The sequence below is a fragment of the Leptinotarsa decemlineata genome, unplaced genomic scaffold, assembly GCF_025532065.1.
Source record: "Leptinotarsa decemlineata unplaced genomic scaffold, Ldec_3_MD MMD2_tig00026354_RagTag_RagTag, whole genome shotgun sequence".
NCBI lineage: Eukaryota > Metazoa > Arthropoda > Insecta > Coleoptera > Chrysomelidae > Leptinotarsa > Leptinotarsa decemlineata.
In genome coordinates this window covers 6,668,048-6,909,656 of record NW_027412702.1, presented here as the reverse complement: position 1 = coordinate 6,909,656, position 241,609 = coordinate 6,668,048, and the positions used below count along the sequence as shown (strand labels likewise).

General features: G+C 34.6%; 4 protein-coding genes across 4 annotated transcripts; 2 read left to right on the top strand and 2 right to left on the bottom strand.

Moving 5' to 3' along the window:
- Nucleotides 1-6,668: 6,668 nt before the first annotated feature.
- On the bottom strand, nt 6,669-20,301 carry ifc (delta4-sphingolipid-FADS-like protein ifc). Its single transcript, XM_074184518.1, has 6 exons — nt 20,071-20,301; nt 17,228-17,404; nt 16,425-16,564; nt 13,167-13,380; nt 11,380-11,591; nt 6,669-7,393 (listed from the first exon to the last, which is right to left on the bottom strand). Exons 1-6 carry the CDS (start codon nt 20,150-20,152, stop codon nt 7,253-7,255), a joined length of 966 nt encoding a protein of 321 aa, XP_074040619.1. The 5' UTR covers nt 20,153-20,301; the 3' UTR covers nt 6,669-7,252.
- Nucleotides 20,302-21,479: 1,178 nt separating this feature from the next.
- On the top strand, nt 21,480-31,917 carry Mer (ezrin/radixin/moesin family protein merlin). Its single transcript, XM_023159648.2, has 10 exons — nt 21,480-21,668; nt 21,759-21,888; nt 21,941-22,149; nt 23,581-23,808; nt 25,439-25,648; nt 28,203-28,439; nt 30,155-30,301; nt 30,356-30,562; nt 31,400-31,569; nt 31,624-31,917. The coding sequence occupies exons 1-10, from the start codon at nt 21,582-21,584 to the stop codon at nt 31,832-31,834; spliced, it is 1,836 nt and encodes a 611-aa protein (XP_023015416.1). The 5' UTR covers nt 21,480-21,581; the 3' UTR covers nt 31,835-31,917.
- A 6,259-nt stretch (nt 31,918-38,176) lies between these two features.
- Nucleotides 38,177-42,759, bottom strand: LOC141486439 (uncharacterized). The gene is made up of 3 exons (XM_074184407.1): nt 42,451-42,759; nt 41,193-42,075; nt 38,177-39,402 (listed from the first exon to the last, which is right to left on the bottom strand). Exons 1-2 carry the CDS (start codon nt 42,545-42,547, stop codon nt 41,195-41,197), a joined length of 978 nt encoding a protein of 325 aa, XP_074040508.1. The 5' UTR covers nt 42,548-42,759; the 3' UTR covers nt 38,177-39,402; nt 41,193-41,194.
- A 133-nt stretch (nt 42,760-42,892) lies between these two features.
- LOC111504914 (uncharacterized) lies at nt 42,893-190,976 on the top strand. Its single transcript, XM_023159636.2, is given in 7 exon segments — nt 42,893-43,196; nt 111,188-111,885; nt 121,754-122,073; nt 168,175-168,715; nt 182,654-183,265; nt 188,204-188,414; nt 188,416-190,976. Coding segments are annotated over 6 exon segments (2,610 nt in total). The 5' UTR covers nt 42,893-43,196; nt 111,188-111,331; the 3' UTR covers nt 188,788-190,976.
- The last annotated feature ends 50,633 nt before the right edge of the window (nt 190,977-241,609 follow it).

Sequence of the window (241,609 nt, the reverse complement as noted above, 5' to 3'; positions counted from 1 at the left end):
CAAGATAGCTCTCAGGAACCAAGAATTTTTTTGACTTACTAATACTTATCATTATATTATTACCAACATTACACAAAACCTTTGTAAATTGTAGCCTATATGTTATTCTGATATATAAGCTGTTTTTATGTTAAGTTTCATCTGAATCCGTTTAGGCGTGAAAGAGCCACAAACATACATCCATCGTCACAAACTGTCACATTTATAATAGTATATAGATTTTTGGGAAAGAAAGTTTTTGGCTTTCTACTACATCTTGATACAAAAAAAGGATAAGGGAATCTTCCAAAGAAAGGAAGGAAGTAATCAATTTGAAAATAAGTAACTATACATGGATGTGTAGATCATGCAAAGAAGTAACTTTCAGACACAAACTGAGAGAAAGTCCTGCTGAAACAGCTACTTTAATATAAACATTGAATTACACGAAAGAAAAAAAATTCTTTCGAAACAAATAATTCTATATGAACACTGAATTATACAGAAGATACTTTTCTCTACTAAGTTTGTATTTCAAACATTCGTTGTGGAATAAAAATCAGATATCATTCACATGAGTTCTACTTTAAATGAATGGTAACAAATTGCACTTACATGGAACACTGTCATCCTCACTGGTATACATCAATGTTTCGCCTTAAGACACTTGCCCCAAGGCTCTTCAGTACCAAATTGGATAACATTATAGAAAATACACACAATTCATTCATGAATTACGATTTTTAATGTCATGGAATAAGCTTGATCTGCTTATGTCATCGATGACATCGTAATGACATTCATTCCACCTATTTGATTTAATCCCAGCCAAGAGGAAACTTATTTGAATTGGAGGGGTTATATTTTTAGGAGTGATTAATTTTTGGGAAAGAAAGTTTTTGGCTTTCTACTACTCCATCTTGATAAAAAAAAAGGATGAGGGAATCTTCAAAAGATAGGAAGGAAGTAATCAATTTGAAAATAAGTTTAAAAATCTGTTTAAAATCTGTTTTTCCGTTAACCAGCTGTCGCACCCCTACGCGACAACCCTCAGAAGTCGAAACTTGTGCGAGCCAAGGATTAACGAGGTCTTACCTTTTAACGTGTAATTCCTAACACGGGTTGGACGATAGCAAGTGAAGATCGATCGTTCAGACTAGAGCTTGAACCACCGACCAACACGGCAGTCAATTCGAGTGAGTGAACAAATCACCCACCCCGAACCGCTTGGCTACCGACCGACGAGTAACTCTATACATGTCTTAAAGCGAAACATCAATGTTTACCAGTGAAAATGTCAGTGTTCCATGTAAGTGCAATTTGTTACCATTCATTTAAAGTAGAACTCATGTGAATGATATCTGATTTTTATTCCACAACGAATGTTTGAAATACAAACCGAGTAGAGAAAAGTATCTTCTGTATAATTCAGTGTTCATATAGAAGTATTTGTTTCGATTTTTTTTTTCGTGTAATTCAATGTTTATATTCTTCAGCTTGTGTCTGAAAGTTACTTCTTTGCATGATCTACACATCCATATATAGAGTTACTTATTTTCAAATTGATTACTTCCTTCCTTTCTTTGGAAGATTCCCTCATCCTTTTTTTGTATCAAGATGGAGTATTAGAAAGCCAAAAACTTACTTTCCCAAAAATTAATCACTCCTAAAAATATAACCCCTCCAATTCAGTATATAGATATACATTAGATTCAGTTTTAGCTGTATGCTCCTTCCATTTTGTGTTTTATTGTTAAAACTAATTTTTTTTCCTATTATTCACTGATTCTCGTCGAAATAACTGCAGATATAAAAAATTACCAATGACGAAATTTGTTTTAACAAATAAATCTGTCGTTTTTTTCACAAACTATAGTTTGAAAACTATTTGAGAAAAACTGGAGATATTTAGTTTCCGTTCAAATCCCTTGGAAATGTGTGGGATTATCAAAAAGTGTAAGGCATGCAGTAGTGCTGTGTAATATTTACAAACCCAAGAGTAATATTTGCTCATTAACGTGATCATAGCAAAGAGTAGAATTCTAATATTTGGTCGTGGTATTCATAGTAGTATCTAACAATAATTTAAAACAAATTTTCATATCGCACTATTCAATCTATAACTTAGTTCATAGTACTCATAATTGACAATAAATTGAATAGTTTAAAAATATTACCGTAAAAAAAGGTTTTCCCTTTCTATTTCTCCATCTTCATACAAAAAAAAAATGGAAAACTTCCAAAGGAAGAAAGCATAAATTTTAAAATGAAGTCGTTATGATATGAATGGTTTGAATGCTGGTAAAAATTGAAAATTGGTTCATGTTCATTCGTAGTGTATATTTTGAAAAACAGTTGTTTCGAAGAAGTTTGAAGCTTTTCAACTTCTATACAGTCTCCTGTAAGCCAGAGAGGCTTGTTAACAAAATTTTAGATATTTAGACTTGGTGTAATGATATTTACCTGTAGTCATATCCTTTTTATGGTGGATAGGCATCAAATTTCTTTACAGAAAGAAATTAATAAGTTCGTAATAACTTATATAGTAACAATGAAGTTCAATAAAAAAAATTGAAATCATGGGTATTAGAAATATGTTCAGAACTTTTACCAGTTAATTAATTGGAAAATAAAATAGAGCAAATAATTTTTCAAATTTATTTTATTACTATCCATGATCATATAGAATTTTCACAGTAAATTTTATTTAAGATGCGTTTCACTATACGGTAGCTTCATAAGTTGAACACCAGTCTAACTGATGAAGCTACTATATAGCGAAACGCATCTTAAATAAAATTTATTTTTAATTTCAGTAAATCATATTTCCTAATTGTATTAAGATTGTGTTGTATAATTTGATTCCAGCAAAATAAATAGTGTATTTTCCTATATCTAAATTATTAACATTACGAGTTAATCAAAGACTGTAAACTTTCACAGGTGTCAAAGCTACTTACCGGGTTTATCAGCCAAAATAATTATTCCATAAGTCTTCCTTATGAAATTAAGCTAAGCACAAAACTAAATGTATTCAAGAAAATATTACCATTATGTGATCACCAATATTGTTGTTTAATTTAGTTGATATGTTTTAAAAGTTTATATGATAATGCATTTGAGTTAGCTATTAATGTTGCTACAAAATTCAACAATGTTGAATTTTGTAGATTGCTTCATTATTTCATGGTGATGATCGACTGTATTGTCAAACATGCGCCAAACTAACTGACTTTTATAAGTAAACAAGTATAGCTGAGGCACCAGTCAATCTAATAATAACACTGATGATCTTCAAACATGACTCAACCTCTGCCGTAAGCACCAAACTCTTACGAAGGTTCGAAATAGATGAACACTTCAATCTAGCAGACCACTATTATAATATTCATGCAGTCATTGTTCACTGTGGTTCTGGCGTTGAATTTGGTCATTATTACGCCTTGGTCAAAGACGATGTATTGGCGATGTATTGAATTTATTGGAGCCTCTAGAGACACCCTACATTTTGTTTTATGAGTGAGAGGACATCGGCAGATCAAGATTTTAAGATGATGTGGTGTTGCAGGTTTTTCCGGGTTTTCCTGCAGCTGAAAAAGCAAATACGCCACTGGAATCAATGAAGTCGCCCAGGAGCGCCAATTATTTTTTGTTCTTGTTTTATAATTTCATGAATTGTATTTTGGAAGAAAATAAATATTTCACGGTTTATTATAAAAAAATATTTAATAAGTTTCTGAGTTTATGTACATTATTCGTTGGTTCATGATGGTAAATCTTACATATACATTTAATTTTTTTATATTTTATATAATGGCTTTGATATATGAATGAACATTAATCCAGAATGTTTAAAAGTCCATTACTATTCCTATCTCATGGAAATTCTAACTTCAGTAGGACAATCTTTCAATAGTTTACGTTTATAATAATAATCGTCTTTATTGTTTCCCAGCTGTAGTTACATACAATATTTAAATAAATTACAGAGCTAGTTGCTGACATAACAAAAGGCGAAGTTCAACTCAGCACAAGTGCTACCGAGTTGTTCTTCCACTCAACCTCAGCAGTTGGATTGGTCAATGTTAAAATAAATGTGAATCAATAGATTTGTGACATGTTCTAGTACAGTATGGTGTATGCAATTTGTTAAAAAACTATTCCCAGATATGATAAAAATATTAAACTAAATGGTAAAATAGTAAACTGAAAAAAAATCTCATGATTCACATTAATTCAAACAATTTCATTCATTATTCAAGCAACATGCCAAACTGTCAATCACTTGGATGAGCACTAATAGAAAGGCCAATAGAGTTCTGGTTTTATGATCTATAGTGGGTAAAGTCCATCTCCTGATGCCGCCATCGACGTGAAACATGTTGAGAAGAGTATGAAAAGAAAAGAATATAAGTATAGTTTTAAATTATTAAATTACATGTCTATACAACAAAGTTTGGACAAGAAAAACATTTTTGTATGGAAATTATCATCCTTATTTTTGTATATGTGGAATAACCCCAACAAAATCTCGGATAAAGTAATGACTGAAGTATATCTCAAGTTTTTCAAGAGAAACGTTACGCATGAGATTCCCAAGTTAGTGTAGAATCAGAATAGTTTTTTGTAGTTTCGAACAAGCAGTGAAGAAGGCAGGTAGCTTAGTATATACGAAGTCAATTCGAATGGCATAAAAACTGAATAGTTACCGAACATCGGCAGTTTCTTTGTATGGCATGGGCAGCGTGGTATATTTACGAGGTCTAATCGTTATTTTAATGTGGGAGGTTTTATATGATATTAACTAGTAAATTTATCAGACCTGGTACATTAGTCTTTCATTTAACTGTTCGGATTGACTTCGTCTAGACTATACATATATCCAGAACTGTTTCTCTCAGGATTCATTTATTTATTAGGAACACAACAGGCAATTAGATGATGACTGCAAGTGTATGTTATATTTCACAAGATTAGAAATCTGCAGCCCAATGTTATGATTTACTTATGCATTATTCAATTTAATGATGGAAATAGGCAGCAAAATGGTCCAAATAAACTGTTAGTGTAGCAATCCTATGAATGATATCTGATTAAGTTCCATAACAAATTTTTGAAGTACAAACTGAAGGATAAAAGTGTTTCTTGTATATCACAATATTCAGGTAAAAGTAGTTATATCCAGAGTATTTCTTCTTTCGTGTAATTCAATGTTAGTATGAAAGTAGTTGTTTTGAGAAAGTTTTTTCTTCCTGTTCGTGTCTGAAAGTTACTTCTTTGCATGATCTACACATCTCTGAATATAATTAATTTTTGAAATTGATTGTTCGCTTCCTTCTTTTGTAAGTTTCCCACATTTTTTGTGTATTTTCATTTACTATTGACAGTTATTTTGAACAAAATATATTCTTATATAAAATCATTTCATTTGCCACTATCATCTGAAATTTTGTTCTGAATATTTGCTGTTATCAGTAAATATCAACTTTATTGGAGGTACACATTTTTTTGAATTCTTCATTGTACATGTGAAATAACAGTGATCAGCAAATTTTTTAATCTCGTGTTTAGTTAATGACGTTGCTGGTATTTTCCTACTCGGGTAAATGTGTTTTGGATAGATCTGCTGGAAAAATTTATAAAATCAATGCAGATTCATGAAATATATTTTTCTCTATTATGTTTGATTTTGAAAGGCTTTCGAACGATCAAGGGTTTTTAGGCAGTATTTCTTGATCCATGGAGATATTATTATTATTGTGTAGCAACGCCTCAACAAATTTTTCATACCTCGTACAATTATTTCAACAAAAAAACAAGGTAAAACATCAATATTTATCCTTGTATTCAAATTTTTAAGCATTTGTATATACTGGGACACGTTAAGTTAAAAATTCAAACTTTACTTTTGAGTCTGGTACTTTGTTATACTTCCAAAACTGAGAATTGTTTTTTGGATTGTATAGTTTTTTCATAATTTCATATAATACATAATTTTCTGTAAAGAATTGTTTTATTTTTCAGTGTTGGAAATAAAAAATTTCTTGTTTAGTTTAAAACTCCTTCAGCATAAATTAAACTAATCTGACTTACTTATCGAACAATAAATGCTTCTCTAATGCTTCATTCGCCATTATCAGCAAACACTAGAGTAAAAACAATACCTACTTGTAGATTACAGTGTGGTTTATTGAATATTTTTATTTACTGGTCCTTGAAAACAATTGAATCAGTCGTTTGAGAAACCTCTCTTGTCAAATGGAAATTGATTTTTGTTTTTTAAATCATTTTGTATAATGTCCCGTCTCAAGAAAGCCTTGCAAACCTGATAGAATGTTCAAGTTTTAGTTTGCGGACAAGTGGGGTTTCTCGAACAACTGATTCAGTTGAAAATACCATAATCAACTGCCATCCTGAATAAATATAACTCACAAACCATATTTTGTCCTAATTAAAAGGTACTGATGGGAAATGAAATGTTTGTCACCGAAAGAAATCCATTTGCTACATTTGGAAACTGTTAACAACAAATAAGCTATTTATCATAAACTTCATTTTGTTTATTTGCTAGTCTCAAGGAAGTCATATTATTGGCAGTAAACAAAATATTCACCTTTCCTTCATTTCAATATATTTTTTATTTGGGAAATCTGAATAGATATTTACCAGAGTGTAGAAATAAAATCAAATGCATAGACAACTTTATTTAAAATCAACAAACAATATTACATGACAATGAATGACATGTATACAATTTTACAATGCTGATATTGGATTACTTCTTTGTTAGAAAAAATTTGAACACTACTTGATGATTGATAGATGACATCAACAAAAATGTTTGCCACACACCAGAACTGTGATATTTTTTCTACCAATCAGGTTGCCATAGTTCTGATGTGTGGAAAAGTTTTTGTTGAATACTGCAAGGTCTGTTACTTTAAACAGTTAGTAATAAGTTGTGTTATTGTGATATCTGATACTTTTTTGTTCTTTAGTATTATGGTAGTATGTCATAAAACATCATTGCTTATATCTGCAGTACATTTTAATTTGACTTTGAAATTTTTGGGAAATATATTGAATTAAAGCTATAAAGAGGTAGAAAGGCATGATTTCAACCCAGAGTTTTGTTCAAAGAATAATCCAATACTCCTTCCTATATACAGATTCACAATATTGTGAATTCTTCAAATCAATGTCGCAATATATTTACTTGGGAAAAATTTTGGTATACATTTACAAAAATAGTGTCCTATAATTCAAGTATAGTTCATGTGGTTAAACCTCGAGACTTTCGTTTAATCCTAGCATAAGGTCCAACATCTGGGTCCATTACAAAGTCATACAGGACAGCTGTCCAACTATGATGCTGTGGCAGACCATCATAAAATTCTGGTGCTATCTTCTTCACCTAAAATAATATATTTATGCAACCAATTTATCTATTGATCCACAAAGAGTTCCTCTAATAGAGAAAAACTCGATATTCAAACACAAATATTTTATTTTACATCAAGTAACATAACTGCATTAGTAGCAGCTCAATGAAACTAAAGGATGAATGACTGCATGACGATAAATGAACATTGAACAGTTTAAAAGTAAGAATAAGAACAAGAGAGATGAATGAATTAAAAAACACAGTGAAAAATATGAGTAATTGAGTGTAAACATCAAGTACCTAGTACTTAATTTTAAACGAAAATGTTCCTCAAAATTGGCGTGTTGAAATCCATCAAGGAATAAAAACAGTATTTGAGAAGGTACTGCATTATTGAAAAAATATTCAGAAATTTTTCACTTGCTGAAAAAGTTTGTTGTACAGATTCAATGTATATTTTCAGATACCAAAAGTTTGAAGGGGATTTTTGAATTTGCATAATGCCTCCAGTGTTATAGTTGTGCAATAAATAGAGGATTGTAATGTTCTCTAGAAGATGCATTAATAAATATTCGAAGAGCTTTCTTCTGCTGTCCGTATATGCCAGTAGGGTGAGGGGAGTTTCCCCACAGAATAACTTCATAGTTTACTTTAGAATGAAACAAAGAAAAATGTACAATTTTAATTGATATCTGAGGACGCCAATCTTATTTTTCATCCAATATGATTGATTAACTATAATTTAATTTTAGTTTGTTTTTTCTGAAATATCTAGTTAGCTCTACCTTTTAAATAGAGTTTTCGTTGAGTTCATGATACTGCTCCTCGGGAGATGATTATAGTTGGATCATCATCAAATAAAACATATTTACTGGGATGCAAAAATTCAAATATATCATTTATATATATTATGAAAAGTAGTGGTTCGAGAGTAGAGCCATGGGGTACACCATGAATATTTTCAAAGGTACCTATCAGTCGTCAACATAAGAGGCTCTTTGCTAGCATTATTTCAGATGAGACTCAAAAAGTGATATTGCAGTTCTTCTAAAGCCATAGTTAGATAATATCATATAAACTTTATTATGAAGTGTTTAGCTTTTGATTTTCTTATCATATTTGTTTTTATCATAAAGTTTAGTACTGAAAACCATTTTAAAATTTCAAACTTCTACATTTTCAACGAATGAACAATTCCTCAACAACTCGTTAACAATTACCTCATGAACAACTGAAATGGCAACGTCTACAATGATTTCATTGTCACTCGGTATAGTGCATTGTCACTGAAAGCAAGGTAGTTGCTCCAAATGTCAATTTTCAAGAAATAATTCAAGTGTTAATATCAGTTTTCTTGAACTATGTTCCAGGTTTGTTGAATCATATTTCAAAATAGAGATGAAGTTTTTTTTATAGAACATTATAGGGCCAATCCAGTAATTTAGACAAATATAGTTCTTGTCTCTGTCTCAATTTTCTACTTAGTCGATTCATGACTGGTCAACTCATAATCAAGTCATAATTTCAATCCTAAAAATAAAGACTAATGACATAACAAATGATATCTTAGCTTTTGTTTTTGTTGATAATGTTTGCTGTGGTACTACCATATAAAACACTATATTTTCAAAGCAAATCAAATTCAACTCAACTGAATCATCCCATCACCCATATTAGTCGACCATAATATGAAGAAGAGAACAAGTACCTGAAAGTTAGTGTGGTAAGTGAACATGCACACTGTTGACTTCATCATCATACTCCTAAATGTTGAAGTTCGGTAACTTTCAAGGTCACTAGTTAAGGACAAAGACTGGTACAATAACATAAAATATAAACATGAATCTATTACACTATTTCTCACTAAAATTAAGACGGAAACTAAGACTTTTTTAAATTGACCCTACTTTATAAAATTATGAACAAGGAATAACGTGCCAGCACAATTCAGTGCTTTGAAAAATGAATATTTAAAGCAAAATTTCAAAAAGAACTGAACGGGTGGCGCAGTACCACAGGTATGGTTACGATATCATCAATAATCTATCAATATTCAATGTAAATATAGTTTTAAAAACTAAAAACACGCTTTTAAAGAACATCAAACTAAAAAGTTGAAAATATTAAAAAAAAAGCTTTAAACAAAAACGTACGAAAAATACTAGTATTATTGTGAAAATAGCGACGGGCGCTTGATATACAAAAAATATGGCACAAAGCGCCCACGCTTTTTTCACAATAATACTAGTATTTTTCGTTCGTTTTGTTTTAGGCTCATTTAAAAAAGAATTATTTCTAACTTTTTAGTTCTATGTTCTTTAAAAGCGTGTTTTTTAGTTTTTCAAACAATATTTATTTTTCATTTTCTAGTTTCGTATGCTATACAAGCGTGTTTTTTGGTCTTTTTAAACTATATTTATTTTATCTAAACTTTGGAATCAATCAGCCGTATATTGTTTGGAAAAATGACCATTGATATTTTCCGATTCCAGAGAGGGAGCCTGAAAATCAGCTACCAAGCCCAAGGCAGCAGGCGCGCAAAGGAGAGTTACAAATAAGGCAGCAGGCGCGTGTTAAAAAAAAAATATACTTTTTTCAAATGAAGAAATACATGTAATAAAGTGAGTTCGAATTATATCAAGGAGGTTACGTAAAGCGCCATCTGCCCGCGAATAGATTAAGCAATAATGTCAATAATTCTGTCAAATACAGATCCCGAGGTTTAGAGTTACAAACAAACAAACACACACTCTTTTTTTTTTGGAGATGCAACTAATTTTTCTTCATTTTCAGTATTTTACTATTAATGTAAGTTACAAAAAGGATTTGAAGCTCTATAACATCTGTTTAATTATCTGAAAGCGCTTTCGACAGCTGGTCGTGCTGTCATCCTTTAGGCCTTACTCTATCTGAACGTGTCATCCTATTGTGTGTACTTTTATATGGTCCGAACGCCTCAATACAGGTACTTCAGGTACTCTTAAGTAATCTTGCCTGTATTTGGATTACATCAGGTACTATTCTTTGTGTTGGATCTTCTCTAGGTTTATTGTTTCTAGGAGTGTGTCTTGATTTGTTTAATATATTGAATGTTATTCAATATATTCAACATATAACAATATATTCAATATGATTTGTTTAATATATTGAACATTCAATATATTAAACAAATCAAGACACACTCCTAGAAACAATAAACCTAGAGAAGATCCAACACAGGTGGTTCCACTTATGTTTCGCTTGCGTTTACGCAGCTATTTTTATCAAGTACTTTCTTGGTTTTTTCTCATTTTGTCTTCAATCGAGGACCGCCTGCCCGGTACTGACGATGTCCAATAGGCTGAAACATCTGTATACCGGTGGCTCTTAAATTGAAATCAATGTGGGAATGATCAAAGAGTACTTATCTATTTATTTTTTGATTTTCATGGAATTATTTTCCAGCAGCTTGACTGCATTAACCTTTCTAGATTTCATATCATTTCTAGAAACATGTGGATTAGTTTTCCGATGGCATTTCAGGTTAGCTTTCCAAATTTCTGCTACCGCAGTTGTCGGTTGATTGGTCAAACCACCAACACTGACATAAAAACTTGGCAAGTTGACTTGGTTGTCACACCAATAGGTGGTTCCACTTACGTTTCGCTTGCGTTTACGCAGCTATTTTTATCAAGTACTTTCTTGGTTTTTTCTCATTTTGTCTTCAATCGAGGACCGCCTGCCCGGTACTGACGATGCCCAATAGGCTGAAACAGCTGTATATCGGTGGCTCTTAAATTGAAATCAATATGGGAATGATCAAAGAGTACTTATCTATTTATTTTATATATATATATATATATATATATATATATATATATATATATATATATATATATATATATATATATATATATATATATATATACAGGTGAAGGTAATAAAAGTGTATTAATATATGATAAAAATCGTAGAAAGAAATAAGGGAAGACCTGAAAGAAAATGTATATAAACTCAACATAATGACCGTTAGCTACCTCTGGTAATCTAGAACCAGGCACAGCAGGAAAATCATGATGCTCATTGTGGTATCCAACATTGAAAGTTATCCAGTTCAAAGGCCCATAATAACTATATGTTTCATAGCCTTTCTTGAACATGTAATGCTCACTAACAAAGTGTCCTGCAACTGGATGGAGACCCATTGCCATTACTGAACCATATATCAGGTAACCCAACATTCTAGCACCTATAAAAAGAAGAGTGTTAAGTAAAAGTATTAAATTGTATAGTGATGTTATAAAACTATATAAAAATCCAACATTTCCTGACCTTTTATATGTGATTTGTTAATGGAAATTGTATTCAAGTAACACTTCATTGAGAGATTTCCACTGAATACAAATTGTGCTATCAAAAATTTTTTTAATTTTTTACAATAACTCATTTCTCTGTAGCTTGTTATGATGTGCCATTTTCCAGAGCGCATTTATATTACGAAACACACTCTGGATACAGATAATTCACTAGACGCTGCAATTCTATTCAAGATTGACATAAATAAATAATAGTTTTTCTTAGTTTTTATTCAGTTATAATCATATCTTCGAATTTTACATTGCTAAGGAAATATAAATAATGGTAACTCAATTTTTGAGGTTTTCAGACAGTTTTATTTTCTAAATATAGATTTTGAAAGTTCCCAAACATAATTGGCCCAGTCATTGTAGGATAGTAATGGCATTTTTTGACCATTAATAGACACTGATCCATTACTTTATCCATAAACCAGAAGAATTCGAACAAAATTGTCACTACTAGACACTCTTTGTATAAAATCAGGATAATGTCCCACTGATTTGTTCACTTTTCACTTATTTAGTCTAAATTTGATTTCATGATCCCCATTTGGGGCTCTGCCAGTAAAAATAGTTTGAAATCTATAAAAAAGATTGTAAAATAAGGTGATGAAATGCATAAATTATTCCAATTGGAACTGAGTGTAGATTTATATAAACTACGAAATCTTTTTGATAATCGAACCTCGTAAAATTAGAAAATGTATATTTATACACGAAAACCAAAAATTATTGAATATGTTATATATTTATTTTTTATTATTTTGTTGCAATCCCTAGTATAAACAGATTTGCTTCTTCCTAGATTCAGAATAGCTATTTCTTTTTGGTGTCTTTGACATTGACATTTATGATCATAAGCCTAGTTTTATGGGTAGGCTATGTTAATAACAGATATATAATTTATCTGGAGAAAAATATCTGATCGGAGAAGGATTCAAACTTTGGATTTTATGTAAGGTTCACAACCTCAAGAAAAACGTATCCACTATATACCTCTTTTTCAAATAATGAAGAGTTAAAATAACTAAACAAAAACAAAAATTAAATCCAAATCATTAAACCACAATTATCTGAAATAACTTGAAGTAACACTTTTGAATATTGTGAAAAAAAAAACTCATTATTACAGTTTATTGTATTATTTTCACTATAAAGGGTTTTATAAAAAACCGTGACACGTGTTTCGCTATACAAAAGCTTTCTCAAGCGTGAAATATTTTATTCTATGTGTTTCTCTATGCAACAGCTTTTTCAAGCTATTGTATAGCGAAAAATGTGTTGCGGTTTTTGTAAAACCCTTTTTAGTGAAAATCATACAATAAACTGTATTAATTAGTTTTAATATGTATTTTAATCAAGTATTGGCCAGTTGTATTCAATTATTGAATATTGTGAGTTCAAATGTCTACAAAATAATGAATAAGAGTGAACCAATGAGAAAATGTGATGCTTTATCTACTCACCGAAGAAATATACAACTAAAGCATCAAATATCACTTGGATCACAGTATTAACTAATTCTAAGCTTGTAGGTGGCTTTGGGTACGTTATCAAAGGACGGAAGGCATAGAAAAATGGCTGCAATATAACCCATATGAACTTTCCGAACGTTGTGCAGAATAACTTAGCTTCCAAGTATGTGGGGATGTCGGTATCTTTTTGTTCATCTCCTTGATACTGAAAAGATTTAGAAAATCATTCAAACGATAGTTTATAGAAGTTAAAGCAAATTTTATTCATGAATATTATACAAAATGAATCAGTTTTATTGAGATACTCTGTGAAAACCATTGACGGAAACTTGCAATATTGACAATCAAATTTTATATTGCTATTGTCCTTGTCAACAGGTGGTGAAGCGCATTGTGAACTATTTTGTGATTAACTGAAATTTAAGATTAATTGTTACTCAATAAATTTTCGAAAGAAATTGAGTAAATTTTACAAAAAATTATTCTGACATAAATTTCCATTGACAATAGGTCAAAAAGTTTGTAGAAAAAATGAATAGTACAGTACCCTTCGAAAATTCGATGAAGAAAACGGAAAAAACAAGAAAAAACAAAATTTTTTTCGTTTCTACACAAGACTAACAAAATGCTGGTAGTTCTGATATTTTTCTATGTCGTACGGTTGGTAAAGTAAAAGAAAACCAAGTTACATATATAGGTTATTTAGAAATATAGGAAATTTGTCTGCCAATTTAAATTGTTACCATTGTTATATAAGAACTGTATTATAAAAAAAAAATAAGAACTCCACGAAAAATTGTATAAGGTTACTACAATTAGCCAAAAATTCTTGATAACAAAACGAGAAAGTGACTGAAACAGTGGTATAATTTATAAATACAAATAGTATAGAATATAATAAAGCGAAAAACTTTACCAAGTTGGCATCATCAAGAAATGAAATAGCGGTCACTTAAGTCTTCAGAAAAACGTAACAATGGAGTGAAATGGCGGCAAGGTCGAAAGTAAAGAAAAAACAGGCTGTGTGCCGGCGTGGTACGAAATGTAGATGCATTCGAATAAGAAAGCATGAAGCCGTTTCTTTGTTAATAATAGTTGAATCATGATATGTGATGCATTGAAACTAAGGTGGCGGGTTGAAAAAATTAACGTTAAAACACCAGAAGTGCGATACTTCTCTCAACGCCTGATCCAGCTGACATCATCTGGATATGAAATAGAGGTCAGAAAGAAAGCCCTTTAGAAAAAAACATAATAACTATCATTATTTCCACAACAATAGAACTGTAACACTTTTTCGATGCATGAGAACGAAATAGGCATGCTAGAAAAGCCTTCAGGAAATAATATAAAGCCTACTATTTCAAGGAAATAGTAGGCAACGTCAGAACTTTGGCCACTCTTCTTGATGGGCACCTTTTACCTATCAAGTTGGTAACATTCTTACTCGTCTAAAATCGGACACACAAGATTAACCCACCAACACCTTATGAATAAAGAATATGCTGCAGCGTGAAATAAATAATCGCGGAATGTTCAGTTTTTGAATATGAAAGAAAAGAGGCAAGACTTCCAGAGATCTCAGCTCTGCATTGAACTCCTTATTACCTTTTTTGAAATCTATTCATATATTGGATAAAATATCATTATATCTAATTGTTCCTCTGCTAATAACCCCTCGCGGTTGATAATGTTAGTTTGAAATAAAAAAAAAAGTTGGTAACACCAGGAAAGGAACTAGAGGTCAGACAGAAAGCCTTCATACAAACATAACAATGATCATTATTTCCAAATACCAAAACAATAAGACTTTTTCTATGCAAGCGTGAAGTAGAAATGTGGAAAAAGCTTTCAGGAAACTATTTTGAAGAAAACGTTAGAACTGTACCACTCTTCTTGATGCGGGCAGTTCACTTAACAAGTGGGAGTCATCAGGAGATGAACTAGAGAATATTATTTTGTCATAACAGTCTGTAGAATGTCTCCATTATTGAAAAAAAAATTTATACTTTTTTAACTACAATTATGAATGTTTTTTATGTAACCATACTGACTGGAGTGAAAAATGTGTATTGATGATATTTCTAAGAAAGTAGTTATAGAATTCAGTCAAAAAATTATAAAAATTGTTTCGAATGAAAACAATGTATTTCATTTTCAACATTGATAAATACATGAAATAAATATGCATAATTGCAACTTGTTATCTGTATTCTGTTGTCAGTTATGGAAAAACACAGACAACAAATTTAATTATTATGCCGTAAGTAATGATCCGTTGGTACTGAATCTGTTGTTTATTTCAGAAAATTGTAGAATATTCTCGAAATGAAGATTATCAACTGAAAAACGGTTTCCACTTCCAGTCGTTCGATTTCGTTGAAAATGGTAATAATTTATCATTTCCAGAAGCCAAACGGGTCTTCCCTCGTGCATGTGTTCTCCTTGTAATGTAACACTCTATATAGTACCATGTTTCGAATACTACCAAAACTTTCTTTCAATCATGTAAACTGGAGAAATAAACATTCGATTTGATTTTCTTTTAATTTTGAGAATTACTGAAAAATACCTTTTGGCATTTGTTGCTCCAGACGACTATACTTGCTAACAATAAAATAATTGCGTAGTGGGCCAACCACGATTCTTAGTGAAAACATGGAATATACCAATGAAAAAAAAAATTATGACCATAAAAGGAGTATTCTCAGCTTGCCTGAAAAGGGCAAATGTTATTTCCCTTCCCAAGGGTGGATATAATGATACCTTGAAATTTCAGACATGTCTTTGACAAGAATGAGACCCATTCATTAATCATTTCAGAACCATACCGATTTTAACGGGATCAATATAATATGATAATTTGCATTAGAATTACAAAAAATATTTCGAGAGGACATGAACATGCTCAATAGAGGGTGAAATTTAGCAATTGATTTTCAATTCTTATAAATCATCATTTCCAATTATTTTTGTGAGTTAGTCTTTCTTCATGAAGATGGAAAATGTAGGAACTCAATTGTTTATTGTCATAATTTAGTGACTATCTGAATGATTAATAACAAACAATATTCAATTGTTACCAAACCATTAATTTTAATTATTGTATCTCAAAGGAGATTTAGTAACATATTAGCAAAGAGAAAAATCTGAATTACCCAGCACTATTTTATCTAATGAGTAATTTGCCATGATAAAAACTAGTTTATTCCAGATAAAAACCAGTTGTACTTAATTACTGATACTTACTCTATGATGTTCAAGGTGATATTTTTTGAAACTGATTGAAATAGGTATTCCAATAGGTAAATTAGCAAAGAATCCAAAAAGCTTGTTGTGCATAGGCTTGGCATGTCCAAAAGCCAAATTGTGGGATATTTCATGTATGGCTGGAATCAGATTAAAAATAATGAATCACATCTGAGACACATAAAAAAAGATAAAAAAACAGCTGAACTAACATGAACTTCATCAGATTTAGATACTCATATATCAATTTGATACAGTTTATGTTGGAGATACAATGAATATTTGATGAAATTTATAAATTTCCACCACAGAAAACTTCCAATATGTCAATCCAAGAGTATTCAATATTGAATGCTGAGAATATGGACAAATTCATACCAATACCAAGTTATATTTATGTAGAATGTTCAGTAGCAAATAAAATAATGAGATATATTTTATTAACATCTGATGTAACAACCATAGGGATCAACAAAATTAATGAAAAATATCTATTTCACAAATGTTTCCCCTTTATTACAAAAAATGAAAATAGTTTTTACTAGAAATTTAAAATGGAAGGTAGACCTAGAACTTCTGACGGAGAACAAACCCAAGATATTTCATATCTTGAAGGCGCCAACTTGGTTAGTGAATTGCGCGTCAAGTTTTTCCCTTAACCAGCTGTGGCCCCCCAACGAACGACAACCTTCAAAAGTCGAAACTTGTGCGAGCTAAGGACTAACGAGGTCTTACCTTTTGACGTGGTTGGGAATGCTTTAATTATTTCAATTTTAATTTTGTGTAGATCACAAGTAACTCACCTAACATTAAGGAATGGTTGATAACTCCACCAAAACAATAAGCGACTAGAAGTATTACTGGCCATGACTCGTTCCTGAGAAGGTAAATCATAATGAACTGGAGAAAAACCATACCTGTAACTACCCATTTGAAATTTGGGTCAGACCCAAATAGTTTCTTGATTTGTGGGTATTTTTCTGGAAAAATAAATGAAAACTGATAAACATGAGACCTTCGAGTGAGAAAGCTATTATATAGTGAAAAACGTGTTCTGAATACACAAGATGAACTAAACACATGATAATATGATATTCATCATATGGTTAGAAGATCTACCTCTGACTAGAATTGTTGGACTACTTCATTACAGATAACTTTGATCTAAAAATATCATGGCAAGGTCTTATATAAAACATCAATTCACAGATTCAGATTAAACCTACTTTGTTATTGGTTCATAATGCCTGTGGATTGTTTCAAAGTAAACATTTGCAACCTAAGAAATGAACATTTGAAAGTATATTTCATTTTAACTTGCCACTTTTAATATTATGAGTTAAAACTTTTACATTTCTTAGTACGTATTCAAAATCACTTTAATGCGGGATTTCCATCGAACCTTCTATCGAATGAATGACTAATTATTTGACCAGAGTTTAGGCACGAAAATTTCAACATTATAAAAGAATTTTACCAACTACTTGAATGGACATATAATAAAGTAATTGCCAATTTCCACATTTGGAAACAGATTCAATAGTAAATCTTCCGAATTCTCAAATCCATTAATTTCTGAGCCTTTCTCATCCAAATGTAATACATCACAGTCATGGTTGAACTCATGCCTCTTTGCCAAAGGATGATTTACAAATGTGAAATTAATTTTCACACTCAAGAAACTCCTGTTCTTTTATTTTTTGGGAGAAAGTTTTTTCCAGTTTGGACAATATAAAGTTTTTGACAAGAACCACAAGTCAACTTATATACTCCTGATCTATCCGGTTGTCTTTGTTTTTAATAAATTTGCTTGAATTATAATTTGTTCTGTAACCTACATCCAAATCTTTCTTTTTCAAAAAACAAGCGATGTAATTCGTGGGTTTACTAAAATATGTCAATATCCTATAACTCTTATTATTGTTTCCTGTAGTGGGAAAGACTGGGTAAATGACTTGTTTTCATAGTTTTTTGGGAAGAATGGAGTTACACTAATTTCAAACTGTGACTTAGTATAAATAGTACATATTAATTAGTGAATAACATCAAAAACATAACCTTTCCCTATAATGCCAAATTTATATGGTGTCATGTCCAAAACTTACTTTCCAGTATTTAGCCATTTGAAATAATTGATCTGAACTCTGGTTAAATTATCAGTCATTAATTGTTATATTAAAGCACTAATTAGGTACCTTTTTGTTAGTGTGACTACACCTGAGAAAGCTTATGTGCTGCATTATCTGTTTATTGAAAATCTCACAATAAAATGTTACTTGAATAAATATATTATACTTTTCTTGAGTATATATACGCTGCAATATGGACAATGTTTTAGGGAAACTTCATTTTGACAAAGTTTTAGAGCTAGAGTTTCGGTATAGTTGTTTCAGAACGAATATCTGAAAGTGATTAATTAGTTAGAGGCATGGTCAGTTTGAAAGCAATATATTTTAGGAATGTATTCTGAACTTTCTCTATGTTGTGAATGTGAAGTTCATATATTGGGGACCAAGGGCAACTACACTATTCTAAAAATGATATTGTCAATAAAAATTACTTCTTTATGGAATTAGTGTTTGTAAAATCACATTGCATCCATGCAATTGTCAGCATATTAAAGATGTAAGTAATATTATTTTGAAGTTCCTTGCAATCATCTCTAGATTCAGATTATTTGCCAACATGTAAATTTGCAGATGACTGATTTAGTTCATTGATTCATTAACAAAAAGATGACCAAGCTCCCAGAGCTGAGAGCAATTTTTTGAGACATAAATATTTGGATTTTGACCAACCGTATTCTATTACAAACGCATATTGACAGCCAATTCAACAAACTTCCAGAGAATTATCTGTTTTAAATTTTTCAAAAAGAATAATTCTGTTGACTGTATCAAATATCTTAGAATAGTTAATGTATATTAGGTCCACCGCATTTGAGATATATTGGAAATATAGCAGCAAATTGGTGTTCATTGTAAATCAACATGTTCTTGTAATTTTATAATATAGGTATTTGAGGTGGATTCATGCATCCAGTCTTTAGTCAAAAATCCTAAGAAATCGTGAGCAGTTACTTAATCATTAATTTTTACTGAAATATTCAGAAATCATCTTATTTATACTTACTCATAATATTTATGTGCCTGAGTAGAATTCCTAAAACTTAGAAAAACGTGACATACGACTCAAGACTGGTACTTATATTCACCCTTACAATAAGCTTTTTATTGATTCTTCACTAATTTAAATAAAATGGGGATTCTAGTATTTTTTTAAGAATAAAATGGGACACAAAATATGAATGCTATCTAAATTAAAATAAATGTAGATATACTTTCTTTTTATGTATCTGAACAGCCCTAGATGATATAAATTTGAACTTATTATAGTTTCAATAAAAGTTAAAATTAATATCATTCTGAGAAAAATAACCTCTTAAAATACGAGTCATTCTTAAATAATTTCAGAAGCAGTACCTGTAGAGGAAAACACTAGAGCAGGTATCAAGATTCCAAAAATTCTACAATAAATATACTTATAGATCTAAAATTGATATAACTGATAAAATAAAAGGAGTTTCGCCTCATTCCTATGTACTTAATTAATATTAATGAATATAGATAATTCAATATAGTCTAACCTAATATAATTTTTCTTCTACTTGCATGAGGTTCCTCGGTGTAGGACCATTCAAAATCTGTCCTAGATACATGTTGCCCCATTGGTATTCTATTTTAATTTGAACTTTTTGTTGCGAAAATTTTACACATATTTCCTTATCAACAATTCCAACACTCCATTATTCCAATAGGATTTACCTTTGACTCAGCGCGGAACGTAAAACAATCTAAAATTCTGAAACCAGATAACGGTTTATGAGTGATAATTGATATACCATTATAACAAACCTCAGAACCCGTGATTCAATGACGTATGTCACTTATGACGTAATATTAGAGGCGTTTTCTGGCGCTCGTGTGTTAAAAACGTGTTCATCTGTGATCCAAATACATTCATTCTGGCGTTGAAACGCCAGATGATTTGAAACGTATTCATGATGATTCAAAACTAGCGCGAGGTTGGTTTTTAAACGGAATTCGACGGTACATTACTTCAGTTGTCAGTTTCTGCTTTATTTTGATAGTTATAATTTATAAAGTGCTGAAAACTTTTTTATCAAATACGTTGTGTTGTAAGGATGTATGAATTGAAGTTGTATGCACAAATCGGATTCTAATTGAGTTCAGAGAAAATTGAAAAGTTTCTTTCTATTTTTGAATTTGACATCTGATACAAATTGTATCATTCCATTCTGGCGAATCTTATTATCAATGACGTCACTACGAATCGTTTTTGAATGCATGCTCGAATACGATTGAATGCCAGAAAACACCTTAGGGCGATAGACCCAAAGATCACAGATTTTCAGAATAACTTTGCAAATGCAATGACTTTGAAAAAAAACCAAATGCGTTTTCTGGCGCTCATGTATACGTGTCGTGTCACGAAGTGTTCTGGCGATATTTTGAATTCACTGGAGGCTCTGGAGATATCCAACTTTTTGTTTTATGAAAGAAGGGACGTTGGCAGATCAAGATCTTCAGATGATGTGGTGCTGCAGGTTTTTCCTGGTTTTCCTTCAGCTGAAAAAGCAAATGCGCCACTGGAATCAATGAAGTCGCCTCGGAGCGTCAATTAATTTTTGTTGTTTCATAATTTCATGATTTGTATTACTCTCTTCTTTAATGATCTAGTATATGATCTTGAAATAATTTTTTCAAGAAAAATAAATAATAATTTAAGTATAACAAAGTTCAGGAACAAATTTATCTCAAATACATTTTGAATAATCCTTACTTTTTTGGTACTTTTTAGTTTTTCACTGAATATTTATATTGGTTCATCTGAGAACAAGGAATGTACAAATGAAAAATTTCCTCTTTTTTATTGCAAATTCATGTGAAGTCGAATATTTCCATTCCTATCATTTAACTTGTCGCAAAAAATTGCCTAAAATCGCAAATGATCTACTGTCAGTTTTCGGTCATTTGTCTCATCATTTATCAAAATGACATTTGATTTATATAAATTACTAAACAGGCAAATATATTCAATAAATATTAAGTCCATTGAGTGAATAATGGTAATAATATGCCACCATTCCGTCGAAAAAAATCTGGGAAAAGTTTCCCGGTGAAAGTGTGTACCTTGGATGCAGAGCTAGAATTCAATCTAGAGGTATGATTATTCATTTGTTTACCATAACTAATTTGTGAATTTGAGTGATATTGCTGGGTAAAAATGTATTTGTTATTATTTCCATTTCAGTGGCGTGCTACGGGAAGAGATCTTTTTGAATTAGTGTGTCGCACGATAGGTCTTCGAGAAACTTGGTACTTTGGGTTACAGTATGAGGATTCTAAAGGTTTCATTTCATGGCTCAAGTTGGACAAGAAAGGTTTCAAAAATTCGGATACTCCTTGAAAGATGATTCAGTAACTTTTTTTCAGTTCAAGACCAGAGTATACAAAAAAATCACCAGACAGCCTCCTTTATGTTTTTAGCCAAATTCTACCCTGAGGAGGTAGCAGAAGAATTGGTTCAAGAAGTAACACAACATTTGTTTTTCCTGCAGGTGAAACAGGCGATATTATCCATGGATGTATATTGTCCTCCTGAAGCTTCAGTATTATTAGCCAGTTATGCTGTTCAAGCTAAGGTTAGGTTATGAATGTGATATTATTTGTTATATGAATAATTGTATCTCACTTAATTTCTGTCTTCTGGAATCTAATGTTCGATCTACTTTCAGAGCTGATAGCTAGCTTGATTCAATATCTTGTGCATATTTGCCCCATACCCATACAGAACTTTTATTTCACCAAAATAACCTTCTATGTATACATCCTAGTTTTTGAGTTTCTAAAATAAATGATCCCTCCAGAACCTGTTGCCATCAATGATCAATATCACATCAAGTGGAAGTATTCAAAGAACTCTGCTCACAGGTTCTGTCAGCTGGTATAGATAGATAGATAGATAGATTTTATTTAGATAGATAGATTTTATAGATAGATTTTATATATTGATTGGAGTGTTCAGTGTGGGACTAGAAAAGGACAATACGATAAAAAATTTCCATAGAATTGAGTAATCCATTTAAAAATACTTTCTCAGGCAAAATCATCAGAAAACATCATCACAGAAAACAATGTGGTTCCTCTCATTGTTTTTTCAAATACCAATCGAAAGAAGAGTCTTTCTGAAACAACCACTTTATCCTATTGATATTATGAATTTCACAGAAATAATAAATTGATGGATGTAGTTGTTACTACGTGGTAGGAGATCATAATGAAAAGAGAAATGAAAATTTCTATGTTTTTTACCACTTTTATTTGTAACTAACGTTACTGTAGTTTCGTCCTATATGGACATTCTCAGACTTATACTTTATTGTATAAGTTTGAGAATGTCCATATACTTTATTGTATAAGTTTGAGAATGTCCATATAGGACAAAACTGCAGTAACGTTAGTTACAAACTTATACAATAAAGTATAAGTTTGAGAATGTCCATATAGGACGAAACTGCAGTAACGTTAGTTACAAATAAAAGTGGTAAAAAACATAGAAATTTTTATGTCTCTTTTCACAGAAATAACTTGTAAGAATTCGTATATCAAGCTACACAACATATCAAACATAAGAATCAAAGAATACTTTCAAATAGAACGTAGAGTTTAGGGTGAACACACTTATTTTCAACTTCTCATTAACAGTATTTTGGACAGTTTGGAAGTGAATTCAACTCAATTCTTGCATGCTTGTTGGATATTCGATACTGTTATAAAAATCAGTTCTGCTGTCACAATGACTATGGAATCTGACATTTAAATAACAAAAATCAGATTCAGTTCAAAAAAAACCTCTTGTTTTTTTCTCCAGTAAAATATAACAAAATGAAACTTCTGAAGAGAAAACAATGAAAAGTATTTAGGAAAAATGTTTGATCATTCAAGGTGCATAAGAGGTAAGTACTCAGTTAAGCAAGCAAGCAGTCATTGAAAGAGTTTCATTTTTACAAGTTTTAGTTTCCAAACGTAGGTTTAAACGATATGACTTCATGTAACACGTTTTATTTTTCCAGTTTGGCGATTTTGATGAAGACACTTACAAACCTGGCATGTTGGCCAGTGAGGATCTACTCCCACAGCGAGTAATAGATCAGTACCAAATGACTCTGGAAATGTGGGAAGAGAGAATCAGAGTTTGGTATGCAGATCACAGAGGCATGTCTCGTGATGAGGCTGAAATGGAATATTTGAAAATTGCTCAGGATCTCGATATGTATGGTGTCAATTATTTTCCTATACTGGTATGTTGAAAAAGGAATTATTTAGTTAAGTTAGATTCCAGAGCCTCCAGATCTGCAAGCTAATATTTTGAAAATGAAGTAGGTAGTTTAGAATGGGTTGAATGGGGTTGAAATTAGTATTTAGATTAACTTGCTGTCATTCAAATATGAACAGATATCTCTCAAAAGTCGAATTTGGTGCATGCTAAGGACTAACGTGCGATTCTTAGCACAGATCAGATTATATCCAGAGAACATCTTTCTTCCCAGAGCCCTAATCTAACGAATATTCCTAATCGCAGTGGTTTCATGAGTGGAACTTACTAACCGCTTTAGGGCACCTAGTTTATCTTTGATCTCATAGATGATGCCTACTGGTTTAGCCTAGTACAACTGATGAGATGTATGGCAGGATTATGAAATCGTCATTTGTGGATTTTGGTTACAATGAGTTCAGAACAAGAATTGAAATTCATTATTATTCAATTTCATACTATTCTGGGTCTTGTTGTAAAATAATGCTTGTTAAGCAGCTTGTTAAGTTAAGTAAGAAAGTGTTTAGGACATTCGTAGATATTTCTTTTAGATACCAAATGGAAGAAAAACTGCTTTCATATGCATATTAAATTATGTGGAACTCACTTTTCTTTCTCAGTTTGCACATCAAATATTCAGTGAATTGAAAAGAGTATTGACAACAAAATTCAGTTATAAGAATTGCTCTCAATTACTAATCGTATTATGGGTTTTGGTTGAACACACTTCTATTCAACTAGTTATCAGCAATAATTGAAAAGTTTGACTATTCAGTGAATCATAAAAATAATATAGGAAAAATTTAATCTCTATCACAATAATAATACAAACATTTTTCATTTGTATGACGTTAATTATTCATACTACTTCAAAATTTTATCTATATATGTTTGATCTCAACTATATAAATTTGATTTATGAAGAAAGTTTTTGTTTACTTTTCCATTAGTACAATTCACTCGATTACTGCTGATTCAATTTGAGGATGAATCTTTAACTCGGTATGATGAATAAATTAAAGAAAGAAAATTGATTTCTATATAATTCAGTTGACATTAGTGGAAGTAATCATGTGATGGATTTGTCCGTTACTTGATAAAAATCCATATCTTATTCAAGTAACACTGAGATTTTTTCTGAAACAATTTACAAAACCATAACACTTGCTTTACTATAGCTACCTCAGGTGGGTTCATACACGTGTCACGGTTTTGTAAATTGTCTACTGAAAATCTCAGAATAAAATGTTACTTGGGGAAGTAGTTGTTTCAGATATTCTTTGTTCCAGTTTGTATATAAAAGAAACATTCGTGAAACTTTTTCAAAGAGTTCTCATTTATATTCATCAATTTGTTCTTCCTTTTTTAATGTTTTCCATTTTTTTAAGGTCTATTGGAGAAATAGAAAACTAGAGTGATTTTTTCTAAACAATTGCATGTTGATATTCATGTATTCTGTGTAGGGATTTCGAATATTGCCATCATATTTACTCATTATTTGAATAGGCAGTTATAAACAAAAGTTTAGTTGTATGTACACAATAATACTTTTTCATAGGAAATAAATTTCACACCATCAAAATGAAAATAATTATGCATGTGTATGTTTTTTCCAGAATAAAAAAGAGACTGACTTATGGCTGGGTGTCGCAGCTTTGGGCCTGAATATCTATGAAAAAGAAAACAAGCTTCAACCAAAAACTACATTCACCTGGTCTGAAATCAGACATATTAGTTTTGATGATAAAAAGTTTATTATCAAACCTGTTGATAAGAATGCTCCAAATTTTGTGTTCTTTAGTCAGAAGGTTAGAATGAATAAACTGGTAAGTGAAAATTTTCTGTACTTTTGTTTTATTTAGCAAATTTTCAATTAACTTTCATTCTTGCATTCGAAGATATTGGTAATGTAATGTCCTTGCTATATATGCTTCTATTGTCATAGGAGGTATTTTATGTTTGCATAAATGTTATTGATGATATTGCACATTACTTGTGAGTTCACAAATAAGTGATACTTAGTAAAAAAAGTTAAAATCGTTTTATTGAACTTTTTGAATGAATCACAAACCTGAATTTTAACCTCTAGGTTAAGTTGAAAAACAGTTTAAGCTGAACTTCATCTTTCATCATTATTTTTGTTTTTGTATATTATTATATTGATGAATAAAGCCGATTATTATTATTATTAAATTACTTGATATTTTGTCTGCCAAATTCACTATTTGTACACCATTGAATATATTTATGTCATTTATGTCAATGACTTGGTCCATGTTAACATAAGTGGTAAATTCACATGTTTCGCTGACGACACCACTATCCTCTGGCATAGCAATACAGCCTCCAATTTACTTGATCAAATTATCGTCGACATAAGAATGGTTAAAGAGTGAAGAGGGCTCTTCATTGATGAAAATCTGAAATTTGATTTCCATGTCGACTACTTATGTAAAAGACTAGCAGCAGGATGTCATGCAGTGAGAGTTGTTGCAAGACAGTTGGACACTACTATCACAAGATCAGTTTATTTTGCACAAATTGAATACTATTTACGTTATGGAATTTGTTTCTGGGGAAATTGTACATAATTATTACACCTTTCCAAAAATACTGAATAAATAAATTAATGCAACATTTACACTTCTTTGCTGACATACGCTTATGAAGTTTTCATTATGTTTTAATATTATTCCTAAGCCATTTTGTTACAAGACTTATTTGAAATCCGCATATATAATAGAGTTGCACAATACAAGTGTTCAATCACTTAGGTGCCAAACTCAGTAATGTAATCAGAAATTAGTATAGCTAACCAAATCCTCGATTAACTTGCTGAACTATAAAATGTATAGTATATTTCCTAGTAAAAATGTATGGTATATATATATATATGTATATATATATATATATACATATATGTATATGTGTGTGTGTATATATATATCATATCATATTTATCATATTTATTGTATTATCATTTTCAATTGTATATTGATTTTGAGAATCCTATTGTTACAGTGCTTTTGTATAATATGATTATATTAAATTTAAATTTAAATTTCGTTTCAATATGGTATTCTCTCTACAAAAAAGAGCCATCAGATATTTATGCAAGGCTAGCTACAGGGATTCATGCCGCCCATTATTTGTGAAGCGAAAAATTCTGACCTTAGTATGTCTTTTTATTTTGGAAACAGTGTGTCTTATTCACAAAAAATATAAAAATCAATTTAGGAACACCGCAACTTATAGTACACGTCAGTCTTACTCCGTTTCCCTTCCCACACCTTCTCTAGCCCTTACACAAAATTCTATTATTTTCAATAGCAAGAAGTTATTTAACCACCTTCCCATTAATTTAAGGCGAATATATAATGGAAAGAAATTCAGAAAGAAAGTGAAAGAATACCTTCTTGGGAGGCCCTATTATAGTGTGGAAGAATTCTACCAAGGCTCTATCGAATAATTGACATGTAGCTTTGTGTAAACAAGTTATTGAAACCAACACAAAATGGCTATCAATGTTCATTATGTAGAATTATATATTTACGTTTACTTAATATTCATAAATTCATGTACTTATATTTGTAGCTGTTCAGCTGGACTTATTGTTCTGTCCATATACTCTGCTCCGGTGTTTAAGCATTATTTTATAGTTTATATTTGTTAATTGTCCCTTATACATGTTTTACTTTACTAGACTTTGCCAATAAGATGTTTATATCTTGGGTAATAAAGCATATTTTGATTTGATTTGATTTGATTTGAACGCTTTTGTATTTCACTGTCATATTTCACTGGGATAGATTAGATCCAAAATGAGTTTCCACTACAACCCGCAAAGGTTTTTTGTGGCTCACACCTGTTCAAATCCTACCAAATAAATCCGGCTTCTTGACAAAGAGGGTAAGCTTTATGGGGAATGATTTTTCAGGTCATATGGCAACAGTGAAACTCTCCCAAATCCTGATAACTTGATTTGGCCCGCAGCATGTCTTACACAAAGTAAATGCTTTGCTGTTTCATCAGTTTCCAAACAGACATGACGTGAACTGTGTTTCGATAGTCCAAATCTCTTGATTTGGAAGTTACCTGTAAACCTGTGTTTATTGTATTAGAATAATCTTGTAACCGTTTATTATAAAGATTCTACCTAAGAACATTTTCTTTCGAACATATCAGATTTTTCAAGGGGGTGATTTTACTCATTCTAGAGTTTTTATGAAAAAATCTCAGATGTATATCCGAGATAGGCCAGAAAGTTCTAAATCATTGAGTCATGAATTGGAGGTTTGGTTCAATACTAGATAAATTATCCTGTAATCATTACAATTTGTTGATCTACCAATCATGAAACTGAAGTATTTATTTTATCAGATTTTGGACCTGTGCATGGGTAATCATGATTTATTTATGCGAAGACGGAAACCTGATTCGATGGAGTTGCAACAAATGAAAGCAGCTGCGAAGGAAGAGAAACAGCGGAGGCAAGTTCAGAGAAACCGTCTGGCTAGGGAAAAACAATTGAGAGAAGAAGCAGAAAGAGAAAGGGCAAACATGGAGCAGAGGTTGTTGCAATATCAGGAGGAAATTCGTTTAGCTAACGAAGCTCTGGTATGTTTTAAAGAATGAAAAGTTAAGAATTCGGCACGGGTTCCTGGATATTCACTTATATAATAACTGGTTATACAAAAAATGAAAATTCAGGTATTAACAAATGACGTGAATATCTGCAGCGGAAATTCTTGTAGATTCTTGCCATTCGTCCAGCAGCAGGATTTTAATGAAATAAATCAGTGTAGTACCAGACATCACTGTCTTGTTTATATCTGTCTGTGACCATTCAACGAGTTCCTGCTGCTGGACTATTGAGAAGCAATTCAAGAATTTTCTCTATGGGGAAATTTGCACAAATTTCTGTCGGATATAATCAAAAGTCCGGTGTAGTATTTTCCAGAAAAATAGTTGTTTTTCGAAAGGGATTTGCCAGATCCTACTATCTAGGGACGTTGAGAGAGGAAAAAGTTTTGAATATAAGTGTATAATGAATATTTATTTTGTTATTGCTCTCCTTAAGTTTTTGTTAGTGAAGCAATACTCAACAAGTGAATTAATGGGTAAATTTTTCAAAAAAAAAGTTGACAGAACATTTTTAAAAGGTTCCAAAACATGATGTGGCAAAATAAGGTGATGACAGTTTCAAGGACTTGACATTTTTTAACAAGATTCATTGAGATTCACGTTGGTACCATGCGATGTTAGTCCGTTAGTAGTTTCTTTTAACCATAGTTCATTTCATATATATTTTCAGTCAATTATATAACATTTCATCATTTTATCCTTTTTTTTTCTCATTATATTTTTGAGATTTAAAACAGCATGGGGTATGGGCTGTTTTGGTTAGGTTTTTCAATTTGATTTGTCAATATTACATATTTAAATTTCTTTCTTACATGTTGAAATTTATACTAGTGTACATAGTTGAAAATTTTGATAAAATCTCCGAACCAACTCCGGTAAATTTTGTTATAGTAGGAATTATTTTTTTAATTATAGAAATATGACTTATAGGTACTGGATAAAACACTGATCAAGGAAACCCAGAAAAAGTCAGAAAATTTAATTCAGTCAAAGTGCTGGGATACATGTTTAAATTTGTTTTAAATATGTTTTTCCGGCAGAGAAGCTGTTGCACCCCTACGAACGACATCGCTCAGAAGTCGAAACTTGTACGAGCTAAGGAATAACGAGGTCTTATCTTTTAACGTGTGATTCGTAACACGGGTTGTATGATAGTAAGTGGAAATCAATCGTTCAGCCTGCTGCCTGAACCACCGACCAACATGGCGGTCAATTGAGTGAGTGAACAAGGCAGCCACGAGGAACTGACCTGCTACCGACCGACCTATCCTGCATAAACAATTAACAACAAACTTAGCTTGGTAGTTGTCAAAGTACACACTTTCCTTCATAGAGTGTGTTGCACCAGGACACTTAATTGTTGTGGAAGCATAATTTTGATTATGTAGTGCCTGAATACCTGGATTTTTTGAAAAGGTTTTTCAACTCAACAGGGTTGACTTGAAAAATAGATTTATCGGATTCTTCGCCATTTTGCCACAAGGCCTTCCTGAATTATTGTAAATACAAATATGATATACTGTATCTCTTGTGACAAATAAAGTTGATTATCATTATTATTATTAACTGTATTTTTTTGAAGTTCGGTTAACAAATTGCATACTATGTATCTATAGAAAGTAAATATATAGAAATTATTCTGTATTTCAATCGATTCATAATCCAAACTAAAAATATTTTCATTTCAGAGGCGATCAGAAGAAAGCGCTGATCTGCTCGCGGAAAAAAGCAGGGTAGCTGAGGAGGAAGCAAGACTCTTGAGTCAAAAAGCCTCAGAGGCGGAACAAGAAATAACTAGGTTAAGACTTACTGCCATGCGAAAAGATGAGGAAAAGGTGTGACAATGCAAGACTCAAAATACTCCTATTAAAAAATGCATTTCATTTCAGGTTTCTTTGGAGCGAAAAACCAGAGAAGCAGAAATGTTGACTGCAAGACTAGTTGAAGAATCTGAAAAAAGGGCGGCGGAAGCTAATAAACTGAAGGACGAACTGTTGAAAGCCCGTGCTGCGGAGAAGCAGGCCAAAGAAAAACTTTTAGATTTCTTAAGTCGTACTACTTCGTACAATAGTTCGGCTACTGCATCACCAATATCAGTAAGTTATAATTTTATGTATATTATTTTGTAGTTACTATACTATCAAAACGTGTCTGAAGACTATCTAGGAGAGATACATTCGTATATGAAAATAAATATTTCAAAATGAAATCTCGAAATAGTGTCACGGTTTTGTAAATTGTGTACTGAAAATCTCAGAATAAAATGTTACTTGAGGAAGTAGTTGTTTCAGATATTCTTTGTTCCAGTTTGTATATAAAAGAAACATTCGTGAATGATATAGAAACTTTTTCAAAGAGTTCTCATTTATATTCATCAATTTGTTCTTCCTTTTTTAATGTTTTCCATTTTTTCAAGGTCTATTAGAGAAATAGAAAACTAGAGTGATTTTTTCTAAACAATTGCATGTTGATATTCATGTATTCTGTGTAGGGATTTCGAATATTGCCATCATTCATATTTACTCATTATTTGAATAGGCAGTTATAAACAAAAGGCCAAAGAAAAACTTTTAGATTTCTTAAGTCGTACTACTTCTTACAATAGTTCGGCTATTGCATCACCAATAACAGTAAGTTATAATTTTATGTATATTATTTTGTAGTTACTATACTATCAAAACGTGTCTGAAGACTGTATCTAGGAGAGATACATTCGTATACGAAAATAAATATTTCGAAATAAAATCTCGAAATAGTGGTAGAAGACAATAATATCTAAATTATGGTGTTTAAGTCTATGTCATATTGTTCTTCAATGATATTATGAAACACAATTTTCTTGATCTCTGTGATCTGTAAATAACAGTTTAGTTAAATGTTATAATTAGAATTTGTTCCTTGAACTACATTATTGACTGTCATGTTTGTTTCAGTCTGTTACTGCTTTATATCCAGCACCATTAAGCCCAGTATATGTTCCTGACTTATCGATAATGGACAGTGAAGCATCCAATTCCCCAGATTTGAATCTCAACATTACTTCTTATGACTTCATAGCCAATGCGGATGCCGATCAGCTCTCTCTAGAAATAGAAAAAGAACGGTAAGAACAGAAGAACAAGTATTTGCAAATATTTATATATTTTGTTTGTTCCAGAATTGAATACATAGAAAAATCAAAACATCTTCAAAACCAACTTCGTGAGTTACGAACTGAAATCGCAGTGTTGAAAGTTGGTGAAAAACAAACAGATTATGATCAGTTACATGAAGAACAAGTGAAATTAGGTGAAAACAAATACTCTACGTTAAAAAAAAGCAAGTCTGGTTCAACAAAAAGCAGAGTTGCATTTTTTGAAGAGTTATAGCATAGGATATATATTTTTAAATATATTATTTTTATTTATATGACAATAGTTATTCGTTGATAAGAATAAATATTTTTGAAAAATATTTTCGTTTTCCTAAAAATAATTTAAAAGTACGAGTCAACATGACCGTTAAATGGAATATTATTACAATATATACTCCACGTAATGATTAATGTTCAAAGTTGGCTTTGGCGCAGACTCTTCAACACATCAAATCAAAGTTTGTGCACTTTTTACTTTGTGGTTGTCCACAATTTTGTATACGGAGATGAAAGAGGTGATTTACACGTTGCATTCAAAATGCTGTATAATTTCAATTAATACATCGTCGCTGTGAAATCAGACCGGCATATCTGTAAAAATTGAGTTTTTGAGTTGTTGGTGTCAAAAAAATTTCATTTTTTCCCGTTTATTTTAAAGTCGAACCGGTTTATTGTATAGTTGAATGAAAATCCGTCAGATGACGTTGTGCCCGTATGCATTTACGTGGAAATAGCCAGTGTGTTGTTTATCAGAAGACAAATCTATTAGGTAATACTCCAGTCGCTTCAAAAATTCAAGGAGGAAAGACTTTCATCATGTAAGTAAAACTGAATTATCTAACAATAGTAAATTTTTTTATCATCCCCCATATGACTTATTGGTAGATAATCCGGTTAACAGATTGAAAAATATTTAAAGTTATTGAAAATTAAATTATTGTCATCAACTTCAGAGTTATATCAATAACCTTCTACATTGGTGCAATTCCAATGGAATGGATGTGAACCTCAATAAATGCTTCTTTATAAATTACAATAGAAATCATACTTCCATAGACTTTTTATACTCTATCAATTCATTAGACCTAGAACGGGTATCTCAAATAAAAGACTTGGGGGTTTTATTGGATGATAAACTATCGTTTTCTCAACACATTATAATGATTTTTGGGAAAGAAAGTTTTTGGCTTTCTGCTACTCCATTTCGATACAAAAAATGATGAGGAAATCTTCCAAAGAAAGAAAGGAAGTAATCAATTTGAAAATAAGTAACTCTATACATGGATGTGTAGATCATGCAAAGAAGTAACTTTCAGACACAAACTGAAAGAAAGTCCTCCTGAAACAGCTACTTTCATATAAACATTGAATTACACGAAAAAAAAAAATTCTTTCGAAACAAATACCTACTTCTATATGAACACTGAATTATACAGAAGATACTTCTCTTTACTCAGTTTGTATTTCAAACATTCGTTGTGGAATAAAATCAGATATCATTCACATGAGATCTACTTTAAATGAATGGTAACAAATTGCACTTACATGGAACACTGTCATCCTCACTGGTATACATCGATGTTTCGCCGGAATTTTGAAGTATTCAAAATTGTTCATTTTCGCGCGCTAACGCTTGTCGACACACTCCAGCCGGTAATGTAGCCGCATGTCTTCGTTCCGTACAGTTGTTTTTATGTCTGCATTGACGAAAAGTTTTCGATGGTGTTAAAACATTTATAATTCGTTTTGGACACTAGTACCGCTAGTTAGTGTTTAAAGTGCTTCGAGGTGAGTATTCAAGTGAATATTGCTTGCGATGGTAGTGATTTGATGTGAAGAAGTATATTTCATGGAACTAACCTCCAAATTATCATTGTGAATTGAGCAAATGAGTGTTTACAATCACCCCTTTGAAATATGCACAAGGGGTAAATGTGAACGCCAATTTGGGGTAAATGTAAACAACACTTTACCACTACAAAAGCGCATTTATTTAATTCCAGACAAACAGAAGGATGCCTAGAAAATATATGAAGAAGAAGACGACGGAGAGATACTCTAAAGACGATCTCCTGAGGGCAGTCAGTGACGTGAAAAATAAAAATTCAACTTATCGTCAGGCCTCACAAGAATATAATATTCCCGTAGCAGTTATATTCCATAGAATAAAGGACCGAAATGTACCTGAAACCAAAATGGGAGCAGGACGGTCTACTGCCTTAAGTACCGAAGTAGAGGAGCAAATAGTGGAATGTTTGAAAGCTCGAGCACGGATGGGTTATCCATGTAACAAAGAAGAGTTACGAGACCTCATTGCAACATTTGTCCAACAAAGACATTTGAAAACACCTTTCAAGGATGGCCGGCCTGGCTTAGACTGGTATTATAGCTTCATGAATAGAAATAAAACTTTGTCATTCAAAAAGCCTGAGCATCTTCAAAAAGCAAGAAAGGATCAGAGAAAGCCAGAAGTAATCTATAATTTCTATAGAAAATTAAAAGAGGTGGTTATTAAAGAAAGAATTGATGATGCTGCATTTGTTTTCAATGCTGATGAAAGCGGTTTTGGAAATGATCCCTCCAGGATGAAGGCCATTGGGGAACGAGGAAAGACCTTGTCAAGAGTTTCTGGTGGGTCTGGAAGGGAGTCAACAAGTGTCTTAGCTTGTGTAGCGTCTGATGGTTCATTTTTGCCGCCCTTTATCGTTTTCAAAGGCGGTGCAGTGCAAACTAGATGGACCTCACCCAAGGCCTATCCAGGAACTGTTTATTCTGTGTCCACCAATGGATGGATGGAAGAAGCCCAGTTCTTCAACTGGTTTGAAACTGTATTTGTCAAATGGGTGAAAAATTTGAGAGATGTCAAAAATCTACCAGACCAGAATGCGTTACTTTTGTACGATGGACACAAAAGTCACATAAGTTTGAGAATCATTGAATGTGCACTCGAAAATAAAATCATACTATTCAAGTTTCCAAGCCATTTGGCAGACAGGCTTCAGCCGTTAGATAAATGTGTTTTCGGTCCGGTGAAAACCTGCTGGGAGAAAAAACTCATTGCCCATGGAAAGAAACACATGGGGCTTGGAGCAGGGCGATTGAAGAAAAATGAATTCACCGAACTTCTGGGGGAAGTCTGGAAAGAGTCTTTCACTGAAAAAATATTATTAGCGGATTTGTTACCACTGGAATATTTCCAGTCAACGCTGAAAAGTTTCCAGAGGATGAATTCAATCCTACTGATCTGATGAGATTCAAAGAACAGCAGCGAAAAGCTGATAAACAAAATGGTCAAATTCTACAGTGTGAAATCACTGATGTCGAACCAGAATCGAATGACAGTGAAGAAATTCCAGAAGAAGCGGAAGTGAAACAACTTCAATCAATTCCGTTTACACCTGCTGATTCAAATACTAATCGTATTACTGTAGCTTCAGATATCATTGGTATGTTTTCATCAGCAATCGTTAAAACTTTGAACGTTGACTCTAGCAAAACTTCTGCTGAGCCGAAGAAGGTCATTCCAAGATTGAAACAGGACAAGTATGGAGAGGTATTAACGACTGAAGAAGTTTTAGAGCGATTGAAAGAAGCAGAACGCAGGAAAGAAGAAAAAGCCACACGAAAATGTAGACCCCGCATGAAAAAGAATACCAATGAAAAGCTCAAGAGAAAGCGCAAGGAAGATAGTGAAAGCGAGGAAGAGAACGAAGTGATTCCTTATGATGAAGACTCTGAAGGAGACCTCAATGAAGATGAAGGGGCAGAAGAAGTTGTAGCTAAAACCTATCCAGAGGTAGAATATAGACTGCCTTAGTGGCACTTGATTCAGCCTGGAATTTACTTATTAGTTAAATTCCTCGAAGGATCCAGGAGTAGCATATCCTATAAATATGTCTGTCGTGTGCGTGATGTAGATGAAGAAACTGAAGACATTGAAATTGTTGGATTCAGATGCAATGACAGAATTGGAGCTGAATATATTGAGAAAGAAACTGATATCTCTTCAATTGAATTTGAAATGATCGAAGCCTTGTTACCTGATCCAGAAATTTCAATTAAAGAAAGGAAAACAATTCATATATTTCCTGGATCAGTGAGTGTTTTTGAAAAATAACATTTGTTTTGACTCAATTTTGTCATTAAAATGATTTTGTAAGCATCAAACTCGTTTATACTAAACTGACCTTCATTATTTTGGTAAACTGTACGTTATACCGGGGTTCAGATGTAGGTACCAAATATCATAGGGGTAATTGTGAACAGGCAAGTAAAGTATATCATGTGAAGTCAAAATGCTTATTCTCATTGCTGTTCATATTTCCCCCTACTAGATTCACCAATAAACTGATAGGACTCCGAATAACGTGTTTCCATTTACCCCTATATTAGGTAGAGTCTATTTTTTTGATGGGGTAATTGTAAACAGCTGTTGAAACTCAGAAAAACACTCACATGAAGTTGAAATTTGGGAAAAATGTTCGAAACAGATGGAACGGTATGGGTACTATTACAGTTATCAATAATTTTTTGTTCAACTCGACATATTTTATGTTCAATTATGAAATGCAAAAATCGTTTACATTTACCCCACTTAGCCCTACTATCTTGACTTTGCAAGTGATTGCCTTGTGGAGCCTCGTTTATCTTTAATATTTGAGGATTGAGTTCTCTGGGGAGATGTCATCGCCATTGTTTACCGAGGGACCAAGCGGTAAGAATAATTTCTTTTATTGAAGATGGACGGGGTCGAAAGCAACTGGTAAATTTAGTGGGTGTCGACAGTATCACGAGTAGTGAGTAGGTACCGAAAGACTGGAAGACGAGCTGTAGTAGGACGACAAGAGCAACTACACCTGCTGACAATCTATTTTTAATACTTATTTAGGCTTTGCGTCGAAGGCACGCAACTGCAATATAACTTAGCTATGAGTCCAAATGTAGGTATGTCTCCAGAAACAGGAAGATGTTGATAACAGTCCGATATTAGAGACAGCGAGGCTGCTTTGATACTCACCATGGACACCGTCGAGCACGTCTAATATTTGCGGGAGAACACGTGATTCAATATTGGTAACTTACACTTCAAGGATGAGTCTAGATTTTGTTTATATACACTTCTGATCGGAAAATATCACTTTTTAGACGTCGGGCAATACTGTCAATACAACATCCTTCGACAAATTAGAGGGAGCTTTGTTATGTTCTTGGGTGGAATATCTTTGAGGATTCACGTTGAATTAGTATATAGGTAGAGGATCATTAGCTTATGATAGGTAGGTACATTAGAGACATGTTGTATCTTACACCCCATTTGTTGGTGATAATTTTGTATGTATGATAATGCAACCCTTAAGGATGTTAATATCCCACTTTTAGGCTGGCAAGCACACAGTCCAGACTTGAACACGATTGAACATTATTCAAGAGCATTGATTGGAGGCCAAAAGAGGCAGTATAGGTAGGTACATCTTATTGAATCATATCATTTTCCATTCATGATATTTATCTATTTAATTGTGTTAAAGCATTTGCTCCCAATTTATTTTCTTAATACATTTAATTGAATGAAATTCCTGTTTTTCGTATATTGTTAATTTTTTTGAATTGTAGACTTAATAGACTTGATGGACAAAAAACAATCTTTTATATAAATCATAGGTACTTCATAAAGGTTTTACCAATATTGAAGGTGATGTAACGGAATGTAGGTAGGTACTCACTCCGTATTTTTTCAATGCAAGAGTAAAAAAAAACGACACATCGATTTTATCGTATATACGGCATATTTCATTCGTGTTTCAGGAATTCTACCCGTGGAATCAAATTTCATAATCCATTTATAACAGTTCCAGAAAAACATTTAATGGAACAATCCTATAGATACATACACCCGATTTGAAACTTCAGATAATTTTCCTGCTTGTGCGCTCGTTAAACTCTTTACGAATGGAGTAAATACTCCAAATAAAAGTTCAAATCTCCCCTCACGAGTCTGAACAATCCCCTGCTGTAGCATGAATCTATATAGGTACGCCAATCTCAATATGAAAAACAATTATTGCCATTATTGTTGAGCATACCCATCAACCTGTGTTCACCATTGCACTGACACTTTCCAATCCCAACCAACCATCCAATATTAGTATCAACGCACTCATCAATACTTAGAGGTTAAACGACTTACCTGTAAGGAAGTTCAATCCTCAATTATACGAGATGGTCCCGTCCGAAGAGATCACACTGTAGTTTATGTTTCACACCCTTTTTTGGCGTAATGTTTATCAATGAGAATTAAAAAGTGCCCCTGACTCACGTTCCCATATCGCCTCGCTGTCCTATTCATTATGTTTCGTTCAGATCGCGGCTTCTGGGTATGAAGTGGTGGGTGGGTGTGATCTCTTCGGACGGGACCATCTCGTATAATTGAGGATTGAACTTCCTTACAGGTAAGTCGTTTAACCTCTAATTATACTTCGATGGTCCCGTCCTCGAGATCACACTGTAGATGTTGAAAGGTTTGGCCGCGATCTGAAGCAAGTTGAATATTTCCCTTGTGTGTTTTCAAAACTCTATCTCTTTCTTTAATTTTTATTTTTAAATATTTTAAATAGCCTTTTGTTCATGAACAATAAATTTATTGAGTATTACTAACATTTAGATAATTTTATAATGTATGCAACCATATATGTAATATGATTATTTGTAAACAAAAATACTGCATTTACCTAATATATAATAACCCTAGAATCACAACCTTTGTGAAAAAAAATACTTATAAATAATAGTTTAGTTCCCATCACCTTCCACACACTCTCCATTAATGATACATTTTGCGAATTTAGAATTCTCAGGCACTGTTCTATTATAGAATTTATTAAATGTATGAGATTTATGACTCCATCCTGCTGTGCGTCTAATGCTCTCGATATTTAATCCTCTTTTAAATGCAGCCGAAGTGGATGCATGTCGAGTGCTATGAGACTTGAAAATTGTTGTATCCACCCCTCCTAATGAAATCCCTTTTTTGATCCATTTTGCTACTGTTTGAGAGCTCGCGGGATGATGTGGTTTCTTAATTGTTAACAGTAGCTGGTCATGCCCCTTTCTTATGTTTTTCGTAGTGTTTATGTAATATTTCATTAGCGTTGCAACACATAGATTTGGTTTCTGGTAAAAATAGGGTAAAACTATTTTGGGTTGACATTTAGAAGGATGAGATGTTTTGATGATATCTGTTATGTTAATCTCTATTCTGTTTTCAAAAGTATTGATATTGCTGAGTTTAATTTTTATAAGAGTTTGAACTCTTTGACTAGTCACAAGTGCTAACAAAACAACTAATTTTTGAGTCAATTTTGCCAAGGTCAATGATTCCAGTGGTGTTTGTGATTCAAAATATGCTAAGACCGGGTCTGGGTCCCATGTCTCGTTATACCTTGGAAAAACAGGTCTCAATCGAAATACTCCTTTCATGAATCTAGATATTATATGATCATCTGTTATATGAAATAAAGTTTTCATTGCCGATCTATGTTGATTGAGGGTGTTATAATTTCCTCCTGATGAGAGTTCTTTGCTGAGGAATTCAATTATTTTATTCTGATCAGCAATGAAAGCTTCCTCGGTTTCACAAAAAGCCCACCATTTTTTATATGTTGTGTTGTATTGTTTTAACGTATTGTCAGCTAAAGATGAAATCAGAACATCAATTGCTGTTTCTGGGATTCCTCTCTTTTGATATGCTATCCGGATAATATTGCGGCACCCAGGGTAAGGTGTCTCCACATTGGATGCGGTTTTCTGCAAGGAGATAATAACAGAGATTCATTTGGTGGAAATAATATGGGTCTTAATGTCATATATTGTTCAATAAGTGGAAACCAAGGTTGCGATTTCCATACTGGGAACACAACAATTCCTCTGGCTTTGTCATTTCTAATTTTTTGAATGACCCTAGGTAAAAGGGAGAATGGTGGAAACGCGTAAAAGTATATTTTTGACCAATTTAAAGTAAATGCGTCTACTGCCTCACTTTCCGGGTCAGGATACCAGGAAATAAATTTTGTACACTTTTTGTTTTGGTATGAAGCAAACAAATCTATTTGCGGAGTACCAAATAGTCTACAAATGTTTTCGAATGCTTCATCATCTAAAGAATATTCGGTTTCTATATTTTTTTCGCGCGATGCTCTATCTGCAAGTGTATTGTCTTTTGTGTTTATGTACGATGCAAAAATAACCATTTCACGATTCTCACACCACTCCCATATTTGTCGAGTAATTTTATTTAATTCTATGAATTTAATTCCTCCCATTTTATTTATATAAGATATTGCAGTTACATTATCTATTCGCAACAGTATATTACACTTTGTGTAATTTTTCCCAAAGGATTGTAAACCCCTGAAAGCTGCTAATAATTCTAAGTAGTTGATATGGAAAGTTTTTTCTTTGATATCCCAGAATCCCTTTGCTATTTTTCCGTTACACATTGCCCCCCAGCCGGAGCTACTGGCATCAGTGTGAATTGTTAGCACATAAGATATCCCTTTTAACGACATTTTACTATTCGTGATATTTTTTAACCACCATAAGAAGTCTGTTTTTAGGTAGCCTGGTAATTCCATTATTTTGCTATAATCCCCATGTATCTTTAGGGCTTTATATTTCTCTCGCTCAAAATTTTTGATGTGTACCCAGCCATATGGGACTGCTGGACAAATGGATACCAGCGTACCTATGAGTTTTGCAAAATCTCTTATTTTTATTTGGGACTTTCTTTTCGATACTTCCAGTAAAGAAATTATATTTTGAACTTTTTCAGGAGTCAGAGACATAGTCATGTCTCTACTATTGAATTCGAAACCCAGATATTTAATGTTTTGAGTGGGTTTTAAGTTACTTTTTTCCTTATTTATTAAAAACCCTAAAGATGATAATAAATCTGCAGTATAGGTAATGTTGTTTTGGCACTCTTCTTTAGTTTTTCCTAATAATAAAATGTCATCTAGATATATGACGGAAACAAGACCTTGTTTTCTCAAATGATTAGAAATTGGTTTGAAAATTTTCGTGAAAACAAATGGGGCAATAGAAAGTCCAAATGGCAAACATGTGAATTCATAAAGCTGGTTTTTGTATTGGAACTTTAGATATTTCCTATCGGATTTATCTATTGATAAAAGAAAATACGCATCCTTGAGATCAATATTCCCCATATAGCAGTTATCAACTACGAGATTTTTTACTGTACGATAGTCTTCCAATTTGAAATGTGGACAATTCAAGTATTTATTGAGTTTTTTCAGGTTTAAGATAAATCGGTTTTTACCATTCGGCTTTTTCCTAATGAAATATGATGATATAAATTCATTTTTACAATGTTTACTTTTTTTGATGGCACCTATTTTCAAGAGGTTATTAATACACACTTGAAATTCTGGTGATGAATTAGTATTGGGAACTTTTTTCTGAAAAGGTTTTTTAATAAAGGGTATTTTATACCCTTTCACCCAACAGAGTATGTTTTTATCTTGGGTTATTTGTTCCCAGTTATGAAGATAGTTGCTAATTCTACCGCCATAACCTACCTCTAATTCCGTTGGATTCTGTTCCGGGTGTAGTATTGGGGATCTTTTTTCATTCTTCTGTCTCTCGCTGGCTTCTTCGTTTGTTTGTTGTATGTCACATATCGCTCTCCCCCCCTTCTTTCTTCGGTCTTCATCCTTTTCTTGTAGTTTGGACGCTGTGAGTTTAAATGACGACTCGTTGATGGTTGTTGCTCTCTATTTTTTATCAATTCCTGAGCTGTATTTTCAACTGTTTTTGCTAATTTGCATTTTTCAGTAAAGTCGGAACCCAACAAATAGGTGTCAATTTTTTGTTGAGATGCAATTTTTTTAACAGCATCATTGAAATATTTGTAGAGTTGATACTTTCTGTGTAGTGAAATATTATGAAACATGTCTGTCAGTAATTTTCCGGAGTCCACTAAGGCTTGGGTGATCGAAGGATCAGTATTGCTATGTTCTAGGATTTTTGTGAGAGCTGTTCCTTCGGCTGTGATACCTTTCCCTATTATTTCTTGGAGGTTCTCTATGAACTTGTCTTTTTTCAGGTCTATTGGAGATAATAGCGCCTGGACCTCTGGGTTTAGACTTGGAGCCCGTAAACTTTTACAGTTTCGGGGCACAATCCACTGTTCCAGTAACTTTTTTCGAACCTCTTTGTCTAAACCACATAAAAGGAACGATTCCCACCGTACGGCCAACTCAGGAGCTATTTCTGCCCCTTCCTCTGTTTCATTTTGTGGCCTTGACCCAAGGAGGGCTTCAATGGAGAATTCCGGATGTTCTTGCTGGTTGGGAAGATCTGACGACTGGCAAACTTGCTGAACACTCTGACTTTGTGCAGATAAAACTGATTCTTGTGAATCTGATGTATCCTGTGTGCTTTCAGAAGAGTCTGACTCACCTGTTAGAACCAAAATGTTTTGTAAGACTGGGTGTCGTTATTTTTCACTTTTTGTTTTTATTTTATTGACGCTGATCAGATGTGACTCATGCTCAGCTCAATAATTTTTCCCTTTTATTGCCACCGAACAGATGTTACTCATATTCAGTTGGCTCATTTTTTGGAAAAAACCTCTGCGATGGCCGAGAACAGATATTACTCATGTTCAAATGCCGATCGCTGCATTTCTCAAAACAGATTTGACTCATGATTTGAGAAATGTGGTCGTCTGCTTGATTTTATTGTAGGTCCGTGATATTGATGTTACTCAATAGTCGGCTACCGTTTTGGAAATTTCTATACGATATTAAACTGTTTCATTTATTTTGTACTTACTTGAGGATAATTTATCCAACATTAGTTCTAATTTTCTTATTTTCCTCCTAATTGTGCTTTGGAACTCTTTGATTTTCCGTTTTCTGTGTTTGGGCATTGTTATCGAATAAAATTTTCCGCTACACTATTCACTGATAAACACTTTGCCTGTACGAGCGTAAGAAACATAATGAATAGGACAGCGAGGCGATATGGGAACGTGAGTCAGGGGCACTTTTTAATTCTCATTGATAAACATTACGCCAAAAAAGGGTGTGAAACATAAACTACAGTGTGATCTCGAGGACGGGACCATCGAAGTATAATTGTAAATAAAGTTTCCCTTTCCCTAAGCCGCACCCTTCGAAAAAATGAGCGGCACATTCCTACCGACTATAACCCAGTTAAACGGTCAAGTTCCGCTTCAAAAAACAGCAACAGCGATATACCTGTCTTCTATCCAACTTGATTTTATACAACCTACCTGTTGAATATCATAGTTGGCTGAAAGACATGAAAGTACGGTGTTCGCCGACGACTAGATTCTCTTTGGCGTGCAGACACTAATAACAAATGGTGAATTAATCGCCGATTCGGGTTGTTTGTAAAGGACTTTTGACATTTGGGGATAACTTTTGTGAAATCCGTTGGAAAATTCAACGTATATGAGAATTTTTATTCCGGAAATTTGGTGTTTTGTGTGTGCTTATCGGTGCCTTTCTGTGACGTTCTAGGATATTTGCAGGAACTTAATACAGGAACGATAGGTGAGCTTTGCGCTTTCAGATTTGAGCTTTTAATATTTTTTCGTCGACAAGATTGGGAAGTTATACTCTTAATTGAATTGCCTCTTATTATCACTAGTTTATAATTACAAGGTATCGCATTATTTTATATTTCCGTGAAATTTTACTAATATGATAAATTAATATTCCTTTCATAAATTTTTTTATTTCACTAACAATTGCATTATGTACAAGTACCTACAGGAAAATATATACAGTTTGTCAATTCAAAACAAAATCAGTTTCAAAATGAATAAAAGTAGGAAAATGGATAATTCACTTGATTCAATGACAAACATTAACTCTGTTCTATTTAAGAAGCGTCAAGCCAAAATAATATCTGCATGTCAAGTGTTTTTGTGTTTTTTAATTTAAAATAGGTAATTATAGTTAGACATCCTAAAGTTGAAAGGAAACGGTTGTTTATTTTTTCCAAAAACTTTGATCACCATATGAAACAATGACATTTTGATACCCACAATTCATTAATACCTTCTCAATTTTTAGATTTTTTTTTGAAAATTCAAAAACTTCATCCTGATGTTGAGAAACAAATTTTCCAAATCAATATATAGACGTGTTTGGAAGAGGTTAGTTTAAAATTTTTTCTAGTCTGTCAATCCAGAAAACTGTATTCTGAAAATTGTAACCGTCCTTTCGCTCAAGGTCATATTTATCATTTATCACCCGTTAATATGTCTTCAATAAATATTTGGGAAAACATAATGTTGACATTAGTTTGTTCCTTCTAAGTATTGTTCAAAGTAGATGAATTTTGCGAATTTGAAACTATTTTCTGCAACAATTGGAACTTATTATTTGAAAACAAAATAAACAAGTTGAAGACTAAGAGAAACGGGAATATCATTCATATTTTCAACTATAATTATGATTTTCAGAACTTAATAATGATTTTGAGATTTTTCATATAGTTTCTGAAATTTAAATTTTGAAACTAGATGTTTAAAGTTTATATAATTTTTTTTATATTTCTGGAAATGAAGGTATTTCATGCTCCATCAATCAAAATGAAAAAAATCTTCTTTGAACTGAAAGGGGTATATTTCAGGAGAGATTAATTTTTGGGAAAGAAAGGTCCCTTCAAAACAGTTACTTTCATATAAACATTGAATTACACGAATGAAATGTTCATGAGATGTTTATATGAAAGTTTCGAAAGGGCTTTTTCTTCCAGTTTGTGTCTGAAAGTTACTTCTCTGTATGATCTACACATCTTTGTATAGAGTTACTTTTTTGAAATTGATTGCTTCCTTCCTTTCGTTGTAGGTCCAAAGTGAGTGGGTCTATTCGACCCTCTACGGCAACCTGCAAGGGTTTATCTTGGCTCACACCTATTCACACTCGACCAAATAAACCCAGATTCTTAACGAAGCTGATTCGTTTGTATGGTGAGTGGTCTTTCAGGTTAGATGGTAAGAGTACGGTTCTGCCGAACTCTAAAAACCTGATTCGGTCCCCAGCGGGGCAAGAACAAAGTATGTGCTCTGTTATTTCATCATTTTCCAAAAAGAGGCGACACACACTGTCTTTCGACATCCGAGTCTCTGCATATTATGATGATTCAAATGACAGTGAGCTGTAAGAAGGCCTGTTAGACATCGTAGTTCATCTCTACTGTAGTCCAACAACTGTTTGGTATCAAGCTTCGAAGGGTGGATAAACGCCTTGGAGTGAGCCAATCCTGGAAGATTCTGCCAGAAGTCCATAAATTTTGCCATCCAGGTGTTCAATCTTTGTTTGGCAAAGCCTGAAGTGATGCCAATGACAGGTTCTGGTCCGATGAAGTTGCTTGCAGCACTCTCTTTTGGAAGGGAATCAGCAGCTTCATTGCCTTCCAGGACGCTATGGTCAGGAATTCAGACCAGAGACAATCTGGTCTGAATTCCTGCGATTCCTAACATTCAATTTTCAAGTTGTTTTCAAGTTGTCGAAAGTTCATGGGATAAAGTATTAACATATTTCTAATATCTTCACGAACACGAAGATACGTCCACAAATTGCACCTCGATTTTTCGTTTTTCCTGTTTAGTTATCCTGAAAACCAAAAGAACTAGATTTTTTTGGTCATTTGGTCAATTTATTTGGTCATTTCGGACTAGGACATGGACATTTTAAACTCTTTTCTGTGCAAGTATACAAAACATTCCTATTAATGAATTTGTTATCATTCCTTTAAATCTATTACATTCTGATGTTTTTTCCAGTATTAAATGGCAATACATCATTTTCCTTATTTCGAAAAATGTAAATGTGAATATGAGCCATATGAGATAGACGGTTGCGAATTGTTGTGGTTGATCGAAAATGCGGTTATCAATCACATTTCTTGAATGGTAATGCTAATTAATACAAATATTAGCGAAACCGTTGTGCAGGCAACAGTTCATTTAAATTATTTACAACAACCTTGATCTACACTATACTATGCTTTATTATTCACTTTATAGAATAATTAGCGAGTTACTGTTATTTTCATTTGTTCTTCTCTTTTGAATATTGCATTTCCTCTTATATACCGGTTCACAAAAGGTGTAATCTGATCGTGAAATGCAACAATTCATCGTGATAATGAACATGCTGATAATACAATTTTCATTGGTGAATAGACGAGTTGTTTCGAGAAAATGAACTTTCTTTTGTCTGCTATGATCCAAATAGAGGATTGGAGCTATATATACTGTATATAATAATTGGTTCCGGCAACAATAAAATTGAACTGCATTTTACTAAATACATATTGTGATTTCAGCTAGAGGTTAATATTTGAAATTTCCTTAAATGAGTAATAATTTCAAAATAATCCTGAGACTGCATCGAGGAGAGATACATACGTATAAGGAAATAAGTATTTTCAAATAAAATGTCGAAATATTAAAGTATTTCTCCCAATTTTTTTACACACCTACATGAATGTCTATTGAATATAAGGCAATGTCCAAGTGGAGTTATCCGGGAAAGTAGTTGTTTACCGGTAGACATTCTCCAAAATCTATTGTTTAGATACACTGTTAGAGATGAATAATTAGAGATTTCGTATCGAAATATTTATTTTCTTGTGGGTGAAACTTTCTCATATATTCAGAAAAAGCTCAATAGAAACGAAAACAAAATAGTTTGAATGGATGAATAGATATATACATATGGAGGAAGTGAATTTAAAATATGCTGTGCACATTAGAACTCTTGCAAAAATATGCATAAAAATCTTGAATAATTATTATTAATAATGATAACGGCGCCATATTGAAAACATTTAATGATTTCATTTCTATAAAATTTCAATTATCTTTCAGTATATTGTACGTTGGTCTAGGTTTAGACTATTCAATTTTCGAAAATGAAGTATTCATTGCCATGGTAATGTATTCGATAGTTACCTATCTTATTTGAATTGAAGGGGTTGTATAATTCAGTGTTCATATAGAAGTATTTGTTTCGAAAGAATTATTTTCTTTCGTGTAATTCAAAGTTTATATGAAAGTAGCTATTTCAGGAGGACTTTCTTTCAGTTTGTGTCTGAAAGTTACTTCTTTGCATGATCTACACATTCATGTATAGAGTTTCAAATTGATTACTTCCTTCCTTATATAGAAGATACTTTTCTCTAGTCAGTTTGTATTTCAAACATTCGTTGTGGAATAAAAATCAGATATCATTCACATGAGTTCTACTTTAAATGAATGGTAACAAATTGCACTTACAACTGTCATCCTCACTGATATACATCGATGTTTCGCCTTAAGACACTTGTCCCAAGGCTCTTCAGTACTAAATTGGATAACATTATAGAAAATACACACAATTCATTCATGAAATTACACAAGACCCCCCTTTTCCATAAATTTTTTTTCCTAGATGGCGCCTAGTCGCCGTCTTGAAAGTCATCTGTCAATTTCACTTCATAATAAAATATTCATGCATTAATTTCATAATCCCAAATTTCAATTTTTTGAGTTGATCCGTTCAAAAAATAAAAGGGAGGGGGAACATTAAAGATATGCACTGTATGTGAATTGCGAAAGGATGATAGAGATTCACAAAGAGTTTTTCGCAAGTTTGTGTTCAATATGAATCGAACTATATGATGTTTTGAGCGAGAGAAAAGCTGTTTTGAGCCATTGTTAACATGGCTTCCGAATCTAAAATGATTACCTATGTTGAACCTAAATTTTCCATTTTTCAACTATATTCAGCGGAGTACTGTTCAAGGAAATGTTTGAGATTAGTTTTGACATACTTGAACATGTATTGGCTTCGTTGAATTCAGTTACAAATTATGCGAAGTGCTCAAGTGGATAATTTTCTCGAGGCCCCAGTAAATATTATTTTGAACTACGATGATGTTCTCATTAGGAAAGTTCAGCATGAGCTAGTATTATCCGCATATGCCCGAGTATTACACCTGATTAGATTTCAATATATCTGCTGTATATATTGTAAAAAATGTAGGACCTAAAATACTTCCCTGAGGTATACCTGCTATTAAGTTAACATAATCCGGATATCTTTCGCTTGATTCAATATCTGAATTTTGCACGTAGTAGTCTGTGATTGATAGTATCAAACGCTTCTGAAAATCAAAAAACGTCAAAACACTGAACCGATTTTTATACCAGTTATGGATTTGTCCGCCAAGGACCAGAGAGTTCCTTGTACCTAACTTTCTCTGAAAACCTAATCGACAAAAAGGTATAATAGCTATATTTATCTCCATCAAAAATCAAAAACGTATTGTATTTTTTGTTGTTTAATGTTTCCATGTTCAATGTTCTGTTTATGTTTCTGTGTAATCATTTAGAATCACCGAAATTTGTAAAAATCATGTTTTCTGCCTATAAATTGTATCATGATGTACAAACTCAATTAGAAAAAGTGATTTGAGTGTTCATAATCTAAAGTAGTTATTTCTGTGATGAGTTATCATCAATTTATTTGATATTTTCACCTTCTGTATTAGATAAAATAATAGTCATACTAACTAAAACGTTGAATTTTTACTGAGTAATTACCCAATAGTAAACCCATGAAAACTGTGACATATAGTATTACTTTTCGCTATTACTGGGAATGGCACTGAAATCTGATTTTCTAAAGACAACCATTTGAAATATATTCAGTAATTACCACATCAAGTTTATTTTATGCTCCTCCAATTGAACAGATGTCATGTAATGGAATAGTTAATTGAATTAACATTCTTGTTTTTCAAATGCAGAGCGGAGGAACAGAAAATGTGAGATGAGAAAGTCTTTGATTGTGAACAAGGAAATATAAAAATATAATCGATACGAGATTGAGAGCATGGGAGTGTGAATTACAATAATCAAGAAAATTGTTGTCTTGCCCGAGTATCTGACCTTAAAAGTTCTTATTAAGGAAACAGCATTCACACATTTTTGTATTGTTGAGCGTGTTTGAGAAATTTGTAATTAATTAATTGTTTGGTGTGCTACACCTACTTACACATACCTATTCAGATGACTTAAGTAGGTAGGTAGTTCATTGTATTGTTATTGGACACTTGTCACGGCAAAAAATCAGATGTTTTGCTGTAATCGTATCGTATCTTTCATACGTGTATGAGGTGAGAAAAAGTTAATTCTACCACTGCTGATATTGTAGTTGAAAGATTTTCCTAGTTTCAGCTAAAGATTAGCTAGGTCTTCATGATTTTCTTCTGAGGGTTGAATAGAAAGTGATTTCTTGTGGTGTTCAAATATTTCCCTTTTTTTATTTGTCAATCAATCAATCAAACATTTATTGAATCAGTTTTCCTTATCAATCACATTAGACAAAAAAAACAACATCATCATAAAATACTGGCTGATTCAACATATCAAACAAACATAAAAACGTCGATATAAAACATAAAACATACATAAAAAAAAGTTAATAAGCTAAAATCAAATTAGGATTCAAGGAGAAACTTATTCACAGAGTAGTATGATTTTTGAAATAGAAAAATCTCGAGTCGCCTCTTAAAGACATTGATATTTGAGGATTTAATGTCCTCACTGAGCTTATTATATAGCTTAACCCCAATGCAATGATTCTTTGATACTGTCAATCTACTATAAGGTTGATGTAGTTGAGAGTTATTTCTGGTGAAATGTTCATGGATTTGCTCATTTCTAGGAATAATTGAAATATTGTAACTATAATAATATATAAACTATAACGAATGATAAATGGCCTGCAGTATTCACTTGAAGATGCACCAACCACTAATTGCCTTTTTCTGAATAACAAAAACTTCATCAGCTTTAGCTGATAAGCGCCACTGTTCAAGACCATAGAAAATTACTGACTGAATTAAACTGTGGTATAAAAGCTTGAGAAACTTCAAAGAGACTGTTTGTTTTAACCGACGAAGTAAATATATATGTTTACTGAGCTTCAGTTTGACACTATCAACATGGAACTTACAGTAAGTTTATCATCAATATCAACACCTTAGAATTCAGTACAATTAACTTGATGTAAAGTTTCATTATTTAATCTAACTAAATAGCTTTTATCAATTGTATTTTTAGTAACAAAGTTGAGCATTTGAAATTTAGCAGAACTTAGCAGTAGGCCATTTATAGAACACCACTCAGAAATTTTATCAGTTCCTTCATTAGATTTGACGATAACTTCGGACATAGTTCCCGCGGATACTAAGATGTTAGTATCGTCCGCAAAAATATCAGTGATGGAAGAAGCTTTTGAACAAAATTTCGGAAGATCATTTATAAAAACAAAAAATAGAAGGGGTCCCAAAACATAACCTCGAGGTACTTCTCTTGATATACATTTTCTTTCAGAATTTATTCCATTTGTTTTCCAAGATTTCCAGCGCATGTTTAATGAGTTGATCAATTGCACCAACTGTAGATTTATTTCTTCTATAAGCATTCTGACTAGAAGAAAGTAATATGAATGATTCAAAGTAATCATATAATCTTTCATAGAAACAGTATTTAATAATCTTAGAAAACTGACTAAGTAGCGATTTAGGCCTGTAAGATGCACAGTCAGATCGAGAGCCCTTATTTTTGTATATTGGCAAAACCTTTGACATTTTCAGTATATCAGGAAACCTCCCCTCAATGAAAGTGGAGTTAACTATATGAGTCAAAGGCTCAGAAATCACATTGGCAACCTTTTAATTAATTAATTAATGACCAGGAATTTCATCAATATCGGACGATGTTTTCTTACAAACTTTTTTGATAACTTGCTCGATTTCCATTTTAGATGCTGGATATGAAAAATACTTTGATGAGCAGATGATATAAAATTGATATTTTTAGTGTCAGGTTTGGATATGCTACTACTGACAGCTGAGAAATAGTCAGTGAAAGATTGCATATAGCAAAATTATCGGAAAGAATGTCACCACCTTCAGCACTTTGTAGACAAGGTATGACGTTGCCAGTATAACTATCTTGAGCTTCCTTGAAAATATTCCAAGATTCTTTCACCTTTGTGTTTGTTCAGGTTCCTTGACTGTTAAGTTCTCTCTTTTTATGATTTTCCGATGATACCGAATTGAAATATGTCTGATGACTGTGCTTCTGACGGAACGACAAGTAAGTAGTCTTTCCTTCAGGCATTTGCTGGATCTTGTAGGGATATTGGGAGAAGTGAATGTTGAGAAATTCATGTTCGAAATATTTATTTTATGACCTCCGCAGTTACAGTCGAAACGTTTGGAGATTATGACCAAAGAAGACCACGGCAAAACCCGGAAATCCAACCAAAACATTGACGACAGCCGTGAAATGCTATATTCCTATATTAGACATTTTTTTGGTGGGGATATTAAAAAAATCCTTTTCTGATGATACAAATAGTTTAAAATAAATTCGATCATAAAAATGGGGGAACTGGCAATCATTATGAATTCAGAACATTTAATCGATCTCTCTAAGGGGTGTCATTTTATCAACAGACTGATATTTTTTGATATTATTGATACTGGATTTGATTATGTAAACTCATAAAAATGTACGTTTACTATTCCGAGGTGAATGGCTGACAAAATAAATGAAAGATACCACTTATGATGTTCGTTTTTGAAGAGATCATATAAAAAACCTGAAGAAATATTCATTGTGTGAGTGAATAATTTCAAAAAACAATTTAATATTATTATCGAAATGTACGTTTCTATTCTTACATATAATTGATAACCGAGGTGATAACGTAAAACGATATGATGTACGTACACCTTGTTCCTATATTGAATATTCCAAAAATTTACTTTTTTGTTCGAATGTAGGTAAATGTGACATACTTTCAATGTTCTATTAATAAAGGGTATTATCAACTTGATAATTTTGCTATCCGCATAATGACTGGTCTTGCATAGCAATATCTCTACCTTCGAACATTTGTACTGTTTTTGTTATTCAGTGGAGTTGGCATAAATAGAAAAAAAATTTGATATAAATGTAAATGTATCAAGAAAATAGTATCACATAATAAAATACTGAGTAGAAAATATCAAATGAAATTGTTCATGACTGAACACATTTTTTCAATGTGTTCAGCAATGTTTGTTCAATGTTCATAAAAAATGATATAGCTGATAAAACTGTTCAAGTTAGATAGAAGAATCAGAGGATGATTACCTGCTGAATATTGAATACAAATACTTTTGGACCATTGATAGTATTGGAGAAGGCGATTGAAAACTTCGAAAATTACTCTTCATTACCGTCTGTTCAACTATTTTTTTGGAAAGATTTCTGCTGTACACGTATTTGGGTTACTGGATCAAAAAAATTGAACTTTTGACTTGTTGGAAATATTCATTCAAATTAATAGAGGGACAAATCATTTAATTGTATCTTGGTGAAGGATGATGAAGCACATTCGTGGATATATACCTGTCTGAAGACTGTATCGTATAAGAAAAAGAATATTTCGAAATGAAATTCAAAATATTCAAATCAGCTAAAGGAACAATTCCTCTCTCCCAACTACCTACACAGTATGTTCTGGTAAATGCCTGATGGAAAATAACTACTTCCTCGGCTAATACCACGCTGGATATTGAATTATATGCGACCGACATTTATGCAAGATGCGTCACAGAGGTTAGTCTCGCAGATGATTGATTCTTGTTCATTCGGCAGCAGGACCATGCTGAAATCATTCGGGTAGATCACCTATTTACCGGTTTTGAAGTATTACCTCTAATCAGTGCATGAAAGATTCGACCCAAACAGCAAAGTGCCTAGGACTCGCAATACTCACCTACACTGATGAGAGGTGATACCTCGAAACCGGTCTGTATGTAATCTACTCGAATTATTTTAGCATGTTTCTGCTGCTGGCTGAACGAGATTCACCTCTGTGAGGTATCTTGCATGAATGTATGTAGGATATAATTCAATATCCCGCGTGATATTAGCCGGAGAAGTAGATAGATGAATATTTCGAAATATTTATTTTTTTATATATACCCCTATGAATTGAGAAATAGAGTTCTAACGAATTAGTCTAGTTCTAAACTTCAGAGATCACCAGAAGATGGCAAATGAGACTTCGCCGAAACGTTGTGGAGATAATCCATGTGAGGATCAAAAAACAGAACACAGAGCGGAACCCGAAGAAACAGCTCATCATGGAGATATTCATTTTTGGGAAACAAAGGTTTTGGCATTTCACATCTCCATCTTCCAATCAATTATGGAAATCTTCCAAAGAAAGGAAGGAAGGAACCAATTTCAAAAATTAACCCTATATAAAGATGTATAGATCATGCAAAGACGTAACTTTCAGACACAAACTGGAAGAAAAAGCCCTCCTGAAGCTATTTTCATATAAACATTGAATTACATTAAAAACTTTCGAAACAAATACCTTTTTTATGTAAACGCTGACTTAAACGATATGGATATGTAGTTTGATATGGACCTTCTGATTGTTTAGGTGGGATCAACTAGAAGACAGCAATATGCCAAACCAAGTTCATCGGTCACTTGAAAGAAATCCTGATGACTTTACTATAGGTTGGATTTAGAATAGCCTTATTATGTTTATATTAATAGACTAGTAGAAGTTGTAGTAGAGAGTACGGGCATAACCTTATATATGTTTGGAACATATTGTGCCAGAAGCAATTCACCTTTACAGATAATCTCACATACAATAAACATGTATCTTCTAAGATGAAGGGTATGTAATCTCGTGATACGATAGGAATATTCATTTGAGGCCAAACGATATTCAGAAAGAGTGAATAGACTGACTCTACAGTAAGCCTGGAACTTCAGGAATCCCAGGCAACACAAAAGCCGATGAGTGTGTTAAACACAAATCATCAACTCCGTATATTGGCCCTGAACCAGTTGTGACGGTTCTGAAATTTATGCTACAAGATTGGATCAGGATACTGCCCATTTAGAGAAGACCTGAATACATAGGGCGTAGACGGATTGTTTTTCGAAGACTTGGAAGAAATGGAAAATTCAGACGTCTCCTAAGCGCTAGAAAAATAATCATGCAGAACTGTTACTTCAATAAATACACATTCTGAAAATACTATTAGATAAAAAAATCATTGTATCTACATACATAATTTTTATAGATATTCTTCTCTGAATACTTGCTGAAAATTAAATTCATTCCGTTAGTTGTCGACTTATAGATTGCGTAATATACATACCTACTCAGATACCCATTATCTACCTCTCACAAGATCGCAATAGGTCAGGGTCTCTCACCAGATAGGATTTTTCTTCATGCTTACCTCATCTCAGTGCATCCTTAATGAAAAGCCACTCACCTTTGTTTGCATCTCTAGTGGGCCTTCGAATCATGACTAATTGTTTACGGATTTCAATATCAAATAGAAATTTTATCATCATTTGGTGTTTTGCCTACCTGCATTGTAATTTTTAGAGGTGCGCCTCGATTTTTAAGGATAGAAGCTGATGTGAGTTTACTTAATAAATAATTGGTGGTTTCTTGTTTCATTGGGTTATTTGTTATTTATGTACGCAAATTATTATTAGATAATAAACTTTCATTAGATTCACGAAGCTAATATTTGACTTGTACTTCAATTTCGTGTTGGCAAAGAGTTGTTTGTATTTCTAATTTCTTCATTACTGAATGAATACTGTTTTCAAGGAAGAGAAGAAAGATAACTTGATAAGGATGAAGCAGTTCTGTAATGCATTTTTTGGTATATCCTGGAGCTTTCTCAGCGATTCGGTTTTTATCTCCCCAATTGCCGCAAAACGCCGTCCTTTTATGGGTCTCTTCAATTTTGGGAATAGGAAAAAGTCGCAGGGAGCCAAATCTGGTGAATACGGTGGCCGAGGCATGATTGCTGTGTTGTTTTTGTCCGAAAAACTACGAACAAGCAATGACGAGTGAGCGGTTGTATTATCTTGATGCAAAATCCACGAATTGTTTTTTCCACAATACCGTACTACTTTTCGCAAGCCGTGTATAACTTCAAGTTAATACTCCTTATTGACCGTAGGACCATGTGGCAAGAATTACTGATGCACTACGCCACTGTAATCGAAAAAAAGTGAGGAATTCCTTGATCTCGATGTTATAACCATATACCCATTATTCGTCACCAGTTATGACCTTTTTAAGCAAATTAGAATGACCATTGACGTCATTCATACTCATGCGATGGTTTTTTGGTCAACATTCAGCAATTGTGATTGTTATGCACTGTTTGGAACCTTTGGTATACTAATGAATATTAATGAAGTTTTATCCCAACACCAAATCGATATTTTCAACACCTCGGCACCTGTTTCAATCACCAAGTGATCATCTTCAAGAGGAAGATCAATCTTTCTCTGTGTCGAAGTGTTAAAATAATGGTTCAGTGTTGGGATAAAATTCGAGTAATATTCTTCAGTAATTTTGTTACGAACTTCGCTGCCACAAACTTCATGCCCAAATTTTCCGAAAAAACTGCATGGCATAAGCTAACTGATATGCCGACACCCTCAGCAACTTCTCTAATGGTGACTCGACTATTCTCCATAACAATTTTCTTCACATTCTCAACATTTTCATCGGTTGCTGATGTGCAGTGCAAGCGTCGTCATTCACATCTTCTCGTCCTACATGCCATTGTCAGCATTTCAAGTGTTTTTGAGCACTTGATTTTATGTTTTACACAAATTTGATGCAAATTCTTTGACCAATTTTTTTCGATAGCAAAAAATTGGCAAACACGCGAAACACTTTCAACTTTTATGTTCGAGACGAGTGTACTAACTTGAAAAAATAAAAAAATCGCCAATCGAATGTACCTAGGCTTCAAAATTTAAACATTCACCTTGTTTTTTGAACAGCCCGCTATAATATTATACTTTCAAGTCTGCATCGTAGATTTCATCTGATTATGAGCAAGATATTGATAGACTTTTACTGAAAGAAAGTAATTATGTAGTAATTATGTACTTGAGTATGTACAGTTTGATCTTCTTCTTGAAGATGAACACTTGGTGATCAAAACACGTGTCGAGGTGTTAAAATAACAGTTTGGTGTTGGGAAAAAAAATCTAGTAATATTCAAAGAAAGTAAGAACAATTGACAATGACAAATCAATCCATAGCAGTCTCATTCATCTTGCGAGAGTATTAACAAAACAAAAGGGAGTCCAAAAAATTACTAGTTCTGAAACAGTTTACATCAACTCAAACTTCAGTATATATTTTCACCGTGTACCACACTTTTCGATTGAGAACAGAGAGAAGCGCTTGGAGCTTATTTTCATTAAAACGAAACGAACAACAATAGATTTCTTTTCCTGATCAATCGCGTAGAAAAATGCATTCTCTGTATTCGTACAGAAAAGTCGAATCCTTATTAATATTCGCATTCCAAGTAGGATTTGAGGTTAATGATTTTTACAACGCACATTTGCATACATGTACGTACATGCACGAAAAGGAAATCTAGAAGATATTTATTTGATAAGTAAATGCTTAATCATTAACTAGGAAAATCTCAAATATGCACTGTGTACACTCATTCACCATCTCGTTTCACGAACGACAAATTAATTTCTAATCTGATAGATGTGACAATATTAGCTGTGCTTGGAGAAATTTCTACGGTTTTGTTGATCCTGAATGTGACTTCTGACTTCTTGTTCCCAATATTTTTCTTTGTCGAGACCAAGGAATGCAAAAGATAGATGGTGAGAGTACTTAGATTGAAATTGATTTAAATCAATATGTTTTATGTATGAAATACTTTAAAAATATGCAAATCATTGCTATCAATATAATTTGAATATTTCTGGAGTTTTTTCCAACCCCACACCGTTATTTTAACACCTCGACACGTGTTTCGATCCCCAAGTGATCATCTTCAAGAGAAAGATCAAACAACACCAAAGGTTCCAAACAGTGCATCACAAGTAATCAATATATTTCATTTGAAAAAACCATCGACACTCATGGATTCCACTTCTTTTTTCACATCTTAGGCCTCTCGTCCACTAGGAGTGGAAAGCAGCGAAGCAACGAATTTGTGCGAACGCCGTTTGAACGAAGTCGTGCGATGAACATTGTCCATTGCCTCAGTATCGTCCGGATTCAAAGTAGGTGAGATGGTTCTTTGGAACGGGGTTTTTAATTATTTTGATGAAGAATTTTTCGCTTCGTAATTATCATCTTTGATTCATCGCCGTATCAGGCACAGGCGATATCGACGAAGGCGGGAAATGTGGGTAAGTGGACGCGGTCCCTTACCGATCCATGTGTTTGGATCGTTCGTGCGTTGTCGTGCGAATTCTGACGAATTGACTCCGCAACTTATCGCAGCTTTACGCTTCCAGTGGACGACAGGCCTTAAAGTTGATTGTTTGCAACCAGGGTAAACATGAATTGACTCTCTGATCTTTTTGACTGACTGCATCTTTTACGATTTTTTAGAAAATCATATATTTGTCACTACTTTCATTGTTCAACTTGCACATGGTTATCTACAAGGGTTTTCTCCATCAGGTTTTGAGGAATTCGCAGTGTGAAATCTCACTAATCCGATTTGTCCTTTGAAGTGATTTTTGTATTGGTATTATAAGCTGCTATTGCAGCAAAATCGACCAATTAATGTGTGCTAATTAAAATTAGACAACGTAATCCAACACCAGACAGCATTGTTTCGATTCGCTATGATTGTAATCCTTAACTACGAATTCATTACTGGACTCAACTGTCCTGAACGTATTATTGGATCGACCCAATCCACAAATATCGGAGATGAACGAGGCTTCCTAAGGCGGTCCACTGCAAAGCCGATCTTCGACATCGACCGCCGAACAGGATTCGTCCTCAGTTTTTCACTGCAGCTTTCACTGAAAGACAAATCATTTGAACCAGAGGCAGAAAACAAAGTATTCTTGTTTCATTACCCAACAGCACCCGAAAAGTCTCATCAGTGGTATTAGGCTGAACCGCGAATGTATTACTGGGCTGAGTAAGTCGAGGGAAAGGCATCCCCCTTTATGTAGGATATTATTCTTTTTGACGTACAAAAAATGGCTTGCGACTTTTTTTAGTGATGGTAATATAATAGTTGTTGATTGAACCGAATATTGACATTTATTTCTGATTCATCAGAACAAAAAAATGTTCTATTAATTTTGAGAGATTTCCTAAATATTATTATTGGATGATTTTTACTAGTTTCAACGAAACTTTTTTTTATTCAGTATCTCCCAGATATTGAATTACCAGTTACCAGATATTTTTGTCAAAATTATATCTAATGCTTTGAATAGACTATCCATCTTACAGCTTTGCACGGGTAACATACTGCTACATTTTTTTCTGTCACACTTTCATATCCACTTTTAACTAATAATAATTACTTTAAATGAAATTCAATCAAAAAAAGTATGTTCCTAACTATTTCAATTTTGAAATAGATGAGTACCTATCTACTTAAAGATAACACAAAACAAAAGGTGATCTCAACCTTTGACGTGATTCAGTTCATAACAGGAAACTAACGTCATTGCAAACTTTTTTCATCACGCGTGTCGTCTCGGTGTGTGAGGCTGCTTAAATTTATATCTGTCAACATCCATCAAAATATGTTTTCCTTCAACCAGCTGCCGCCCTCTCAGAAGTAGAAACTTTTAACGTGCGATTCCTAGCAAGTTTTATCGCAAGATACTTTTGATTTTGCAATAACTTCTAAGATATAGATGTAAATTTTATGGTGTAGAGGGTAATTACAATTTGGATGAAATGTCTTGAATCCCTCAAAGATATATGCCATCGCAGACTTATTCGTAGATCTACAAAGAATGATACGTTGTGAATTGTTTTGTAATATATCAAAGGGATGAAAACTAGCAGTATAGCACCACCACTTCGACCTATCACAGATAATATTATCACGTTTCCATCAAATCATACAAAGCAAATAAATTATAGCAGATATGGATTTTGTGCATCAAAGTAGAGTAAAAATATAATGAACCACCTGAAACTATAATCTGCCATATCAGTTAGTTACCAACAATTGTTGAAAAATCAAGGAAAATATAATGTATAAAACAACTTGAAAAAACAACTTAATTATAAACAATATTGTATAATTCGATGTATGTCATGGTCTCGGTTGATTTGGTTTATGGAGAAAGAATTAAAAACACTGACTTGGAAACAGAGATCCATTCTAAATAACATCAGTTCATTAAATTCATTAAATTTAAATTACTTGCATGCCCAGTGAAAAATCGCGAGATATCAAGTCTCATCCATACATGAAGGTGATGTACAATAAAGAGGAACGGAGTTTTTTCGTAAGTCGAATTGATATCATGCAATATATGCATTTTCTAGTATTTCGACACATTTAAATAGGTTGATCAGGAGTTTGCTGATACATATATTGTATCTACTCATGTTTGCGATATCATGCAGAGGCGATAATGATGAAGAGTAGAAGTATGTAAATAAACAACTCCAAAAACCTATCTTATAACTTTGTGCACCCTACTGTGTGCAATAAATTATGGAACATTTTGAAAAGGTTGATTAGTTTGTGAATCGGCATTTTTTTATCATAAAAACATTAGGCAAATGAAAAAGTAATGTCTATTATTCATTTAGTCACTTCAATGTCAACTGGTATATTCTGAAAGTCTGAAACTGCCTTGCGAATCAGATACAGATATTGTGATATTAGTTGAGAATTCATAGATCCACGATTTTAGCAACGGGATATTGTTTTCAAGTTACTCAATGAGTAGTGATAATCTGGTCTTGAATCTTGAAAGAAATGTTTCGAAGAATTTTGCTAGCTGAAGTGCTTTTGAAGTGAGATCCCGATTACCAAACATAAATAAATTGATTGAAGGTGGTTGACAATGATACAAATTGATTTGAAATTCCTGAAAAAATCCGTAACAAATTAAAGACTCTACTAGACCGTGCTTTCGGGCTCTGTAATACAAAGAAAGGTCTCGAAAAGGAACTAGGCATCATCAAAAATGACCTTCAACGGAATGGTTATTCCAAAGTGATGGTGGAATGTAAAAGTTGCGCTGTAAAAGTTGAAATGAATATTCATGGCAAAATGTCAATGAATTTTCAGAAATTCAAATAAAACTCGTAAATTGAATATGGGCCTGTAAGGTGCAAGAAAAAATAGACGACTTCAATACAAAAACCTCATTTTACACATCTTGAGAACTTTGTGCCCTAGAACCAACTTCGAAGTGTATTCTATCAATTACCTTTTTTGAAACCAACCCAAAATTTATATACAGACCTTCACTAGTTGTACTTTATCATTCACTTAATAGAACAAATGAAAAAACATTCTCAATAATAAGTAAGAACTCATATTCATGATAATGGACAATCTAGTGATTTGAAAATTTTCTAAAATTGAAACTGAACCATTTACGAGAATTTACCTGCTGAAATGAATCAACTAGTTCGTCAACCAAATTCTAAAATGATCTGAAAAAAAATTTTGAACAACTGTTCTTGGCTCTCTACTACTCCATCTTGATACAAAAAATTTGGGAATCTTCCAAAAAAAGGAAAGAAGCATTTGATTTCCAAAGAAGAAACTCTTCACATAGATGTGTAAATCATGCAAAGAAGTAACTTTCAGACCCAAACTGGAAGAAAAAGCCCTTTTGAAACAGCTACTTTCATATAAACATTGAATTAAATGAAAGAAACATTCTTTCGAAACAAATACTTTTATATGAATACTGAAATATACAAAAAACACTTTTCTCTACTCAGTTTGTATCCCAAACATTTGTTAAGGAATTAAATAAGATATCATTCACAGGATTTCTACACAATATACTGAATGAAAGGTGAAAAATTTCACTTACGTGGAACATTGTCATCCTCACTGGTAGACATCGATGTTTCGCCGTAAGACACTTGTCTAAGGGCTCTTCAGTACCAATCTGGATAATATTATGAGAAAAACATACAATTAATTCATAAAGTATGGTTTTTATGTCACGGAATAGGTTTGATCTACTTGTGTCAATTTCCAGTTTGTGTCTGAAAGTTACTTCTTTGCATGATCTAAACATCTATGTATAGAGTTACTTCTTTTAAAATTGATTGCTTCCTTCCTCACTTTGGAAGATTCCCACATTTCTTGTATCAAGGTGGTGTAGTAGAAAGCCAAAAACTTTCCTTTTCCAAAAATCAGTTACTCCTAAAAATATAACCCATTCAATTTATTCATTAAGATATTACAACCCTATTCTAGTCTATTATACCCAAAATTCAGCTAAATTTCAAGTTGAGGTAGCATAATTATACCTTGAGAGAAATAAAGAAAAATGTTAATGGAACTAAGTATACCGAACCCAAGATTGTGTATTTATTTTCCATTTACGACTAGCTACGGATACCATCAGATCTGTGATTTCATTATTTCTCTCTTGTGTGTAAACCGACCCAAATTTCTAAATTATTCAACACAAACTTTTGTTATGAATATTAGAAACGAGGTAGAGACCCATCCTCCGGTGTCAAGAATGTGTTCCATAGGTCACCGATTCGTTTTTTAACCGACCACGATAATTTCTCTTCGCGTTCTTGACTGATAGTAGGTGCTTATAATTAGGTGAATGCTGCTAGAACAGAATTTCTCAATGCACTTTATGATTATTATCGAGACTTTGATTTACAACTTGATGCCTCACTAATCTCGTTGAATGATTGTGATGACCTCGATAATGCAAAATAATCACTTTGAAAGAAAAACAAGTGGACACATGTTTTTCATCCAATGTTTACAAGATTATTTTTATGCCGACATTAATGGAAAAGACACTACAGAGAAATAGATGATCTTTCATAATTATCAATGAAATATGGTTAAAATCTAACAAAAACAATTTGAAATGTAACTTCACATCCATTGAAGACTCTTTTTTTGGTAATGACAAACAAAATTTTTTTCTTATTAATTCAAATGAACTTCTGCGGGAACATAATATTATTATAACAGAATCGGATAACTCTGTAAGTGTTTAGAATTAAATTAAATGCAATCAACGTAATTCAATATCTATATGGGTATCTGATATTTGTAGAGTATGAGAGGTTGAGTGTAGACTCACAGCACTTGGGACACATGTGAGCCATTGTACATCCTCCCGAGGAGTTGTTCTCCTAGGTCATCGTCCATCCTGTCCTTTCCAGGAAGGTGGACAGGTCACTTGGAGACATCTCCTTTATATCGGCAGGTGTAGGCCAAGACTCGCCGAACACACACTCTCTTTGGCAACCTTGATGTGTCTCACGGTGGCCTCCACGAAAGTTTTGGAAGGTGCAGCAAAATTACTGTCGTTGCGCGGCTTCTTCAACCTTTTTGGAATTCCCTCCATGGAGGTGCACAAGTGAGGGAGCTTTCCTGCAGGGGCAGCCGGTTCCTTGGCGCCCCCTGCAGGAAGTGCTCTTGCTGTTGGAGGTGATCTGCTATGTCCAGCCTCATTCCAAGCGGTAGATTGAGGTGGACATTTCTGTTTATCCCCAGTCATCGCCTTAGATTGAGGTAAGCACTTCTCTCCAGCCTCGGGATTGGTTTTTGTTTTTTCTGGTTTTGTGTTGTTTCATTCATGTGTGGTCATCTCTAGCAGAGCCCCGCATTACCAGAGGTAGGCTGATTACAATGAGGTTTCGCCTTGTTCCCCAAGGGGATTGTTCGTGACCGCATATCACCCTGCGCCTATTCAGCTGTCGGCATGATTCCTTACACCTTAGCTTAGGTAGGCTGGTCCACGGTGGCATGTTTTGCAAAGGCTTTTGGGGGGTTTAGTTTTCCTCACCCTACTTATTTCTTCCACTGACCGGGAGGCTGGCGACCCCGTTCGTAAGGCCACATTGGCTTTCCGGATAGGGCCTCCAGTCCCCTGACCGTTTCCCTATCCACCATCTAGGGACACACCCGATAGGTAGCCCAACCCACGGGATCTGTCTGGGTATTAGTTGGAATAATTGTTTTTTCTAGCAGCTGCTTTCAGATTTTTTTGAACATATTCAAAATGATCAACTTCGAATAATTTACAAACGTGTATCAATGGATCGATAAAAAATTTGATATTGAAATCGTACTGGGGTAACTCTAAAAAAAATGAAATTATCGAAAATTTCGTCCATTAAATTATAAAATAAGATATAAGATAATGAGAATCGATTTACGATTAGTAAACATATAATGTAATGATACATTATAATGTATTCATCGTATTCATTGAAAAGTACATGCTCCTCTGGAATAACTTAAAAACATAAGGAACATAAAAATCATTGAAATATTTAGCAATACATTAAAAAGTTACATTTTCAAATACTGTTTTCAATTATTATTCTATTATTTTAACCATTCCTGTCAAATTACATGAATGACTAGTTGTATAAAATATAAGGACTATTGCTATTGAAAGTTGCTATTCAGTTGCAGGGATATTCAATTATTATAAAGCTATCTATTTAGAAGCACAAATATTGATGAGAACAAATCGAAATTATCATGTCCCGTTTTAGAGATGATGAGATAAAGCAGAAGTTGTCTATTTTATTTTTGTTTCTAATAAACGAATTATTTTTAGGAATATTGAAAAATGTTTACACATTCTATTTAGTTTGACATTATTCGATTTTAAATTAGACGTTTCGTATTCACTGGATCGCCTTTAAAAACAAATTATTAAATACGGATCTGGGCAGTTTTTTTTGTATTTCGTGACTACATTCCATTTAGAATTCTTTGATGTTCACAAAATATCAGCAAACTAATGTTTAAGTTTAACTTCATTATCATAGGGATCGACTGACTTTATACATGAATGATTTTGAAAATCTGAAGAATTAATTGTTGAGAAATCGAAAATACTTCAATCAAATAAGTCATGAAAAGAAAAGTCAATGAGAGCACTGAAACAATATTTCTAATTATTTTGTATTGCATTAGAATAATAGAATTATTATTCGAACAAAACTACCAATCATTCGTGAAATTAATTTCATGTAATTTGTCCGTATAACTACCATTTGGAGATATGATTTCAATTCAATGCCTCTCAAAGAACGATCTATATTCTTCTGAAGGATTTCCAGTGGGTTTAAATCTGAGGATCTAGAGGGCATTCAAAGGGACCTCTTGTTCCAATCCACCTATTCGAAAATGTATTATCCGAATTATTCCTGATTCTAGAATTAGGAGGACCACATCTATCTTTTGAAACTAGGAAATATCATGTAGAACAGTATCGGTGACCCAGAATTTTTTCTATATTTTTATGTATTCTTCATCAGTTGAATTGCCAGTCGAATTTTCCCACAAAAAACTCAAATAATTGATGGAACTGTTTTTTTCCAAAATGCCACTAGTATACAACCTTACAAAGTAGAGGTGTCTCCAGAAAATGAGCCATTGTTGCATTAAGTTTTTATAGAAAAAATGGTGATAATTAAACTGAAAAGTGTCAAAGAAGGGAAAGTAAGGTATGAAGGTAATGTGTTGAATGAATATTAATTACAATTATAGCTACAAATCTGAAATGAACTTTAAACGTTCAAGCCAGTCAACACAGTAGGTTGAATGGACTGACGCCTATCAGAAAACAACTACTTCCCTGGCTAATACCACGAAGGGTGTTGGATTATATCCGACAGGCGTCAGTGCAGGAATCTTCACAGGAAATTTCCTGCATATGCAATTGGCAATACCACTGAAAGAGTCGACCTTCAATTTTGGAACAGGCACACTTGCAAACCGGTTTCGGGCTCATTAGCCACTCATCAGAGCAAGATAGTGGCCATCATCGATCTAAAGTCAATGATATTCCATAATTTAAAATCGGAATTTTTTCAGAGTATTTCATTTCTCTTCCTAAGTTGGAGCAAACAACAAAATGTTACTCCATCTAGTGGAGGAGGTACTAACCAACTGCTTATCCGAAATTTGCCCGATTCCTCTGAATAAGGAAGAAAAACTTTCTTATTAGTCAGTGGGCTATGCTTGAAGGCTGGAAGTGAACAAATCTAAAGAAATGAACTTTAAACTTTCAAGCCAGTCTCGAATATACCTACACACTAGGTTCAACCTACTGTGTAGGTATATTCGAGACTGGCTTGAACGTTTGAAGTTAATTTCTTTAGATTTGTTTACTGACAGTCTTCAAGCATAGCCCACTGACTAATAAGAAAATTATAGCTAAATTTTTCACCATGAGCAACTTTAGATTGGTTGAGTAAATTATATATGGGCAATCTTATAAACAACGATTCGAAAAATGTTATATTTGGTTGCCTTCCTTGGGAAATTATTTCTCATACCTTGAATATGGAGATAAAGAAAGAACAAGAACTTTATTTTTTCTAGTATTCAGCAATGGGACAATTAAGCTATCATATTTGTGTTTAATGGCATTCTGCTATCTAATTGCAAATGAAATCGGAGAAACTGTACTGAGCTCTAGGACGACAAAATACATTCAGAATGATGGATATTTCAAATAACTATTAAAATAATTGATTTCCTTTCTCGAATTATAAGAAATTGACCCACAAATAATTGACAGTTCTGTTTGAAAATGAATTTTATTTTCCTTATGCTTCAACACAATGTTAAACATTTTGTTCTCCGGATAATCATTTCTAACTAATTGAATGAAAAGCAAAACATTTTTGTAACGATTAAATGTTCCGTTTTTGAAAATCATTCAGCTGTTACATAAGTCGACCCAAGGTAGTCGTTATGGTGGTCAAATTAGTTTTGTGATATTACAATTTATTCGAAATGAACAAATAACGTCATGAACTATCTAGGTTTGTATTCAAAAATTTGTTATTGAGGGTGGTGATGTTACTAAATCTGTTCGGACTTCCATTATCTAATATGATATAAATTGATTTGAAATCCTTGAAAAAATCTGTAAAAAATAAAAAGATTAGCTGAAAAATAACAATTATATTAAGCAAAAAAACTCTAATTGCAAATTAAATAAAATACAAGCAACAATAAAAAAATCAAAACTTGAAATATTAACACATATTAGATAATGGAAGTCCGAACTAATGAAATGCACCACGAAACATTGTCAACCACCTTCAAAGAAACATTTCAGATTTGTTTTTACCAATAGATAACATTTCTGAATAGTTCTTTTCTTTTGCTTGGCCTTCCCCACCTTCTCTCCTGTTTCTGTCAAGTTTTACATATTTTTGTTTCAATCAATATCTACAGAGGTAGTTTTGTCAATATCAGAGCTGAATCATAATTTGGAATCTCAATGGCCAGTTTGTAAACTGATGTCTTCAAGCCTTTTCGAAATCAAATCAATTGTGGTTCGAAATCGATTCCGTTCAAGATCCGCCATCTCAATGAAGGCGTTCGATTTCCTGATAGAGTCCGTCTCTGTTGCAGTTGATGACCTAACCTACGGCAGCGACTTTTTCTTTTCTTCTCCAGCACTCCTTTGTCCGGTAACAATACTCCACAGCATCACGTACATACAGAGTCATATTTTATCGCGAACGTGGTACACAATAAGATTTTATTTAACGTTCTCTTTCAGGATCGAAAGAAGTTTCAAATGTCACTCCCGCGTATGACATCACTCGCCGGCTTGATGGCATTTTAATAAATGGTTTTTGTTTGGCGGATTTCGTAATGTCTAGCATGCAAGGTTAATCCGGGAATTTATTTCTCACAATTAAATTTTGGGTATGGCTGCTTGTACTTGAATGTTCCGATTGCCAGGTAGTTATAGTGACGAAATCACTATTGCAAATACATTTTTGATAATTGGTAGATACGTGATTACAGTTGAATGGTGGAAGATTGGAATCAATTGATAATGAAAATCGATCGTAATTTTCTGATTGATTCGGCCGTTACTTGATGAAGATCCATAGTAATTTCAAAAACTACTCCTCACGATTTGATCTCCACAAACTTTATTTGAAAATTATATTACAAGATGTTTCGCTAGCACAGTAGCTTTATCAACTGATTTGAATACTTCAAGTTGTTTCTTACACTTTATACTACAGGCAACCATAATTACCTAATTACCATTACCATAATCACCAAAAAATTACCTAAACTTCTACCTAAGGTACCTGTTTTATGATCACCTGAAGCATATTACCTCACATCTACATCAATAACAATTCTTTCAAGTTCAATAATGGTGATCTATTGAAATCCAGTTGATTATTCATTAGAATGTTTGAATTTTTAAGTTTATTAGTTTCCATTGCTTTCAAATGATTCAGTTTCAAACCTTTATTTTCTATGTGCAAAATTTCAAACCATTTGTGAAAGATATAATTTTTTTCTAAAAGAATATGTTGAATTTGTTTTCTTATTCACATAGCTCGTATGATGTTCCTGGATTCGATTCCTAAATGTTCTGCCAGTTTGACCAATACATACCTTACGACACGTTCCACACTTTAATTTATATAGTCCTGATTTCTCGAATTTAGATGTCTTATCTTTATTATTTTTAACTAGCTTTCCCAACGTATTACTTGTTCTATATGCAATTTTAATATCTCGTATTGGCACAGATATGTGGATGACGTTTTGGTATGTTTTACAGGTACTAAGAGACAATTAGAAACTTTTCATAGGGATATTAATAAAATTCATGAAAATATTAAATTTACTATTGAAATAGGAGCAGACAACTCAATCAATTTTTTGGACTCAACAATTAGTAGAATGAACAACAAACATGATTTTTCAATTTATCACATCATCAATTTATACATTACGATTCTACTCATCCTTATCAGTACAAAGTAGCAGCTTGTAATAGCATGATTCACAGATTAGTCAATGTTCCTCTTTCAATAGATAATTTCAATAAAGAACTTGATATCATCAAGCAAATTGCGGTTAACAATGGGTTAAAAGCCGAATTGATAAACTAAATACTTGTCAAGAAAGTCTACGCATAAGCGATTCGAGACGTTTTTCCTATTGATAAGGTAGATAATCAAAATTATAGAGCTTTCACGTATTTTTGACACCCAACGGAAAAAGTGGCTTCATTTTTGATGAAAAATGAAATTAAAATTGCATATAGAACAAGTTATACGTTGGGAAAGTTGGTTAAAAATAATAAAGACAGAACATCCAAATTCGAGAAATCAGGATTATATAAATTAAAGTGTGGAATGTGTCCTAAGGTATATATTGGTCAAACGGCAGAACATTTAGGAATCGAATCCAGGAACATCATCATTCAAATCATCTTCTAGAAGAATATCATATCATTAACTAAGAATTTGAAATTTTGCACATAGAAAATAAAGGTTTGAAACTGAATCATTTGGAAGCAATGGAAATTAATAAACCTAAAAATTCAAACATTCTTAAGAATGACCAACTGAATTTGAATAGATCACCATTATTGAACTTGTTTTCTCAAAAACCGAGAAAGAATTATTATTGATGTAGATGTTTAGGTAATTTTTTGGAGGTAATCTCAATTATGGTTACCTGTAGTATATAAATATTAGTGTAAGAAACAACTTGAAGTATTCAAATCACTTGATAAAGCTACTGTACTAGCGAAACATGTGATATATTTTTCAAATAAAGTTTGTGGAGATCAAATCGTGAGGTGTAGTTTTTGAAATCCCCATCGTAATTGTAACACCATTCTCTTCAACGAGTGTTAATAGCTCATTCTGTTAGACATCTCACTTTAATCTTATTATCTTTCTTCTGTAGTTTTTGACTCTATTTCAACTCAAGAGTGTACCTTTGTTGATATGGAATAACAATAAACTTGTCATCATTGTCTTTTCGAATAGTCGACAATTTAGGAAGATCCTCTCTGAATTAACTTTATCATCATCCCGGTTCAGTCCATTTGTATTATGGCTTACATTTGGCTAAGGTGCAATCAGCGCGTTCCAGCTGATTCAATTGTTTGCTTCCATATTTTCTCATTTCTACATTTTCCTTTCCATAGTTTTATATTTACTCTTTGTCGTCCCACTATCGTGTCTGTCTCTCCTGTCCTCGAGTTTTTCGTTGGATTGGGGTCTATCATGTTATTTTTTATCATCTCTGTTGATGACCTTCTCATTATGTGTTGTATACATTGTATGAGGTTTGACAACTCGGACAATATTTTCGTACCTATATATTCTATTTCTTCATTTCTTTTTCGTTTTTTTTCTCTCCTTCTGGAGCAATACCAGTTTCTTGAATCTTTCTTTCCGGATTGCTTGAGTTTTTTACTCTATTTCAATTATCTATTGTTTTTTCCATCGCATATAGAATGACAGGTCGTATGGTCACTCTTTGTAACTGAGACGATATATGAGAATGGTAGATTTTCATTGTTTTCAATTTCATATGTGTGCGTTCCCAATTGGGAATATTTGACAGATCAGAGTAAGACTAAAAATGGACTATTTATTTTGTCCAATGCATACTCGTGACAAGAATCAGCCAGTATCCATTAGTGATTCACCCCAAAATATCTTAAGATGAAGTGAAATAGTGTATCTTCTCCTTAAGCCAGCTGTAGGTAGGGAAGGTAACCAGTTGACGTTCCCTCACAGGATAATAATCACACTTGATCGACCATAACGCAAGGGGTAGTGATCTTAAGTTTATCGAACACAATTTGAATTATTTAAAAGAACACTTGTTCAGGCCAGTCTCGACTTACCTACACTGTAGGTATGACTGACACCTATCAGAAAATAACTATTCCCTTGGCTTATACCACGGCTTGGCTTATATGAATAGGTGTCAGTGCAGGAATCTCCATAGAAGTATTTCCTGCATATGCTGTTGACGATACAACTGCTGGAGTCGATCTTCAATTATAGGAAGGGTTTCGTGCTATTTGGCTTCTCTTCAGTTCAAGGTAGTGGCCATCATCAACCTATATTCCATGATTAAAATCGCAAATTTATTATCTACATATTGGATTCCAGTCCATGGTAGGTAACTTTACTCTATCTTGTTCTGCTCACAAATATACAAATATCAGGAAGGAAGGCATTTTGTCTCTCCCATTACTTCACTCTCAAAATTCCATCGATAGAGATGAAATGAAAAATAATTGGAAAAGGAATCAAAAATCATATAAACATCGAAATCATATAAACAAACGCAGCCTCTGTTCTTTGCAGACAAATGTAGCTCCACAACGTAGAACACTGATCTTTAAAATAATACAGTTTCATTATAATGTATTGAAAATCTGAACAGAACATTATTGGCCGTCAGTTCGATTTGTTTGCGGAGTATTTCAATTATTACTTGAATTATTATGGAGGAATGGTTGGTTTTTACTAACGTACAGCTGTTCTATTGAAAGAAATAATGAGTAATTAAAACTATTACTTACACACCTAAACTACTTTCCATAAAAGTATGATCAAATGAATGAGGGTACTAAAAACAGAAAAATGTCTGTTGAAATTATTGAGTAGTAAACGAGCAATGGCTTATAGTACTTTTGCTTTTGGTTCATCTATTAAACTTTCAGAAACAACGAAGAAACAGAGAACATATTTTAAGCAATATAATTAGGTTCTCAATATTATATTTTCCTGCTTGGTATATGGTATCGAAAAAAAATCAGAGAATTTGAAAATGATGAATTGAAATACCTCAGAAGGTTCATAATAGATACAATAATATATTTCTTCATCGACAATAAATAGAACATATATGTTTATCAAGTCCACATCTGAAATTATTACATTTCAAGGTGAAAACTACAGAATTAGGTTCACCATCGAATATATAAAAAAATGAATAAACAAAAATTCAGACGATACTTATTTGAAAACTCAGCTAGAGAATTGAAACATAATTTCAGTAGATTCCTCCTCAGCTACATATCCATTTGGAATAAGGATTATTTCTTCATGCATAAAAACTATTTTTTGTATAGAGAAACTGGAAAGACTGAAACCGGATGGTTTTGGGGGGTGTTCAATTCTCAGTTGAACTCTAAATTGCCTATAAATATTCTTTAATTGATTTCGCAAAATTTGCAATATATTTACTATTTTATTAATTTTGTCAGAGTTTGTTTAGAATACTATCTACGTAAAATTATGTTCTTCGGGCTCTTCATTTTGGTGAGTTCGAATTTTTCGAAATCAATTTATTTGCGATATCAGTTGAACAGCAACTTTCAAAAAAAGTTCCATTTCAAGAAGTCAAGGTTATTCACTCCACATTATTTCCAAATTAGGCTTTTATAATTTGTTCGAGACATGTTCAGTTGATGAATGCGTTTATATCGGAAATGAGATCTGTTATATTTACTTGTGACTGTGAAAGTTACAAGAATATGTTTTATCCGTTTAGGTGGCCATACCCAACCTTGTATACCTCGGGAGGTGAAAATGGAAATCTTTTGCACCTCAGTTTCGTTTTCTTTAGTCATTGATTAATTTCGTCTTACATGAATAACTCGAATAACGTATTTAATTTGGTGCCATCCCTAGTTTTTATAGATTTTCATAATGAATGAAATATAACATAGTATATAATAATACTATCAGAAATTAAAAAAAAATTGATCAATTGTTACGCTTGTAGACAACTGTATTAGTGACACTACTACTTATAAGTGTACTCCAATAAGACCTAACTCAAGTTTTATAAATATTCGACCAGTTTACTTCAATAATCTTCCTGGGGTGTGTTTCAATGGTAGAATTGGTGTTATCAGGAGATGATTTTTGAACTACAACTTTCCCTATTATTATCTAATTGGGGGGGGGGGCAGGTGAACTCCATCTTCCTCTTACATTTTCACTTCTTGTTAAGACTAAACCTGAAAGGAAAATACATATTATGGAGAAAACTATTACTCAACACATTATTGATTATTTGAAATTCTCTTAAGCGATCATCGATATGGTTTCCGGAAGGAAAGATGAACAGACGACTTTTTGTATACGTCACACACTTTTGGGACACTGCTATAAAAAAACGGAATCTCGGGTTGTTGCGTTTGATAGTTCCAAATCTTTTGTTCATATCTAGTATTCATTAAACATACTTTGATGAATTGAAGGGGTTATATTTTTAGGAGTGAATAATTTTTGGGAAAGAAAGTTTTTGGCTTTCTACTACTCCATCTTGATACAAAAAAAAGATGAGGGAATCTTCCAAAGAAAGGAAGAAAGTAATCAATTTGAAAATAAGTTACTCTATACGTGAATGTGTAGATCATGCAAAGAAGTAACTTTCAGACACAAACTGAAAGAAAGTCCTCCTGAAACAGCTACTTTCATATAAACACTGAATTACACGAAAGAAAAAAATCTTTCGAAACAAATACTTCTATATGAACACTGAATTATACAGAAGATACTTTTCTCTACTCAGTTTGTATTTCAAACATTCGTTGTGGGGTAAAAATCAGATATCATTCACATGAGTTCAACTTCGAATGAATGGTAACAAATTGCCTTTACATGGAACACTGTCATCCTCACTGGTATACATCAATGTTTCGCCTTAAAACACTTGCCCTAAGGCTCTTCAGTACCAAATTGGATAACATTATAGAAAATACACACAATTCATTCATGAATTACTATTTTTAATGTCACGGAATAAGCTTGATCTGCTTATGTCATCGATGACATCGTAATGACATTCATTCATCTATTTGATTTAATTCCAGCCAAGAGGAATCTTATTTGAATTGAATGGGTTATATTTTTAGGAGTGATTAATTTTTGGGAAAGAAAGTTTTTGGCTATCTACTACTCCATCTCGTTACAAAAAAAGGATGAGGGAATCTTCCAAAGAAAGGAAGAAAGCAATCAATTTGAAAATAAAGTTAAAGTCCTTTTTTTGTATCAAGATGGAGTAGTAGAAAGCCAAAAACTTTCTTTCCCAAACATACTTTGATGTTTTGGTTTGTTAGATCCATTTGAAGAATGGGAAAATGTATGGCAAGGGATGACAGAAACTAAGTGAAACTAAATGCTATGAAAACACCCAGGCATTAGTTTTCTCTAAGAAGGTGAAATCAGACATCATAATGTGAGGAGATACAACTTTGCTAGTAGCTCTGTCGATTGATTTGTTGGAAGATAAATTGGATACCAATATAATATGTTTTGGTACAATCATGTTATTGGAATAACACAGTCAGCCTTATAAAAATTTTGAGTATTATTTCAAACTTGAAAGATATACACAACTGAACATTTTTTAGTCATTTATGAAGGTCAACTTAGAGCTTCTTTGGAACATTGTTCACATATTTGGTACTGAGCACACTCTAAGGCTGCAGTTCATCTGTCATTGCTTAAGCCTCAGGCTATTTATATTTTATCTGACTCACATGAATTGTTCATTTACTATTGGGATGCTTCATGTTTGCCACAGGAATACATCCTGAATGCGTCACCGGCCAGACTCGATCACAAGCACCCTTGATAGCCTGTAATATCGAAGGGGAAACAATAAAGTTTCAGTGCCGTGAAAGCTTATGTTTTTGAAGTTACTTTTGGCAGTGACAGTGACAATTTTGTTTGGACATCAGATTATTTAATAATTGGAGATCTATTCTAAATCCTATCTGAATTTTGTAATTGGTTAGTCTGCTAAGTATTTTTTCCCGAAACACTGAATGGAAAATGGCCAACATTTGATGACAAATAAACGGAGAAAAGTTGATGTATGCGCGTTTAATGCCAAAATAGAAAGTAGGTACATGTGAAGATTTATGTTCAATTTAATGAAAGCTTCCTGTTGATGGTTGAATTCATGAATACCACTCAAATATTAAGACAGATGGTCCGTGAAATTAATCATAACGGAAGTTACATACCATATTCAGTCAGATACGCAAATCCTGTTGAATATATTATAATTCAATGGGTAACTGCAATATTTGTCAACGGGATAATTTAATTTAATGCGATTCTCTATGACTGGGATTCCAACATTTTTATGAATAGATATAATGTTTGCTGAATACAAGATGTTCTGAATAATGTTTCGTTGAATTGTACTTTTTGAAATTTTTTGCACAACTTTCTCAAGTATAATTGAGAAAAATATTTGAAATCACGCCATCTGTCAAAGAGTGTAAACTTTTACGGAAAAAACTGTGTCAAAACTATTTTCCGGGTTTGTTGGCGTTTCGTCTATAACTGCGGAAGATATTATCGAAGGCAATCTGATTGCAGCTCTCCCTCAGGAAGATGATATGCTTTGGAAAAAATGAGTTAAGTGTTTTGGTATCGATATCCTATTCTAGAGTCGATTTTCGCCATGAAAACAAAGCTTATTAACAACGTCTTGTCTATGAAATGATTTTAGACGACTTTGACTTGAGAATTGAGCCAATATTGGGTTTGATTAGGCAATGCATGGGCTGATATTGTGCGAAATACAATTTACAGTACCTTTTGTACCTTTCCCATTTTGTACCAATCTGACACGATATGATGAATTGAAAGAGATATATTTTAAGAAGAGAATAGTTTTTGGGAAAGCCTTTTGGATTTCATTCTTCATATTTATACAAAAAATTGTGGAAAATTTTGAATAGATGTGTAGAGCCTGCATATTAGAAGTTCCTTTCAGACACAATCTGGAAGAAAAAGCCTTTATTGCTTTCTTATTTCCTGGATACACAATTGTGGTATCTTCAGATTGAAAGTAATAGTGGCACCATTTCTCTGCCTTTAAGCAAACCATTGTTAACTGCTTTTTTCACTCTTGTTTTCCTCAACTTCAACAATTTTAACCCTGTCCTGTAGATAATCAGTTAATGGGTTGAGTTTCTGATTGATTCGGCCGTTACTTGATGAAAATCCATACTAATTTTATGAACTACACATTACGATTTGATCTCCACAAACTGTATTTAAAAAAAAATCATGACGTGTTTCGTTAACACAGTTGCTTTTCCGCAGTGAACTACGTACTAAAAGTTCATTCTTAACTCTAATATTTACCCCACGTAATCACAATTGGAACCACCTTCTCATGTACTTACTCGATCATAATTACCTAAAGCATCTATTCAACTTTTATATAACTAAAGTAAATTCTCAATTATGATAACCTAGAGCATATTATATCAATTCTACATCAATAATAATACTTCATCGGTTTCTGAGAAAACAAGTTCAATAATGGTGATATATTTAAATCCAGTTCAGTAAAATGTTTGAATTTTTATGTTTACTTATTTCCATTGCTTTCAAATGATTTAGCTTTTAACCTTTATTTTCTATGTGTAAAGTTTTGAAATCTCCGTTAAATCTTCTAGAAGATGATTTGAATATGTTGAACTTTTATTTACACAGCATAGCTCATATGATGTTCCTGGATGCGATTCCTAAATGTTCTGCAAATTTGACCAATATATACCTTAAGACAACTTCCACACTTTAATTTATATACTCCTGATTTCTTGGATTCGGATGTTTATGTTTGTCAAAAATACGTTGGACATCGACTAAGTACCTGAGTAGGTGGTCTCGAATGTGATTAAGTGGAGAATATAAATATTAGAGTTAAAAATAAACTTTTAGTACGTAATTCATTAATAAAAAGCTACTGTTTTAGTGAAACATGTGATATTTAAAAAAAAACAAAGTTGGTGGAGATCAAATCGTAAAGTGAAGTTTATGAAATTAATGAGTTGAGAGAAGACCTGATAAAACAAATTGTGTCAATGACATTAGATTGGTCGAGAAAAACAATAAGATTAAATATTTTATAATTATAATGTCTGATCTTTCCACTAATCGCAGAGCCATTAACACGTTATTCCACCTTGAAAAGAGAACATTTTTCTTGTAATTTCCTCTTACTTTGTGACAATCAAAAGGTTATTACCTTCAATCCTACCTTACAGCACTATTTATTGTCTCATCTAAGGTGCGTATGGTGTCTTAGAAAATCTGAATTTAATCCCAAAACTCTCCGAAATGTATGGATAACTATTACATCAATATCTCATTGAAATAAAGAACATTGAAATTGAAGGTTTGTCTTCTGACCGGGAAATTTTTTGTACATGTGGATATAACATACATATTTTTTTCCTCTTGTTTGGGTTATTGTAATGCGTAATCATTGAATCTAAATCCATACAACTCTTATTCAATAGCTTTCGTCTGAAATTATTGATTTCACTATTTAATTAGTAAAACCAAGATTACATAACTGCGTAAAGCCAAATAACTGTTAATGTCAGAGTAATACTCTTCGACCAGGAAGTGCTGCAAAATCTAATAATCCTACGTTTTTTTCTAAACATAATCATCTTTATAATGAGATGATGATGGTGGTGTAAAAATGGAGAAAGGTGATGATTGAGTAATTTCGATAGATTTGCTCCAGGGGATACTTTTACGCATGAAATTATTTCTGATCATTCTTTAATAGAATGGTCGTTGATGAATTTGTCGGATGAACTGGAGTTACGAACTGATGATAGTTACATCATTTAGATAATAACCGCAATTATTACTTTAATGCAAATGATTTAATGAATTCGAAAAAGTATCTGTCTGAATGAAGACACCAAGACTAATTCATTTAGAGGCAACTTTCAAGACTCCAGTGGTTAAACGATTTTGAATTGAAGCTTCTTCTGATTTGAATTTTGACGCCATCGAAAATTTCAAAACTGAATATACAATTGGTTGATGATTACGTTGAAACGCTTCTGATATTAAATTTGCAACTCCATTATAGACATGTCAATACAGGCATTTTTCATTGTAATTTAACACATTTGAAATATGATCAATTTCTTCAACATGAAATAATTTTTCCCAGTTGACTATTCAACTTATATTTCTTTTCATACAATTATTTTGATGCATTTATAATGAGACGTATTTCAGAAGGAAGCGATTATATTAGACAATGGAAGTCAGAACTGATGAAATACACACGAAACATTGTCAACCACCTTCAAACATGATCGCATCATATTGTTGATTAAACTATGTACTGCTGTTTGGTACCGCATCAGTCAAAGAGAAATGTTGATTTGAATAATATTTTGGAACATTGTTACTGTAATTTTCAAAACATGCTCCAATCCCCCTACCTCTTTCCACACCAACGGAAATACTTTATTCTCAACTTCACACCATCATGACCGGTGTTGGTAGCTGTTAGTAGTAGCTATCAGTAGTAGCTGCTGGGAGCTTCTGTTTAAAATCTGTTTTTTCGTTAACCAGCTGTCGCACCCCTATGAACGACAACCCTCAGAAGCCAAAACTTGTGCGAGCTAAGGATTAAAGAGGTCTTACCTTTCAACGTGTGATTCCTGAAACGGGTTGGACAATAGCATCGATCGTTCAGCCTGGGGCTTGAACCACCGACCAACACGGCAGTCAATTCGAGTGAGTGAATAAAGCAGGCACGTCGAACCGACCGGCTGCTGACTCCTATAATTATTGCTCTTGAAATTTTGCAAAACAATTTGTGAAAAAGTAAGAATTCAGACATGATATTACAGTAGTACTTTTTGTATTCATTATAGTTTTGTTCTTAGTGTTTTATTTCATGTAAAGTATTCCTCATTCACTTGAGAACTCAATGATTAGGAAAATGATGATAGTTCAAATACAGAGCATCCTGTAAATTTGAAAATATTCTGTATTATAAATGCAGAGGAAAATGATTGGAGCAGACCATAAAACTTTTGAAAAACAACATTAGAGAGTCAGCCGAACTGTAGTTCTACATTTCCGGAAAACGTATTTTGAATGGGTTTCTTGTCATAAACTCCTCGCAATTTCATGAATAAAATAATAAAGATTACAACCCTTATATAATATATATTTCTGAAGTAAAACTTCTTTACGCGCGCTTGACTTGGGGAGTAAGCTGGTGAATGCGTGACGGGAGCATTACTAAAAGTGTGATCGGGCGAGGAGAACGGAAGTTGAGAGCGAGGTATAATTAGTGAAGATAGAAAGAGAGAGATTTACCTTTCGTATATTACTGTAGGGGCAAATGAGAGAGAGAGACCGGTTCGAGCACACATTTACGGTCGAGTAGGCTTTGGAGAATCAGGAGAAAACTATCATACGTTGCCACTAATTTCAGCAGGAAGGTGGACAACTCTTGGTAAACTTTCTACTACAAGATAAATTTAAACTACAAATGAATAACAACTTAAATGAGCCTACCACAAAACGTGGGACAACAATCGATGCAGTTTTCTCTAAATATCATTCTAATTTTCATCCGAAAACATATCTATCTTATTTCTTATATCGTAAGCCTATTGTCCCAGTCTTGAAATCAACCACACTTGATATTGATGTTTCGGATAATGAAAATAATAAAAAATATATATTAAAAAATGTTGATTTATCAATGAAAACCTATAATACATTTGAATATTTGATGAAAATTAATTTACATTATACATTATGTGTGTATCATACACATATAAATATTCAATCAAGCCTTTTTAGTGGAAGAATACGTTCCCACGTTATTTGGAGAGGGAATTTCTCTAGAAAAGGTTGACTTTAATGATAATAATAGTAATAATAACTCATTCAGAGTGAAAAAAATAAATGAAACTAAGAGGCTACATGATTGTTCTGAATAAAATAGTGTGGAGATAAGTGCAAGCACTTGTATCTCATAAACAAATTACAGGTACATAACGATATGATAATATAATACTATAGATATAAGAATAATAAAATAATATATAAAATGCGAAAAATATGAAAAATACAATGGAAAATAATTGAAGACTTAGCATTTAAAAGTAAATAATTTATTTATGTTACAATTTCAACCTTCATCCTCACTTCTAGTGGATCACCAGTGCGAAATAAAATACTTATACCTCATCAATTTAGGTGAAAGAACGAGTTTTTCGAAATTTTAAAAACTATTCATAGGCTCAGATGTACCTAGACCTAACAAGGAGGCTAGCTAGTAGTTAGCCCGCTATAAAGAGACTTCACGAGTTCAACCTTTCCATTTTTTCCACTATTTGTCTGTTCTCTTGAGAAAAACTCTCAGAGTTTTCCAAGCGATCAGTGTAAACTGAAGAAAGATTGAATCTATTAGGGCACAGTCCCAGATAAATGTGGCCAAAAAACAAAAAAGAGGAGATAATCGCATCATCATTCAACTTCATCACCCACTTACATATGCGTATAAGAAATATGCCAAAATAATTGTTATGATCACAAATGTTATTGTGGAATAATAATCAATGCATGACTCACAGGTATCAGACCATAAAATGAAAATGATTCGAATCGTTTCAATAATTTACTTTCGTTATCCTTCAAGATACCGTAAAGAATATGTAGGCAATAGCGACAATTAAATACTACGTGAACAAAACGATGTTTCGAAAACAGTGTTTCGCGCGTAGATATTTTTATTTCAACAGGACGTCGTGATGATTATAATTTTTTCGAAAGTTGAGGAAACTATTAGGTTTATGGCATAGTAAATCAGTGTATTGGGTACAAACACATTTGATGGTTTGAATTATCTGATCGGTATGTTGGAATGTTTCTCCTCATCTATGTGTAATAATGATATTTTGTACATATACCAAAAAAAGTATTTTATCAAGGTAATAATAACAATATTTATTTAACGGCTTTGTTAAAAATTGAGTACTTTATTGATTACTTTTGAAAAATGGTTTTTTTCACTTCAAGTCACTCTAGTGTGAGTCAAAATGAGAAAAAATTATCGAACTTATCAAGGGACAATTTTCTTCGACGAGCATCTTGCAGGAACAACTTTCATCTTCATCTTCTAATATGCACACCACAGACTGCTTTGCTTTGGAGTATTTATATATATTTTGTATAGATCCTAGATGTAGGATGTGGCATCACAACATGTCAAATGTTGATTTTCTATTTTATTTCGCATATGTCAACAAAATTTAGTGGTATAATCGAAGTAAACGGTATTGTGCTTACTTAAAGTTGTCGGCGCTCTCAAAAGCCAAAAAAACCAGTACATAGAAATGAAGCCGCTGCCAACTAGTCTACGTGGACTGAATAATTGGCGGTTCGTATTGGATAAGTTTTTCTAACCGAGTTTCATGAGAGTCATAAAATAAAATTTGAAGTCATGTTACGGTGACGAATAGAATGCGAGGATGGTTATATCCGTCGTGTTGTCAATGTTCAGTTCAGGAACTGAATTGAGTGTTGAAATTCGATATTGGTGCAGTTATAATTACTTAAAATTTTTGTTATCGGTTTAAAATGTGGCGTCCTTGGACAAGTACTACTAGTAATAACGAGTGTGATAACAAGGTAGACTTTTTCCAGTGTAGTGATTCCAATAGCGATGGTGAAAAATGCGAAAAAGAGATACCAGTGAATACGTTGTCCGGGTTGAACCGCGTCTGTAATTTTCATCTTTTCGACGTTTCGGCTCCTGCTTTGGAGCCATTTTGAGGATTCACTTGGAACTGTACTAACATGACTCGAGGACGAGGAGGCAATCTCCCTTGCCCCCAAGTTTCGTCACTAGATCTATGCTTGCTGTGTTCAGCTCTGAGTACGGTTCAACCCTGACAACAGTATATCACAGTGATATACACTCTCTGTTAAAAAAATCAGTTTCATTTCATTTTTCTCAAAAAATATTTATTTATTCATCAATCTCTTTTTTGCCCCCTTCAAAGTAGTCTTTCTCAAATATAATTCACTTGTGTCAGCGTTTTTTCCAATCCTGGAAGCAGTTCTGATATTAATTTTCTGGTTTGTCCTGAAGCTCTCCCAGCGATTCGGTTTTTATCTCATCATTCGACCCAAAATACCGTCCTTTCGTGGGTCACTTCAATTTTGGGAACAGGAAAAGTCGCAGGGGTCTGAATCTAGTGAATACGGTGGCTGAGGCACGATTATGGTGTTGTTTTTGGACAAAAAACTTCGAACAAACAATGACGAGTAAGCAGGTGCATTATTGTGATGCAAAAGCCATTAATTGTTTTTCTACAATACCGGACGTTTCCTTCGTATTGCTTGTCGCAAGCGGTGCATAATACTCCGTACTGAAGGTGTGGTATGAACTCCTGGTGCATTACGCTACGGTAATCGAAGAGAACAGTGAGCAAAACCTTAACATTTGATCAAAATGTTGACATAACCATATACCAATGATTCGTTACCAGTTATGAACCTTCCAAGCAAATCTGGATCGTCGTCGACAACAATTCCTGAGCGATGCTCTTGCGATGGTTTTATTGGTCAAAATTTAGCAATTTTGGAACGAACTTTGCTGCCACATGCTTCACGCTGAACTTTTATGCTCTTCACCAACAAACTGAACATGCTTAACAGCTGAAACTGTAAATATATGTTCGAGACGAGTGTACCAACATAAAAATGAAAAATATCGCGAATCGATTGTACGTATCCTGTGAAATTTCAACATTCACTTAATTTTTTGAACTATCCACGTATGGTGGTTTATCAATATTTTTCATTAGTTTTACTTACATTTTTTCATTACATGAAGTCATTGGAAAAATATTCTAAAGCTAATATATATTACTATGGAGGCTCCAGTCAAACCCATACAAGTCTCAGTTCATCATATTTAATCATCGGAATTCCGCAACTTCTCCAACAATCAACGTTTTCCAACATATCTTACATGCCAAATCGAGAGTTGATTACCTAGGTGTTACGCTTGATTCCAGACTAAATTTCAACAGCCACGTCAATAACAAAAAAAAAGAAAGTGATTCCAAGAGCCGCACATTTCACAAGTTTGACAAACCCGGGAGTAGGTGCAAACATATCAACAGCAAGCCGAATATATAAACTAATCTGTCGTCCACTTATTGAATACTCGCACCCACAATTTCTCAATATCAAAGGTCCTTGAAAACAATCAAAGTATCTGAAACAACGGATATAAGGAAAATTACAAGATTAAGGTATACCAATAATCTCAAATACAACCCTCCAAACCCTCTGCTGTACCAACTCACTGGTATTATCCCTATCGAGGAAAGACTACCGTCACTTACTCAGAAGTTTGCTAGAAGAGATGACAATGTTGAAATCATCAGAAAGTATGCTGTGACAAGAAACCCTCAAGCAAGAGTACGACATCGACACCCAACAGAAACACCGTAATTTTATCAATGTACAGTTGTGGAAATAACTCTATTAGGTTTATTTCATAATCTGTTTTTTGAACGAATATAAAGGTTGAAGCTCTTCCTTAAGTTCCTTAACCTTCCTAAGGTTGTACGAAATGGAAAAAACTTTCTTGCAAGAATTTCCACAATCGATTGGATGATTAAAATATGATTATTTGCATGTAATGGTTTGATAGGTACCACCACTTCCTCTTTATGTGCTTTTCTCTGGGGCAGACGAGGGATGAAAGGACAGAGGAAATGTCTGAAGTATACCGGCCATGAAAATGAGAAGAAACTTCAAGCCTCCTGCTACCGTATAAAGTGGTTGTGCGGCTCTGTTCTTCAAAATGTGTTACTATATTCCGCTTAGTTTGACCAACATATTTTTTGTCCCATCTCTCAGAGCTCAATTCGTAAATCTCAGATTTCTCAAATTCTTTCACTGTTTTTTGGATCGTCCAACAGTTGTTGAAGTGTATAAGCAGTTCTGATAGGCATTTTTATACCTAATTTTTCGAAAATCGGTGTATTCCGGTTCATATAAAAAACTACTTCGAGTCGACGATTCACGAATACACTATCCAAATTATTGTTTCCTAATTAACTCATCGACTATATTTGAATGATATCCGTTACTGTCAGATATTTCATTGATAACTTCTTTGCCGATATCGTATTTTTTTTTCGCTACAGTTCTGGTGTAGAAAATATGTTTTCATCAGATTGAAACATTTACCGCCAAAAATGTCAATTATGTTAAAAATTAGATGAACATTGCACTATAACTTTGTTTGAACACATTTTTTTTCATTAATGATGACTACCAAAATCAATAAAGAAACTAATCATTCGAATGTAGGGTATAAATATGTTATTAGCGTATAGGTACTTATCTTATGAGGTATCAGAACGTGAAATGAAAATGATTCAAATCATTTTAATAATTCACTTTCATTGATCTTCAAGATACCGTGAAAAATTTGTAAACAATATATCAATAATTAACCATAGCGTGAACAAATGAATGTTACGAAAACGGTATTTTACCGCATACCAGGTAGTTTTTGTTTGTTTCAACAGGTAACTTGTGATTATTATGTTCTTGTTGAAAGTTGAGGAAATGAACTAGAATTATAAATTATTATTTGCTAAGAATAAAAACTTAAAGTCATCTCCACAATTTCTTAATCACCCTCAGATGTTAGAATGGTAAAACCATCAATCGGTACATGTTTTGAACCCCCATAGATTTATCATCAGCTAATTATTTAAAATTCTACAATGAAAGAAGAACAACATAACAATAGTTAATACAATGAAGTATAAAATACTTACATGGAGAAGAAAATATTTTGTAATGGAGAAAAGAATATTGTCACATCTTACCAATGAACAAATGGTCACAATGACTTGGTAATGGCAATGAAAAAATATATTTTTTAAGTAATAAAAATGACGGAAGTTTATAACATCATATCTGTAGAAGATTGAACTATGAGAGACTTAGAGCCTCTATAACCACTCATTAAAATCAAAATCATAAATCGGTACATAAAAACGAATTATAATGAAAGATATCCGAACTGAATTCGATCTAGTTTATTCAGCAGTTTTCAAATTAGCGTATCCACATTATCACAGGTATTTCAGGTACTCAATTGAGATACGGACCTCTATTATTACCTTTAGTAGATATATAAGGGCTAATATTATGATTTATTTTCAGTTTATTGTTATTGGTAATTGTCCTATTAGGACGAAACTGCAGTAACAACATTAGTTAAGAATAAAAGTGTTAAAAAAACAGAATGTTTCATTTCTCATTTTTAAAGATGATCTCCTAGTACGTAGTAAGGGCTACATTCATCAATTTATTGTTTCTACGACATTAATACTAACCTTTTCATGAAAGATTATTCCTTTTTTTGAAAATTAGTTATATGTCATAATTCATTCCATATATGAAATAAAGTTGGTATACACAGACAAGGTACCAAATTTGTTCCTCATAAACAGAACTTACATGTCGCACCAAATTCTTCTCAGTTTTCCTGGAAGGAATCAACAACTACCTTACTTGCTAATACTAAGGCAAATACTGAATCACAGCAAGAAGATATGTTTACACGAGTCACGAAAACTAACCTTCTCGTGGTTATTATCTACCAGCATGAACACACTGAACTTAACAGGGAGATCACTAACAGACCCGATTCGAAGTCCTTACTCTATCTATCATATCATAGATAAATGAAGAGGTTTCCATAGGCCGTCAGTTGCAAAACCAAGCTTCAAGATCGATCGCTTTCACTTCAAGGCAACTAATTGAAACTAGAACCCAAAATAAATGAACTCGTGATTCAATACCAGGCAGTGCAGTAGCGACCCGCCATAGGTCTCATCAGTGGTGCTATGCTGGACCACCAATGCATTAAAAGATTCCACTGTCCTCAAAGAACAAGTCTAAGTGGGTAGTGGTGATAACATGACCCCGAACGAAGGATCGATAGAAGACCGTGAATATCAAAGCGATGTCGAAGCTTGGCTTTGCAATTGATTGCTTTGGGAAACCCCGTTTATCTTTGTTAGACCAGGATTGAGTATTTTGTTGATCCCACAGATGGTTTCTTCATAAGGAAAGATGTCATCGCCTTTACTCACTCGGTCTTCTTCTTTAAAGACAGTTGAATCCAGCAATGTATTTGTTGTTTAGGCTATCATCACTGATGACACTGATGGCGGATCTAAACAGCGCTGTGTGGAATTGTGTTACGAATGCATTGCTTTTGGACTGGTTTCAACTAATCTTCATTCTTCATCAGTACCGGGTACATCATATCAAGACCCCATTTGAACTGCTTTGTGTCGCTCTCAAGTCCTTCTTTCTCCCATCACTTTATACAACCTTTGTCTAAGTAGTACAGTACTTTGAAGTGGTGCCAGCCGAATTTCGTGAACAAAATCCTAAACAGGAAAGAGACATCCCATGTAATGTCTCGAATGTGAATTTAGAAGGATATTTCAAACAAAAATAAATAAGAAAACTAATGTCTTGAATACAATTCAAAATAAAATAATATCTATTCTTCTAGGTAAGTTCTGATGAATACTTCTAATATAATGTTTACTTCTCTGATTGAATCCAATAAGGATTTATGGATTTATCATGGAAGGAGATACAAGGAATGCTTCTTATCTGTTGGGGTCAATTTGAAGAGATTAAACTGACAATAATTCTAACTATTGGACTGCTTCATGCTCAGACAAAGGTTGTATATTACGGCGGAGGTCTAGAAGACTCAAGTACTGTGATCTGACGATGATAACCGGTCTGGAGGTAACAACAAGAAACACATGAGAACTCTGCGAGGAATTTTCCACAAATGGTCAATATATTCGTTGTGGTATTGGGTAGATATATATATATATATATATATATATATATATATATATATATATATATATATATATATAAATAGAGATTTTATCGAGTGTGCATGATATAAATCAAAAATTAAACAATTTGTGGACACAACACTCAAAAAAGGGGGGCAAACCGCGGACACGTGTTTCTGGCTATTGGCCTCATCAGCGCGGTGCAGCCAAGTGTAAAGATGGAAAACACTTGTTTGCCAAAATCAGGAAACAACACAAACGCACGGAGACAACAACAGGAGCCAACCGCACATTTGTGGTTCCAGTTAGAAGACCTAGAATTCCCAGGCTACATCTAACATGACCACGGAGGCAGCTATAGCTACCTGCGTGACATCCGGGTCCAGGATAAATACAAATAGAGATTTTATCGAGTGTGCATGATATAAATCAAAAATTAAACAATTTGTGGACACAACACTCAAAAAAGGGGGGGCAAACCGCGGACACGTGTTTCTGGCTATTGGCCTCATCAGCGCGGTGCAGCCAAGTGTAAAGATGGAAAACACTTGTTTGCCAAAATCAGGAAACAACACAAACGCACGGAGACAACAACAGGAGCCAACCGCACATTTGTGGTTCCAGTTAGAAGACCTAGAATTCCCAGGCTACATCTAACATGACCACGGAGGCAGCTATAGCTACCTGCGTGACATCCGGGTCCAGGATAAATACAAATAGAGATTTTATCGAGTGTGCATGTGTTGTGTCCACAAATTGTTTAATTTTTGATTTATATCATGCACACTCGATAAAATCTCTATTTGTATTTATCCTGGACCCGGATGTCACGCAGGTAGCTATAGCTGCCTCCGTGGTCATGTTAGATGTAGCCTGGGAATTCTAGGTCTTCTAACTGGAACCACAAATGTGCGGTTGGCTCCTGTTGTTGTCTCCGTGCGTTTGTGTTGTTTCCTGATTTTGGCAAACAAGTGTTTTCCATCTTTACACTTGGCTGCACCGCGCTGATGAGGCCAATAGCCAGAAACACGTGTCCGCGGTTTGCCCCCCTTTTTTGAGTGTTGTGTCCAAAAATATATATATATATATATATATATATATATATATATATATATATATATATATATATATATATATACAGTGTGACCCATTTAAAATGGAACCACCCCTGTAGAATGTGCATTTTTCAATCAATCTCAATTTTTTTTTTATTGAAATATTAAGCATGAAAAACTGTATCTTGACACTAACTTTCACAATTTTAGTTTCATTTCCAAGGCACTCTACGGTTTTTTTTTGTTTGTCAAAAACGGCAAAAGTTCATTAGGCAATTTTTGTTTTCAAATTTGACTACACCACTGGATTCGTAGTCGTTATAAATCAAAACTGTCAAATTTTCATTAAAAAATATTTGTTAACAACGAAGTTACAACAACTTCAATTTTGGAAACAAAGTATTTGTTTGTAATTTTTATTCAGATTATAGACATATTTGAGATCTGACAACACTGTCATCACCAAGTAGAACACCAGTGAATTTGTACAGTGAAAATCCGAAGTCAACAGCTCAATGCGTTCTACAGTTATAACTCCTGAAAATATGGTAATGTGAGAGATTTGTGGTGCAAGCGTTTTGTAATAAAAATCTGACTACGCCACTGGATTTGTGGATAATATTCCCTTAAAATAATTCAATTGAGTGTAGGTTACGAGAAGTGAAAATTAAAATAAAAATTGAATAATTGGATAACAGAAAATTAAAAGTTCATTTTCAAGTTACGCAGTAGTAGACCAAGTTCAGAATCTCATGTCATGGGATCTCCCAATTGCGCTTTTACCAAATCTTGATAGAATCTTGAAGTATTAATGGTCATACTTGTAAGCTTTTTGGAAGTTTCCCAATAATAAATAATAGTACTTTTGTAACAGCGCACCTGGAAAATCACATTTTATGAGATTCTGAACTTATTCTACCTTCTTCTATAGCTGATGAAAACAAAATGTATACAAACAAGTTTCAAAGTATTTATTCAACAATTAATTGCCATTGAGAAAAAACTGATACTAAAATAAACATTGATTTAAAACTAAACATTCAAATTTTTGTAGCTTCTACCAAACCTCCATTAAGTTCAATACATTTATCGTATCTCTTCCGAATATTGTTTACACTATTTCTTATTTGTTGAACTGTAATTTCGGCACAAGCTTGTCGTATCCTTTGCTGAGTTCAGCTCGATTCGTTGGTCTTGTTCTGTATACTTTTTGTGTCAGAATACCCCACAGAAAAAAGTCTAATATTGTTAGATCAGACGATCTAGGTGGCCATTCAATTAAGTCACTACCTCGTCCTATCCAATGATTTGGAAACTGGTTATTTAGCCACTCTTTAGCAATCCTCGAATTGTGCACGGAACAGCCGTCGAGCTGAAAATATAAATTTACTTGTTCCGCAAGAGGCATTTCATCTATTTCGTCCGATAATTGGTTATTTAGAAATTCCAAAAAATTTTGCCCGTTTATGTTTCCATCAAAAAAATATGGACCTATTATTCTATTTTGTACTATACCACACCAAACGTTAACTTTTTCGGAATATTGACTTTTACAATTTATGATCCTGTGCGGATTTTCCGTAGCCCAATAGCGAGCATTTTGCGATGAAACTACCCCATTGGTGCTGAAAGAAGCTTCATCACTAAACATTATGCAGTTTAAAAAATTTCTTGTATTCAGGTACTCGCCTTGTGCCCACAAACAAAATTCCATACGTTTCACTTCATCACCTGCCTTTAAAGAGTGAAGAAATTTAGGTTTAAATGCTCTCATTTTGTTTTGTTTAAGACATCGTCGAATAGTCTCTCTCGGTAAGATTAAATCCAAACTGGCGACTCGTAAACTTCTGTTTGGGTGGTTTCTAAAATAATCTAAAACAGCACCTTCGTTTAAATTTCTTCTTCGGTGATTATTTTTTAAAATATGTTTGCTGACTGCACCGGTTTCTTTAAATGTTTTGTTAATTTTACTGACGGAACTTCTGTCAATGGGAAGTCGATTTGGATGTCTGTGATTAAATATCCTAGCTGCTTCTCTTTCACTATGATAATTGTCCCCAGAAATTCTCACAATTTCAATTCTTTCTTCTAATGATAATTGCAAAGCCATTATTAAATGCACGTAACTAACAACTATTATTTTATTTATGATTAACTGTCAAAATCACAGCCTACTGTTGATTTATTATAAAACCTTTGCATAATGAGTTCAGTTTCCTCAAATTATTGATATCTCCTCTTAAAGATTGTTTTAGCTGAGTTATGAAGAATTTACAGGGAACAATTTTTGTCCTGCTCTCTGTTTTATTATTGAATAAATGATTTCCATGCTTTAAATCAATTTGATTTTAGCGGCTATGCGGAAGAATGTACTAAGTACTGCATAACTTGAAAATGAATTTTTAATTTTCTGTTATTCTAGAATACACTTCTCGTAACCTACACTCAAATGAATGATTTTAAGGGAATATTATCCACAAATCCAGTGGCGTAGTCAGATTTTTATTACAAAACGCTTGCACCACAAATCTCTCACATTACCATATTTTCAGGAGTTATAACTGTAGAACGCATTGAGCTGTTGACTTCGGATTTTCACTGTACAAATTCACTGGTGTTCTACTTGGTGATGACAGTGTTGTCAGATCTCAAATATGTCTATAATCTGAATAAAAATTACAAACAAATACTTTGTTTCCAAAATTGAAGTTGTTGTAACTTCGTTGTTAACAAATATTTTTTAATGAAAATTTGACAGTTTTGATTTATAACGACTACGAATCCAGTGGTGTAGTCAAATTTGAAAACAAAAATTGCCTAATAAACTTTTGCCGTTTTTGACAAACAAAAAAAAACCGTAGAGTGCCTTGGAAATGAAACTAAAATTGTGAAAGTTAGTGTCAAGATACAGTTTTTCATGCTTAATATTTCAATAAAAAAAAATTGAGATTGATTGAAAAATGCACATTCTACAGGGGTGGTTCCATTTTAAATGGGTCACACTGTATATATATATATATACAAATATGAAAGTTATTGAGTGTCTTGATATAGAAACAAAAGTTAATATCGGACATAGCACTCATGAAAGTGGCAAACCATAGACACGTGTTTCGGGCTTTTGGCCCATCATCAGTATGGTGCAGCCAAGTGTAATATTACTATATTTCTATCTTTTGGTAACCAAGTGTTGCCCATTCTTACACTTGGCTGCACCATACTGATGATGGGCCAAAAGCCCGAAACACGTGTCTATGGTTTGCCACTTTCATGAGTGCTATGTGCTATGTGCTATATATATATATATATATATATATATATATATATATATATATATATATATATATATATATATATATATATATAGTTTGTTTACACAGACAAACCCCATTGTGTAGGGCTTATGAAGGACTGCAACCAACTAGTTAATCTGATATTTCAAAAAGTGGTATTTTTGACAATTCAAACATTTAGCCTGTAAAAGTACACCAGTCCATTCATGTTTAACTAGGACAAAAAATATGAATAGTAGCGAAATAGCAACAAACTAATATTGGAGGACAACTTGTACTACATCGAATGTTTCAGAAGTCAATCAATCAACATTGACATATTTCACATTTCTATTGAGGAAGTTGAGAAATAAAGCGGCTAATATAATTAGATTTTTCAAATTTTGAAGATGGGGGCAGATTTTAGCTTTCGAAAAGTTAAGATAAGTATCTGTATAATTTCTAATTTTTTTTTGATAGGAGTGAACTGAAAAGTTTGCTCTTTTTACACGTGTATAAAGTTTCCCGTTCCAATTTTCCTAATTTTCATATTGTGGAAGGTGAAACGACCCAAAGATGATCTATAAAAAACTAATTGAAACAGGAACGTTAGGTATCTGTATTTGTATCTGTAGAGTAGGGAGGGTGAGTGTAAGCCCACAGCACTTAGGCCACATGTGACCCATTGTACATCCTCCCGAGGAGTTGTCCTTCTAGATCATCGTCCATCCTGTCCTTCCCAGGAAGGTGAACATCAGGTCACTGGGAGGCATCTCCTTTATATCGACAGATGTAGGCCAAGGCTCGCCCAACATACACTCTCTTATTGACGATAACTCCGGGTACTCGCATAGGACATGCCTGACAGTCTCATCTTCCTGTTCACACATCCTGCATAGAGGTGTGCCCACTAGCCCCATATTATGGAGGTGTTTCCTCAGACAGTGGACAGTCAGAAATCCTACTGTTAAGCATATATTTTTCCTGATCATCGCCAGATATTTCTTAGGCGCCAGCTTCCCAGGGTCGCTCAGGGTTATCCTGGCAAGATTGCACCCTTTGATTCCACCCCATCTATCTAGGGATTGAGCATGGGTGTAACATTTGGCTAGTTTCGCAATTGTTGAAGCCATCAGGCCATAGGTGCCACTGGGTCCTAAAATTCTTAGTCCAGCAGCTTCATTGGCTGAAGAGTCGGCAATGCAATTACCTTTACACTTGTCGTGCCCTTTAACCCACCTCAGGATAATGTTATTATCTACCGAGGCTTTGGATAAATCTTGGTGGCACTCTAGTACTAGCCCTGAGGTAACACATTGTCTGTTCAAGGCTAATAGGGCTTGTCTGCTGTCAGTGCAGATTGTTATGTTTTTGCCAGAAATTCTTTTCCTGGTTAGGAACGTTAGGTATTTTTCTCTTTGATCACGTGTTGATGGTATATACTGGGAGTTTTTTTTGGGAAAACTTGATATTTAAGAACTTTGTGTTATCATTTGATAACGAATGTCTTTGTTCAAGTGAAAAGAAATTGTTTTTGTTTCTTTTGAAATAGCAGTGTGAAATGTTCGCCTCAAGATAAAGCTCATCTTAGAAATGAAATGAAAATATCATAAAATGTATCAGTATGAATGTAACTTATTTGTGTATTGGCAATTCATACTTCAGATAAAAATAGAACATGAACATATATCCACAAATGAAATGAGGATGAAAAAGATCATTTGATTTGTTCTGATTTCTCAATGCTTACATTTTGAACTTATAAACATTTACCGGCTGAACTATAATGAGTTTTACACAGCTCACAACACTTCGTATTAAAACAATGAGCTATAATTTATTATGTCTACTTTGTCAAATTTTGTAACATCTCATTAGACAAAGACATACTTTTCATGGGAATGGTTACATGAGTTACTTTTGTATTTATTCAAGTAAAGAAATCATGATTATTGTTTAATTATCATTGGTGCCATTATCTTCTTATCTCGAGTGAATAATTCTGCCATTGAGGAATGGAGGGCACATTGAAAAATTTATTATCTGATTTTTAAAGACCGTGAGTGACTTATTTGAATGCGAAGTTTTTAAATGGATTTTATTGAAAAATCAGTTCAAGGTTTCATAAATGGAATACTCATTATTAGTCAACGAAAACATCAGTTTATTTTTCAAGCATCGATAAGAGCCAGAAATGATAAAATGGGCCACGAATCATTGCAAAGTTTATATATAGCGTTCTATAGTTTTCAGGACCCCTGACCTTGTAATTTGATTAGCCTGATTCAGTTCGCTGAACAGGTTTGAAACTTCATTATGAGAGTCACGAAGTGCACATTTTAATAGGTGATACGTAACAAAGACAAAGGTGGGTATCAAAGAGAAAAATAGTCTAGCAGAAAGTTTCGATTTAGGACAGTTTCAATAAATCTAACTAACTTGTGATTTGTAATACATCACACAAGTTATTTCCATCAACTGACAGTTCATCACAGATATCTCTTTGAAGAAAAAATTTTCGTGGCCTACGGATTGAATTTACAGGTATCAGCTTTGGACTAGTTGGTTTTAGGCAATATAAAATTTCATTTGAAATTAACACATGGAACCTTTTACAATAAAGAAGAACGATAAATAATGATGTGTTAATTGATTTTGTTTTTCACAACATTGTAAAAAAATTGATGCATTGTGATTTGAAACTTACAACAGAAGTTAAGAGGTTCAATAATTTCTGAACAAATTGAATTAGTTAATGAAAATTTATTACCTTTCTGAAGATTCCACAATTTGCTTTGAGAAATTCCAAGACTCGGTATGTTATATGCAGTTGTGATAGAAATATTCAGAAAATTTGTTTTCTTGTTAACCAGCTCTTCTTCCCTTTTGAACGACAACCCTCAAGTCAGAACTTGTGCCAGCCAAGGATTAACGAGGTCTCACCTTTCAACGTGCGGTTCCTAGTTTGGACACATAACTATTTTTTATAACTTCCATATCTGTTCCTCCATTAACGAAGGCAATGTATTCGTTATCTAACCTATTAGTGACTCTCAATTTTGCATATAATATATCTCTCTTCCTTTCCGTTCCTTTCCCTCTCCATATACCTATATATCACATATTCAGCCGTTTATCCAGAGGAGTTGCCATTTCCTACGTTCAGTTGGACGACCTTCCGCCTCAGAGATCTTTTCTCACTCGTCTGATTCATAATTTGTATGAGGTAGTATTCCATTCTTTCATTCTATTCTCTTTACCATTCTTCTCTTGATTTTATTCTTTTCCTCTGTCTTCCATGTGTCGTCCTTTATGTCCATTTCTTTTGCACTTTTTTATGAACCCTTACATTTTCATCATTCTCTCTTTCGTGTCCTCTCCTCCATTCATTCCGAGTCTTCCCTCCCGATTCCATCCTTTCTCCTATCATCCTTTGCATTTTGCTCTCCTGGTATACACTTATTCCCGTATTCCTTTGCATCGTTGGTGTGCCTAACTGATCCCCATTTGATTTTCATTCCGTTTCAGTCTAATATCCACATAGACTTCCATCACTTCTTCCTCAAGCAATACATCCAGGGTAGCATCCCGTCACCACCTTTCACTTCCGTAACAATCTGGGAGTGATATACCCCGACCTCTACGTGGTATTCAGTTGGCTTGATAGCTTACTGCGTTTGCTCTGCTCCCTAATATTTTCTCACTGCAGGTTTAGCGACCCTTTCATTTAACATTTTTCCACATTATCTTCATATCCTCACATTCCTGCTGGTCCACCTCCATCACCACTCCCACAAGTTCTAGGTATTTGATATTCATTTCTATCCTATTCATTCGTACTCTTTCCTCCCTCCTCGCCGGTATGAACACGAACTCCGTTTTTCTTTAATTGTTGCCAACCACATCTGGTCCTTCCATTGTTTACATTAACTACATACCATCTCTGAGTTTCACTAGTTCGGACTTCCATTGTCTACTATATAAAATGATTTGAAATCCCTGAAACAAGTAAAAGAGAATAATTAAAAAAGAATAGTTGAAAATAACAATTATATTAAGCAACACTAAACCTGAAATGAAATGATAGTGAAATAACCTACAAGTAAAAATACAATAATTGAATAAATGAAAATTAAAGGAATGAAAAAAGAAAATAATAAAAAATAAAAAAGTGTAGAGATTCCAAGTCACGTTAGTTCACGACGTTTCGATTGTTGGTATCTACAATCGTCTTCGGGTGATGACTGACAGTCATTAGTGGGACGATAGTCTGTCTGTTACGAACGAAACTTATGCGAGCTAAGGACTAACGAAGTCTTACCTTTTAACGTGTGATTCCTAACACGTATTGGACGATAGGAAGTGAAAATCGATCGTCCGGCCTTGCGGTTCGAACCACCGGTTCACACAGTGGTGGATTGAGTGAGTGAAGTAAACCACCTATGTCAACTCTCCAGGCTACCATCCCACCTCTTCTCACAAATTACATTGTCAAATTCACACAAAGCATTCCTTTTCAATCACTCCGTGATCACTAAGTGAAAACCATATTGAAATTCATTTGTCTGTTTTTGAGTTCATCGCGTTCCGATTGATAGCCAGCTGACAGGCCGGCGACATTGTTTTTTGATGTGTAGTGAAATTGTCAATGAATTTGTTTGAAGCACAAAAGATTATATTACTTTTGTAAGTAAAACAACAAGATAACAACAACTACCTGAGTTGAGTGTTGTTCCGAAATCATTGGAAATAGGTTACAATAAAGGTTTCAAAAATGACAAAAATGCGGAAACAGACAGTCACTTCACGGTATAGTTGCCGGAAAGTGACGAATTTGGACATAATCACAACTTACTAATAAGATATATTTTAATTTTCAATAAGGAAGGTTTACAAAACCGTTACGCGTATTTCGTTATACAATATCTCCTTCTCTTTTATATTGAAATATCTTATATTCTAAAAACATTGCCATGATCTACAATCCGATCAGATTATTGAATCTAATTCAGTTTTAACTACCTGAAAAGGGCGGATACAATCATCCCATTAACTAGTAAAAACAGTAACTAGTAAATACACGTGAACATGAAAATATTTATTAACTTGTAAAAATTATGTGAAAAACAAGCCAATAAATTATTAAATATTACATATTAAAAATTCTAGAGAGATAAAGCATGAATATTAACTGGTAAGAACATAACATTAAGAATATAACAGTTTGATCATTCATTAGACATTGGACATTTTTGTTCTCATTGATTTCAATATTTTCCAGAAGGTAACGTTTCAATCTGGAAATAAAGAGTTTTGAATTGTTGATTGAACCTATGTCCCTCTGTAGGGAGGTGGAGAGGTTAGCCAAAATTTGTTAATGTATAATTTTTCCCTTGTCTCTTCGAATCTGGTGAATTTGTTTCATGGCTTAACTGTATAGTTTTTTGGAAAGTAAATAATCTATTAGATTGCTATCATAATTATTGTGGATCGACACATTCACAAAGGAATATCCACTAGTCTGTGGATCATGTTGTTGAATGTTGCTACTTTCTGTTGATATTGATGTGTGGATATTCACATAAATTGAAAAATCGTGTTTATTATTACTTTTTGTTATTATCAAACCCAGTCAGTAGTCAGTAGGTTAGGTTAGGCTTAAAGTGACCAAATAAACCCAGCTTCTTAACGAAGCTGATTAGTTTGTATAGTAAGTGGTCTTTCAGGTTAGATGGTAAGAGTACGGCTCTGCCGAACTCTAACAACCTGATTCGGTCCACAGCGGGGCAGGTACAAAGTATGTGCTCTGCTGTTTCATCATTTTCCAAACAGATGCGACACACACTGTTTTCCGACAGTTCGTGTCTTTGTAAGAAGGCTTGTTAGACATCGTAGTTCATCCCTACTGTAGTCCAACAACTGTTTGGTATCAAGCTTCGAAGGGTGAATAAACGCCTTGGAGTGAGCCAATCCTGGAGTCCATAAAAATGCTAGTATGTCATCGATATATTTGTATTAATAAATGAATGAATATGGATTGTCATTATGTATTGGTCAGTTCCATTCGATTCATAATCGAACCATTCTTGATGTAGTCTGCTATACATTTAATTTACGGCATAAGCTATCATCAGGAAATGATTCAAACTTCAAACTAAGTACTTTATCATGTCATATCATAAATATGTAATTGTATTGTAGTGAAAATGACTAAATCAAAACTTCTATTTTTGATGAGTGACTATATATAAGACACAATTGACTTTTTTATGCATTTGATTACTTTTGAATCGACAATGCCCTCAAAAAATATCTCCAATTTGTCAATAATCATTTCAACCGCGTAAAGAATTGCCGACGAGGAACTGAATCAATTATCTCGGTATTGAACTTTTTCAACGCTAGAATGAAGATACATAACGGTTAGCTAATCTTTTTTAGGAGATATGTGAACGACATTTGAAATATATTCTTGCTTCCACATAACTTGCTGATCTTCAACGTTATTTAGTTAACAACGTCCATTGAAAATGTAACTTGGATCTCATGAGATATCTTCAGTATTAAAGTTTGATGCGATTTAAATTTTATGTTCTAGTATTTAATGACGTGCTTTCATTGACTCCAAATGATTTAAGTGGATAGTTCTTATTCTATACGAAATGTATTCTATCTCGCATGCTTACAACTTCATTATTATTGATGAATTACTGTGAATTATTGATCCTTGAAGAGGTTTGCAAACTCGAACTGATTTGTTAGCCATCTGGTGATTTCATTAGTAGAAAACCTATAGCTGAGATAATTGTTAGCAAATATTTGCCGGACTTTTGGTCCGATGTTTCGCAAAATTGCGCACATATACTTCAACATGTGTTAAGCACGATGCACATATTTGGTTCATTAGACTACAGAGTGGAGAACGGCCACGAAAAAAATGAGGAATGCTTGAGAACGATACCGTTAGCGCCATTTCACACAGGGAGCTTCACGATCACAATATGTTCATCTGAATAATAATACTTCCAGCCATTTACTGGGACGCTACGGAATACTCCAAGGCTCGATACCTGGTCCACTCCTCTTTCAAATATACATATCTGATTTTGTGAATTTTGTTGGGAAATGTTCCATACATCAATATGCAGATGATACACAGTTGTAAATAACTTTTTCAACTGAATTCATATTGCAGAAAATTGATATGAATAATGATGATTTATGAAAGTTATTTGACATTAAACGCTTTCAAACCAAATGAAATTTCTTCGGTCCAAAAAGTAAACGGGAACTTGCAATAAGAGCTGATATTGATCTACTGGGTGAACCACTGTCTATTGTTAGGGGATCCAAAAACTTTCTCTGATTAGACAGTGATATGAGATTTACAAAGAAATTTAGTTAGAACCTCAGCCAATATTCTTATAGAAATACACCTTAACAGAATTGTTATGAATATCTACATGAAATTGACTATTTGCAAATCCCTGATATTTTCAAAATTATCGTACTGAAACTATATTCACAGCCTTGCTCTTCTCTCCAACAATCAAAGGCGTCTACAGCGTATACAAAATGCATGTAAGAGGTTCTCTTTAGTAATTCGTAAATTTAACAGTTGTTGACAAAATTCTTGAATATGGAACTCCACGTTATCTTTCAATGAAATTGAAATTGTTTCGGCACATTAATAATATACCTATAAGAAATCGATGTCAACTTATCATTTTTGAACACAAGAGCAAACTATTCAAACGAATTGTCTCAATGGTTGGCAGCATTATAATCAACTGCCTGTGGAAACTTCATTCTTCTTCTTCTCAACTGAACGTATTAGAATTTGTTTCGATGGTCTCGCATATTCCATTGCTCATGATTATTCATGTTGAATAGTATTTCTCTTTTTTTATGATTTATCATTGTGTCCTATATTTTATTATTTATTTCAGTTTTGTTATTCGCCCAAATAATTTAAGTTGAAAAACACTTTGCAGTGACACTTCGCGTCTTCACTTTATAATAGAATATAGACTCGCATGAAGAAGCTATTGTAAAGTGAAATACGGGTTGCGTTTTGTAAAACTTTTTACTAAAACTCCCACAATGAAGTGTTCAATATTACTGGAGTTTCATCCGAACACCAAATCGTTATTTTAACACCTCGACACGTGTTTCGATCACCAAGTGATCATCTTCAAGAGAAGTTTAATCTTTCTCTTGAAGATGATCATTAGGTGATCGAAACACGTGTCAAGGTATCAAAATTAGTGTTGGGATAAAACTCCAGTAATATTCATTACTACACCAAAGGTTCCAAACAGTGCATCACAAATGAACTGTTACTTGAATATATTGTTTTGTTAAAATCCGTTAGGATTGTGAATGAAGTCGATATAATATTGTTATTATTATTATCATGAAGGAGAGCACCTCCAACTTCTTAGTACAGGCAGATCCATAACGATAATGCCTGGATTGGGGTTATTTGCTTCATCAGGACGATAACCTCCTCCAAGGTTAAGCTTCAGACCCTTTAGGTTTATGTTTATCGTACTCGAAAAAGGTTCTTACATCTCACATAATGTATAATCGTCTATTTGAACCTAAATTAACAAACGATAATTAAAAAATCATATATAATATGTAGATAACTTTGCGAAATCTAGAAAATTTTTCGCTTTGAAGCCGCCATTTCACGAAATTAATCTTTTCAGAGAAGATAATCCATAACATATAGGTTGAAACGAATCAAGAATATCTCCTTAACAACATTTTACAATGAGAAATGAATGAAAATTAATGAATTCAACAGAAATAAAAAATTGTGTCGTGTTTTCTTGCGTTACCTATATACTTATCCAGTTCATTGAAAAACTAAAAAGGTATTGATTAGTATTGCTTCTTTTACATGTCAATGAACTCGCAAGAATTTTAGTTTCACCGAGATATCAACATAATTTAAAACAATCAATTGATGAGTCGTTAATTACTTTGTCACGCTACTGTCTCTTATTATCTTCGGCACATTTTCGCTTTCAAATTGTTATGACGTCAATTTTGATAAATCTGAGCCTCCCTGATCCACGAAAGTTTCTCTTAAAAATTGTATATATATATCTCAGTTCATTCTCGTTAAGTCAGACTAAAAATTGAGAGATGCCGTGACCTGGATTTCCTAAAAAAGCCCGCCGGCAAAACGGCAATCCAATACTAATTCGATAATTTTTGATTTTGCAATTTGAATAAACCAGGCGGCAGTTTTAGAGAGTACAAAGTGAGTAACTGTAAATTCCAAAAATGTATGCAAGCAAGACCAAGAACCGTAACGGGTACTCGGTCAATGTTTTGATTATCAAATGCCTTACATAAAAATCGAACGGTGATTGGAAAAGAGAGTTATTCAGGATTGAAAGTCATGAGAAATTGTTCTAGAAGCTGAAATAACGGATAATGGAGGTTCATGTACAAGACAAACAATTTTTATACTGGTCTATTAGGAAGAAAAGGTTTTGAATTCCCTGATATGCCAAATATCACGAATATAATACTCCCCTAATAATTGAAAGGGGTATATTTTTGGAAGGTTCCAAATTTTTTTGTATCATGATGAAGAAGTAAAAGGGCAAAACTTTTCTGTTTCCTATTTCAAAAATATTTGAAAGTTTAGTGTTTAAATATGGAATACTAGCCTTCCTCTGTGGACATATCACTGAAGAGATGGATAGAAGATAAACTGTCATACTTTCAGTAAAGTGGGATAAAAAACAATGTTGTTTAAAATCACTTATTACTCAAAAAAGTGCTATCCTTGTTTAAGTATTAGGATTTGTTATTGTTTTTTTCCTGTAAAACTTTATATATCAGAGAAGGATTTTATTTTTGAGGTGAGTATCTTTTCTCCTTCACACCAGAATTGTAACACTCTTCTCTTATTCAGATAGGATAAGTTATGATCATTTCCTGATGACGTCCGATGAAGAGTGCGTTCTGGTATGTGGGAGATATGTTTATGTCTAGTTCACAAGATGACATTTTCGTTAAGTAGACAGAACAACGTGTGAAAAATGTATTCTAATAATAATAATGCGTGATTTTTTGAGAGGTATAGAATTTGATTTTCAAAACAAAAATTTGAAAACATTTATCAAATCTTTATTGGAATCGATATAACGATCAATATAATTTAATGTTTGAAGATGATTTCATGCAAATGTTGTCCGCGGCTCCGCTTTAGATGGCTCACGCGCAAGGTTCAATTTTGGCACACTCTCTCTAACATATGACCGATATTTCACTTATAAATGCTTCAATATTAGCTTCCAGAGCGTCAGTCGTTGCTGGTTTATCTCTGTAGACATGAGCCTTAACATCACCCCACAAGAAACAATCCAAAAGCATTAAATCACACGATCTAGGCGGCCAATTGACGGGCCCCAAACATGAGATAAACTGTTCACCGAAGGCGGCCATTGTTTCGCGTGCCGTGTGGCATGTGGCACCGTCTTGTCATGCTTGTCCAATTCTTTCATTTTGGGCAACAAAAAGTCGTCAGTCATCACACGGTAGCGGTCGCCATTCACAGTAACGTTTCAGCCATTGTCGTCTTTGAAGAAGTACGGCCCGATGATGTCACCGACCGATAATCCTCACCAAACAGTGACTTTTTCGGGATGCATCGGTAGCTCTTGCAATGCTTGTGGCTGGTCTTCACTCCAGATGTGGCAATTTTGCTTGTTAACGTATCCATTCGACCAGAAATGAGCCTCGTCGCTGAACAAAATTTTTCGATAAAAATGTCGATCTTCCTCCAACTTTGCCAGCGCCCATTCATATAAAGTTAGACGTTGTGGGAGGTCGTGTGGCTTCAATTCTTGCACCAGCTATATCTCATAAGGTTTAACACTCAAATCTTTTCGCAAAATTTTCTACGTAGTGGAGTAAGTGAGGCCCAATTGCTGCGAACGGTGGCGAATCGACATTTTACGGTCATCACGAACACTGGCGGATACAGCCGCAATATTTTCTTCGGACCTCACTCTACGTATGCGTGTTGGTGGTTTAATATCCAATAATGTAAATTGGGTTCGAAATTTAGTCACAAGCTTCCGAATAGTTCCCTCAGTAGGCCGACGAAACTGTCCATAAATTGGAAGAAGTGCACGATGCATTTTCTTCACCGAGCATGAATTTTGATAATAAAATTCAATAGTTTGCAAGCGTTGTTCATTCGTAAGTCGATTCATGGTTAAATTATTGACCAAACTGAACAAGTTTGACAATGACACAAGGCACGATTCACGCGTGATCTGTTAAAAACAGTGTTGCCAAAAAGATACCAGCAAAAAAATCACTTTTATAACACATGAAAACTCGCAATAGTTATTAACAAATTGAGATGAAACATAAAAAGCATTCAGTGTGTCCCTATCAGTCTCAGCAAATCAGTCGTTTATGGGACTTCCTCGTCCCAGAAACGACTGATATAGTCAACGCATATACCACAGAGAATGTCTGCCAAAGAAGCAAACAGAACGTTTAGTACTCCAGGTTCCATTCGACAACGGCCCACCAGTCTAGATTTTGTTCTCTTCAATCGTGACTCCGGCTGTAAAAGCCTGTGTTCCTGTAGATATTGAATATTACTGGAATTTTTTTCCAACACCAAACAGTTATTTTAACACCTCGACACGTGTTTCGATCACCAAGTGATCATCTTCACACAACTGTACGCACTATAGGTATCCGAGCTCAGTGTAGTGAGAGAGAAAGCGTAATGCCGAACCAGTGGGAAGAAAATCGCACAGTCGCTTGTCGGTTTCACGTGCGGCCATAGATGTTTCACATAAAGAAATTAAAAACACACTTCAATGTGAGATTTCCACTTGAAAGTTCACAAATTTACGACACGTGTTTCGCTATTCGATAGCATCTTCGGGCATCATTAGTAACGACAATTATATCTGCTTTGTTTTTTCATGGTATCTGTTCTTGAAACTACTCTTTTACCAATTAGTAACTTCTAGTAATTAAGGTCGGTAATATGTATAGATTTCATTGTAAATCAGTGTGGAGTACTAGTCCAACTAGGGAAACTACTGTAGTAGTGAAACGCATGTTGGAAATAAAGTCTATAATGTGAAGATTTGAAATTATTATCATGAATTATTTTGTATGGTCTATAATATTTTTAAATTATTCCATGGTTTTCATAATTAGTTATGGAATATATTCTTCAGAATAAATAATTGGTATTTCTCAATTGGTTAACAGATTTTTTTTGAAAAGTCATGTGTTTATTGAATTGAAGAATTGTTTGATGGATTTTATTTATGTCGGTTCCGGAGATTTTTGTGATACGTAATTCTAAAATAATCGTAATGAAGAATACGATTATCGAAAAAAAATGATAGTTTTTAACTATTCCATGAGTTAATGGGTTGATGAAAACCTGTTGATGGTTCATGTTCATTCATCGAAAATTCATTTATAAATCTTAAGATCCATGCAAAAGTAATTATTTGCGAGCACAAGAAAGTTGCCGACTCTTGACCTTGCGTAATGACGGACAGGAACATGAACCGATTAATGTTATAATTAGCGTGAAATGACCATTTAATTGTTGACCTGTGAAACGTTTCAAATTTTCTTTAATCGATTTCATGGACCTTGCCATTTCGTTGGAAACAAAACTGTGCAGCCATAATGATCAATATATTCAAAAAATGTTATAGATTTCTCTGATCGATTAATAAATGTCTGTCAAATGAAGAAAACTAATGGTTCTCTTCATCTCCTGAAGACGCCAATATGGTTGGTGGAACGCGCGTCGAGAATAGTAATGCAGTTCTGGTGTTTAGGAAAAGTGATTGCTTCAGACAAACAAATCTACAGAATTTAATTGTTTTTTTCAATTGTTTAGTCAACAAAACGTTCCTGATTGGCATTATTGAATATTTATCATATTGTGATACACTGTTTGGAACATTTGGTGTAGTAATGAATATTACTGGAGTTTCTTCCCAACACCAAATCGTTATTTTCAACACTTCGACACGTGTTTTGATCACCAAGTGATCATCTTCAAGAGGAAGATTAAACTGGAAAAATTTTTGCAAGGCTACAGGTGTATGGTACACCATACACCTGTATGGTGTACCACACATACAGGTATACCACACCTTTGGGGTCTTAAATTAATTTTACAATTTGCCTCATCTATTCCTTTTACATATTGATTATTCGTAATTTGTACTGTATTGTATTGAATTTCACATATAGTAATTGGAAAAAACTTTTCCAGTGAATTTTAACACGTCTCTCCTGTTATGTTCATTGTCAAATTTGCAGAGAAATGTTCGATATTGAGAATAATTTCATCAGGGACATAACTGAAACCAAAAGTTATCCTTCATTCAGAAAACATAAATTTTATTGATCATTATGAGCCGAAATGCGTTAATGGGTGTGACAAGAAGTATGGTCAGACTAAATGATTTATTAAAACTCATTTCAAAGAACACATTTTTGACAAATCGTTTATGTATTAATGGAAGTGAAGTTGAGATTCATTTTGTTGGGTATAGGATAGAAATTTAGGAGTTTTATAGTTCATTTCTTGATGACGCCAACTGAGATTGTGACATATCGAATAGAGTGTTATAGTTCTATTGAGCAAGAGAAGCATATTCATTAGATAATCGGTGGTTTTGTGTGCTCGGGATGCGATGAATGATGTTTACGCCTGGTCGTGATTGGCGAAGGTTCTACCGGTGAGAAAGTTATCAAAGTGCCTGGAAAGATGGTAGTCGGTTGTTGAGAGGTCTGGAGCCTATGTTGGGTGAGGCAGAACGTCAAAACTCAAATTATTTGAATTTTGTACGGTGATTTGTGAAACGTGAGGTCGAGCGTTGCGGTGGAGGAGGATCGGACCTCTTCTATTGACCAGTACCAGCTGCTGCTGCAGCAGCAATTTTCGGTACATTTCGTCTATTTCCCCACAACAGGACTTTGCTGTGGTGGTTTGGCCTGGTTGCAGAAAGTTATAGTGAATCACACCAGCCGCTGACCACCAAATAGTACCCATGGTCTTTTTTGGTGGGTTTTTGGCTTTGGAAAGTGCCTGGGTGGTTTTGGTTACGCAAAAGCAAAGATCATTCAAATTGTGAGACACTTATTTTTTCCTTTCCAATGCATTTTAAACCATCAAAAATCTCATTTTTTTCAATATAATCATCATTTTTCATTAAACTTCAGAGCTTTTGGGTGGGGTTTTTACTTTTTTAAATTTTCAACCCGTTAATTTGAAAAAAAATTATCTCGTTTACGCCTAAAATTCCTTCATCGACTTCCATTGAACAACATCGAAGAATTTCCTATCTGGAATAAAAATCTGTCTGAGAATTATTGACTACATTAAGAAACTCATCAAACATGGTAATGAAACTAATGCATTGAAATTTATTGTGAATTAAGTAAAGTGAAATGAAATTATTGCTTTCTGTTGCATGTTTTTACAGCGTACTGAGTTTGCTTGAATGTTTACACGGTTACGTTGCTCACATATTCTCAACATAGGCGCGCTGAAAAGTACTGAATTGTCAGAAATTATCATCTATTTTTTGATAGTAACTTGGCTGGTTTTCATAGGGGCCGAAAGTAGTTTGATGAGGTCTCTTCGATGGGTTTTCATCTTGTGTTTGTTTCCGAATTTTCAATGGCCTTCTGCAGGTTGTAATGGCCCACCGCTCACAGTATTCGTTAAGGTTCATTGTACACAATCCTCAGCTACTCGAGCTTCATGGGGCAAAACCTTGACATCAAATGATGTTAGGTAAACTCTTGATGCTTCATATGCCATTTTTTTGGAGGTGGTGGGCAATGTCCTGTAAGGAGTCTAGGTCTCAGGTCCCAAGCCTAAAAGCTTTCTTTGGATATGGGCTGATCATTATTTTCCCTTGCTTCTCTGCTGTTACTTAATTTCAGTGTGTACTTAAGTAGGTTTCTATTGTGGGAATTTTTGCTTCATGTGGTTGTGTTCACAGAAAGGTTTTCTTCTGAAGAAATGAAACCATTATCTCATTTCTTCTTTTCGTGAACTGGCACTCACATCATTTGTATCTGCAAGTCACCTCAGGAAGGGTTGAGGGTTTCTAGTGCTGCTTTATAGAGCTGTATATCTTTGCGCTTTGAGTACTTCCCTCGAGTCATTTCCAAGCACGTCTTCATATCATGAACTTTGTTTGAATGTGCAGGGTTTATTGTAGCTTACACCTATTCACACTCGACCAGATAAACCCAGCTTCTTAAGAAAGCCGATTAGTTTTTATGGTGAGTGATCTTTCACGTCAGATAGTGAGAGTATGGTTCTGCCTAATTCTAAAGACCTGATTCGGTCCCCAGCGGAGCAGGCACAGAGTGTGAGCTCTGCTGTTCCATCATTTTCCAAACAGAGACGACACACACTGTCTTCCGACAGTCCGAGTCTCTGTATATGATGATTCAAATGACAGTGACCTGTAAGAAGGCCTGTTAGACATCGTAGTTCATTCCTACTGTAGTCCAACAACTGTTTGGTATCAAGTTTCGAAGGGTTAATTCATGCCTTGGAGTGAGCTAATCATGGTTCTGCCAGATGTCCATGAATCTTCTTGCCATCCAGGTGTTCAATCTTCGTTTGACAAAGCCTAAAACAATGCCAATGACATGTTCTGGTCTGATGAAGCTGCTTGCAGCACCCTTTTTCGCAAAGGAGTCAGCAGCCTCATTGCCTTCCAGGCCAGTATGGCCAGGAATCCAGACCAGAGGCAATCTTCCTATCGAGGAGAGTCATTTTTGGCAATTTGCTACCCGTTTAGGCGTTGCTCGGTAGGAGCCAAGAGCTTCCAACGCCGCTTGACTGTCCGAGAATATTTTTATTGACTTGTGTATGACGTTGGATTTTTCCAATCTCTCCGTACACAATTCAGTGGCGTGAATTTCCACTTGAAATACAGTGCAGGTGTGCTTTCAAATTTTTTTCAACTTGGACCGATCAGTAAATTTGACCAAATGTGTACTATCTTTTGGTTTAAAACTACAATTACATGTCACTTGTTTCTTCTGAACAAAATTAATATACCAGGAAATCATTGCTTAGCTATAGTATTGATTTAAATCTCGTATACCGTGTTTGTACATGAAAAAAACATGTGATTGACCACACATTTGTTTAAATAGTTTTTATTGAAATTTATGTTTTTCCCTGTATTATTCACATACGAAAGGAGGACAAAGTTGACAAAAATGATATTTTCTAAGATATAGTATATTCAAGAGACACTTTATTGTCCGATTATCACTAAAAAAACGGAAATAATCTTTTTCCAAAGAATAAAAGAGAATAGAATTAGTTAGTTAAATGGTTTGCAAATCATCTTTGACGTGTTACATCTGGAAGCGAAAGGTTTGAAACTCAATCTTTTGGAATGCTCAGGAATCAATAGATTCAAGAATTGTCCTTTTGAATGAGTTTTTTTCTGAAAGTGCTTTTTTATGTTTAAATCTGTAATATGTTCATACCTGAACTCGGGTAAAATTATAAGTCATGAAGTAGATAGTAAGCCACATCATTCAAATTGTTAATTGATATAAGGTATTGATTAGTTGAATTTTGTTACTATGAACACACCTGATGGAGCTACTGTCTAGTGAAACATGTGTTACTGTTTCGTAAACTGTTCAGTGATAATGTCATAATGAAGTTTTACTTGAACAGGTTATGGATTTTCATCAGGTATGAGCTAACCCCATCACATAAACGATAATCTCTCCTCAAAATACTATTTTCATCACACACACTTTAATTTGACTAAATTTATGTAGAGATTCTGCTTTCATTGAAGAAGACAATAAACTTCCTCTGGTACATCAAAACTGAAAATGACGCCTAAAACAATGTACAATTTAAAATTGCCCATTGATTCTAGATAATCGAGCCGCTGTACTTACGGTCAATATACTCTCTCCGTTCCTATATAAAATAATTTGCATAAATCTGATGTTAGGATAGGAGCAAGAAATATCTTGACCAGTGCAGAGCTGATGAACTCTTTGAAAATCTAAATTATGTAAAATAGATTACATTAGCTGTAATTACATTGCTGGAATGTTATTCGAATTCGATTCGAATTGCTTAATGAGTGATGATGCCAAGTATTTTTCTGATGTACTTAAATGACGGTAGACATGAATGAAATGAAAGGATTCAGTTGCCGAGGTCGAATGGACAACAAAAAACAGATTGACGCGATATGACAATCTTTTATGAGAGTTGAATAAACGGGATGTAATTAGCTCCGCCATTCAAATGAGTTTATACTTTTAAAATAATTGAAAAGGCCATCTAGTTTGTTTCAACCAATAAGAAAGAAAGGTGTAATTTTCAATCAACTATCTCTCTACAAGCATAATTTTAAATATTGTGGAATTTTTCACAAACATTTTATGGAATAATAATTTTTAATGTACGTAAGTGAATATTTCTATGACCATACATGGAATAAACAGCTTTCAGTGTATGGTTCTTCAGCTTCCTGAATGAACGTTCCCTGCAAGTGTCGATGGATATATCTAGAATACTTTCATCATCAACGCTGGTGTTCCCCAGGGATCCATATTGTCTCCAGCCCTCTTTTTATTGTATATCAACGACTTATTGAAAAAAAAAAACAAGAATCCAATATATTGCTTTGCTGACAACAGCACATTTGTCTCGTCATTCCATTTGGATTCCAGGACATCGGCTACGGACGCACATCTTCACCGGCAGTAGGAGGTTGCATAGATTGGTGAGGATCTAGAAGTGATTTCGAATTGGGGTGAAAATAACCAGGTTCAATTCAATGCCACAAAAACCCAGGCATCGGTTTTCTCCAAGAAGATAAATGTCTCCGAATCGGGTATAATAATGGCAGGTCAGACAATTCCGCTTTCTACTTCGATAAGTTTGTTGAGGGATAAAATGAAAATCAATATGTCTTGGCACAATCATGTCGCCGGAATTACAAAGGCTGCTTCTCAAGAGCTTAGAACATTGTTCAGAAGTAGAAAACTGTACATATCTCAGCAACGTTTGATGCTTAACCTATATTGTTCCTTTAGATAACGTTTGATGCTTTATAAAGCTCAGATCAGACCTTATTTGGAGTATTGTCCTCACGTATGGAGCTCTGCCCCCAAACATACCCTGAAGTTGCTGGATTTCATCTAGAAAAGAGCCATCCGCCCGATTGGGGACGCGAATATCACGTGCAACCTTGATAGCCTGGAGCATTGGAGAAAGGTTGGAGATTTGTCTTTCTTCTATAGATACTTTCACGAGAAGTGTTCAAGTTCCACCAAGAGCGGTACATATCTGAAATAACCGACGAACTGTGGCTGCTCATCGTTTTGAGGTTCAACCAAGTACACCTCGAACTTTACTGTTTAAGAACTCTTTTATCTGAAGAACTGCGTTTATGTGAAATGAACTTGCCGAGAATCTCCAGCGATTCAAATCCAATGTGAATAAACAACAGGTACATGCACAATAAAAACATCGAATTTCTAGTGATAAAAAAATCACCTACTCAACTTACGCTACTAGAGGCAGAAATAAATATGGTGCAATGCATAACAATTGCTTATATCCTGAATATTACTAGAGTTTTATCCCAACACCAAACCGTTATTTATGGCTGAAGTATTATGTGGATGATGTTTTTGCGATATTCGGTAACAAAAAATCGAATATTGAGAACTTCATTTTATTTTTAAATAACAGATTTCCATCAATAAATTTCACGTATTAGTTAAAAAATGTAGGACTACTTCCATTTCTTAAAGTTTTGATAATGAGGAGCCCATGTGGAAAGCTAGAATATGATGTATTTAGGAAGGAAACAAGCATTTTCAGGTATATTCCTGACAGTTCACATCACTCTGGAGAGCACAAATGCGCTGGGCTGAATTTTCTAGTGCACCGTCTTTTGGCTTTTCTTCTCAATACAATACAGGAAATAGCAGTCAGTAACGGTTTCTCGAGGGGTATTGTAGATGACATTATAGGGAAAAAAAGTTTAGGTTAAAAATGAACGAAATCTCGACTTTTAAAACAACGAAAACCAAGATGAATATATATCAGTTCCATAACACCAATCACGAAGAACTTTGGAAATATTTTCAAGGAACTAGGTATGAAGTTGGTATTCAAAACAGGTCATACACTACGGAGCCTTTTAGGAAATCCAAAGGACAAAGTCGGGAATTTGAAAAAGTCTGGAATTTACAAAATTTTGCGATGCAAAATATTATGGACCGACTGAAAGTTCTATTAAAATAAGATGTAAAGAACACTTAGCACACCTAAAAAATGGAAGACCAGAAAAAACAGCAGTGGCTCATCATATTTTGCAACAAAACCATTCCATAGACTTTAGTTCATTAAGATTACTTAGACAAGTTAACAACATGCATCTAAATGCCTACGAGAGTGTAGAAATAAGTAAACATAATAATATTATGAAAAATGATGGTGGACCAATACCTTATAGTATAGCTTATACTATATAGCTTGTTGAAATGATATTTCAATTATTAGATTTACCTGACTATTACATAAGGCCACATTGTAAAATTGATTCAAGAGTAGTAGATAAGGCAACATTTTAAAATTAATTTAAGACAATTAAGGCGTAGGTACCTAACAAAGGTATCTATGACATAAATAAGGACAATATTGTATGTATATTTAGTTTAATCTTATATTTAGTTTATTTAGTTCAGTATTTATTTAGTTTAATCGAAGTGTTAAAATTAATGCTCTGGCGTTGGGATAAAACACCAGTAAATTCATTACTACACCAAAGGTTCCAAACAGTGTATGACAAGTGCTTATATCCTACTTAAACTTCTACTAGGTATCATTCATTTATGAAGGAATGTGATACTAAAATACATTTTGAAAACTGATTATGATGAATTCTTTCATTTACAGTTTTTTTTTTCGTGTATTTTTAGCAGAATTATACAAATTTTCAATTCTCTAAATCTTCTGAACCATTAGTAAATCAGATGAGTTATCTCGAAACGCATTGTACACGTATTCATCATGAATTCTGATTCTAACAGTAATTTATGTTTCCACAATACAATAACAAATTGTAAACTTAGTCGAAGAACAATATTCTCTTTTATTAACTGAAAATATTGCCTTTTGTGGCAAAAACCTGATGGCTCCAAGATTAGTAAGAACATACCGTAGGATTAAGATATTTTTACATATTGGTTTAAAAACACACAACACGTGTTCACTGTACAATAGCTTCTTTACGCATGTCTGATAGTAAACATGTGAATGGAATGTTCATTATTTGACACGCCTGAAGAAATCATGGTCTAGTGAACTTTTTCAAAGTGTGTTTGTTATATAAAAGTGCAATCATACATATCTACGGTTGCTGAGTAGTTTTTCGTTTCAATATAAAAAACGTGTGCGTCTCGGGATGCCCGACAAACTAATCTAATATTAAAATTGTTTAACTTGCGAAAAGCTCAGTATATCAATATGATAATGTTAGGAAAGGTTATTTATTAATAATGTCTTATATTGATTATTTTGTGTATGTACATATATTATAGACACCATAAGCCAATTGTTACTTTTGTAGGATTAAATAATGATACTAATAATGTACAGACACAAAATTAGTATCTACGATAACGTTTGAAGTCAGCAAATCAACGTTTAATTGTTGTTTCTGATAATGATTAGGTTAGGTTAGGTCCAAAGTGAGTATCATTTTTAAGCCACGTTTCACATAATAGAAGAATATTACGTACTTGCTGGTTATATTTTTATAATACTGTCAAAAGTACATATCTAACGAACACTAAACACTGATCGTCTGTCCGACGCTCTCGTCGTCCTCCTCCCTAGGAGGGGCCTGCTTTTCGATGAGGTATTCGTGGGAGAAAGGGAAACCAAACAGACTGGCGCCGTTACGCGTTAGGTAACGAAGCAGTTTACCCTCCCAAAAGAAGTTATCACTTCAAAAAGGATTATGATGATTCCACCTCATGAGGGTCAGAACCTTTTCCAGGGAAACAGTGGGTATAACTCGCTAAAGGCCGTTTTACGCATTTTGTTTTCAGGCTATCACAAGCAAATAGAACATGCTCTGACTTTATTGGATATAATCTGCAATTTAATAGCAGAATTGCACACAGTTCTTCATCATTTGGCATTTGAATATACGTGAAATAAAAAAAGCTTACAATTCAAATCAAATATCAACATTATTCATTAACATATGACAAATACATACCTCTCCTTCAACATTTTATTGTATTGGTAATATACGACATCAGGAACATCTATTGCTGTAATATAAAACGACTCTTTGGATGCAAGTATCTTTCATTTCATTAGCCAAATGTAAAGCAGCTTTAACATATTTGTCTTCTAATGTCTATCAATTGCATACAATTTTGCATTAAATCAAACTGTACGAAAAATTTGTCGAATTAGTCCACCTATTGATTAATAGAGATTTAATTGAAAATTTTTGTTCCAGGCTTCTTCAAATGAGTGGTAGAATTCAGTGAAGCAATAGAAGTAGATAACGAAGTTAATGAAAGATCTGAAAAATAGTACAAAAACAGTGCCATAAGTCTTGTTGACTAGAGTGACCTGAACAATGAATGAAAAATAATATGAAATGGCCCTAAAACTACGAAAAGATATTAAAAAATCAAGCTACTACGTATGGTTCTTGGGAGCGAAGGAATCGAAAGGACTGCGAGGCACAGAATACATTCTTCCCGTTATCAAACATCTAGAAGAACGCGAAAAAGACGTGGAACCATTCAAAGTTACCCTCCAAGTTTCACACAAGGGTCTAAAAATCATCCAAAATATCGTATCGCAAAACCCGAAAAACTCGAAACCGAAAAATGAAACGATAAAACACTTCATCCCTCACAATACCATCACCTGCGTGTACCAACACGAAGACGTCATAGCTTGCATTTTGCTGTTATTCAATCCCGTCACGAAATGTCCCCTGCACGTCCATGCCTATAGGTGCGATAGTTTAGAGACTGCTACACTTCTGAAGAATCAGTTGCAAACTCTGATAGAGAGGCCGGAGAACCAGAAGAAATTCGCGGAGATAGAGGGGCGGTTGAAGCCGCAGGAGTTGAAAAAAGTTGAGAGTAGTATAGGCAGCGATACAGGAACGTCGACTAGGGAGAGCGAGAGTAGTGAAGAAAGGTGAGAATAGTATATAAGTGATTGATGCCTTGAAAAATAGTTCAATTTGTCATAAAAATTCATTTGAAGCGTTCATTGACTATTATTGAATTATTTGAAAACTGTTTTTGTTCATTCACCCAATATTACATGACGAATATCTTCAGAATAATTATAATTGTTACAACTGATCCAGTATAAAAGACTTAATGATAAAGATGGGGTCCTTGAAGGCTAACAGTGGGTATATTTTTTTATATGGTCCCGAAAATACCTATCAACTACTAGATAAACATTGTTTTTGCAATAAATCGATCATATGCCTGAGATATCTGCAGATGAATCAAAATACATAGTTCTAAACAATTAAGGTCGTAATAAGATGATCATAGAAATTATGTATCTATATATGATTGTCTTCTTATGACGTTTGTTATTGGATGTTCGTGTATACATTTTTTTATGATCCAAATATTTGAAAAAATATTGAACTTCATTAATGTGTCTCATATCAAGTCATCGGCAAATGATGACGTATCACTACGTTTGATAGTTGTAAAGTTTCTATGGTTTTAAATTTTTTATACTACAAAAATAGTTGTTATTATCGTCCTGTTATAGAATATAACGTATCATATATTTTCAGATCAATTAATGAAGTGATGACTAATTTTATAAAATTGACCCGAACACTTAAGATGGGGTTACTCTTTTTTGAATCATATAAATAAAGGTAAGTCCTCATTGAGGCTGGCTTGTTGGGATCAGTAGTCATTTAGTTTTCATTAGTTCGTCTTTTCAAATCGAAAAAAAAATTAGATGAAATTAGTTGAACAGGTATGTCTGGTCATCAGTGGTGCCATCAGTACCACACCGTCAGCGGCCATAGAGATGCTTCTAGATCTACCGCCTCTCCACATTTTTCTGGAGAGAGAGGCTAGATGGACTGCAAATAGACTTGTGCACATTGCCAATTGCATAAATCAATTTAATGCAGAGTGCAATAGACTCTTCGTTGACCTGGAAGTCACAGCATTCTGAAAATGACCTCTGACTTTATGCCACCAACTGTCAACTACGAACTGCCTTATAAAGTACTGTTCCCGAGCAGAGAGGACTGCATCCTCCGGGAGAAATATTAAGAGCAGATAGTTGTAGGTTCACATATGGATCAAAAACACCTTCCGGTTCTGGTGCAAGTGTTTTCAGTCGCAGGCCCAGGACAGAGATATCAATCTGCCTAGTAACCTATGCGACTGTATTTCAAGCGGAAATCTGTGCTATTGAATTGTGTGCGGATGGATTGGTAGAATCCAACCTCACACACAAGTCAATAAAAATATTCTCGGACATTCAAGCGGCGTTGGAAGCTCTTGGCTCCCACAGAGCAACGTTTAAATTGGTAGCAAATTGCCAAAAAGGAAGACTGTAGCATTTGAAATGCTACAACACAGAATAATCGATACCTTTTACCTAATACTATTTCAAGAGAGAACACACTGTATAGAAAAATAAAAAAAAAACCGAACAAACCAATATTCAGAGTATTCATTTTCACATCCAGGAAACATCAAAATGTTCGGAGAACCAATAAAGTCCATTTGATGGTATGTTTCTTATTTCGCGATTAAATTAATTTCTGGTGATTTTCCAATATCAGCTATGGCTCATACTGTCAGTATGTACACTCTAAAAACATCAGTTTTAATGAATATGAAAAATAATATAGTAGACATCATTTAACATTTTGAACACCTCTGATTGTCTTATCGTATCCTAAACTTTGTCTCTCCGTGGGTGCTGCCCTCAGTGAATATTTCCGTAGCGTGACGGTATTTCATGTTCCTTTTAAAATTGCCATTCCTAGCCAAGAAACTGAAGAGTTCAAATGAGAAGCATTGTCGAGATCACACAAGGAAAATAAGTTTTTGTGGTGGTATCATGAGTTCATGGATCTATAAAACATCACAGATTACGAGCCTTGTTCAGTGAAAAATCTCAGCAAATATTTTTTTGGACCCTTTCCACTTTGAGGCCACATTCCACCAACGGTAAGATAATAAAAACTGAAGTTCCAAGTGCCCAAATAAGCCCTGTTTCATTTTCAGGCCTCTTTTTCCTTCTCCTCAATTTTATTTATTATATTGATTTCTACCTGAAATCATCATTCGATGTACAAAAGTAGAAGAATAGTACCGACCGGCATTTTGGATCCTTTCAATTTCAACTGTCATCTATGGTAGTTTCTGATCACTCTTTTGTGAAATTCATCAGTAATCATCCTTGGGAAATTGGACGAAGTCTATGTAACCGGCGGCCCTCGAAAGAAATTCCAGATAAGCTATATATATATTTTTTTATTTATTTTTTTATTTGCGCTCCAACGAATATTTCGCAAGAAAAAAATATTCTATACAGTTTCTGTTTTACCGAAATTCAGATTAGGAAATATCAGGATTTTATTACTATTTCCAAGGTGTAAGGCAAAGGTATACGTATACGATTGCATATTGCTACAGGAAGAAATATCCTGAAATATATATTTTTTTGAGATTGAACATAATGTATGATACCTATATGTATTTCTACAATGTTTTTCATAATAAATGTTTAGTGTGTATTCAGAAATCTGTTGCATATCTTTTTATATATATTTTTTTCCACGACATCATTGATCCTTATAGTTATATTTATCAGTTACATAATTATACATATATATATATTCTCTTTTGATAACTAAACTGATTGGCGCCCAAAGAGGTTAATTTTGTATTTTTTCGTCCAACTCACGACCCATAGCTCCCTCGTAAAAACTGAGTAACCGTTTGCAACTGTGTAGCCTTGTTTTATTTTATTCTCTTTGATTTTTTAAACAACCAAGGATATAAGACTTAATAGATTGTCTCTGGTCAGGATTCCTGATCATGCTGGCCTGGAAGGCAATGAGGCTGCCGATCCCGTTGTGAAGGAGTCGACACCCTCATACGCTTTGTAGATTGGGTTCTTTCCCAATCTACAAAGCATAGGTCAGGCTGGGTACTTCTGGGACCACATGGTAATATATCCGTATATACGGGTAATATACCCGTTTGCTCCGACCAAACTTTGAGAGACTCTCACTCATTCTGTGGGTTTGAAATTATCATCTCTGTAGGCCATTCCATCTTACATCTCCACTTACTTTGATATAAGATTTGAAGCAACTGACATTTCAGTTGTAGTAGAAACATATTGTTTCTACCTGCGAGCCCTATAGTCTCCAGAAAACACCGCAAACTCATGGTTCATTGTGTTCCCCCATATCTTTTTCATGGCATCCATTCCATCAAATTTGTTTCCTGTGCTAGTTTGGAGAAGTCCCCTGCTGGACTCTTGGGGACATAATTTGGGTTGTACATAAATTGTTTGTCTTGTATGATCCAGTTCCGTGTAGTCGCATTGAATTTGATGAGCTGTTTCAGTTCCTTTGTTGCATTGCTTGCAGCTAAGGTCTCCGTTGCAGTGTCCCCTCTTGTTCAGGTGTCCTCTTAACGGACATAGTCTAGTGAGTAGCCTGTAGTTGTTTTGAGCCGGTTCTTGCTTTTTTGTATTTGTTGTAGCTGTTTTTCTGTTCTCTCCTCGCAAGTACATATATTCAAAGCAGTCAAAAAATAAATGTAAACTGCAGACACGTGTTTCTAGCTCAGCTGTCATCAGTACAGTACAGCTCTAGCTGCCATCAGTACAGCTGCCACGAGGCAGCTTCAGCTACCTGTGTGACACCCGGGTACATTATTCGACGAATTAGCGAGTGGATTTGATTTAATCAATAGCAATTTATTTTTCACAAACGATATTTAAAAGGTACACGTATTTTCAAAAATTTCATTCAGTTCATTTTTCCGCCTTCTAGTTTGAGGAAAATTTGTTTTCAATGATTCAATACTAAGAGTCTATATGAATACTACTTTTCTTCCTCTTTGAAGATGATCACTTGGTGATCGAAACACGTGTCGAGGTGTTAAAAATAACGATTTGGTGTTGGGAAAAAACTCCAGTAATATTCATTACTCCACGAAAGGTTCCAAACAGTGCATCATAAGTACTAAGAGTCTATTTAGAATAATACTCCATCGTATACAGCTGTTCAAAATGACAGCATAGTTCTGCACATTCTGAAGTTCGCTTTCTAGACCAGTAATTGCCGCAATGAATTTGATTCTTTTCATCTGACCGTTTTCACGTTAAGTTTTTCTTATATTTGTTTTAAGGCGATCTATTGTCAAGGGGTGATGTGGAAATAAGTGGCAATTACCATTTGAAATACTGGTCGTGTGGGATAACCGCTTATTTTCTTCTTTGTAATCCTCGAAGCGATAGAAATACTCTTTGATGGTAGTTTATTTTCCGGTTGCTACATTTCAGAATTATAGAAGAATGTGTATCATGAAATGCTTTTGTTGAATGGAAAAAATCGATTGCTGAATTTTCAGAGGAGCATTCAGATAATCATTTCTAACTTGTTTTTTGTAACAGTTTTGAAATTTCAAATATATCTGTAAGATATTATTGAAAAATAGTGAACTTACAGTTCGATACATTCAGATTTGGAATGAACTGTAGATGATGATGACAATGGTACTTCCATTCAACGTTTAATGACTGACGGACTGCGAGTAATGATGCTCCCTAGGTAGCTCGGGGAGTTATTTACATTGCCTACCCCGAATACGAGGCCAAAGACCAAAGTAGTCAATGCCGTTGACCCAGTCACCTGTTGAAAAGAACATAATAATAGAAAATACAATGTTCACTAACAAAGAAAACGTGAAAATAGACATCAATATATCATAAACATATAGAAACATATCCACACAATGCATGAAATTGAATATATATTGAAAACAGAATTGTTTGACATCCACACTGATGCATATTAATTATAAATTAAATGAATAAATTAAACTCTTCGAGGGCGTATCAATTTTTTTCAATTAGAACTTTTTTCAGTTTGTTTAAAAAAATATGCATATTTGACGCATTCCTTTCCGATTTCTCTAATTTACTGAAAATTTTCGGCCCAATATGAAGATGACTTTTCTGATACAGTGTAGTTCAATGAGCATTGGATATCGATGAGTTTCTACAGTGGGTCAAATTTGGAAAATAAACCGTTAGACATGCGTCATCAATCAAGAATACCTCTGTATATATTGTAACGAATTAAAGAATTAACTGTCTTAAACAAATTCATTTTTAACAATATTTCACTATCACAACTAATTTATATTTAACACTTAGCAACTAACGCTTAATTTATCTTCACTGTTCGAATTCTTTATTTAAACGCACGATGCGCTTCCTGAATACAGACTCCCTCTCTGACCCGACCTTTTATATCGGTAACGATCGTTCTAGATACCTCTAGTGGTTTCGGTACTCATCTACACTTTTAGTGGCGGTTCGCGGTGAGTCATGTGTTTGCTGGCTGAGATATCTGTCAGGGCCGGCTTCAGATTCGTTACAATATTGTTTACCCACACACTGAAATATTTAAAATACGACCCAACTCAGGTTTCAAAAAATGTTTTGTTTTTGAATTGTGGTTCAACTAGTTTCTTTGTAGTGGACGCCGCAGTGAACACGAATCTCGTTTTACAGTTGATGTCAAAGCTTAGTAGCATTGCAATGGACCGTCTTGATGAGCCTCATTTATCTTTTATATTCGGGGATTAAATTTTCTGACGTTACCATAAATGGTGTATTCGTTTGAGATGTTCTCCTTAAAAAACGTATTCAAAAAACACTTTATTGTGAGATTTTCACTAAAAGATTTTACAAAAACGCAACAAGTGTTTCGCCATACAATGTCTTCTTCGGGCGTATCTTGACTAAGACACGCTCAATAAAGTGTTTTTTGAATACGTTAGTTATGGATTTTCATCAAGTATCGGCCAATTCCATCCAGTTTCATCCAGTCTTATAGTGCAAGGTGCAGTCGATTTCGCAGTTGACTCTGTAACAAACCGCCTTTCGCGAGCGATAATGGGCAACGAAGTGTTGCTCATTCTCACACTTGACTACACCACACTGATAAACGATAACTAACCAGAAACACGTGTCTATGGTTTGCTTTTTGATATGACCGTTAAAATTTCAATTCCAATTGAATGTCATTCAATACTTTTCCCACACACCAGAACTACAACGATTTTCACGGCACGCTTTTCATCAGTCATTCTACGTTGTAGAGTCAAATTCTACTTGTACCGAGTTTTTTATTAGGCGATTCCTATCTTCAAATTGAAATGAAACAAAGTGTGTGTTTGAGGTATCATCCCATAGTCATCTTCATTTTCATCAGGTGGGAAATTTTTTTCCCTTACCCTTTCAACTGAGATTCGTCAGGAGGACGAATGGTTCATAACGTAAGGTGTTTTGGTGGCGACATAAAGGTTCAATGACCTCTATGCCACTCTGGCCTTGTGTACCCCTTCCTGACTGGGGTATTTGAAGAACAAACTGTTCATTTTAACAGACGTCGTGGGCTTTCATTCAACCGAGCGACGGGGCCTTCTGAATCGAGTGGGGTCGCCTATAGTGTAATCTACAGCTTCCCTAACTAATGGGTTATCATGAGTTTCCGCTGACTCGAAAACTCTCTGATTCCTCGACTGAATGGACTGTCGTATAGTTAACAGCTTCAAATCTCTAAGGATGGCTTCATTCCGCACGAACCATGGAGCATTCACCAGCATCCTGAGAAGTTTGTTTTGCAACCTTTCCAAAATGGAGAGGTTTGACGGGGCGGTTTGTCCCCAAGCACCTGAAGCATACATGATGACAGGCTTGAACATCGTGTTGTATAGTAAAATCTTATTTTTAAGATTGAGTTTTGAATTTCTATTGACCAGAGGATAGAGTTTAGCTATCCTCATCTGCACTTTGCTCTTAATATAATCAATGTGATTTGCCCAGGTGAATCGGCGGTCTACCCAAAGACCTAGGTACTTAACTCGCGTTTGCCATTCGATCTCCCTGTCTGAAATCGTGACCCTTGTGTCTGGAGAAACTTTACGTCTCCCGAAGTCTATCGCCTGAGTTTTTTCTGGATTCACTCGAATCTTCCAGTCAAGGTACCAGCGTTCGAGGTCGTCCAATGCGCGTTGCATGTAGATGACCGCTAACGCCCGACCCATGGAAGAAGCGAGGAGAGCCGTATCATCGGCGTAAAGCGAAACCTTCACGTGATCGAACCTCGGAAGGTCGCTCACGTAAAGGCTGTACAGCAGTGGAGACAGCATAGCTCCCTGAGGCACTCCAGCTTCGATTTCTCCCTGACGGGAGACAGGGTTCCTTCAACTCGGACCTGAAATGTTCTGCCTTTCAGAAAGGACCTAATCCACCGGACCAGACCCCGAGGCAGATCGAAATCGAGCATTTTGTGTAGCAGGCCTACGTGCCAGACTCGGTCGAAGGCTTTCGAAATATCCAAGAGGACGAGATGGACTGTCTTCCTGTTGTTCAGCTCTGAGATGGAATTTTCGACCAGTCTCAGGGCCTGCAGCTCGGTGGAGTGTGCCCTCCTGAAGTCGAATTGTTCGTCAGGCAGAATATTTCGGTCTTCAACTTCTTCTGTTAGCCTTTGCAGCACAACACGTTTAGCCAACTTAGCCGTTGAGCAAAGCAGACTAATCGGACGATGATTCTGGAGAAACAGCGGGTTCTGGCCCTGTTTCGGAATCATGACAACTACGGCATGCTTCCATCTTCGAGGGAAGTATCTGAGAGTGATTGAGCTATTGATAATGTCCAGCAGGTATCTGATGAAGTTCTCCGGGAGCTGCTTCAACAACCTGTTGTTGATTGAATCAATTCCCGAAGCCTTCTTGGGTTTGGAGGCCCTAATGTTCCCCCTCAGTTCTTCCTCCGAAGCTGGACGGATCACGTCGTCATCATTTTCCCTAAGGATGCGCCAAACCCGGTGTTCCAGCCGGATATCACGGTCAATATCATCATCCGGATTAACGTTAAGTTGAAACTGTCTCTTCATTGTGTCTGCAAAGGCCAATGCCTTCTCGGCGGGAGAGTAGCAGATGTCGCGCTGTTCGTGAAGAGGGAAGGGAGCGGTTTTCCTCTTCTCGAGCCTGCGGATGACTCGCCAGAGCTCGTCATCCCCAGGTTCGAGCGATTCCAAACACTCACTCCACCTCTCATTTCTATAGTCAGTGATGGCCTGTTTAACCTGGTTGGCCATCCTGCTAGCCGCAGCCTTGTCTTCAGGGTAGAGAGTCCGCTGATAAACTCGTCTGAGTCGATTTTTCTCCCGGATAAGGTTCTTTACCCTGGGAGGAAACTCATTGTAGCTCCGCAGAGAACACTCTGTCCTGGTTGTGGCTGCGCGGAAAGCGAACAATTCGAAATCTGCCACTTGAGGTATCATTGAAATTTTTTATTCGTTTGAAAGAACTATTAATGTCATTATGTGTGAAATATAACATCGTTCATATGTTTGCCACGACTTCTCTGGGTGGACGCATCTGAAAAGTCCAATTTTCCATGACTTTGACAAATAAATCAGATTGAATTTGCCGATGGCATAAGTTATGTTGGCTTTGACCACTGTGGTTTGTAGCTTATTCGCATACATTTGCGACTTAACAAAACCCCACAAAAAATCGCACGATCTCAGCAGCCAGTTCACATCCCCTCCACATGAGATGACCATGCCATCAAATCGCTCGTGCAGAATATTCAATGTGGCATGAGCTGTGGCATGATCATCCATTTCAGGCCAAAATTAGTTGGTAATTATTGACCTATAGTGCTCGTCGTTGACAGTGACGACCTGGCCAACATCGTTCTCAAAGAAATATAGACCGATGACGCTTCCAGCCCAAAATCCACAGCAAACAGTGACTTTTTAGGATGCATTGAACGCTCTTGGATCTCATGTGGATTGGTATCGTTCCAAATTCGACAGTTTTGTTTGTTCACGTACTTTCTCATCCAGAAATGGGTCTCATCGCTGAAGATGACTTTTCGATGAAAATCAGGGTCAGTTGCCAACTGCTCCAGAGCCTATTAAGCGAACATATTTCATAGTCTATGGTCGTTCAGCTCCAGTTCTTGAATCAGTTGAATTTTGTACGGGTGCAGGCCCAAGTCACGACGCAAAATTCGCTAAGTTGTGGTCTGCGAAAGGCCGAGTTCTTATGAGCGATGCGAAATCGACTGCTTCGAATTCTCCTGCACACTCTCACAGACACAGCAGCAATATTTTCGTCGGATTTTGCGTTTAGTCGACGTACGGGTGTTGGTCGATCGTTTACGGAACCAGTTGACTAAAATGTATCCACCACATTGCGAATACTTCTCTCGGTAGGACGATTATGACGACCATAAAATGGGCGAGGCACGCGGTACGTTGCCCAAACAGAACACCCATTTTGATACAACAATTTCATTGTTTGTACGTGTTGTTGAACGCTATGTCCGTCCATGTTGATTTGGCAAAACAGACTGATTAAATGACAAGTCATTTACACAGATTCAGCTCCAATAAGGTGGCCGTTATCAATTGTGAATGTTCGGAAGTCGCTGTTGGAATACCCTATATTATGAAGCCTGGATGTGAAAGGGTATTATCGTAACGAAATGATTTCGACTGTTGTAATTAAGCAATCAGAATTTCAATTGAAAAATTGATGAATGACTCTTTTTCATGACATATACATTCGATACTAGTTCCTTAGGGAATTCCTACTTCTTTCGAATTTTAATGTTACATTCTGACATTCTATTTTCCCCACTCTATACACTTTTAATTTTATCTACAAACCGGTATGTTTCTTGGTTCATTTGAATGTACTGACCATAGTATTTATTCAAAATTTTTTCTTCGCAACAGATTCACCGTTGAAAACACCCGGGTGACAACGCTCTATGACTCTGTAGCAGCGGAACTTCGAGAAAAACTCGGTAAGAAAAACTCACCCATTCTCCTTCCACCTCGAGACTACGACACGGTCCACAGGACGAAGGGAAATCTGACGGGGATCGAATTGAGGAGATGCCTGAATGCCAATATCGTTGGACAAAATGTGAAGGGCAGGCGGATAGAAAGTAGCGGAGGTAGCTCTGGAATTGGCTCAGATCATCCACCGAGTCCCGATTCTCCAGACGCTCCTGATTCCAGATTCAATACTCTTGACAATCAGAGTACTAGTGGTGAGTGGAAATTTATAACAATAAATTTTTTTCAGGTGTAACCCTTACAGTTTCGGTTGCAGTTGAGAAAAATGAATGAAACTTTTTTCGAAAGATGAAGCTCAAAAATCTATTGCTTTTCTGAACTTTAAAAGTTATACCCAGAAATAAAAGTCCATCGGTATAATGTCAGGAGAATGGGGAGATTGACTCACTGGTCCTCTTGTAACAATGAAACTGTCATTAAATTAGTCAATCAAAAAATTATTAACGTTTCGAGTATAATCTTGTTGAAAAAACATTGTTTGGCTATCAGCAGAGTTGGGATTATTGAAAAACTCTTCCAAAAGGGTTCTAAAAAACTCCAGAAAAAACAACCTTCCTAAAAAGATTGTCAAATTATTTTTGACACAGTGAAACTGCACCAAAAACTTATGTTGAAACGTACTCGTGGATTACAAAGGATATTTTGCATAAGGTTCTCATTATTCCAATAATGATGATTTTTCATGTTGTACATACTCGGTTGCTGAAATTCGTCCTAAGGAATCAGGATTAGCGTTTTTACCATTCACAAACCATCGACAAAATGTCATTCGTCTTCCTTGGTAACCAGGTAAAAGGTACTGAGTAGGTCTTTGTTTATAAGGTACGAACATATGTCACATCACTCTCCTCAGCATCTTCTTCAAAGTATACTACTATTCAAGAGGAAGAACTTCCTCTTTAGAAAAGAGTTGGCAATCGTAGAAATACTAAGGGTTCATAAAAAATACATTTTTTGAAAAAAAAAAACAAAAACGCGATACTCACTTATTTTTCTGTTAGCACCACGTTAATCAGCAAAAGAACACTACTGAAATTCTAATTGAACCCAATGCGTTTCTTAAAGATTGAAGGAGTTAGCATTAGTGCCGATTTGGGTTTGATCACACTGTATACAGGGCGACTCTTCGGAAAATGCATTGGTAGTATGTGAATAACGTTGAGTAGGTATAATTTTTCAAAATTTCCTCATACTCCGAACACTTCCTATTGTAATGGAAGTAGGCCTGAATTTTGTTATTTCAAATAGAATATAATACATTTTATTACAGATAAAATTCTAAATGTATTTCATATCACAAATTTTTCAGTTATCTTGCACAGTTTACAAAAATTCATTGTGTTTCTTCATAATTGGTTCTGTTGGAAATGACGTTGTTGAAAAAATAACAAAGATACTTCCGTTCAAATCTAAAGTTGAATGAATAAAAATTTTATATTTAATACAATGGAATGGTCGGTCGATAGCCAAGCGGTTCGGCATGGGTGCTTTGTTCACTCACTCGAATTGACTGCCGTGTTGGTCGGTGGTTCAAGCCCTAGTCTGAACGATCGATCTTCACTTGCTATCGTCCAACCCGTGTTAGGAATCACACGTTAAAAGGTAAGACCTCGTTAATCCTTAGCTCGCACAAGTTTCGACTTCTGAGGGTTGTCGTTCGTAGGGGTGCGACAGCTGGTTAACGGAAAAACAGATTTTTAAACAGAACAGAATGGAATAAAATATCTGTAGGTATTTATACCTTAAAGTAAAAAACCTGCATTTGGAATTTTGTGAAAAAATTCGTCAGAAACACCTATTATTTCTGAACATTCCAATAAAATTGAAAATGGAATACAATTTTTATAAGAAGATAGAGAAGTAGAAAGTCAAAAAACTTCTCATCGGAAAAAGTGTCCCATCTGAGGTTCAAAATAGAAGAAATAAAATTTATTCATCACCTTTGCTAACGTAATTCCTTTCACATTCGCAGCAGGAATAACCTTAACAAAATTATAAATCATTATGGGCAGAATTTTCACAGAAAAACATGAAAGAACTTTGAATAATTTCAGATTAAGTTCACTGAAGTTGCCTTTTATGAAATTTTCAGGTATTATGGAAACAATCTGGATTCTTTCTTAAATGAAAGCGATAGTTATGGGTACATTTTAAGTGAGAAATTGCTTAGGATATTTTGAAATATGAGATTACTTTGATGATTGAAATATGCTGTTTCTTTAGTTTTCTCGATTTTTAATAAAAATAACTACAGTTTTTTCATTCCTTATTCTCATGTGATAAAATATCTACGGCTGACTCAAATTCACACATTTCCAGTTGTGATTACTTGATCATTATTTTTTTTTTCAGTCATCAATTATATGCGTACTTTGATTACACCTTCACCTTGTATTATGATTCAATAAGACGAAGTTCATTTCGTAATTATACATGATGTCTGTGGTGTAATTACTGACTTGTTTGTTTACAATTCGTCACTTAAATATGTATGTGTATTACTAGGTTTCCGTTTCATTATAATGTTATTGTAGAAATGATAAAATTTAAATGTCATTTTTCATCTCTCCTGATAGACATTTTCTTAGAATTATTGAAAGAAATATCATTCTTAACAAAATTTAAAAAAAATAGTTCAATATTGAACCAATTTTCATCAAGCTGAATTGATGAAATTGATTTTTTCTGCCATTTTTCACAAATATGTTAATTTTTAAACAAAAGTTGACTATATCGATATCTATATAAAACATTTTTTTAAGTATAAAAAGGTACATACTATTAACTAATAATATCACTACTATTCTTATACTTTGATTCATTTTGAGATCCCCAGTTATTTATTGAATAAAAATCATTGTTTCCTTGAAAATCTGTGGAATTATTTAAACTTGGCAACATTCGTGCTTAAGATTACTGTGATTTCGGTTATTGAAAAACAAATCGAATAATTGATATCATAAAAATAAAACAATACGACAGAAGTAATCATCACCATGATGAAATTTGTATGCTTGTGAAATTGGTTAAATATGAGATGACTGATTTTTTTCCAGTTCTTTATAATATCGCCAGATTTCGAACCTCATAACACTCTTGACAGACCCCGAATAAGAGGGAAGCAAGTATTCGAAATTACTTTTAATTTTAGGATTTGGCATTACACTCATAACAGAAAAATTTCAAGACGACTAATAGTTATTAATCTAAAGAAATGAACTTTAAATGTTGAAGCCCGTCTCGGATGTACCTACACAGTAGGTTGAATGGACTGACACCTCTCGGAAAACAACTACTCCACTGGCTAATACCACGAAAGGCGTTGGATTATATCCGACAGGCGTCAGTGCAGGAATCTTCACAGAAAATTTCTTGCATATGCAATTGGCAATAAAACTAAAAGAGTCGACCTTCAATTTTGGAACGGGCACACTTGCAGACCGGTTTCGGGCTCCTTAGCCACTCGTCAGGGCAAGATAGTGACCATCATCGACCTAAAGTCAATGATATTCCATAATTGAAAATCGAAATTATTTCAGAGTATTTCATTCCTCGTCTCAAGTTGGAGCGAACATAAAAAATGTCACTCCGTCTAGTGGCCAAGGTACTAACCAACTGCATATCCGAAATTTGCCCGATTTCTCTGAATAAGGAAGAAAAACTTTTTTATTAGTCAGTGGGCTATGTTTGAAGACAGGCAGTAAACAAATCTGAAGAAATGAACTTTAAATGTTCAAGTTATTATACAATCTACAAGTATTGCAAAATTTCTGAATGAACTACTCCCTCTAAATGATAAAAAAATGCTACAGTGAAATTTCTGAATAATGAAAACATGGAATCTTCTACAGGGCTATTCAAATTCGAGTCTATGTGTGGACAAACGGTAAGAGATAGAGAGTCGACTGAATTGTGGCATTGTTGCCTTTTTCAGGTACTGTTAAATGGTACCGAAACATCGACTGTATTTCTTTTAATTCCGGAGAATTTGAATACGGACCGTTGCTTGTAGTAATTCAATGTCGTGAAATTAAAGTTTTTTTTCTGTATCTTCGAAAGTTTCAGTTATTTAATGATGATCAATAAGTAATTATTCTATTACGGATCTGGTAATCACTCGAATGGGAGCAATTTTTATCCTCTTTTTTTACCACACCACAATGTGCTGATATCGCACCACTCGAATATTAACAGTGAGGTTTCCCACGTCTGACAACTTAAAATAACTTAAGTGTTATGTCCAGCCTCGCGGTTCTCACGTTGTTCAACCGCTAGTCAGTTAAAGAAAAATGAGCTGGTATCAACCTAAAACTGAAAATGCATTTACTTCTCCTAATTCAAAGCTTACATGAAGTTCCTGAGAAAAGTTGAATATTCCAGAAACCAGTAAAAGTTCCGACTTGTTCTAGTTTAGAAGAAACTGGAGAATCAAACTCAGGTGTTAGCTTGTACTGGTATCTTTTTGTTTTTAACGAGGCTAATCACTCTTTTTGGTGATCGATCTTTGAGGTCAGTTGTCAAAAGTAGGATTGTCAAACTCTGAAAACTGGATTCAGTCCGAGGCGGAGCAGCTCTGGAAGCGTACATGTGCACCATCTTATGGAATATCCTCTATGGCAGTCAAAATGGCATACTGAAGAGATTCCAGTTGAAGTTTTGATATTGAGGATGTCGGATGTTTAAGGTGCAAGATTTTCATCTGAATGGCCTCAGCAACTTTTGTATATGAGAGAATTTGTGTGTCACCTATACCTACCCCTGGTTTGGGTGAATCATTATTTGACCGTAAGGGTTTGCTGACCTGTCCTGATGCACATCCTGCTTTTGCTACTCAACTATTTGATGCGAGGCAGATATCGTGTATTTGGGGAGGCGATAAGTTACTTCCAGGCTGCATTTCTCAGCCTCCTGGAGTACGTTAACAGTATCAATATTTGAGGAACTGAAAAGGAGAACAGTTGGAATCATTGAGTCGACGTCCATCTCCTCTCTAGTCTTAGGGTCGGATGCATGGTCTGTAGAGGGTTTCATGATTAGTAGGAAAAGGCAGTCCATCACGGCAGAACCCGATTTGACCACGACAAGGCTTTATACCATGAGAGAGTGAGAGTTATTTCGAAGGTTCCGTTAGTGGCAATGAGTGGGCTTGAAGTCATACATCTTTGAGGCATGGATAAACACACTGACAAACATTCCAGGATGTTCCCAATATTTTTTCAATTTCTAGAAGGCTGAAATTCTAGCCCTTCTATCATCAAAAGCTCACCTTTCAGGGAAGAACGAGAACCGACATATAACTTTCTTGATTATTCTATAATAATACAGGATATTCTGGAATGTTATGGAACGTTCCAGATTATTACTGAATATTCCACAACATACCGAAATGTTTCGGAATGTTCTGAAATATAGTTGAATGCTTTCGAATACTCTCGAACGTTCTGGACTTTTCTAGGAACTTTTCTGGCCGAAACTTCCGGCCCTTATTTTTTGAAAAACACGTACTTCAGGAAGATATGCTAATCTACCTCTTGGGCAATCTGATGTAACACTATAACAAAAAACATATAGGCAAACATGTTCTACTTCCAATGCAAAGTCGGGTCACTAGTCTCATATCAATTCAACGTCACCATACAAAGTCGTTTTCATAATGGGTACGTTGATTATGACGAAAGATGAAAATCAATAAAGGATTTCATAGTTGTATTCGAATGTCATTACTTAATTACCGTTAGGATAAGAGAAAAGTGGCCTTGATGGCTCGATGGAATAATTGATTGCACGTTTTCTGCATATTCCAGTCATGTGCCAATAAATTTCATGTGAACATTCATGTTAAAGAGAAATGAAAGGAATCTGTCGCTCAAATTGCATATCCATATCTAGTGAGCAAAAAGCGGTACTTCTGTTTTCTCAATAATGATATATGCAACTGTGAATATATTGACTATGAATTCGATTAGCACGAGGTTACTTGCATGAAAAAAACTCATTTTGTGGTTACAAATGCTGTGAAGGTATGTATAGTCCCTAATATGGATGTATATAAATGTAGGTTAGGGATTATAAAATCTCAAAAATTTTTATGAGTGATCGACTTAATTTTTTGATGTTTTATTTAGTATTACATTCCAATTGGAGCTTCAAATCTCACAAAAGTAACATTTTCAGAAGTGAAGATGGATGATAATGCACATTTTCAAAAACTCCTGGGGTGTTGAAAGTTCTATTGCATTTATCAATAATACTCGTAATTCAAGAGGCAAAAATCTGCCTTCATCTTCGGAATCCAGAAAAATCTATTGGTACTCGAGTTAGTAGAAGGTGTTCAATATTAATCTGTTGCAATTTTGCCACTATCCATATCTTTCTCCAAGACCAGTAACCAAGTACGATTCTTGTCTAAGGAGCTGTTCGAAATACACTTTTCTCCAGTATAAGAATAAATGCTGATTCTCTGAGTTTACTTCTTTCAGAGTGGAGTTTATTGGCAATCATTCTTGTCTTGTTCCATTCAATTCGATGTTCACCATCTGATTTCAAAATGAGTTCTGACAATTTAGATCCTGTTAATTGTCTATTTTTGATGTTGAATCGCTGTTTAATCTCACTTACTTTCAATGGTCTTGAAGTTTCACCAATTTAACTGTTACTACAAGAACAATGCAGTAACTTATCATGGTGAACTGAAAAGTTTGCCTTTTCTACACCTGTATGAAGTTTTCCATTGAAATCGTTGAATGTTTTCAGATTGTGAATGGGGGACATACTCGATGAAATCTATATTTCATTTGACATACGTCAAAAGAATGGAATACCCTGGTGTCATATGCGATAGTTTATATGAAAAGATATTCAGGATGTTTTCTATCGCCTTGACGACGGCAACCAGATACGGTATTCCCGATGCCATTATCTTCTCTTTATATATTCACGATATTCATTATTTTGTACACCCAGAAAACAGTGAGAAACACTGACTCCACCACAAAAAATATCTTTCATAGAATATTCATGTAGTTCAATTCCGAATGTATTTTTTCTCTCTTTCTCTCTCTCATGATATTGGGAAATAGGCAGGAATCGAACCTGCACTCAGGCTTGTATTTCTTCTCGAGTGTTTCTTACTATGCAACTGGTTACCAACCGTCCCAATTCTGGTATTTTCCATATACCAAAATATTTTCAACTACGCAACCAAAAAATTAATAGGTTCTCATTGCTGTTGTTCTTTGTCCACAGACAGTTGAAAAGTCACGGCGGTATTTTCTCTAATTTCGTAAGTCATGCTATTTCTTCCTCGCCCGTAACTCAACGTCGTGAAATGTCAAAGCCGTTAGGTGAAAAATAAAAAGGTCATTATGAGGTACGAACATATTTTACCATCTTTTGATGTTTACAGTTGAACTAGTTTTCCGACAGACCGAGCCTCTTCGTTTGACTCGACGGCAGCGTATGGGAATGAGTTTAAAAAATGACCAATGCAAATGTGGATCAATTCGAATAAGGTGGGGCAGGTGATTTTCTCTGTGAACATAATTAGTGGCTATACTAATTATTTTCAGTAATATCGTGCAGTTTGAAAATTACTGATTCGAATAAATGGCGTAGTTTATACGGAATATATCTGGATTTTATTAAATGATGTCATGATATACAGAAAAAACTGAAAAATGCGTTTATGTGAATGCGTATTATCATTTTCTGAATGTTGAATGTTATTGATTGAATATGTTACCCATTTTTTCAGGACATATACAATATAAGAAGAAGTATGTACGAACGGCAAGGCATAATTCTCAGAGAAAGAAATTTTGAGAAGTATCCAACAAACATTCAAGTTTGTTTGTAGGGGACACGTACTGACCTTCAAATTGATGCGAAACATTCAACTCTCTATGCGGATAATTCATCCGCCAATTTTGAAGTGATAACTCCTTATGGGAGGGTAAACCGCTTTGTTATCTAACGCGTAACGACGCCAGTTTGCTTGGCTTGCCTTTCTCTCACGCTTACGTCAGCGGAAGGTAGGCTCCTCCTTTCTCGTCGGACAAACGATCAGTATTTAGTGTGCGTTTGAGATGTACAATTGATAGAATTATAAAAATCAAACCGGCAATTACGTAATATTTTTGTGTGAAAAAACCTGGTCTAAAATAATGATACTAATTTTGTATATATATATATATATATATATATATATATATATATATATATATATATATATATATATATATATATATATGCGAAGGTTTCCAGCTCAAAACTTGCCCCCTCACGAACAAATTTGACGTATTTTTGCATTTTTGTGAATTTTTCCTAGCAGTTTTGCCTTGCGTGTTGTTCTTGATTGCTTTGTATATTAATTGACTATCCATATCAAGTCACTATAATCTTCACTTTCTCCCTTTCATGAGAAGAGTGACGATTTCAATAACGGGAAACCAGATTCGTTCCTTATTTGAAAACCTAATAAAAGTTCTATTCATATTTAGAGATAAGTTGTTATGTTTTACAGGTTATCTGTCTTGAATTTTCAGAAAAAAAGTAGCTCCTATAATTACTTTCAAACATTTAAATCGAGAGCTTCTCAGTAGGTCAATCGTTTCATTTAAAGGAACAGTTTTATTGGTACCACACAAAGTTTGGTTCAGACAACGGATACACTTTTTTCACGTCTTGATTTCTTTGGGAAACTGGTGGTTTTGGGGTCTGGTGTAACGAAATACATACAATACTTTCTTGAGATGAAATTATCGTAAGACCTATGAGTGGACTCATGTTTCTTTCAAAACTATGAAATGAAATTGGTTGATAAACTGCCCTTCATAAGAACAAATCTTTGTTCTACAGTGACGATAAACAGATTTAATGTTTATACAGTTCCTAGGTGTGAACTTGAAATCGTGACCAATCAACCATATTCTAAGAAATTCTCAACACGATCACATTGTGCCACACATACTTGAAATATAAATGATGTGCTAGATTCCGACTATTGAAACAATATTGAACCAAAACCTGAATACGGGTAACGATGATGATGAATGAAAATGTGATTATAAATAGAAAAGCTTATCGTGTATACACTATACTAATAATTTGTAAGAGGTTATTGATCATGTTAATAAGAATTAATTCGTTGCAGACATTTTATTATTATATAACTTTACAATAGAATGAATTTATTAGTTCAATCATTGTGCATATTAATGAGAAATCCTGAAACGAGTCACTTTCAGACATTGAAATAATATCACACAGTGTATACATTTCATTTCAATACCCTTAGTGTGAAGGATATAAATTAAAAAATTTTAAATGAAAATTAGGGTTTATTTGGAAGTGTTCTTCATTGTATCATCAAACATTTCACTGTTCTCAATTCCAGTACAGAAAATGAATTTTATAATTGGTTAAAATAATGAAAAACACCATAGGCAGCACTGTTCAAATCTTGCAAATGGGAAGTAGGCAAAAACCACATCTTGATCCAGCAAACTCACGTGTTCCAGAGAATATGATAGAAATGGTTTCAGCAAGAAATGAATCTGAATACAACTCCAAATTTCAAATTATGGTTGAAAAACTGAAAAATAAAGTTTATCTCTCTCTCAAAAATCCCAAAACAATGGAAAAAGAAATGAATTGAATTAACTACTATCCGTACCACAATACAATATACGATGAATCCTAGATGTTATATCTTCTCTGGTACTTTACAACTTCCATAATTGCACATATACAGACTAACTTTGAGTCATTTCAACTCTGAAGGCGGAAAGAGATTCAATTCTTCGAAACGTCAAGATGATATGCCTATAAAACTCTCAGAACCCATTTTGAAACCTCAAGGAAGCTCGAAGGAAGCTCGAAGAGTCAGTGTTTATTCGTATACTTCCTTCCTTGGGAGCTTCTTAGAAATGGATCGCACCTGACTATCCGTCTTGATGAAAGATATGGATAGTATCGAAATTGCAACAGTCTAATATCACAGAACACCTTGTACTACATCGAATGTTTCAGAAGTCAAACAACAAACAAAACTGAAATATTTCACATTTCAAAACTCCTTTTGGCATCTGTCAAGCAAGTTTAGAAATAAAGAGAATTTGCGAAAAATATTACTAATATACTTAGGTTTATCCGATTCTGAAGATGGAGATAGATTTTAGCCTCCGAAACGGTAATGATAATGGGGAATGTTCCTCCTGACGAAAATTAAGTAGTTTCCATAAAAGAGCTCTAAAACAACGCATTTTAAACTCATCATTTCGACCTTTTTCTTTAAAAAATTATTTAAATACTTAAAAAAGAGGAATGAAATAATGCATTCAATATTTAAAGGGATTCGTTCCTATTTCACCGTTTGGCAACATCGGTTATAGCTAATAAAGGACAATGAATCTGTTACCTGCATCAGACAAACAAAGATGACATATTTCAGAGGCGTGCTGTTCTGTTTACTTATGATCCGAGTTCCGAGACATTCTGTGACATATTACATTTTGTGAACCTAACCTATCTTCCTCTATATAAATAAATAACAAAACAACTGTTGTTTATGTGGATTGTGGAGGTGGTATTGAACTTTAATTTATATTTTGCCTTAATTGTTGATTTATTAAGATAATTTTCTTTTTTTGAAATAGAATATCTAGGTACGTATAAGTTATTTGATATAGGCGCTGTTGCCAATATGTGAATTAGAAACAAATCCCTTTGAAAATTAAAACCCAACATTTGAAACATCAATTTGAATAATTTTTGAAGTGAGTTTGAAAAACTCATGAATTAAACTCAACTTTATTTTGTTCAAATTTCCATTTGCTGTAATAACCCAAATTGAGGAACATTCCCCATTGTATAATTATTAGCTCTCTTTTTTAAGTGACATTATTGAACACGACAGTGAACAGAGCATTTCTTTCTTATTTTGAATTTATTCAATAATTTATCTGAGTGAACTGAAAGTTAAGCTGTATAAAGTTTTCAATCATATTTTTTTCAGATTGTGGAAGCTGAAATGTCCCAGAAAAGATTAATATCTCCTTTACAAATAAATATAGTTTGAAAACTAAAAAACACGCTTTTGAAAAACATCGAACTAAATAAATAAAAATATTTTTTCAAATAAGCTTTAAACAATAACGAACAAAAAATACTAGAACACTAGTATTATTGTGAAAAAAGCGACGGACGCTTGATATACAAAATACAATAATACTAGTATTTTTTGTTCGTTATTATTTTAAGCTTATTTAAAAAAATATTTTCAACTTTTTAGTTCGATGTTCTTTAAAAGCGTATTTTTCAGTTTCTTAAACTATATTTATTTTTCATTTTTTAGTTTCGTATGCTATAAAAGCGTGTTTTTTAGTCTTTTCAAACTATATTCATTTTATCTGAACTTTGGGATCAATCAGCCGTATATTGTTCAGAAAAATGACCATTGATATTTTCCGATTCCGGAGAGGGAGCCTGAAAGTCAGCTACCACGCCCAAGGCAGCAGGCGTGCGTGTTAATAAAAAATATTTTTTTTAAATGAAGAAATACGTGTAAAGTGAGTTCGAATTATATCAAGGAGGTTACGTACAGTACCAACTGCGCGCAAATAGATCAAGCAATAATGTCGATAATTCTGTCAAATACAGATGCCAAGCTTGATAGTTACAAACAAACTGACAAACAAACAAACATACATATATACAGGTGAAGCTAATACAAGCGTGTTAAAAATGACTTTGTTGAATGATGTTTATGAGATCTAGTCCAATTCCTAAACACAAAAGAAGGCAAGTTCACTATTATGTTCTTGATTCTTCATTATTCATTAGCACTTTTTCCAAATTGAATGTATATAAATCGCTAGTTGATAGGTAATACCTTGTTAGTCCTTAACTTTTGCAGTTTGATTGTACGTATGAGAGCGACAGCTGGTTAACAAGAAATAAAAGATTGAACAGTTTATTATTAAAGCGGTAAAATCAATGAAGGGCTAGGCCATCAAAACAGAGTTTAATAGCGATGAAATGCTTCATCCCAACAGCGATAAAACTTATAACCATGGAATTAACATCTAGGTAGCATTATTCTTGATAATACGTGACTCTCGGGGCTTAGTTATACATCATTCCCACAATTTCCTTTACTACCACTGCCCTAATCAAACTAAACCAATGAATTCAATTATGATTGTGACTAAATATTAGAACTTGGTATAAAAGCTTCTCCAGAAATTCTCAGGTTTAGTTTGATATTATGATTATGATAGTCTTTAAACCCTAACTCGTCTGAGTCAACCCAAATTATTATGTGAATTGGGTAAATCTCACCAATACAATAAACAGATACAAGAGACCGAAATGAAAAACGAATTTCCACACTTCACCAACTCACATAGCCGCACGAAAAGTAAACATTCTTCTTCAATTCAAACTCCACTTCGAATACCAACAATTTATATATGATACTAGTACTATGTTGCTGTATCGCTGTTGTTCCAACGTTTTGACAGAATCAGAATCAACGAACTTAGGCGTGCGCAGCGTTATAGAACAGTGCTTTCAAAAAATTGTTCTACAGCGCCATCTAGTGGCAAGTTACAGAAAAATTAATAGCCTAAAAACCTTCTCTATGAAAAATTTCTTATACATGTCAAGTTTCATCACGATCTGTTGAGCGATGTAGAAGTTTATCACTCACCAACCAACAAACATCCATTTTCATATATTAGATTCAGAAATCTCAATATCTTGATCAAAACTTATTGGTATAATAAGACATTTGGAATTCGAATCGAAATATTATTCTGAATTGAAGCAACATTGAAATCGAATAGAATACGCATCAGTTAATGCATCTAGCCGCGGGTGACTCGGGTGCCGGCTCTGCGGTGTCATATCAAGGCCCTATAGATTTTAACAATGAAATCATATTGTTGAAACTTACGAGTTCAGTCATTGACGTTCTCTATTCATACAGGGAATGATATTTACGAATACTACTCGACCCTGAAATTTTATTTTCATTTTTTCAAACTCTAGCTTTGTTATTTTTGAGCATTAACAATCGAGTAATCAGTGTGATTACTAATTGCTCTCAGGGTTGCAATATAATAAAGTTTTTGTTGAAAAATGATAACTTATCATTAAAATTCTGAGGTCTTGTGGTATTACTTTCCATAAAATAGTCATGAGCATATAAATATTTCTTGGAAAGTTGAAGATCCCGCGATACCCTTTTTCCCTTTATGAGTATATACTAGTATTGAGACATAACCAAGAATTTAAAGTAAAACGAACGGAATGCAAAAAATATAATTAACTATCGTCAGTTGAAAATTGAACAATGGAAGTAATTGTTCGGAGCAAAAACTGCTACAAGCGGCAAAAAGAAGACGAACCTATTGTCTTAAGGAAAAAACACATAATCCATCGAATGGAATTGAATCGTGTGGGATTGACATATTCTTTTATGGTTTCGTTGTGCAATAATTCTCACAAAGAAGAGCACGATATTGTGTAAAATGGCATTCGTGTTGAAATGATTTGTTATTTCATAGGGTGTGATATAATGAATGTTCAGAAATGGCAGATCAAGTTGAAAGTAGACTCTGCTACTTAGCATATTCCACAATGTTTTAAATATTCGCACAAATAGATACCGAATCCACCTAACTCATATTTTATGCGGTTTTGCTAAAAGGAAGGATGTGAATCCGCAAATGCAGAATAGTTGTATCAAGCATTACGTAAAACAGGCAATCTTTTAAAGTCCACAAAAACAGTCCTAATTTGATTATTATTTTTCAAATTTTCCATTTTTATAGTGTTTGATTTAATAGTTCTGAAGTAGAAAATGTGTTTCAGTCGTCAGGTGTAGATGAAAATCTTGGAAATGAGAAAACAAAAATCCAAATGGAGGGTAATTTGACAAAAATTCTTGTACAGTATAAATTTAGGTACTAATAATGTGTGATATTTCTTAACCAAAAATCGTACAAAAAATAGGAGAGTAAAATAGGGAAAGTTTTCATTTTTGGTAAAATAAAATAAGTTTTTCATGTATTTTGTCCTGATTTACACAAATTACATGGTTTATGTAGCAGAAAATGTAATTATAGTTGGGGGATATGAAAAAGGGATTTTACGCAATCCGTACAGGAATTGATCATCTCTGAATATATTTGTAGAGGCCACTTTTATAAAAATGATTTTTTCACTGTTTTCCAGTCTTTCACTTGGGTTATTGTTCTCAATTTTCCAATATATTCATGTGCAACACCTGACGGCATAAGGTTGAAATTAATTATGGAAATCATACATTTTTGAGAGGAATCCCTATAAAATTTGATCTTGTGGTCAGCAACGTCGTTAGAGTTATTTATGGGAATGAAAAGGTAGGGGACTCTTCCCGAAATAATCTTTTGACTGCAATGAAATTATTTGTCACTCAAACAGTAAGAATGAAATAAGTTTAGAAAATAATTTTTTTGTAATGTTCATTGCAGTTTTGTAGTATTATCATTTGAGTTATCCCGGACAACTTCAATTTGAATAAAAATTGTGTCACAGCTATTTAACGAGTTTATCTGTCTTTTATAACATGATATCTTCAATAGGTACATTGTTATATCGGATTTTCCATTGAGACTGATATATTCATCTTCATTTTCATCTGGAAGCTGGTAGGTATATTCTAAGGAATCAGGAAAAGGATCAGTTTAATCAAAGAGAACCAGTAATATGAAGGTAGTACTTTTCCTGAACTTTCACGACGACCAGAGCTTATGAGACTAACAACTCTAGCTGTTTTCGGAATGGTGTTGTGAAAGCACTGCTCTCTCAACACGAACGATCCTGAATGTACCATTTCAGGGTCAGTACCAAGCAGGTGTAAGCTATAATATGCTGGTAGATTGTTTATTCTTAGTGACGGATATTTACTGACGAAAATAAATTGTTGAGTTTTCATACGTTATTACCTCGTATATTATGTAATTTGTGTTTATAGATGTGTTCGCAAATTATGTTTTAATTGCTGTACATGTAATATTTTCAAAATATACAGAAATCAGTAGATATTCGATTATTTGTTTATATGGATGATATGAAAAACCTTCAGCAAACAGATTTATTAGGTCTATAATTGGCATTGTTCATTCTGAACAATCTTGAAATACTTCAATTATAATAAAAAACTTCTAGGAGTAATATCAATGAATGCTCGGAAATGGCATATCAAGTTGAAAGTAGACTCTGCTATTCAGCATATTCTTCAATGTTTTAAATATTCTCACAAATAGATACCGAATCCACCAATTTCATATTTTATGCGGTTTTGCTAAAAGAGCATTACGTAAAACAGGCAATCTTTGAAAGTCCTCAAAACTTCTAGGAGTACTGTCATAAAAGTTGCTGATAAATTTTCACTTAAACTTCCTTGGAATTTTAAACAAATTATGATTATGTGAAATTCTACGGGATGGTATCGGCAAAGACAGTAGAACTAAAAAATATTAAACTGAAAAGGTATTTTTGGGAAAGAAAGTTTTTGGCATTCTACGTCTCTAAATAAGATTCCTATGGCTGGGATTTAATCAAATAACGAATGAATGTTATTTACGTACTGCCATCGATGACATGGGTGGATTCAACCCATTCCGTGACAAAAAGTCGTAATTATGAACGAATTGAGTGTTTTTTCTTATAATTTATCCGTATTTGCTACTGAAGAGCCGATCAGGCAAGTGTCTTATGGTGAAACATCGGATGTCTAGCAGTGAGGGTAACAGTGTTCCATGTAAGTGAAACTTTACTTCTTTCATTAATTATATTGTGTAGGAATCCTGTGGATGATATCTGAATCGATTTCCATTATTACAAATGTTTGGAATACAAACGGAATAGAGAAAAGTGTTTATAGTAGGATTCAGCGATCATATGAAAGTATTTATTGAGAAAGTAATGTTTATATGGAAATAGCTGTCTCGAGAGGGCTTTTTTTCAGTCTGTGTATGAAAGTTACTTCTTTGCATGATCTACACATCTTTGTATAGAGTTAATCTTTTGAAATTTCCTTTCTTTGGAAGAATCTCACAATTTTTGTATCAAGATGGAGAAGGAGAAGGCCAAAAACTTTCTTTCCCAAAAATCATTATTATTTTTCTCGACAATTTTCTTGCAGTGCATTCATTATGTTTAGAGAAATTCGCGAAAAAGTGTTTACACTGTTATATATAGTCACACTTAATTTCAATGAATCGAAACATTCAACGAGAAAAATGACTAAGAAGAAAAACTAGAAAAAAAAACCACAATTTATTTTTTTTCTTCATTGAAGTCTTTCAAAAATTTCATTCACTTTTCATGTCAATAATTCATATTATATTATTTCAACTTTGTTGTGAGGGTGAAAAAGTCAAAATAATAAAAATAACTAATGCTCACCAGTTCGAAAAATATATCTGGTCAATAATTACGAAAAAAACATGACATCACACACACATTTCTTTTTCAAATTACAGAATTATCGGGTTTGAAATAGCCTATGTATGATTCTTTGTACTAGTAGTACTATTTTAGTCTTGATTCGATAAACTAACTAGATGAAACTTCCAAACGGTTGTAATTATATAATTATCCTTTTCTTTAAAATATAGCTGAATCTGAGTCTTGCACCTCATCATATTTGACTATGGTTTCTGCTCATAGATCCACAAATGATTTTTTTTACATTCAATTTGGATACATTTTTATGTAGGACCAGAGTTGGCAGTATTAAGAATACTTGTAACCTACGGAAGGACAATATGTTTATTTAGTATTTTGCTCATATTGAAGTTCAATATTTATCTAGCGATGTAAGGATGTTCTAAAAACATTGATATGACTTTTCATCAACTGGATTAGTTGAATTTCATGAGAAACTGTAAGGTATTCATTATTATTAACATAGACAGATTTTTCAATTTCACTGTTTCAATTGTTATCGAACTGTGGTCCTTGGTATGGAAGGAAACCAAAGAAGTCTATACCTACATAACTCACTAACTTTTCTATGAAAATGTCTTTCAAAGATTTCATTCCATTTCCATATGGCATAATTTTGTTTTTGTCGTAAGGGCGAATGAATCAAAAATTAAAAATAACTGATATTGAAGAGTTCAAGGAAATTAATTCCTAAAAAACACGACATCACTCTTTTTTCAAATTGCAGAATTATCGCGTTGAAAACGCAAACTTGCGGAAGTATCGAGCGTAAAATTGCGCATAAAGTCATAACATGTCCAAGTAGCATGTCGGGTGACATTCATCTGCGCAATCATGAAGTTTTTATTCTCATCTAAATGAACATGCTAACTGTACGCGAGTTTAAGATAGCGTAAATAATTCCATTGTCTGGGATATTCGTTTCCTTCACGGAATAAGTCAACAATGGGATCAGTTAGATTTCGTTATGTGCCCTATATCCTACCTGTGTATTTACATACGGTGTATGTTTATTATCGTGATAAATTATACAGAGAGACAAGAGACCCAAAATTATTATTCCATTCTTGCATTGTATTCATTTGAAGTCTTTTTTCTAGGAGGGTCAGTTACTGCTGGTTTTTGGGTGTTTAACCTTCCACAATTTGAAGAATAAACAAAGCTAAATTATTAGAGAATCTGCTGAAGTGTTTGAAGGGCAAACTGAAGAGTCCAATTAGTCAGTGACTTGTCTTATTCACAAAATTCGACTACAAATTGAATACATTCTGGAAAATAATGAAACTTCCGTTCTCAAAACCCAAAAAATTCACCTCAGACGAAGACAGGTATATTCACAGACAGAAGAAAAAAAGCCAAATTTCACATTCGATAGTCTATATACAGGATGTTTCCTACAGGATGTTTAACTACGATGCTGGTAGTTGACTTTGGTTTTATATTATTATTATTAGAGTCGGTGGCTTGGTTTCTCTCAATTTGATTACCTGACGTTATTTGTGTACCTCTAAAGCAGGGTAGCTAGACTTTATTGATGTTCATTGCCTTTTCTTTTCTATTGAAATTATACCTGTGTTCTTGAATTTCTATTGCCCCTTTATATACTCTTATAATAATTTCGAGTTTCATCGAGTGTAACCATAACTTCGAATGAGATAATGTGAGAGTCTTCTTTGTTGAGAGTATGTTCGGCTACAGTTGATTTGTCGGATTGCTCAAGTCGACAACTTCTCTTGTGTTCACAGAGAAGGGTACCTATACTTTGTTTCGTGGTTCCAATAAAGACCGACCCGCAGCTACAAGAAATCCGGTATACCCCGGGTGTTGGTGAAGGTTATCTTTGATAATGTCTACCGCAGCTGTAGATGAAACGTCTGGCATAAAAACCTGCAGACCACGGCAAAAAAACCCGAAAAAGACCCAGTTGTCTCCGGCAGTGACTGTTTACATTTTTTGATCAATTCATTTTAGGTTCACATTTCTATTTTCAATCTCTTGCTTCAGCAGTATCAGGTACGATCCGTTTCCTCAGATCTGTTTGGAATACACGTGGTACTTGCTGAAAGGATATATACGGATTCTTCTCATTTTATTTGTGAGGTTATTTGGTGACAATTTTTGTTTCACTCCATTTTATTGCGTGATGACCAGTTGATTTTGAAATATCCTCCGATGTTTTCTCTTTATAAATTCATGTTGGTTTTTTCGTATATATAGGCGATTTGAAGTATCTCTAGATTTGTTCGTGTCAGAAGAGATCTTAATGTATTACCAGTTGTAATGTTTTTTGTATGAACCTGAATCTATCGAAAAATTATTTACAAAACAGGACACAGCGAGTAAAAATTGAAGAGTGTTTCAGTGATCCACTGAAAATAACAGTCGGTGTTCCACAGGGTTCAGTGCTGGGTTCAATTTTGTTTCTCACGTATATTAACGACATTGCTGATCTACATAACTTTTATGGCCACATAGTATTACATGCAGATGATACTGCTATTGTTTTTATAAATTATACATGGGAAAAAGTATACGAATGTACTAAAGGGGCTTGTTTCATGATTTTCGCTTTACAGTTCATTTGGAAGTGATTCCACATTGAAAAATAGTGTACTTTGTTTCAGCTCTCTAAATAGCGTTGTTTCCCTGTAATTAATTATTAAAAATCGGGCCTAGTCCCGCTTCTTGTTCTATTGACCAATACGAACAATACAAATAATGAACATTGCCAAATTGTAAAATTCACGGAGCGTATAAACAGGTTCTGATTCATTCGTGATTCAAAGTAAAACGTTATTTTTGAAATATTTTCGGCAGTAGACATTTGATATCACAGAAATTTTAATGATGGAAGTGTATATGAACCCGTTAACGTTCAAATTCATGAAAAATATCTTTATATGAAATAAAATGTACTCAAAAACCATGGTTCTGAATAGAATTCAACGAGCTATATTTTTAAATGGTTCTCGAAGGCTTATGATCCCTAATAAAATGAATCAATTATGCATTCATGCCACCTACCAAAAATAAGAAATTCAATAATCACAGATTATATACTAGCCAATCAGCTATCTCTCTTGAATGTACTCTTTCTAATGTTTCATAACTTCGTATTTTTGTTAAAATAATTGACACTTGGCAACAACACACGATCAATTTTATTATTGGTCAACAGACACGGGGCCAATTTAAATTCTTGTTTCCCGAATTTTTCTTTTTCTGCAAATATAAAGAGGTATTGGGACATATTAGGCTCGATAAGTATAATATACCCCTAACTCGATCAGTCTATAAGCAAACCATTGAGCCTCTCTCACACCCGCAGTTGGTTGAATCACGGCCTATCAACAGTAAATTTTCAGAAGAGTAATTTTATCACTTTCTCTCTAACTTGTGAAGACCAACCTACAGAAAGATATATAGTACATAGTTATTCTTGCGAAATATGCTTCAGAGGTTGTCTACAGACTGAAAAAATTAATAAACTAAAGTATGGAAAAACCTTTCCATAATGTATAACTCATTAGCTTAGCCAATTTTAAGATATTGCATAGTAATATCACAACGAAAAAAAAAATCAAACTACTAAAAATTGTTTGCTAAGGATACTCTCCAAAAAGGATAGATTATATAATACTAAAGTCTGTATATGGAATCCAATCAACTGATTATCAAAAACTTATTTGCATATCATTGCCTACTCTACATATACCTACCATAAATGCCCATGTGTAATCCGCTTAAACATTATGTTTCCCGATTAACAAAACAAATCATTTGATTTGTCGATTTAAAAAAAAATCACCTAAAAAAATTCGTTTTTTTTCATTGGTCCTAAACTATATAATTCACTATCTTTATATGTGATAGATTTGAGAAGGGAATGAGCTTTCAAAACTAAAATGAAGGAGCTCATAGAGTCAGATGAAATTAATATTGATCTTTATCTATAATTTTAGAAAACAATTGAATACTTTTTATAGAATTTTGAAAATCATCTACTTCACTTTATGATGTTATTCTGAAAATGATGTTGAGCTATTGATACCTGAAATTTCAACTAACTATCAAATACTAACCTCGTATTAATTCCTGTACCTCTACGCTTTACTCTAATATTTATGAATATGAATGAATAAAATTACTTGTTTGAAAGTGGTTGACAATGTTTCGTGATGTATTTCATCAGTTCGTACTTCCATTGTCTAATATAATAGAAATAGATTTGAAATCCCTGAAAAAAAATCAAAAAGATTTACAGAAAATAACAATGTCAATAAACAAAAAACTGAAATTACAAAAAAATAACATACAAGCAACAACCAAAAAAAAAATAAAAAATTCAAATATTAATAAAAGCTGAAAATTAAAAAATTTGAAAAATATTATTAACAAAAAATGAAAAATAAAAATTAAAAGATTCCAAACCAAGTTACGTCTCGACGTTTCGATTGTTTCGGGTGATAACTGGTGATAATGTTATCACAAACCTATACTTCCCATTTAAAAAATTGGAGGTTGTACCTGTCATTCGAAGAGGGTTGAAGGTAGGGGTGGCATTTTTACGTTGAAGAATGTCAAATTATAATTGAAATTTGACTTGTTTCGGGATTTATTTTTAAATATGTACAGTAACCGAAATAATGAATTCATTCCATTTGGCTTACACACTGTATAATAACCGAAGCCTCCACCAAAAAATCGAACAATACATTTCCTAACATGGCGTGACTGTTGTTTCACAATCAAATTATCGTCTCTACCAAACACAAACGACACTTCTAACTACAATCAAATAAATGTTACTCAATTACTAATACTTGTGAACCGACTGGGTGAAATTACATTTCTAATATTTAACAACCTTCTAAATTCGTCATCATAACAGCTTTATTTCCTGAAGTGTCTTCGCTGTCATCATACAGGAAATATTCTGTTATTTTATACCGGAAACGAATGCATAGGCAGCTTGATTCGCATTTTTAACATGAGTAATTAACTACCGATGGGATAGTTTGTATGCTGAACTGCTAAGAAATATGGAAGCAAATTAATTAATGAGACTCTTTGTTTCAACTGATAAATAATCCATTGTTGTGAGCTGGGCCTGGCTAGGTTAACGACTGCTATAGGAAGATTATCTATTGCAGTCCCTCATTGACTTATCAAATGATGTAGATCTGCGGCGATTGTCTTATTTTTCACATTTTTTTTTCTATCTGTACTGAAAATTCTATGAAATTTTACCGTATTATTATGGAGCTTGATATAAAACTTACCTGAAAAAATATGAGCCATTTATATTTGAATTTTTGTATAATTTGAGTTGGAAAACAATGAATAGTAAATCTTTCCAATGTTCCTGATTGAGAGAAAAATATTTTTTTTGATATAATAATGATTCAGATTGTTGTTCTATTTTGATAAGAATAGCTTCAAAAATTAGAAAACACCGTATTCATACTCTCTCCTAGATGTAGGAATGAATTGTGATATATAATATCATGGAATAAAATCACGATTCATATTACTTAGAGTGATTCTCTTTCAGCATTTGATTGTGTTCTCGTTACCAAAATTAAACTTTTTTGATTGTAGTCCCTGCCCGAGACATTATCACTAAAAAATGAATGTATCATCCGAAAAATGATTCAAATGAATTTGTTATTGAGATTATATTATTTATGAGGCAAGTAATGTTTTGAAATTTCAATAATGAAGAAGGATGTAATTAAATTTCATTAGTTCGGACTTTCATTGTCTAATATAATTTGAAAATTGAACAATGAAAAAAAAAATTGAAAGATTTCAAATCGAGTTACTTCACGACGTTTCGATTGTTAGTATCAACAATCGTCTTCGAAGGCGATTGTGGATACATAATATAACAATCGAAACGTCGTAAAGTAGGTAACTTGAAATCTTTCAATTTTCATTTCTTTTTCATTGTTCAATTTTCAATTGTTGCTTGTATTTCATTTTATTGTAGTTTCATTTCAGGGTTTTTTGCTTGATATAATTATTATTTTCAGCTATTCAGTTCAATTTTATTGATTCTTTCAGGTATTTTAAATCATTTCATATCATATTAGACAATGGAAGTCCAAACTAATGAAACTCACCATGAAACATTGTCAACCACCTTCAAACAAAGAATGTAAATTCTTTTCCCTACAAAACAGTCAAATTATAAAAATATATTAAAAATGTACAATATGAAATGAATGTATACAGGGTGTCCCTGGACTTCCTCTTCCCGAGAGGGAAGGAGGAAGTCCAGGGACACCCTGTATAGATGAAAAAAAAATAGATGCATAATATTGTAACACAGTCTGATTAGTGTGAAAACGTGTGTTCGTCTGGGTTAGTTGTAACAAAATATTATGACAACTATTAATAAATATTTTTCATTAAAAAAAAGAATGAATTGAAATGAGGGAATGTACCAACAATAGTGTTATATTATGAATAAAAATAAAATAAATCACCTGTTGAACTGAATAAACTCAATGTGAGAACATTTTCAATTTTTGAGTTCATATAATTTGTGTTACGTTTTTTTAAATAATGTCAATCTCAACTTTTTAATTTCTTTTCTAAATTCCACAACCAATATGTATGCACTTAGCATACACTTAGCAATTTGAAAGCATTTATTGATCTCCAATTTTGTATTACACTGATTTTCAATTCTGCCAATGCCTGCAAAATGTTTTTTATATAGATTGTACTGATTTTGTAAAATGTTTGTCTAGGATAATAAAATATTTTCTGAATAAAACTTTTGGTGAACATCCAAAATCAATTAAAATTATACTTATGAATAGAATTAACAGATTTTAATGAATTTTCATATGGACCACCCCAGGCTATGATTCCATAGGTCATAATATTGGCAACTTTACTAAAGTTTTCACTACAAATATATTTCTCAGAATTCTGAACTTATGACATTTTCAGAATTTTTTTTTGTTTATCCAAGTGAATGTTTTTTCTACTCCAGGAAAAAATATATATGAATACCTGAATGTTTAATTTCTACCGTTCTATTTAATTTTTGTGACAGAAACGTTTTGACTTTCTACTTCTCCATGAAGAAGTAGAAAGCCAAACGTTTCTCTGAACATTCTGAACTGTGAATTTTGATATCATCGAATTTTGGTTGATATTTTTCACTACAAGAAGCCCTCTTCAAACTTGAAGAATGAAAAATGTTGAGATTTTCAGCAGTCACTACTCGGGTATAATTATAATTAAAACTGATCCACTAGTGCGATGCTTACCATTTCTCGATGTTCACCTGATAACTGTATCAAAAATAGACCCATTAACCCAAAATCTGTCGATACTGGTTCACTATTTTATGAATGCCATCCAATTCGACAAACCTTTCAAATGATTCAAGTGCAGTTTTTGCGAAGCTATTATGAAATAACTCTATAGAAAATTCTTTGCTGCGGTTGAAATTTCACGACAGATTGACCACATGTAATATTAGATTATTGTGGTCTTTCGCGTACATTTCTTTTTGTTTTGATTACCTATTCGGAGTTATTGAACTAAGGTGTTACGATTCAACGCCTTTAGAACCGTTCTGAATTTTTTCAATGAACAGCTTTCAAGTTTTTTCAGGTACAATTTCTTTCCATGGATTCGTTTCGGTAAGCCTTGATTACGTTTGCGTAGAGGTGGTGTCAGTTCACAATATTTAGACAATATTTATTCCACAACATTCAGTAGAAAATATTCTTTTTGTGCATTTGCGCCTTTTTGTGCATCTCGAAAGAGTACACTTCTGCTGTTGGTCTGGAATGCAGAGTAGATGAATTCCAAACGGTGCACCTCAGAAGGGGACGGTATAGAAATATGCAGAGGACCTAAAGTTTGGGGATGACGGCAATTTTCTCGAAATGCTGGAATGGTGTGTAATTACATAGGTATGAACAACGTAACTCACGAGAGGTAACCTCAGTAAAGAACTCTATTCCTGAAATTATCGAAAAAACACAAAATAACTTCTACAAATATTCTTTCTTTTTCCATTTTTTGAAGATACGAAGAATCGTTTTAACCATATAAACGACCAAGGTGTATAATTCTATCAAAAAATGCCAATCGCCTATTTCAATGCTGTGGCACTAGAGAAAACTAGAGAGTTTTAAATTAAATAGTTTTATTTGACTTGCCCTGTTTGTTTGTTTGTTTATTTATGTTTATTTATTTGTTTGGGTCAAATTTAGTAATTGAAGTTTGACCCCCTTCCTGTTGACAGATTGATCTGAAATTTGTGAACACACATTTAGTTTCATGACAATACAATTTGACGAATTCTGTATCGAGTAAATACAAGATGGACGCAACTACAAAATGGCGGATTACATATGGGTATCAAATGACAGGGCTTGACTAGCAGAATAGTAGTACCCTTTGAAAGAGATGCAAAATCAAGATGAGGCAGTAAATGAACCAAACAGAATGAGAAGAATTAAGTATCAAAATTAGAAACTAAAGACTTGAAAATAAAATAAGTAAATTACATTTTTATGTTGAACGGTTTTATTGAAAAAAGATAATAATGATGTAGATAATGTACAGAAAACTAAAAAATAATTTGGAAGGTCTTAGGTAGCAGTCATCACACCACTCTTCTCAGCAATCTACGGTATTGATCAGATAAAAAAATAAAACCATTCCGCGTAGTATTTACTTATTTACTCAAGTCACGCCATGTGCAATGTTTTTCAATTTTGTATCTGATCAATATTGTAGATTGTCCTAGGAGAGTGGTGTGATGACTCCTACCTAGGAACTTCCGAATAATTTTTTAGTTTTTAGTACATTATCTACATCATTTATATCTTTTCTTTTTCAATAAAACCGTTTAACATTTTTTTTTAAATTTATTTTTAGATGTTTCAGCTCTTATATTATCATTTGACTTTCGTGATAAAATTGGACGATACTTGATGAAAAGTCGTGATAAATGTATTAAACGACATTTCATTATGATATTATCATCGAAACCAGGGTTGGTAGGTTAAACCAACATGCTTGTAATCATGGTTTGAATTAAGGTTTAAACCAACTGGTTTTTTAAAGAAAAAAACCTGTTTTTTTATTGGGGTTTTCTCTCTCTGTTGTTGATATTATTCCAATAATGAAAACTACAGCTCAATAAACTACAAATGAAATACTTTAAATTAGTATATTTCAAATTATTCTAATAATTTAAAGAATTGTAATTTTACACTAGTAATATTTAAATTTTTCTTAATTTTGTTATCTATTTGAAGAATCTGCCACAAATGAAAATAAATGGATTCTATTTTGAATATTATTACGTTTGAAGATGTTTTTTTGTTAAATTAATTTTTTGTATGTGTAAATAAAAATGAAAGTTGTATGAATAATTTTTTTCATTGTTCATAACTATTATTCCATTAAATATCCAATTAATTTTCAAAGTATTTAGACTTATAATATTTTTTATCAAATAAACCTTCTTAAAACTAAATAAACTTAGTTTAAACAAAAAAACCTGTTTTTTGTTTAAAGAAATCTTGGTTGAAGAATCTTTGTTGAAGAAATCTTGGTTTTTGCCAACCCTGATCATAATATTGTAAAAAACAACAATAAGTATTTCACTATAAAGTGACTTCGTGAGACGTAACACATTTCATGCCAGAAGAAATGAAATAATGTTGCGGTTTCATATACTGTAGATTGAAGACCATTGCAAAGTTGAATAAACAACAAAAGGAATTGTAAAAAGAAATTATACAAAATTTCTTTAGATGAACATAAAAATCCAGAGTAATCATTAGTATTATTTTGAATATGTTGTCCAAGAGTATTGCAACAAAGTGAACGATAATTTTATAATACACTATCATCATCAAATACTACAGTTGAGATTAACAGAATATCACAATAAAGTGTTGTTGAATATGTTCAGAGTTCAGAGAAAATTCATGAAATACGAGTATCCAAAACTAAAAAACATGTTTATCCCGTTGATTATTCAATTTGGCTCAACGAAATCGGTTTCATTACTTCAAATCCAAGATTTTGTTTATAGTAGTCATAATATCATAATAATTATTCTAATTTTGATTTTCTGAGAGTTTCAGACTCATTTTTTAAAAAATAATTTTGTAGTGAAATACGCCGATACTACGAAAAACCAAGATGAAAGTAATGAACAACATTTCATTTTGATCTGTTATCATATTCATTTCATAAAGAAATCTCTTAAATCTTTACTGAATTGGCAGTAAGTGATTTTTTCACTTCAACTAGGAAATCTGTATAATTCAAGTATTAAAGTCGATTGATCAAAATATGAACAGCTGTCAATTTAAACTCTTATTTGTGTCATTTGCTATTCAGGTAATCAACTTGAGATGCTCGACAAATGATTGGAAGTAACATTTTGACCTATCCCGTTTGCTTGTTTATACATATAGATGAGATGCTCGACAAATGATTGGAAGTAACATTTTGACCTATCCCGTTTGCTTATTTATACATATAGATGAATGAATATTGGGATGTGAATTTATTCAATATAATGTTTGTTATTTCAACTATGCGAAGAATTGATATCTTGTGAACAATTATTCATATTTCATCATATATCATTGTCATGCTCGGTATTACGCGAAAGAAATCAAAGATGAAGTAATTCAGCAATACCTTATACCAAAACATTCTAAAAATAGATAATAAAACTAGCTTCCAGTGAATTTGAATATTTTCAAGTAACACATAAATCTACCAAATAACTTCAAGTCAAGGAACTGCCCATTCTTGAAATGCCAAGCCGCACCAAACATATTATTATAGATGAGGAGATAGCCAGTTAACCATTATGTAAGATAGTGAGATTCATGTCTCTATCCATACTTTCTCGTACCTAAAAAATGATTTAACAAAAAGGTCGATGTTAAATGTTTTGTAAGATTGAAAAAATATTTTAGAATTATTGGATGTTTCATATTCATATGTATCAAACATTTATATTTCGATTTGTTATTGATATTATTAAAGTTATGAAAATGATATTCATTGTAGTAACATTTACCTTCATTTTTTCATTGTCGACTAAAATGTCCAACACCAGTACTGCATATGGCCAAGACGAAATGTACAGAAAAATTAAGATTTTATTATCTTTAAATTGTTTTTGAAATGCATTGTATTTTGAACACTGAGATATTTTTCAAATCTCAGATCGTGAGGTGGTTGGAACATAGTTGAATCATTAATTTTCTGTTGGATGAAATCATTTTCATTGGTGGACTTATTATCATTAGTCCATAATTTGAACTGAATAATTACAAATAATCCTGTTTTGAAGTATTTGCTTCATGTCAGTATACACTTTAGATTTGAGAATTGAAATATGTTCTCTCTCGAAAAGTTAGACTAGGTACAGGTAAACCCAGATATTCGAATAAGGAAAAGGATAATAGAATCAAGTTTTTCATATAAAATTATCGTTGTTTCCTCCTATGTTGAGGAGTGTAAATGAGAAACATCAGGCACTTACTCACAACAAAGATAGAATGATCTGATAATATCATTTTTTATAATTGACGGAAACGATTAAGTTGTCATTGATTGGCACAATTCATTGATATGTTATTTCAAGGATGAACAAAAAAAGTTTCGTTGAAGGTTGAAACGAAGTGTTTGTTGGTGTAGTCAAAATTCGTAATTGTAGTTTTTTGTTCGTGTTGTGAATTAGTCTTGGAAGAAAACGGGCAATGATGCACATACATTGAGTTTGACCTCCAAAATTCATTAAAAATTCTTTCGCTGAATTTGATATTTACAAACAGGAAACTAATATAATATTGGGACACATCTGAGAAAGTAACAATGTCATTAAATATTTCATAATATACGTTTCATGTATCTGAAATATAATCGAAGAAGAGATGATTTTGAAAAAACATTTTGGAGTCAATTAGAATAATATTTTCCATAATAATTGTGAAGATCATTTGGCAAATGTATTTCTTTATTGCAAGTTTTTTCAAGCTGTTTACTTGGTTGCAAGTTGGTTACTCATGAAAAAAAATCCTATATCATAATAATGAAACTCTACGAGCAATCTGACACTGATAAACTTTCTAAATAGATGCTACTTACAACAGAAATCGAGTGACTTAACGTTGCTAGACCATTTTAATATCCCTTTCATTTCAATTTTTCCAAACTGACAATAAATTGGTAATGTAACTTCAAAAAATCTTACAAAACCATTTAATAGGTTTGAAAAAAATTATTCAAAATTTCATTTTGGTTATAATATTTTTAGCAGCTAATGTTTTATGGTTTTATGAACAATATTTGGGGAATAAGTAGGAAAACCCACCCTTTCAAATGAATATCATTATTTGTTAATGAAGCCAGTAATAATATGTGTTCTCACATAGATAAACCGACAAACTCTCCTTCGTCTTTATCAGAAATATTATATATCTGAAGAAATAATGATGAAATATGTTGGTGTTGGGAAAAGTTTTTCAAATCGTTTCATTTTGTACTAGATTTCATTTATATCTAACAAGTATAATGCTGCTGATGGATGCAAGTTTTCAATTCATGTGTTACAGCACATATTCCTTATCAATTATAACATTATGTGAATGGTTTTTGTAACAGCAAAGTAAAGATAATGATGAAAAATATATCTCGATAATAAGTATGACATTATGGAAGCTGAAATTGGATATCTCTCGAATACTTTCATTATCAACACTGGTGTTCCCCAGGATCCATATTGTCTCAAACTCTCTTTTTATTGCATATCAACGCCTTAACGGTGAAAACCAAGAATCCAATATATTCCTTTGCTGACAACACCACACTTGTCTCAGCATTCCATTTGGATTCCAGGACATCGGCTGGGAAAGCACATCTTCACCGGCAGCAAGAGGTTGCATATCTCAATGAGAATCTAGAAGTGATTTCGAAGTAACCAGGTTCAATTCAATGCCACAAAAACCTGGGCATCGGTTTTATTCAAGAAGATAAATGTCTCCGAACCAGATATAATAATGTCAGGTCAGACAACCGCTTTCTGCTTCAATAAGTTTGATGGGGGTTAAAATGGATACCAATATGTCTTGGCACAATCATGTCGCTGGAATTGCAAAGGCTGCTTCTCGAAAGTTTGAAACACTGTCCCGAACCAGAAAACTGTACACACCTTGATGCTTTGTAAAGCTCAGATCAGACCTTCTTTGGAATATTGTTCTCATGTATGGAGCTTCGCCCTAATCATATCCTGAAGCTGCTAGATTCCATCCAGAAAAGAGCCATCCGCCTGATGCGCGAAATCCGCGGAAATGCGAAAATCACTTGCAATTTTGATAGCCTTGGACATGGAAGAGAGGTTGGAGATTTGTCTCTCTTCTTTAGATACTTTCACGGAAAGTGTTCAAGTGACTTGACACATTTGATTCCACCAAGAGCGGTGCATATCAGAAATACGCGACGAACTGTGGCTGCTCATCTTAGTACATCTCGAACTTCACTGTTCAAGAACTCTTTCATCTGGAGAACTGCGTTTATATGGAATTAACTTTTTCCAAATGGATTTAATCTTCAGCGATGCAAATACAAAGTGAATCGCTACTTTCGCACAGGTGTTTTTTCTTCGAAAAAAGATATAAATATATGTTTAAAATATGTGTTTCCGTTAACCAAACGTCGCGCCCCTACGAACGACAACTCTTAGAAGTCGAAACTTGTATGAGCTAAGGACTAACGAGGTCTTACCTTTTAACGTGTGATTTCTAAGACAGGTTGGACGATAGCAGGTGAAAATCGATCGTACAGCCTGTGGCTTGAACCACCGGCAAACACGGCGGTCGATTTGTGTGAGTGAACAAATCACCCACGTTGAACCGACCGACATCAGATACTGATAAATCAGCACAATGGAAAGAATTGGACTTTATATAATTAGTGAATTTCAAATCTCATTGAATACTATTGGATACCCGTATCCTATGATTTTCCAAACATAACTTGTCATGAATTTTGGCTCAAGCTCACTTCATCTTGTCACTTGAATGTACTTTGAACAAAACATACAATTATATCTATTAAATATTATGACAAAGGATATGAAAGTTTATGTGATGTTAATCATCTCTTCAATACTGAGCATTTCTGATTTGATTGACGCAACTGAAGGGTGAAAGTTTCACTATTCGATTCGATGTATCGTCACTGTTGGAATGCAGGATGAAAGTTAAGAACTAATTTGCGCTTTGCCAAAAAAAAACGCATGTTGATTTTAATTTGAAATAAATCAATAGGTATATCGTGCAAGCGTGAAGATTTTTTGAATGCAACTTCTATTCGACTCAAAGTTGTACGTTTTTAAATCAATGTTACCTTGATAGTACTGTCATCTTCTAGGCACTCCTCAAACTAAGTTTGAGTTTAATATTGAAATATATATATATATATATATATATATATATATATATATATATATATATATATATATATATATATATATATATATAAATTCATTGCAGAATTTGCCTTTATAATCTACCGATGATTTTGAAATGTGGCGTAATAGATTTGGAACCCTGGGAAATATTGGAGGTGACTGCAAAACAAACAGTTCTGTTAGAAAATAAAGAAAACTGTTTATCTTCAATCTGCCACAAAATTCGATAAAATGTCAAATACAAATTTTCTTGTCATCTGATGATATTAGGTGAAAGCTAACATATTTCTAAGCCGATTATTCCAAAATGAAAAATGAATTATTTGCAAAATATACAGAGTGTTTCCCAACCACGGTACGAAATTTCAGAGGGTAGCCACTTTGCATGTCATGAACACCTGCTTTGGAGACCAGCTGACAGTGATATTGTTGTCATATCAGTGAAAGTCATTGTTGTCAATTATCAGTGAACTCGCATCAGTAGTTAGCCGACTTTCTACCTGTCTTACAAGAAAGTGGTTTTTCTTTCTTGTTGGAAGATTGCTGGTGTTCAACCTATTCCCAAAAAGGACTAGAAAAATCTTCCAAATAACTATAGACCAGTTGCTTTGCTATCAGTGTATCACAAATCATGGAAAAAGTCGTAAACCACCATAATATTTCCAAATATTTGAAAGGCTTCAACATTTTGAGCGATCATCAATATGGCTTTCGGAAACAAAAATCAACAGACGACCTTCTATAGTATGTCATCCGTATTTGGAATAACGCAATAGAGAAACATGGAGAATCAAGAGCTGTTGCACTTGATATTTCTGAGGCGTTTGACCGTGTGTGGCATGCGGGTTTGCTGGCCAAACTTCGATGATATGACTTATCGGATCATTTCTGTGTATGGCTCTCCAGCTTCCTGAAAGAACGTGCAAATGGCCGTAGACAGCTAACTCTCGAATACTCTCACCATCAACACTGGTGTTCCCCAGGGATCCATATTGTCTCCAACTCCCTTTTAATTGTATATCAACGACTCATTGGAAAAAACCATGAATCCCATATATTGCTTTGCTGGCGACAGCACACTTGTCTTGTCATTGCATTTGGATTGCAGGATATCAGCTACGGAGGCATATCTTCGCCGGCAGCAGGAGGTTGCATATCTTAATGAGGATCTAGAAGAGATTACGAGTTGGGGTGAAAGTAACCAGGTTCAATTCAATGCCACAAAAAACAGGCATCGGTTTTCTCCAAGAAGATGAATGTCCTCGAACCGGATATAATAATGTCAGGTTAGATAATTCCGCTTTCTGCTTCGATAAGTTTGTTGGGGTTAAAATGGACACCAATATGTCTTGGTAGAATCATGTCGTTGGAATTGCGGAAACTGCTTCTCAAAAGCCTGGAACACTGTTCCGAACCAGAGAAATGTACACACCTAAGCAACTTTTGATGCTTTTTAAAGGCTAGATCAGACCGTTTTTGTGAGTATTGTTCTCATGTATGTAGCTTCGTCCTAAGCATATCCTGAAGCTGCTAGATTCCATCCAGAAAAGAGCCATCCACCTGATTGGAGAAACGAACATCACTTGCAACCTTGATAGTCTGGAACATCGAAGAAAGGTTGGAGATTTGTCTCTCTTCTATAGATACTTTCACGAAAAGTGCTCAAGTGACTTGGCACATTTTATTTCACTAAGAGCGGTACATATCAGAAATACGCGACGGACTGTGGCTGCTCATCGTTTTGAGGTTCAACTCAGTATACCTTGAACTTCATTGTTTGAGAACTCTTTCATCTGGAGAACTGTGTTTATGTGTAATAAACTTCTTGAGAACGTTTTTTCAAAGGGATTTAATCTCCAGCGATTCAAATCCAATGTGAATCGCTACTTTCGCACAGGCACCGCTCTGAGAGCGCCTTGAGGATTTTTCTGTAGTGTTTGTGTTTTGTTCTTGAGAAAAATGGTACTATGAAGATTGCACTGCAGCAAGTCAGTCCAAAAACTGTATGGACAGTTTAAAAAAGAAACCTTCTATACCCATATCCCATACAGAGGGTCTAAGCTCCACTTCCTCGAAATTTTCACCGAAGATTGGTTGATTCATACGATTGCACACTGCTACTTCCTTCATGACGAACACGGTTTAATTAAATAGCGGACAGGTTTTTCTTCTACGAATATCTAGATTGAGTTATGTCAGTTGATGCCAGTATGGAGAAAACTATTTTTTTCAGATTTTATCAGTTACATTTCGTCTGAAAAGAAACGATGAGTTTTGTTAAAGATCTTAAAATAGCCACTGATTGTGTTGCATATTTTTTGTCAGAAATAAGACAGTTTTACTCCTTTTGAGTCGTGAATTGAATTCGACTGCGGTTTTGATTTTTATCTTCGACCTACTGAACGACTATGGCCAAGAGAGATTTCAAAATAGTAGAGTTTCAGGCCTTGATTGCTCAGAAGGATTAAACATCAAACTACACATTATTGACATAAACTTATCCATATTTTCCTGTTGTTCACCTAATGTAGGACTTGGTTCGTCTACATGGATTATTTTTTCCTTGGGCCAGTTCTTTTCTTCATCTTTTTCGAATGGTTTATGAATTGAAGATCTCTAACAGAGTATCGCGTCGATACTGTCCTTAATGTCGCCGAAAATGAAAATAAAATTAGTATTTTAGTGATGCACTCTTTGAAACCTTTGGTGTAGTAATGAATTATTATTGAAGTTTTATCCCAACATCAAACCGTTATTTTCAACACCTCGATACGTGTTTCGATCACCAAGTGATCATTTTCAAGAGGAAGATTGAACTAAATTAAAAATTTATACCATCGATACCTCTGCTAGGTACTTGTGTCTCAATTGTCTTAAATTAAGAGGAATATTATATTAATATTATATATTAATCTTCCTATTGAAGATGATCACTTGGTAAACGAAACACAAGTCGAAGTATTGAAATACCGGTTTGGTGTCGGGATGAAACTCCAGTAATATTTATAGATGATAATTCGGTGAAATGATTCCCATTTATTTCATTGTGCCAAATTTTAAATTAATTACTTGGAGTCAGTTATTCATTATTGAAAGTTTACGGCGGCTTCATCTAGTTTCTTTATGAAAACCGTGCTCAGTACAGTTTTATCAAACCCATAAATTATAAATATATGCGCACATTTGATTTGACCCGAAGACAAAACACCTATCTTCTCCGGAGAAATCTATCAAACATAACAATGATCATACAGTTAAAAAATCTACTCCGGTCCTCTGCAAAACACCTACTCGAAATTCTTCAGGATATTTTTTATTATCGTGTTATTTTTTTTATATTAATGAAAACAGGTTGAAAGTCACTTGTCTCATGTTCCGCCAGCTATATGTGTGTGTATGTACGAGCATGGATGTCCGCAATTGGATTTCGAGACCCACATTTTCAACTGTTTAACCCACATTCCTTGTTAACGATTACCGTTGGAGTTTTTTTTCGTTGTCCAATCGGATGATTGCATGGCTAAAATATAATGTACGATCGGCAGATGTACATGAAAAGATGATAATTGAAATTGAGATGAGGTGAAAATTCGTTTTTCGATTTGATTGGTACGAAGAATGAATCTGAAACTAATCAGGATTGATTATACGAATACAAGGTTGATTAAAAATATGGAAAGGGGGTGATCTGCTGATAGAACGTCAGTTGTGAATTCTAAATTTGCTTTCTCTACCTGGGCCATTTTTAAAATTTTTTGAAGACATACCTGGGAATGAAAACAGTCAAAACAGAATCAATGAATAATTTTTTTCCTCAACTGCTGTTGGCAGTATCCTGCATAGACTATTTCCTACTTTTTCTAGACCTAATCATAGTTTATTAGGAATTTTGTTCGAGGAATAAAACCAGACATCACGCCAAGATGATTGTGGATACCAACAATCGAAACGTCGTGAAATGACTTGAAATTTTATAATTTTAATTTACATTTCTTGTTGATTGTTCATGCTTCAATTGTTGCTTGATATAATTGTTAATTTTTCCAGCAAATTTTTTTAATTTTTACAGATTCTTTCAGGGATTTCAAATCATTCTATATCATATTAAACAATGGAAATCCGAACTAATGAAATGCACCACGAAATATTGTCATCCACCTTCGAACAAACCATAGTTCATTATCTATAATAAGATGTACTTTGTCAAATATTTCAAGGTCATCTTTGAGTAATTCTGCTCGAAAGATTTTACCTTAGCAGGTCAGTCAACTCTTTCAGACTTGCCTTTCATCCATGTTCAACTACTCTGATATCGATTCAAAAACACCAACAAGAATTTAGAAAGTATAATGTGACTCAGTTAAATTTCCTAAAGTAGTTAATTGAATCGGAAAAAAAAGAAGTTTAGTACACTTGTTTTACCAGCGAAATAGTAATGGGTTGATTGGATGAAATGTATGAACGATCCTTCATCTATTATGCGCTATCGATAAATCATTTTTGAAAATTTTGTATATTTGTTTCAACATTAGTTTTCGAAATAAATCGTAGTTCAGATAAAAAGGGATTTGTTTAATTTTTGGGCAATAAATAAAAGCCTAGAAGTTTTCTCAATCAACAAAAATGCAATACTCACACAGTGTGTTATTGGATATGTATGATAAGTCTTTTCCTAAACAGAATATCAAATCGAAGCGGCGAAAAAAGCCGTGAGTGACGAGAGGACTAAATGATACCTCAAAAAACTTACGCTCACTGCATTACATTTTATCTGTATTTATCTGTATGTATTCACGAGGTAAAATCTATAAATCCACTATCAGGTTAGTAAAAAAAAAGGTATTATAGAAACATAATTGGAGAATCAACTAACAAAATTAAAGACACCTGGTCCATAATTAATGATATCAGAGGAAAAACCAAAGTTGATATCCCACTGAATCCTAACAAAATTAACGAATTCTATTGCGCCATTGCTCAAAAGCTAAGCAACACTATTGATTCTTTAATCAATCTAGAAAATATTAATATCGATGATAGCCTTATTTTGTATAACACAGATACGATTGATTGAAACCTTCAACGACATCAGAAATAAAAATGCCGATGGGTCTAGCGATTTCGGTGAAAAATGAAAATACTTTTGAATCTACCAGGCAATGCATTGGAGTTAATCTCATTAATGCTTCTTTCGAAACTGGCTCATTCCCTTCTTCCTGAAAGACTTCAATTGTTATTTCCCTACATTTAGATAATCCCTCTAATCAGCGGCCCATTTCTCTTATTCCAACCTTGGCGAAAATTATTAAAAAATTGGTGAAGAAACGATCGAATGATTTCTTAAGTTTGCATGATATCATAAGTAACAACCAATTTGGGTACAATTTGGATACAAGTGATGCAATATTCTCTTTCCTTTATGAAATTTATTCGGGAATCAATGTTGGTGAAGTAGCCGCCGCGATTTTCTGTGACCTTTCGAAGGCTTTCGATTGCGTTAATCATGAATTATTACTCAAAAAACTTTACTGGTATGGCTGCAGAGGGGTAACGTAAAATTGGTTTGAACCGTACCTCTCAGGCCGAAGTCAAATGGTAAGAACATCGGAACTCTCAGAAAGCAGGGCAACTATATCTGGTGTGCCACAGGGTTTTGTGTTAGGTCCGGTTCTGTTTTGTTATATATTAATAATTTGACTATGATAAATGTATCTATATATCTGGTACCTTTACTCTCTCCGTAGTTGGTACAACAATATTGTGGAAGGAAAAGAACTCAGCAGAGCTACATAAAAATATATCATCTGATTTAGAAAAGGTGAAAAATTGGTGTGATGCTAATTTATTATCCTTGAATATCTCCAAAACAAATATAATAACATTTGAATGTCTGCTAAATGAACTCTCAATAGACAATGATATCTTGGAAAACAAATTGAACACAAAATTTCTTGGTTAATTTATTGAACACAAAATTTCTTGGTTTATTTATTGATAATAGGCCTACATTTGACACCTCAGACAATTTAAGAGTAAAATTTCCTCCAGATGTTATGCATGAGGATGATTTCTATCGAGTTGGGTTTTCACACAGCAAAAACGGTTTACTACGCTGTAATTGAATCCCAAATAAGATATGGAATACCATTTTTGGGAACATGCAGTGCAACCCTTATCTTTTCTGTGTTGATATTACAGAAAAGGGTAGTAAAGTGTCTCTGTAAAGTCAAACCTAGGAAATCATGCGGAAATTATTTTGCGGCTAATAAGATTTTACCTGTCGTTGCACTGTTCATTCTTGAAACTGTATGTTTGGTGTATAAACATAAAACGGAGTTTGACCTTGTTTCTTCTCATTATGCTACTGGTAATAGCATATGTAATATTAGACTTACCATGTCTAACTCAACATTAATCACGGATTCCATTTTTTATAATGGTGAAAAATTATTCAATCACGCACCAGTAGATATAGGGTCTGCAAATCTGACCAACGTACAATTAAGGAAAGCAGTTAGCACCAAAGTTTACGGGAAATTTGTGAGAGAAATGCAATCATGCACAGTTCATAAATCCCAGACGTTTTACGCATCGTGGAGAAAAATAAATGTACGTCTGCAGTACAAAATGCTAAGTTCAAAAACTTAACATGTACGTTAACTTTACAGCCGGCTATCGATATAAACTAATCCTTAAATTGTTCTACCGTCAAAAAATATGTTATGTATGTCAGAATTGTAGGATTATATTTGAATTGCTTTTTTCCCAAGATTTGGTGAACATATCTGCAATATTTTCATTTATAGTAATTTATTCAATTTTCACATCTCCTTCGATTACTCTCTCTCTCTCTCTCATACACACACGCACATAATGGAAATGTAAATCTGTGTTTGCTTCGTTGATGGAAAACATTATTTGATGATAAGTGAATTACAGCTTGATTATCACACAACAAAAAAAGACATTTTTCTGCGTTCGAATCTCTAATCAAATATGTCATCCAGCACAACATCTATCTGCATGACAAAGATGAAGCCTTGTATTTTGCGTCGGTGGATGAAACAGCTACACTGTTACAGCCAAGTTACAGTCCAAGTTACAGCAGCTTTTCCATAAAATCCTATGTAACCGTTTTGTAACTATTTACTGTCCACACTTGCATAAAAGACTTCTGAACATTTACATATCTCAGGTTCAAGCACTCTTTCATATAATTATTACATAATTTGTTTTTTTTTCTATATACGTGATACGGATTATTATTTCAGAGGTTGTAATCTTGCCAAATGAAGAAAAATAGTTTTCTATAGTTTCTCAGTAATTCTTGGAGTTCTTCAAAAGGTTATGAGCCGAACTCACGCTGAGAAGAACTCACATAGTAAATTAATCCACGGACTCGGAAACCAATGAACAAACAGAAAATACTGAAGTTATTCAATGGACAAATTTTCGAGGTTTGAACGATTACATAGGAAAACTAATTTTCATTCCTGCATATATGGACTTCAATCTTCATAAAATAATTACTGGGGAAGAAAAAGATCTAGCTGTATCGCCATCTTCGAGTAATATATGAAACAGAACATGTATAAGAAAATATGAAGACATAGCTTTCATACTCTTCAACGTTGATTCGGAAATTAATAGTTAGCCAAAAAACTTGTGATTCTGATGCTTCCAATATGGAATTTAACGTACGATGGATGCTGTGTGTTTTCGTTTGATGGAATTGACCATGATTAGATTTTAGCTTCTATAGCACTGTACGTAATGTTGTTCTTATGACTACTGGCATAAGAAGAGTTCTTAATTTTGAATCCCACATCCACAGAGAAGAGCGGGTTATTTCAACGGTCAAACCTAAGCTATTTGTTATCGTTTTACTATTATAAATCAGTCTTTCATCTCAGAGTTTTTTCTAAAATTCAGGAAGATACTAATTTCCTTCAAATATGTATTTCAGAAATGATTACATTTATGATACTTTTGTACATATTCATTGTATTATGGGCAAATTTAGGATTATGCAAGATAATACCCGAAAAAATAAACGAAAAACTAATAGATAGTTTTTCAAAATTTATAATTTTTTAGCCTGTACCAAGTCCTTTCATCTCAGCTAATCTTGTTATTTTTGATAATTGTAGTGGTCGTGTCAAATAATCCATATTCAATACATCCATGGATATTTTTTTTAAATTTGAGTCAAATTCAGTATTATTATCGAACAGATTAGACAATTACCGGTTTTTGTTGACATTCAAATTATGACTTGAAAATCATTCCTTTGATCAAGATAGTTGTGAAAGTATTTATTTTTTGACTGGTATAAGGATGATACTGTAATTTGTTTTGTTGTAACTTTCGTTTCCTTCTTGACAATGATCGATCTTCGTTGGGAGAACACACAAAACACTATAATGAATCTTGTTGATATCTTGAAATTGTAGTTACCGAAATCGAATATATATTAACTTTTTCAATGACATTCAAAAGGAACAGATATTGTGAAGAATGTGTCAAAGGAAATTCTTCTATCATTGAAAAACAAAAGTCTCTTGAGATTAATAATCCGCGTCCCCTCGTATATTCTCGTACTTACATAGTGAAGCCATGGGACGATTTTGCGCGAAATGCGTTCGACCCACAGGGCCTACTTAATAAATACTCGTTAACGAGATTTGATGAACGACCCATCGATGGTACTCGATGGGCGAGGCATCCGAGATTATGGGCACAGGTGATACCTGCCGGCTCTAGGTCGAAAAAGGAATGCGGAAGAAAACACCTGAATGTTTTTTTTTCATATCATGTCGCCGATCATCGGAATTGGGTGTCATCTAATATAAATTGATAATTGTTTTCATTACTAGTTACATTAAATATTGAGTGGATGGTACTAGAATTCAAATGCCAGACTGGTTAGTCAAAGGTAACGTGAAAAAACCTACGTTTTGGAATTTTTAAAATTCACTCTCAGTCCTGAAAACATATTTATAGATTGGAATTAATGGACCTTTACACTGATATTGGAATAACCACATATGTGAAAACTACGTGTATAATTGTACCACGTTTGTGTAATTGATGACTTGTTCATTATCACTTCAATGAAAGGAATGAAAACAATTTGTTTAAATTCCACCAGTTATCGATTATAAAAACTAACTAATAAATTTGAAATCTAAAAACGTGGTTATATAGGGAGTTTGTAGGTAAGCTGGGCAACACTGGAAATTGTAGAAATAACCGGGGTTAAGTAAGGTTAGGTCAAAAGTGAGTGAGTTTATTCGACCCTCCACCGCAACCCGTAAGGGTTTATTGTGGCTCACACCTATTCACACTCGGCCAAATAAACCCAACTTCATAACAAAGCCGACTAGTTTGTATGGTGAGTGGTCTTTCAGATCAGATGGTAAGAGTACGGCTCTGCCCAACTCTAAAAACCAGATTGGGTCTCCAGCGGTGTAGGCACAAAGTATATGCTCTGCTGTTTCATCATTTTCCAAACAGAGGTGACACACACTGTCTTCCGACAGTCCAAGTCTCTGCATATGATGATTCAAATGACAGTGACCTGTAAGAAGGCCTGTTAGACGTCGTAGTTCATCCCTACTGTAGTCCAACATCTGGTTGGTAACAAGATTCGAAGGGTGAATAAACACCTTGGAGTGAGCCAATTCTGGAAGATTCTGCCAGAAGTCCATGAATCTTCTTGCCATTCAGGTGTTCAAAGTTTGTTTGGCAAAGCCTAAAGCGATGCCAATGACAGATTCTGGTCCGATGAAGCTGCTTGCAGCACCCTCCTTTGCAAGGGAGTCAGCAGCTTCGTTGCCTTCCAGGCCAGTATGGCCAGGAATCCAGACCAGAGACAATCTGTTAAGTCTTCCTATCGGGGAAAGTCGTTTTTGGCAATTTTCTATCAATTTAGACGTTGCTTGGTAGGAGCCAAGAGCTACCAACGCCGCTTGACTATCCGAGAATATTTTTATTGACTTGTTTGTGGGGTTGGATTCATCCAATCTCTCCGCCGACAATTCAATAGCGTAAATTTCCTCTTGAAATACAGCCGCATAAGTTCCTAGGCAGGTTTATATCTCTGTCCTAGGTCTGCGACTGAAAACACCTGATCCATCTATGAACCAACAACTATCTGCTCTTATTATTTTCTTCTCCCGGAGGTTCTAGTCCTCTCTACTCGGGAACAGTACTTTATAAGGCAGTTCGTAGTTGACAGTTAGAGGCATAAAGTCAGAGGTCGTTTCCAGAATGCTGTGACTTCCAATGTCAACCAACAGTCTGTTGCACTCTGCATTAAATTGATTTGTGCAATTGGCGATGTGCACAAGTCTGTATGCAGTCCATCTAGCCTCTCTCTCCAGAAAAATATGGAGAGGAGGTAGATTTAGAAGGATCTCCATGGCCGCTGATAGCCAGACAAGCCTGTCTCTTAAACCAGAGAGCTTCGCTTGGGCCGTTTTCTGTAAAGCTTTCGGCGACCAGGCAATTGCACCATAAGTGATCATTGGTCTAACAATCATTACATAAATCCAGTGGATTTGTTTGGGATCTAAACCATAAATTTTACCACAAATTCTTCGACCTGTCCATACAGTTTGGCTTTGTGTAAAACTTTTTCCAAATGAGCATTCCAGGTGAGTCTTTCATCAAGGATAATGCCAAGATATTTCACCTCCGTTCCCAATGGAATGACCTCACCATTGAGGGAAAGTGGCGTTAGATCGTCCAATTTTCTCCTCTTGTTGAAGGGGATTAACACAGTTTTGCTGGGGTTGACAGACATCTGCTCCCTCAGGCATCAACTGTGAACAACGTCCAACGCGCTTTGGAGGATATTACAAGCTACCCTTCCCGACGTGGACCTTGCCAGGATGGCAAGGTCATCTGCATAAGCTTGATGATCAACTTTCCTTGTGTTGAGGGCATCAAACAGACTATCCATCAGGAGCGACCACAGAAGGGGAGATATTACCTCACCTTGAAGCCAGCCCCTAATGACCGAGGTTGTCAAACTTATAAATTCGAAAGTGGAGACTCGTTCAGGGTTATGTAAGTTTGACAACCCCGGTAATTTCTATAACCTCCAGTGATCAATTTTCATAGTTGGTACCCCTGTTCATTCAATTACCTCCCCATCCAGCTTAACCACAAACTCCCTATATAACCACATTATTAGATTTCGAATGTATTAGTTAGTTTTTTTACTTGATAATAGGATAAAACCTCAAACTGGTTGTAAAAATAAAATTTCCTGGTGAAAATTACACAAAAGTGTTTTTATTCATGTCATTAAAGTGAATGGTACCTCGTTTTATATTTTTTAGAATTTTCGATATGAACTTGGAAACACCGTGAAATTTTATTTCCTTCCTCCTCCTGTATTCTTGTTGTTCTACTTGTGCGTACGACATTGTCATTGTTTTGAGGTTAATTTGTTGGTTATTTCCGAAAATAGAAAGCATTTCATATTATAAAACAAATACTTTATATCTAAAAGAGCAATTCGTTCAGGCTAGTCTCAAATTACCTACACTGTAGGTTAATGGACTGACTCCTATCAGAAAACAACAACTTTTCTGGATTATACCACGAAGGACGTTGAATTATATTTGACAGATGTCAGTGCAGAATTCTTCACTGAAGTTATTCCTGCATATGTTGTTGGCGATATAACTGCCGGAATCGATTTTCAATTAGTGGAACACACTTGCAGACCGGTTTCGGGCTGTTTGACCACTCATCAGTGCAAGGTAGTGTCTAACATCAACATAAGGTCGATGATTTACGATAATTGAAAATCGAATTCCTTCAGAGTATCATTTCTCGAACTAGGCTGAAGCGAACGACAAACAAGTTTGTCATCACCACATCTGCCTGTGAACGAGGTAACCAACCGCATATCCGAAATTTGCCCAATTCCTCGTTTAAGGAAGAAAACTTCACGAATTGAGTAGGCATACTTGGACACTGGCTTCAAATCAAATTATCTTAAAGAATAATTCGTTCAGGCCAGTCTCAAATTACCTACACTGTAGGTTAGTGGACTGACACCTATCAGAAAATAACTGCTCTCCTGGCTAATACCACGTGGTATTAGTCAGGGAAGATTGTAACATGAGATTGTGTGGTGGTTGGAATGAAATAATGAACTTCACATTATAAAAGGTTAGCGGATGGTCATATAATCCTCCCTATTGGTAAATTCAACCAAACTGAATAGGATTCTATGTTCCAGAACATTCCTCAGCATTCGAGACGTAGATCTGGGATTTTCTCAAACGTTCCAGACTATCCTCGAACATTTTAGAATGTTCCAGGATATTTTGGAGTGTCGTAGTATGATCTCGATTATTCTTGAATACCCTGGAATGTTCTTGAAATTTCCAGAAGGCAAAAATTCTAGCTTTTATATCTTCAAAAACACGCCTTTAGGTATTACCAGGAACATTTTTCATGGCCAAAGTAATGTGACACTAGGACAGAAAAAAAAATGTTGGCATCCCTTCGAAGTCATGTTTCGTTGATGGCTTTTTGAGATTTCTGTCAATCCTGTTGTTTATTTGAAACCAATTAAAGTTTTCATACCTTTCGTAGCGGTTGGATCAAATCAAATATATGTTCATTAAATTGCCACTCGGTGAAACGCGTATTGAATAAAATCACGTTTCATTCTCAATGGTTCTAAAAAACTATTATAATCGCGTTAATGTTTTAGATTTCTAAATATCATTCCCATATGAATCGATTACGTGTTCAAACGTACTAGTACACGTGATCTGTGTACAGTGTACATGTGCGATTGCTAACAAAAGGTCATGTTTAGGTAATCATTATGAATAATCATAGATCATAGTGGCAAAAAGTAGAAATGGTTTCCTATTTCCTTTCTAATTATAATGTCCAATATAATCAACAATTATCGAATGACAAGAAAGGATCATGAAAGTGAAACGCGCATTCATAGATTTGATGAAAGTCTGAACTTGCGAAATGATCAGCAGGTACTAATTGAATCAATAATTTGAAATCGGCCGATACTTGATGAAAACGTATTCAAGAAATACTTTATTGTGATATTTTCACCAAGCATTTTTACAAAAACGCAACACATATTTCGCTATACAATAGCTTTTTCAGTTTGTTCGAGTATGGCAACTGTTCATAGATTGAAAATTCAACTATTTGGAAGCGTTTTTTGAAGCTTTCTGAATATTTGTAGCAAACCCGTATTCCTAAGTTATGTATTTATTATGAATACTTTCTTAAGACAAGTAGATGTGTGTTGAACTTCTTCTAATAATGAAATACTAAGATAGATTAGGTTAGGTGGGTCTATTCAAGCCTCCACCGCAACCCGCAAGAGTTCATTGTGGCTCACACCCATTCACACTCGACCAAATAAACCCAGCTTCATAACGAAGCCGATTAGTTTGTATGGTGAGTGGCCTTACAGGTCAGATGGTAAGAGTACGGCTATGCCGAACTGTAAAAACCTGATTCGGTCCGCAGCAAGGCAGGCACAAAGTATGTGCTCTGCTGTTTTATCATTTTCCAAACAGAGGCGACATACACTGTCTTCGGACAGTCCGAGTCTCTGCATATGATGATTCAAATGACAGTGACCTGTAAGAAGGCCTGTTAAGCATCGTAGTTCATCCCTACAGTAGTCCAACAACTGTTTGGTATTAAGGTTCGAAGAGTGAATAAACACCTTGGACTGAGCCAGTCCTGTAAGATACTGTCAGAAGTCCATAAATCTTTCTGCCATCCAGGTGTTTAATCTTTGTTTGACAAAGCCTAAAGCGATGCCAATGACAGCTTCTGGTCCGATGAAGATGTTTGCCGCACCCTCCTCTGCAAGGTAGTCAGCGGCCTCATTACCTTCCAGGCCAGTATGGCCAGGAATCCAGACCAGAGACAATCTGTTAAGTCTTCCTATTGGGGAGAGTCGTTTTTGGCAATTTGCTATCAATTTAGACGTTGCTCGGTAGGAGTCAAGAGTTTCCAACGCCGCTTGACTGTCCGAGAATATTTTTATTGACTTGTGTATAAGGTTGGATTCCTCCAATCTCTCGGCACACAAGGTGAATTCCCGCTTGAAATACAGTCGCATAGGTTGCTAGGCAGGTTGATATCTCTGTCTTGGGTCTGCGACTGAAAACACCTGCACCAGAACCGGAAGATGTTTTTGGTCCATCTGTGAAACAACAAGTATCTGCTCTCGATATTTCCTTCTTCCGGGGGATCCAGTCATCTCTACTCGGGAACAGTACTTTATAAGGCAGTTCGTAGTTGACAGTTGCAGGCATAAAGCTAGATGTAATTTCCAGAATGCTGTGACTTCCAGTGTCAACCAACAGTCTGTTGCACTCTGCATTAAATTGATTTGTACAATTGGCAATGTGCACAAGTCTACATGCAGTCCATCCAGCCACTCCCTTCAGAAATATGTGGAGCGATCACAGAAGGGGAGATAGTATCCCACCTTGAGGGCAGCCTCTGGTTACCCTGAACCTAATGGCCTCGCCTTGTAAAGTCGTAGTAAGATATACTATAACCAGTAGTGAAAGTATTTTTTCTCTAGCAAAATAATTACCATCTAATATGATAATCTTACCTGGAAATCATCATCACTCGTTTGATGAAATCAAAGTCGATCATGATTATGTAATACAGGCAACCAGGAGAAATATAATAATGAAAATTTCGAAATAATTATTCAACATTCAACTGTATATTTATAAGGTTACATGGAGACACAATGAAGATGAAGGATGAATTCATAATATCTCGTTAATAATCTGATTCTGTCAATCGGATAAAAATCTGTTCTATATTCAAAACGAACATTATTTATGGATCCGAATCATCTGAATGTGAGTCTTTCATAATAGCAGTATTACACAATTTATTATCATTTGACTTCACAAATCATTGGTTAATGAAAGACAGAACTATCCTCATAACGTAATTATCTAATAAAATGTGACAGTATAATTATGCTTCCCTACATATTAGGATGAGTTTCGAAATCATAATCACCATCCATAAAACTGGCACCCGAATGAAAAATTGAATAAATTGTAGCCCGAGCATATTTCACATAGTTAGAATTGGTTGGCTAATGTTTGATTGATATGAGCGTAATCGTGAATTTCAGCGATGCTTCCTATTCCTCATGCGCAAACGATATTTTCCATTACCAATTCCAGGTATAATAACTGAACATTTGCATACTTTTTTCATTTCCAATATCGATTGGAGTTCATAAGTATTATTTTTCAAATTGCAGATGAGGATTGGAATGGAGACCCAGCAGAATCCACTATCTATCTTATGCACCAACCGGCGCAAGTAGATATTGAACGTTCCAGTAGGGAAAAATCTCCAGATCCAGTCCAGAGGTTCTCCAGGTACGCTGATCCCCCCTCTTCAAAATACGAAGAACACAATTACAGGCCAGGCAAAAACATCAGAGATGAAACACATAAATATTTAGAAAAACCAATAGCGAAATTCTCTGATAAAAAATATCTGGAGAGACAGAAAAGCTTAGAAAAGGGGAAGCAGCTGAAGAGCTACGATAGACACGGAAGTTACGACGAATTAGAAAGAGAAAGATATTCGAACACTCTAGAGAAGAAGGAAAAGTTCAATGGCAATAAGTATTATTACCAAGGCAGCGTGGGCGACGATCGCGATAATAAGTACTATGATGACGAGAGATATCCTGATGATTCCAGGAGAGACAGGGATGGATATTCTGGCAGGAAAGGTGATAGGGATAAGCCTGTGAAATATTTCGAAGACGACGGATTTGATGAAAATATAAGGTAGTTTTTTGCAACACTACTTTGAATATTTCAAATATATCCAAAAATGTAGTACTTTCCATGTTAACTTGCTTTCGAAGTTGTTTGACTAGAATCTATCACACCCATAATCAATCAATTTATTCAATTTGTTGGAAAATGGAACTGTTATAGATTCAATTCACAACTATTTGGAAGGGTTTTTTGTGTGTAATTCAATGATCCTAATAATTTATATGAATACATATTAATTATTTTTAAAAATTGTTCATGCATGTTCTGGAAGACAGAGAAGGCGTCTAGGTTCGACAAAATTGTCATAAAAATGATAAAAAGTATTTTGACAAATATTACCAAAATAAAAAATGTTTTAGAGTTAGATAGTCATAACAATGAAATGATTGAAAAGATGATTTGAGCAAAAAAGATGATAAACTCCGAAGAAAATGTATCCGGTGTAAATCAGAAGGTGATGTACAAAACTTCAAATTCAATCTGTCACAACCATAATGAAAGAGAAGCTAAACATATTTCTAATGAGTCGAATAATCATTTTATCAGTATAGGAAATCAAAAATCAAACATAATTTCAGTCACCGATCGAGACATGACAAAATTTATGAAACATTATCAAAGTTTGAATATCTACCAACAAATGAAAAACTAGAAGAAATTTTATACAATTTAGATTTCAAGAAAGCAGCAGGCTTCTAAGAAATATCTAGAAAAATTCTTAAAATAGTCAAATCTGATATCTGTTTAAATCTGTTTGAAATCTGTTTTTCCGTTAATATACCACCAGTATTGAACTTTTTAGTGAAACTCTCATTTGAAACTGAAAGCTTCCAAGATGAAATTATGATTACAAAAATTTCAACCACATTCAACAAGATTTGAATAACGAATGGCCCATATCAATCCTACCAGCAATTCCAAAAATTTTGAAAATGGAAATTTGATGCAAAACCTAATCAGCAGTTTCTTAAAAAATCATAAATTTATTAGGTCAGTATGGCTTTTGAAAATTCATAGGCACAATTAATTACCACATTCTTCTGAGATATCTTTACGATATAAGAATACGGCTGTTGGTTGACACTGAAAGTCATAGCATTCTGGAAATGACCACTGACTTTATGCCTCCAACTATCAACTACGAACTGCCTATGAAGTACTGTTCCCGAGTAGAGAGGACTGGATCCTCCGGAAGAAGGAAATATTAAAAACAGATAGTTGTTGGTCTGCCTAGAAACCTATGCGACTGTATTTCAAGCGGAAATTTACGCTATTGAATTGTGTGCGGAGATGGGAAGAATAAAACCTCATGCACAAGTCAATAAAAATATTCTCGGACAGTCAAGTGGCGTTAGAAGCTCTTGGCTCCTACCGAGCAACGTCTACATTGGTACCAAAATGCCAAAAACGACTCTCCTCGATTGAAAGACTCAACAAATTGTCTCTGGTATGGATTCCTGGCCATACTGGCCTAGAAGGCAATTAGGCTGCTGACTCCTTTGCAAAGGAGGGTGCTGCAAGCAGCTTCATCGGACCAGAACCTGTCATTGGCATCGTTTTAGGCTTTGCCAAACAAAGATTGAACACCTGGATGGCAAGAAGATTTATGGACTTCTGGCAGATTCTTCCAGAATTGGCTCACTCTAAGGCGTTTATTCACTCTTCGAAGCTTGATACCAAATAGTTGTTGGACTACAGTTGGGACGAATCACGATGTCTAACAGGCATTCTTACAGGTCACTGTCATTTGAATCATTATATGCAGAGACTCGGACTGTCTGAAGACAGTGTGTGTCGCCTCTGTTTGGAACATACAGAGCACATACTCTGTATCTGCCCCGCTGGGAACCAAACCAGGTTTTAGAGTTTGGCAGAGCCGTACTCTTACCATCTGACCTGAAAGACTACTCACCATACAAACTAATCGGCTTCTTTGAGGTCCTGGGTTTATCTGGTAGAGTGTAAATAGTTGTGAGCCACAATAAACCCTTGCGGGTTGCGGTGGAGGGTCGAATAGACCCACTCACTTTGGACCTAACCTTTCGAATAAAGGCCACAACATATTATATGAAAATTGAGAAGCAAAACTCCCTATGTTTTTATACCACTGTAACGGTCTAAATTTACTTGTAAATATTGTAGATATTGTTCGTTTATTTACTATGGAATCGACAGAATTGTCATTTATTGATGACGAACTTTTCGTCACAGCTAGGGACACATCTGGTTTGTCAGTGTGCCCGACCTACATTTTCAAAGAAGTTGTTACGTTTCAATTTAGCACTAGATCAAACTGCTCTTATGTGACCTTTCAAAACCACTACCTTACCTTTTAAGATCTTTATTCAGAGGATATTAACAATGTAATTCAGTTACAAGTTCATTTTATTCATTTAACATCATAGTAATGGGAATCTTCCGTTCCATAGAAAACCATACCTGAAATGTATAAGAATAAATGTATGCTCCCTGACTAACTGCTTTGACCAGTACTTACGCATTCTCCTATTGCCAATCGACGTTGGAGATCCGAAATTCCTCGCTAGGTTGAAATAGTTGTTATTGTTTGTTTCTCAGTTTTCTTCACCTATCATTTTTTTCAGCCGTTGTCTGCCTTATTCCCTATACCTTTCCGAGAATATTTCTTGCATAGATTGTTATTCATCACTTCCAGAAGGATTACTACATATTAGAGCCATATCGCCTGAAAAACAATATTAGTTAGCTCTGGTTTCTGAATACTGTTTGATATTTTCGGTAAATATTCTGCATAATACGAATGCTCTAATATTTGTACTGAAAGGGAAGGTTATGGCGACTTACCTTATATGTTTCTATTCCATCGCATGAATAAGGATTGGTAAATAGTTGAAAATAGGTTGGAACAATATATTTTGTAAATATTCGTAAACAAGGTTAAGAGACAGCTGTTGGTTGACATCTGCCGAACTTTCGTAGTGTCGTTCCGTCGACTTACACCGAACTAGTTCTACAGTTGTTCACGGGTGAGGGATTGATCGGTTACTCAAGTTGTCAAGGGTTGTTTTAGGGTTGCATTGCTTTGAGAAGGAGTTTTGATGGGTCATGGACTTGTTGATGATGTATCAAGTGGCTGTGGAGGAATTGTTAGATTTATGATGTTGTGCACAGCGCCCCCTTGGTGCTTGTAGTGTAGATTGGATGCACTGTGGCAACAACTGGTTAGCTGTCAGATGTGGCATTCTCTTAGTATTTGGAAGTTAGCCTTCGGTGAGCTTGGTTCGGAGTTCAAAGGGTATCATCAGACTGATTGTAGGATATATTTGGTTGTATTTGTGCCATCCTTCACGGGGATTATTTCTACAAGTCAGGATTGTATAGTGGAAGACTGGTTGGTCATTTTGGTGTGGATATTTGCAGTCGGAAACTTAAGCTCTTTTGAGGATTTGTGGTGGATACCGAACTCGTGCCAGGTGGAAGGATTTCCGAAATTAGATTCATAAGAAACAGAAGGCCCTCAGTCACTCATCAAGTCCCAGCAGGACTCCCGTGCAGAACACCGCACACGAAGAATCGTATAGAAAACCCCTTGGCCAGGGTAAGAATTTTACCATTAAATGTGTTTTAAATGATTTTAGTAATTTCTGGTTCCATCGTTATATCTCAACTGAATATTAGTATTGAAGAGAGGTTTCAACACTCATTCAATTTTCTTGATTTTTACGGATCATATGGTTATACAGGGCACCCAAAAATATACTCTTGTTATCTTGCTACTTTGCTTGATGAAAATATACCAGGGGTATTGATTAGTCAAATAGTCCTATTGAATGGGGGTTGAATCTCACCTTGTTTCATCTGATTCTGATTGAGAATTTTCTTCCGTAGGGTTTTTCTTCCTGTTTTTCTTCCTGTTTTTCTTCCTGTTTTTCTTCCTGCTTTTCTTCCTGCTTTTTTTTTGTCTTCGTCAAGGGTTCCTGTTTTCCTTTATTTTCTTTCTGGATCTTATTTGGTGATCCATTACTGGTCCAGCTTGTCGTGCCCTACAGGGTGATCTATCTTGGTGGTGCTACAGGGTGATCCATCTCCGCCGTACTACAGGGTGATCCACCGGTGCTACAGGGTGATCTATCTTGGTGGTGCTACAGGGTGATCCATCTCCGGTGCTACAGGGTGATCCATCTCCGCCATACTACAGGGTAGCCTAACACCATATACCGGGTGGCCCAAAAGGAGCACGCAAGTTATAATTGATTTAATTGAATATTTGTGATATACTGAGATATTTGAATAATTGTTGCCCTTATGTTTATTGATACCTGTTGATATAGTGTTTGTTTATCGTTTATTGATTAAGAGTTTGTTATTGATACCTGATTGACATAGATATTTGTGAAACGGAAATTGAGGTATATTCTTCCTTTCACGATTGCTGATTGACACCGATGCGCCTACGCCTGAGCTCACGTGACGCAAACGAGTTTGTCTTACCATCCGATACTAGTATTTACGATTTCACCTACTCAATTTTCGTGGTAGTTTTACTCGACGTATTGTAGTTTTTTTGAGCGTCGTTACTACCGTAATTTATGGCTGATTGAATTCGTGGTTAGATACACCGCGCTCTTGTATGGACATTTGAACATCGCGTAGTAGTGTGAATATTGCATTGTTGTCTTAGAAGCGTTGTTGGTTAATCCATGTAAGTTAGGATTACTGAATAAATCATATTGGGGATTTTTATCTTTTATTTCCAATATTAATTGGTAAGTTATTGATATTGTGAGTTACTTAGGGTATCTGGAGGATTAAATTTACCTGGCGCCCATTAAGATCTATTTGAAATTTGCTAAGTTGTTTAACCCACTCCCGTCTCCACTGTTTAGCTTAGCCGCGGATACCCATCTGTCTTATTTGTTACCGACAGATGATTTAGTCCCCTCTTGTGGTTTGTGAGGTGACATTTTTGGCGCCCAACGTGGGGCCCTTAAAAGAAGGTTTTTTTTTTGCGTTTTGGCGTTAGTAGGTGACTTTTGGAAACTTTGGAAAAATATAAATATTTTTTTTTTTTTTTTTTTTTTAATTGATACCACTCTAGTAGAATAGCGTTATGGCAAGAAGACTGGTAATAAATCGTCTTGATAAAGACGAACTGACCTATGAATTAGCATATCGGGGCGTAGCAACTGGCACTTGTGAGGAAATGAGACATCGTTTGGTTCAAGTAATGCAGATGGAAAGGTACGGCGAGAGTCTTCGATATCCTTCATATCCATTCACTTTCGAGGAAGATGAGGCTGCAATCAGAGGGAAACTAGATGATATCAGAAGGCTGATTGATGACATAACCGATTCTGGAACGAGTAGCGGGGCAATGAAACTTCAGACCAAGCTAGCACATGTGTTGAATCGTATAGACAATATGGACCCAGATAAGGATAAGGACAAAGAAACCCGGAAATCCGAACTCCTGGGTTTGGCTCTGTCGTTGATGGACGAATTTTCACATAAAGTTGACAGCAGCAAGAGAAGTGATACGAAGCGTGTGCCGGTTGCACTAAATCAATTAGAAAGCAGATTGGGAGCGCAATCATTCCATGCTAACTTAGGAGCAGTTGCTCGATCGTCTCTGACGGAAGATCCAGTCTTTGACCCATACTCAACCAGTAAAATGATTCCGCCTTATAAATGGAATCTGAAGAAGTTTTCTGGAGATGGTAAAGGAATGTCGGTGACAGCATTTTTCGAGGGAATAGAGGAGTTGAGACTAGCGCGACATGTCCCCAACGCTGTTTTGTTGGACTCAGGTGTGGACCTTTTTGCTGACAAGGCGTATCAATTTTATAAAGATTGTCGGAATCGAGTATCGACCTGGGAAGAACTAGTGGAAGAGTTTCGAGAAGAATATCTCTCTGCCAATCATTCTGACGCATTGTTCGAAGAATTGCAGAAAAGGACTCAACACCACTCAGAAACCATCGGAGTTTATCTTGCAGTGATGTCAAGCTACTTCAGCCGCCTAGGTTGCCCAATGACAGAGGAAGCTAAGCTGAACATAGTTATGAAGAATTTACATCCCTTTTACCAAGACAGATTACGTGAACCCTTACCCACAACCATTTCAGAACTTCGCTCGGTATGTCGAAGAATGGAAGCCAGAAGGGACATAATCAATAGCTACGTAGAACCATCAGCACGTCGTGGCAACGTGATAGAGAAGGATTTGGCTTTCGTAGAGGTCACCAAGGAATTGAATGCCTTAGAGATAGCAACGGCACGAATTCCGTCGAACAATCAGTCGAAGGAGATAGTATGTTTCCGATGCGATCAACCCGGACATCGTGCTATAGGATGTGCTCTACCGAAGCAACTGGAATGCTACAGATGTAAGAGAAAAGGGTATACCGTTCGTAATTGTCCAAACTGCTCCGTGTCGGGAAACGACAAGCGACGCCTTTGAATCGTCGAGGGGAAGGCGCTCGCAAATTGCACTCGGCGACTGCTATTCAACCAATCCTTGATTATATTCTGGATCACGCCGAAAACGATGAGAGACCCTACCTTAAAGTTGAAGTCTTGGGGCGTAGTTTACTGGGGTTATTAGACTCAGGTGCCTCAGCCACTATCTTGGGACACCCAGGTTGGCAAATCGTAAAAGATTTGGTACATTTGAATTCAGCAAAGAGAATTAGTTGCACTGTTGCCAATGGTCAAGTATGTGAAAGTATAGGAGAATGTGAAGTGCCATTTTGTTTAAGAGGCAAGCTGAAATTAATTCGAGTTTTAGTGGTTCCTGATGTCCCTCATCACTTAATTTTGGGAACGAATTTCTGGAGAGCAATGGGAGTGGTTCCGAATCTGAGGCACAACGAGTGGAAATTTTCTGAGGAAATTTGCTATCTGAACGCATTGGACCATCTTCGAGGACAAACAGTTTTATCACCATTGGAAGAGGCCCGGCTAAACGCTGTAGTAGAGAAGAACAAGGAGCTCATGGGGAATAATTTAGGCTGTACGAATCTAGCTGAACATGTCATCGTGACCAACTCACCACCCATCAAGCAGCGTTATTATCCAGTGTCGCCTATTATTCAACAACATATTGATCGAGAACTAACAGAGATGTTGAAGAACGATATTATCGAGAAGTCGAATAGTGGCTGGTCGTCACCGGTTCTTCTCGTTAAGAAGAAAGATGGGAGCTACCGCTTTTGCGTTGATTACAGAAAACTAAATTCGGTAACGGAACGAGACAGCTACCCTCTCCCATATGTTTCCCACACGCTCGATAAATTGAAAAATGCACATTATTTATCCTCTCTTGATATCAAGTCTGCGTATTGGCAAGTTCCTGTGGCGGAAAAGTCGAGACCGTATACAGCGTTTACCGTTCCTGGGCGTGGTTTGTTCCAATTTAAAAGGATGCCGTTCGGATTACATAATTCACCAGCAACGTGGCAGAGGTTGATCGATACCGTCCTAGGACCTGAACTAGAACCACACGTCTTCGTCTATTTGGATGATGTAGTGATCGTTACCGAAACTCTGGAGAAACATCTGACAATTCTTGATGAAGTTTTCCGCAGATTGAGAGAAGCAAATCTCACTGTTAGCTTCGAAAAGTGTCAATTTTGTAGGCCAGAAATGAAGTATTTGGGATACGTTGTAGATAGAAATGGGTTGCATGTCGACCCCGATAAAGTCAAGGCTATGTTGCAGCTTCCTAGACCAGAATCGGTAAAAGATGTCAGGAGACTGGTGGGTACTTTTTCCTGGTACAGGAGATTCATACCTGAGTTTGCATCCATCGTTTCTCCACTCACATCGCTGCTGAAAAAGGGTAGAAAGTTTGATTGGACCGAAACTTGCGATATCGCTTTTCAGAAGATGAAGGAACGTCTTATATCAGCACCAGTCTTGAGCTGTCCGGATTATTCCCTCCCATTTGTTCTGCAAACAGACGCCTCGGCATTTGGAATTGGCGCTGTTCTCACTCAGACTCGCGAGGATGAGGACGTAGTAATTTGCTATTTGAGTAGATCATTGACGAAACAAGAGCGCAATTTTTCTACTACAGAAAGGGAATGCTTGGCCGTGCTGTGGGCGATTGAAAAACTGCGACCTTATTTAGAAGCTATTCCGTTCACCGTAATAACCGATCACTATTCCTTGGTCTGGTTACAGAATTTGAAAGATCCATCAGGACGACTGGCAAGATGGGCAGTCCGCATGCAGCAATATGACTTCAAAATTGTTCACAGGAAAGGGAAGGATCACATCGTTCCTGACACCCTTTCTCGATCGGTCCCAGTCATTGATGCCATCAACCAGCAGATGAAAGAAGAGATTTTGGACAAGTGGTACCTGCGCGTGAAAGATCGAGTGAGTTTACAACCCGAAAAATACCCCAATTGGAGATTCTCTCAGGGATCACTCTACAAGTACGTCAAACCGTGTTACGTGGAATTAGAAGACCAAACCGACGTTTGGAAGTTAGTTGTACCAAAAGCGGATCGGAAGAAAATTCTTATTGAAGCTCATGCAGACCCGACCTCAGGACATCAAGGAATATTCAAAACCTACCATCGTATCAGGGAAAGGCATTATTGGCCAAAGATGAAATCTGACGTGTCGAAGTTTGTTCGAAATTGTTCCACTTGTTCCGCCTATAAACCCGACCTCAGAGGACCAAATGGACTAATGACTCCACAACCGAAAGTGACCCGGCCATGGGAAATGATCGCCAGTGATATCATGGGACCCTTACCTAGATCTACAAAAGGCAATAAATTTATCTTAGTCGTAACAGATTACTTTAGCAAGTTTTCATTAGTCTTTCCGCTAAGATCGTCAACAGCAGAAATCATCATAAGGAAGATCGAAGAGGAAGTTTTTCTGGTATATGGAGTTCCCCGAATTCTTTTGTGCGATAATGGGCCGCAATACCGATCTCGACAGATGAGAAAACTCGTGGAAGAATATAAGGTGAAAATTAGGTATAATGCCCATTATCATCCTCAGGCAAACCCGACTGAACGAGTGAACAGAACATTGAAGTCAATGTTGGCTATGTATGTGTCCGATAATCACAGGACCTGGGATTTCAACTTACCCAAGCTATCATGCGCCTTGAGAACGGCTCGACATGAGACGACTAACCACACTCCATATTTCGTGAATTTCGGCCGCTCAATGGTTTTGTGCGGAGAGGAGATCTCTCGGAGGAAAAATCTATTGGTTGATAGTGAACCTGCTGAAGATTCGAGGCCTGAAGGATTTAGAAAACTCTTTGAGGAGATAAGGAAAAGGTTAGATGTGGCTGCTCGAAAGAATGAAAAAACTTATAACCTTCGAAGAAGGAGTGAAGAATTTTGGCCAAATCAACCCGTTTGGAGGAAGAATTTTGTGGTATCGGAGGCGGACAAATATTTTAGTGCTAAGCTAGCGCCAAGATTTGTCGGGCCTTTTTATATTAAAAAAAGGGTATCCCCGTGGACATATGAATTAAGAGATGAAGACGGTAATTATAAGGGGATATGGAATGCGAAAGACCTAAAGTCAGCTAGCGCTGATGAAAATTTACGCTAGTAAATTTTCTTGAGGCAAGGGGGGAATTGTAACGGTCTAAATTTACTTGTAAATATTGTAGATATTGTTCGTTTATTTACTATGGAATCGACAGAATTGTCATTTATTGATGACGAACTTTTCGTCACAGCTAGGGACACATCTGGTTTGTCAGTGTGCCCGACCTACATTTTCAAAGAAGTTGTTACGTTTCAATTTAGCACTAGATCAAACTGCTCTTATGTGACCTTTCAAAACCACTACCTTACCTTTTAAGATCTTTATTCAGAGGATATTAACAATGTAATTCAGTTACAAGTTCATTTTATTCATTTAACATCATAGTAATGGGAATCTTCCGTTCCATAGAAAACCATACCTGAAATGTATAAGAATAAATGTATGCTCCCTGACTAACTGCTTTGACCAGTACTTACGCATTCTCCTATTGCCAATCGACGTTGGAGATCCGAAATTCCTCGCTAGGTTGAAATAGTTGTTATTGTTTGTTTCTCAGTTTTCTTCACCTATCATTTTTTTCAGCCGTTGTCTGCCTTATTCCCTATACCTTTCCGAGAATATTTCTTGCATAGATTGTTATTCATCACTTCCAGAAGGATTACTACATATTAGAGCCATATCGCCTGAAAAACAATATTAGTTAGCTCTGGTTTCTGAATACTGTTTGATATTTTCGGTAAATATTCTGCATAATACGAATGCTCTAATATTTGTACTGAAAGGGAAGGTTATGGCGACTTACCTTATATGTTTCTATTCCATCGCATGAATAAGGATTGGTAAATAGTTGAAAATAGGTTGGAACAATATATTTTGTAAATATTCGTAAACAAGGTTAAGAGACAGCTGTTGGTTGACATCTGCCGAACTTTCGTAGTGTCGTTCCGTCGACTTACACCGAACTAGTTCTACAGTTGTTCACGGGTGAGGGATTGATCGGTTACTCAAGTTGTCAAGGGTTGTTTTAGGGTTGCATTGCTTTGAGAAGGAGTTTTGATGGGTCATGGACTTGTTGATGATGTATCAAGTGGCTGTGGAGGAATTGTTAGATTTATGATGTTGTGCACAGCGCCCCCTTGGTGCTTGTAGTGTAGATTGGATGCACTGTGGCAACAACTGGTTAGCTGTCAGATGTGGCATTCTCTTAGTATTTGGAAGTTAGCCTTCGGTGAGCTTGGTTCGGAGTTCAAAGGGTATCATCAGACTGATTGTAGGATATATTTGGTTGTATTTGTGCCATCCTTCACGGGGATTATTTCTACAAGTCAGGATTGTATAGTGGAAGACTGGTTGGTCATTTTGGTGTGGATATTTGCAGTCGGAAACTTAAGCTCTTTTGAGGATTTGTGGTGGATACCGAACTCGTGCCAGGTGGAAGGATTTCCGAAATTAGATTCATAAGAAACAGAAGGCCCTCAGTCACTCATCAAGTCCCAGCAGGACTCCCGTGCAGAACACCGCACACGAAGAATCGTATAGAAAACCCCTTGGCCAGGGTAAGAATTTTACCATTAAATGTGTTTTAAATGATTTTAGTAATTTCTGGTTCCATCGTTATATCTCAACTGAATATTAGTATTGAAGAGAGGTTTCAACACTCATTCAATTTTCTTGATTTTTACGGATCATATGGTTATACAGGGCACCCAAAAATATACTCTTGTTATCTTGCTACTTTGCTTGATGAAAATATACCAGGGGTATTGATTAGTCAAATAGTCCTATTGAATGGGGGTTGAATCTCACCTTGTTTCATCTGATTCTGATTGAGAATTTTCTTCCGTAGGGTTTTTCTTCCTGTTTTTCTTCCTGTTTTTCTTCCTGTTTTTCTTCCTGCTTTTCTTCCTGCTTTTTTTTTGTCTTCGTCAAGGGTTCCTGTTTTCCTTTATTTTCTTTCTGGATCTTATTTGGTGATCCATTACTGGTCCAGCTTGTCGTGCCCTACAGGGTGATCTATCTTGGTGGTGCTACAGGGTGATCCATCTCCGCCGTACTACAGGGTGATCCACCGGTGCTACAGGGTGATCTATCTTGGTGGTGCTACAGGGTGATCCATCTCCGGTGCTACAGGGTGATCCATCTCCGCCATACTACAGGGTAGCCTAACACCATATACCGGGTGGCCCAAAAGGAGCACGCAAGTTATAATTGATTTAATTGAATATTTGTGATATACTGAGATATTTGAATAATTGTTGCCCTTATGTTTATTGATACCTGTTGATATAGTGTTTGTTTATCGTTTATTGATTAAGAGTTTGTTATTGATACCTGATTGACATAGATATTTGTGAAACGGAAATTGAGGTATATTCTTCCTTTCACGATTGCTGATTGACACCGATGCGCCTACGCCTGAGCTCACGCGACGCAAACGAGTTTGTCTTACCATCCGATACTAGTATTTACGATTTCACCTACTCAATTTTCGTGGTAGTTTTACTCGACGTATTGTAGTTTTTTTGAGCGTCGTTACTACCGTAATTTATGGCTGATTGAATTCGTGGTTAGATACACCGCGCTCTTGTATGGACATTTGAACATCGCGTAGTAGTGTGAATATTGCATTGTTGTCTTAGAAGCGTTGTTGGTTAATCCATGTAAGTTAGGATTACTGAATAAATCATATTGGGGATTTTTATCTTTTATTTCCAATATTAATTGGTAAGTTATTGATATTGTGAGTTACTTAGGGTATCTGGAGGATTAAATTTACCTGGCGCCCATTAAGATCTATTTGAAATTTGCTAAGTTGTTTAACCCACTCCCGTCTCCACTGTTTAGCTTAGCCGCGGATACCCATCTGTCTTATTTGTTACCGACAGATGATTTAGTCCCCTCTTGTGGTTTGTGAGGTGACACCACCTGTATTTGTATCTAAAGTTACTACAATTTTCAAACTTTCATTGTAGTTTATTGTATTCGTGTAGTGTAGTGTAATAACGTTAGTTGCAAATATATACAAAGTGGTATAAAACATAGGAAGTTTCATTTCCCAATTTTCTTGATGATCTCCTATCACGTGGTAACGGCTACGGGTGTAATAAGAGTTCCTTTGAAATAATTTCCTATGGTGTTTCACAAGGTTCTATGCTGAGACCTATATTTCTGCTATACATGAATTATATTTCAACATTGAAATATATAGGATCGATTGAATTATATGTAGATGAAATAATGGTTGCCTTAAACTGAAAGGGTTATATTTTTAGGAGTTAGTATAGAGTTACCCCTTTTGAAATTTATTGCTTATTTCTTTTCTTTGGAAGATCTCCACATTTTTTTGTATCAAGATGGAGTAGTATTGAGCCAAAAACTTTCTTTCCCAAAAAGTAGTTGCCTCTTTCCAAAACAACAACTAGTTAGGTGTATATAATGGCAAACAAAAAATATGATTATAGTCGAAAAGTTGATTTGTTGGAACAACATTGAGAAATTAACAAATACAATTTCTTCACTCACATGTTTTTTAGTTTATTCAATATTACATTACTCAATATCAATATGAGGTTCAGCTTCCATAACAATTTTGAAACAAAATCTATACATTACATCTGTCGTTTTCAGAACCAACGTCAAATTTATGTAAACCCAGAAATTTATTGAATAGTGAAAGACTACACAAATCACAAATCTGCTGTTCCATTCATTCCGTTATGATAAAAAAATATTCTGAAATTAAAAATCATGGCCAATGGCCGTAAGTGCCAAATGACGCAAATTAATTTTTTATGTTCAAAAAAGTTATATTTTCTAACACTTTCTTTTAGTAGAACTCTTTTATGATACTCAATTATTATTTTGTCATTTTCAAAACTCATCAATGCAGTTTGCTTCCTGTATAAACACAGGTTGTTTTTTTTTTTAAATAATAAAGTTATCATTATCCTGACCCTGTCAATTTCAACACCTTTATTTACTTTAGACCCATTATTCGTTCTCACCCTGTTGCGTCCTGTACGATGCGTCTGTTTGGCGGTTGTTTATGATCACTTGAAATCGTTGGATAAGATCAACTAATATATCGATACGAAACGTACGATAGAAAAATCAACATCACCTATAGAGAAATTGTGGGGCACGTAGGATTCCCTATGTGATTTCCAAATAAACGCTTATGATTTTTCCATTTTTTTCCCACTATATAATCGATCACTATCACAACAAATATTCTATGGTATCTGCAGGTCACTCTGTGACTTTGGAGCTTCGTAAATGAAACCTATACTGTTTTGCTAAAATTGCAGGCCATCTTTATTGGTTTATAACGGAAGTATTTCTTAGATTCCCAACTTGTAACAACGAGTATATCTTTGATTGAATTAACTTCATTCGTAATGGTATCCAAAAAGTTAATCGTGAATATTATGTTTCTAGGTATCGAAGTAAATCAACAGATTTCGATAGAGAACAGCCCCAGCACTTCTCCTACGATGAAGATGTATTTTTCGACGACAAGCATCGCCAGTTCAAAGAATTCCCGGTACCGAAGGTTAGGCAACGGTATGTTCCCGAAGAAGCAATCAAATATTATCAAGACAGTTCTAGAAGTAGCGACAGGGGCCCGAAGAGTCCAACTAGATGCAATCCAGACGATCCTCGATACTACACCGAACCAGTAATAGATCCCAAATCAATTCCAAGACCGACATCATACAAAGAAAATTCTGGCAAACTCCGTAGTAAAAGCGAAAGGGAAGAGAGGTCTGCGAGGTCCCAAGAATACTTCGAGGAGAATACTCTGAACAGGAGAAATGCTCAATATCGACAAGCGTCGCCAGCTTCGGATGAAGTTAAGGCTCCGAGAGATCGTTTCAAAGACGCCAAGGAAAAGTTTCTGCTGATGGAAAGAGAACGGTTGGAGAATGAGAGAAGGGGGCCTGAACCTCCCATATCTCCGGTGCAGCTGAAGGAGAAACAACCTTATGGAAAGAAATACGAAAATGGGGGATACGGAAAAGAAACTTCTAGAAACAGTTATGATGAACGGTAAAAATTGTGCTCAATAATTTATTTACAGAATTGTCTATTTCTTTAACTGAATCAAATATAAAATTTCACGGCCGGGGATAACTATTTTCGGGTTTTTTGGCTGTGGTCTGTAAGTTTCATGCCTGTTACTATGGTAGACATCATCAAAGAAGATGAGATAACGGTCATAGTGCTCGAGTAGTTGTCAACGCAGAGACTACAATGCCCGCAATATCATCATTGGTGGGTGTGGTTTCGTTTCTCTTTATTGGCTCAAATGACCTTATTTGTGTATAATCAAGGACAGGTAGCCATATTTTACTAACGTTCATTGCCTCTTCCTTTCTATTGAAGTCTTCCTTATGTAATGCTGAGTTTTATCGAGTATTGGTGTATTTTCGAATGAGATGATGTGAGGGCCGTCTTTGAGAGCCGAAGGCAACAATTTCTTTTTTGTGGTTCCAATGTAGATTGACCCATAGCTACAAGAGATACGGTATACCCCAGGTGTTGCTAAAGGCTCTCTGGAATCGTTAGCTGACCATAGACTTTCTCTGATAGTTTTCGTTGGCCTCAATATTGGCTTCACATCGTGTTTCTCTAACGAGGTATGTTAAAAAAATAACAGATATTTTCAAAATTAACAAGTTTGGAGAATCCGATTTCCATTTTTTATTACGAGTAAGTATATTTTTTTTGGTACCTTGGGAGCTGTCTGACTTGTCCATTTAGTCCAAGTCTCCAGAAAACACTGCAGCCTCTTGGGTTCATTGCATTTATTCTCCCATCTTCTCATGATAATCATTCCACCAGTCTTGTTCCCTGTACTAGTTTGTACAGGTTCCGTGTTGGATGTTCGTCATATTCTTCTGGACGTAATTTCGTACGTCCATATATTGCCTGCCTCCTGTGATTCAGTGCCTCACATTCGCATAAGATATGTACAGCTGTTTCTATTCCTTCGTTGCATAATCTGCAGCTGAGTTCTCCGCTGTACAGCCTCATTTTATTCAGGTGTCCTCTAAGCTGACAATGACCGGTTAGTAACCCTGTAATTATTCTGAGCCGATCCCTACTATATTGAAGTAGTTCTTCGGTTTTTTTTGGACAGTTCCCTAATTTTACTGTGTTTGTTGCCAGGTACTTTTGTCCAGTACTCTGTGTGCTTGTTATTGGTCCATGTCCTAATCTGGTTCCGTACCAATGATTTTGGTACCCCTAGAGCTGGTTCAGAACCTATATATGAAGTTGATGATCCGCGTCTAGCGCATTCATCAGCTTTATTATTACCTGTGATTCCTGAATGCCCTGGCACCCAGTACAAAGTTAATTTGTTCCTGTTTGCAAGTTCATTCAGTTCTTCATGGCATTCCTAGACCAGTTTTGATGTCATCTTCGGGTTTGTCAGAGCCCCTAGTGCGCTCTTGCTGTCTGTTAAAATATTGAGGTCTCAATTCAATAAGCCTTGCACACTGCAAGATAGCATACACTTCCGCCTGAAAGACGAATGTGTATAGTTCTAGCGGATGGCTGTAGTTTAAATTTCTATTCGCTCGGTATATTCCAGTATGTTGGTATACATGCCCCTGAATTATGACACAATTTTCAACCGTATTCATTGTTTACTTTGTCTGTGGCAGCCGCTATGGTGAGGCGTATTTTTAGGATTTCCACGATTTTCGCTTGTTGGAACAAACAAACAAACAATTTGTATCTATTGTGTTTGAAATGTCAATAGAGGTCTATATTGAGTCTGTTATTCGTGAAACCAAATGAAAAAAAGAAATACGTGTTTGCCGATGGTGCACATCAATATAAAATTTAAACTGAGACTGATATGAATAATTTGACTCATTCCGTATGATTTCAAATTTGAATACCAAATTCAGTTTGGAAATAATTCTCTATTCAGATCATGTTGTTGGGGTCCATTAGTCGTTGGACCCCTGGATGTATATCCGGGTAATCTGCAATGGTTTTTGGGTAAGCCAGTTCAAATTCCATTCCTCTCAGTCGTATGGGGGTGTGAGAGAACTGATGGTCATACATTCAGTTTGTATGCTTATACATATATCTGTTTAAATGCTGCGAGAAAAATCATCTCATACATATGTTGAAGTTACAACGTAGAGGAGAACATTTATTCAATGCATTGATAACTACGTTGAAGTTTTCAGTTGTAAATAATAAATAATTACGAGTAGCTTGAATTTTGTGGTCGGATCGACTACACAATTGCAGTCGCATTCCAGCGAACTCAAGCCGCCCATAAGAAATACTGTACTACACATACACGGGCGTTCACAAAAGTCAAAACGGACGTCTGCAGTCACTTGCTGCTGATCTCCGCTGAGATGTCATCGCGGCATCCGCCGTACACTAACCACAAACTTGCAGTCGTACCCAACCGCGTACACCGTGGTGTACTTTTTCTCATATTGGTCTCACAGCATTCAATTTTTGATGTCAGTTGCCTCAACTGCAAGTGCGGTTTATATGACTGCAAGTCGACCACAAAAATGTGGTTGGGTCAACCGCGAAGTACAGTCAACGTGACCACAATGTTGTGGTTTCCTCGACTGCAAATATGTGGTCCGCGTACGGCCGGACTTAGAAAAGGTATTGAGAACGCCGAAACTAATTTAAATATTTTTTGTGTTCACTATAAAAAATTCTAATAATTACATGAATTATTTTAATTCGTTCATACATTTGAACTGCTGTCTCACTAAAAAAAGTCCTTTTGTCTTTAGCATCATCTGAAACAGTTCTCTTGCAGCTTGAAACCGTCTAACTTTCCAAGTTTTCATGAAACACTGCATTTTTTACTATGTTTGCCGAACATTTCCACAATTAAGGACGTAAGGTCACTTAATGAAAAGTTCTCGAGAATGTGCTGTGGTATATTTTCCTTTTACTTTTTATATCAACTCATTTTCTGATCTGCCTCATATGAGGTTGATAATCCGTGTCTGGAACAATTTCAATTCTTTAGTTTCCCCTACCTTAACACTTCGAGGCAGGTTGTTATTGTCCGTCAGTTCGTTGAGTTATTTATTCACACCATTCCCAGACCTATTTCGATGCCACTTTTGGATTCATCAATGCCCTGACTGTGACTTAACTGGCGATAGGAATACTGATTCCCCCATTTTGTTGATTTTTCTTGCATTTCAACCGCCAAGTTTGTGTCGAAATTGAAGTTGGGTCTGTGAATATGTTCGATGTTCATTCGCCAACATATTTCTATTCCTTGTGATCCACTCTTGCTTCTCTTATTACTATAAGATAAAAAAGAGTAGTTTCGATAGTGTCCTCAATGCTGCTGGTGGCATGTTTCTCATTGCTCGCGGTGCACCCTGTCAGTTTGTTCCATCTTCGAATTGGAAACGTATATATTATGGCTTTGACTACGGTTCTGTATGATCAAAATATCAATAGTTTCAATTCCCACGGCTCATCCAGAGTGCACCATTTAAATGTTAGTTCTATGTCATTCTAGGATTTATTATAACTCCCAAATATTTACAGCTCTTTTCCATTTTTTTTCACTTCGAAAGTACAGATATCTAAATACCTTTGTACTGGTCAAGGTAGACGGGCTTATATTTAGCCCTTCTTGTTTAGAAGCCTCATTATGTTATGACAGTTGACTAAGTTGTTTACATAATTTACTACTTTCTGGCTCTTATGCTAGTGTTTTATAACACTGTAATGGACAAAACCTTCTAGTGTTGCAATGGACAGAACCGTTTTCATCACTCCTAACATATTTGGGTGTGTTTTTGGCGAAATGATTTCGATTCCATCGATTTGGAGTATTATTCAACCTCAAAGTAGGTAACTCCAAATCAAATTTTCCAGCCTCTTATACTTTATATCGTTTTTTTTTCCAATTTGCATCTTGAATAATACAAAATGTCTTGTCATGTCATGATGTTTCGAAATTTCAGAGTGAAAAACTGTAGTATCGTAAGAATGCATAATTATCTGTATACTTCACAATGTTATACCTATAGTTCTTCGTGGTTTTCATCATCACATTCCTCTTATTTTTTGTTCAGGTTGGTGTTTTTGTTCTGCACTTTCTGGATTCTGTTTACTTCTTGCTTTGCCTGCTCCATCAATGAGGCTTCTTTATTCAAAACAAGTTCTATTGGGCCAGTTTTCATAACCACAACGAATCTATCTTGTACCTTATACATTAGCTTATCACCAGAATCACATTGCGACGGTGTATTTTTAATCCTCAAATACGAATTGTTTACAGACTCCTGTTCTTATCATAGCAAATCAAACTTTATTCTTCTGCGATACACAAACAGCCTTGGTTTATAATGTGTCCCTAATAACTGCATTAACGTATCAAAATCTTTGCTTTTATGCTTATCTGGATTGCATAATCTCCAGAACCTGATATACCTCCTCACTCAACAATGTGGATAGAACTGCAACTTTCCTTTCCCCCTCCACCATATTAGCGACTAAATACTGCTCCAACCGTTCCTGAAATACCTCGAAGTCATCCTCTTGTTTAAAAACTGCCAAAGAAAACACATTGCCCGTATTTACAACCGTTATTACTTGTTGTTTTGCTGGACTGGACATCTTCGATAAAATGCTGTTAAGTTTCCACTCGTCGCCAAATTATTTGTAATACAAACAATGAACGATGAATACTTTAATTAAAACTAACCCACCACTACATTACAAGAACACACAACATACCGGGAAGATAACCTACAAGAAGGGATGGCGTGCTAACCTAATCGAATATACTATTTTACAAAGAAGTAGAACTATGGTTATAACATTGGGGAGTATACAGACAATTATGCATTCTTACGATACTACATATACATATATCAAATTAAATGCCTTCGAAAAAAATATAATTTACATAATTGAACTATCTGTGCTCTGTTGCAACGTTAATAATGATGTTTTTTATCTTAGTTATTATGACGACCGGAGAGGACATTTGGAAGAAGTGCGACCGAAACCGGCCCCGAGACACCTCCCTGAGGAACACCGTTACAGAGAGAGAAATGGCGAGCGCAGCATGAGAGAGCGAGAAAGAGACGAGCCTCTCGATAGATACCGTCATACCGATAAGTTCGATCCGAAGAGGAGGTCAATGTTTTCACTGATAGAAGAGGAGCACCGAAAAAAACTCAAATGAAATTGCTAAAGAACTAAAACGAAGATCCTATATGGATGGCAACACTTACGAGGAGGATATGGACAGATTCAACAGAGACAGATACTATCAAGATATGCCCGAATCCGATAGATTTTTAGATAATTATTCCAAGCCGAGCATAGAACCAGATAAAATAAGCGAAATTAAGCACGATCAAAAGTTCGTGAAGAACCAGAAGGTTGTTAAGAACTCAGCTGGTTATAGGCACAGTTACGCAGAGCCCAAGATGAGGATGGAGAAGAGTGGAAAAAAAAACTTTTCCGAAATGCTGCATAGAACTAACAGTTCTGTAGGTAATAATGGTAGGGTCGGTATAGCAAGTGTCCACCCATATTAGTTGATAGTTGTTATATATATAGATATCTTGTCCAATGGATTGAATGATGCGGTTTTAGGTTCTTTAATAATTTTGTGATATTTTTCTAGAAAGAGGTACGTAGAAAAATATTTTCAGAATACAGATACTCTCACGTACGAAGTATAAATTGGATATATTTGGAATTGTTGAAATGATCTATATTATGTGTCTCAGACTGAGCATGAACATCCATGCCATTCTTAGAAGAAATAGTGGTTGAAAACATTGAACTATGTGATAGAAGATTTATTTTCGTACTTGACCTCTGAAAAAATAGAATGGTGGTAGTATTTTTTCAATTTCACTACTGGAGAATGTGAGTTTACAATTAGTTACGATAATATTTATATTGAACGACTTGATGGAAATATTAACCCAAGAGCTAGTGACAAAAAAAACTGACAATGAAAAAATTTCAATCGAAATAATTATTTCAAAATGATCTTATTTGATAAAAAATCAAATTGAATATTATAAATAAATATAGACTACTTACAATTAATATTAAAAAAATTACTTATTGTGGTGAAAGTACTTGAAAACGAATCATATGATTTTTAATTTAATTATTTTTAATTAAAAAAAAACATCTAATAATACAAATCTCAGAAACCCACGTTAGTTATAAAGGCATACTGATGATGAATATGAAATTGAGACAAGATTTAAAGAAAAATAATTCAAACTAAGGTTGTTAATCGTAAGATTCTCCAATAGAAAATTTGAATAATAATTTTTTTTTTCGGACTAGTCTCTCTAAGAAACGTAATATTTTCAAAACTGGACATACAGATTTCATTGTAGAATCATAACGGAGGAAATAATCACACCTACGTGTTGAATCAAAACTATTGAAAATATTTATTCCACACCAGAACAAAAGTTCCACACCAAGTTAGCATCATCAGGAATAGTCTATAATTGATTAGAGTTTGTATGTACATATGGAAGAACCATCATCTTACATAATGGAGGTTATTAAGTGTTACTTCCTTATTAAATTTTATTTCCTAATTCATATATTATTGACAGCCTGGTATAATACCTATTATTTCCATGTTTTCTATCTGCAATTATTATGTAAGAGAGTGAATAACGGGCCTTTGTCACTATTTATGAACCTCATTTCAGTTATTTTCATTTATGAACTTCAAAAAAAGTCCTGGACATGTCTAACTAATTCTGTAGCCGAATAGCTGAAAAATGTTCCATATATCGAGTTTTTATATCCCGTTAAGTTTGACCAACATTCGTAACATCCTAAACTCCAAACTTCAGAGCTTATTTGGTGAATCTCAGACTTTTTTTGTCTAAACTGCCTTTTGGGTTGCCAAACACTTGCTGAAATGTATAGGTAGTTTTGAAAACCACTTTCATGTTTGCTTTTTCGAATCCATTAGACTATTTTGTTTCATGTAGAAGAACTATAAATTACTCCAAATATTCGTTTACTAATCAACTTATCGAGTATGGAAAACCATTTCAGTTATTTCCTTGATAACTCATCTTTCAAGATAAACTTTCGTTCTGATTTGAGAAAAGTGTTTTCAATAGATTGATTCACGCCAGAAGTGTTATTTCAACCTATTAAATTTAATGAAAAAAAACTTTTTGAAATCAATCGTTCAAACTGCCTCTGATGCAATGATCAATCAACATAGTCCGATACAAAGTGGAATAATATTATCAGAAGTTGAACATTTTAGTTTTTATATTACCCAAGATTTCAAAACTGCCTTTAATCTTCCTGCTGTAGTAGTAGTATATACTTGTTTCCTAATTAGACTTAACCTTCCTCCTCTATATAAAATAATTGCTCATGTTTTTAATATATTTTTATACAATTGAAAAAATCAAATTATATGTTAAGTAAATATTCACAAGCATTAACATTAAAACGTATTTTTATCCAAATGTTTTGTATTATATTAAAAGTGACCCTTATATTCTTATAGTATATTTTTTGAAATATTTATTTTTTTCTGATGTGCCTATGTATTTGTTAGATTCATTTCTATTGTAAATTTGTGGTGAAATTTAGTTTTACTCTGAGAAGATTTGATCTTTAAGTTTTACTGTACGTTATTTTTTACATAATTTTAACAATATTGTATTGTTTTTTTTCTGTTGTTTTCTGATATTTTATATCAATAAAATCTATTCTTTCAGTTCCAGTTATTCACAAAACCATTGAGTACTTTCCACAAAATAGAGAATGAAAATAAATGAATAACTAATGACAGGCTCGGCTCTAGAGCTTTTGGTGCCCCATTTTGATGGTGTGGCCCATTTTGATGGCGTGCTCCATTTTGATGGCGTGCCCCATTCCGATTTTTTCTGAATGTTCCATGTTTTCATAACAGAAATCAAAAAATATACTGAAACATAATGAAAACGAAATATTTTATCGAAAACTCAACAATTTGACATTTTAGAGTTGATAATTCAGCCCAAAATATAGTACTCTATTAAAAAACTAAAGTCAACGCTAACGAAACGCTAACTAGTTTAAAAATAATAAAATGAATAATTCCGTCTTCCATTATTCAATGGGCTTGTTTCATGCTATGGAAAATGATATTGGTTTGCTCATAGACTGATAGAGTTGGGGGTATATTATATTTATTTATCAAGCCTAATCGGTCCCAAAATCTCTTTATATTTGCAGAAAAAAGAATAATTCGAAAAGCAAGAATTTGAATTGGCCGCGTGTGTATTGACCAATAAAATTGATCGTGTCTAGTGCGGAGTTGTCAAGCGTATTATATTTCAATAGCCAATCACAGATCTGATGATACAATTTGACAGACGCCATTTTTGTTGTTATTGTTGTCAACTCGGTGTGAATACAACTGTTACAATTACATAATTAAAAAACGTGTTATTAGTTTACATTCCGAAAAATATTTCTTCAGGTTACTTTTGGATTGATATAATGAGTTTAGGTTCCCAAAGGATAAAATTATGAGAAAAAAATGGGTGAAAGTATTGAAAAGAAACTACAATTCTTCTACTCTTCCTATAACGCTTGAATTTAGTAGCTATATTAGAAAGAGGTATGTATGTAGGAATAATTTTTTTATAATAAATTGCAGTTGTACAGATTGAGGATTGTAGAATAAATTGGATATTTGAAATAATTTTCTTATTAGATTTTAGATATAGAACTTATTTCCAAACATGGTTTTTCGTGGACATTTTATTCCATGTGGAGAATTTTTCATTAATTGAAACGTTAACGGGTTCATATACACTTCCATAATTAAATTGATAATTAAAGGCTTCGTAAATTTAACGATTTGGCAATGTTGATTATTTCTATTGTTCCTATTGGTCAATCGAACAAGAAGCGGGAATAGGGCCGTGACGTCACCACCTTACCACATTCGATTTTTAATAATTATTTACGGGAAAACTACGGTACTTAGAGATGAAACAAAGTGCACTGTTTTTCAATTAAAAATTTCTATCAAGTGAACTATAAACCAAAAATCATGAAACAAGCCCATTATCCATTGTCAGGTTTTTGTGCCCTAGATAGTTGCCCTGGTTGCCATATGTTTCGGAACCAGCATCGCTAGTGGTTTAGCTCTATGAGGTGCAACTTGGCACTGAGAAAGAAAAGCCAGTGAGGATAGAAATCTGACTTTTTGCTTACACAACATGTTCACGCGTTTGCAGAGCTTAGAAATTGTCTATCCTTAAACACTTTGAGGGAGTAAGTGTGAATCTCTTCAAAAAGTATTTTGAAATACAAAGTCCTAGACCTCAGCTTCTTCTATAGTGAAACTCGTGCAGAGTTTTTGAAATTGGGTTGAGTTCATCAGACATGACTATTTTTGTCTGTAGATCGGGTTGTAATGGTGATTTCGAAATCTTTTACGAATTGTTTTATGAAACGAAACATTTATTAGGCAAATTTGAAAATATTGTTCACGCAGAGGATTTCAATATAGACCTGAACAAGGAGAATACAACTTCTCAGTTATGGAAAGAAGTATTGAAATCTTATGCTCTTTCAAATAACATACTGAAGTTAGTCTGAGTTTCACGAAGGGTGGCTCTAAACACGGCAAGCTGTATCGGTAGCAACATCCACAACAATCTTATCTATGATGTTACGGATGTTGTTTTCATTAACATTTGCATCTCTAGTCATTCAGGATAATATACTATTAATATACTATTATTATATGTCATGTAAACACGACATTGAATATTCACGAATCTCTAGACCTGTTACCAAAAAATGGCGGATGAGATTCTGGTATAATTTGCAGAAATAGACTTTTTGTATTTTAAAGAAATATTTGTAAATAACATATGTTTTTGTAAATTACTCAACTAAACCTAACCAACATTCAAAATATTTTGGTTTGCGAGTTATTGAGAGTCAATAATAAAACGCCAATAATATATTATGGCCATTTCAGATAATCGAGGAGAAATTCACGCAATGTAAGTTGTATAAGATTGCACAAAAAATAAAGTTGCTCATGAGAAGCTCAAAAATCACTATCGAAAATAACTACGACAAAAAAGACTCTGCAGCAAACGTATATCAAATTCAGTAAACAAAAGTAGAGTGAACGAAATTTCGAAAGTAATGAAGCAAGGATAGGTAACATGGTAACAATGACCCTGTGACAGTGAATTATCAGCAGTCGAGTCTAGTGTTTTATTTCCTCGGTGACAGAGTTCACTATTGAATGTTTGAAGCAAGCGAGATAATTGATGATATTGCACCGAAACGTCGCCTCGAATTTAAACGCTTTTGATGTAGGTATCTTCGATTCCCTCCGTCATATCCTCCTTGAACATCATTTTTATTTTTTTCACAAATTGTCAGTGGGCATACTTGAAGACTGGCTACAAATGAAATCATCTAAAAGAACAATTCGTTTAGGCCAGTCTAAACTGCCTAAACTGTAGGTTAGTCTGTTTAAAAAAATCTGTTTGAAATCTGTTTTCCCCCATACGAACGACAACTCTCAGAAGTTGAGAAACTTGTGCGAGCTAAGAACTAACGAGATCTTACCTTTTAACGTGTGATTCCTAACAAGGTTGCAGAATCATCCCAGCTTCAACCAGATAAATTCTCTCGAGAAAAATATCTGGTCGAGGCGGGAATCGAACCCACGGCCTTCCGATCGTGAGTCGGGCGCACTACCACCGCGGCCAATTCCACAACACGATTAATGGATTGACACCTATCGGAAAACAACTGCTCCCCTGGCTAATACCACGGAGGGCGCTGGATTATATCCGACAGGTGTCAGTGCAGTTATTCCTGCATATTATGTTGGCGATACAACTGCCACAATAGATTTTCAATTATTGGACCACACTTGCAGATTGGTTTCGGGCTATTTGGCCACTCGTCAGTGCAAAGTAGTGTCTATCAACATAAAGTCTATGATTTCCGATAATTGAAAATCAAATGTCTTCAGATATCATTCCTTGAACTAGGCTGAAGTGGACAACAAACAAAAGATTTGTCATCGCCCTTTCTGCGTGTGAATGAGGCAGCCTACCTTGCACTGACGAGTGACCAAACAGCCCGAAACCGGTCTGCAAGTGTGTTCCAATAATTGAAAATCGAGTTCGGCAGTTATATCGCTGACAGCATATGCAGGAATAACCTCAGTGAAGAATCCTGCACTGACACCTGTCGGATATAATCCAACGCCCCTTGTGGTATTAGCCAAAAGTTGTTTTCTGATAGGTGTCAGTCAATTAACCTACAGTGTAGGAAGTTGAGACTGGCCTGAACGAATTGTTCCTTCAGATGATTAGAATTATTTTCATCATTTAAAATACTGTTTTTTCATTTTTGACATTTTCAAAGCGTCCGTACCAAGATGCATAGTAACTCTGGTATTTGATCCAATTTTCTTTTGTTTTGCCAAAAACATTTGTCGAAAGAAATGCGATCGACCCTACTTTGTACATATGTTGATAGATGGTGCAAGAATCGAAATCTGTCGCTCGCATTTTGTTGAGATCTTCATTATGTGGACTATGATATGAAAAAATCCTTCATTCAATATAAATTTTTTTCTCAAATGTAGATATCATTGAAAATTGAAGTATCAACTTGTAGTATCAGCACCTTTGCGAATGGGTGGCTGAAATTTATGAGGTCTCTTTATCATAAATGCAGGGATATTCTTTGCATCTTGGTCGGTATGTTCAAACAATAAAACCAGGTATCGCAAAATAAATTTTCACTATTTTGTGGTAACGCCTATGAATAATGACTTCGATTGGTGCTACCATCTATATGATGCATTATCAACTACCAACTCATTCGAGTTATTTAATACAGACAGGTGAGAGCAACCTCAATTGATACTTTTTGAGAACCTCAGATCCTCAACAGATGGTGCTACATTTTCTAATTTATGATTTTGAAATTAGGAAAATGAATATTTTCAAATTTTCACCTCACCCAACGTTACTAGACTGTATATATTGGCAAATGCCTACCAGAAAACAACTACCCTCCAACCTTATACCACGATGGACCATTCCTCACTGAAAAGATTCTTGCAGATCTTTCTCGTTCCTCTGTAGTCAACAGATATCTCCTCAGGTAAATATTTCAATAATTTACGATAGTCAATCGAGTTCCAGATACACACTACTCTCTTGGTTCGATCTGTCCAGCACTAAAGAGGGGCAAAACCTCAAAACCGGTGTGTAGGTGATCACTAGATTGATTTCTATGCCTGTTCAAGCGTCGTAGACTATGACTATCGTCGTATCGGCTGAAGAAGTAGTTTTGCGTTAGATATTTGTCATTTTCTGCTATGTAGAAAAGTTGGGAGAGATGAATATTTCGAATTTCATTTCGAAATACGTTGGTATCTCTTTTCAAGTCATCAGACTCATTTCGATTCCTGTTTTGAAAGTTTAATGGTATATGAATAATTTGTAATTGAAAATTATATCCCACTGACTATATGTGAAAAGTTTTCTTTCCTTACACGAGGAATTGGGCAAATTTCGGATATGCGGCTGGTCACCTCGTTTACAGGTAGATAGGGCGATGACAAACCTGTTGTTTATTGTCCGCTTCAGCCTAGTTCAAGGAATGATAGTCTAAAGAAATTCAATTTTCAAATATCAGAAATCATCGAGTTTATATTGATGATAGACACTTTATTGCACTGACGAGTGGCCAAATAGCCCAAAACCGGTCTGCAAGTGTGTTCCAATAATTGAATATCTATTGCGGCAGTTGTATCGTCAATAGCATACGCAAAAATGACTTCAGTCAAGAATCCTGCACTGACACCTGTCGGATATAATCTAACGCCCTTCATGGTATTAGTCAGGGGGGTAGTTGTTTTCTGATAGGTGTCAGTCCATCAACCTACAGTGTAGAGAGTTGAGATTGGCCTGAACGAATTGTTCTTTTAGATTATTTAAACCAAATCAATCAGTCTTTCGGTATCTTCCCTATACTCCAGTATCGTCTTCTATGCTCGAAGATATTTGTCCCTGAGCTCAGTTACTTTCTTATTTAGGTATGTTCTTGTTTTCAATCCATTTTTAGACCTTCCACAATTCTATTTTTCGAAATGCAATAGATCTAGTGCTTGACTTCACAAACATAGTGTACGGGTCCTTTCCCCATTAGGCTATCCTTTGGTATTGACTGCTGCCTCAAATAGTAAACCATACTCGGTCCACGATGACTGTTATCGAAACTGGGAAGCTATACAATTTTTCATGCGTTGATCTTAAAGTTAACCGGCATGATTGTATTTCAATTAGTTCATCTGCTATTCATCCATTTCAAGTCCATTCTCTTCCATTCCGTTCGGCAATTTTTCACAACACTTCCTTAATTTATCTTGCTTGGCTGTTGAAATTCTCACTTCTTTCTGAACTCCAACTCAAAACACATACCCACATTGCCACGCTTTAGCTTTTTCAGACTTCTCCCACTGATGATCTTCGCTAATTTTATCAATGGCCGGACTGAAATTATCTTTTGTCTTAGCAACTTTGTTTTTCTTTTGTTTTTTCTTATTTTTCTTGTTCTTCCCTTCTTGTTAATCAGGTTATCAAGCAGCATCATACACTCTCATTTACGGTTCTTCTTGTTATCTCTATCCTTGTTTTTCCTATTTTGCTTCAAGATCATTACTTGCTCTAATTTTTCACTTTTCACTTTTAATTCATCTCATTGTTTTGCTGTAGTCCTTTTAGCGATATCCTTTGGTCTTTCTTCTTCTATTGAAAACTTACGCATATCTTTTGTCACCTTCATTTCATCATATTTATTGGTTTTCTTCAGTAACACTTATCAAGTGGCTATCGCTATTGTTCCACTTGAGTTCTTCAGTAATTGATACAGTTGAAAATTTAAAATCATTCAAAGATTCAGGAATGAAATTATAGTTCAGTATTGCTTCATAATTATTTTCAGATCATTTCACGTTTCTTGGTCTTTTGGTAAACCCTTTCCTGGTGAATTTAAGTATTTCACACGAACTAATTCCATATTCACAACAACGGAACAGGCCAAAAACTAACTAGTCGCATCAGCACCAATCGTATAGGACACTTGCCAAATGAGGATAGACGAAATTATAAAACTGCACAACCAGAACTACTAAACTATTTGCCAGTTCCAACGGTTCTAGATTTGCTCTAGAGTTGTCGATCACAATTTCACCGATATCACAATTCCATCACAATTTCGCGACTAATAAAATTGGTAGAAAAAATACCTATAGATCAATCTTTTGTATAAAAAAATCGTAGAGGAAACTATAAACCAACTAGGTGCATAAACGATTTTTTTGTTGTTTAAAATCTGTTTTTCGTTAACCAGCTGTCGCAACCCTACGAACGACAACCCTCAGAAATCGAAACTTGTGCGAGTCAAGGATTAATGAGGTCTTCTCTTTTAACGTGTGAATCCTAACACGGGTTGGATGGTAGCAAGTGAAAATCGATCGTTCAGACTAGTGCTTGAACCACCGACCAACACGGCAGTCAATTCGAGTGAGTGAACAAAGCACTCATGTCAAACCGCCTGGCTACTAACCGACCTATAATTGTTATAATGCCATACATGCAGATGCAATTTAATTAAAATTTTATGCAACATATATTTTGAGGAAATGAAAAAATTAGATTTCTTTGAGCCTCCATAGTCGAACGATATTAAAACAATTATAAAAAATTATTTTATTGAACCAATCGATTCAAGATGCCACAGTGTATGCTAATTACTGAAAAAGCATGGTTTACTGAGTTGAACCTCAAATCGATGATCAGCCATAATCCGTCGCTTATTTCTTCGATGTTCCAGACTATTAAGGTTGCAAGTGATGTTCGCGTCTCCAATCAGGCTGATGGCTCTTTTCTGGACGGAAGCCAGCAGCTTCAGGGTATGTTTTGGGGCGGAGCTCCATGAATGAGGACAATACTCCAAAGAAGGTCTGATCTGAGTTTGATAAAGCATTGAAAGTTGCTAAGATGTGTAAAGTTTTCTAGGTCGGAAAAGTGTTCCAAGCTTTTGAGAAGCAGCCTTTGCAATTCCGGCGACATGATTGTGCCAAGACATATCGGTGTCCATTTTAACCCCCAACAAACTTATCGAAGCAGAAAGCGGAATTGCCTAACCTGACATTATTATATCTGCTGAAAAGCTACTCAGCTACACTTTGATATTGTGTCAAAAGCTACACAGTCAAGTGATGCGGATCTCTGGGCTGCTTTGAACTATGCTGACTATGTAGTTCAAAGTCTGAAGTCACTAAGAGAAAAAGTTGATGAAGAGTTTTCAGTCTTGTTTCATGAGGCACAAAAAATGGCCGAATTGAATGAAACTACAATTAGTGTTCCAAGGATTGTTGGGAGGCAGACACACACAGAAGCAATGTCTCAGCCGAAAGCATAGAACAATTTTATAGAATTAACATATTCATCCCCTGCATTGAAAGTTTTATTTTCTGCATCGAAGAACGTCTCTTAAAGCACAAGAACATTTTGAAAGGGTTTCACTGCTTGCTTCATACTTATCCAGAGAATAGTGAAGAATGTAAAGACATGAAAGAGGCTTTTTTGAAGTTGCAATTGCAAGTTGCACGTCAATGCAATTGATTTTCTAAATATTTGTGATAAAATAATCTTTCCAAACATCCATATCCTACTCAAGATTTTCATCACTATACCTGTATCGACCAACACAGCAGAGCGCTCCTTTTCCACTCTTCGGAGAATCAAGACATACCTAAGAAACACGATGTCTGAGAGTAGGCTAGTTAAATGGCTTAGCCAATCTTAATATCCACAGGGAAGTTCCAGTTGAAACAGGCAGTGTATTATCCATACTGACGAAGACCCAAAGAGGACTCAATTTTGTTTTGTAAAACAGCTGATATAAAAAGATTTTGTCAAAATAAAACCTAAAATCTTATTTTAGTGCAAAACCTGCATTCAAAGAGATAAAATAAACTTGAAGTAATGCTCTAAAATACCGATTATTCTAAGGAATTTTTAAAAAGATTTCTGTTGCTTGGCCAGGGAACCCGGTCGCCCCCCCATAATTATTTTCTGAGTGCGCCACTGCATTGAACCTGGTTACTTTCACCCCTATTCGAAATCACTTCTAGATCCTCATCAAAACATGCAACCTCCTGCTGCCGGTGAAGATTTGCCTCCGTAGCCGATGTCCTAAGAATCCAAATGGAATGACGAGACAAGTGTGCTGTCGTCAGTAAAGCAATATATTGGATTCTTGGTTTTTCCAATAAGTAGTTGATATACAATAAAAAGATAGTTGGGGATAATATGGATCCCTGGGGAACACTAGCGTTGATGGTGAAAGTATTCAAAAGATATCCATTGATGACCACATACAGGGAACGTTCTTTCAGAAATTCGAATCGACTCTCCATGTTTCTTGATCGCATTATTCCAAATATATGTGACATACGATAAAAGGTCGCTTGTTGATCTTTGTTTCCGAAAGCTATCATTGATGATCGCTCTAGATGTTAAAGCCTTCAATATATTTGAGGATATGGTGGTTTACGGCTTTCTCAGTGATTTTTGATATCACTGATAGAAAAGCGACTGGTTTATGGTTATTCGGAAGATTTTTTTTGCCCTTTTTGGGAATAGGTTGAACGCGAGCAATCTTTCAACAAGGAGGAAAAACCGTTTCCTGTAAGACGAATTCATTTGCACATTTTTTAAGTACGATAACGAGCACTTTATCAGGATCAGACGCCTTGTTTATCTTGAGCTGTTTCAAAATTCATCTGACTAGACGTTGTCGAAAAGTAATTTCCGTTATTGTGGATTCTAGTGTGGGAATAGTGAGTAGGTACTTGTACATCTCTTACAAGTTGGAGCTGAAATACGTTGCTGAAAATCAATTCTTCGGTATGGCACCACTTTTGGACTTCACCGTAAGTATGAGATAACTTTCCTGAATCATACTTCTTATGAACTTTCCGAAAATTAAAATGCAATACTGTAAAAATCGTTTTGTTTTTTATTCTATTCTCACATCGCAGCGTGCGTTTCATGGCCTTTCGTACCATGGTCACAGTATGGCATATTCTTCTTTAACTTGTAAACGTATTGGAACAATTTGATTTCATGTTTGCCATACTGTAAAAAATGATTTCCCGGCTCTTATAGGCGTGTTTTACAAACGGTTTGAAAATACTATTTCTCAAGTATGGCACCACTTTTGTACTGCACCGTCGGAATGATATAGCGTGATCAATAAATCATAGATCAATAGATCAATAAATAACGATTGTTCAAAAATATAATCAGCCTGTAAGAAATAAATTTGAAAAAAAATAAAAACTTTAAAAAAAAGTATGGCGGGCCTAAACACCCACCGGTGCGCGGGACGCACTTATTAACCTTATGAATCCCCCTGAAAGAGCCATACTGTAAGAAATGACTAACCAAAATCTTCCACCATCTTCCGGTCTATAATATGAAGTTGCTTGGTTTCCAATGAAACCCTTTATTGTCATTTAAGCTATGTTGTTCTGCTTTGGGAGAAGAACTATAACAACTGAAAAAAGAATATTGGACCAAGACTGAGAGCATGCTTCGCTATTCTTTAGTTAAATGAGAATTCTCACAACCATATCCATTTACTGAATTGATGACTGGAATGCTAGATGAAGAGAAGATTATTGCTTTATCTTGTAAACCTATCGAAGACTTTGAAACTACTCACCAAAACAATATCAATGAAACGACCAACCCGAACATTTTCAATCAAAACTGTAAACGGGTAAAATGGAAAAAAAGTAGGAAAAAAATGTCCACCCATGTTAATTCATGACCTTTCAACTGTTCGTATCCACAATAATCTTCGGCTGATAACTTTCAATGTCCACTCTCAGTTATCACCTGAAGATGATCGAACTAGCTTGGTTTGAAATATTTTTCCTCTTTTGGTCTCATTTTTAATTTTTTACATTCATCAACATCATACTATTTTTATTGTCTGCATATTACTGATACTTCAATTATTATTAAACCCATATATTTTCTCATTTTCATATCAGTATGTAATCATTTATTTTCTTTACAACTAAGCATTCCTACAAATACACAGTACTTACTGTACATTAACCAATACGATGTATTTTTGTTTTATTTTTAGAAATTATACATTTTTTTTGTGATATCGAAAAAATGATCTTGTAAAATAGACTAATTTATTGTCTCGTTTTATCTTAGGTATATGCCTCACATTTTTACACCCTTTATATTAGCTTCACCTGTATGTATGTATGTTTGTCTGTTTGTAACTCTCCTTTACCGTTTGAATGCTCGAGATCTGTATTTGACAGAATTATCGACATTATTGCTTCATCTATTCGCGGGCAGATGGCGGTATACCAAACCTCCTTGATATAATTCGAATTCACTTTACATGTATTTCTTCATTTTAACAAAGTATTTTTTTATTAACACGTGGGCCTGCTGCCTTCCTTGGGCTTGGTAGCTGATTTTCAGGCTCCCTTTCCGGAATCGGAAAATATCAATGGTCATTTTTCTAAACAATATACGGCTGATTGATTCCAAAGTTTAGATAAAATAAATATATTTTAAAAAGACTAAAAAACACGCTTTTATAGCATACGAAACTAAAAAATTTAAAATAAATACAGTTTTAAAAACTAAAAAACACGCTTTTAAAGAACATCGAACTGAAAAGTTGAAAATATTTTTTTAAATAAGCTAAAAACCATAACGAACGAAAAATACTAGTATTATTGTGAAAAAAGCGTGGTCGCTTTGTGCCATATTTTTTGTATATCAATAATACTAGTATTTTTCGTTCGTTAATATTTCAAGCTTATTTAAAAAAAAATATTTTCAACCTTCCAGTTCGATCTTCTTCAAAAGCAAGTTTTCAGTTTTTTAAACTATATTTATACAGTGTCATCCCCAAAGTATGCACCATATGGGAAACTTATTTATTAAGGGTTTTTCGACAAAAAGTTATTCTTGATAAAAGTTCATATTAAATAACATTTTCCGAGATTTTTCAAAATAAGAGTACTTTACTCCTGTCTCAAAATCAAATATTTGATTGACTATGTCAATCAAGAACATTTCGATTTGTGGATCGTCCATCTTTATCAATTTCCGAATAACAGAGAAAGTTGAAAATAATTTTCATTGGAACTATTGAGTCCCAAAGAAAAGAAAGCATTTTTTACAATTTTACACAGTAAAGTCAACGAAATACTTCTTACTCGGTACGATAAAGAAAAAAAACGCTAATTTGTTTGAGAAGAGATTGAACCCATTTGGAAAAACGTTCTAAAGAAGTTTATTTCACATACACGTAGTTCTCCAAATGAAAGAGTTCTTGAACAGTGAAGTTCGAGGTGTACTGAGTTGAACTTTAAAACGATGACCAGCCACAGTCCGTCACGTATTTCTGATATGTACCGCTCTTGGTGGAATCAAATGTGTCAAGCAACTTGAACACTTCCGTGAAAGTATCTATAAATTAGAGACAAATCTCCAACCTTTCTTCAATGTTCAAGACTAACATGGTTGCAAGTGATGTTCGCGTCTCCAATCAGGCGGATGGATCTTTTCTGGATGGAATTCAGCTACTTCAGGAAAAACCCATTAGGGGCTTAGGGGCGGAGCTCCATACATGGGAACAATATATCAAATAAGGTCTGATCTGAGCTTCATGAAGCATCAAAGTTGCTGAGGTGTGTACAGTTTTCTGGTTCGCAGAGTGTTCCAAGCTTTTTAGATGCAGTCTTTGAAGAGTGATAAAACTGGCAAATTATGAAATCGATAACTACACCCTACATATATTCAGTTATATATTTCAATTTATTCAAGCCGAGAGGATAATTTTTCGGTTCCGTGACACCATGAATACTCCTGGGGTACATGTGTCTACTGACCTATTTACTTAGTTGAATTATCAATAGCATGGAAAAAATTGAATCTGAAGAAAATTGCCTAAATTATTTCTAGCCACCAAAAAGAAACAAACGAATTGACATATCAAGGAGGCAATTGAATGAATGATTTATGTGTTATTGATCACTGTCGATTTAATGGTGTCCAAATATTTAAAGATCAGCCGTAAACATGGTAATTCATTTATCTCTGTCCTTCTGCTCAGTTATTTCCATTTTAACTGTTTATATTTATTGGTATACTTCCAGTGAAATGTGAGATGTTCAGTAACAGTCATACTGATTAGCCAATATCTTCAGCCTGAAGTGGCAATTCGTAGCACCATAAAAAAGTAGTAAAATAACTCAACACATAAACACTCATTATTCTGATCGAACGAAATCACATAGTAGCCTAATAAAATCTATTTCCATCTGGAAACAAAAAACTCTCATGCAAGTAACAAGCAATAACATTATTCTTAAAATATTGCGAGTTGTGTAAAGGGAGTGTAATAATTTGTACGTCTGCAATAACTTTGAAATCTGGTATTTCTTCGGTGTCTTTAAGTTAAGTAGGTAGGTAAAATGCCCGAAGGCATTAAGTCAACTTTCCCGTCTTGCTATCGGGTCCAGTGACTCCAATACGAAGATATTATGAACATGGGCGGCGGTTCGATTGTTTCTAATGGGGACGAGGTCAGATATATCTGAAATGATTAAGTCAGATGACTAGAAAATGACTAGTTATTGAAAGAACGTCATCAGTGTAATAAACAGCAATAAGAAAAATGTAAATCATATATATGTAGATGAGAGAGAAGTGATATATTCAAGGATGTTACGTAAAGTTCACAAAAAAATTAAAATTGAGTTTGAGATTTCTATTTTTCAGTATACACCCAATAAGCCTTCATGATTTCGAAGGAGACATATAAAATAATTAGTATTTTCCATGAATAATTAGTTCTCATTATTTTGATTCTTCTAGTAAACGAAACAACAAGAATGAAAATAATACTGCTTTTTACGAACACAGTATCATCCAACTTCGTTCACAGACCATAGAAAAAATCATAATGGGACTCTGTTTGTGCTTTCTTCGAAGTATATTTTCTCTTGCAGTTTCTCTAAGGAAATATCCTTTATGCAAGACATATTAACATACCATTCGATTTCGGCATTTTTTCATATTGAAATACGTGATTCAAATTTTGAAGATTGAAATTATAATTGATTCTTCCAATGAAAATTGCTTCAAAATATATGACGTCTCAATAATAAATGAAATCGGTAACGAATCATTTCTTATTTTTAATCGAAAATTATTTCTGCTATTGTCACAGAGGCAGCGCTGTTTTGACAGTTTTTCACATTATAATACATTGAAATGAATTTGATTTTCCTATCAGAGAGTTTCTCGAATGTTTTATGTGATATACATCTCAATATACATAAATGCAATAGAAACACCACTCATTCAATTCACAAATACAACTGCGAAAATAAAGGAAGAAAAACAGAAAATTTAATATACATTGCGCAAAAGTTATAATAATTTCAAATGTATATTCCTTCTGGTGAAACATATTTTTAATGAGATATATTTCATGTATTCATTGTCAAAAATAGTGGAATCTGGCAGTTTTTTCGCCAATCATAGGTTTCTTATCAGACATGACTGCAAACAGAAGCCATAAAATACTTGTTATTTATTTTTTTAACTTCATTTTTTTGTTTATTAGAAAATAAAAATGAAGAATATCACTATTTGATTCACTATTGATACTAACACATACATGTTCATGTTTATAGTTCACGTGTAAAATAATAGATCAAATCTTCATTTTCGTCCAGAATTGCGTCAAGTCTTCAACAAATAATAGGAATTGCTGATCTAGTTCAAGATTACGAATGCTTTTTCTCGGGGCTGCGGTTGGAAATAAATGGTTACATACGATAAGGAAAAATTCTTCAATCATCAGCGCAGTGTTGAGCTCTGTGGATAATTATATTAGCAGTTCGAAAAAGTACAACTCATCACCGAAGCTTTTGGCATACAATTTGAAAGTCCATTAGTCCACACAACGCTACGCCATTGGTTCTTGAACATGTAACTCTTCATATGGCAGTGTGAAATAAACCAATACAGGTTGATTTCTTGGTATTATGTTGAAATTGCTTTCTTCTACACAACCCAAGTTGATGTATCACGCCAGAAAAATAGTTTGTTACAATTGTATTTTAAAATTCGAATTATTATTTTATTCAAAAATAATTCGGGTTATCAATATTAAAATTGATAAAAAGTTGACTTACAGTTTCCGAAAAAATGTATACTGTTAATTAAGATTGTTATGGTTCAAAGATTTGTTATATTCTTTAAAACACATGCTTTGTGGTCTGAAACACAAAGCTAAATCAATAGAAAATCTGCGCTGAAGTATAATAAAGGGCAAACCAGAAAGTTAACCGCAAAAAGTTACTGAGTAATACGAACCACCGAAGAGTTCAATTAGTCAGTAACCCGTAGTATTTTTGTCCTTGATAAACTCACCTGGAACGCTCACACAAGTTTTACACACAACCAAACTGACCCTATACATGTCGAATGATTTGTGGTGAAACTTGGGTTTTAGGTCCCGAACAAATCCAATGGATTTATGTGATGATTGTCAGACCAATGATCACTTATGGTGCAATTGCCTGGTGGCTTTACAGAAAACGGCCCAGGCGAAGCTCTCTGGCCTACAGAGACAGGCTTGTCTGGCCAGTGGTGCCATCAGTACCACACCGTCAGTGGCCATGGAGATCCTTCTAGATCTGCCTTCTCTCCACATTTTTCTAGGGAGAGAGGCTAGATGGACTACATACAGACTTGTGCACATTGCCAATTGCACACATCAATTAAATGCAGAGTGCAACAGACTGTTGGTTGAAACTGAAAGTCACATCATTCTGGAAATGACGTCTGACTTTATGCCTCCAACTGTCAAGTACGAACTGCCTTATAAAAGTACTGTTTCCGAGTAGAGACGACTGGATCCTCCGGGAGAAGGAAATATTGAGAGCAGGTAGTTGTTGGTTCACAGATGGATCAAAAATATCTTCCGGTTCTGGTGCAGGTGTTTTTAGTCGCAGACCGAGGACAGAGATATCTACCTGCCTAGGAACCAATGCGACTGTATTTCAAGCGGAAATTTACGCTATTGAATTGTGTGCGGAGAGATTGAAAGAATCCAACCTCATACACAAGTCAATAAAAATATTCTCGGACAGTCAAGCGGCGTTGGAAGCTTTTGGCTCCTACCGAGCAACGTCTAAGTTGGTAGCAAATTGCCAAAAACGAGTCTCCTTGATAGGAAGACTTAACAGATTGTCTCTGGTCTGGATTCCTGGCCCTACTGTGGGAAACTCTAAAGGAAAGAAAAAAGCCATTCATTTAAAAATAAACTATCAACAAAGTAGCGTAAATCATGCATAGAAGTTACTTTCAGATGCAAACTGGAAGAAAAAGCCCTCTCGAAACAATTATATGAACACTGAATCATTCAAAAATAAATTTTTCCTCTTCAGTTTGTATTACAAACATTCTTTGTGGAATTGAATCCGATATTATTCATACAAAAGCTACACAACATAATGTATGAGAGAGTTACGACACAGAATTTAACCTATATAGAAACCTGTCGTCCTTAAGGGCATACTTCGAAGTTTCGGAATAAGACATTTGTCTTATTGCCTTATAGGCACCAATCTGCATAATATTACAATATGAAGCCCTCAGTTCATTCATAACATCTTCTCGAATTCACGATATCCATGCTTTATCACCATTTTTTGTCAGATTCGTGATTCATTTGTAGTTCTTGACTAATTTCTCTCGTACAACCTGTTTTATCAACCCCAACTATAGCAAGAACGTTGGTCTCAGTCTTTTCATTTATGACGTTATGATGTTGAGCTTTTCTATTTTTTTACCTAAAAGGCTGCCAAAAAATATACAGAAAATGCTGAATGGCTCGATGTTTCCCATTGTGATATAACTCAGCAGCATTCTTTGAAGAACAGTCTTTCTTAAATTACTTAGATTCATGAACATTTGAAAAATATATTTTTGGCTTTCAATTTCCCGTTCAGTGTACAGCACATTTCCAATATACCACTCGAATAAAAACTGTATTGAAAGTATCAATTATTGTTATTTAACTTATGCATCTAAATCAATTATCTCAATCGTACGATTCTTTTGACAACCTCCATCTCTCCGTGAGTGGTAACTGAGAGAAATCGGGAATCGTACCATAATTGAGAACGTGATGACCATTACGATTTGATCAATCATTCTACCATCATTATATTGTCTAGAAAGTTCATGAAGGTCCCTGCCTTCAGTACGTGTTGTCTTCAATTTGTTGGAAATATAAGAGTACCTACTATTGTTAAGTGTCGGATTCTCGATGTACATCCAAATTACGAGGTGTGATTGGAAAATAAGGGGAAAAGTTTTCGATGAGATGAACGATGTGAGAGCTTCAAGGTCGAACGTGATATTTTCTTGTAGCCTGATATCCCCACTCCACATTTCTGCCGCATGAGCGACACTAGTTTCTCAGTTGAGACCCATTTTTTTCGTGTAGGAACTTGCTTCGCTCGTCGGAAAAATGGTGAGCGTTCCAATAACGTAGCGTTTCGAAATGAAAGTATGTCACGTATTGGTTGATATTCATCGATTTTTCTTTGTGAATTGTGTTCCTACAGAACAAACAGTGATTAGACTCAACTCTCTGTGAGCAAGTAATAAGAAGAAGGAGAGCAGAGTGTGAAAGAACAAGTCATGAATAATTTATCGGGACAGCGTTCCAGCCCACACTCCACTGAGTGTTGAGTCATTTTTGACAAACCATGGGATCCCTCTACTGAAAAATCTACCCTAGCGTGTTGTGACCTTTTTCAATAAGGTGGAAAAACTTTGAAAGGAGGCAGGTGCGATACAGTGAAAGCTGAGAAGGAAAAAATGTCGGAAACTATGAAAATACTTTCAGAAAATGACTTAAAACACTGTTTTGAACAGTGGAAAGTTGGAATGGAAAAATGTAGGAGTAGTTCTGGAGACCGAATTCATGGGGATAATATTTTTGATTCAGACCTCGTAGCTTATTTAAGATACTAATGAATCGAAGAGGTTTTGTATTAAAGTGTATAATATACAAAAACTCTTCGATTCATTAATTCAAATAAGTGTATTCAGCTTTTCCAAATCCTTTTATTTAAGATACATTTTTTCCACTTCGTTCGACCATGCAAATTTTATGAAACTCTCGATATATATTAAAGAAGAAAGTAATACAAATCATAAAATTATGAAACAACAAAAATCAATTGGCGCTCCGGGGCGACTTCATTGATTTCAGTGTTTGCTTTATCAGCTGCAGGAAAATCTGCAGCACCACATCATCTGAGGATCTTGATTTGCCAATGTCCTCTCTTTCGTAAAACAAAATGTAGGGTATCTCCAGAGGCTCCATTAAATTCAAGACATCGCCGGAATGCTTAGTAACACGACTATAGTAAAATTTAAACCAGTCTGTTTCGTCTTTGACCAATGCATAATAATGGCCTGATTCAACGCCGGAACCACAGTGAACAATAACTGCATGAAGATTATAATAGTGTTCTGCATCTATAACGAACCTTCGTAAGAGTTTAGTGCTTCCGTCAGAGGTTGAGTCATGTTTGAAGATCATCAGTGTTATTATTATGTTGACTGGTGCCTCAGCTATACATGTTTTCTCATAATAGTCAGTCAGTTTGGCGAATGTTTGGCAATACAGTTGATCATCACCCGTTAAAATTTCCATTTTCAGATGATTCAATAATAATCTTTGCACAAACTGGTCATCCGTTATATTAGGAAACGTTAGCTAAAGTTCCAGAATATCACATACGTTTTTGCTACCTCTTGAACATTTGCTACAAAGTTAACAAGTGCGGATTTTTCCAGCAGAAGATCTATAAACACAAAAAGAAATAGACTGTACTGAATCATTCAATCCAGAATGGTCAGGAGTAATCATCCAGAACCCCAAGAATTCTGGGCAATCCTCTTGTTGTCCTAATGAGTATCTAGTGGACACCAAGCAAATCGCTTGGTGGGAGAGATGATACATTCTTACGAAACCGCAACTGCATGAACAATTGTTTGAGTTTGGTGAATAAGTAGAAAACATTCTTGTTATCGTTCATCGTTTAAATCTCGTTCTTGAAATTCTTCGTCATGAACAACACTTGTAAAATGCTATTCATGTAGCAAGTGTTTCCTAAATTATTCAATCCAGTTTTCTTCGCAAGTAGACAGTTGTTCTAAGAACAACTGTCTACTGATTCGTAAGGAAGAACATGTTTCCTAGAATCTGCATAAGAACCATTTCTCAAGCTGCAATCGATCCTTCCAAGTAATGAAGGGCTCTTGCTTCATGAAGCTCTTCCACTGAACGGTAACCAGAACCATGAGGACTGCAGCTCATATTCATACGGTAAATGAAACATATTGAGAAGTGACAATGGGAAAGCGTTCGTTTTTTTTTTGTTAACTTTCCAAATAATGTCAGAGAAAATTAAACGACATTGGTCTCCGAAACTAATAGAAATTTTTTAAATGTCAAAGTCATTTGAATGAGCTCCAAAATAGACAAGTTTTTTCTGAATAAATCGATTTTGTACCCCTCACGGTTTTCAATTTTTCCATATTGACCTTCCTAATCTTGGAGACAGTGAATGAATGCGTGAAAGAGTCAAAAACGATTTTGTTAAATAAAATCGCTGAATTCCAAATTCAAAGTTGGAATTCAAAAAACTATTATACTTTGGCTTCATTCATCAACGTAATTTCCATCAAGAGCCACACAATCATTCCAACGCCGCTCTAACATTTCAATACCACTTTTGTAGAACGATTTATCTTTTGCCTCGAAATAGACCTCAGTTTCAGTAATAACCTCTTCATTCCAGTGAAATTTTTTACCAGTGAGCATTTGTTTGAGGTCTGCGAATAGCCAGTAGTCGAATCTGGAGAATATGTTATATGCGGGAGCAGTTTGAAGCCAATTTCATGATATTTTGCCATCCTCTCAATTGATTTGTGACACATGCATTGTCTTGATGAAGCAGTACTTTCTTTTTCTCCAAATGGGGTCATTTTCCGCAATTTTTGCCTTCAAACGCTCCGATAATGATATACAATATTCATTGTTGATGGTATTTCCCTTCTTGAAATAGTCAATGAATATTACACCACGCAAATCTCAAAATACCAAAGCCATAACCTTTCCAGCCGATTGTTCACCAGTTCACCAGTTGCTCTCCACTCGGATGACGATCGTTTTGATTCCGGAGTGAAGTGATGTATCCATGTTTCATCCATTTTCACATATCGATGCGAAAACTCCGGTTTATTATGTTTAAACATGACCAACATTGCTCAGAATCATCATGACGTTCTTGTTTTTGGTCAACGGTGAGCTCGCGCGGCACCCACTTTGAACAGAGCTTTCTCATATTCAAATGCTCATGCACTATGAAGCCAACACATTCTTTTGATATGTTTACAATGTCAGCTAATTCACGTAACTTCACTTTTTTTATGTTTTCTGATGTTACTGCCTCATGGACGTTCACCGTGTTAAGGCTGCGACACACTTCTTCATACACCTCTCCGATCCGACTTCGGTTTGATTTTGCCCCAAAAGCGGATCGGTGCAGAATCGCCAGTGGGTAATCAAACTTGTCATACATGCTTCCGACTTTTTTCCGATTTACCGCTCCGGCTTGATACACTTGCCACTATCGCTAGTGTCGATTCAAACAATATCTCGGAAGGTCCTCTAAGCATAATGTTCAAGAATTTTAGCAACTGCGATTTAACAATTAAGGAAGAAGAAGATGAAGAACATCGGAGAGCTCTCATAGAGACCAGCGGTACAGCTCTTTAGTCTGGTCATACAGAACTGGATATTTTCTGACTTGTTCAATAAGCTCCTCCAGTTATGATGACATTTTTTAAATTTAATTCGATGAAAACAAAAAACTCAAATATCATACAAACTCCAAGCGATACGCGTCCCGCAGCTGGAGAACAAATAGGCTGCGCCATCAGATCATGATCGAATACAGGATCGGAGCCGGGTGGGAGCGGGGTTGGCCACGTATCGGAACAATATGAACTACTCTATTTGGAGTATATATATTTTTTTTATATACTATATTTCCCTCTCAGACACTCGTCCGACTGTATGATGGAAGTCGGATCTGAAGGGTGTATAACAGGTATGTCCCGGCCTTTATGTATCAGCGGTTTCTCTACGACCACGTTTGATTACTTACATTAAATCTGAGGTTTCAGTTCTACTTTTTATCATCTACATAGCATTCTTCCTCAATAATAGAAGTATCAGCTTCTATTTGCTAAAAACAAAAAAAATTTGTGAATGAATAACACTAGCATTTCATGATACGCAATAGACGTTAAAATCCCAATCATTCTGAAAATTTCTTGTGAAGTGCTGTCAATCCAGTATATTATGTCTGTTGAATAAACCATAACTTCACAGAAGTTTAACACGTTTTTGAAAATCGTTTCTATTCGAATCCTAGTATAGTATAGAATTTTAATAGTTTATATTTCTGTTTTTCCAATTATTTTTTTTAATTTTCATACAGATTCTCTGAAAAGTCCAGACTCTCAAGCAATTTCATTATTATCATTGTCTTTCTTCTGTAATTTTCTAGCTATTAAGGAAACATATTTTTTTAGGTTTGACTAATTTTCCAGTGTTTTGGGATAGTTTTTGTTTATGGGGATATTAAGCGCTTGGTGCATCACATGTTTATGTGAAAACTTTGTCGCATCAGTTATAAACAATGAACATATTGCGTAAAATTCAATGCAGTTATTTTGACAGTTATGAATGGTACCTGTTACAATTGAACATCTCAAAGCTCACTTCCACAGTTAACTTAAACGTGGATTGTAAAAAAAAATAAAATGAATGTTGAAATTTCGCGGGCTGCGTACATTCCATTAGCGATTTTTTTTATGTTGTTACACTCGTTTCGAAGTTCAAAGTTTCAGCTGTTTGGCATGTTCAGTTTGTCGGTAGAAGTATTTTGCGTGTTCGGCGGTTTTGTGCTATCGAAAAAGAAGGAAAAAAAATTTTGCATTAAATTTTGTGTGAAAAATGGAATTAAGTGCTTAAAAAACTGGAAATATTGACAGTGACATACGGTGATTGAACTCTTAGTCAGAAAAATATTTACACGCGGTACGTTCGTACGAACGACCGAAGAAAATGTTGAGAAAGTGAGGAAAATTGTTATGGACAATCGTCGAATTTATTATTAAAGAAGTTGCTCAGGATGTCGGCATATCGGTTGGCTCATGCCATGCAATTTTTTTGTAAATTTTGGACATGGACTGTGTGGCAGCAAAAATTGCTAAATTTTAACCAAACCGTCGCATGAGCATCGCTCAGGATTTGTTTAAGACGTCAACGACGATTCAGATTTGCTCAAAAGCATCATAACTTGGTGACTGAATCGCTGAGAGAGCTCAAAGTCATACCAAAAAGTGCATAACAGAACTGCTTCGATAATTGGAAAAAAAGCTAGCAGAATATATCAATATATATTATAGGAATTGATGAATAAGTAAATATTGAGAAAAATTAAAATTCACTTCATTTTTGAACAGATAGTATAATCAGGTGAAGCAATTTTTTGCCATAGAATTGAAAAATTCTATGGCAAAAAATTTATAGAAACTAATACGCATTTTGAGTGGACAGATCTAATTGTTGTAAAACTCTTTGGAAGGTGCCTAGCTTCCAGCTTTTTCATTGTTTTTAATACATTGAGAAAACTGATCTTTAGGAAAAATCTATTGTATTTCAGGTTTGACAACCCTCAAAAATAACAAAAATAATAATTTTATTTCGATATTCATGGCATTTTTTATAGTTCAATCGGAACTATTTCTATGTTGAGCTCTAATAAGTGCAACTCAATAATTCCGAATGGTACTCAATAATATGAATCAGACGCAACAACTTCAAAATCGATTAAATCGCAGAATCTAAAATACCGCCTTCTCTGATTGAACAATTACAATGAGATAAGAAAGACCAACTATTCAGTTTCTCAGTTAGATGAAATCGAATGAACTAAATAACTCAGCATTTAACCCCTGGATATGAAGTACTCTACTTGCAATGCTCGATTCGTGATAATCAAGTTGATACTATTATTACAATAATAGTATAACCAGTGAACTGTATTTATCTCTGTATTACAAGGCTAAGCGAGCTGAGATGACTGTCAGTTTCATTTCAGTTCAAGATAGTAAAAACTGGTAAATGCATGTTCTAGTCTCACCTGAATGGAGAAATGAAGACAAGCTTAAAAATTCTATGAGTATTTTTCTTCAGGTCAAGTCGATATTCAATTGTGAAAGCGACAAAATAATTTTTGGGAACAAATGCCATTTGACAATTGATGATTTCGAACCAGCTGATTGTATTTTCATTGTGTTATATACAGAGTGGTCCAAATTGTTCCCAACGAAATGGAAAACCTTTTTGTTATTGATTTGTGAAAATTTTTTCATCTTCATGAAAAGTCTGAGAATCATATAGGGCACATTCAATTTTGAAAAAACGGTGTCACCATTTTTCGTGTTTGAATGCTGTGAATTTTTGGAATGTTTTCCCAACGTTTCTCTGGCGCGTTTCCAAAAATCCACAGCCTTCGAACCCGAAAAATAGTGACACTGGAAATCTCGGCCGAGAAAGCCTCAACCAGTTTTAAAGAACATTTTTCCCATAGGGATAATCAAAATTAGTACAATAGTAAAGTATCCTTATTTTTTCAGAAAAACAAATACAATATCTCTGAATATGAAATCATGGTCTAGTATATTTTAAATTATTTTTATTGAGTTCTGTTAGTGATTTCTTGAATTCATATGTGAACGTTTATTCAGTTTCGACATATAAAACATCAATTGAAATTATTTGTTTCCGTTGATCCGGGATCCATTGAAAGTTCAACAAACTAATTTTAGGAATATTGAAAATGACCAGAGTGTCGTTATAATCACATTTTTATCATATCAAGTTTTTATGGGATGATATTTTGCATATAAACTTCATCTGTGTAAAAATACACGTGTTTTCATGAAGTGTGTCAATATTTTAGGAAAACGCAAGACTAGATAGATTTTTTATTGAAGCTGAAAATTCTTTTTTGGTATTTTTGACTCCATCACTTCTTTGCCCAAGTAAGGATAACAATCAACTCAAAATTTTCAAAATATATGGTTAGTTGGGTGAGATACCGTTTCATAGCCCTTCCAAAATATTTTTTTCGGTAGCCTTTGAATTATTCAAATACGCCTAATAATTTCGATTCAATTGTTTGGAGGCTATTTTGATGACACTCATTCCAACAATCCTTGTCCCCACAACTAGTTTGTACAAATTTTTATAGGTATCTTTGCAGGTGTCCATAATGTGCTCTCCTTCTGTGATCGAGTATCTCACATTTATATAAAATATCAAGAGCTGTCTTTGCTCCTTTGTTACATCCCATTTAGTTCAGAAGTTTTGTGACTTGCCCTTTCATTATTCTGAGTATATCGCTGCTATGTTAAAATAGTCATTTTTCCTCAAACGATCACCTTATAAGGGTTTTCTCCCTAGTAATCTTCTTGTTTCTAATCGAACCATTTCCTGATCTGTCCCCGTATCAAAGATTATGGTATCCCACACCTAGTTCAGCTCCTTTGAATGGAGTTGATGCTCCTTGTCTATAACATAGTTTAGAGACAAAGACACAATATATTCCAGCTCGCCAGTTCTATTAGTTCTTCCCTACCTAGCTGTCTGTAAAAATTGAGTAGTTCTTATTGTCGACTACACGATTATACATACTCCATCCTAGAAGACTGATACGCATTGATCGAGCAGGTACATGTAATGGTAATTGATCTGGAAGCATTAAAACAAGATATTCTCGTCTCTTGTCTGGTCTTGTCTTGTCCCGAACGAGGCAAGAGGAGATTTTTGTCTTGAAAAAGAGTCTATCGACAAGGGCGCGAGAAGTCGAGAGTAAAGTAACATTATAAAAATTCTTTTTATTTGTCATGCACAACTCAGAAAAAAACTATTTTATATGTAATATTGGCACTGAAAGAAAAAAAAATCATTTTTGAAGTGATAACATTTCATGGGACGGTAAACTGCTTCGTTACGTTACGAGTTACGGCGCCAGTCTATCTGACTTCCCTTTCTCACTCGCATATGTTAGCGGAAGACAGGCGCCTTTTCTCTCGTCGAACAAACGCTCATTGTTTAGTGTAGAGAAATACTGTTGACAGTATTACAAAAATCTAAACACCAAGCACGTAATGTGTTCATTATGTGAAACGTGGTTTAAAAATGATATCACTAATTTTGTGTAAGTACATCATTAGTATCATTATTCAATCCTACAAAAGTAACAATAGGCTTATGGTAGTTATAATATAACATATACATATATTCAATAAAAGATTTTATTATTAAATAATCTTTCTTCACATTATCATATTATTATACATAAAATTTAAGTAATAGTGCAACTTAGATTAGTTTGAGTTACCACTTCTGTCTGGTGTCCCGAGACGCACACGTTCTTTATTGTATAAACTGTGAAAAAAGAAAAATATTATTTTTTTTGAAAAAATAGAGAAAAAAGAAATTCTCACAAAAAGTGACACAAGGTTGTTTTTGTTTTTTGGTAGTATTTAAAAAATATGTCGTAATAATAAATTTGTTTGAAACAAATTGTTTGTTAAATAAATAAAAAAAAAGTTTATTTTCAGAATATCGAAGAGAAATAGAAACTATGACTTGAAAAAATTCATTCCTTAATATTCAAACGCAAATGCGTTTTTAAGCAATAAAAAGCAATAAACATTTTTAAGAAACTGAATGAAAAATTTTTTTTTCATTTCTTACATTGAATTTTTCACTTCTTAACGTCCAAGCAGTGAACAAATTTTGAGGTTTTTAGTTTTAAAATTAACAGGGTTTTTACGTAGATTTAAAATTTGTAGAAATTAGTTAATTAACTAAAGTATATCTAATAAAATAATCACGGGAAAACATTGCGCATCGCTCGCTTTTAGCCCTATTTTCGCTTCTAAATTAAAATTATAAATATTGGTGATAGAGTTCCGGAAGATGAGACTTTTTTAGGAAATTTCCTCCTCTTCAAGGATATTTTTTCGAATTTTAAATATCTTAAATATTTTCCGAGATATTTGCAAAAAAACAAACCTTCTTTTTTTACTTAATTGTTTATAACTTTTGCAATTTTTTGAGCCCCTCTTGAGATTTGTCAAAAAGTTGCTAGAGGTAATTCCGAATCGAATGAGCCCTGGATCATAATTTTCGGTGCCCTTGAACAACAGTTCTAGAAAAAGAATCTTGAGACCCAGACTAATAGATCCACCAGAAAGTTGTTGGTTTCCTCTTTGAATTTGAGTGTTTTATGTGTATGAAATAATGTAATGTATGATGCTCACCGTTCGCCGATCAACTTTTGCCTCCACAATCTAAATACTTCTGATTTTTCGAAAGGAATTCAAATATGGACAGCAGAATATATCATTTCTTTTTAATAAAAAACATAACGTTGATTCGCCATGCTTTTACTGAGTTTGCTGTAGATTGGTGAATATATAAAAAAGCTCAATGCATTGGCATCTGAATACTGAATGCTTTTTGATAACTTTATTCCTAATGGAAGCTCGATGTGACACACACCGTATAATGTCTCGTATTCCCATACAGGGAGAAAGTAATTCAGAGGTAGTTGTGATGCACTGTTTGGAACCTTTGGTGTAGCAATGAATATCACTGATGGAGTTTTTTCCCAACACCAAACCGTTATTTCCACACCTCTTCAAACTGCAGTTTGATCTTCCTCTCGTTTCAATCACTTGATGATCGAAACACGTGTCAAGGTGATAAAATAACGGTTTGGTGTTGAGAAAAAACTCCAGTAATATTAATTCAGAGGTATTCACTCACTTCTACTTGCTGGGTTTTATCATTGGTTTTGTTCGAAAGTCAATTCGGTAAGTCTTTTGAAAAAAGCTACCCTTGCTTGTTACTGCAAATTCTGAATACCAAGAACTCTTACTCGTTAAGAAAAGCCGAGAAAAGACAAGACGAAACAAGAGAATATCTTCTCTAGCCGGGAGAAATGGTATTTTTGTCAAGACGAGAAAAAAATGTTTCCTCCACTAGTCGAGACAATACGAGAGAATGTGTTTTGTTGTTTAGGTGAACTATAATTTCGACTTTTACTAAGTGAAAATTCATTTTGATTGAACGGTAGGCTGAATATAATACTTCACAATTCAGACAATATATTTAATGATAACACCTGTTTCGACACACTTTTTCATCTTCTGAGCAAACTAAAAACTCGCTCAGAAGATGACACTCAGAAGGTGACACAGTGTGTCGAAGTAACTGTAAGCTTCAAATATTGGTGTTGCGCTAATCGTGAAGTACTATTTTCACTCTACTCATTCAACTAGTTTAAACATTCGAGTTCTCATTTTCAAATGTAATTATATACAATAAGGCAGAATTTTGAAATTGAAAGACTTCTTTGGATATATTTACAAAGGCTTCGAAACGATATCTTGGTCGACTCTCATGTCATATGAAAATTTTGGAATGATAATCACGCTCACTCGAGAGTGGAAGTGGTGAATCCGGAGAAGAGTGGTACTCCTTTTTCAAAACAACGAATAGAACATGTTTTCCATCAGATCTGGAAGCGGGACGTACAATTCACAGGTAAATCGTATTACCAAAATCATTCAGAGTCTCCTAAAAACACCTGGTATCTTGAATCCCCTTGATGTATAGGCGACATATTATCATGATAATTCTGGTCGAAACGGGACATTGTCTACACAAAAAAATTGCTGTTTTTGGCGAGTGCATTGGCTTGTGATGTGGGGTTTAAGCAAATCGGCCATCGGATGCCTGCTTCCACGTAGCACCGCTGGATACGGGAATGATAGAATCACTTGTGGTTCTGTTATTCCCTAACTGAATGGCATCTTAACGATGGTTCAATCCTAAGGTGTGTGCATTCGTGCCGAGAGGATGAATCACACTGAACCTATCAGCTGTCTTTACGGAACCTTCAAGATACCGGACGCCCTCTCGTCGTAGCATCGCCTTGTCACGGTAATGCGGGGCTCTGCCGTGATTGACCTTCTTTCCCTAGCTACTAGTGGAACTTTTATGGACAGATTGAACTTAAAAAATTCTTTCTAACGTTGGGTCTACAGAGGGGATGAATGTCGAGCTTAGGCTTCCAATAGACCTCCCTGTGAATTTAGATCAGGAGCGAGTCTACAGAGGAGATGGATGTCGAGCTTACGACTCCAGGAGCGGTAGCTTCTCAACTTTCCAACTCCTGATCCAATAACTGCACGTAAAAAAAGGTTTGGTGGTGCAGCCAGGAAACGAATGAGTCGTCTCCTCAATAGCGGGGTACCTTATGAAATCGCCTTGCACCAAATTCTTGAGCGGTGTACGCAGAATCTGTCTCAGGTGGAGGAACAAACCCACCTTGAGCAGGTTATCATCGTCAGGTGTAGCTGACATGCAAAAACCCCCATATGGGAATTTCACTAGTTCGGACTTCCATTGTCTACTATATAAAATGATTTGAAATCCCTGAAACAAGTAAAAAAGAATAATTAAAAAAGAATAGTTGAAAATAACAATTATATTAAGCAACAATAAACCTGAAATGAAATGATAGTGAAATAACCTACAAGTAAAAATATAATAATTGAATAAATAAATATTAAGGGAATGAAAAAAGAAAATAATAAAAAAATAAAAAAGTGTAGAGATTCCAAGTCACGTTAGTTCTTGGAAGTCTTCGGGTGATGACTGGACTGATTCCTCCGAGAGATGACTATTTTATAGGTCGTTGAAATACTTTCACTTTCTCTACTTTCCATTTTCCGCTTCACTGATTCCGTGGGAGATGACCGTTTTGGCGGGAGTTGGTCATTTTTCGTTTGATGATGGGTTTCCATATGTTTCGTATATCTACGCTGGCCTGGCTGAATACGTTGTTGGACAACATGTACGCGGCTTCCTTGAATTTTCTCCTGAACCAATGTTCCTCTCTGTGCAAGATCTCAGCTTGGGACCACTCGATGTTGTGTTGATGGGTCCAAACATGGTCTGCTATTCCTGATTTGCTGGTTTCTCCTCGCTGTGTGTGCTTCTTGTGCTCGGCAATGCGAACATTCAATGGCCTCTTAGTTTCACCAATATAGGATTTTCCGCACTCACAGGGTATCCGGTAAATGCAATTCTTGGAATCGCAGTCCGCGTTTGGGGGCCTGGTTTTCGTGAGGCTGCTACGGATAGTGTTACCGGATCTGAAACATTGAATGTTCGCATTGCCGAGCACAAGAAGCACACACAGCGAGGAGAAACCAGCAAATCAGGAATAGCAGACCATGTTTGGACCCATCAACACAACATCGAGTGGTCCCAAGCTGAGATCTTGCACAGAGAGGAACATTGGTTCAGGAGAAAATTTAAGGAAGCCGCATACATGTTGTCCAACAACGTATTCAGCCAGGCCAGCGTAGATATACGAAACATATGGAAACCCATCATCAAACGAAAAATGACCAACTCCCGCCAAAACGGTCATCTCTCACGGAATCAGTGAAGCGGAAAATGGAAAGTAGAGAAAGTGAAAGTATTTCAACGACCTATAAAATAGTCATCTCTCGGAGGAATCAGTCCAGTCATCACCCGAAGACGATTGTAGATACCAACAATCGAAACGTCGTGAACTAACGTGACTTGGAATCTCTACACTTTTTTATTTTTTTATTATTTTCTTTTTTCATTCCTTTAATATTTATTCATTCAATTATTATATTTTTACTTGTAGGTTATTTCACTATCATTTCATTTCAGGTTTATTGTTGCTTAATATAATTGTTATTTTCAACTATTCTTTTTTAATTATTCTTTTTTACTTGTTTCAGGGATTTCAAATCATTTTATATAGTAGACAATGGAAGTCCGAACTAGTGAAATTCATCACGAAACATTGTCAATCACCTTCAAACAAACCCCATATGGGAAGGTTGTCGCGGATATCAAGGTGGGAATCTTGCACCTTGGCTATCTGACTACCTCCTTAACGACGAAACAGACCACTCACCATACAAACTAATCGGCTTCGTTAAGAAGCTGGGTTCATTTGGCCGAGTATGAATAGGCGTGAGCCACAATAAGCCCTTGTGGGTTGCGGTGGAGGGTCGAATAGACCCACTCATTTCAGACCTAACCTAACCTAATCTAACGCAAAGAACATCTATTCAGGTTGAAGATTGTAGATCACCCTAACTGCGAATGTGGTGAAGTAGAATCGTTAAACCACATTTTTCTTGATGAGACCTGTATCATGATCTCATCCTCAAGGGCGTTGCTTACCCCTTGAGTATCACAACAATTTTACATGGTTTAAATCTTTCGATGTCAAAAATAATAATACAATTTATAGAACACAACAAACTCAAACTATGATTTGCCTCAACTCATTTTAGTTTCATTCATTTCCATCACATTTCCACACGAAGATATACAGAAGAATCAGACGTCTCAGAAGAACGATTATATTTCAAGAAGCAATACGGATTACAGCATGATTACCGATCAGACAACGCTGTAACCCCTGAATTGAGCTGGCTAAATGTGCCGCATGGAAGCAATAGCCAAGATAACCTAGAGAGAGAGAGAAGAGTGGCACTCCCTTTAATCAAAAATCGATAAGTGGGGAAACTAATGTCAAACTGTAAAATTCAAGTTTTTCCTAACAGTGTTATTCCCTTTGATGGATCACAAAACACTCATCATCCTTAATTCGATTTTGAACTTTCTTATAATTCAAAATATGGGAACATTAGAGGTCAGTCGTTTCATCAGCTTTGTGAAATGCGAATTGAAGTTTTTTGTAGAATATGGGATTACATCTTGAAGATGAATAATTCAACATCATTTTTTACTATTTGGCTGTACTTTCTGCAGCAAAATTTGTCAATTAAACTAATGAACATCAAAAAAAGCACTCACGACAAAATCAAATAACAAGCACAAGTCGAGGTTGATCAATCCACCTATAAAAAAATTATATAGGCAAAAAAACGAAGGAGATTCTCTATCAAGGCAAATTAGATTTTAAGTGTATTACCAAACATAAAGGTAAAACGACTTTTTTTTACTACAAGGTAATGCCATCATTTAAGGCAAATGTTTGTTGAGAACAAATTGACCTACATTAGATCCGGGTGTTTGTTTATGAATTTCACTATTTAATCGATTTCTCAGAAGAGATGTATGTTCGACTTGTACATGTATACAACGTCGCGCGTAGAAAAAATAGTTGAAACTAACAATCAATTAAATTAGTTATACTCGAAAGTTGATCTGTAGCTCCGGGCATCAATAATTTTTTATTTGCTAAAATCTTGAAAGTTTGCATAAATAACCAATTAGCTACATTAGTTTCATCTTCAAATCACTTGTCTCAAAGATATATTACATAGTAAATGCAAGTATGAAAAATGAGAAATCATACTTTCAATGTTTTTCACCACTTTATTTGTAACCATCGTTACTGCAGTTTCGTCCTTCAAGGACATTTTCAAACTAATACAATAAACTGAAAATAATTCATAATGTTAGCCCTTATACATCTAAACACCACTGTAGGTATGTGTATCTGTAGAGCAGGGATGGTAAGTGTAAGCCTACAGCTCTTAGGCCACATGTGATCCATTGTACATCCTCCCGAGGAGTTGTCCTCCTAGGTCATCATCCATCCTGTCCTTTCCAGGAAGGTGGACCGGTTACTGGAAGACATCTCCTTTATATCGGCAGGTGTAGGCCAAGACTCGCCAAACAGACACTCTATTATTGACGATAAATCCGGGCACTCGCATAGGACTTGCCTGACAGTCTCATCTTCCTGTTCACACATCCTGCATAAAGGTGTGTTCACTAGCCCCATATTATGGAGGTGTTCCTTTAGTTGACAGAGGCCAGTCAGAAATCCTACAGTTAAGCATAGATTTTTACTGGTCATTGCCAGATATTTCTGGCAATGACCAGTAAAAGCTTGCAAGCTTGCATCCTTTGTTTTCATTCCATCTCTTCAGGGATTGCGCATGGGTATAACATTTGGCTAGTTAGGCAATTGTCGAAGTCATCAGGCCGTACGTGCCACTGGGTCCTAAAATTCTTAGTCCAGCCACTTCCTTGGCTGAAGAGTCGGCAATGTGATTATCTTTACTCCTGTCGTACCCTTCAACCCACCTAACGCTAGTTGCACACACACCGATTTTGGACGGCCAGTATAAAATCGGCCGATATTTTATTGGTAGCGGGTGCTTGCACACTCACCGGATTTTTATCGATAAAACAATCAGTTGCTTTGTTGTCGTAATTAGCACGCACTACCAAAACGAAGTTAATGCGTAGTAACTACAATTTCACCGAGCATTTAAGACTGGAATGGTCAGTAAAAAACCGGTGAGTATGCAAGAGTGTATTTAGTCATGTACGCCACTACTTCCTGGTACTGCCGGCGATACAGTGGCAGTGGACGGCTGCTCACCGGTATTTTACCGGCGACGATCACCGGTTGGCGTGTGTGCAAGGTCCCGTTCCCACATGTGGTTCACTATTGGAATTTGGACGGCCAGTATAAAATCGGCCGATATTTTATTGGTAGCGGGTGCTTGCACACTCATCGGATTTTTATCGGTCAAACAATCAGTTGCTTTGTTGTCGTAATTAGCACGCACTACCAAAACGAAGTTAATGCGTAGTAACTACAATTTCACCGAGCATTTGAGACTGGAATGGTCGGTAAAAAACCGGTGAGTACCTATGCAAGAGTGTATTTAGTCATGTATGCCACTACTTCCCTGTATTGCCGGCGATACAGTGGCAGGGGACGGCTGCTTACCGGTATTTTACCGGCGACGATCACCGGTCGGCGTGTGTGCCAGGTCCCGTTCCCACATGTGATTCACTATTGGAATTTGGACGACCGGTACAAAGTCGGCCGTCCAAAATCATTGTGTGTGCAACTAGTGTAAGGATAATGTTATTATCTACCGAGGCTTTGCCTAAATCTTGGTGGCACTCTAATACTAGACCTGTTGTCTGCTCAAGGCTAATAGGGCTTGTCTGCTGTCTGTCTGCTGTCTGCAGATTGTTATGTTTTTGCTAGAAATTCCTTTCCTGGTTATTTCTTTTGTGGCGATTGAGATACCAGCCAGCTCTGTTCGGAGCAGGCTGGTATTTTTTCCCATTCCCCACTCATTTCGTAGGCTTAGTTATCAGGAGTATACTCAACATTCGCACACACCTATTATGTATATTGCAAAGTTGAAACTATCGCATGACAAAATAAATTCAAGGGGTCGCTCACATATGATAAATGCGTGATAAAGAAAGGTTGCAATTTGAAAGAAACATTCTCACTTGAAAAATATAAAAATTTCAAACTGAATTTCAATGGAATTTAAATGAAATTTGATTTGTATTATGATGAAACACAAACAGATGTAGTATTTGATGACTATTTTCATCGCGTTAAAGTTTTCTTTTCTGTATTGTGATTTTTATGAATTACGTAAGCATCAGTAGTTTGCTTAAGGAACAAGGTTAATTTCATTATCTGAACACGATTTGTTTACTGTCTTCATTATATGTTATTATACTGTTTATTTTGGTCATCAAGAAGAACATACATTTCACTCTACGTTGTTCACATTCATTTGAAAACACGAAGAATACTAAACACTCGATCGGGTATAAAAACCATTATTTTCGACCTTTTCCACCGCGTTTTGCAAAAACTGCTTTCTTGATTACCAAGGAATATTGGATATTAGTTTTTCATATATTTTATCTTTTGCGAATTTAAATGTCCAAACATCCACTGTCGATGCCCACAAGAAGATAAATGTCTCAAGGATGTTCTAGTAATCAAGAAGAAGAAAGTTTTATTGAGAAAGTTTCATTGAGAAAGTTATATGATAGAACCAAAGTCAGATCACATAAATCCTTTGGCTAAATTTACTGACTCTAAAATTTGGCATGAATAGCGAAGGTAATTTTTCAGAAGTGTGAAATATTGATACAAACTAGTGGGTCGGTAGAGTAAGTCTGAAGTGACTGGGTCCTTTTCGATACCCCACTGCAACCCACGACGGTTTATTGTGGTGTCTACACCTTGGTGACATCAGTCCAATTTTTGATTCGCGTGGCTTGCGCTGTTTTTTAACAGTCTGCATGTAGTGATTCAGACAACACTGATCTGTTATCAGGCCTGTTGGACAACGTAAATCGTCCCCGATGGTTTATATTAGAATACTTTGAATGATGTAAGTATACATGTTTGCGAAAGGGGCAATTCTGGTAGATTTTGTCGGAAGTCTGGAATTCTTCTTACAGAAGTATTTAGTGTTTTTTGACCTGAACCGATTCCAGTCACAAGTTCGGGTTCGATGAAACCACTGGCAGTGCTTTACCTTGCAAGGGATTAGGTCATCCAGCAAAATAATCATACTGAAACCATTCGAGGAGATCACATATAGATCGGTTTCGAAGTATTACTTCTCATCAGTGCAGGACAGATCCAACCCAAACAGCAAAGTGTCTGGAACTCGATTTATTTCAACGCGGACCCGTTGCATATATGAAACCTTCGTCTAAAAAAAAGATTGTTAACTAGTAACAGCTACATCTCGTGTACGAAGCCATGAGCAGGAAAAAACATGCCATGTATCAGTTCTTTGATAGAAATCGAAATAAATTTGAATACTGTATCGAGGAAAGATGCATACTCGTACATAAAAGAAAATGAATATTTCAAAATGAAATATTAAATATAAAAATAATTCACTATCCAAGAGGTATTAGCCGGGGAAGTAGTTGTTTTTTGGCAGGCATTTACTATAACCTACGTTGTAGGTAGTTGTTTGAGATGGATATTTTGAGAGTTCATTCAGAAATATTTATTTTCTCATATGTATGTTGTATCTCTCTTCGATACAGTATTTAAACCTATCGATAATAATTACTGTGAAAAATTCTAAGAATAAAAGAATTTGCAATCAACATATGTTTTTTGTGGTTTCAACGTATTTATTTCTATAGGTACCTTGGAGTTGTGGTAGACTGTCTCTTGTCAGTGAATTTTGTTTTTTCCACATTTGTTCATTTTATAAGTATTGTGATCACACTCATATATTGAAAGCTGATTCTAGAAGTGAATTGAAGAAGATATATCTTCAGGAGAGATTATTTTTTATGAAAAAAAGCATTCTGGCTTTTCACTTCTCCATCACCTAACAAAAAGTGTGAAAAACTTTGAAGCTCGATGTACCTAAAATCTTGCATCGAATTTACAATTGATATTTTTTTTTAAATAGTCCCACAAAAGATATAATGCACAGTTCGTATGATGAAAAATTAATTAATGTATTTACTTATAAATACCTCAGTCGGAGTAACCCATGAAAATTACATTATTCCAGTTACAGATTAGTTAGTTAGTCCTAGTTAGTCCTGCACTTGCATATACCATTCAAACATTGCATATACATTCAGGCATTGATGTATTCACACAGGTACTGCTCACAAGGTGTCTTGAGGATTTTTCTATAGCGCTTCTATATCTCAAAGTATATCTTATTTTATATTTTTCGGTTTTTGAGCTCTATGTGTTCCATTCAAACAAATCAGGATATTTCACGTTATCCTTGTTGCGCTATAAAAGACTAGTTATTTCAATATTCAATTAAACATTTCTTCACTTCTTTCATAGCTATATGCTTGGGGAGATCAGAAAGTCATAAAAATGGACGGAGTGATACACATAACTTACTATAAATGATCATGACATTGAAGTAGAAAGACTAGGGCTAGAAATCGTTTCTGATTTTAGATTTCCTTTATCTTTTTATTTATCGATGAAGTATTCAACTTTTTTCATCATTTGCAAGGTATTCTTCATTATTATTTAATACGGTTTTTCCAAATAATAATGTTCATATGTACAAACAATGAAAGACTGAAGCACTTCTATTCAACAAAAGACGTCATTCATAATGAAACAAATGATGTCAAGTTCATAATTGATCGTGAGGTGAATTTTTGTTTATTTTTGATTGTCATTATGTGATGAATGCCTAAATATGTTGTTTTGTACCTTGGTTACAATGATTTTTATCTGCCTACCTGACTTTTGCTCGAATATCCTGTTCGTCCGATTGATATCACTTTGTGTTCTTGAAAAATTAGAACAACAAAACAAATGAACCCAACTTCCGCAAACTGGAAAAAAGATTTATTTTCCAAAATTATTATACATTTCTGTGAGAAACATTTCACGTATAATGCATTCAAACTCAAGAATGGTAATTTAATTTCAATGTGAAAACTCGTTTTTATACAAGCAATCGACAAGAAATATTCTTTTTCTTCATTAATTTGTTCGGTTGCTATAGAATTTTAGTAGAGATGAATTGATTTGAAATGAAAAGTTTTCACGGGATGAATATCCACACTATAAGCATCACGTATAAATATAACAAAAAATAGATCGATCATATTATTATCAGACACTTGCGTAAAAAACTGAAAGAGCTCGAATGAAAGTAGACGTACGCACTGAGCATATTTTCAGCTGAAACAAATTCAGTCAAATAATCTCGTAATTAACGGTCAATCCCACAATTGTCACGGTTAAAAAGTGCTGAAAGTTTCTCAAATAATCCTACGTGAAATATCCATTGAATTTCAAATTGAGGAAGTGGATTTAATGATTAATCATTTATTCAATTATAAAACAACAACAATGAAAATTAATTGGCACTCCGGGGCGACTTTATTGATTCCAGTGGCGCATTTGCTTTTTCAGTTCCAGGAAAACCCGGAAAAACCTGCAGCACCACATCATCTGAAGATCTTGATCTGCCAATGTCCCTTCTCTCATAAAACAAAATGTAAGGTGTCTCCAGAGGCTCCAATAAATTCAATACATCGCCAGAACACTTCGTGACACGACCATCGTCAAACTTAAACCAGTCCGTTTTGTCTTTGACCGAGGCGTAATAATGATCAAATTCAACGCCAGAATCACAGTGAACAATGACTGCATCAATATCATAATAGTGGTCTGCTAGAATAAAGTTTTCATCTTATTTCAAACCTTCGAAAGAGATTGGTGCTTCCGTCAGAGGTTAAGTCTTGTTTGAAGATCATCAGTGTTATTATTAGATTGTCTGGTGCCTCAGATATACTTGTTTCCTTATAACAGTCAGTTAGTTTGGCGCATGTTTGGCAATACAGTCGATCATCACCTGTTGAAAATTCCATTTTCAGATGATTTAACAATAAGCTTCGCACGAAGTGGAAGTTCCAGAAATTCACATACGTGTTTGCTACCTCTTGAACATTTACTACAAAGTAAGCAAGTGAGGATTTTTCCAGCAAAATATTTACAAACACAAGACGAGATAGACTGTATGGAATCATTCAATTCAGAGCGGTCAGGAGTATTGATTCTGCTATTGTTTTGCCCACGAAGAGTATTCAACAAGAACCACAAGAATTCAGAACAATGATACATTCTTACGAAACTGTAGCTGCATGAACAATTGTTTGAGTTTGGTGAATAAGTAGGAAACATTCTCGTTCTCTTTCATCATTAAAATCTCGTTCTTGAAATTTTTCGTTATGAACAACACTTGTAAAATGCTATTCATGTAGCAAGTGTTTCCTAAATTATCTAATCTAATTTTCTTCTCAAAATTTTCAGGACAACTCTCTACTGAATCGTAGGGAAGAACATGTTTCACATAATCTGCATAAGAACCATTTCTCAAGCTGCGATCGATCCTTCTTAGCAAAGAAGGGTTTCGTAGAGGATCGATTCGGCTCTTGCTTCATGAAGCTCTTCCATTGAAAGGGAATCAGAACCACGAGGACTGCAACTCATATTTGGGGGGCAAGAATGACCTAAGTCCATTACCCGCACTGAAAAAAAAGAAGGTGGATCAATCACTTGTAAATTAAATTTTATAGGAGACTGATGAATATCCACATATCTCGGATTGTTTCGAAGAGATTTCAGTTCCGTACTGAAATTAGGGCGATACATGATCTCATCAAAATTATATGGAGGATGAATAGTTCCAAGGACCGAAGCAGCATTACCACGTTGAATAGCGATACTAATTCTTTCTATCAAAAAAGAGGTAGAACGGTGATCTTTCGTTGCTTGGCATATTCTCCTTCCGAGTTCATGAACGAATAACAGAGACTCCGGGCCATAAACATTAAAAGTTTCAACCGCTACTGGATGGAACAAATAGTTGTTACCGGGATTTTGGTATTTTTTTCTTTTCAATTTTTCGCCAGACAAAGCTGCGGTTCCAGCTAGACGGGAAATTCCGGCTAGACGGGAAACCGCGACCGTGTCATCGCAAATGAAGTGGATTATCTTCCCAACTATTTTTTGACAACCCGCCATACAGTGTATCAATACCTAACTATGCATATGCCAACCGAAATTTCGGATCAGCTAAATATCGCAGATACATTTTCATTATACGGGTTAGAGATAAAGCACCTCGGCAAAATTCATTATTTCTGCTTGAATAATTGGATAGCCGTTCCAAACTTTTTCATTCAACAAAGGTTATAATACTCACTTTTTAATTGGTATTCTGAATATTTCATACAATTTTAACGAATACCTTCATATTTAAAACAAGATAATTTTTTTTATTGATACTGCCCAATACTACTTCAACATAATATTTCTGCAGCTCGATACTGCAGCTTAATATTTTGGGAAAAAGATAGTTAGCCAGAAAGGTTTTTTCACAAAAATAAAAACAAACATTTTCAATATTTCACTCTTAGTTCGCAACAAAAAAAACCTTATGAAATAACATTTCACAAATACTAATTATTATTGAGGACTCATGATTTGTAACAGAAAAAATCTAACAGTAGATACACAATAGAAATGTTGTTCTAATGGTCGCTTGCGTTTAATTTTTAAAGTAGTAGTCTCCTTAATTTTTTGAAAACCCTACATGTTCAAAGTAGAATTTGACAAACCTTAAATGGATTCTAAAAGTCCATTCCGCCTTTCTGTAAATATCAAAATTTAAAACGATTTCATGTGAGTTTCCTGTGAAAAAAATCCCTATTTGTGCTCTAAATAGACTGCTGTATGAATAACAGTTTCAGATCACTGTGCATGTTAACATTTAATAATCATTTTCAGAATTCTGCTTTGGAGTCGATTCAGAATAAGTATATTAAAGATTGCCATTCGACCTCGGATTCCTGAATCATAATACACTATATCGGGTTTGGATATCAACTCATTTGAAATCATCATCTTCTTTGAATGTCGATAACTTCTACGCTAAGTGGAAAATCGTTACCTTCTGTGTTTTCGCCAACTGATACCTCAGGATTATCGCTTCTGCGAATGCTGACTCATGATGGTGTGGAAGGTTATTCTGATTGGTACCAGTTTTTGACAGGTGGGATGTCGATCGGGGTTAGATTCTAGTCTATTTCTGAGCTGCATGCCACGTTCTGTTGGACTGCTTTCTGTAAAAAATATTTGGAATGATTACAGATCTCGATATTCTGCAAATGCCGATTTCTTCGGCGGCTGCTATGCATGTGTTCTTGTATCCTGGTATTTATGCTACGTTTGGTAATTCCGATGTGAACTGAATCAGAGAAACACGGACGATGACAAAAGTTACCTTCGCTCTTTGGCCGATCTAATAGTGAGGCGTAGTTAATTAGTTGGCTTCTGCCTGATCTCAATGTTGTGACGTTAAACAATATTCCAATGCGATCCGTGACTTTCTTGTGTAACGCAAGTGGGCTGTTCTCACCACTGGCTCGATCGTGGTTGAAGTTGGGACAATTCTTCTAGTTGTAGGGCACGTTGTAGGGCATTGTAAAACCATTAGCTATGGGAGTACAATCAACAAGGATTTTCATCATTACATGTTTTACACTGGATGATTGAGTTCTTGTTGAGATATCGATCAGAATGAGTAGGTTTGTGGTAGTATGTGTTACCTAGTTTTCTGTCAGTTTTTTTGTTGACTAGTATATCCAGAAATGGTGTCGTGTCCAGGGTAAAATAGTTCTGACTATTCTGATACTTGCTTTTCGTATCTCTAAATGACAAAAGCGTTGTGTAACCAATAAATAGGTTCCGTTGAAGCGGTGTTGAGCGCTTTTTCCTCGAACACTTCCTTGTAGAAATTTGAAACCACGGGACTTAGAAAACTTCACATGGTGACTTTATCCATTTGTTGAAACAGTTATTTCATTGAAAATATTTACTAGTGGTACTGATCGGTACAATCAGGGCATATACGGGCTATTATGAAAATCAACATTTGTTGATTCAGGATTTGTGATTTGTGTGTCACCTAGAACAAATTCTGCAGAAAGATAAGGAGAGAGAAAAACAGAAAAAGATGATGATGGGGGATGAAATATATTTCTGTTAGGAAGATTATGTTCCATCCGTGAAAGCTAAAGTTGATATCTCACCTCATTGGCAAAATTTTTATAAAATCGATAATTTTTTTGTTGAAACGTTACCTAATATTTCTCCATCAGTAGTTGATGTTATATCCTAATATAATAGTTATACGAGTACCTATAATAAACAACATCTTCAAGCCAACTAATCAGCCATGCAATAATATCAGATGACAGAATTCCTTATTGTTCTGACACAGAACCCAAGCCTTGTCAACTGTTGTATTATAGCAGAAGGCTATAATACAACTCCGGTCAACATCCCACCAGTAGTTATAAACCTGGATTAATTAGAACAACCCAGTATTAATGCACAAATGCGGACCAATAAGGAGTGAACATTCTCATAGACATTTCACCACCACCCCTACCATCATCCACACAACCCTCTAGAAATATACATACGAAGCAACACGAAGCTCTTCAGTCAGTCATTGCTGAGACTTTGAAATACTACCTCCTTCCTGGTAGACAACGAATATAGAAGATTTCTGCCTCGGTAGTAAACGAAACGTCTGGTACAATACGTTCCATTCAACCATGTCTTACAGGTTTAATTGTGTCCTCTCTCATTCTACTTTTTTATTTTGCACACAAACAGTGCAAAAGTCCGGGTTTTTTTTAGGACTGCTTCTCAAGTACAGAGTGTTTTACATTCTGACCTGAAGATTTTACCTTTCAGAAAGAATGTGATCCACTTGACCATGCCTAATGGCAGGTCGAAAAGTAACAATTTATGCAAAATAGTCTTTTTTGTCACAATGTTACGTTTGTAAAGCCTTCTGAAAAGTAATTATTTGTTCAGAAGAACGTTTTGGTTCTCGATTTCGTCATTGAGTCATGACGATTTTGGCATGCCACCAACTCGAAAAATTCCTCAGCGCTAGAGAACTATTCGTTAAACTGACCAGTCATCTGAATTTTTGAATGATCTTTTTTTGTAATGGATAAAGTTGAAAAAGTACCCAATCGAATCTTAAAAATATTTCACCAATTTATTACTATTTTTTTTTCCGATTGATTCAGCTGTTACTTGATGAAGATCCATAGTAATTTCATAAACTATACCTCACGATTTGATCCCTACAAACTTTATTTGAAAAATAAATATCACAAGTGATGTTTATCAAGTGATTTGAATCACTTGATAAAACTACTGTGTAATTCAAATCACTGTAATTCAAATCACTCTACTGTGGTAGAGAAACATGTTGTGATATATATTTTTCGAATGAAGTTTGTGGAGCTCTAATCGTGAGGTGTAGTTTATGAAATCATTAATATTTTATTCAAAAGAAACAGCTGAGTTACAACCATTTCCTTCTATACATAAAAATAATAAAATGTTTCACGGAAAATAATGCAGTAAAAACAAATTACTGGTGAACTGATCATGAATTTGATTGACATTCACTTCCATTAAATTTTATTGCTAGTTATATGTGGGGTCTTCGTGTAAAAAACACATTTCATCATAGCCATCATAGTCGATTCATTTCACCATGAGTGTAAATGAGGTTGAATTGATAAAATTAACTCAAAGTAGGAATTAAAGATGCTTCATAAAAGTTGCGCTGATGGGAAATAAGAAGTAATTGTTTTCTACGGTGAATCCAAATGAAGCGTGGAAGGTCTCCTTCGAGGTTTTGTGATTACTTCAAATTGAAAGAGATAATCTGTAGAAAATATGAAAGATGTTCAACATTGGATGGAAACTTCGAAAAATAAACTTCAAATCTGTTTAAAGTAGATAACTCATTGAAATATTCAATATTTTAAATCTTCAATAATGTGAATTTCATTTATTTTTTTATAACAGAGGTACCCACAACTGATACGAGTCAAAGATGTAATTGAATTATTTCGTATGAAACATGAGTAAACGTAGAAAAAACATTTAAAAATTGCTCTCGAAGGATTAGAGATGTATTTTTGAAAAGTTGACTCCATTTATAAACGTCTACATATTTCCATTCATGAAATCCAAACACTTGAATTTTCGAATTGAGAATATATTGTAGTGAATTCCATTGGATTCGCCTTCGATATGCAAAATCTGAATAGTTACTAGACATCCATCTAATAACTTATTGGCTAACCTCAAAAAACGCAACTTCACTAATAATTTGTCAAAGAACATTCTTGCTAATCAATTTCACTTGAAGTCAATGTGCTAATAATGTATTTATTAGTATACATGTGATATATATTTCATTGATTATTCCAGTGGATTTCTACTTCAGACAAAATATTCCTACAGGAAAGTGATTGGCGGTAAAACTGATTTTAAATGAATATTTTTGTTCTGAATTCACAATTAATAACAATATATCAACTTATATTACCTCGAAGAAAAATTTTCCAAAATGGCATACTATTCAACAATAAAGCTCTTCAATCATTTCAACTTTGATTAATCAAAATCTATTGAGGCAGTTGTATCGCCAAGAGCATATGCAGGAATAACTTCAGTGGAGAATCCTGCACTGACACCTGTCGGATATAATCCAACGCCCTTCGTGATATTAGCCAGGGGTATAGTTGTTTTCTGATAGGTGTAAGTCCATTAACCTACCGTGTAGGGAGTTGAGACTGACCTGAACGAATTGTTCGTTTAGATTCAAAGCCAGTCCTCAAGTATGCCTACAATATGTGAAAAAATTTCTTTCCTTATACGAGGAATTGGGCAAATTTCAGATATGTCGTTGGTAACTTCGTTCACAGGCAGATGGGGCGATGAGAAACCTGTTGTTTGTTGTCAGCCTAGTTCGGGGAATGATACTCTGATGGAATTCGATTCTTAATTATCGGAAATCATCGACTTTATGATGTTGACAGATACTACCTTGCACTGACGATTGACCAAACAGCCCGAAACCGGTCTGCAAGTATGTTTCAATAATTGAAAAAATCTATTGCGGCAGTTGTATCGCCAACAGCAATGCAGGAATAACTTCAGTGAAGAATCCTGCGCTGACACCTGTCAGATATAATCCAACGCCTTTCGTGATATTAGCTATGGGAGTAATTGTTTTCAGACCTTACCTAACCTAACCTACCGTGTGGAGTTGAGACTGGCCTGAAGGAATTGTACCTTTAGATGATTTGAATAAAAATGGAATAGGAAAAGTAATCTAAATTGATTTTTCCCTAGAAAAATGGTCAAAATCAAAAGTAAAATTTTAACGGTCGTACGTTTTCACTAACTATGGTATGGATTATTACTGGAGTTTTATCCCAACAACAAACCGTTATTTTTAACACCTCGACACGTGTTTCGATCATCAAGCGATCATCTTCAAGAGGAAGAATAAACTTAAACTGAGTTTTAGTTTAATTCTAGAATAAACTAAAACGGTTTAGTGTTGGGATAAAACTCCAGTAATATTCATTACTACACCAAAGGTTCCAAACAGTGCATCATCTGCGGTATTGTTGCAAGTTATTTTCAATGAACTCAATCAACACTAGAAGTTCAAATACTACCTACAAAGATTTTTCTTTGCTCATTTTTATTTCATTCTACTGTCAATAAGTAACTGTAAAGGTTGTTTCTATACCTGGACGATAATTATTCAACCATACTGGAGTTAATCTACATTCGATGACAATCGTTTCCGTGACATTCATTAATACTAAGCATCTTTTCCGTTATAAAGATAATTACTCAATCAGGTGCCAGGAAAATATCAAGTGTAGGAATTAACGTCATTTTCTAAATGAAATTTCAGAGTGGAATAAAAATTTGTGATTAAATCTATAAGTCAAAATCGTGTGGAATTGTATTTAATTTGAACGCACACAATCTTAAATAAGTGTTCTAATTTCTGAGAATACACTACAAAAACCCACTTTTGTCTATTTTCCACGATATTTCTTTATTTTTGACTAGTTTCGGCTATTACACCATTTTCAAAACTAACTGATTACTTTTAAATCTGAGTTATTTATACCTAAGTTGCCTATTCTATCATAAATAATTTGGTATCTACATTTTGTATACCTGTAATATCCATGAACATAACAAAACAAAGCTTTTGATATAATGTAGGTTTTGGGAACTGGATTATAGATTCAGGAGAGGACTATTATCTAACAGCTGGTAGAAATTTTGATACAAGGTACGAACATCTTCAAAATTCGAAACATAAAATAGATAAAGATAATTTAAATATCCTTCACACATGCGAAAAAGGGAAAATGATGAATCTGTTGGAATCTATGGAAATAAACAAGTCAAAGAAAAATCCCAATTCTATTGTCCTCAACGAACAACTTGATCTAAATAATAAAATAATAGTCCTCTCCTGAATCTATAATCCAGTTCCCAAAACCTAGATTATATCAAAAGCTTTGTTTTTTTATGTGCATGGATATTCAGGTATACAAAATGTAAGTACCAAATTATTTATGAAAGAACAGGCAACTTAGTTATAAATTACTCAGATTTAAATGTAATCAGTTAGTTTTAAAAATGGTGTAATAGCCGAAAGTAGTCAACAATATAGAAATATCGTGGAAAATAGACAAAAGTGTGTTTTTGTAGTGTATCCTCAGTGAACATGAATTTCTATAAAATAAACAAGTCGTCAATCAAAGAAGTGTTTCAATTTCCACTATAAAAACTGAAAACGTTGTTTTTTTGAGAAACTGCCAAAATATTGATTTACACTCAACGTTATTGAAACATTTTTAGCAATTGCTTATTTATGATAAGGTTATTATTTTGTGATTCGTCTAATATTCCAACTATTCAGTAACTATTTCAGAAACATGGCTAACCTTCAGGGTGGTTAGGAGTTCTCATTTAGCATATTTAGAAAATTGTTTAATTGCTGCCATAACCTATAAAACCTCATTGCTACTGCCTCTTAGAGCCTAATTCTTTATCCACGTCTGCCATTTGACTTTTACCAGTATCCGTGTTTAGATTTATATCTATAGGTTTCAAGTATAAATATTTCATTGATTGAATTAAAACTCCTCAATCTCCTATTAGAAAGAAAATAATAACTGACTGTCGGTTTGGTCCCAAAAACTAAAAAAAACACATTACATTAATGATTCATTCGATACTACACCGTTAAAAACCACTTTTACAATTACAATTTTCTTCATGACTGTATGAAATAATTATTATTGAATAAATATAAAAATGACTGGATCACATTGAGGATAATTACGTTGATACCTGAATCATGAGATTTCATGCCAAAAAATCAATTGATATGATTTAATGGACAATGTTCAAGTGGTCTGAACCTCAGATGGTCAACTATTCACATGGCGGGAAAGTTAACAGGAAGACATTCTTGAATATAAATAATGACCAAGACCTCGAAGCCAAGGCTTTCGTAATAAGCGGAGGTCTCACTCCAATTTTGAATGAGTCCACAAGGATTCCTGCCCAAGATGGAGAATTTTCTGGTCATGTGGATCTGTACTTAACAACCAATTCTGATTTTCACATAATATACCCCCACTACAAAATGGGTTGGATGGACTACAATGCTCCAGAACATTCCACAGCATCCAAAACTGTTCTGGAATGTTATACGGTAACTTGGGATGTTTAGGATATTCTTAAATGTTCTTAACTTTTCTCTAACATTCCAAAACATTTCGGAATATTCAGGTATGTTCTGATATATTGTGAAATGCTCCTGAATACTATCGAATATTCCTGACTGGTCTAGAAATTTCTTGAGGGTAAAACTTGCACCCCTTACTTCCAAAAGCACATCATTAAAGTAAACACGGAAATCTTTTTCTCTTGAATGTTCCACAATGATCTGGGATGCTCCCGAAGATTCCAGATTGATCTCCGATATTTCACCATATTCCGGAATATTCTAGAATGTTTCGGCATGCTCTGAAATATTATATACTGGATTGCTGTTGAACCGTCTAGACGGGGAAACTTCCAGATCCTATATCTTCAAAAGTATACCTATCTTGTAGAAACTGGAATCTTTTTTTCGGATGGGCGACTGAGAACTATATACCATAACTCTCTTGATCATTTCATAATGATCTGGGATATTGAGGGATTTTTTAAGAGGTTTCAGTCTATTCCGGGATATTTCACCATATTTCCGAATGTTCTGGGAATATTGTAATAGCATGAAGTGGCAAATAACTATAGACCAGTCGCATCGCAATCAGTGATATCAAAAATCATAGATAAAGCCGTGAACCACCATATCTTTGAATATTTGGAATACTACAATATCTTGAGCGATCATCAATATGGCTTTCAAAAATAAAGATCAACATGTAAAGTCAAGAGCTGTTGCGCTTGATATTTCCAAGGCCTTGACGGTGTGTGGCATGAGGGTTTGCTGGCCAAACTTCGATGCTATGGCCTTTCGGATCAATTTTGTGTATAGTTCACCAGCTTCCTGAATAAACGTACCCTGCAAGTGGATATTTCTTGAATACTTTTACCATCAATGCTGGTGTTCCCTAGGGCTCCATATTGTCTCCAACCCTCTTTTTATAGTATATCAACGACTTATTGGAAAACAAAAAATCAAATAAATTGCTTTGCTGACGACAGCACACTTGTCTCGCCATTCCATTTGGATTCCAGGACATCGGCTGCGGATGACCACATCCACCGGCATCAGGTGAAAGTAAGAATTGAAAAGTTCAATTCGATGCCACAAAAGCTCAGGCATCGATTTTCTCCAAAAAATAAATGCCTTCGAAAAAAGACAATGCCGTTTTCTGTTTCGATAAGTTTGTTGGGGTTCAAAATGGACACCAATATGTCTTGGCACAGGAATTGCAAAGGCTGCTTCTCAAAAGCTTGGAACACTGTTCCGAACAAGAAAACGGTACATACCTCAGCAACGTTTGATGCTTCATAAAGACCTTCCTTGGAGTATTGATCTCATGTATGGAGCTCCGCCTCTGAACATACCCTGGAGCTGCTGGACTCCATCCAGAAAAGAGCCATCCGCCTGATTGGAGACATGAACATCACTTGCAACCCTGATAGTCAGGAACATTGAAGAAAGGTTGGGGATTTGTCCCTCTTCTATAGATAATTTCACGGGAAGTTTTCAATTGACTTGGCACATTCGATTTCACCAAGAGCGGTACATAGAAATACGCGACGGACTGTGGCTGCTCATCGTTTTGAGGTTCAACTCAGTACACCTCGAACTCTTCTGTTTGAGAACCCTTTCATTTGGAGAACTGCGTTAATGTGAAATAAACTTCCTGAGAACGTTTTTTCAAATGTGTTCAATCTATAGTGATTCAAATGCAACGTGAATCCCTACTTTCGCACAGGCACCGCTCTTAGAGCGCCTTAAGGACTTTCCTGTGGTGCTTGTCTTTTGTCCTTTGAAAAATACATTTTTGAAAGCATTGGTAACGAATAAAGTACCTATAACTCATAGTATAGATATATGGCAACACGTAAGTTTCGATTATTTTTCATGATGTGTTCATATCTGTAACGATTTCAGACTATATAGTTATCAAGAGTTCATCAAAAATTTAATAAATAGGATATTTTATTATATTCATAAAATATTATTATATGTTTGACAAAATAGACAACATTTAATTGTGATATGCTAGCTAAAAAACAAGAAATTCACTAAGATTTCTGAAGTATCTATCTCTCTTTTTGAAAGATCTCTCAATTCATTGTAAAAATATTTTTCAATGTTTGGATTTGCGTTTTTATGGTTTTGCCAAATGATGTTACAATGAAATGAAAGTAATATATTGTTATAAAGTATTACATGTATGTTCAAGTACATAGTTTTGCTGTTTTGTGATACATATATTATTAACAAATGCAAAAATGTATTCATACGGATGATCTGAAGGAAAAATAAAGTATTACTATTATTATTATTAATTAGTGGTAGGTATTCAACAACGTGATCAAACGATACTCACGTTAAACCCAGGTGGAGTACTATTATTGTAGTTGTGAAGCTTTCCATTCGTGAGACCTAAGAAAATAACAGTTTCAACATAATGGTTACAGAGTTTTATTTTCTCGTCTTTTTATGCTGTGAATGATTTTGTTTTTCAAAAAACATTTTTTGTGGAGAAGTCAATGTTCAAGCCGTTTTTTGGATATTTCACCTTCCTCAATCTGAAAAATAAACAAAGCATATTAATGAAGAATTTGCTGAAGTGTAATGTACACTTTTACTGATTCTCTATTGATTCAACTTTGTTAATTTTACAGATGGTCAAATACCCAAAAAAACAGCAAAAAACTATTTTATTCTCATTTTCATTTTGAACACAACATGCATGTATTTACATTTAATATAACTCTAAGATTTTCCGAGTGAACAAAATTATTATAGAAATGGAACTGCACTAGAAAAATAAACTGTTCATAGTGAGTAGCAGTTCAGCATTATTTCTTCTTAGATAATTAGTGCCTTTTTTACCTGTTCATAACCCAAAATCTTCCAATCGTCAAATCTGTTAACCGTTGAAATAAAAAACCACAAGGTGACACTGAATCTTTTCATTGACATCGTTACCGCTCCTTTTTTTACCGTGTTATTGAGGGGTCATCACCGTTTACGAGTTGACCTCTGCCGATTACAGTCTTCCGAATCGCAATCGATTAACACGACGGGCGATATTTTAGTTTTGTTTTTCTTCTCCCAACTTCCGTGAGTACTCGAAAGTACTGCCATTTTTATTATATGGAAGTATCACGAATAGCCGTGTGATGTGGGAGGAGGGCGGTGATTCATCGATGAGATAGATGTTACAAAGATGAACACAATCTGTTGTTCGTGATTTCCTCAAATGCATTCGCGATCAATGATTGTTAGAAAAATCTCTGGTGGATAAGGTTTATTGCGGTGTGATGTGGGAATCCGAGAAAGAGGACTACGCTGCAAGATAAAAGAAAAAACTGAGTACATCTAGATTTTACTAATTAATTCTTTTGATTTCGATTTTTTCACGAGAGCCCCATTGATAACTTGAAATTTTATTCCAGTAGCACTTCATTGTGAGATTTTTTATGAACATTTTACAAAACTACCCTGTTAATTCTGTAGTGAAATTAAAAAATTCTAGATCTGCTTATTATTTACCTATCTCAAAGTTAATATACACATGTATATACAAATATTGATTTTATAAAAATATTTGAATTTATTATGAGTTTTCATTGATAAGTTAATATTTTTGAATATTTTTTTTATTTATTATTTTCATTTTCGGATACATCAGTAATTACTGTGGTTGAATGTAAGATCAAGACAATATACTTATGGTATGAGCAATAAGATTCATATGTTTTCGGATGAAAATCAGAAAGACATCTAGAGAAAATGGCATAGATTGTTGTTCCAAGTCTTGTGGTAGGCTCATTTCTGTTATTATTCATTTGTAGTTCTAATTTATCTTGTAGAAAGTTTACCAAGAGTTATCCATTTCCGGACGCGAAATTAACATTGAAATCTGCTGAAATTAGTGGCAACGTATGATAGATTTCTCATAATTCTTTAGAGCCTAGGTACTCGAAACGTAACTCTCTCTCTTTCTATCTTCACTAACTCATACCTCCCTCTCAACTTCCGTTCGCCTCGCCTGATCACACTTATTGTAACGCTCTCGTCGCGCATTCACCAACTTACTTCCCAAGGCAAGCGCGCGTAAAGAAGTTTTACTTCAATAAATAATAGGACATTCGATGAGTGCTTTGCTGGCTAACAGTTTTTTTACTGATACAGATGATATCCTAGTCTGTTTTACTGGTACAGGTAGGCAGTTGGTCATCGATTGAATCCACCATTGAAATGGACGTTAATAGTTCAAGGCTGTAACTAAAATTGATAATAATCATGATATTGCAACTTTTCACAAATCATTTTGTATGGACATTGTCACACATCCATTCCACACATCCCTATCAGCAAACAGTAGCAGCATTCATTAGTATGCTTCACAGACTATTGAATATTCCACTGACAGAAAGTAATTTCCAGAGAAAACTGAGTTTCATCAAACAAATTGTTGTCAACAACGCATTCTTCCCAAAAAAAGCTATTAATCTATCCCACTTCAAGAAACGATATTAGGCGTTATAAAAGATTCATATACTTTGGTGAACTCCGCAATAATATCGCTCGTTTTCTGAAAAATGAAGACTCGGACGTGGCTCATAAAACAAATAATAATTGACACAAATTTATGGAAAACAATAAAGAAAAAAGTTCAGTGTCAGATAGATCAGTAGTATATGAGTTGACTTGTAGTTTTTGACAAAAAGTTTATATTGGTTAAACGTGGTGAACCTTCTCCCAAATAATAAAAACATACAAGTAGTTTTTCGGAAGTAAAAACCAACTCAATCTTCTGGAACAATTTTAAATTAATAGATTTGAGAATTCAGAAAATTCTATATATATATATATATATATATATATATATATATATATATATATATATATATATATATATATATATATGTATACATATATATATATATATATATAAATCAAAAGGAGGCAATTCGTGGACAGGACACTCAAGAAATATGGAGGCAAACCGCAGACACGTGTTTCTGGCTATTGGCCTCATCAG

Bases quoted from the DNA above. Each gene is read 5' to 3' on its own strand.
- ifc (XM_074184518.1), bottom strand. From the start codon at position 20,152: ATGGGGCAACATGTATCTAGGACAGATTTTGAATGGTCCTACACCGAG. The intron at 16,565-17,227 runs GTGAGTTACTTG...ATCTGATTCCAG, and splicing joins CAACCATTCCTTAATGTTAG to CCATACATGAAATATCCCAC. The intron at 11,592-13,166 runs GTGAGTAGATAA...TTCTTTTTATAG, and splicing joins TTTAGTTGTATATTTCTTCG to GTGCTAGAATGTTGGGTTAC.
- Mer (XM_023159648.2), top strand. From the start codon at position 21,582: ATGCCACCATTCCGTCGAAAAAAATCTGGGAAAAGTTTCCCGGTGAAA. The intron at 23,809-25,438 runs GTATGTTGAAAA...TGTTTTTTCCAG, and splicing joins TCAATTATTTTCCTATACTG to AATAAAAAAGAGACTGACTT. The intron at 30,302-30,355 runs GTGTGACAATGC...ATTTCATTTCAG, and splicing joins TGCGAAAAGATGAGGAAAAG to GTTTCTTTGGAGCGAAAAAC.
- LOC141486439 (XM_074184407.1), bottom strand. From the start codon at position 42,547: ATGCCCAAACACAGAAAACGGAAAATCAAAGAGTTCCAAAGCACAATT. The intron at 42,076-42,450 runs GTAAGTACAAAA...TGGTTCTAACAG, and splicing joins GTTGGATAAATTATCCTCAA to GTGAGTCAGACTCTTCTGAA.